The 288,358-nt window shown below is 41.7% G+C and overlaps 2 protein-coding genes and 3 pseudogenes across 8 annotated transcripts; 2 read left to right on the top strand and 3 right to left on the bottom strand.

Moving 5' to 3' along the window:
- Nucleotides 1–22,412: 22,412 nt before the first annotated feature.
- On the bottom strand, nucleotides 22,413–47,129 carry Sinhcaf (SIN3-HDAC complex associated factor). 2 transcript variants are annotated; one of them, XM_028892420.2, is made up of 6 exons: nucleotides 46,905–47,129; nucleotides 32,680–32,826; nucleotides 30,476–30,575; nucleotides 28,542–28,668; nucleotides 25,628–25,778; nucleotides 22,413–22,640 (listed from the first exon to the last, which is right to left on the bottom strand). In XM_028892420.2, exons 1-6 carry the CDS (start codon nucleotides 47,105–47,107, stop codon nucleotides 22,481–22,483), a joined length of 888 nt encoding a protein of 295 aa, XP_028748253.2. In that variant the 5' UTR covers nucleotides 47,108–47,129; the 3' UTR covers nucleotides 22,413–22,480. The 2 variants fall into 2 exon arrangements, with proteins under 2 accessions (XP_028748253.2, XP_028748254.1); XM_028892421.2 differs by lacking the exon at nucleotides 46,905–47,129 and adding an exon at nucleotides 40,853–40,966.
- Nucleotides 47,130–85,777: 38,648 nt separating this feature from the next.
- On the bottom strand, nucleotides 85,778–222,068 carry Dennd5b (DENN domain containing 5B). 6 transcript variants are annotated; one of them, XM_028892419.2, is made up of 22 exons: nucleotides 221,755–222,068; nucleotides 193,091–193,156; nucleotides 190,536–190,645; nucleotides 176,817–177,483; nucleotides 155,853–156,040; nucleotides 145,085–145,621; nucleotides 141,669–141,906; nucleotides 138,413–138,563; nucleotides 131,125–131,218; nucleotides 128,190–128,321; nucleotides 124,782–124,934; nucleotides 123,572–123,650; nucleotides 114,451–114,532; nucleotides 110,268–110,396; nucleotides 108,510–108,631; nucleotides 104,778–104,923; nucleotides 102,245–102,363; nucleotides 100,558–100,745; nucleotides 96,819–96,901; nucleotides 96,162–96,288; nucleotides 94,378–94,552; nucleotides 85,778–90,002 (listed from the first exon to the last, which is right to left on the bottom strand). In XM_028892419.2, exons 1-22 carry the CDS (start codon nucleotides 221,879–221,881, stop codon nucleotides 89,819–89,821), a joined length of 3,897 nt encoding a protein of 1,298 aa, XP_028748252.1. In that variant the 5' UTR covers nucleotides 221,882–222,068; the 3' UTR covers nucleotides 85,778–89,818. The 6 variants fall into 6 exon arrangements, with proteins under 6 accessions (XP_028748252.1, XP_037059857.1, XP_028748249.1 ...); XM_037203962.1 differs by having other exon boundaries at nucleotides 193,103–193,156; nucleotides 221,755–221,980; XM_028892416.2 differs by lacking the exon at nucleotides 193,091–193,156 and having other exon boundaries at nucleotides 221,755–222,013.
- LOC114708861 lies at nucleotides 180,391–181,277 on the top strand (annotated as a pseudogene).
- On the top strand, nucleotides 182,016–183,041 carry LOC114708863 (annotated as a pseudogene).
- Nucleotides 197,783–199,663, bottom strand: LOC114708862 (annotated as a pseudogene).
- Nucleotides 222,069–288,358: the final 66,290 nt, after the last annotated feature.

Genomic DNA, 288,358 nt, shown 5'->3' with positions numbered 1-288,358 from the left:
GCTAGTAGGAATACATAGGACTCCAGGCCAATGCTGGAGAAGCATTTTCTCCAGGACAATTGCTTTTGGTATCCCTACCTACTTAACTGTCACTGTATTAGTCACTTTAAGTCGCTATGACAAAATACCTGATATCAATCTGGAAGGATTTAATGTTTGTTTTGGCTCACAATTTCAGAGGTTCCCTTCCACAGACCACTGGCTCTGTTGCTGTGTCTGCTGGGCCTGTGGGGATTGCAGGGCAGGGCTTCTTACTTCATGGCAGCCAAGAAGCCCATTATGAGAGAAGGAAAGGACAAGGACAAGATCCAACCATGAAAGCCAGGGAGCTGGCATGCTCCTATCATCTCAGCACTCCAGAGACAGAAGAAGCAAAAGGATCCCAGATGTCATAAGTCCAGAGGTCTTTGGGCTCACAGATAAGCACTAGGGGAACCTGGAATGTTAAACACATAGGGTTATTTCTACAGAGGAAGTGATATATAACCTGTTATCTACCCAGAAGGTAGCCTGGTACCTTGACACTGTTTGGTCAAGACCATGCCAGATCCTCTCCCAGACCCTTATCATGAGCTTGTTTTTCTTATTCAATCTATAGAATCCATACTTATGGAAGATGTCACAGGTAGTAAGTATATAGAACCCATCTTTATGGAAGGTGCCACATATAGTCAATCTATAGAACCCATCCTTACAGAAGATGCAACAGGTAGTCAGTTATAGAACCCATCCTTATGGAAGATGTCACAGGTAGTCAGTCTATAGAACCCATCTTTGTGGAAGGTGCCACATGTAACCAGTCTATAGAATCCATCCTTACAGAAGATGTCACAGGTAGTCAGTCTATAGAAGCCATCTTTATGGAAAGTGCCACATGCAGCCAGTCTATAGAACCCATCCTTACAGAAGGTGCCACATGTACTTCTCAAAGACCCTCGATGTAGTCAAGTTCAATATTTTGAACTTTATAGTACACATGGGATTGAGTTAATTATCACCAGCAAAGTTTTTCCCAACTCATGCTGTGCTTAAATGTGACTAAAATAAACTACTCAGGGTCAGACTCCTGAAGTTTAAACCAACACCAGCTACTTAGTTCTGTTGTACCGAACTACCTTCTTGCATTCCTTGGATTGTTACTCTACTGGCTATGATTTTAACAGAGACTCCAAAAAACCAGAAGTCTGAGGCTACTCTTGTTTATGCAGTTATTACCAGATCATCAGGCTGTGATGTATTGAGAGACACTGTCTCAAAAATAAAAAAGAAGAGAAAACACGAAAGCTACACCTTAAAGATCTACTTCTTCCAACTGGCCCTACCTCCTAATAGCCCATCCAGCTGCAAAGTCATCCCTTGATTAACTCATTAAGCTAGCATCCTCATAACTGAATTACTTCTCAGTAGTCCCACCAGCAGAGGGCCAAACCTCCAACACATGAGCCTTTGGGGACATTGTTTACTCAAACTATAATGGTTCTCAATTCCAAAGTATCTTTTCAAGTCATAGCACCACTGCTTCTTCACAACAGCCTGTGTGGTGTTTGTTTGATGTTTAAACAACATTTAGAGTTGAGAGGGCCAGTGAGAGAGACAGCTTCAATGGGTTAAAAAAAAAGGCTGTGGAATATTCCTTTACACTGTGTGACTATATGTTGCTATGGTTGGGTTAATAAAGAAGCTGACTGGCCAGTAGCTAGACAGGATAAGGTTAGGCCAGAGAACCAGACTAAGGACAGTAGGAAGAAGAAGGGCAAAGTCAGAGGAGTCACCAGCAAGACAGGAAAAGGAAACAGGATGTGCAAGATTAAAGAGAGGTAATGCCATGTGGCAGAATGTAGATTCATATAAATGGGTTAATTTAAGTGGTAAGAGTTAGCTAGTAACAAGCCTGAGCTATTGGCCAAGCATTTATAATTAATATTAAGTCTCTGTATTGGCTATTTGGGAATTGGCAGGTGGGAAAGAAAAGTCTGCCTACAAAAGGCACTTCCCAAACAAGGCTAACAGCCCAACCTCAGTCCCTGGGACCCACATAAAGGTGGAAGAGAGTTGTTCTCTGACCTCCTCATGCACACCATAGCATGCATATACTCACACATCATATATACATACAATACTACTTTAAAATTTTTTTAATTAACATTCGGCACCAGAAAGAAGCACAGTGACAGAGTACTTGCCTCACATTCTTGAAGCCTGGGTCCACTCTCCAGCACCACCAAAAAAACAACAAAAAAGAGAATTTCTTGGAGCTGACCAAATGACTCAGTGGGCAGAGGCACTTGCTGCCAATCTGGATGATTTGAGTTCAGTCTCTGAGACACACATGGTAGAAAGAGAAGACCAACTTGCACAAGTTGTCCTCTGACCTCCACACACTTTCCACGATGTGCATGCCCACGCATGCACATAAAATAAAAAAATAAATAAATATGTACTATACAAGCTAAATTTAGAGGTGACATAGAACCTCACGCTATAGCCCAGGCTTGGCTGTCTCATTCTTGTAATAACAACACTTGAGAGCCTGAGACAGGAGTATCACAACACGTTCAAGTCCAAGCTGGGCTTTCTAATGAGATTCTGCCTCAAATCTGTTCCCCTAAACAATAATCATTCACAGACGCTCTTCTTCAGACATGTTAAAAGTAAGAAGACCCCAAGGGAGGAGAATCTGCCTAAGTACCTAAGTCTTGTTCTGTCATCAGTGCAGGAAGAGAGCAGAACACAGATACCCATAGCAAACACTGAAAAGGCCAAGCACCAGGATTACCAGGAGGGTTTGACTGTTAGTCCCTGCCTCTGGACTCCACTGGATTGGGTGGGAACATGCATGTCTAACAAGTTCCCAGGTGCTGTTAATAGTACAGGTCCAGGGACCAGACTTTGACACAGTTCCAGGCCCAATAACCATCAGAATCACATGTGAGGTTCAAAAAGCCCAGAAGTTTCTGAATATGGTGACATATGCCTTTAATCCCAGCACTGGGGTGTTGCAGGATATTTGATCACACTGTGAACCCTGAGATTACATTATTTACTGGAAAAACCTGTTTCTAGTTGGTGTGGCTCAGCCCTAGCACATGCCCTTAATCCAAGAGCTTTCTGCTTGAATATTGTAAACAGGATTAAATAACGTCAACTATAGGTCAAGAGACAAAACAAGCAACCAGTTGACAGTAAGTCAATATAGGATTATTAAGAAAAAAAATAGAAAGCAAGAGGTAGTCAAGAGGATGGATAGAGAGACACATAGGAAGTAGAAAGGAGGGACATTCAGTTGGAGGAGTCTTGTTTGAGACAGTAGGAGAGAGGAGAGGCTTCTGGGATGTTGTTGGAGGAGGAAGGTCAGCTGGGTGCTTTCTCTGCCTCTCTGAACTAGCAAGATTTCACCCCAGCATCTGGCTCCTAAGTCTTTATTGGTAAAAATCAAATAATTGAGATTTAGTAAAAAAAACAAGATTGGGGGGTAGAGGCAGGTGGATCTCTGCGAATCCGAGGCCAGCCTGGTCTACAAAGTGAGTTCTTGGACAGCCAGGGCTACACAGAGAAACTCTGTCTCAAAAAAAATCAACAAACAAACAAACAAAATGCACAAAGGTCTGTGCCAGAACCCAGTTAGAATTTTCCAGAGTGTGGCCCAAGGGATTCGTTTACTGGCTTACTTGAAAAATCCTCTGAGTTGTATTTTGGTATTCAGCAGGTATGATGTTTCACAGGCTCAAGTACCCAGAACTACACTAAGACCTAGTACATGCCTATAATCCTAGTGCTTGGGAGGCTGAGGCAGGGTGTCTGCCACAAGTTTGAGGCAAGCCCAGCCAGAGCTATATAGAGAAATCCTGTCTGGGAGGTGGGGTAGGGAGCATGCATGATCCACAACGGAAGGGAAAGAAAAAAGCAGCCTTAACCTGTAATCCAGTCCTTAGGAAGTGGAGCCTGAGTCACATAGTAAGGGTTTCAAGGCTACTAAAGCTTTTCAGATGGACCCATTTAGACCCACAGAGCATTTTCAGGATTCAAACATGAACTCTCTTGTAGTATGTTTAATTCTTTAAATTTAATTCCTGATATTGATATTCTTTGGAGAATAACTGTTTTGGTATCTTAGATACATAAAAATGAGCACTTTTGCAAAGGAAGTTCTTAACAATTCTAATAGACAAATAAGGAGGCTCTGGCCATGTAAGTCATCGGAGTGTTACCATAGCTACAACATGAAAACATAAAACTGGACTAATAAATGGAGCAATCATCAACGTGTCAAGTTTATCCCTTAGAAATTGATTGTCATTTATCTAAATCTAACGGTATAACCAGATTGGTAGTTCATATGTTTATCAAAACTAAATATTTAAGCAAGGCATAGTGGAACAAACCTAGGAGCCCACCCTTCAGGCAACCGAGGCAAAAATATTGCCACAAGTTCAAGGCTAGCAGGTGCTACATGGTAAGTTCGAGGTAACCAGGACTATGAAGCAAGATGCTTTTTCAAACAAGAACAAAAATTAATAGCTTTCCCCAGATGGTATAACTTCTCCAACATTCTCCATGTACTGTTGTTGCTTTGTTTGTTTGTTTTTAAGATATTTTAATGGGGGGGGGGTGGATTTTTCGAGACAGGGTTTCCCTGGGTAGCCTTGACTGTCCTGGAACTCACTCTGTAGACCAGGCTGGCCTCGAACTCACAGAGATACGCCTGCCTCTACCTCCTGAGTGTTGGGATCAAAGGCATATGCCACCACAACCTGGATGATTTTTTTAAACTATTATTTTCTGTGTATGGATGTTTTGCCTGCATGTATGTCTGTGCACCATGTGCATGTCTGATGTCCTCAGAATTCAGAAAATGGTGTCTATCCCCTGGAACTGGAGTTACAGATAGTTGTGAGTTGCCAGATTGGAATCAAATCTGGGTCCTCTAGAAAAGCAGCTTGTGCTCTTAACCATTGAGTCATCTCCCCAGTCTTGTTTTGATTTTTTTGTTTGTTTGTTTGTTTTTTGTTTTTGAAACAGGATTTCTGTGTGGTCCTGGATGTCCTGGAACTCACTTTGTAGATCTGGTTGGCCTTGAAGTTAGATATCCTGCTGCCTCTGCCTCTGCCTCCTGAGTGCTGGGACTAAAGGCATGCACCACCACATCTAGCTTGTTTTGATTTTTTTAAGATTTACTTATTTATTTTATGTATATGAGTGCTCAGTCTGAAAGTATGGCTTTTTGCCAGAAGAGGGCATCAGATCCCACTATAGATGACTGTGAGCCACCATGTGGGTGCTGGGAATTGCTCAGGACCTCTGGAAGAGCAGCCTGTGCTGATACATTGTAATCTAGGAAATAAAGCTTACCTGAAGATCAGAGGACAGAGCCAGCCACAGAGCCATAGAGGTCAGGCAGTGGTGGCACACAGCTTTAATCCTAGCACCCAGGAAGCAGAGGCAGAGATCCATCTGGATTTCTGTGAGTTCAAGGCCACACTGGACTACACAAGTAAATCCAGTCTAAAAGAGAAACAGAGCCAGGCAGTGGTGGCTCACACCTTTAATTCCAGCACTAGGAAGGTTGAGATAGGAAGTGATATGGCTGAACAGAGATAGGAATATAAGGCAGGAGGAGACAGGAACTTGCTCTCTTTTGGGCTGAGGAGTTGGTGAGGTAAGAGGTGGTGGCTGTGGCTTGCTCTGCTTCTCTGATCTTTCAGCTTTCACCCTTATATTTGGCTCTGGATTTTTATTATAAGACCAATTAGGATTTGTGCAACAGTAGCCAATGCTCTTAACCACTGAGCCATCCCTCCAGCCTCTTGGTTTATTTTATTTTTTTATTTTTTGATTTTTTAAGGCACTAGGTACTCCTACTCAGCCTGGAAGTCAATATGTAGTCCATGCTAGCCTTGAACATGTGGAGATCCTCCTGCCTCTGCCTCCTGGGTGTTAGGATCACAGATGTTCAATGCCACACCCACTTTATATGTAGGTTTTTACAACCTACTTCTCTTCATAATTAGTTAATAAACACTGAATGCAGAACAACATTGTTCTTCTACTTTGGGTATTTTGTTAAACAGGAAGCCAGGCTGCCTTTCAATTACATTCTCCAACTATAAATTATGAATTAGATAACATAGGTGATTTCATCTTTTCTTTTTTTCCTATAATGTCCTCTTTGTTCTAGGTCAGACTTCTTACCAATAAACTCCTGAATTCTGCCCACTCTGCTTACTAAAACGAACTATCAAGCCTTGGCTTGTTGTAGACAAATGAAGAAAAAGTAGTTTAACTTTGGATTTACCTTATGGTTCACTTGGAGAAGTTGGTTATTGTAATTTGTAGAGTAGTATTTAATTTAATATCTCTGAAATTGGATCATAGTGAGTTGTTAATGAACCAAATGGAAGAACACAGCAGATTTATTGATAAAATAGGAAACAGAATTTTGTCATACTACGCTTGAGTAGAGAAAAAGCAGCAGTAATATGAAAAGAAGCTTAACTGGAAATATTGTGAAAGTATTTACAACTTTATATGTTAAGTGGAGGAGACACTTTGATTTCTAAGTAGATAATAGATAATGCCAAAGTAGCCTGGTTAAAATCTATTCAAACAATTTACAAATTGCTTATGTCCTAATATTGTAGCACTCCATATTGGTACATTTAGTAGTGAGAGAATTCAAGTTTTAATAAATGACAGTTAAGTGAATGATTTGAGTAAGTTATTCAAAAATTTCAACTTATATTTCATCTTTGTAAGCCACAGAGCTACAAACACAGTCCCAAGAATAGTATCCCAAGAATAGTCACTGCTTGACAGTGAATAAAATATTTGAGTCTTTTTGGGGGTGTAGGAGAGAGTATTTTGAGACAGAGTATTACTACATAGCTCAGGCCAACCTCAGACCTATGATCCTCCTGCCTCACTCTCCCAAGTGCTGGTGTGCACCACCATATCTGTCTTAATATTTACAAAAGGAACAAGTGACTGTCCTTGGCACCAGGAATTTGCAAGCTAGAGCAGAACTACCTAAGGGTTGACTTAGATTCTTCTCTCCATTCTAGGGAATTTCTTCTTCCAGTTCTCCTTGCCAACCCATGCTCTCCCAAGCCATCCGGCTTCTACTTCACATTCCAGCCAACTCCCTGAGAATGCAGATGCTAAGCCAGATACCACCCCAGCACTCAGGACACTGAAACAGGAGGATGGCAAGTTCAAGGCTATCCTGGGCTCCAGAGCAAGAAAGACCCCATCTAAAAGAAATAACATTATTGGGATGCAGCTCAGTATTTGCCTAGTGCATTCAAGGTTCTGCTTTCAATCTCTAGCACCAAAAAGGAGATAGAAATGCTGAAGTAGGACAGTCTAGGCTGAAAGCTGCTGAACCTCAGACAAGTTACTTTAGCTGTTGATATTATGATGGAAACAATATTAGTACAGTTTAAGATAAGATGGCCAAGCCATAGTCAAATTCCTGTGATTTGGGACTGGAGAGATGGTTTGGCAGTTAAGAGCACTTGCTACTCTTCCAGAAGACCAGAGTTTGGCTCCCAGCACCCATAGTGGGTAGATCACAACCACTTGAAACTCTAGCTCCAGAGGATTCAATACCTTTGACCTCCACAGGCACTGAACTCATGTGCACATATACATACATATACACACACATACACATAATTTTAAAATAGAAATAAATCTTTACATAGAAAAAGGAAAAAAGATAAAGTGAATTAAGACATGTAAAGTGTTTTGAATGGACCACCTTCCTGTGGTAGGCAGCTTCTGACATAGTTCCCCATGGTCTCTGATTCTTGATTCAGATCTGTGTAATACCTTCCTTTTGAAACATGGAATATAACAAAAGTGATGGTGGATGGTGAAATTTTTTTTTATATCAATAAAAACTGCTAAAAATAGTACATCTGTCTATGTCTGTGAAGAGGTTTCCAGAAAAGATGAACATTTGAATGTATGGACTGAGTGAAGGAACATTCACTCACCAATGTAGTGGGCATCACCCAAGCCACTAAGAACACAGTCAGAACAAAGAATAACTTTAGTCTGCGGGAGCTAGAACCGTCACTTTCACCGATTTTGCCCACTGACATGTGCTTCCTGGTCCTTGGGCCTTTCTTTAGCTAGAAGGAAACTCTACCAATGGTTTTCCTAGGTCATCAGTTTACAAACTGATACCACTTCCTACTTCCTCTTCTTCCCACCCATCCCTTTTTTCCATTTTCCTTTTTTTTTATAATTTATTTACTTTATTTTTATTTTTATTTCATGTACATTCGTGTTTGGCCTGCATGTATGTCTGTGCATGTGTGTCAGATTCCCTGAAACTGGAGTTGCAGACAGTTGTGAGCTGCCATGTGGGTGCTGGGAATTGAACCAGGATCCTCTGGAAGAGCAGCCAGTGCTCTTAACTGCTGAGCCATCTCTCCAGCCCCCCCATTTTCCTTTTCTCCCTCCTTCTTTTGCTAATAATCTTATTGTCCTCCGGTGCTCTTAGGAGAGTCTTGCATGGTAAGAAACTGGGCCAAAACTTTAGCTACCAGGCTATGAGAAAATGAAACTTCAGTTTATTTTTGAACTTACAAGGAACCTAGCCCACTTACACCGTAGTGAGCAGGCAGCCAAACCTTCCTGCTGGAGTTTTAACGGCCTCTAAAGACCTAGCCAAGCTGCAATCAGATCCCTGATCCACAGAAATTGAACCAATAAAAGCTGTGTTAAGTCAGCCATGGGGGGGTCTATGGTTTTGATTCCAGCACTCAGGAAGCAGAGGCAGGTGGATCTTTGTGACTTCCAGGCCAGACTGAGCTACATAGTGAAATCAAGTCTTAAAAAAAAAAAGTTATATTAAGCTGCTAAATACTAAATCTAGGGATAAGTTCTTATGCAGCAATAGGTAACAGCACCAAGCACCCTACAAATGTCAGCTAGTGACAGGATTCTCAAGTTCCTACTTTCCCCAATAATCACACCTTGTAAATAGAACCACCATCCAAGTTGATCAAACCAAAGGAAGAAAAATAATTAATTCTTTTTTTTCAATCCTTCTTCTAAATAGAAGAAGCTTCATGAGTATCTCAGTAAGAACACTTAGAAGAGTAGATTGAGTCAAGCTTGAGTGTGTGTGTGTGTGTGTGAGAGAGAGAGAGAGAGAGAGAGAGAGAGAGAGAGAGAGTCTGTGTGTCAAGCTTTAATAAATAATAATAAAGAAATAGAACAGAGAGGGAAGCCAAGGTCATTCAGGGTCTTGAGGGTGATGGGAGAGGCTTAAGTTTTTATTCAAAATGTGATGGGAAATGAAGAGAGGACATTAAACTGTGTTATTAGATGATCTCATGTTTTAATCTGAATCTTAGTTCTTGTATAAGACCCTTTGGCTACAGTGTGGAATAAAAATTATAAGTCAAAGGTGAAGCAGAGAGACAAGCAAGGGAAATGCTTAGCATTCTACATAAGCGATCATCATACTTCAGGTTAATTGCCAAGGCAATAAAGAAATGTCTGCATATAGGGATGGATTAAACAACAGCAGCATGGTTTTTGAAATATGGTTGATAACATTGGCTGAATAATGGTATGAGAAAAGAGGCCTGGGGTTTGGCTGGCATGTATTTAGTTTGACCTATAGGAAAAGATGGGGAGGTACATATATCTAAGAGTAGAAATCAATGGTGTGGTGGCATATACCTATAATCCCAGCACTAAAAAAGGTGAGACAAGAGGAGCTCTATAATTTAAGGCCAATTGGCCTAAAGGATTAGTTCTAGGGCAGCCTAGGCTACAGAATGAGACCCTGTCTAGAAACAACCTCAGGTGGCAAGATTTGGCCTCACTGAGCTGCTGTGGACTGATGCTGGATCTATACCTCCTGCCCAATCCCATCCTGACTTCTATGTCCATGGCCAACTGTTTCTGGCTATTCATCTAATGCTGCCCCCATCATGCTCAATGGTGCTCTTGACAGGCCTCTGGTATTCCAGGAGCCACATACCCAGCACTGTGATACTATATCTCACCACTCACTACACTCACCCAACTCTTGCCCCTTTTCACCAGGCTATACGTGTGTGTGTGTGTGTGTGTGTGTGTGTGTGTGTGTGTGTGTGTGTGTATGAGAGAGAGAATGGAACATCCTCTGAGTCTCCCATTTGACATGATGGTGGGTTTTATAGCCTATATAATGTGAGGCACTTTAGATCAAACCCAGGGGCCTCTCACATGCTAACCAAGCACTCTACCATTCTACCTTCCTATCTCCCTTTCCTTTCTTTTCTTCTTTAAATGCTTTTATTTTGAAGCAAGGTCTTACTAAATTACCTAGGCTGGTCTTAAACTCATGGTCCTCCTACTTCAACCTGCCCAGTAACTGTACCAAGCACAGCCCTCATATATATGCATTTCGGCATAGACATTCTCTGGGCATTCCACTTCTTTCACTATTTGCTACTGCAGAGCTTCCACGGTTTCCTCAGCCACACGAGCAATACTTGTAAGACACAACCTTACAGTGTATTAGCGCCATCTCCTGGATGCCTAGCCGGGGCATGACACTGTATCATGACTGTTCTAAGTAAACTTTTTTTTTATCTTAAATTCAATTCCATTTCCCCAGGATCCAGTCCTACACATATACCCCAGTTCCAGAGGATCCAAATTAGCCAAGGCCTACAACTTCAGGGTACAGTCTTCCTTCTCCCTCCAGAGCAGGCCCCACGCCTCTGGATTTGATGACCAAGACAAGAGCAACATGGAGAAACCCTGTCTCAAAAAACAAAACAAAAAAACTGACTCCCAGGCAGTTTTTTTTTTTTTTTTACCTCCACATGTGTGTAAACACGCACAAACACACAAAATAAATGTTTAAAAAGTAATCATTTTTTAAAAGGTGACAAGGGGGCAGTGGTGGCACACGCCTTTAATCCCAGCACTCAGAGGCAGAGGCAGGCGGATCTCTGTGAGCTCAAGGATAGCCTGGTCTACAGAGCAAGATCCAGGAAAGGCACAAAGCTACACAGGGCAACCCTGTCTCGAAAAGCCAAAAAAATAAAATAAAATAAATAAATAAATAAATAAATAAATAAAAGGTGACAAGGTATTCTCCAGCTTTGACAGTGCATGCCTGTAATCCCAATATTTGAGAGGCAGAAACAAAAAAATCCGCAAGTTCAAGATTATTTTTAACTACATATATTACATTTAAGTCCTGGGCTACATGAGACCCTGTCTTAAAATAATAATAATGAGAAAAGAATCACAGTGGCTGGAAAGCCTAATATAGATGAGACTATATTCAGTTCAGCTTTCCTAGTGCAATCTGCAACCACAGTGGTGTACTTCAAATTATTTTTTAAGATTTTTATTTTTGTGTCTAATTGTGTGTATATGTATCTGTCTGGAGATGTACACATTGAGTGAGGGTGCCCACAGAGACCAGAAGAGGATGTCAGGTCCCATGGGAGTTACAGGCTTGGTTGACAACTTGAGTTGGATCCCTAGGATCCACATGGAGGAAGGAGGAACTGACAAGTACACACACACACACACACACACACACACACACACACACACACACATCAATAAATAAAATTAACTTTTAAGAAACAGACTGACAGGTATGAAGGTGTCCTTCAAGTTCAGAACTGTGGTCTAGTTTCTGGCATATCCTCCGTTGCAGTCTTCTGGGGTGGCAGCATGCAGAGGACATCAATGTGCCTTCTTTCTATTCTTGACCATTTAACTGCAGAAAAAGGTAAAAAAGCTAGACATGCTGGCACATTTCTGCAAGCACAAAACTCTGGAGGTTATGACGGCCATCACTGTGAAGCACCAAGGCAGTGGGTGCTACAGTGAGACTCTATCTCAAGAAAAAATGAGGGGCTGGAGAGATGGCTCCGTGGTCAGAAGATACACGTTCAGTCCCCAGTAGCCATGTCTACCAGCTCACCACTGCTTATAACTCCAGCTCAGGGCATCTGATACCTCTAGTTCTCAAGAGGTGCCTGTACTCAGTTTCACAGACATATACATACTCATAATTCAAAATAATAAAATAATGTATCTTTAAAAAATAAAGGAAAGGAAGGAGCCAGAAAAATGACTCAGTAGGTAAAGGTGCTTGCTGTAAGCCACGTGACATGAGTTTAGTCCCTGGGACATGCTTATTAGAAAGAGAGAACCAGCTCTAGCGAGTTGTCCTCTGGCCTCCACAGGTGTCATATAATAACCAAGCCTGTAACTCCCATGGGATCTGACATCCTCTTCTGGTCTCTGTGGGCACCCTCACTCAATATGTAGACCCCCAGACAGACACATATACACATAATTAAACATAAAAATAAAAATCTTTTTTTTGTTGTTGTTTTATTTTTTATTTTTTATATATATATATATATATATATATATATTTTATTTTACAATACCATTCAGTTCTACATATCAGCCACGGGTTCCCCTATTCTCCCCCTCCCACCCCCTCCCCTTACCCCCAGCCTACCCCCATTCCCACCTCCTCCAGGACAAGTCCTCCCCGAGGACTGCGATCAACCTGGTAGACTCAGTCCAGGCAGGTCCAGTCCCTTCCTCCCAGACTGAGCCAAGTGTCCCTGCATAAGCTCCAGGTGTCAAACAGCCAACTCATGCAATGAGCACAGGACTTGGTCCCACTGCCTAGATGCCTCCCAAACTGATCAAGCCAATCAACTGTCTCACCTATTCAGAGGGCCTGATCCAGCTGGGGGCCCCTCAGCCTTTGGTTCATAGTTCATGTGTTTCCATTCATTTGGCTATTTTTTTTCAATAATTGAGTAAAACTGAAATTTATTATAAGCCACAGTCGTCCTAGGGACCTCCATGCTATATATATAGCCTCTATGGTTCTATGGGTTGTGGTCTGATTGTTCTTTATTTTATATCTAGAATCCACCTATGAGTGAGTACATACCATGACTGTCTTTCTGGGTTTGGATTACCTCACTCAGGATGATTTTTTCTAGTTCCATCCATTTGCCTGCAAATTTCATGCTTTCATTGTTTTTCTCTGCTGAGTAGTACTCCATTGTGTATATGTACCACATTTTTTTTCATCCATTCTTCCGTTGATGGGCATCTAGGTTGTTTCCAGGTTCTGGCTATTACAAATAGTGCTGCTATGAACATAGCTGAGCATGTATCTTTATGGTATGAATCAGCATTCCTTGGGTATATGCCCAAGAGTGGGATGGCTGGGTCTTGAGGTAGTTCGATTCCTAATTTTCTGAGAAACCACCATACTGATTTCCACAGTGGTTGTACAAGTTTACATTCCCACCAACAGTGGAGGAGTGTTCCCTTTGCTCCACATCTTCTCCAACATTGGTTGTCATTGGTGTTTTTGATCGTAGCCATTCTAACAGGTGTAAGGTGGTATCTCAGAGTCGTTTTGATTTGCATTTCTCTGATGATTAAGGATGTTGAGCATTTCTTTAAATGTCTTTCAGCCATTTGTAGTTCTTGTTTTGTGAATTCTCTGTTTAGCTCTTTAGCCCGTTTTTTAATTGGACTGTTCAGTACTTTGATGTCTAGTTTCTTGAGTTCTTTATATATTGTGGAGATCAATCCTCTGTCAGATGTGGGGTTGGTGAAGATCTTTTCCCATTCTGTTGGCTGTCTTTTTGTCTTATTGACTGTGTCTTTTGCCCTGCAAAAGCTTTTCAGTTTCAAGAGGTCCCATTTATTAATTGTTGTGCTCAGGGTCTGTGCTGTTGGTGTTTTATTTAGGAAATGGTCTCCGGTGCCAATGCGTTCAAGAGTGCTTCCTATTTTCTTTTCTATTAAGTTTAGTGTAACTAGATTTATGTTTAAGTCTTTGATCCACTTGGACTTGAGTTTTGTGCATGGTGACAGATATGGATCTATTTGTAATCTTTTAAATATTGACATCCAGTTATGCCAGCACCATTTGTTGAAGATACTTTCTTTTTTCCATTGTATAGTTTTGGCTCCTTTGTCAAAAACCAGGTGTTCATATGTGCATGGATTAATGTCAGGGTCTTCAATTCCATTCCATTGGTCTGTATGTCGGTTTTTATACCAGTACCAAGCTGTTTTTATTACAATAGCTCTGTAGTAGAGTTTGAGGTCAGGGATAGTGATGCCTCCAAGGGTTGCTTTATCGTATAGGATTATTTTAGCTATCCTGGGTCTTTTGTTTTTCCATATAAAGTTGAGTATTTTTCTTTCCAAGTCTGTGAAGAATTGTGTTGGGATTTTGATGGGGATTGCATTGAATTTGTAGATTGCTTTTGGTAAGATTGCCATTTTTACTATGTTAATCCTACCTATCCATGAGCATGGGAGATCCTTCCATTTTCTGATATCTTCTTCAATTTCTTTCTTTAGAGATTTAAAGTTCTTATCAAAAAGGTCCTTCACTTGTTTAGTTAGTGTTATCCCAAGGTATTTTATATTATTTGTGGCTATTGTAAAGGGTGATGTTTCTTTGACTTCTTTCTCAGCCCTTTTATCATTTGTGTATTCTTTTCATAATACATTCAGTATTTCATAATACATTCACCCTCACTCAATATGTAGACCCCCAGACAGACACATATACACATAATTAAACATAAAAATAAAAATCTTTTAAAAAATAATTTCAAGTACACCACTGTGGTTGCAGACTGAACGAGGCATACATGCCTCCCTAATAAAGAAATAAGTGTAACTTTTTTTTTTTTTTTTTTTTTTTTTAAAGAGAGGCTGGAGAGAGAGCTCAGTTAAGAGCACCGGCTGTTCTTGCAGAGGACTTGAGTTCAGTTCTCAGTACCCATATGGCAGCAGACAATCCTCTGTAACACCCTCTTCCAGCTTCTGAGGGCACCAAGAATGCACACAGTACACATACAAATATGCAGGAAAAAACACTCACACATGTAACATTCAAATAAATTAAATAAATAAATAAACAAATAAAGAGGTCAAAGGCTCTGAGGTCATGGTTAAGGCTCTGAGTTTACTATGATCAACCTGGCTCTGCTTCTCTAGTTCAGGGGTTATAGGAGTCAGCCATAACTGTCTCTGTCTTAGTTCTTTCCTAAATTATCCTGGCCAAACAAATGGAAACAGATTGTAAACTGAGCGGGGTGGTTTACGTTGGGTAGGCAGAATTCCCTGAGTTTGCCTCAAGTTTGAGGCCAGCCTGGCTACAGAGTGAGATCCTGTTGGGGCCAGACTAGGGGGAGGGGGGTGCTGGAAAGTTCGTTCAGCAGTTTAAGAGGATGACCTGTTCTTTTAAGGGACTCAGATTCTATTCCAAATACCCACATGGCTGCTGACAACTTTAATTCCAGCTCCAGGGAATCCAAGACATAGGCATGTAGGCAAAACACTCATATATAAACAAAATAAAAATAAAAAGGAGCCGGGCAGTGGTGGTGCATGTCTTTAATCCCAGCACTTGGGAGGCAGAGGCAGGAGGATCTCTGTGAATTTGAGGCTAGCCTGGGCTACAGAGTGAGTTCTAGGGCAGGCTCCAAAGCTACACTGAGAAACCCTGTCTCAAAAGAAAAGAAAGAAAGAAAGAAAGGAAGGAAGGAAGGAAGGAAGGAAGGAAGGAAGGAAGGAAGGAAGGAAGGAAGGAAGGAAAGGCTGGGCAGTGGTGGCGTACGCCTTTAATCCCAGCACTCGGGAAGCAGAGGCAGGCGGATCTCTGTGAGTTCGAGGCCAGCCTGGACTACCAAGTGAGTTCCAGGAAAGGTGCAAAGCTACACAGAGAAACCCTGTCTCGAAAAACCAAAAAAAAAAAAAAAAAAAAAAAAAAAAAAAAAGAAAAAGAAAAAAAGAAAAAAAAGAAAAGAAAAAAAGTTTACATTTGGGCTGAAGTAACTATGGGTGAAGCAACAGATTAGCTCGTTTTTTGTCTTAAAATATTGGGGTGACCATTCAGTGAGTTTATCTGAAATTCCAGTGTTAAGTAAAGTGTTTTCTTAACTTCTCTCTCCCTCTCTCTCTTTTGGGGGACGGTTTTCAAGACAGGGGTTTTGGTGTGTGTGTGTGTGTGTGTGTGTGTGTGTGTGTGTGTGTGTGTGTGTGTGTGTGTGTAACAGCTCTGGCTTTGCTGGAAATTATTCTGTAGGACAGGGGTTTTGGTGTGTGTGTGTGTGTGTGTGTGTGTGTGTGTGTGTGTGTGTGTGTAACAGCTCTGGCTTTGCTGGAAATTATTCTGTAGACCAGGCTGGCCTTGAACTCACAGAGATCCGCCTGCCTCTGACTCCTGAGTGCTGGGAATAAAGGCTTGCGCCACCACCAACCTTGTTAAGACCCTGTAGAGTGTGTGTGTGTGTGTGTGTGTGTGTGTGTGTGTGTGTGTGTGTAGGGAGGAAAGGACGGTGGGAAATAATGTAATTATATGCTGATTAAAATAAAAATTATTTATTATCAAAATGTTATATTGGCCTGAAATGTCATTTGTTCTTATCAAAAAGAAAAGGAGTTTTGAAGGTAGGTATTATTTCTTTCTTAAAGATGTGTAAGTATTCTATGGCAAAATACATTGAAAAGTCAGTTTATAAAAAGGAAAAGTTTATTTTGGCTAATGACTCTAAAGGTTTCAATCCATATACTGCTTTTGGGGGGCCTGCGAAGAGGCAGAGGATTGTTACAGAACTGCAGGGCATGAGGTTGTTCCACACAGAAACTAGGGAAAAGGAGAAAGGGGAAGATGAAGAGCAGAAGGAGGGAGGGAGAGACAGACACAGAGTTGATAGATTTGAGATTTTCAGAATCCCGGTATCTCCTTCTAGGGAGCTCCTCCAAGCATTGGAGGAATGCTTGGTTCTGCCTCCTAAAGGTTCCCTCGCCTTCCAATAGTTCCACAATTTGGGGATCCTCTTTAAAAAAGGATGCCTACAATGTTCTCAACTAGCGCCACCTGGTGCGCATTCATGTAGCAACGCGTGAGAAGAAACTGCTGAGCCTGTGTACAGACAGCAGCAGGCTCTTCTTGCAGGCCGTTCCCCAACAGCCTTCTCAGTAATCCAGCCCACTTGCAATCTGAGATGGTTTCGTTATTGAACTTGGGGAATGCACCCTGTGCTCCTAGCCAGGTTTGAGAGTCTGAGGTCAGGTGAACTCTGCTCTAATTAAAGCTGAGTTTGTAATTTGGTATTAAAGCTCATAGGCCCTAGGAGGTCACCTGCAGAGAGGATGTATGATTACAAAGGATTATTTGCCATCTCCCATAGGAAAGTCAGCAGGGACCTTGGGTGGTGGGAACAGTCAACAGGGAGTTTGTGAAAGTAGCTCAGGACCAAGAATGTACTTGTTACTTAAACAACAACAGCACAATTGTTCAGTTCCTTTTCTAACACTACCAGGGACCTGATCAACAACTTGAGACTGCTGAGCCATTGTTTGAGACTGAAACATAAACACAAGCATAAACCCCCTATTTCCTTGTAGCTGCAAAAACCCACACCTGAAGTTAAGTGCAGGTAAGCTATGTAAGTATAGATATTCTAAAACAGAATAATGTCCCCCTTCCAGACACGGAGACAAAGGACAGCTCTAATTTTAGTCACTCTCTACACCGAATGAATAGGCTTGTCTAAGACCCCACCCACACCCCCAAGCTCAACATACTACAATAAGTAGCCTTTACTCAGGGTGTAGGGAACATGATACTGACAATGAGTAACCAAACTCCACATCTAGATAGAGAAATCCTCCAACAGGATCCTCTGGTCCCTTTCTTTCATAAATGAGTCTGTGAAATTACCTACCTTTGATCCAACTTAGCTGTCTCCTTCCTTTCCAGGCCCAGTTCATTGCACACCATTCAAAAAACTACTGCCAGGCACCAGAACACCGATCTGCAACATTAAGCACTCTTTCCCAGGGTGTCCCTGGAGAGCTTCGGCTCTGCATTGCATGGCAGGCATTAAGATCTGGCTACACTTGAGGCTGTCCAACTGTGGAGACTCGTTTTTTTTTAACTCAGGACCTCACGTACCTCAGGTGGTCTTGAATTAATTGTGATCCGCCTACCTCCACCTCCCAAGTGCTGGGGTTACAGGTGTGTACCACATGGAAGCTGTATAGTACATTTTCAAGATCAATATTAAAAAACAAAACTGAGCCGGGTGTTGGTGGCGCACGCCTTTAATCCCAAAACTGAGCCAGGCGGATCTCTGTGAGTTCGAGGCCAGCCTGGACTACCAAGTGAGTTCCAGGAAAGGCGCAAAGCTACACAGAGAAACCCTGTCTCGAAAAACCAAACCAAACCAAACCAAACAAACAAACAAACAAAAAAAAAAACCAAAAAACTGAGGTTCTGCTCAGCTGGCTGAGTGCTTGTCACACAAGATGAGGACCAGAGTTTAGACCCCTAGTATCCACATACAAAGTAAGTCTTGGTGGGGCACAGCTGTGTTCCCAGTGCTGGGAGGTGGAGGCAGGAGGGACCCTGGGGTTCCTAGTTATACGTAAATCATTCCAAAAGAGAACGAACACTGCTGGGCAGGGTTTAATTCTAGCACCAGGGAGGCAGAGCCAGGTAGGTCTCTGAATTTGAGGCCAGCCTGCCTGGTCTACAGAGTTCTAAGACTACCAGTGATACAGAGAAACCCTGTTTCAAAGAAAAAAAGCACACACAAATCAGAAAAGCAGGTTTTATCAAAGTTACACTATTCTTTACACTTCTACTCAGCCACAAACGAGGTTTTGGGTTTTAAGGATTTAATTTTGTGTGCATTGGTGTTTTTGCCAATTGTTTTGTGTGCACTGGTATGTCTGCCTGTGTGAGGGTGCCAGATCCCTTGGAACTGGAGTCACCAACAACTCTGGAAAGAGTAGCCAGTGCTCTTAACCACTGAGTCATCTCTCCAACCCCGTGTTTGTTTTAAATTAACTTTTGTGGTGATTTGAGTGAGAATGGTGCTCACAGGCTTACATTTGAATGTTTGGGCGGCAGCTGGTGGAAGTGTGGGAAGGATTAGGTGTGGTCTTGTTGGAGGCGTGTCACTGGGGCTGGGCTTTCCTTTCTTCTCTTGGTTGTCTCTCCACTCTACCTCATGTGGTCTCAATATGTAAACTCTCAGGAACTGGCCCAGCATCAGGCCTGCCTCTGCCATGCCACAATGGTCGCAGACTCCCCTTCTGAAACCTTAAGCAAGCCACCAGTTAAATGCACTCTGAGTTGCCCTGGTCATGCGTCTCTTCACAACATGAGTAACTAAGACGACTTTGCAGGATATTTAATCAATGTTTAAAAACACTTGGCTCATAGTAATGTTTCATAACAGATCTGTTTTCTGATTTGCCATACAAAGTAGTAGCATTATAGATCAAGAGGCCCAATGTAAATTTAGAGCTTCATCTTAAAAGATGATTCAGGTATGGCAGACCACAGTTTGTCCCAGTTGGTTTGTCCATTTCACAGACCTAGACCTATCTGAGAAAAGAATCTTAATGTCTCTGTGGTGGTTTGAATAAAACTGGCCCCGTTGGTTCATATATTTGAATGCTTGGTTCCCAGTTGGTCAACTGTTGGGAAGGGTCAGGAGATGTGGCTTTGTTGGAGATGGCTGGGCCTTGAGGTTAAGAGCCCAGGCCAGGCTGCATCTCTACCCAATGTCTGCATACCTGCCTGCGTGCCACCGTAACAGACTAACCCTCCGAAACCCGAGTGTCCCTCCACAGCAATAACTAAGGCAGCCTTAATATGAGTGCCCGGTAGACGAGTCTGTGGGACATTTTCCTAATGACTGATGTTTGAAAGGCCCAGCCTACTGGGGACAGTGCCACTCATGAGCACTTGCAGAGCAAGCCATGAAAAACAAACAGTAAGCAGTTTTCCTCTATGGTCCCTGCTCAGTTCTTGCCTTCAGGTTTCTACGCTGACATTCTGACCCTTGACACACTAGGGACCTAAGTTCCAGCTCAAGGAAACGGGAACATGCTATTAAAATGTAGTCTGAGAAGCACATTCTGTACATGAAAGCACTCTGACCTGTGGTGGTACACTAAGGACAGACAGAGGAAAATGGTCCAGGGTGTGATAAGCACATGTATGGAAGTCAGAGGAAAATTGTGCGATTTAGTTTTCTCCTACCTTGTGGGTTCTAGAGACCCAACTCCAGGAACTGTCAGGCTTGGCAGCACATACCCATACTACTCAGCTATCTCACCCACCAGTTTGGATATACAACTCTCAAAAATCTTGTTTAAAGCTTCTATCTGGATTTTTGAGTTCCTCATAATTCTGCAGTTTTACACAATGTCCAGGTCTGACCCTGCCCACAGACAATGAAACCTTGTCACAGACATTCTAGTACTACGGACATTCAGGTTAAAATCAGGACATGAAGTTCTCTGCATGACAATTGTAACATCCATTTATTCTTGAGTCCCCACCCCAGCTCATCAAAATAGAGCTTATACTATGTCTTTACGAAGAAAATTTTATATTTATTTTATGTGTATGGGGTGTTTTTTGTCTGCCTCTAACTTGTACTGTGTGCCTGCCTGGTCCCCAAGGAGGCCAGACTGTATCAGAGCCCCTGGAACCAGACCTACAGATACTTGAGCTGTCATATGGGTACTGGGAACCCAACGTGGGTCTTCAGCAAGAGTAGTCAGTCCTCTTAACAAGTGAGTGATCTCTCCAGGCCCTGAAAAATATTCTTACCAGAGACCTTTAAAACAAAATCACAAAACAGCTTTTATTTTCTAATAAGACTAAATTTATTCAATACCCTAGAGTAAAAGTTTTGATTATAAGTATCCAACAGTATAAAAAGTACAAAACAGATCTGTAGATTTCTAATATATTAATACAAAGTGCATGACTACATACAGTACATCCTACAGGCAGAGTGGAGGGGAGAAGACTGTGGCTGAGGTCTAGTAATAAATAAATAAATACAGAAGTAGAGATGATCCATCAAAGTATATTCTACCACCAATACTGCAGCCAAATGTACAAAAAAAAAAAAATCCCATGTCAAAGTAACGCAGGAGAATGGTAATGGCTGGACTCTGTACTATGTCAAGGGCCGTGGAGAACCAACCCACGTGCATGTGGTGGCTTGTACTAGGTAGGTTTTCCAAAAAGGAAAGAGACACACAATGTAAAACTATAAAACTATAAGATGCCACAAACTGTGGCCCTCCTTGTTGTGAAACACTAACAGACTTTAATAAAACTCCAGTTTTTAAAATAATTATGAGTGACAGAATACTAAGGCAGCCATATACCTCTCCCTCTGAGAGAGGTCTGAAATGGCACTATTGTTTTTCCTGAATTTTGAGAAGAGGAAATCAGACAACTTCAGTAGGGCTCAACTGAGAAGCCCTTGCTGATATCTCCATGTGAGGAGCTCCATTCAGCTATCTTGATGTTCAGGAGTCCAACTCCAAGAAGCCAACCTCAACACACAACTCTTTTCTTCTAATCAACTTTAAATAGTGGGAGAAAAATAAAACAACAAAACCCCAAACCCTAATAAAGTTATGACAAGGCAAAGAGCTACTCTATAGATAAAACCTCCACAAAGGTCAACTGAGGTAATCCAGAGCTAGAACTGAATCATGTGGATTTCAGTGAATCCCAGACAGTTGTGTAACACCAATGTCAATTATTTACACACTGCAAGCCCTCTAAGAAATGTGCCCCAAGCAGCATCAACTGTGCCCCATGCATCCCCAGGACTTACACATTCTGTTTAAGTAGTTTCTAACCACCTGTTCCCTACCGTGTGGTGATGCTTTGGTACTATCCCTATAGGACCCTGCCCATCCTACAGGCTTGCCTTCCCCAGAAAGAGCTCTGGTTCTGTTTGATAAGGTTCACATAAAGTCTTTTATCAAATATTACGATGAAGGGAGGCGACAGGTACTACCTGTGTTCATAAATTGCTTCCTCCTTCAAGCTATTTGCAGAAAGCTCATTCTGTCCTGCTTAATAATCAGTAGTACAGGTCTGATTCATCAGAACCTTGGCAACACCTTAGCATTTAAAAATGTTTAACTACCTCTAGGGGCAGGTCATGCTATTGAGTTATGACAAATTATCATGAGGGAAAACAAGTGTAGCCAGCCATTTTAAAATGCCCCAACCACTGCCTCTCCACAGAAAGACTAAACTACGTATGGTTTATCACACAACAAATCCCATCTCTGTCCCCTGAAATCCCCTAATTTTGTTCATTAAAGGGGATTTAAAAAAAAAAAGACTTAAAGAGCACTTTACAGCAGCATTCAGCTTTCCTATGAAATACTCAGCATCTTAAATATTATGTACACTTTTTTCTTGTAAGCTAGAAACTGGCTTCAGAGTTTGTTGGATGGGGGACGGGTAACCCATTAAAAACTATTCTAGAAAATGTCTTTTGGCAGAATAGCAGGTATCCAAGTTAAAAATAGGAGGGTCAGTTTGTTGCTTTGTGGTCTTTTCAAAGTTTAAATCACTCTTTGTTCCCTTCTACATGAGCCTCAGTCACCACTCCTGAGTGGAGATGGGCAGAGGCGCCGGGACCTGCTCCTCGGGCTTCTCAGCAGCCGCTTTCTTGCTGCTGCAGCAAGGCTTGAAGAGATGTGTGTCGATGAGGACTTCCCCAAAACGGCCCTTATAGATGATACCACAACATATTTTCTGTCTAAAATAAAGGAGAACAAGATATATTACAAGTGTGCATTTTCAGAACTCAAGTTCAGTTTGGCTGTCGCCACCTTTATCCGCCAAGCCATCCTTCCAGTCCCACAGCTTCTACTCTCTCGAAACACATTTTGGTCCGATCTTTTTAGTAAATCCTACTCTTCTGATTTTCTGCCTATTTCCTTTTGATTCCCTTTATTTCTACACTTACCTTTAGGATTTATGTACTTTATTGATCTTAGATACTCAGATTATTTATGAAAAAACAATCCTGCTTAATCTACCTCTATATCCTAAAAGCAATAGTCATTTACTCATACACCTTGATGTGGAACTTGTGTGTGCACATGTGCACATGCAAATGTGTGGAAACTTGAGTTTAACATGGGGTGTCTTCCTCAATTGCCCCTCACCTGGAGCTCACCAATCTGGCTAGACTAGCTGGTTAGCAAAACCCTGGGATTCCATCTCTGCCTCCCCAGTGCTGAGATCAAAAATCAACCTCAAGCTCACACAGTTATGTTCCTTTGCATGTCCCAATCTGTATTATATTTCCACTTCCATTTATATGGGTTGGTTTCTATTACTTTGTTTTGCTGGATGTAATTTTTCTGTCTCTTATCTTGTATAGAATATACTTTACCTTGTTAGATTCTTTGGTTATCCATCTTTGAAATGCTAATGTTATCACTATGATCACTAATTAATTTGGGTTCTACTATTCCTTTCTGTTCAGGAAGAGCTAGGTATAGACTGAACCTAGGTCCTTACACATATTAATCAGAACCTATATACCCAGCCCTATTCTACCATATTACTTCACTTTTTCTGTCCTACTCTTCCTACTTTACTGTCTTTTATATGGGATAATACTGTGAAATAATCCATCTATACACTGTGAATATGTATCATTCATTGGTTAATAAAAAGCTGACAGGCTGGTAGCCAGGCAGGAATGCCAAACTGAGAATGATGGGAAGGAAGGCAGAGTCAGGAGATGTCACCCAGCCACCTAGCAAGCAGGATGTATAGAAAATGAGGTAATAAGCCGTGAGCCATGTGGCAAAGCATATATTTAAATATAAATAAATAATATATATGTTAACCTAAGTGTAATAATTAGCTAGTAACAAGCCTGAGCTATCGGCCAAGTATTTATGATTCATATTCAGCCTCTGAGTAGGTTATTTGGGACCGAGAAGTCAGGACAGGAAAATTCTGATTACAGGTTAACTTATACTAATTCAACACTGTCTGTTGGCTTTAGTCACTTCATAGAATTCTAGCTACTCAGTATATTTAGTATCAGCAAGGCAAGGACACTTTAAATCCACCATCATCTTTACTACCACAGACTCAACAATAACCCTCTTCCTCTATTTTATTATTATTTATTTATTTATGTGTGTGTGTATGTCTTTGTGTGTGTACAGGTGCTCACTAAGGCCAAAAGATGTCATATCACCTAGAGCTGGAGTTATAGGCAGTTACAACCTTCCAGACACCAGGATGCTGGGAGCTCAACTCTGGTCTCGCACACATGCGCTTCAAGACAGTTTAAGTAGCCCTGGCTGTCCTGGAACTCCCTCTGTAGACCAGGCTAATTTTGAACTCACAGAGATCCACCTGCCTCTGTCTCACAAGTGCTGGGATTAAGGGTATGCAACACCAGGCCCAGTTCATAATTACATAATTTTTAAAGTGTTTAAATTTACCTCAATATTTACTATTTCATCCATTCCTCAATTTTAATCTAGGATCTCTTTGTCCCTTTGTAGATAACTCTATTTTCCAGTCAAAATAATTTGTTTGGTTTTGAAGCAGGGTCCAGAGCTGCCTCAAACCCGTGATCCTCCTTCCTCAATGGATTACAGGCATGAGACATCATGCTTGGCTCCTGTCAACTGTCTCATGCACTTGTGCATAAGATATTTTTTGCTAAATACAGTTTTATTTTGGGCCTGTCTGTCTGTCTGTCTGTCTCTGTGTCTCTGTCTCTTTCTCTCGTTCTATTGGTTTTTCAAAACCTAGAATTCACTCTGTAAACCAAGCTGGCCTTGAACTCAAGAGATCTGCCTGCCTCTGTGTCATAATTGCTGGGATTAAAGGTCACCATGCCTGGCTCAGAGCTAATATCTCTTAGTCAACTGAAGACATTAATATACTGGTTTCTGGCTTGCTTTATGCATATTTCAAAGAATCCATCTTTGTGTCTTGATTGTTCCTGTGAAAGCAGTGTATTTTCTCCATACAGACCTATACTGTCCTTCATATTTTGTAGTTCTAGGCATGTCTACAAGTAAAATGTCTTATCTGTTTTCTGTATCCTAGAGATACTACTTTTTCTTAGGAAATATTTTCCCTTTTCTAATTATTGACTCTTTTTGGTCTTTGGCCACATATTCACATTTTATCTGGCCTGAGTGTTCCCTATCACTACGATAATTTTAACTGCCAACCTGACATAATCTAGAACTGAGCTGGGAAAACTTGCCCACTATGTGTGGCACTAATCCTAGACTGTGAAAGAGTAGAGGATGCTGACTGAACACAGGCACACATAGGTCACACTATTTCCTCTGCTCTTGACGGATGTGATGTGGGCAGTTCTCTCAAGCTTCTATTACTATGACTTCCCCATGGTGACAGACACTGTAACCTGGAACTGTGAGCTAAAATATCCTTTCTCCCCACATATTTATCTCAGCAAGCAGAAATGAAACTAAGACACCTTTTAAGAGACTTTAAACCACTTGTCCTTTTTTTAGAGATAACTGTCTGAATAGCTAGGTCTTACTCCATCAATGTAAATTTAAGTACCTTGATGTATGTCTTAAATTCAAGGTCTGCTCAATTCCTGCCAATCCAACTTCCTAATTGTGCCACGAGTTATTTCTCAAATACTTTCAACTGTTATATACCTGGAACACTGTAGTCAGTAGTTGAGATGGGTTGGTTATTATAAACAAATTTTTCTTTGGTTTTTACCTTTTCCAGTAGGTAAGATCTAAAAAGGAAAAAACCGGAGTTCTATTAGAGCTGGAAGCCATCTCTGTATCTGAGCCATCATCTGACTGGTTACTGTAGCAGGGAGACTGGGCTGGAGAGGCACTTGAGGTGGTGCTGTGAGCATCAGAATCTGCATTAAACACAAAAGACATTTCCAGTTTCATCATGTGCAAAGTCCAGGTGCTGCTCCACTTATCTATATGGAAAAACAACTCACAAAATAATTTACTAACCTAGAGCTACACCAGCATATTTTTGTGCCATGCATTTAAAAGCCAGAAAATAAAGCATACATCCTTTATCCCAGCACTCAGGAGGCAGAGGCACACCATCTCTGTGGGTTCACTCTCTCTAAGTTCGAGGATAGCCTGATCAGCACTGTGATTTCTAAGATAGCCAGAGACATGTAGAGACCCAATCTCAAACCACCAGAATGAATGAATGAATGAATGAATGAATGGATGGATGAATGAAAAGCCAGGAAAACCTTTTGGTTGATGGTCACTATGCTTTTTAGTACTGTTTAGACCAAAACCACCACTTAAACTTCCCGTCTATCCAGGACATGGATAGAACAGTTCTCTAACTCAGAGAAATAATTATTATTATTTATTAAACACCAAAGCTTTAGTTTAGTTAGATTTTGTGTGTACATGTACACATATGCAGACAACCTTGGAGACCAGAGGTTATCTGATGCCCTGGAGCTAGAGTCTGAGGTAGTCATGAGCTACTTGATAAGGGTGCTTGATGGGCCAAGCTTCTCTGCAAGAGCAGTGACACCCTGGGCCATCTCTCCAGCCTCACTGAAACATTTTCTGGAGTGCTTACAAGGGCAGGAGGTGTAGTTCAGTAGTGAAGTGCTTTCCTGGCACAAAGCCTTAGGTTTGAGCTCTAGCATTCAAGGAAAACAAAAGCTTATAAATGTAAGGATCTCACAAGTTCCTCTTTAAAAATCCTTACATAAATAATGTAAAATTAAACATCTAAAATAAAATATCATGTGTTATTTGTATGCTATTTCATTTTAATAAATGGCATTCAACTTCCTAAAGACAAAATCTTCACGAGTATCACACCTGAAAGGAGTAATCTAGCAGGATTCTCAAACTTCCCAAACACCAGCAGACAGCTTCTGTGTAAGGGAGGCTCTCTATCCTAAACATTTCAAATTTCAGTGTGTACCACTTTTACATTTAAAAGCTGCCCTTAGATTAATCTAAGACTTTGGGATACCAAGATATATAACAACTGTATACAATGAAGAACTGTAATTGTTAAGTCTTAATTGGTAAGGATTAGTTAGGCATGAACAAGAGCACGAGGCAGGTGGGCAACAAACAAAGTCTCAGGCTTCTTTGAATTAGAACCTCCAAAACATTTATCAAGTTTCATTTATCTTTATTGTAGTAGTGACTCATGTAACTAAATTAATAAAAAGACGACAACAAACTAGCCATTCTATCTACTGTGAATAACTACATTCTTATTATGAAATACTTGTGTGTTTAATCTAGCAGTTTTGCCTCAGGTCCCCAGGGTTAAACAGGTATTATACAGTAACAAGAGGCTGTTTCCATTTTCAAAGTCTAAAGTCTAAACTGAACATATGGATAACCACAACCTCCACCAATAGTCTATGAACCCAGTATGAACTTGACATTCCAACATAACACATGTGTCTTACACTGAAAGGTCAGAAGCTACTTTCCTCCATGTGAGTGATGATTTCTAAAGTTCCTTTCCAGAAATCTAGGCTTTGGTTGAATGCTGTGTCCACTAATTTGCTGACTTTTCTGCACATTTCCAGGATTTAATTTCTTTATGTATAAAACCCAAGTAAACAAGCTGGCAGTGCAGTCTGGAAAATTAAAATGTCAATAAAGACACACTGTCGCCGGGCGGTGGTTGGGCACGCCTTTAATCCCAGCACTCGGGAGGCAGAGGCAGGCGGATCTGTGAGTTCGAGGCCAGCCTGGGCTACCAAGTGAGTCCCAGGAAAGGCGCAAAGCTACACAGAGAAACCCTGTCTCGAAAAACCGGAAAAAAAAAAAAAAAGACACACTGTCCTGGTATGCTTTGAAAAAGTAGCTACCTATTATAAGTGTGTGTAAGTGTGTGTAAGTGTGTGTGTGTGTGTGTGTGTGTGTGTGTGTGTGTGTGTGTTTGTATGTGAGAGAGAGAGAAGAGAAGAGAAGAGAAGAGAAGAGAAGAGAAGGAGAATGTTGGTTTTGTCTGTGTACATGTTTACCCATGGTATGAGAAAGCCAGACTAACATCTTTACTGAGGCAGGGTCTCTCACTAAATCCAGTGCTCACTTGTCCCAGGGATCTCTGAATCTTGAGTGCTGTGATCACAGGCAGGCATGTCTGCCCAGCTTTTTGTTGTTGCTGCATTTATTAGTGTATGTATATAAGCATATACATGTCACAGTGCACGTGCAGAAGTCAGAGGAAAACTTTTTGGAAGTCGGTTCTCCTAACACATTGGTCCTGGAGATTAGAGACTCCAGTTGTCAGGCCTGGGCAGCAACTGCCTTTCCCGATGAGCTCCCTTGCACGCTCCACCCAGCCTTTATGTGGGTGCTGGGGTCTGACTCAAGTCTTCATGTTTTTGCAGCAAGCTCTTTATACACTCCAGGATCTCCCAAGCCCCTTTAGTTACTTTAAGATATCAAAATAAGAACACACAAAAACAAAAAAAAGAAAAGAAAAAGAACACACAGTCACTGATTCAATAGTACCTTCCAAAGGCTAAGACTCCAAAACAGGAAGGGGTCCACCTCAGTACTTAGCAGACAGTAAGCAGGAAATGGATTCACGTACTGTAAAACCAGCCCCGGTCAAAAATAAAACACTAAAATTCAGTAATGGTGCTCAAAAACAAACTCACTGTGGCGTTTAAATTCCTTCTGCAGTTTACTGATCTGGTTGCTTTTCATCCTGTTTCCAGATAGAGTTTTCACTTTCTTTGGTTTCAGTGTTGTCTTTAGACTGGGTCCTGCCCTTGCATCTACCACCTGGAAGAAAATACTGAATATTTAATGCCATTTGGGCCTATGCTTACTTGAGAACCAGTTTTATATTCAAGAGTGAGTGACAAGGGTTCCTCTGTACCTTTAACCATAACATGATAGAAAAGAATAAGCGCGACTTAGACCACTCTGCATGCTAATCCCTAAATTTATCAACCACAGCAGCATTTCATCTCACTTGTCTAGCATGGCATGGTTCTACTTCTTAGGCCTTCAACATAAAAGGTTGTCATTAGCCGGGTGGTGGTGGTGGCGGCGGCGGCGGCGGCGGCGGCGGACGCCTTTAATCCCAGCACTCAGGAGGCAGAGCCAGGCGGATCTTTGTGAGTTCAAGGCCAGCCTGGTCTACAGAGCAAGATCCAGGAAAGGTGCAAAGCTACACAGAGAAAACTTGTCTCGAAAAACAAAAAAATAAAATAAAATAAATAAAAATAAAAGGTTGTCATCACCCTCAAATACCACAATGGTGATTTCCTCAGACAAGCTATTAAAGGAAAGCTTATTTACACAGTATGGTAACAGGTCCACAGGAACCCACTGCAGTGATTTAACACTGTCAAAAGGCAGCACTGTGCTGTGTAAAGAAAACGCCTAATTAAGCAAAATATTTTATGTAATGTCAATTTCATAAATCTTGGCCACAGATGGGGGCTCATACCTGTAACCCTGGTACCTGAGAGACAGGGTAATAAAATCAGAATCAAGTTGTCCTCTGCCATACTGGGAGCTTGAGGCTAGCCAAGGCTACATGAGACTTTGTCTTAATAAAGCAAAAAAAAAAAAAATCTGAAAAGCTACCTAACATTATTCAAGAATTTAACAAAACTCTAGACTAGGGGATACTAAGCAGTACAAGTTTAATCTAGCATGTTCCACACTCTAGTTCAATCCCTAGCACCAAAAATGAAAAAGCATTGGGGGCTGGAGAAATGGTATAGCAATTAAAAGCACATGCTGCTCTTGCAGAAAGTGAATTCGGGTCACAACATCCACCTGGTGGCTCACAGCCATCTCTACTCCAGTACCAGGGGATCCAACGTTCTCTTTTGGCCTCTGCAGGCACCAGGGGTACGTGTGGCACACATACATAAAAGTAGACAAAACACACATATAGATTGAAAATAAATACATCTTCAAAAATAACATTAAAAAAGTGTTGCTCAGATCATCTAGATCAAATGAGGGAGCGCTTTTCCAGCAGACTGAGTGCCATGCCCAGGCACAGCTTCAAAGGATACAACAGCCCCCACCTCTGGTACACTTACACAGACATAATTTTAAAAATACAAACATATCTAAACATATTTTATATAATTCTAGTGATGTGGGCAAAAAAAGTAAAAAGGATAACAGAATCCACATCAACACTGCTGACCTAACACAGCTTATCCCGAACAGCATCCATCCAGCCTTTCATTTTATAGGCACTACCTCATTCAGGTCCCACAGTAGCTCTGTGGACAGCTGACAGCTTTATAGCCTGTCAGACAAGTAGTACGTAGGTAGTAAACACAAGACTAAACCTATGCGCTCATGAGTTCGAAGCAGCATGTCAGTCTAAAAGTGAAAAGGATCCACGTCTAACTCTGGGACTTACTAGAAATGAAGTCTTAGAATCTGACAACGTGCAACAAAATCTCCACTAAGGGTATTGTAGACAGACCAGGAAATGCAACACCAGGCTAGTTTTTCTTTATCTTTTAGCCTTTTCTATCCTAGTGATATAGAATTTCCTAAATTGGGAATGCTGGTGTGAATTTATTTTAAAAGAGATAGAAAAAGATGAACTAACATGATTCCAGTTTTTTTTTGATCCCGCTGGCAACTTCTTCCATCTTTTCACAAGCAACACACAGGCATTGCAGATGTCTCCAGAGCGAGTCTCATGCAACCTGCGAGAAAAACAGAATGTTATCACGCTTGGAGAAAAATACATCCATTTATGGCTCATAGATGCGATTTCTGACTATCCTAACATGATCTAGTCCACTGTTTCTCTAGTGCATTTCAGATATGAAATTAATATGCCAGTAAGTGGTCATACACCCATGTGTATACATACAGGCAACACTAAGTGGAGTCAGTGGTATTTTAAAATAAATTCTTTTAGTTTTTTTTTTTTAATCCTATGGTTTTTTTTTTTTTTTTTGGTTTTAGACAGTGTCTCAATATTCACTCCTGGCTGTCCTAGAACTCAATTTGTGAATTAGTCAGGCCTCACTCAGACTCAGAGAGAGCTGCCTGTCTCTGCCTCTAGATTGCTGGGATTAAAGGTGTACACCATCATGCCAGGCCCCTCAGTGGGTTCTTTTTTTAAAAAAAGAAGAGAGAAAAGAGCCTGGGTAGTTGAAATTGGAAGAAAAAAATGATGGGGGAGTGGTGGGAAAGGAATGAGATGGGTAGATTTCACGAGAGAGAGAGAGAGAGAGAGAGAGCGCGAAATTTTCAATTAAAAATTTACTAGCTTCTAGAGACCCAATCATATCAATGTATTCCATTCAAAAATCTTTCTTAAGTCAGGTATAGTGGTGCATACCCTTAATCCCAGCACGTGGGAGGCAGGGGCAGTTGGATCTCTTTAAATTCAAAGCCAGCCTGGTATAGACATAGTGAGTTCCAGGGCAACTAAAGCTACACAGTGTTTCTGCCTTTAAAAACAAAACAAAACAAAAAAATCAGATTTATTTAATTTTTATGTGTATAAGTGTGTACCATGTGTGTGCCTGGCACCATAGAGATCAGAAGGAGTAAGATCTCCTCAAACTGGAATTCCGAACAGTTGAGTTACCACGTGTGTGCTGGGAACTGAACCAGAGTTCCTAGAAGAGCAACAAGTGTTCTTAAGGGCCCCAATGTACTACATTTTAACAGTTTAAAACTAAAGAATACAAAGTCTGAGCTGCGGTGATGCATACCTACAATCTCAGTACTCAGGAGGTAGAGGGAAGAGGGCTACTATACTATGAGTAGCATGGGCTAGAATGACACACACACACTTTAAAAACACAGTAGGCCAGAAAGGATAATACACATACCTTTAATCCCAGCAGTCAAGAAGCAAGCTAGATCTACCTACATGGCAAATTCCAGGGGTACATAGGGATATCCTTCCTCAAAAAAAAAAACAACTAAAAACAGTAGGACAGAGTCTATGTCTAGAATTAGCAATGAGCAAACAATAAATGCTTTAAGACAAAGTAGTATGTGGTCTGGGGTGACTGCTCAGTGTGTGAAACACTTCCTGAACAAACACCAGCAGGATCTGAATTCAAATATCCGGAACTTACATAAACCAGGTGTGGAGGTGTGCAACGCAAAACTGAGCATGGTCATGTGCATCTGTAATCCCAGCTCTCATCTCTAAGAGTTGAAAGGTGGAAACAGGAGAATCTCTTGAAGTTCACAGGCCAGCTGGCCTGGCCTAAGAAGCTAGGCAAGATCACTCAAGGGTGCCGACCCCAGCGTGAATGACAGAGCACACACAAGCACTCAAATGTTCACATGCATCAGGGAGTCAGTGGTGGTGCATGCCTTTGATCTCAGCACTCTGGAGGTAGAGGCAAGGGAATCTCTGAGTTGAGGCCAGTCTGGTCTACAGAGCAAGTTCCAGGACAGTCAGGGCTACTGACCCTGTCTTGAAAACAAAGTGCACATGCAATCAATCAAAATCAGTGTCATGCAAATGCAGGAGCACTCTTTCTCTCAAGCATACTATCTATCTTCTACCGCAGGAAATGGTTCAACATTAAATATTTTATTTCGTCCAGGTACTGTTGGAAAGTCAACGTACCCTGGTAAGTTTCAGGGCAGAATATTAAGTATATGGCTATCATCCTCTTCAGCAAGTTATTTTAAGAACATGAATCCTCACTAATCCAGATATTAGAAAACTAGTGATTTTAAATATTAGCAGATTGTTCCCATTGCTTTGCATGGAAATATTTCCACACACTTTGACTATTTTTCCATCTAAGAATGGAACATAACTAATCTTACCCAAAACAGCTCTGGAAGTCCTTTTCATAACGTTTACTGTCCGTGAACCGAGAGCTGGAGGACTTGGCTCTGCAGATACAGCAGCCCTCTATACTTCGGTACATCTTTGGCTTGTGAAAACCAAACATCTTTTCTTCTGGGCAATAGCTGTAAAGACAAGGGGATTGACGCAGCTTTGTTAAGGACAATGACAAAAAACCATGCAAGGACTTTGCTCTACTCAACCCTACCCCCAGCACAGGTAAGTTTATAACCAAGTCTAACAAACTAGAGAGGAGCTCCCCCAGATCTACAGAACATGCAGAAATGCCTGGAGCCAGGAGGCATTAAATCCACAACCTCCTTTATTTCTCCCTGCCAATATTCTAGAAACGGGACAGCATTTTTCTTAAATCACACACCCTCCCAACTTACTATACCACAATCCTCAAGGGACGTAATACCTGTGGCACCTATCAGCCTATCAAAGCCCATTCTGGGCTCCGGGGTCCCTCAGTATCACAAGTACCTGTTATAGGTTTCACACTAGCCCTTCTCACCTCTTCCACCCTAAACTCCCTCCGGCTCAAGCTCATCCAACTACTCTCCTCCTTGTAACCGATCTATTCTCATGGCTCTCTGCTCTTGCTAGTCTCGTTATGCTCTCTCTTCTGTCTCTGGTTAGTCTCCTTTCTCTTACAGAACCCTGGCCATGTCCAGTTTGCTGACCATATTCACTCTGCTTTCTCCCTCTGCTCTGGACTATTCCAGATGCCTCTGGTTGTTCTCTCTCTCATATCTACAATAAAAACTTTAGTCATATCATGTAGTGGTCGGTCATGTTGGCAATTTCTTTACTGTGCCTCCTTGCATACACACATGCCATTAAGAATGTGCCTAAAACTTTAGTTATAACAATCTTGGTATTTTGTGCCTTTGCATTAATGTAATTCCCCGATAGGAAAGCTGTGTGCATTCACCATGACCCTCCGTTCCCAAGACACAAGGAGCTCCTTCCTCTATGGAAGGTGTTGGTGTTGGTGTGCTCTTTGATAAATGGGAAGTTCTATACAGTCACCTTTAGCTGAAAGGAAGATAGGAAAATCACAGAAATCCAACCTTAGGAGTTTAGAAATGATGTCCATGCACTACTGAGGGAAATTAACTCCTCTGGTCAAAATCCCAATACTAAGGAAGGCTAAAAACTATCTTTAGGCTGGAGGCCAGTCAGACTCCACATCTAAGGTCAACTTTACCAGATCTGAATTAGGGGACACATGCCTGTAATCCCAGCACTAAGGAGACTTGAGGCAAGGCTGCCATGAGTTCAAGGTCAGTCTGGTCTGCCAAGTGGAAGGACAATAAATATGGAAACTTAAAACCAATGGCCACAGGATGTGTGCACCCAACTACCAATTACCACAAAATCATCAGGCAAAGAAAAAGGTACAATTCCCTTTGCACATATTTGGAATTTATAGAGCAGTGAAGCTTCCTATCTGTCACTTAGATCATCTCTTGCCTGAGCCCAGTGCCGTTCAGACCACAGCAGGTACAAAGAGGTTCACATGTAACCAAATATCCAGAGGCATGTGTATCTTTGTTTTTTTTGTTTTGCTTTTTTTTTTTGTCGGAGCTGAGGACCGAACCCAGGGCCTTGCACTTGTTAGGCAAGCACTCTACCACTGAGCTAAATTCCCAACCCCTTTTGTTTTGTTTTGAGACAAGAGTTTCTCTGTGTAACCCGGGCTGTCCTGGAACTCACTCTGTAGTCCAGGCTGGCCTGGAACTCAGAGATCTGCCTGCCTCTGTCTGTGTCACCACATCCAGCTAAATAGGCAACTGTTAACCCCATGTTTCTTGGTGTTTTCTTTGGTGCAGGGGGCGGGCAAAGATGGATGAATAAGGCCACTAACACTTTATTAAGTCTAAACTAACAGCTACCTGTAAAAATTGTTAAGACAGAAAAACAAAGTAGCTGGATTGTTAGGAGAAAAGTAAGAAAAGTACATAATACAAAAAAACTGAAGAATAAGATGAGAGGGCCTGGAGAGATGGCTCAGAGGTTAGGAGCACCGGCTGCTCTTCCAGAGAACCTGAGTTCAATTCCCAGCAACCACACGGTGGCTCACAACCATCTGTAATGAGATCTGGTGCCCTCTTCTGGTGTGCAGGCATACATGCAGGCAGTATACTGTATACATAATAAATAAATAAATCTTTAAGAAAAAAATAAGTTTTTTAAAAAAAGTTAAGATGAGGGTTTTGTTTTTGTTTTTTTAACCTGAACTCAAGAAAATTTAAAGAAAATGTCCTCCAAAACAAATGGTCATGCCACTTCAGCCAAAACAGCAAGTATCAAATGACAGACCCAAGAAACTAGACATGTATATTCCTGTTTCTTCTCTAAACACCCTTGCCATCAAGGTCAAAAGTCCACAGTTCCTCTTACAATCATCAATAGCGCTCGGAAACTTCAGCCTCTTCATGAGCAAGGACAAAGGAAGTACACACAACAAAGCTCCATGCCTGCAGTCTACAAACTCTACCCTCACAGCCCCTCCCTTCCCCCCAGAAAAACACCGTGCCAAAACTACAGGGCACCCAGACGTCTCTAAGCTGTGAGGCTAGCTGCCTTCAAGACTGGATTTGCCAAGAAGCCAGTTTGGTCCATTCATCACACTGACAAGCTACAGCCACCGCTCAACAGTGAAGCCAATCAGTAATGTTCTTCTTGGTGAGGATACACACAAAAGTAACCACCAGCCTGTCAAGAATTTGAACATGACTTTTAACAGCCCACCACATTCCTGTGGACTAGCTTCTGCTTGAACAAGGGTGGGGTGGGAGCAGAAACCCAGGGTCCATCCTCTTCTAGACAGTGCTGTGAGAAGTTAGGCAAGATCCTAACCCAAGTCATCTCTTATCAGATGACCACTCAACCCTATAAAGCCCTTTCTGAGCTCTTCCACACCCTTAAAGAGGCACCTGGGAATCTGCAGCAAACACAGAGGGTGTTCATTCCAAGCTTTGTTCACAGCAGCCCGTTAAAGTGGTGGTTTGTGTTTAACCACTGAGGTTTGGGGAGCCCTGAGAATTAACTGAAAGTATTTTCATGAAATCTATGGAGTCAGTTATATTCAAAACCAAAAACATCTACCCAATCCCTGTAGTGAAGCCAGACACAGCACAGCGCCCCTAAATCAGGTTATAGCTGAAGAGGTGGGTGGGCCTGGCAGTTTGATTGTGATTTTGAGATTCCTGGTATTTCAAGCAACCTGGTGGCTGTTCTTTACTTCTTCCAAGTCCCAATTGTGAAACAGTAAGTAGTTCTGGAACTGCCTCACTTGCTCAAATAGTTTGGTCAGCATGCATCTTATCTATACTGGGAGCATTCTCACCACACCATTCTGCACCAGAGGCAATCACCTGCTTCCTGACTGAGGGTCAGTCCGCTGCAGCTCACAGCAGAACAGGCACCACACAATCTCATCTTAGAAAGGACTTAAATTTGTAACTTATTTTCTAACATTACGGACAGCGGTGGTGATGACAAACTGAATATCTAAAACCGCAGAACTATATGAATAGTAAATTTTATGACATACAAATTGCATCTGAAAGTCATAAATGCAAATAGGCCAGAAACCACAAGCTATGATTTCTCAATTTATTCCACAATAGTTAATATGTAATAATGTATCCATTCAACATACATACTCCTTCCTGTAACTTCCTTGTATAAATATCCTCTTAACATATTTTGTTGCAAAGTAAATAGCTGGCAAAGTTATAGGATGAGTGACTATAAATACTATTCTCAATAAATAAAAATCAAAATAAAAAAAGGTGAGTTAATCTCCCATATGAAAGATAAAGGCTGAATTGGAATGACAGCTCAGGATCTCTTGTTCTCAGCACTCACGAGGGTGGGCTCTAACTCCTATAATTTCTGCTCCAGGGGATCCAAAACTCTTTTGGCCCCCACTACACATTCATGTGCATAGCACCTCCCCATACATATATAATTTTATGGCTAAGTGCATGGACCGTGCCTGTAACCCAGCATTTAAAATGTGGAGGCAGAATGACTGCTGTAGCTCAAGATCAGCATCCTATACATAGGAGTTCTAGGATAGCATGGGCTACATGAGATCCTATGCAAAATAAGAAGGGCTGGAGAGATGGCTCAGCAGTTAAGTATACCTGTTGCTTTTCTAGAAGACCCAGGTTCAATTCCTAGCACTTACATGGTGGCTCACAATCATCTTTAACTCTAGTTCTAGGAGATCAAACACCCTCTCTTGGCCTCTTTAGGCACCAGGTACATATCTGGTGCATAGACACACACAAAGGCAAAACACACATACACATAAGACAAGAAAAAGCATCTTTTATGTTTACCTTCATTGGTGTCTCAAACAGTAAAACAGTGTACTGGGGTCTGGGGAAAGGGCCACAGGCATCATGTCCAGTTACAAAGAGGGCAAGAAGCAGCCCTGAAAAGGCCAAGGCTTTCAAGCAGGAACAAAGAGAAGAACTAAAGCCAAGGCCTCAGGTTAGTGCCCTGTCCCGCCTCCAGCCACAGGTAAAATTAAGAAATATAGTTAAAAAGTAAGTTGTTCCTTGCACCTGACATGGTGAACCACTTCCACTATTTATATACAGATGTATATGTTTATATATGGATTCTGTCTATAACTACAATAAAGTGTTATGCTGGAGCCTGTTGTACATTGTAAAACACTTTAGTTTTTTAAGTCATAAAAATAAGTAAATAATAAATTACATAGAAAATAATTATATCCTCTAGAAAATGTAAACATGAAGTTGACTCTTGCTTTATTCTCTTCCTCAAGCTATCCATTCTTAACCAAGACCCCCACAACCCAGATGTTATTATCATCACACTTTCATTCACCTCAAGAATCCAAAAAAGCTTAGAGAGCTTGAGTAAATTTCTTAAAAGCAAAACAGATGGAGCTGGTCAGTGGTGGTATATGCCTTTAATCCCAGCACTTGGGAGGCAGAGGCAGGAGGATCTCCAGTTCAAAGACAGCCTGATCTGCAAAAGTCCCAGAACTACACAGAGAAGAAACCCTGTCTCAAAAACAAACAAAACAGATGGAAAGGTATCGATGTGCTAGACAATTCACCACTGCTGATACTACAGAACAGACAACAGAACAACCCTTGTAAAGCAGCAAAGAAAAATCCAAAGACAACTTTGGAGTGAAGGCAGAAAAAGAAAATGGCAAAGTCAACATAAAAACCCACTGGTGACCACGTGGTATGGGGATCCCCAAGTTGCTGCAACTGGTAATGCTGGCGTTTTAATCGTGTGTGCTCTTTAATCACCTGTGCTCACAGAACCTAGCAAACAGTGTAACTGCAGCAACACTCTTCACAAAGGGTCAACAGAAGAGTGTTTTGTTTCTTCTCGCACTGCCAGGTCACTGGGCTGCAGAATTCGTCAACAGTGAAACACACCGCATCAGTGCCTAGGGAAAGCAGGAGTAATACTTTTGTTGCCCACTTCTAGATACCTGCATTAAAGCTTCCAAATTCACCTCAACACTTTTAAAGTGATGGGTTTTAATTTGCTCGGAAGCTGAGTATGAGGTTGTAGACCCCACTTGTTTGCAAAGAGCTCCAAACACGTACTCAGTATCTCTAAGAAACCACATGCCTAAGCATTAACTGTAGTTGCCATTTGGCAGAGCTTAAAACTCACTTTACAAGAAAGGGGTCCAAACTCATAAATAAGTCTTCCACTAAGACAACACAGGTTAAAAATTAAATCATAAACCCAGGCCTCTGGAATTTAGATGGTATATATTAAGAAAAAAAATGCTAGGTCTGCCCATGTGCACAACACAAAGGGAAACTAAGATTAGGAGTGATGAGGGAAGGGGAGGAGTCTCTCTAAGCTTTCTTTTCTTTTTTTTTTTTTGGTTTTTCGAGACAGGGTTTCTCTGTGTAGCTTTGCGCCTTTCCTGGAACTCGCTTTGGAGACCAGGCTGGCCTCGAACTCACAGAGATCCGCCTGGCTCTGCCTCCCGAGTGCTGGGATTAAAGGCGTGCACCACCACCGCCCGGCCCTCTCTGTCAGCTTTCTAAGAGGCAATCAGAAATCAGTTACAGCACTTAGCCATACAGTAAATGGTGAAAAGGTATCTAGTACTTCTTCACAATTAAGAAATTGCTTCTAGGGAGGCTGAAGAAATGGCTCAGTGGTTAGGAGCACTTGATGCTCTCTCTTCCAGAGGAAGGCTTCCACAGGTCCTTGCACTCATGTGCACATACATACCCAAATGCACCAACACGCTTAGACATAAAAATTAATCTCTTGAAGAGAGAGAGAGAGATAGAGAGAAATTTCCTTCTAGCTGAGCATGGTGACACACACCCTTAATCCCAGCACTAGGAAGGCAAAGACAGGCAGATATCTGAGTTCAAGGCCAGCCCGGTCTACACTGTGAATCCTAAAACAGCCAGGGCTACACAGAGAAACACTGGGGGGGGGGGATATAAACAAACAAACAAAAAACCCAAATTGCTTCTAATTCTATCCACCCTTTGGCAATATTAAGGTGAAATCTCACTTCCTACCAAGTATATGAAAATACCAGGGCACATTTTTTTTTCTTGAATTTGGTAAGATCTGCACATTACTGAAACATAAACTTTTCCAGTCCCAGAATATATCCTAGGGATTCAACTGAGTGTTTCCTGCAGGAAAAGTGAAACATAAACTTGGGGGGTTGAGGGTGGCGGGGGGGGGGGGGGGGGGTCATAAGGAAGATCGTTAAGTAATCCACTCTAACAAAAATATTAAGTAGAGACCACAGACAGACAGGCACATACCTGACTTACACTTCAGGAACATTCCTAAACTTTGATGTCATCTTAAAATACAGCTAAATCGTAACTCTTGAATATTACACACCAACACAAGGGCTGGAGCCTCAGGACAGGACTGCATCAAGCAAGCAACAACCCTGATTGCCAGTTTTGTCTTAATGCCAGCTCTTCTTCCTCAACATTTCATTTCGTCATTAGTTTTGGTCTAGTCCACTCTCAGGAAATTCTCCAACATCCCCAGCTGATCCAATTTCTTCCTTTTGCTCTCGAGAGCAATACAGCCACGTGACTACGAAACCATTCTAACCTTTAAATGCCCCACACTGATGATAATATTGCCTCTCCAAATCTGTTGCAGCGTCAGCTTCCTTGGTTATGATCCACAGCCAGACAAAAATCTGAAAGTCAACTGCTGTCTTCCTATCACTCTCTCCACGGCTCTCCCATCTAATCTCATAAAGGTCCTTATGCTGCCTTCCTTTACTGCCTGTCTTTGTTAGGACTAACTTCTAGAACATGGTTATCTTCCTACAGCTCAAATATTAATCATCCTTCCAGGGTACCAACTCTTGGCTGCAGGCTAAGCTCTGAACTCCTTGGCAAGGAATTCAAAGCTTTTCGGGAGCTGGCCCTGCCTACCAGCTGCTCACAACTTGTAATACTGGTATTCCAGGAGGGCCAAATCAGCTTTGATACCTAGCCACTCCAGCGCTCAGGCTAGTGTTTCTGTCTGAGATGGCTTCCTTTCCATCCCTCACCCAGGGTTTATTCACAACTTTACATGTCTTTATTCTTTTAAAATTTATTTAATTTGTATTCACACATAGGTATATCTACATGTGTACACACATTCATGTGTGGGGACCAGTGAAGGCCAGAAGGGAGTATTATTGAACCCCCACAGAGGAGCTGGAGTTACAGGGATGTACATGTGACATGTATGCTGAGATCTGAACTCAGGTCCTCTGAAATATCAAGTGCACTTAACTTTTGAGGCATCTCTCCATCCCCTCATCATTTCAATATTGCTTTGTTTGTTTTTTTTCTCCTCTGTGTGGCCCTGGCTATCCTGGAACTCCCTCTGTAGACCAGGCTCTCCTTGAACTCAGAGATCCACCTGCCTCTGCCTCCTCCTGGGTGCTGGGATTAAAGATGTGTGCCACCACTGCTCAGATGAATTTTATTGTTTTGAAGCAGATGACCCTGAACTCAATATATAACTGAGATGACCCCAAACTCTTGATTATCCTGCTTACATCTCCTAGGTGCTGGGAGTATAGGCCTGAGCCACAATAACCAGCACTTACCTATCAAATGAGATTTCACTTACCTATTTATTGCATTATCTCCTCTGTTAAACCCTGACGGGACAAATAAGTCGTGATTACATCCATGCACTAACTCTACACATGGGCATCTGCTTACTACCAAGAAAGTAGGACAGCAAAGATGAACATAAAGGCAGACTGAAAAATGAAAAAGAAAAAAGAAAATTATTTTAAAAAAAAGGACAGCAGACATGTCTCAGCTTGTTGCTCTTCCAGGACCCTAGTTCAATTACTAGCACCCATATGGCAGCTCACAACCATCTATGATCTCCAGTTCTAGGGACTCTGACACTCTCTCCTGGTCTCTGCAGACACCGGGCACATACCTGGTACACGTACATATACGAATTTGGTAATTAATACACAGAATAAGTGAACAAAGTTTTCAAAAGAAGTTTTTCCATAATATTTAAATTTTTTAACTAAAGACTTCCCACAAAAATATAAACCAAATGATCTACTAAGATTATTAATGGTAAACAAATTTCATAAAATGATAGAAAAATAGTTCATTCTTATTTCAAGAGGGGAGCAATTAGGAGAAATGAGTCTCACAATTAGAACTACTTCAATCAATCAAACTTATAATAGACTGAAACAAAACACACAACTAGAAATGAATTATTTTAGCTTAGGTTTCAACTTTTGTACTAGAACAAAATTTCTGTAGTAGCAAGTATCTGTGACCTTGTATTCCTGGTGGAGAAAGCAAGCCTTCTCACCTTGAAAACAAATGCCTTTCTTTTTGGATTAGATTTTTAATTAGTCCTACAATACCAGAATCTTAGTTGCAGAAAAAATTTAAGAAAAAAGAAATCTGAAAATCAAAAGAAAGTCTTCCCCATTTAAATCTGTGAAGAATCAAAAGTGAGTACAGGACCCCAGGGACGCACTGTAGAGAAACCAGGAACGAAGTGGTGGCATTTACTAGGTATTCACCGGACTTTTTGGTGTAAAATGGTTGAATCAGATCTGGAATAGCAAACAGAAGTTGAGGGCAGTGTCTTCCCAGAACTGGTTTCTGATGGTGGGGGAAGGGGCCAAACACACTCTTTCCATGCAGCATTTCTCTGGGCAAAGTAACTGAGCTGTAAGACGTCTACTGCCCAATCCCGAGAACAGCTCGAGGACAACAGCTGTGTCCTTACAGCCCACATTTCAGTCACTTTCAACCCTGTGGAAACAGGTATGACTGCCATTATCACAAATGAAAACACTGGACGAAGCGAATCAGCTTCCCACTGCAGACATTCTCTTTTTTGTTGAAGACAGGGTCTCTCTGTGTGGCCCTGGCTGTCCTGGAACTGGATGGATAGACCAGGCTGGCCCAAACTCACAGGTATCCTGCCTGCTTGCTTCTAACTAAGTGCTGGGATTAAAGATTTAAAGGTGCCACACCATTTGGCCCCCATCCTAGGCATTTAACCCCAGAAACTTCTGAACAATTAAGCAAGTGCTTCAGATAATGTTTTAATTAGGCTTACTATCTCTAGAGGGGGAAAAATGTTTTTTTTTTTTTTTTTTTTTTTTTTTTTAAAGAATTGTTCCTGGGAGCTGGGGAGATGGCTTAAACACTTAAAAGATTGTTTTGACGGGCAGCTCATGCCTTTAATCCCAGCACTTGGGAGGCGGAGCAAGGCAGATCTCTGTGAGGCCAGCCTGGTCTACAGAGTGAGTTCCAGAACAGGCTCCAAAGCTACACAGAGTAAACCTGTTTGGGAGGGGGGGGCGGAGGGAGGGAAAGAAAAAGCATTTGTTGTATTAATTATGTATATGTAGGGTGTGTGCACAAGTGTGAGGGTGCCCAAAGGGGCTGCCAGGAGTGGGTGTTGGATCTCTTGAAGCTTGAGTTACTACAGTTGGTTGCAGGTCACCTGACATGGAAGCTGTGATCCCAATTCAGGCCTTCAGCTACAGCAGCAAGCAAACCAACTCTACGTGTGCCCTGAGCACATATTTCTAAAGCAATAGCTATGGACTTGGCATGGAAAGTTAATGGTTCTCAAAGCAGCCTTAGGAAGTTGGGACTGGAGAGATGGCTCAGTGGTTAAGAGTACTGGCTGCACTATATTAAACATAGAGGTTAGGCAGTGGTAGCACATGACTTTAATCCTAGCATGCCAGAGGCAGAGATCCATCTGGATCTCTGTGAGTTCAAGGCCACAACGGAAACAGCCAGGCATGATGACTCATGCCTTTAATCCCAGCACTTCAGATCTCATGTATTGCTTGGGAAAGACACACACCTTTAATCCTAGGAAGTGATGACAGAAAGCAGAAAGCTATAAGGCATGAGGACCAGGAACTAGAGGCTTTTTTTAAGCTTTTAGGCTTTTTAGCAGTTCAGCTGAGATCCATTGGGATTTGGCTGAAAAGTTGGCGAGGTGAGGTTAGCTGTGGCTTGTTCTGTTTCTCTGATCTTTCAGTGTTCACCCCCCATCCCACAAAAAAAAAAAGAGTGCTGGCTGCTCTTCCAAAAGACCCCGGTTCAATTCCTAGCATCCACATCACAGCTCACAATGGTCTGCAACTCCAGTTCCAGGGGATCTGGTACCCTCACAGACATACATGCAGGCAAAATGTCATTGCACATAAAAATAAATGTCTTTTTAAGAGAGAAAATAAATTCTTTTTTCCATTTAAAAGTTTATTTTAGCTGGGTGGTAGTGGCACATGACTTTAATCCTAGCACTCAGGAGGCAGAGGCAGGTAGATCTGAGTTCTGAGCCAGCGAGAGCTACACAGAGAAACCCTGTCAGGGTGGTGGGGTGTGTGTGTTATAGTTGTGGAGGTACCACAGTGGTACAACACTTATCTAACGTGCTATACCTGAGGTTCAAAACACAAGCATACCAAGTTTGAGGGCGGGTATTTAAAACAGTGCTACCAAGATGACTCAGCCAATAAAGTCTGACCACCTACTTACCTACCTGAATCTGACGCCTAAACTTATGTGGTAGAGATACCAACTCCTCCAAGTAGTCTTCTAGCCTCAAATGCTCTTTAAAAGTCTCCCACCACCCACCCAGAAAAAAAAAAACACAAAACAAAACAAAACAAAAAACACCACACACAAGAAGGAAGTGGAAACCTTGTCTTCTTTTTTCTCTTAACTCATTCAAGTCTCTTTTACAAGCACCACTTGATTGTAAGAACAGAAACATTTAGTTATACATGGTGTGTGGATTTTCCTAAGATACTGAAGTCTTACAGTAAGCAGGCTATGAAATACAAAACAAAAACACCCCAGACCAAACAATGTTTGCAAAGCACCTGTCTTTTCACGTGTCCCAAGAGTCACCCAAAGGAAAGCCAAGGTTATAACACCCAAGGTTTTTCGTTTTCTTGATATGCTTTCTCTAGTCACTTCAAAAGAAATGCACCCCAAGACCGGTTACCTTTCAGTATGTTAACTTGGTCAACAAAACTCGAAAGGAATGTGTTTCTCTAATGAAACAACAAACAAACAATTTCAATTTGTATGGTACATGAGGGTAAAGCATCTAATTTTATTTCCCTGTCAATGCCACACCTAGATGCTAACAAACTAACTGAAACACGGGAGAAATCAGGAAAGAAGCAAGACACCATGTTGCTGGTTAGATGTCTAGACTGCAGGCAAACCCCAAATACCAAAGAAGCATCCATGTGTCAAACCAGCATAATTTTTGAGCTATGCCTGGAGCCACATACCAAAAAAAGTTAGCTTGAAAAAAAAGTCTAAGAGGGGTAACTCGAAGGTCAACACCGTTCCCAGGACTTGTGAAACTAGCAGTGTCATACCCTAGCAACTTTTCCCAGCATCCTTTTACTATCTTTGAAAGACGCTACTCCCCAACTCAGGAATCTTCAAGGTCATGTCTGAGATTTATCTGTGTCCTGCATTTCTTAAAGGACAAAACATCCTCCGAAATCATCCTCTGAATACTTCACACACTTTTAGCCTTTGCCCCGACTCAAAAGCGAATCCCAGACTTTCATTTAGAAAGGGCAATTTAAACGTGTTCAGTTTTGCAGCACAGATCACTAAAAATTATTTTCAAGTGTGGCAAACTTCAGTTCAAAAGCAGGTGCTTTCAGTACCCTGCTAATAACAAGTTTTACGTCCACCTCTTACTAAAAGAAGTCAAAAGTTGCCTCAATCTTTAGAAAACATGACAGGGCGAAGAGTCTACTAGGAACGAACTCCTAACATGGAGGGGGGGGTGTCATGAGCATCTGCCTCCGAAGTCATTCATCACCTGCAGTAATGAAAGGTGAGAATAAAATAAAAACAAGAGGCGGGCTGGGGTGTTAGTGACCGGAACAAACTGCATCGCGTCTAAAAGCCGCCCTGCCAACCTGCGATACGCTTCGCAGCTCGCCCCACGTGTAAACACACAAAGGCGGCACGGCACGCACCCCTAGTTCCTCAGTCACTACTTCCCGGAGCACCGAAACTTCCCCGCGTGTAGTCGGAGGTCCTGGGGTAGGGTGCAGAACTCCACTCCTCGAAGGAGCGCAGCGCTCGGGGCTCCCGGGCCCCACGCGCCGCCCGCCGCCCTCACCTGCGCCGAACAACGGCCCCGCGCCCCGCCGGCGCCGCCCGAAGGCCGCGCCTCCGCTCCCGGGCCGCTCCGCACGCTCGGCCTGACGTAATTCAAACATGGCAACAGTTCCACTTCAAAGGCGGATGCACGGACCTCCCAGACGCGGCCTCCCTGCCTCGGAGCTCGGGCCACGCGTGCGCCCCGCCGAGCGGCGCTCCGTCGCGCCGCGCCGGTGACCCGCAAGCCGAGGTGCCCCCACGGACACGGCCTCGCCGCGCCGCTGCGGAAGTTTCCGAGAGGACCTGAGGGACAAAAGCCGCCCCGCGCCCCGCCCGGCCCGCACCGCTCGGGCACACGCGGCCCTTTGTTGTCCGGCGGCGTCGGGGCGACAGGGACCCGCGCGCGGGGCCCCAGGAGAGGTCGGGCGCCCTCGGCCGCCGGCCCCCGGGGCCAAACTTTTGCCGAGTCCCCGATCAGAGACGCCCGGAGGTCTCCGCCGCGCGTATGCTGCGAGTTGGCGACTTTCGCTGGGCTTTGGAAACTGGCAAGACGCCATCACCAGGAAATCACATTGTCCTGCTCCCGACAGCCCCGACGGCGACCGCAGCTCACTCGGAGCCGGACACTCGGACGCAGACCGGCCGCGGCCCTGAGCACGTGGCTTGTCAGGTGGAGCACACACACACAAAAAAAGGGAGGAAAAAAAAGAGAGAGTTGGGTGCCTCCTGCAGTGGACTGCGCCCCCGCCTCCATCCAAACGGCTTGGCTCTGCGGGCCACGGCCACCCCTCGCGTGACGCCCGCACCCACGCTACAGGTGACCAGACCGGCGGCGAACTTTGGGCTGCGGAGACCGCTCGGCGCCGGCCGAGTGCAGAGACCGCGTGCTGCGCGCTCATTGTCGCAGACGCGTCCCTGCGGACTTCGCCAACAACGCCACGCCGCGTGCGCCGCGCAACCCCGGCGCTGGCCCTCACCGGCTGTCTTTAGCCCGTGTGGCCGCCGGCTCCAGGTAGTGGCAAGTTAGTTTACGAGCTCCGGCTTTGTTGTGCACCCGCGTGCAAACCATCGCGAGCGCCGCGGGAGTGCAACACGCGGGTGCTCGCGGCGCACGAGACCACAGCCGGAGCCCACAGGGGTTCCGCGACCCCGACTCAGCTCTCTGGGTCGGCGGAGAACACAACAACTGAGAAAAGTCATTGTCACCTTCAGCGTGGATGCAACTCCGCCGCTACTCGTTCGCTTCCACGCTGCACTCACTTTCCCCACACCCTGACTTTCGGTTTACCTCAAATACCCTCCCCAATTAAGAAGCGCACATCCAACACCTCTGTACAAAGGAATCTGGAGTCCGTAGAGCACGAGGACAGCGCTCCTCGCAATGCCATCTCCAAGACAAAACTTCCTGTGTGTTTGTGTATGGGAAGGACGGAGGAGGCGGGGGAGGTAAAGGGAGGAAAGAAAAAACGCAGAAAGCGGAGCCTCGGAGACAGTTTTGTACCGGTGTCCCGACTAGGATCACTCACCTTCCACGCGCAGCAGCGTCCCCACGGTGCGGACTGCACCAGGCCAACCCCCTGCAAGCACTCCCTCCGCCTGCGCCGAGTCCAGAAAGATTGTCTCCTGCAGTTCTTCGGTTGCTACCGCGGACGGAGGTGTAGATTCCGCTTTCCCTCTGCGCACGCGCAGCTCCCGGGACCAAATTCTCTTGAATTGAGCTGATTTGCATACGGGCGCGTGCGCGTCGCGGGCTGGGCGGGGAGAGGGCAGGGCGTCCGCGCGCGCTCCCGCGGCCTCTATTGTCCTTTTAAGGGGAGAAGCCGCGCGGCGCGGGAAACGCGGCGGCCCGCGGGGACGGGGGCGGAGCCTGCCTACTACGCAAAGTCACGTAAACAAACGCCCCGGGGTGGGAGCCGACGCGGGGGCGTGGCAGGGCGTGAAAGACGTAAAGGTGAGCGGTTCTCCTCCGCCAACCGCACCCCTTTAGGACCCTGCTAAGCTCGGAAAGTTCTGGAAGGTACTTTTGCAGCATTCGGGCACCTATGCCCAGTTTCTAGCTTGAGGTGACAGAGAAGGTTGTCTTGGAGGCACCCACTTAATTTATAGTTTTCCTCACCTTTCCTTAATTCTGTTTGAAGGGGAGATTTACGTTTTGTCTTTAAATCTTTAAGTATTTCCAAGACCACCTGACGGTGAGAACCGACTTCTGCAAATTCACTTCCACATGCACACACACAAAATAAAATGTCAGTTCTCCAGCAGAGGTTTCATTCTAGTAGTTTCAACGAGTCCTTTAATAAAGTCCCATTTTGACACTGTCCATTCACCCTTCTCAAACATGTTTGTTTTGCTTTGCTCACTTGGAACTAAGCTTTCAAGCCTCTGCAAACCGATGGTGGTAATTAGTGTGGGAATGGTAACACTTTCTGAAAAGACCCAAGTCCTCCAGTCATGAAGAGCTTCTCTCCCCAGCAAAACCGCTTGAGAAGGGAGAAAGCGGAAGCAAAATATACACTGTTCCTTGTGGACTATATGGTGATCTAACATCTAAATGTTCCTGAAAAAAGTAAAAAGAGAGACAATTCTACAAGAAAGGGAATAATCTGTAGAAAACAAAGGGAGGTTCCAGAGAACGACGTGGGAGGAGAAAAGGAGAATGATCCTGAAGTAACTTTTCAGGTGAATAAGTAGGAAAAAAAGAATGATTGTGATACTCCTTTTAGCCCAGCGACCCACAACACCTGGTTGAGTGTTTCTGGGAGGATAGGGAGAAGATGGGGAAAAAGAGTGTTTTTTCCAGAACTTGATATTAGGTCCCTTGCTGCAAAGTGTGGAAATAACTGTAAAACTATCATTGCTGGCAAGTTTCACTGCTTTCCCTGAACGACCAACAACACAGATTCAAAGAAATACTTTAATTCAACAGCCAATTCCTAGAACCTACTTGTGAAGACCATAGTTTTGTTTTTGTTTTTTTTTAAGATTTATGTATTTATTATGTATACAGAATATGTGACTACAGGCCAGAAGAGGGCACTAGATCTCATTACAGATGTTGTGAGCCACCATGTAGTTACTAGGAATTGAACTCAGGACCTCTGGAAGAGGAGTGAGTGCTCTTAACTGCTGAGCCATCTCTCCAGCCCGTTGTTGTTGTTTGTTTGTTTGTTTGTTTTGTTTTGTTTTGTTTTTCGAGACAGGGTTTCTCTGTGTAGCTTTGCACCTTTCCTGGAACTCACTTGCTAGCCCAGGCTGGCCTCGAACTCACAGAGATCCGCCTGCCTCTGCCTCCCGAGTGCTGGGATTAAAGGCGTGGGCCACCGCCCAGCATAGACCACAGTTTTTTGTTGTTTTATATATATATATATATTATTTTACAATACCATTCAGTTCTACATATCAGCCACGGGTTCCCCTATTCTCCCCCCTCCCACCCCCTCCCCTTGCCCCCAGCCCGCCCTCCATTCCCACCTCCTCCAGGACAAGTCCTCCCCGAGGACTGCGATCAACCTGGTAGACTCAGTCCAGGGAGGTCCAGTCCCTTCCTCCCAGATTGAGCCAAGCGTCCCTGCATAAGCTCCAGGTGTCAAACAGCCAACTCATGCAATGAGCACAGGACTCGGTCCCACTGCCTAGTTGCCTCCCAAACTGATCAAGCCAATCAGCTGTCTCACCTATTCAGAGGGCCTGATCCAGCTGGGAGCCCCTCAGCCTTTGGTTCATAGTTCATGTGTTTCCATTCATTTGGCTATTTTTTTTCAATAATTGAGTAAAACTGAAATTTATTATAAGCCACAGTCGTCCTAGGGACCTCCATGATATATATATATAGCCTCCATGGTTCTATGGGTTGTGGTCTGATTGTTCTTTATTTTATATCTAGAATCCACCTATGAGTGAGTACATACCATAACTGTCTTTCTGGGTTTGGGTTACCTCACTTAGGATGATTTTTTTCTAGTTCCATCCATTTGCCTGCAAATTTCATGCTTTCGTTGTTTTTCTCTGCTCAGTAGTACTCCATTGTGTATATGTACCACATTTTTTTCATCCATTCTTCCATTGATGGGCATCTAGGTTGTTTCCAGGTTCTGGCTATTACAAATAGTGCTGCTATGAACATAGCTGAGCATGTATCTTTATGGTATGAATCAGCATTCCTTGGGTATATGCCCAAGAGTGGGATGGCTGGGTCTTGAGGTAGTTCAATTCCTAATTTTCTGAAAAACTGCCATACTGATTTCCACAGTAGACCACAGTTTTTTAAAGCGTTCTGTAATCCTCTTCCTGTAAGAAGGGGAGAAATATAGAATACAACTACTTAAAGCGAAGGTTTGTATCCCAATGGCTAAAACAATGCCTGTCACATAATGGATTTTTTTTTTTTTGGGGGGGGGGGTGTTGAGACAAGTTTTCTCTATGTAACCTTTGCTGTCCTGGAACTCACTCCTAGGTAAACCAGGTGGGCCCCAAACTCAGAAATCTACCTGCCTCTGCCTCCCAAGTGCCAGGATTAAAGGCATGTGCCGCCGCCGCCGCCGCCGCCGCCACCACCACCACCACCACCACCACCACCACCAGGCTAACAGTTCGTTTGTTTTTTTTCTCTGCATAGCCCTGGCCATCCTGGAACTTGAAGGTCCACCTGCCTCTGGAGTGCTGGGATTAAAGGCATGCGCCACCACCACCCAGCTATAAAACAGTCCTAAGATATCTTTTAATGACCACCTGCTATTTTTTTTTAACATACAGGTGCATTCCAAAGGTACTTCTTCGTTTTTTGTTTGAACATGTTATAACTGGCCCTACCCATGGCTAATAGTTCATTTATGAGCTACCTTTAAAATACTATTACCTAAACACCCTAAATGGATTTTTAATCATGAAGAAAGGAAGAAATAGTTCATGATTATGTATAAATTTTGATAAGTGATTGAATTGCTCAATGCTAGGGAAATGCCTGAGTATTTTTAATGGCTATAATGCCATGTTGAACTTATAATGAGTTCTCAAAAAAATTTTTTTTGGTTAATTAGATAGATAGTATGGTTAAGCCAGTTACTTTGGTTATAATGTACTGTTCTTGCTATCAAATAGCCTTAAATATGTAAGTATTTGTGTTTGTTTAGCCAACATTTAATGAACATACTTATATGCCAGATAGTGAAATTATTTCACCACTAGATGGTTCAGACTCGCTCAACCCTTCTAATTTGTTTCTATATACTTTTGTTGGTTTTTCTTTTATAGAATTTATTCTTTTATATTTAGTTGTTAATTACTTTGATTTTTTAATATTCTTGAAATTCAAGTTATATAAAAAGTTGAAAAGGTTAAATTTTTTCTGATTGTGAAGGATATTATTTGCAACTTAGTAGTATTCATAATGACAATTATATGACATCTATAATGACAAAAATCAATGATTGCTTTCTAATAGCTTTCATTTGAATTTCACTCATTTATCCCACAAATTTTTTTTTTTTTTTTTTTTTTGGTTTTTCGAGACAGGGCTTCTCTGTGTAGCTTTGGTGCCTATCCTGGAACTCACTTAGTAGCCCAGGCTGGCCTCGAACTCACAGAGATCCACCTGCCTCTGCCTCCCAAGACCTGGTATTAAAGGCGTGCGCCACCACCGCCTGGCCCCTCCAATGTCTCTTGAGCACCTGCTACATGAAGGGAACACTTGGAAGAGACACTGGCAATGCAACATTAAAGAAGACATTTAAAGTTGATGTCCTCCTAGAGGTTACAGTGTACTGAAGGAAAAAAAGCTGGTATTTATGTATTTTGTTTGTACCTCTCTATAGAGAATGATTGTCTATAAAAATTAAAAACGGCAAAGTTTTCCATTAATAGTTGAACTTACATGTATGTTACCTTTGTGTATGTGCATGGATGTGCACAGGTGTACTTGTCTGTGTGAACACCAGGATGTGTTACCTCAGTTGTGCCTTCGCCTTACATATCTGAGACAGGGTCTGTCACCGAGCCTGAAGCTCACCATTTCCACTAGCTTGGCTGGTCAGTGAGGCCTCGGGATCCTCCTGTTTGACCCTTCTACCAGGGGTTATAGATGGGCACAAGTACTAGAGACCTGAACTCAGGTCCTAATGCTTGCACAATCATCTCCCCAACCCACTAGTTTAATTTAACATTTAGATGATGGAATAAATGAATTTTTAAAGTAAATTTAAATAAATAAATAAATAAATAAATAAATAATGTATTTAAATGAAGGAATAACTTAGTAACCCAGTCTCAAGCATTATGTCATTCTGAACAAAACAGACTAAGAAGCCAGTGTGGTGATACATATCTGAAATCGGTTATGCCCAGATCACAGGGACCCCCCCCCAAAAGACCACCACTGAGACCAAATCCCGCATATAAAAGCAAAGAGCCTTTATTTCAAGCTCTGGAGCTTGGTTCCTCTGTTTGTCCGACAAAGCAGTGAGAACAGAGAGCCCTGAACTCAGGTGGGCAGAGTTTTTATCATAGCAGAGGTAGGGGTGAGGGGATTTCCAGGGTCCAGGACCCTGATTGGCTGACAATTGTCTAGGGGTATCTGTAAAACAAAAAATAGGTGTGTGTTGGACTCAAGGACATCTGGCCATCTTACCTAATGGTTGGGATGTGTGGGATGTCAGATACTTCCTCACCCCTGGGTAGATCGCTGGGTGGTGTCAGCTTAAGGCTTTTCCTGGATCTGGGTGTTGCCTGCCAGTAAATCTGTCACAGAAGCTGTGCCTAGGCCCCTAAGCCTGTCATGGCTGCTGTGTGGTCAAGCTGTTTTGGGGCCCCTCCACATAATCTAGCTACTCTGGAGTTTAAGGCAAGAGAATAACAAGTTTGAGGCCACCTTGGGCAATGTAGCAAGACTCTGTCTCAAAATTAAAAAAGGCTGAGTGAGTTGGGCAGTGATGACACGTGCCTTTACTCCTGGCACTCAGGAGGCAGAGCAGTTGGATCTCTGTGAGTTCAAAGCCAGCTTGGTCTGATCCACAGATCAAGTTCCAGGATAGGCTCCAAAGCTACACAGAAACTGGGGGGGGGGGCAGGGGGGACGGCGACTGAGTGTAGTGGGTGGCTGTTCTATGACCTTGAAGTATCACCCTGGAGAGGCAGCAGGTGACTGCTCCACCTGCCTATGACCTTGAAGTACATGCCCCTGGGGCGTGGGCTCTAGGCGACCCTAAGATCTGAGATGCACATAGGCACCGTCCTACCTTGTGAGACTTGGATGCGGGACTGATTCAGGCGGCCAGAACAGCATTCTAGAACCTTTGTCAATTCTGTTCCATACAGTAAGTTTTTCCCCTTAATAAATTCTTTGCCCTTTAAACAAACTCTGTGGATTTCTTGTTATAGCTGAGTGAGGGTGAGTGAGGGTGAACCTCGGTAGAAGAGTACTTGCCCAGCATACATAAATTCAATTTCCCATACTGAAAAAAAGAGAAAAAGCAGAATCAACTAAGACTGTTCATCAGTGAGTAACTGTAAGACTAAAGAAATACCTTTTTTAACCTCACATAAGCAATTATAGTACTTTGTTACTTATTAAGTCTCTTGGATGTCCAAATATTAAGGAATCAGAGCAAGTCAAATAATTTTACACTCTGAGGTACAGCAGATGGTTATAGCCCACCCAACACTAGTACTGGGAAACAAACACTGTTCCTTCGTAAGAGTAGTATGTGCCCATAACCACAGAGCCTTCTCACCCGCCCCATCTAATACGTAATTAGTGTTTATAGATCAGTCCCTACCTCTGCACCGATCCTCTGGATCAGGCTTGCCCCTTGTGGGTCCATAGGTTTCATCTCACTTCTCTGCCTAAAATCCCCTCTGGGACCCTCTAATGGAGATAACAAGTCTTTCTCATTTACATATGAAATAGGCCTTGGTTGTGTTAATCCTACCTAGCAAGAGTAAAGACCGTTATCCAAAGTCTTTGATCAAATTGTACAAGCTTTATTTTCTGTCAGATAGGGCTATCACCCTACAGCAGTGTTAGAGAAAACAGCATCAAGCACAGGAGAAGGCGGGGTTTATATTAACCCCAAACTGCAAGGCCAGGGTTTTCAAGGGCTTTTGGTTAGGTAGAACTTGGCAGAAGGTCTCAAAATAATTTGGCAGAACATCTTATCCTACCAGGGTGGAGATTAGGGTATACGATGTCGAACATGTCAAATTCCAGAAAATAGGTCAAACCCAAGTTCTACATAAACAGGAATGAACTTATTTTGACACTGTAATAGTTGGCTTTTTGGTTTTTCGAGCCTTGGCTGTCCTGGAACTTGTAGACCAGGCTGGCCTCAAACTCAGAGAATCTCTTGCCTCTGCCTCCTGAGTGCTGGGATGAAAGGCGTGTGCCACCATGCCCCAGAGTTTAGTCTTAAAATGGAGTCAGGCTGGTCCATCAGAAATTAGGATGCTGCTTCAGTGTTAAGTGGTGGGATGAGCGAGGAAGCTGCTTCCCTCTTGGTCCTTGTGGATTCATTCCACTTTGCCTGACTCTCTCAGTCAGGAAATAATAGTTTTCTCTTCTGTCAACATCTCTTTTTTTTTGTTGGTTTGGTTTGGTTTGGTTGATTTGGGGGGGGAGGTGCTTGTTTGTTTCTTTGTTTTTTCGTGACAGGGTTTCTCTGTGTAGCTTTGGAACCTGTCTTGGAACTCACTCTGTAGACCAGGCTGGCCTCAAACTCATCGAGATCCAGCTGCCTCTGCCTCCCGAGTGCTGGGATTAAAGGCCTGCACCACCACTGGCCAGCTCTTTTCTTTTTTCTTTTTCTTTTCTTTTTTTTTTTTCTGTCAATACCTCTGAAGGTATGTATTAATTTCTACTTTATATTTCACTTATTTGTTAGAGCCCAGAATTTGTATGAAGGTGAGAGCTGACTCTCATAGTTTGGTCTTTGGAGACCAAGAAGATCACTTGTGATTTTAAACCTTAAGAGTTGAGGAGCTTCTGATGCTCTCTGAAGGTGAAGGACTGAGTGTGCCTCAGCAAAGCCAGTTTCCTCTTCCAATTTCTACACTCTACATGTCACTACAAAAGCAGACGTTGTATCAGTCATCTTCCTCACTGCTGTGACAGACACCTGATAAAAAGGGACTTCCAGAAGGATGGGTTTATTTTGGTTCACAGTTGGAGGGCACAGTCCATCATGGTTGGAAAATGCACACAGTAGGACCATGAAGAGGATGGTCACATGGCATCTGTAGGGAAATGCACACAGTAGGACCATTGAGAGGATGGCCACATGGCATCTGTGGGGAAATGCACACAGTAGGACCATGAAGAAGATAGTTGCATGGCATCTGTGTGGAAATGCACACAGTAGGACCATGAAGAAGATGGCCGCATGGCATCTGTGTGGAAATGCACACAGTAGGACCATGAAGAGGATGGTCACATGGCATCTGTGGGGAAATGCACACAGTAGGACCATGAAGAGGATAGTCGCATGGCATCTGTGGGGAAATGCACACAGTAGGACCATTGAGAGGATGGCCGCATGGCATCTGTGGGGAAATGCACACAGTAGGACCATGAAGAAGATGGTCACATGGCATTTGTAGGGAAATGCACACAGTAGGACCATGAAGAGGATAGCCACATGGCATCTGTGTGGAAATGCACACAGTAGGACCATTGAGAGGATGGCCGCATGGCATCTGCAGACAGGAAGCAGAGAACAATAAATGGTGGAGCTCAGCTCACTTTCTCTCTCTTTTTTTTTTTTCCTCACTTCTTTCTCTTGTAGAGGACCTGGGTTTGGTTCCCAGCACCCACATGATGCCTCACAACTGTCTGTAATTCCATTTCCAGAGGATCTGATGCCCTCTTCTGGCCTCCCTGAGTACCAGGCACACAAATGGCCCATGTATGTGAGGGGGCACAGCAAAGAAACTGCTGACATGACTTCTCCATGATAGGGTTAAGGGAAAAGTTTTTGTTGTGCTCAAAAGAGAGAAACATGCAGAGGCATCTGGAAGATTCCAGAGAGAGAAAGAAGCAAACTGCATATGGTCAGTGTTAGGGAAGCGGGAGATCGTATATGAGAGAATTTTGTAGATGTCAAAACATGGAGAATAGCAAAAGAAGAAATAGTGAGACTAGCAAGAGACCAAGAGTAATAGAAGCAGATTGGATATGGCCAGCAGATTGGATACAGCCAGGGCTATCAGTAAAAGGGACAATATCAGGAGCACTGGGAAAGCCTGGGGGAGTGAGAAGGGCCAGGATGCCAGGGGAAGAGCTTCGACATATATGTAGGGAGCCTGGAGGCCAGCATGGGCTTGATATGCAGCCACAGGTACATGTCAGTGGAGAGCCATATGTCCACTCCTTTTGGGAGATGGGAACTAGTTTGTTTCATAAGTTCCTGAGGAATTCTGGCTTTTATCTAACCACCAGAAATTCTCCTACAGTCCAGACTCAATTTTGGACTGAGTCAATGGCTTGCCCTTTTTTTATGGGGGATGTGGTGACTAGTTTTATGTCAACTTGACATAAGCTAGAGTCATCTGAAAGGAGGGAACCTCAATTGAGAAAATGTCCCCATGAGATTGGGCTGTAGGCAAGCCTGTACGGCATTTTTTAAAACACTAGTGATTGATGTGGGGGCACCCAGCCCATTGTGAGTGGGGCCATCCCTGGGCTGGTGGTCCTGAGGTCTATAAGAAAGCAAGGTGAGCAAGCCATGGGGAACAAGCCAGTCAGCAGTGACAGAGTTAAAGTCCTTTCCTTTTTATTTAGACAAAAAGAGGAAATGTTACGAGATATTTGATTACACTGTGTAAAGATATGTCACTGTGACTGGTTTAATAAAAAGCTAAATGGCCAATAGCTAGGCAGGATTTTGGGAGCAGAGAAGACACTGAGAAAAAAAGGGTGGAGTTTTGGGGAATCATCAGGAAATGCAGAGGGAGCAAGACACGCTGGAGGACAGGTAAAGTCATAAGCCACATGGTAACACATAGATTAATAGAAATGGGCTAATTTAAGTTGTAAGAGCTAGTTAGTAATAAGCCTAAGCTATGGCCAATCTTTTATAATCAGTAAGTCTCCATGTCATTACTAGGGAGCCAGCAGTACCGAGGAAAAGGTCCAACTATAAAGCAGCACTCCTCTATGGCCTCTGCATCAGCTCCTGCCTCCAGGTTCTTGCTCTGAGTTCTTGTCCTGACTTCCTTCAGTGATGAAGAGTAATGTGGAATGGTAAGATAAATAAACCCTTTCCTCCCCAAGTTGCTTTTGGTCATGGGGTTTCATCACAGCAATAGTAAACCTAACAAAGACAGGGGATGGGGAGCTTTTACCCTTTGGACCTGACACAAACATACATGTGGGCAAAACAGTCATAAACACAAAAATGAAAAAAGAAAAAAGAATGTAAACTCATATAACCACTATGGAAATAAGTGAAGCTGAAAATAGGGGCTGGTAAGATTGCTTAGCAAAGGTGCTTGCTGCCAAACTTGACAATCTGGGTTTAATTCCTAGGATATACATGGTGGAAGTAGAGAACTGACTTCTGCAAGTCGTCCTCTGCCCTCTGCAGACACACCTTGATATGCCCCCACTACACACCACACACATAAACAAATATAATTTAGGAAAAAAAATTTAAGCTGAAAATAAAACTACTCTGTGACCTGCCTCTCCGACGCCTGGTTGTAAACCCAAAGGACTCTAAGAGGTATCTACATGCCCCCGACCATGTTCACTGCTGTACAGTCACAAGAGCCAGAAAATGGAGCCAGCCTAGCTGGTAATCAACAGATGAGTACATAAAGAAACCGCAGTACAGACATGACAGAATTTTTAAAGGTTTTTTTGTTTTTATTATGTGTGTGTTATATGTGTGTGTGTGAGCTTGAGAGTGCCATGGCATACCTGTGAAAGCAAGAGAGTAACTTGGGAGTTAGGTTCCTCCTTCTCTCATGTGGGGTCCAGGGATCAAACTCAAGTCATCAGGGTTGGTGACAAGTACCTGTTAAACAAATACATGTAAAATTTGAAAACCTTTTTAATTGGTGTGGTGTGGGGTGTGTGAGTGCGTTCGTGTGTGTGTGTGTGTGTGTGTGTGTGTGTGTGTGTGTGTGCGCGCGCGCACATGTCTGGTAAAACTAGAAAGGGATCATGAGAGCAAAGAAAGAAATGTTAAGTGAGGAAAGAGCAGGTAATAGGATATACCTGATTATCTGGGGGCAGGAAAAGGGACCAGCTGGATCAGGGCAGGGGTCCAGGGCTAGGGAAATGGGAGAACAAAGGGACAGCCGAGTATAATGACAGATATGTACAGAAATGGCATAGTAAAACCCATCATTTTATAAGCTAATCTAAAAATTTAATTGAAAAAAATTCATGAAACCAAATGTGGAATCACAGCTGCCTTTCCTAGGAGATGAGCCCACACAGGGGAGGGGCACTGTGAAGGTGGAATGGGTAAAGTTACAAAGAGCAAATTGGACCACAGGTTAAAAGGGTGACATGAGAGTGTACACAAACACACCTGAAATGTTAGCATCTAGCCATCACAAAGAATGAAAACAGACTCTAGGACTACGCTTAGTCTAGAAGCCTCTGTGTCATAACAGCCTTTTTTTCTTTGAAGAATACTTATTTCGCTCAGCTTTTATCTGTTTGAAAATGTGTAAGACTATGGAAGAATAAACAACCTGCTCAGCTCCCTAAACTCTTCCAAACTTGTAGGATAGCAAACATACTAGATCATGCTGCCTGTACTTTGAAAAGGAATAGTTGATCTAGGCTGGGGAAAGGGGATTAAGGAGACCAGGGCAGGAATGCGTTTGAACAGAACTGATCATACATGCACTGGAAAGACCTTTCTTACCGGAGGAACCATTTTAGATGAGATGGCTGTTTATCCACTAGTAACTTTTAACAACAGAAACTGTGTGTGTGTGTGTGTGTGTGTGTGTGTGTGTGTGTGTGTGTGTGTGAGAGAGAGAGAGGGGGGGGGGGGGGGGAGGGGGAGAGGGAGGGAGGGAGAGAGAGGAGAGGAACTGCTTTTTCTCTAACAACCATCATGGGCTACATGTAGCTCTGTTGGTAGAATGCTTGCCTAACACGCAGGAAGCATGGGTGGCTAAGTGACAGAAAAAGCTGATGTTGCTGGCCTCAGCAAGCAACATCCCTGACCTTCTGCCCTCCTCTCACCAGCTCCTTTCCCCCACAAGGCAGGTCTTGGAAATGCTTATCTCCTCTGGCCCTGAAACTGGTCAAAAGAGTTCCTTTGGCCCTTTGGCCGATAGGGATGATAAGACCTGCCTCACAAAGTGCCCTGCCCCAAACATAGAGGAGAAAAGCTGAAGAATCCCAACAGACAGGCCTTGCTGGGTTTCCTACCTCACAGTTAGTACTTGATTGTGATTATCTCCTTTAGTCCAATCCCATTGCAACATTGCTGTGCATTGCCTGATCATGCCTTCCCAGTGAAGTTTCCATAAAGACCAAATGGGCATGGTTCAGAGAGCTTCATTTTGGCTGAGCACAAGGTAACTGGGACTGGGGCTTGTCTGGCAAGGGTAGGGAAGCTCTGAACATTGCCACACACCATGCTCAGCACATCTCATCCTCTGTATCCTTCACAATCTTTCGTTACAAACATGTTTCTCTGAGTCTGAGAGCCATTCTAGCAAATTAGTTGAAGTTGAGATATTCTGAAAAACACTGACTGGCAGTGATTGGGGGGCTGGTGATGAACACCCGCCTTTGGGATCTGACACCTACCCTCCATAGATAGTTGCATAAATGAAGGGAAAGGAGCTGGGCATGGTTGTTAATGTCTGTAATCCCACCACTCAGGAGGCTGACACAGGAGGATTGCCACAAGTTCCAGGCCAGCCTGGGCTATACAGTAATTATGAAGAGCAGAAGTTCAAGGTCATACTTGGCTTCTTAGGGAGTTCAAAGCCAGCCTGGTTTACATGCTGAGTTAGAGAGCACCCAGAGCTACATATGACACTCTGTCTCAAGCAAAACAAAACTTAGGAGACAGAGTAGGCTGTAGCTCAGGAGTAGGTAGGGCACTTACCTACTTTTGTGTGAGTTACCTAAAATGCCCTGGGTTCAGTTCCTAGCACCACAAAAAATAAAACCAATTAGGGCCCACCCAGCCAGTGTCAATTACAGACCTGCTTGCTTTCTGTCTCAGGAAAGCTCACACATCTGGTATCAGAAGTGACCTATGTAGTGATAGGAGAAACCGAGTCTGGGTTTGAGTTTTTTTTCTTCTCCATCTGTAAATAGGCCTTTCAAGGGCATCCACCTGAAACCTAGAGCTAGTATCAATCTTATTTTAAAGTGCTGACATTTGAGATTCAGTCGTTGTAGGAAGAAAGCCTTCTTAGAACCTTCTCATCTGACTGGAAACAACTTGGGGAAATGAAATTGCCTTACATTCCTCTTCAGGACTGAAACTTGCCTGAATTGCTCAGGGACCACAGGAGACAAACCTGTACAAACCATCACAAAAGTTCTTACCTCCTGTTGTTCTGAAAACACACTTAATCTTTCCCCAAGTCACTCGCTTTCCTCCAAGTATCTGCCTTTCACTCCCCTTAACCTAGTAAGACTTCAGACAACAGAAACAAGGGATCCTGACTGCCCCTTTGACGGACTCACCACCAGGTACTTTCTTTGGTATGCCTGTCAGACATTAGGTAAGCTGGCTCTTCGCCATCACCATTAATTGGTTTTATGTATGGGTAAGTTTGATTCACAGATCACAGCCATTGAAACTAAGAATGAGGAAATGTTTCTCTCATACTTTCAAATAATTGGGTAAGGTTTATTCACACAATGTACTTAAAGTCAACTGATTGTAGATGTTAACCACATCTACAAAATACTGTTTCAGGAGCACCTAGTGCTATTTAAAACTGATACATAAAACTGCCATTTGAGGGAAATAGAGGATAGATGACCCCTTCCTAAACCCCGTGCCCCCTCCACACTGAAGTTTGCATGCTCATGCATGCATATATATTTAAAAAAATGGGACTAGAGAAATGTCTCGGTGGTTAAGAGTATTTCATTCTTACAGAGGACCAGTGTGCAGTTCCCAGCCTTCACACAGTGGCTCACAACCACTAGTAACTCCAGTTCCTAGGGTCCCAATGCCTTCTTCTGACCCCCACACACACCAGGCACACATATAGTACACACACACACACACACACACACACACACACACACACACACACGCAGGAAAAACACATAGATAAATAAAATAAATAAATCTAAAAAAAATTTTTTTTAAGACAACAAAACCCCTAAAGAAATAATAGAATTTATTGATTGGTCAGAAACAAGGAAAAACAAGAAAAGAAAGTTTAAGGTTTTGAGGCTCGGAAGCAATGGTTTCCAGCTATTCATTTTCATTCTTGCTTAGTCTTAGCCTTAAAAAACTGTGTTTATGTCTAACATCTGGCTGGTTACAGATACAGTGGGTGACCAAGTGACAAAGCTCCACATGTTGATGAACAGTGAACCCCAGCCCCACGAGGGCCATGTTTGGGGTCCAGTCCTTCCCAGTGGACATACTCTCCTGGCTGCTACGGAGGAGCACTGTGTTACCTAAAGATGAAAAATCACACAGGAGGAGACCAGTAGGGAATAAGAGGAGGGCATTTTTGGAACTGTGGGGCTTGCCAGCTCCCTCTGAGCAGTGGTAGACTGGCCAGTGAATGCAGTTGCTTTAATCAGTTAGAATTTAAGTAATTAGTGTAACCCTGAGTACAGGTTTACAAGCTTTCTCCTTTGGATATAAGATTTATTTATCTGGACTGGTGTTTTCCTGAGTTTCATTCCTACTTTTAGGCTTTTTTTTTTTTCTTAAATGGCATGTGGATATGGCTTATAAATGATAAGCTTGGTACTTTGGCAACTATAATAATGAAAGCCTGCAGCAGGAAGATTAAACCACTACATAACTAGGTTGTAAATTGAGTCTGGATATACTTCACTTACTCAGTAAGCTGGTAGGTAACTTGTTGCCAACAGAAACCCAAAGAAACATTTTCTGCAATTAATACATTAACTATCATTAATGGCTTTGTTTTCTGCAGACCAACCAACAGCATTGGTCTCGGTCTTGATAAACAGGTTCTGAGCACATGAGCTCAGGAAGAACAGGACCAACAAGGATCCAGCTGTAAATGCTACCTGCTTCCCAAGATGAATCAAAAACCTGGAACTTAGAGGCACCGAGACTTCATCTAATGTATCAGGAAGGATTGGTGACATATGTTTTTCAGCTGCCAGTCCCAGAATTTTCTAAACACACAATCCCGAGGGTAGTGTGCCTCTCTGATGTATCCCCAGCTCCCCAGTTCTCCACTTTTCCGCTCCTACTCCTGAATCACCATTCTCAAAAGCTCTCAGTGGCTGGCTAGGGTGGTGTATGCCTTTATCCCAGTTCTTAGAACCTGGAGACAGGAGCTCCCGGCCAGACTTGGCTACATCATGAAATCCTGTCTCCAAAAACAAAAAGAAGGAAAGAAGTCAGGGAGTGGGGAAAGGGAGGAAAAAAACCTTCTGGATTCCTCATGCTTCCTGGGAGGAATCTCAGACCCACAGCTAAGGCAGACTCAGGAAAGAGGAGTTACTGCTGATGAGGGACCCTGATAAACAAAACACAGGGCCAGTTATCAACTTGATCTCTTCAGGCACACCTTCCCTGGGCGCTAAGCATCTCATTTTTATGCGCATTTCATTTTATTACTTCACAAAATGAGCTTGAGAGACAACACAGCTCTTGTGGCTGATGAGCATGGAGTCAGTCTCGTCTACCAGTCTTTTTAATTTTTTAAGCGTGTAAATGTGTACACACACAGAGATCACAGGACAAGTTGCAGGAATTGGCTATCTCCTTCCACTCTGTGGGCCCCAGTGATGGAATTCCTATGAACAGACCTGACAGGAAGTGCCTTTACCAACTGAGCAATCTCACTGCCCGGTGATGGTAACTTCTGATTTTAAAATATCCTAGGTTTAATTCAGCTGCTTTCAAGCCAACATTTTGCCTACTTAGTGTTCACGGACAACTTCCTGGGAGAGGGCTGCCTCTTCTCAGCCTGCAGCTCATTACTAAAGTACATTGATTGAGACTGACAGGATCACTTCCTTGTGGTGGACACCTCCACAAACACCGGTTCACTTGGACTTCTGAATTGTTCTAATGGCATTCAAAGGACACAAAGGAGAAGTCTTTTTCTGTCTTTTCTTTCTTCCTTCCTTCCTTCCTTCCTTCCTTCCTTCCTTTCTTTCTTTCTTTCTTTCTTTCTTTCTTTCTTTCTTTCTTTCTTTCTTTCTTTCTTTCTTTCTTTCTTTTTTTTTTTGGTGGTGGTGGTGATGGTAGTGGTGGTGGGGTGGAGGAATGGAATGGAGGGTGGTGCTTAAGACAGATTATCACACACTCAGTCTGGCCTATGATTCCCTACATAGGCCAGGCTGGCCTTGAATTCACAGAAATCTTCCTACCTCAATGTCCCAAGTATTGGAATGGCAGGCACGTACCACCACCAGTGAGCTCCACCACACCCCCACTTTCAGTCTCCTGTCTGTGGTGAGAAAGACTGGGCTTCCTGGGACTCACCCTGTAGTCGAGGCTGGCCTCGAACTCACAGAGATCTGCCTGCCTCTGCCTCTTGAGTGCTGGGATTAAAGGCGTGCGCCACCACCGCCTGGCCACAGCTCTCTTATATCCATGATGTCATCCAAACATCAGGCACACTTCTCTGAACACAAAGGTAGGAAAAGCGCCACTGTGTGGTGGGAAAGGAGACTAATGCCTCCAGCATGTTCCTAGTGACTGCTACTGTTAGAATCCAGTGTGACTGAGGATGGGACCAGAATGCTGCTCCGTGTTACTGGGACTTCTAAGACAAAGACTGAATTACAAGAAGCAGGGTTGACCTGGGAAAGAACCTTAAATGATGAATTCAGGACACTCACACACAATCACCTCTCCAAGATGAACAGGACTATTATAATCCCAACACTCAGCAAGCAGATTCAGGGTGTCACAAACTTGAGGCTACCCTGATATATACATAGGTGGGTTCTGGGCCAACAAGGGCAACATAGTTATACCCATCTGAGATAAGCACTCCTTTCTTTCTTCCTTCTTCCCTTCCCAAACCTCCTCTTTCTTTTTTCAGCCATGAGATATATTCCCAATCCTCATTTGACTTTTATTTTGACACAGTTTTATGAAGTCACCTAGGCTGGCTTTGAACTTTCTCTTCTGACTCAACCTCTAAAGTAGCTGGGATTACAAGCCTACTCCATGGAGGCCAGCAAATTTTTTATTTCTTCTTCTAGTCTTTCTCCCAATTATCTACTTAGAGGCTCCTGGCTGATGGGTGGTCAAAAAATTTGTTATTACCTCAGAAACATCAGTTTCAAGTGCCATGACATGCCATATTTGAAGATCCACTAGGAACTTTCCTTGACATTTGGGTTTCTGTTACCCAGAATCTGCCATTACACAGAATGTGTGACCTTACAAACCCTGAACATCCTCCAGCTCAGCTTCTCCATTTCTACCAAGAGACAAGTATTGTATGAAAGGAGAATCTATTTTCAATAAGAAAGATTTATGTTTATATATACATACATACATACATACATACATACATACATATATTCATTTATTTATTTTGGGTTTTTTTTCGAGACAGGGTTTCTCTATGTTGTTTTGGTGCCTGTCCTAGAACTCACTCTGTAGCCCAGGCTGGCCTCGAACTCACAGAGGTCCGCCTGCCTCTGCCTCCCGAGTGCTGGGATTAAAGGCATGCGCCGCCACCGCCCGGCTTACATATATATTTAAAGAAAGAGATAACAAAACATACTTCATAGACTTACTAACTGAGAAGATTAAATGAGGTAATATCTGTGGCATTAAGATGCTTATTAAATATAACTCATACACTTAAAGTTAATTATTATTAGCTCTTATTAAATGATACTTGAGGGAAGATAAATTTTACTAGGTTGTTGAAATCACACCTGAGCAATTGTGTACAGAATACAATTATTGTGTTGAGGCAAGAAACTTCTCACCAGTATTGTATAACTAAAAGACCTGGGAATGATTTTTTTTCACTTTTTTAAAATTTATTTTTCTATTATCAGCTTGATACAGTATAAATTCTTATTCTAATAGTGAAATGTTTGATTGAGGCTTGCCCAGTAATTGAGTAAAACCAAAACTTATTATAAGCCACAGTCATCCTAGGGTCCCCCCTGCCATATAGCCTCCCTGGTTCTGTGGGTTGCAGTCTGATTGTTCTTTGCTTTATATCTAGAATCCACTTATGAGTAAGTACATACCATGTTTGTCCTTCTGGGTTTGGGTTACCTCACTCAGGATGATTTTTTTCTAGTTCCATCCATTTGCCTGCAAATTTCATGCTGTCATTGTTTTTCTCTGCTAAGTAGTACTCCATTGTGTATATGTACCACATTTTCTTAATCCATTCTTCAGTTGACGGGCATCTAGGTTGTTTCCAGGTTCTGGCTATTACAAACAGTGCTGCTATGAACATAGTTGAGCTTTGTGGTATGATTGAGCATTCCTTGGGTATATGCCCAAGAATGGTATGGCTGGGTCTTGAGGTAGATCAATTCCCAGTTTTCTGAGAAACCACCATACTGATTTCCATAGTGGTTGTACAAGTTTGCACTCCCACCAACAGTGGAGGAATGTAGAAATGCTTCTTCTTCTTCTTCTTCTTCTTCTTCTTCTTCTTCTTCTTCTTCTTCTTCTTCTTCTTTTTTTTTTTTTTTTTTTTTTTTTGGTTTTTCGAGACAGGGTTTCTCTGTGTAGCTTTGGGCCTTTCCTGGGACTCACTTGGTAGCCCAGGCTGGCCTCGAACTCACAGAGATCCACCTGGCTCTGCCTCCCAAGTGCTGGGATTAAAGGTGTGAGCCACCACCGCCCGGCAGGAAATGCTTCTTAAAGAACTAAACTATAGCTGGTTATGGTAGTGCATGCCTATAGTCTCCATACTGACAAGGCTAAGGCAAGAGTATTGACGTAAGTTTGAGGTCAGCCTAGGCTATATAGCAAGACTCAAAAATAAAAATAAAACAGGCCTCTCCTATATTTTCTCATTACTTTCCTTCAGAATATTTACTACATATTTATATTAATATTATTTATTTTGTATATATACTTAAAATATTTCTCCCAAGCCATGTATGGAGGCCCATGCCTTTAATGCCAGCACTTGGGAGGCAGAGGCAGGCAGATCTCTGTGAGTTCAGGACCAGCCTGATCTACAAAGTGAGTTCTAGGACAGCCAGGACTGTTATACAGAGAAATCTTGTCTTGAAAAACCAAATATCTTTTGTTATTACTTTATACTACCCATCCTTTCTGAGCTGGCTGGGATATACTGGGATTCCCAGTTTTCTGAGGAACTGCCATATTGATTCCCATTGTGGCTGTACAAGTTTGCACTCCTATTTGTAGTCGAACCTTTTCATCAGGACTGCTGGCTCACCAATAATGACACCAAGATGTATTATTAATTATAAAAGATTGGCCAATAGCTTAGGCTTGTTACTAACTAGCTCTTAGGACTAAAATAACCCATTTTTACAATTTAGTTTTGTCTTGTGGCTTTATTACCTTTACTCTGTACTGTCCATGCTGCTTCCTCTCTGTCTGGCTGTGGCTCCCTCCTTCTTCTTCCCAGTGTCCCGTGTGCCTGAAAATCCTGCCTAGCTATTGGCCATTCAGCTTTTTATTAAACCAATCAGAAAGATACATTTTCACAGTGTACAAAAAGATAATTTTACAATACCCAACAGCAATGGAGGAGTGTTCCCCTTGCTTCACATCCTTGCTGGCATGAGCTGCTGCTTGTTTTATTGATTTTAGTTAGCCACTCTGACAGGTATAAGATGGAATCTCAAAGTAGTTTTGATTTGCATTTCCCGGATGACTAAGGATGTTGAACATTTCTTTAAGTGTTTCTCAGCCATTTGAGATTCCTCTATTGAGAATTCTCTGTAAAACTTTTTTTTTTCCTGGTTTTTCAAGACAGGGATTAAAGGAATGTGCTACCATGCCTGGTGTGAACCACTTTTAAAACTGGATTATTTGGTTTGATATCTATTAGCTCTCTATCAGATGTGGAGTTGGTAAAAATCTTTTTCCCATTCTGTAGCCTGCAGCTTTGGTGTCCTTTGCCTTACAGAAGCTTTTCAGTTCATGCGGTCCATTTACTAATCGTCTCACTCAGTGCCTGCAGTACCAGGAAGTTGTCTCCTGTGCCAGCGCATTCAGGGCGATGCCCCACTTTCTCTTCTATCGGTTTAGTGTATCTGGTTTTATGTTGAGGTCTTTCGTTCATTTGGACTTGAGTTTTGTGTGGGATAATAAATATGGATCTATTTGCACTTTTCTGCATGCAGACATCCAGTTAGACCAGCACCATTTGTTGAAGATGCTGGTTTTTTTCCACTGTGTCTTTCTGGCCTCTTTATCAAAAATCAGGTGTCCATAGATAAGTGTGGATTTATATCTGGATCTTTGATTTGATTCCATTGGTCAGTGTGTCTGTTTTTATACCAATACCATTCAAGTTTTATTATTATAGCTCTGTGGTGCAGCTTTGAATCAGGGATGGTGATACCTCTGGAAGTTCTTTTATTGTTCAGGATTGTATTAGTTATCCTGGGCTTTTTGTTTTTCCATATGAAGTTAAGTATTGTCCTTTCAAAGCCTGTAAAGCATTGTGTTGGGCCAGGCAGTGGTGGTGCATGCCTTTAATCCTAGCACTCAGGAGGCAGAGCCAGGCGGATCTCTGTGAGTTCAAGGCCAGCCTGGGCTACAGAGTGAGTTCCAGGACAGGCACCAAAACTACACAGAGAAACCCTGTCACGAAAAACCAAAAAAAAAAAAAAAAAAAAAAATGTGTTGGTTGGAATTTTGATGGGGATTGCATTGAATCAGTAGATTGCTTTGGTAGAATGGGCATTTTTATTATGTTAACTCTACTGATCCATGAGCATGGGAGCTCTTTCCATCTTCTGATATTTCCTTCAACTTCTTTCTTCATGAATGAAAAAAGATTTAAAAAGGAAAGGAAAGGACGTGACTGAAGTCCAGGTCTAACTTTGATATACTAAATGGGCACCTCAGCCATTTGTCCTGAGTTTGAAACTTAACACTTCAAAGACTAAAAGTTTTTATAATACACAAGTTTTAAATTTGCTTGCTTAAGGTTACCCAAATATATTTATATCATTTGTGGCTATTGTTTCCCTGATTTCTTTTTCAGTCTGCTTGTCATTTGTATGTAGGAGGGCTACTTTTTTTTTTTTTAGTTAATTATGCATCCACCACTTTGCTAAAGGTGTTTATAACCTGTAGGAGTTCCCTGGTAGAATTTTTGGGGTTGCTTATGTATACTATCATATATTGGTGAAATTATTAAGGCAACTTCACATAGTTAAAAGGGAGGTTATTTTGTAGGTAACTTACAAGTGAAGGGATAAGTTACAGGGTCTGGGACAGGTGTAGCACAATCTGACGGTGTTCTCTGGAGAACTCTACTCGGTCTTCCTCTGGCATCCAGGGTCCAGGAACCAAGAGAGCTCTCCCATCTGGATCTCCGGTCTTCAGCGGTCCTCTCTCGGCTCCACCTTGTAGGCGTGACAGTTGCCAAAGCCTCAAAGGGGGTGGTATTTCCAGGTCAAAGCTGAAATGGCTACCCACTACAATTATATCATCTGCAAATAATGATACTTTGACTTCTTCCTTTACAATTTGTTTACCCATGATCTCCTTCAGTTATCTTATTGCTCTAGTCAGAACTTCAAGTACTATATTAAATAGACATGGAGATGATGTACAGCCTTTTTCCTTATTTTAGTGGAATTGCTTTCAGTTTCTCTCCATTTAATTTGATGTTGGCTTGCTGTAAATTGCCTTTATTATGTTAAGGCATGTTCCTTGTATCCCTACTCTCTCCAAGACTTTTATCATGGTGTTGAATTTTGCCAAAGGCTTTTTTAGACATTTAATGAAATGATCATGTATGTTTTTTTTTCTTTCAGTTTGTTTTTATGGTGGATTACTGTAGATGAATTTCTAAAATGGTCTTATTAAATAAAAAAATATGGAGCCAAAAATTTGGGTTAAAGCCTTAGAGAGATCAGAGAAAGCCACCCGCCAACCCTACCTTACCAACTCTGCAGCTTCCAAATGCAAGTTACTTCCTGTCTACCCACACCTTCATTGCCTTGGTATTCTGCCCTCTCATTGGCTATCTTAGCCCAGCTACCTCACTTCCTCTTCCTACACAGCTCTGTCACTTTCTGTCTGTCTGTACAGACCTCCAGGTCTCTATGGTTGGTACTGGGATTAAAGGCGTGTATCACACGCTTGGCTCTGTTCCCTAGTATGACCGTGAACACACAGAGATCCTGCCCTTAAGGGATTAAGGGCATGTGCTGCCTGACTTCTTGATTACTTAAAATGGCTGGCCTCTTCCCCCTGATCTCCAGGTTCATGTTGGACCAACCTTGCATCTCTGCGATGATGACTACTTGTATTTGTTGGTGATGCTTGCATTGAAGATACAATAGAAGAAATAGATACATTGGTCAAAGAAAATGTTAAATCTAAAAGATTCCTGACACAAAACATCCAGGAAATCTGGGACACCGTGGAAAGACCAAACCTAAAAATAATCAGAATAGAGAAGGAGAAGAATCCCAGCTCAAAGACCAGAAAATATTTTCAACAAAATCATAGAAGAAAATTTTCCTAACCTAAAAAATGGAGATGCTGATACAGGTACAAAAAGCATACAGAACACCAAATAGACTGGATCAGAAGAAAAAGTCTATATGTAGTTCCTGTTTACTTACCTAGATTTTTTTTTCAGAAGTCCCTCAGTTTATGTTTTCTTTCTTGGTTATATTTCCATTTTCAGGTATTGAACAGTTTGTTTTTTCTTGGCTTTCTTTAAGGGATTTATTCATTTCCTTTTTAAGAACCTCCACCATCTTCATGAAGTTGATTTTAAGGTCTTTTACTTGTGCTTCAGCTGTGTTGGAATATTTAAGGCTTGCTGTAATAGGATAGCTGGGCTCTGATGAGGACATTGTTTTGGCTATTGTTTGTGTTTTTATACTGGAGTTTAGGCACTTGGTTTGGGGTGATTATAGGTCTAGATACTAATTTCTGAGTTCATCTTTGTTGGATGTGTGTTTTATTCCTTGGTTTCTGTTTCCTCTCTGATCTTCTGGCAAGTGTGGCCTGTGGTTCACTAGGGGGTCTCCACCTGAGTTGGGGGCTGGACCTCTGATGGCAGGCATGGCCTCTTGCTGAGCAGGGGGTCTCTGCCCAAGCTGGGGGCTGGGGGTAGTAAGGAGGGGCCCTGAGAGAGTGGGAGGGGGGCCCACAGATGGGTGGCCTTCCTGCAGTTCTGGTGGCTGGAGGGGCCTCTGGTCGCTGCTCTCATTTTATTTGTCTTTTTTTTTTTACACAAAGTAAAACTCCCAACAGATTGACTCTGTGGTTCTTGAGTGGTTACTTCATACTCCCAACATCCTCTATGTCTCTGCCTCCCCAGGGTGCTGTGAGTAAAGAGGTGAGCCACCATGACTGGCCTAATTTCTAATTTTTCTATTTTTTTTTAAATCTTGCTATGCCGCCTAAGTTGATCTCAAATCACTAGGTTCAAGCAATCTTCCTCAGTCTCTCCCTTTGCCCAGTCATCTTTTATTAGCATGTCAAATGTGTACACGTTTGCTGAGTGTAGTGTTGCATGCCTGTAAGTCCTAGTACTGAGGAGGCTGAAAACTAAGGGTTGTTGAGTTTGGGGCCAGTGTGAACTATAGAAAATCTGTCTCAACAAGTAAAAAAGGATGTTGAGGTGGTTCACAAGGTAAAAGTGTTTGCTGCACAAGTTTAATCTCCAGAACCTATAGTGTAAGGACAAAACCAATTCCCTAAAGCCATCTCTGACCTCTACATGCACACCATGACAAACATGTGCTGGCGCACACACACACACACACACACACACACACACACACACGGTTGAGGGAATGATGATGTCAATAGGTAAAATGCTTGCTACATAAGCATGAGACCCGAGTTCAGATACCCAGCTCTGATGTGAAGCTGGAGGCAATGGCATGTATCTGTAACTCTAGCACAGGCCACACAGAGACAAGTTGATTCCAGGGACTCACTGCAAAGGCACGCCAGTCTTGCAGAAACAGGGAGTTTCAGGTTCAGGGAGAGAATCTGTCTCAAAAAATAAGGTAGAAGCCTGGCGCTGGTGGTACACGCCTTTAATCACAGCACTCAGGCAACAGTGCCAGGCAGATCTCCATGAGTTCAAGGCCAGCCTGGTCTACAGAGTGAGATCCAGAACAGGCACCAAAACTACACAAACCCAGTCTCAAACAAAACAAAACAAAACAAAACAAACAAAAAACCAACAACAACAACGAAAGGTAGAGAGAGCTACAGACAAAGCTCAGAAGTTAAGAGCTTCTCAGCACCCATATGACAACCAATTGTAACTCTAGCTTCAGAGTATCTAACACCCTCTTTTGACCTTCATAGACAACTGCACTCATGTAGACATAATCTCATATAGATACACATAGTTAAAACAACAACAACAAAAATAGACAAAAAAACTTTAAAACTTGGGCATGGTGGTGCATGCCTTTAATTTCAATACCTGAAGGCAAGGCAGAGGAAGACAAGTGAGTCTCTGTGAGTTCGAGGCCAGTCAGTGCTATATAGTGAGAGTATCTTATAAAAAAAAAAAAAAAAAAAAAAAAAAAAAGCTGAGACTAGAATCACATTCTGACGTGGTACTTTTCCTGGTGTTGTAGAGTTCTAGAGAGGACTCACTGGTGGGACCCTGCAGTGCCCCTGTTAGTGCAAATCAGAAACATGCCCTATCTGGAAAAAAAAAAAAGAGTGGAGAACAACTGAAGAAAACATCTGATATCAACTTCTCTCCTCCACACATACAGACATGAAAGATCATACCCAGCAACACACATAAACATATAAGGCAACACACAAAAAGATAAAATTAAATTGTTCATATATACATAAATATATGGGGTATAGCATGTTTCAAAATATGCATACAATATACATATGGATGTTAATCATTACAATTAAATACTTTTATATTTTTACTTTGAATTGCAATTATTTATTTTGACCCTTATAGTAGAAAACCACATGTCAGTGAGTATCAGTGGCAGTATTTCAATCCAACTGTACATATGGACCCTTGCTATGGAATAATCCTTCTGCACTGTGAATATATATTACTCTCATTGGTTAATAAAGAACTGACTGGCTGGTAGCCAGGCAGAAGTATAGGCAGAACAGCCAAACTGAGAATGCTGGAGGGCAGAGTCAGGGGAGTCGCCAGGAGACACAGAGGGAGCAAGACATGCTGGAGGACAGGTAAAGCCACAAGCCATATGATAATACCTAGATTAATAGAAATGGGTTAATTTAAGTTGTAAGAGCTAGTTACTAATAAGCTTGAACAATCAGCCAAGCATTTATAGTTAATACTAAGCCTCTGTGTTGCTTATTTAGGAACTGGCAGGTGGCAAAGAAACTCCTGCGTACAGACACTTAGATTTGAATTGTATGTAATTTTTAGGTTTCACAGAATATCTTCTTTATTTTTTCTAATTACTTAAATATATGTAAATTATTCTTAGTTCATGGACCTTATAGAAACAGATGGCAGGCTGTACTCAGCCTATGACCTGGAATTTGCTAAGCCTTTTTAATTTGCTGACATTTAAAATTTTCATCAGACCAACACAACAGCCTTGTCTGGAGGTGGGTTGGAGGAGGACATCTACACTCCAAGTAGGAAGGAGCCATCTCTGTGGGATGCGACCAGAACGAACCTAAACATTCTGCCTGAGGCCAACCCAGGGCCCAGCTGCCGATTCTGCAAAACCCAACAACTTGGAGGTGCTGGTGAGATTGCCCTACTGATCAACCTGCTCAGCTGAGATCCATTCGGGAGAGGATTCAGAACCCTACAGTCTGAGGAAACAAGATCAGCTGAGGAGTTGAAGAATGAGCAAAATGTGACCTGAGAACACAAAAGAAGGCGCCGCCCAGTCACAGAACCAGATCACCATAATCATAAGCCTACTACACCGACTGGGAACAGGTAAGCCCCTATCTCCAGACCAGCAGATCAGGTCTCTAGCCCCTAGGCCCTGGAGTCCCAGGGACCAGACAGATAGCTGCCTTTCCCTGCTCCCCCACCAAAAAAAAAAAAAAAAAAAAAAAAAAAACCCTATGAACCTAACAACCACTGAAATCATAAGCACACCCTGCACCAACTGGGAACAACTGCTCCCTGAGACAGAACCCACTAACACCGATTGGACTAAGCTGCTCCCAAAGAAACAGAGCCCAACAGCACCGATTTAACCAAGAACTCCTAGTGAACCAAGACTATCAATTAGAACAAGAGAGGCACCTACAGACACAGACACCACCTGTACCGAGCCGAAGAAGAGATGAGTAGATGCCAGTGCAAAAATACAGGCAACAACATAAAGACCTATATGACAACATCAGAACCTAGTGATTCTACACCTGCAAGACCTGAACATACCAAGGCAGGAGAAGCAGAAGAAATCAATCCTAAAAATAAATGACTTTAAGAAGATGATAGAGGCCCTTAAAGAAGAAATAAAAAATTCCCTTAAAGAGAAAATGAAAAACTCCATTAAAGAGGAAATAAGGAATTCCCTTAAAGAAATGGAAGAAAAAACAAACAAAAAATTGGAAGAAATCAAAGAAAGCCAAGAAAAAGTAATTAAACAGATGAAGGAAACAGTCCAAGATTTGAAAATTGAAATTGAGACAATAAAGAAAACACAAACTGAGGGAATGCTGAAAATAGAAATTGTGACTAAACAAACAGGAACTACAGATGCAAGCATAACCAACTGAATGCAAGAGATGGAACAGAGAATCTCTGATGTTGAAGACACAATAGAGAAAATAGATTCATCAATTAAATAAAACACCAAAGACAAAAAAGTCATAACACAAAATGTCCAAGAAATTTGGGACACCATGAAACGACCAAACCTAAGAATCATAGGGATAGAAGAAGGAGAATACCAACTCAAAGGCACAGAAAATATATTCAACAAAATCATAGAAGAAAACTTTCCTAACCTAAAGAAAAAAATACCTATGAAGATACAAGAGGCTTACAGAACACCGAACAGGCTGGATCCAAAAAAAAAAAAAAGTTCCCTTGCCACATAATAATCAAAACACTAAACATACAGAACAAAGAAAAAATATTAAGAGCCGCAAAGGAAAAAGACCAAGTAACATATAAAGACAGACCCATCAGAATAACACCCAACTTCTCAATAGAGACTATGAAAGCTAGAAGGTCCTGGACAAATGTTATGCAGACACTAAGAGACCAAGGATGCCAACCCAGACTATTATACCCAGCAAAACTCTCAATCACCATAGACAGAGTAAACAAAATATTCCAGGATAAAACCAGATTTAAGCAACACCTATCCACAAATCCAGCCCTACAGAAAGCACTAGAAGGAAAAATCCAACCTAAGGAAGTTAAACACACCCATGAAAACTCAGGCAATAGATAATCCCACACCAACAAATACCAAAGAAGGGAAATGCAACACTACCACAAAAAAAAAAAAAAATAACAGGAATTAACAATCACTGGTCATTAATATCCATCAATATCAATGGTCTCAACTCACCTATAAAAAGACACAGGCTAACAGAATGGATACGAAAACAGGATCCATCCATCTGCTGCATATAAGAAACACACCTTAACTTCAAAAACAGACACTACCTCAGAGTAAAAGGCTGGGAAAAGGCTTTCCAATCAAATGGACCTAAGAAGCAAGCTGGTGTAGCTATCCTAATATCTAATAAAATAGACTTCAAACTAAAATAATTGAAAGAGATCGGAATGGACATTACATATTTATTACAGGGAAAATCCACCAAGATGAAGTCTTGATTCTGAACATTTATGCCCCAAATACAAAGGCACCTACATTTATAAAAGAAACATTACTAAAGTTTAAATCATACATCAAACCCCACACACTAGTAGTGGGAGATTTCAACACAACACTCTCACCAAAGGACAGATCTACCAGACTGAAACTTGACAGAGAAATAAAGGACCTAACAGATGTTATGACTCAAATGGACTTAATAGATATCTACAGAACATTCCACCCTAACACAAAAGAATATACCTTCTTCTCAGCACCCCATGGAACCTTCTCAAAAATTGACCACATGAAGGAGAAGCCTTCAGGGTGCAAAGACTTATCAATCACCACTGCCCGACTTTTTTTTTTTTTTAATGATTTTATTTATTTTATGTGCACTAGTGTTTTGCCTGCATGTATGTCTTTGTGAGGATGTCAGATCCCCTGGGATTGAAGTTACAGACAGTTGTGAGCTGCCATGGGGATGCTGGGAATTGAACCTGGGTCCTCTGGAAGAGCAGCCAATGCTCTTAATCATAGGGCCTCAGGTATCCCAGACTGGCCTGGAACTTACGATGCAGCCTAGGATGACCTTCAGTTTCCGATCCCCCAGACTAGAGATGTACTACATCCAGTTTATTCTGTGTTATGCTATAGACTGGGCACAGGGCTTCGTGTGTGCAAGACTAGCGTTCTGCCAACTGAGTCACATTGTGTAACGTGTTTGGATCCTTTTCTGATCATGCTTAGGACTGGGCAGCTAAACACTGTCAGGTGATAAATGTGACTGATTTGAAAAAAACAAAAAACAAAAAACTGGAATCAATGATCTTCTCTACCAGTTCTAATCTGAATAATAAACAGACACTCAAATGCATTTAGCATATGAAGACAGGTTTGTTGACTCAAAAATGGAATGATGCATGTGGGTCAGCTGGCGTGGTCCAAGAGTCTGTCTGTCTGTGGACACTGGCAGGAGGGACTTAGAACACCACCACTGTACTTCCTGTGCTTCCGGATGTGCAGTGGCCACTTCCATCTGTGCCAGGATGGAAGTGAGAGCAAAGGTGCGGAGATCTGACTGCAAACAGGAGAAATACCTCACCTCCTGAGAGTCGGGCAGGTTCAGGCACATCTGTTCTTCTGGCAGTAAAAGCCGGTTTACAGCAATAACCTAAGACAGCAGGGCTGAGCGGCTGAAAAGCTCACAAAACAGGGCTATGGCAGAGCACTCGCCTAATAGGAGCAAAGCTCTGGTTTGACCATCTGTACCAAAACAAACAAAAAATAAAAAACAAAACAAAAGTCAGGAAGTATGGCGGCACATGCCCACTAGCCCGCTATTCACAAGGCTAAGGCAGGGATGTGAGGTCCATCGGGCTACATTATAAATTTAAGCTAGCCTAGGCTATATAGCAAGACCCTGTTTCAGAAAATGAAACAACTGGCCAGTCAGCAGTGGCACATGCCTTTAATCCCAACACTTAGGAGGCAGAGCCAGGCGGATCTCTGTGAGTTCAAGGCCAGCCTGGTCTACAGAGCGAGATCCAGGACAGGCACCAAAGCTACACAGAGAAACCCTGTCTCGAAAAACAAACAAACAAAAAAAAAAAAAGAAGAAGAAGAAAGAAAACCAACAAAATAAACACAAAAGTCCCTTAATGACATTACCATTACCTTCAAGCTTTTCCAGTATACCAAAAAAACAAAATATGGCACCTTGTCAACTAGGTAGTTTCACTCAGCAGTAAGAACTGGCTTGGCATTGGGAGGGCCTTGGGTCTGAGTCCCAGTATTAGAAAACAAACAAATAACAACAACAAACCTCAAAACTTCTTTTGTTTCTTACATTGCCAATGGAAAAATATTAGGATTGTTAAGCTCCTTCTAAAATACCCAAGAATTTTCATACCTTGCAATGTTGTACCTGTGGTGTAATTTTGTTTCATAACAACCTTGGAAAACAGCTTCCCAGCCAACCCAGAGAATGAAAGGTTTAGGATGGTCGGGTCAGGCCATGTCGTAAGTGGCAAAAGTGGAATTCAGGATAATCCTCTCCCTCCAACCCACTCCCTTTTGTAAAAATTCAGCCATGAATGTGTAGCACAGTCTACACACACAACCTCAGTGCATCAGACATGACAGGAGTGCCAGCAGGACCCAGGACACCTGGGCGCAAACAGCACAGTGGGACTGCTTTTCTGTCCTCTCTAGAGCTCAGGGACCACTGCATTCTAGCCCAGCAGCCCGGGAGACAGACAGGCCAGGCCTTGGTGCCCTTGGGCCCTTAGTGTGAGTGGCTGGGGTTGGGGTGGCAGCCCTCTTATGCAAGCTTCAGGAAGTGAAAGCTGCAAGAAGACACCGAGGCTCCACTTTCCAGTTTCGCTTTCGCAGGGACCACACGCACTCAAGGAGCTCAACGCTCCTGTACCACTCTGGAAGGCGCCCTCCCCACCTCCATTCAGAAAGTCAGAGTCTGTATGCCTCTAGTGGCTGTGCGAGAGCCTGTTGACATTAAGTGGATCCATGTGTCCCAGGACAAGGGTTAATGGGCCTGGGGAGAATCGTGTCAACTTCTTCCCGCTCACTACAGTGCCACAATCTGGAAACCTGGGTATGGACTGGGCACTGGGCACTTATAGGAAAGGCCACGTCTAGAGATGGAAGATGCAGACATTTGGCCCTAAAACTCAGGACGGTCAATCTGGTGTGGAGGCAGGCATGGGTTCTGTGGATATCTGTTATTGTGTAATTAACTTTCCAAACAGACCAGATTTAGGAGATCAGGTTTGCTTGGTTGGGCACTGCCTGGCTGATCTTTCCTAAGCAGCAACTATCTGCCTGTGGGGATGTCCCTCCACAGAGAAAGACCCCATTCCAGGCCCACTCCCAGGAATGGTGCTGGAATTCCTCTCCCTGAGCCCTGCAGGCCTCTCTCCACCGCTCATAGGCAAATGCTATGTTGCCAAGGGAGAGCAGAAAGAAAAAAGCTACAGTTCCCAGATAACCCAGCCTTGGAGTTCACATCCCATTACTGCTTCAGTATTCTGTTATTCAGAACTGCACCCAGAAACAGCGCACTGGAGGGAGGGATATTATGCAGGAGCAGGAACCCTGGAGGAATCACAGGGCCCACATGAATGACTTGGGAGGCTGAAGGTTGTCCGGGGAGTGACAGGGTTAACCAAGCAGGAAGAGGGCAGGAACTAAGAATGGCTAGGGCAGTGAACACAGGCATAATTCAGTATGGCTGAGTAGAGAGGTACCCACACGCGGAGATGGTGGGGTACATACAGCCGAGCTATGCAGCGCCAGACCTTGTAAAGAAGGAGAACTTCATCCTGGTGGTTAACATGAAGAACTGGCCTTTAAAATAGTAAACTGGGGTGGACATGATGACACACGCCTGGAATCCCGGCAGTACTGGGCAAACTGAGGCAGAGGCAGGTGGATCTCTGTGAGTTTGAAGCCAGCCTGGTCTACAAAGTGAAACCCTGTGTCAAAAACAAAAACAAAAAACAAACAAAAACAAACTGTTGGTTAACCAGCTCGTGGAGGCCATGCCAGGGGAGGAGAGTGCTGATCGGAAGAATCACAGCCATGGTTATCTTTTTAGAGCTTTATGGGGGGTGGGAGGGAAGGACAGACGGAAGGAGGGAGCGGGAAGGAAAGAGAGGGATGCATAGAGGGCCCACCCGCTTTTTCGGCTGGGATGCCGGAGCAGGCTGATGACATAATTAAGGACAGAATCCTTACACAAACAAAAAAGAAAAAGAAAAGAAAAGAAAAGAAAGATTATACTACTTTGGAGAGAATAGATTGAAGGGAATCACACCTCAAAAGAAGACTTGTCATATCTGGGTTTTATCAGGTAGTCTTTGGCTCTTAGGGGAACAGGGTCAGCCCAGATGAGAAAAGTTCATTTAAAATATATATTTATACACAGAATTACACATATTATAAGTTTTTTTAGATAGTCAACAGTATGATTCCTCATGATATTTTCAAATAGCCTTACTGTTATTTTGCCTCCTTCCTCCTGCATTTTCCTCCCTCTCTCCCTCCCTAAAGAGCCTCCCTTTGCCACCTCCCTGACCAGATCACTGATTCCCAAACACACTTCCCAGCACTGGTCCCTTTTCACTCTCCCAGTTTCCGCTGTTACTCCCAGACACCTGAAGATCTGGAGCTGGGAGCTTCAGATGAGAGAGAACATTTGACGTTTGTCTTTCTGGGTCTGGGTACCTCACTTGATAAGATCTTTTCTAGTTTCATTCATTAACCTGTAACTTTCATGATTTCATTTTTCTTTACAGCTGAATTATATTCCTCATGTAACATACTTCCATTGTCCATTTGTTGGTTGAAGGACATTTAGGCTGTTTTCTCTTCCTAGCTATTGTGCATAGAGCAGCAATGAACATGGCTGACCAAGTGTCTGAGGGGTAGGAGGTTGACTCCTTTGGGCATGTGCCAACGAGTGTCTGTACTCTTCTTTGTCCTTGGCTGTTAAAAGTCTTCCCAGCTTCTTTGGTAGAATGTACAGCCAGGTAAGGGCCAAAACCAAACAGCAGCCTCTGTAGTCCCAGTCTCATGGAAACAACATTCACAATTCTCCACTCATTCTACCTCTTCTAAGACTAAGTTGAAGTTCTTTCACCAGTTTGGGCCTTTCCTTGCAATCTTACAAGATATTTATCTCTTTTTTAATGTCTTATATAAAATTCGATCTCCACTAGGCCATGAAGATAGATACAAGGAAGCCAGCACACCTCAACTCCTGGTGGCTTACGCAGGGGAAGTTTTTCCAATAAGGTTGTGATGCTTATCTGACACCAGTGGGCTCAGTCAAGGCAATTCACAAGATAGAAGACCTTTGACTTCACCTTGCTGGGCAGAGGGGCTTCACTGATCTCTAATTCCCTCAGCATTTCTACAGACAACTTAGAGTATTTCTTCAAAATAAACTTAATCTCAATCTAATTAATCCTTAGAGAGATAAAAATAAAGATTTTTTTTTAATCAGGAGGACTACAGGAATGAACAAATGAATAGATAGATAGATAGATAGATAGATAGATAGATAGATAGATAGATAGATGATAGATAGATATGAGGCCAACAACACTCTGGGAAAGTGACTCACTTTCACACTGCTGAAAGGGCTCTGAATAGTACTTAAAGAAGTACACACTTTTCAACTTAGGTAATCCCACTTCTATGAACATATCCCAAGGAAATAACCAAAAGATGCAGCCAAGTATTTATGAGCAGGGGTATTCACTGCAGAGGCATAACTGGGAAAGGATTAAGTGTCACTCACAACCCCCTTCTACTCTTTAAAATGGAATGGGGTGTAGCAAGGATTTAAGTGTCTACCCTGCACCGGGCACCTGGATGAACAAAACAGGTAAGTCCCCAGTCCCCTGGAAAATGAAGTCACTAAAATACAAGGTCTGCTAGAGAAATCTAAGTTTGCTCACATTATTTCTGGAGTCTGGTACAGGTGACACACTGAATCAACCTCAACCTCATCTTTCTGCCATCAACAGTTACCAAGTCAAAAGAATTTCTCCTCAAAGGATCCTGGTGTGACCTCTCCCTTGCTGTCAAAAGCACATCTTAAGCCCCTGAAGTAACCCGACACCAATGGAAAGACCAGGCCAGGATGGTTTCTAGTCCAGGGAAGTTGCTCCACTACCTCAGGGCTGTTTTTAATCAGATTCATGAAAGAAGGGATCAGCCAAATCTTTGAGGTCTTTTTTAGTCTAGTAACTTGGAGTCTGTGTGATTAACTACGTGTGAGCGGAGGAATCTTAAACCTCAGTTCAAGAGAGAGGTAGCTGAAACCCTTCAGAATCAGGCCACAAAAAGATAAAGGAATCATCTGAACAGAAGGGCAGTTAAAGTGTGAGTGTGTGCGTGTGCGTGTGCGTGTGCACAGGCTCGGTCTGTATCCTGTCTTCTGCTCTTCTTTCCCTCAGTAGACCTTTGTATTATATTTCTCTTTCTTTTCAGAGCCATTTTATGTTCAGCAATAGTATAGTGTGGGCCGGGGGTGTTAGCTCTTTGGTGTAATACTTGCCTCAGATATAACAGGCCCTACGCTTGATACCCAGCACCACTCACACAAAATAAAAAAGTAAAAAACCAAAAAGCTAGTCATTACTGGGTGCTTCTAGTTATGTGGTATGATACATAGGTGATTTATAGCATTTTCATTCCAAGTATAAGGCTTCCACTGTTCCCATTTCTTTTCTGTGTGTATGGAATGTTTGTATTCACGTTCATATGTGTGTGGGTGTGCATGTGTAGCCAAAAGCTGATAGGAGTCATCCTTGATGACTTTTATATATTAAGGCAGGATCTTGCTGGCCAACTTGCTCAGGGCTTCCCCTATCTCTGCTGAGGGAGGGCTACCATGCCCACTGAGGATCTGAAAGCTCATCCTTTGGCCTGTGCAGCTAATGCTTCATCCTCTGAGCCGTCTCCCCTCCCACTGCCCCCTCCCCAGACAGTGTGTGGCTATGAGTCTGGCTATATATCCTTGGAGGGAACTCACTATGAGCCCAGGCTGGCCTCACAACCTAACCATCCACCTGAACGATGGAATTACAGATCTGAACCACCCTTCCTACATGCTCCCATTCTTGTTTATTTGTGTGTATGCATATATGTCTGTCTACATGTGAGTACAGGGCCTGCAGAGGCCAGAAGAGGGTGTTCAGAGCCCCTGGAGCTGGAGTTATAGGTGACTGTGAGCCACCAGCTATGGGTTCTTTTGGGAACCAAACTCTGGACCTCTGGAGGAAGAACAAGCATTCTTAATTACTGAGCCATCTCTCCAGTCCCACGTTTTCATTCTTCTCATGGCAAAACAAAAGCATGAGGAATCACAGACTTTGAGGGAAGTTTAGGTGGATTTTTCTGTCCTGTATGCCAACTCCCAAATAACCATATGGAGACTTCTTATTAATTATAAAAGCTCGGCCATAGGCTTGTTAATAACTAGCTCTTACAACTTAAATTTACCATTTCTATTGTAGAATAACCTTTTTGTACACTGTGAAGATGTATTGCTCTCACTGGTTTATTAAAGTGCTAAATGGTCAATAACTAGGCAGAGGTATAGACAGGAGAGCCAGACAGAGAGGGAACAACACATGCAAGAGGGCAGGCAAATACCACGAGTCATTTGGCAACATGCAGATTGATAAAAAAAGGGTTAAAGTTGTAAGAGCTAGTTAGTAACACACCTAAGCTATTGGCCGATCTTTATCATTAATAAGAAGTCTCCATGTGGTTATTTGGGAGCTGGCTGGTGGGACAAAGGAAGTCCCACTATATATTTCTATTAATTTACTTTCTACTTCATGGCTGTATTACCTTTACTCTGTACTGCCCATGCTGCTTTCTTGCTTGCTGTCTCTGGCTAGCGACGCTCTGTGTCTCTGGAGATTCTGCCCTTCTTCTTTCCAGAGTTGTGTCTGGCTCTCCCACCTACACCTCCTGCCCAGCTAATGGCCATTTAGCTTTTTACTAAACCAATCAGAAGGTACCTTGGCAAGACACATCTTCACAGTATACAAAAGGATTATTCCCTAACAGGAAAGTGACATGGCCAGTCTGGAGCTCTCCACCTTTCCAAAGGCAACATCCTACTTTCCTACTGCAGAGGACAGGAACAAGGCCATTCTGGCAGCGGGAAGTTTTGGATTACCAGCTGGGAAATGAGAAGAGTCAATCTCAGCAGGCAGATTAGAAGGGTATGTGTGTGTATAAGAGATACTAGAACCACTCCAGTTCTCTTGATTTCTTTTGGCAAAGAACTCCTGCGAGCCCTGGTCTTCCTCAGTGCCTGGCTCCTGTGAAGGTATAGGGTGGGTTCTATAGACACTATAAGAAAGTAATAATAAGCCGTATACTCCCCAAGTAGGGGGAAGTATGATTTGCATTTCAGAGGAGCTCAGATTCTGAGTTTCAGTTTGGACTGTGACCCTGGCAGTGAAGGTGGTTGGGAAGCTTTACGACCTGCTGTGTTTGCTACTCTGAAGCAATAGTCTTTGAGGCTAGTGTTCTTTAAACTCAGGGATATAAAAGGGACCTTCATCAGGTGCAGTGGCCAGTAGGGAGGATGAGGCAGGATGACTGCTTATAATCTGGACTAGGTTGGGTGACAGACCAAGGCTTGGATCTAAAACAAAGTATTAAGGACAACAAGAAGACTCAGTGGGTAAGACTGGGCATGGTGGAACATGCCTTTAATCCCAGCATTCGGGAGGCAGAAGCAGGAGGATCTCTTTGAGTTTGAGGCTAGCCTGGTCTACATAGTGAATTCCATGACAAAGCCAGAATTACATAGTGGGACCCTGTCTCTAAACAAAACAAAACAACAAAGACTCTGTAGGTAAAGGCACTTGCTACCAAGTCTAGTACTCTGAGTCTGATACTCAGAAACCATATGGTGGAAGGAGAGCCAACTCCCTACAGCTGTACCCTGACCTGTACATGTGTGCACATACACAAAATAAATATTAAAAATATTCTAAGTATATATAATAGGGATTGGGGCTGTAATTTTATGCAGAATATGTGACCAATGTTCATGGAGACCCTGGTTTGATCCCCAGTACTGCAAATTTAATAAATAAGAAGAAAAGTATTTTTAAGCTAGTTTAGTGTTGGTCATTATGAATTCCCTGAACTGTGCACATGTATGTATTCACACCACACACACACACACACACACACACACACACACACACACACACACTTTCTTGTAAAGACTTTTGAGATCTTTGTTATAGAAAAAAAAATGTGGCTTCTTAGTGAGAAGTCACTCTTTACTAAAGCTCCTGGGCCACCAGGGCTGAGGCCCAAACAAGAGCTGGTGTTGAACAAAGGGTTAGTAACCTATCTAAACCAGAGGCTTATGTATCCCACAAACACTGTCATCCTTATTTTTTTTTTTTTTTTAAAGATTTAACCGGCTCCAGGTTACACTTCAAACAGTTTAAATAGAGACAGGAGACTGTAAATCTGGTCACCTAGGCATATGGAAGATACACACAGTGCTGTGGATATCACTCTATATAAATAAAACACTGATGGCCAGGGACCAGGCAGGATGTATAGGTGGGACAAGGAGAGGAGAATTGGGGAAACAGGAAGAAGGGGGAGAGACACTGCAGCCATGGCGAGGACAAGCAGCATGTAAAGACGCGGGTAAGCCACCAGCCACGTGACAAGGTATAGATTTATAAAAATGGGTTAATATAAGATAAAAGAACAGTTAGCAAGAAGCCTGCCACGGCCATACAGTTTATAAGTAATAGTAGTGTCTGAGTGATTATTTTATATGTGGATTGTGGGACTGCAGGGCTTGGTGGAACCTGGAGAGAAGCCCTCCAGCAACAACACAGTGCAGATATTGACAGAAGTACTTCTTAAGCACACCAGAGTTCTTTTTAAATAGTTGTTACCTGGGGTCATCTTGCCCACCTGACAGAACTGTATTTTTATGAATCAGGCATTGTTCCCACTTCCCAGAACTAGATACTACAGTAAACAAACAATGAAGACAGGCCACCCTTCTAGGCACTACTATTCTATGGGGAGTCAAATGATAAGATGAGAAGACTGATTTCAGAGGAAGATAAATGATGAACTCTAGAGCCTTGGCTGGTGAGCAGCAGAGTTTGAATCTCAGTCAAAATAGTCCTAGAAGCTAGACTTTCAACTATGACAGGATAAAGCAAGAGGATGGATAATGGATACAAGTAACAGGAGGAAAGGGAAAGCTTGGAGAGACTGCTCAAGGTTAGGGGCACTTGTTGCCCTTGCAGAGGAGCTGTGTTTAGGTTCCCAGAACCCACACAGCAGCTCACTGCTATGGAATAATCTGTACACTGTAAGATTTGTCACTTGAACTGGTTTAATAAAATGCTGATTGGCCAGTAGCTGGGCAGGAAGGTAGGCGGGAAAGCCAAACTGAGAATGATGGGAAGGAGGATGGAGTCAGGGAGCAGTCACCAGCCAGATGCAGAGGAAGCAAGATGAGAATGTTGTACTGAGAAAAGGTACCAAGACATGTGGCTAAACATAGATAAGAAGTATTAGTTTATTTAAGTGTAAGAGCTAGTTAGTAATACGCCTGAGGTACTGGCCAAGCATTTTTAATTAATATTAAGCCTCTGAGTGTTTATTTGGGAACTGCCGGCTGGGAGAGAACTGCTCATTTACAGCTCACAACCAACTTTTAGTAAGATCCTCCAATAATGAAACAAAACAACAAAGTATCAACCCCAGTTTTATTTGTAAAGAACAAAGCATGAAAAGTCATATTTAAATGTACTCCAAAACCTGAAAAATCCATGTCAGTTTGTTCGATATGTTAAAGTGCTTAATATCACAATACTCTTCAGATTTTATATTATGTTCAGGTGGGGGAGGGGGGAGAAAATTCCAGTTCTGACATACATTGTTAATAATACAAAGGAAAACAATATAATTTAAATAGAGAAATAATAATAATTAAAAACAAACAAAAAAACCCCACAGGGTACCTGTACATGTGGTTCAAGTGTAGCATATTTTTTTCTGTTTTACATCCTCATTTGACCTTACAATTCCTATCCACATTAAAATTTGTTTAAAATACACATTGGATCCAACCTACAAGTAACTGGACCAAGCACGGCTCCTTCCTAAATAACTAAGGATATGACAGAACTCTTTCAAAGAGGGGCAAGTTTAATGAATTTTTTTCAGTCTGATATAAATATGAATACTTCAATGTGTCTTTCTGAAGTCAATCTTGACCTTATCCTTGAAAGAGACAACAGATTTGGGAAGGTATAACCATCCTTGGATTTATTGTTCTCTTTTGCTAGGGTGCTAAGCCCAGGGCCTTGTGTATACTAAGCATATAGATCACTGAGTTCCACTCCAGCCCCTCCTTGGATTCCTTTCATCATACTGTAAAAGCAAATCTCTCTAAAAATCTTAAAATTCAGTTTGATCCAGCAGATTTGTATATGTATTTTAATAGAAATAAAGGACATCTTTCTCCTAGTTATGCTTAATGATAATTCAGTAAACAGTTACATACGGAACAACGATTTCTAAAAACACAGATGCTTGCCAGGTGTGGTGGTGCACGCCTTTGATCCTAGCCCTTGGGAGGCAGAGGCAGGTGTATGTCTGTGAGTTCAAGGCCAGCCAGGTCAACATAGTGAGTTCCAGAACAGCCAGGGCTATGTAGAGAGACTCTTTCTTAAAAAAAAAAAAACAAAAACAAAAAACCAAACCAAACCAACCATTAAACAAAAAAGACAGAGACTTGGAAATAGTATTTATCAAAGCAGAAGAGAGTCTGATGCCAGTCAATAAAGGTGTGTTAGTACTGCAACATACAAGTAAAGTTCAGAATGCTCTTTCAACACCGTGAAAAGGGTAGGTTAGTTTCTGTAGACCTCAGAGAAAATACTCACAATTACCCAATAAAAAAATCTATTGAAAAGCCATTATTCTTAGAAGATATTTCATGTTATGAAGAGCTCTATTCCCAATGCTGTCAAATATTTTCTTGGGGATTTGGATGTCCCTATCTACTGCCTCATATTTTAAAACATTTTAGAGATATCACATGCTACACATGAGGTGTTATGTATAGTCAATCTATTTTTCATTACATTTACACACATGTGCTTACTCTCAGAAAAAGAAGTAGAAGCAACTTAGTATTTTTCATAGTGTTATAGTTCTTTAAAATCATTTCTTAAAATGCCACGTTAAATAAACCCTACAGAACTAGAAAAGGTACAGTAAGTACAAACTTTTAAAATGAATTTTAGATGAAATTCAACCTTTGCAAATTTTAGGTTTCCTCTATCAAGTTTTCATTCCCATTGGGAAACAAGGTCAGGCTGGGAGGCTCCACTTTGTCCTTGGTAGCCTACTTTTCCTACTCACACAGAGAATCGTTTCCTAGAGCATAGAGAATTTTTCACATATAATATGCAAACCATTGTAAAGCCACCATCAAGGTGACATAAAGGTTGAGATTAGAGGTTTTAGTACTCAAGAAAAATACTTGGAGAAAAAGCTTTTGAAGAAGTTAAGATTTTGGTAATTTTATTTTTGCCTGCTTGAGGATAGAACCCCAGGTTTTGTACATGCTACATTAACTATCACTGAACTACATCCCCAACCAGGGCAAATTAAAAAAAAAATCTTATGAATGTTTTATTTTATAAGTATTTTGCTCACATACTGGGTGACTAAAGAGGTCAGAAGGCATGGATCCCCTGAAACTGTAGTAACACATGATTGTAAGTCACCATGTGTGAGATGGGACCTGAACCTGGGTCATCTGCTAGAGTCAGCAGTGCTCTTACTGCCTAGCCATCACTCCAGCCTTGCCAATTTAACTTTAAGACAAGTTATTTTAAAGTTCTTATGTGGAATATTAATTATGGTCCCAGGTATTTGCTTTAAAATGATTTGGGCAATCACACACAAAAAGGAAACAGTTTTGATTTTCATTTACTTTGCGGTGATAGTTTAACAAAAATGCACAACAAGAAAGGTGCCTGTTGTATGGTCCTAACAAAAGTCAGCGTGGGTGGTTATGTGCATTTGTTTTGAGGAATCTGCTTCTGTTGTTATATAAGCATTTTTCATATTGATTCAGTTAGTTATAAGCCACAATGTAAATCTTACTTCTTTTCATTTGCAATAGTTAACCCCAAACTCACTAGAAGAATAAATATTCTCATTTATCACATCCTAAGGTCTTTAGGCAAAGATTTACCACCAACAGGAAATTCAAAAGGAATTGGCTTATGGGCCGGTCAAACAGCTCCCAAGAGCCCAGTTGTGTGAACAGGTGCTACACCAAGGGGTGAAGCCAGCCTTCGAAAGGATGTACGGTGGTTTTAATCAGTCATTTCACTAGTCCACCCAAATGATAGCACATTAAAGAAAACTTTATAGGTAACTTTTTTTTTTGTATTACTTTTTAAGTAACAATTTAAACATAAGTGGGAATGCAACTCTGCTCCCAGTTTTTACAACAGAAGTAATGTCTAAGAGATTAAGAACAGTTGTTGGGCAGGGCACTCACTTGAATCTGCTCACTTAGGGGGCAGAGGCAGGTAGATCTCTGTGAGTTCCAGGTCAGCCTGCTCTACAAATGGAGTTCCAATGGAGGCCAACCAGGGCTACACAGTGAGATCCTGTTTTACAAACAAAAACAAAACAACAACAAAACAATTTAACTTAAGTATCAGTCCTTATTAAGTATTACAGGAATACTGCTTCATATCTGTACAGGTAAATGAAGATTCAAAAGAATAAATACTATTAAGTAACAATGCCTTGAAGGTTGGATTCATGCAGTCTGGTGTGGTAAAAAGCATAATTTCTAAACCCAGTGTTGTCAAGGGGGAAAGGGCAAGAATGTAATCTCTTTGATTCTGTTTCCACCTACAAAATGAAGAGGCTGTACGAGATGACTCGTTTGTGGCATACTAACTTAAAATCTATCCAGTGCTCAGTGTCAGGACGATGGCCCTATGGCAAACAGAACAATAAAAACCTGGAATGGACCATTTACAGCTTCTGGATGTTTCCACAGTAGGTTTATGCCTCTAGAATAGTCTCACACTACTACAGACACACTTTTATTTTAGGCAAACAATCTCTGGTTTGCCCAGATCATCTGGAACCATTTTCTAAAGCTTTTCTTTCCCTTTTCTTCACATTCCCAGGAGCTGCTCCTTGGCTGGACAGTATCTGATAAAGGGGGTGAGGCCCCTGATCTATTAGTTTCTTCCTCTAGTAAATAAGGAAAACAACACTTTTGGCAAGAGCCCAGGACCCTTAGTTCGCACAAGGCTCCTCAGAGGCTGTAGCTCTGCTTTCAGCTACAACGGGGAATAAACCTGGAGGTCTGCTGGGGCAATTTTGCTACTAACAGGGTATCAGTGCCTCATTAGAGATCTACGACTGACTTACCAGAAGATAAAGACTTATGTAATTGCTAACATACTTAGTTAGCTTACAAAAATAGACTATCTAACTAGAAAGTCCTAACTTCAGGTCTTTCCACATTGTCGTCTCTTCCTTCAGTTTCACTTCTCAGTCTGCAGCAGAGCCTTTTACCTTCTCTGCGCCAACTGCTTCAATTTCCCTGGAATACCCAGAAAGGCTTCATTCTTTCTCTCTGCTTCTGTTATTTGCATTATCATGGTCAACAAATACTTTCACAAAAGCATTCCAAATCACACAGAGACCCCTCCCTTCTTCCACATTCCTTCCATTTCCTGAGGGGGGATGGGGCAGGCGGAGGGGGTGGCTGGAACCTAACAAAGACAGGGCTGGTAGTCTAACTCTGGTTACAGAGTTTAGATGGCCAAGTTGAAAGTACTGAGTAACAACTGTTTTTTGCAGTTATTATGACTATATGGCTAATACTGAAATTCATTATCTCCAAGGTACTCTCACACGACAGTAATAACAATCCCAAGAATGAAGCTGCTTCATGCTAATCTTTGCAAAGTAAAGAAGCTATAATCCCACACTTAAATACACTTCTCAGGGCTTCTTGTGTTTTATTTCCAATTAGCCAAGCTCTTGGGATCTGGTATTTGCTGTGTGTATGTGTGTACTTGTGTTCTTAGGCAGGGTCTCACTATGTAGTTCTGTCTGGCCTGCAACTCAGAAAGATCCACCTGCCTCTGCCTCCCCAGTGCTGGGATTAAAGGTGTGCGCCACCAAGCCCTGCTGAGGTCTGGTATTTAAAATACTTTAATTTTATCTTTTACTTGTACCAATTGAAAAACTTTCCCCAAACTAAAGAAGTGACTCATAATTCACGAATTAAACAGTTTAAACTTAAAGGTACAATGAGGACTACTGTACAGTATGTAAAGCTGTATACACCACACACAGAGGATGGAACTCCAGGAAGCATGGCTGCCCTATTTACACATTTGCCGGCCTCTTCCCGACTAGCACCACTCTCCCACCCCCAACGTGTTTAAGCTACTTATTTTAAGTCACAGGAATATTCAATCTAAGAAAAGTATCTTATTAGAGTAATATAATTTCTTAAAGATAGCATATTTACACACATCTAACACATGAAAATACTCTGTTTTATACTAAATTTCAGGTTCAAATGAACTACAATACAGCACTTTGCCTGTGTGCAGAGTGGAGATTGTTCAAACTGGGCTTCCAGAGTACTGCCCAGGCAGTGCTCACTAACGTCAGACCAGTCCAAATAGGTCCCATGATTGGGGAGGGTTCAGGAGCCAGGGGTAGGATGAAGAGTTTCTGTCAGCTGGTTTATACATCTACTCCTTTGATTAGAGACCCTTCCAAGACTATGGTGAAATCCTGAATGGTCTGCAGAATTCGGATAAGGGAGTTGACAGTCATGTGGTCTCGAAGAAGTGCGCTCTCTTCATACATTCGGGTGATGGCAGGACATTCTGCTAGCAATGGAATCCACTGTGGGAGCAGGTGATCCCTACAGATCCAAACAGAAACAGCATCTGAGCTCTAAGGAGTACATTATAACTGGCCTTCCCTTGTGTCTTTCCTTTTAATTATCAGCCTATTGAAACAATCATACTACAATAAATTAGGAGTTTTCCTAGGAGCAGCTGTGGTGCACACACCTGTTCAGTCCAAGCACTCAGAAAGCAGATGAAGGCAGATCTAAGTTTGGGGCCAGTCTTGTCTATATAATGAGTTCCAGGCTAGTCAGAGCTACACAGTGAAACCCTGTCTCAAAATAAAATAAAATAAAAGTTCCCCAAGGAATCTTCTCCTGGGAGAAGGCTGAAGTTTTGGGTGCCGTGAGAGGAAGACTCACCCACAACAAAAACAAAAAAGGCAACTTGTCAGGTGACCTTGTAGGCCAGACTTGGAGCTTAGACAATGATGGGTAGGATGACATCTTGGTGGCACTGCTTTGTAGTTATGATCTCTTGTCTCCTATTCAATCCTTCCTCTCAAGTCAGGGCCCTACAACGGACTAGGAGTATATCTCTGTCTCTCTTCCCAATGTGGCCACACTGAATAACCTCCCACTTTCTGCTTCTCATTATATTTAAGAAACTTTACTTATATTTGTGTGCCTGTGTAGGTTTGTGCCATGTGCACACAGTGCCTACGGAGGCCAGCAGTGGTCACACCCTCTGGAGTCAGGGTTACAGGTGGTCACTGGCTGGCATGGGTGCTGGGACCCGAACTCTGGAAAAACAGCGAGTGCTCCTAACTGCGGCCATCTCCCCAGGCCACCTTCAGCCTGGATTCTTCTGTCTGTCTGCTCTCTCTATTATATCTACAGTAAAAATCTTCTCCACACATTAGTAGTCATCATCCTTTTAATTTCATTGTTCAGTTAATAACTTTGCTAATTAACTCAGTATTCCCCAGTACTCCATCTCAGTGTCCCTCTTAAACCCCTTCCTGAACAAGTGCTGGCGAGGCAGGCACTTACGTTGAGCCATTAATTCATCCTCTGCCTCTTCTGGTTTTGTGTCTTTCTTTTTGTGTGTGTGTGTGTGTGTGTGTGTGTGTGTGTGTGTGTGTGTGTGTTTTTAAATAAGCTCTCCTTATTTAGCTCATTTTGGCATCAAATTTACCCAGAGAGATTGGGTTGGGTGTGTGGGGGTGTGTGTGGGATGGGGGTATGAGAAAGAAACACTACATGCTAGGAGGTGGTAGCGCAAGCCTTTAATCCCAGCACTCAGGAGGCAGAGCCAGGCGGATCTCTGTGACTTTGAGGCCAGCCTGGTCTGCAGAGCTGGCTACAGAGATCTGGGACGGGCATCAAAACTACACAGAGAAACGGAAAAAAAAAAAAAAAAAAAAAAAGAAAAGAAAGAAATACTAAATGACTGAATGAGTTAAGGTAGACATTCATTAGTTTATTTCCTTTAATTTCTTTTTCCCCCTGACACATGATTTCTCTGTGTAGCCCTGGCTGTCTTGGAACTCACTCTGCAGACCAGGCTGACCTTAAACTCACAGAGATCCCCCTGCCTCTGCCTCCCAAGTGCTGAGATTGAAGACATGCACCACCGTCTCCCTGCTTCCTTTAATTTTTCTTATATTACTACTAGTATTATAAATATTTTTGGTGGTGTTGGGGGTAGAACCCAGGGTCTTGTGCACTTCAGATAAGCACTCTACCACTGATTTACTCTCAAGACTGTTCACTTAAAAAAATAAATTATCAGGGCTGGCAAGATCAATCAGTGGGTAAAGGTACTTGCTGCCAATTCTGATTGAACCTTGGTTCCCACATGGATTCTCAAAAATTGTCCTCTGACCTCCATATAGATTCCTGACATACCCCTTACCCCCACCCCGTCTCCTAGACAGACACACACACACACACAAACACAGACACACCCATCCACATACCAAATAGATAAACAAATGTTTAAAAAACAAAACAAAACCAAAAAGCTATTAAGAAAACCCCAAAAACAGAAAACATACACCATGGTGGCACACACCGTTAATTCCAGCACTCATGAGGCAGACATAGGTGAATCTCTGAGTTTAAGGCCAGTCTGGTCTACAAAGCAAGTTCCAGGGCAGTCAGAACTATACAGAGAAATCCTGTCTCAAAAAACCAAAAAAAACCAAACCAAACCAAAACAACAACAACACAAAACAAAAAGAATTCCAGCATAATTAACAACCACTTAAAGCCTTTCTCTTTTTCTAGCTGTAAAACTACAATATCCTAGGAATCTTGCCAGAAACCCTATTTATAGGGAAAAGGCATATCTTAAACCCATTACTGCACACCTAGTGGACTCCTGATTTTACCTTATCAAACTGTAATTTCATATAGGTCATCTCCAGAGCTACCCTATAATCTCAATTTTACAAAAAAAAAAAAAAAACAGAGAAAAAAGGGGGGGGAGTAGTTTCTTACTTTCTTTTCTTTGGTTTTTCAAGGCAGGGTTTCTCTGTGTAGCTTTGTGCCTGTCCTGGAACTCACTCTGTAGCCCAGGCTAGCCTCAAACTCATAGAGATCCGCCTGCCTCTGCCTTCTGAGTGCTGGGATTAAAGGCGTGTGTCACCACTGCCCGTCTAAAAACCTTTTGAGATGTAACTTGAGACCCACCAAAATGGTGTATATGGCTAATGCTAAAACAGTTATTTGAAGCTTTTCCTTGAGAAGCCTGAAGCCCAAACCCATATCAGGCACATCTTACTTTCTACAATTCTCTCTTGAGAGAGCCCATACTCTATATTCAAGTATTTATCTTATTTCTTTACTTAAGTGTGTCTCTTCCTTCTAATCCTCATGTCTAAGATCTACATTAGGATATATTTTTTAATTTTTTTTATTATCAAGACATTTTCTGTTCATTTTACATACCAACCACAGATACCCCTCTCTTACCTCCTCCCGCAGGATATCTTTTTTCAAAAAAATGCTTTCTTTTTAAAATTATTTTAAGCCAAGAATGGTGGCACATGCCTTAAAACCCAGCACTCTGCAGAGGCAGGCAGATCTCTGTAAGTTTGAGGCTAGCCTGGTCTACAAAGCAAGTTCTAGGACAGCTAGGGCTACCTAGAGAAACCCTGTCTTGAAAAACATAAAGCAAAATAAACAAACAAAAACAGTAAGTTATTTTAATTTTTACTGAACTTATTTATTCTTCCTTCACACCTCCCTTCTCCCCCGCCCCTCCACCCATGCTGTGGGCTGAACCTAGGTCCTTGTACACACTGGCTAGGGCTCTGCCACGAAGCCCCATCTCTGGTCATTTTTTCATATCTTGAGACAGTGTCTCACTAAATTCCCTAGTCTGGTCTTGAACTTGCTCTGTAGCCAAAGCAATACCTAAACTTGTGTCTGCCTTTGCCTCCTGGAGAGCTGGTATTACAGACCAGTGCCAGGGGGATTGGCTATTTTCTGACTATGTGATTTTGGGATAGTTTGCTAATGTATTTGGGCCTCATCTATTTCCTATTTTCTCACTTATAAAATAGGTAGATGGGGCTGGAGACAGCTCAGTGTTTAACAGCACTTGTTGCTTTTGCAGAGGATCCAGGTTCAGTTTCCAGGACTCACATGGTGCTCACAACTAACTCTAGCACCCTCTTCTGGTTTCTGCAGGCACCAGGCACTTAGCACATACACACATGAAGGCAAAAGAACATATATCTGTTTTATTTTTGGCTTTTAGTGACAGGACTTTGCTGTAACCCTGGTTGTCCTGGAACTTGATTTGTGGACCAGGCTGTCCTTGAACTCAAAGATCTTCACATCTCTGTTTCCTGAGTGCCAGGATTAATGGTGTGAGCCACCAATGTTGGGATTCTGCTCCTTACATCACCAGTGTGCACTGGTGATTACGTGCACACAGCATGGCCATGCAATCAGCGCCGTGCATGTTCACAGGAACCCTTAAAAAGCCGGACAATGACCCCTCCTCTCCCCTCTCTGTTCTCTCCTCCCCTACTATCTCTCTCTCTCTGCTCTCTGCATGTGCTTCTCCCCAGGCCTGGTTCTTTTGTCCCGTCTCCCCCCCCCCCCCCCCCCCCCCCGCAATAAAGCTCTGATACTGGGTTTTGTCATGGCTGGTGCCTTGTGACCTTCTGCACGTAACCAGTGCCACTTATCATTCTTAACAACCATCCCCAGCAAGGTAACTCATTTACACACAAAATAAAAATACAGAAATCTTTTTAAGAAATGGGTAAATCAGTTGCTACTGTAACAAAAAGGTACCCAGAACACAGCACTCTCATGCATGATAACAGCTGGAAAGAAGAAACCCAAGAGAAATGGGCATAACCTGGGGTGACTTTCAAGGCTCATGTTACCTACGGAACACACCTAAGGAAGGCATTACATGGCTCTGTACCTTGCTCCGAGGCAAACTAGGATCTGGAACTTGCCATCCTTCCCCATGCTCCTGGGTGCGGTGTTGATAGCGTTCACGTAGTGGCAGAAGGCTTTGCAGGGTGATTTCTGAATGAGTACGTCATCATCACTGTCTAAAATCTGGTCAGTGGTTTCAAAGTAAGCCACTGCTTTCTCTGAGGAAGACAAGCAGAATCACAACACACCATAGCAGTTATATATAGAAATGTCAAAACCATCATCTAATTTATCCTGGAAACTCTGAGGCGTGGCCTCATAGTCAGTCCTCTAATCCAAATCACTGATTTCGGAATGAATTACAGAGATCTGTGGTTCATGACAGAACAGCATGATTCCTGGTACTGGGATTAAAGTCGAGTGCCAACACTGCCTGGCAGTAATTTATTTTCTAATCAAGACCACATTCCAGAGGGCCGGAAGGTTTATTCTTTTTAAATACCTTCATGAAACAGAATTTGGCATTAAAAAACAAAAGAGAGAAAAGAAAAGGAGCCAAGAAAGGAAAGGAGGAGAATTATCTTCGAAGAGTAGACCCTTCCAGGAATAACAACACAGTGACCATTTGACCATCAAGACTGTGCCCTCTTCTAGAATGGCTGCCTTCAGTTAGATTATTAAATGGACCTAAACAGGCCTTGTGGAGTATTGACTAAATCTGAGAAGAGAGATGTAGCATGCAGACATCAGAGTCAGGAGTAGTAAAATTCTAAACTTTCCAGAAAAGGGGAAAAACCACTCTTAGATGCCTTGTCAATTTCCCTTTCTTTGTTCGAAAGTTTGGAGTTCATGTACTCCTACTTTACAAACACAAAATGGCTAACTGAACCTTTAAAGAAAATGGGAGTTCTAGAATTCTACATACCTAAAGAAAAAAAAGTCACAAAACTCAGGATGCTTTTTAAAAGATTTATTTAATTTTTTAAGATTTATTTATTATGTATACAGTGTTCTGCCTGGATATACACCTTCCTGCCAGAAGAGGGCACCAGATCTCATTATAGATGGTTGAAAGACACCTGTGGTTGTGGAACTCTGCACCTCTGAGGAGCAGCCAGTGCTCTTAATCGCTGAGCCATCTCCCCAGCCCCTTTAAAAGATTTTTTTAATCTTTATTTTATGTGTATGGGAGCTTTGCCTGCCTGTATGTCTGTTTATGTACCATGGGAGTACAGTACCTTCAGATGCCAGCAAAGGACAACACATCCCCAGAACTATAGTTAAAGAGAGTTGTGTGCCATCATGTGGATGCTGGGAACTGAACCCAGGTCCTCTGGAAGAGCAGCAAGTGCTCTTAACTGCTGAGCCATCTCTCCAGGCCCCTCCTTTATTTTATTAAATACTTATTTTGTGTGTGTACGTGTAGGGGACTTGGGGGAGTCAGCTTTCTCTCCACCTTGTAGGGCCTGGGATCAAACTCAGGGCCTCTACTAGCTAAGCCCTCATTGGCCCCAAATGCACTAGTGTATTATTACTTTTTTTTTTTTTTTTATTAATTTTGGCTTTCTGAGTTTTTTTTTTTTTTTTTTTTTAAGATTTATTTATTTATTATGTATACAGTATATATGACTGCAGGCCAGAAGAGGGCACCAGATCTCATTACAGATGGTTGTGAGCCATCTCATGTGGTTGCTGGGAATTGAACTCAGGACCTCTGGAAGAACAGTCAGTACTCTTAACCTCTGAGCCATCTCTCCAGCCCGCCTTTCTGAGTTTTTAAAGAAACATTTTGGTGGCTTTATAATAACATAAATCTACTGAATTTACCTACGAAGTCCCAGATGAAGACATTCTTGTGAAAGATGCGGGCAGATTTGAACCCATGATGGAAAACTTGTTCCAGTGCAGCAACCAGGCCATTTTCTCCGCAGAGCAGCACTGTGAGGCTTCCTCTCTGTAAACCATAATGTTAGCACAGTGACAAGGGAATTCTGCTGCTTCTACGATTAAACAAAACAAAAACAAAACAAACCGAGCAACACGAGAGGGGCTGGAGCGATGGCTCAGTGGTCAAGGGCACTGGCTGCTCTGAGAGGACCCGCGTTCAGTTCTTATCACGCACACTATGGCTCACAACCATCCTTAACTACAGTTCCAAGGGAGCCAATGCTCTCTTCTAGCTTCCCAGACATCAGGTACACGTGGTACACAGACATACATGCAAGCAAAACACTTATACATATGAAATAAAGCAGTCCCCCTCCCCCAATAACAACCACACTAGAGAAACAAGAGCTGAGGGTAGCCATGTGGGGGTGGTGCATGACTTTAATCCCAGCACTCATGAGGCAGAGGCAGGCGGATTTCAAGTCCAACTGGTCTATAGAGCGAGTTCCAGGATAGCCAGGGCTATACAGAGAAACCCTGTCTCAAAAAAAAAAAAAAAAGCCCACCATACATATAGTTTTATTGCCCCCATAATACCTCCTTTTCAGGTTTGTGAAAGTGTTTCACAATATTGTTCACAGCTTCTCCAATTCCTTCCTGGATCTGTCCAGCATTGGGTTCTGCAAAATAATTAATAGTGTCTACATTTTTGTGAGAAATAAATAAACCCAAATACTATGGGATATTTAGCTGTAGGTCTCTGCAGGAAAAACTTCATCCAAACAAGCTAGCTTTTCCAGAGACTCCATGGATTTTGCCACTGGACAAAATGGCCAAGTTCAAGGGCTTGTGATGCACTGGAAAAGAATCCAAGAGATCCTGAGACTCAAATCACAGCCACACTACCTGCAAACTATAACTCAAGACAAGTGTCTGATTTCCTCTGGCTTTTCTCAAATGAAAATAATTGAAAAACAAAACAAAACCAAAAACTAACAAGCCAACAAACATGCCTCCCTGAGAAAATAGAAAAAGATATTCAATGAAATCACCTGTCAGAGTTCCTATCATGAAATGTCACAACTCTCCAGATGTGAGGGGTGAAGTGGGAAGACTCCCTCCCTTCATCATTACTCAAGAGGTTCCTGGCCGAGAATCTTGTAGGTGTATGCTAAGGCATCTGAGGCTCTCGATGACCTGTGTGAAGTTCTGCTGATTTAAGGGAAGAAGCCAGATACCATGTGGTGCCCTGGCTAGAAGTCAGGCTTTCCTCCCTTCCGGACTGGTCACTCTCCTTGTTCCATTCCCCCAGTGAGCACCTGTTCATCTATGCTTCTTTCTAGACAGACTGGAATCACTGTGGTGGTTTGAATAAGAATGACCCCCACAGGCTCATATATTTGAATGCTTGGTCCTGGTGGAACTGTTTGGGAAGGACTAGGAGGAGTGGCCTTGTTAAAGGAAGTATGTAACTGATGAAGCCGACACCATTCCCAGTTACAGCCCCCACCTCTGCCTCAAGATTGTGGTTCAAAGTATAAACTTTTGTCTATGCTTTAGTGCCATGCCTGCCTGCCACCATGCTTCCTGCCAGATTGTCATGGATTCACCCTCTGAAACTATCAACTCCAAATTAAATGCTTTCTTTTAGAATTTGCCTTGGTTATGGTGTTTTTAATCACAGCAGCAGAAAAATAAGACAAAACCACCTTGTCTACCACATACTAAGACTAGTTCATTTATTTTTAGGGTCTTATGTAGTTCAGCTGGCATCAAACTCACTATGAATTTGAGGATGAGGATGGCCTTGTACTTCTGATCCACCTACTTTGTTATCTTCAACAGTGGAATTATGAACATGAGCCACCGTGCCTGGTTTATGTGATGCTGAGAACTGAACTAAGAACTTGCTTTTTGCTACACAAGCCCTCTACCAACAGAGATATTACATCCATGTGGTGGTTTGAATTAGAATGGTCTCCACAGGCTCATATGTTTGAATGTCTGGTTCCCAGTTGGTAGAACTGTTTATGAAGGAATAGGAGGTGTGGCCTTGTTGGAGGAGATGTGTCACTGAGGATGGGCTTTGAGGTTTCTAAAATTTATTTATTGATGTATATGGGTGTTTTGTTTGCATGCACATCATCTGCACATCAGAAGAGGGCATCAGATCCCATGAGACTACTGTATAGATGGTTGTGAGCCACCACGTGAGTGCTGGGAATTGAACTCTTAATCATCTTTCCAGCCCTGTGGGGCTTTTAGGTTTCAAAAGCCCATGCCAGGCCCAGTTTCTCTTTCTGTCTCCATCTTGTGAATCAGATGTGAGCTCTAAGGCACTGCCAAGTGCCATGCCTGCCAGCCTGTCACCATGATTGTGGACTAACCCTCTGAAACTATAAGCAAAGCCCCAATTAAATGCTTTTTCTTTTCTTTTCTTTCTTTCCTTTTTTTTTACTTTCTTCAAGTCAGGGTTTCTTTGTGTAGCCCTGGCTATCCTGGAACTCTCTCTGTAGACCAGGCTGGCCTGGAACTCAGAGATCTGCCTGCCTGCCTCCTGAGTGCTGGGATTAAAGGAATGTGCCACCACTGTCCAGCTTAAATGCTTTTTCTATAAGTTGCTTAGGTCATGGTATTTTGTCATGGCAATAGAGCAAGCAGTAACTAAGACAATCTTCAACCCCAAGAATAGTTGCAAAATAAAAAAGGGTAAGCAAATTTTATCTAGAGTCAGAAGAAGCAGGTAATAAGAGAAAAATGGGGTGTGTGTGAGTTGGCTGTGGTAGTGTATACCTTTAATGAAAGTATTTGAAAGGCAGAGGTAGGCAGATCTCTGTGAGTTCAAGGACAGCCCTGTTTACACAGTGAGTTCCAGGCCACACACTTACAGGGTGAGACCTGCCTTAAAAAAAAAAAAAAAAAGGTGTATGTGCAGCTTGCAACCATCTGTAACTACAGCTCCAGGGGACTCACTACCTTCTTCTGGCCTTCAAGGGCACCCCCCAACACACATACACACAAATAAAATAAAACATATCTTTAAAGGGGGAAGGAAGTTGTTTAGTACTAGAGCTTATGCTTAGCACACACAGCTTTCCTTTCATAGAGACTAAGTGATCTGACAGTTTCTTAGGCTAGGCATGGTAGCACATACCTTTAATCCCAGCATTTGGGACACAGAAGCAGGTACATCTCTGCAAACTCAAGGCCAGCCTGGTCTACACAGTGAGTGCCAGGCCAGCCAGGCATAGTGAGACCTGTCTCAAAAATAAAAGATGTGTGTGTGTGTGTGTGTGTGTGTGTGTGTGCGCGCGCTCTCGTGCGTGCACACGCACATGTGTGCTCTTGCACATGTGAAGGTACTGGGTGTCTTCCTCTAACAATCTACCTTATTTTTTGAGACAGGGTCTCTCACTGACCTCAGAGCTCACCTACTGGTAGGCTGGGTAGTAAGCTTTAGGAATCCATGGGTGCTGGAGATCTGAACTCAGGTCCTCAGGCTTGTGCAGCAAATACTTTACCCACGTTTCCGATTCCATCCACCTTATTTATTTTTTAAAAATTCATTTTCTCTCCAAACAAACCCTTGAATCTTGCTTTTTAAATTTTATTTTTATTACTTTAGTTATGTGTATGTATGTGTTTTGGGTCAGGTATGTACATATGAGTGCATTTTGCATGCAGAGGCCAGACGTGTGATCCCTCTAGGCTGGAGTTCTAGGTGGTTGTGAACTGCCTGATGTGGATGCTGGGAATGGAACTCAGGTTCTCTGGAAGAGCAATATGTGCTCTTCACTGCTGAGCATCTCTTCAGTCCTTATCTACCGTAGTTTTTTTTTTTTTTTACAATAATTTATTTTATGTACACTGGTGTTTGCTTTCATGTATGTCTGGGGTCTCCTGGAACTGGAGTTACAGACAGTTGTGAGCTGCCATATGGGTGCTGGGAATTGAACCCAGGTCCTCTGGAAGAGCAGTCAGTACTCTTAACTGGTGAGCTATCTCTCCAGCCCCGTACCTCAGTTTTTTGAGACAGGGACTCTTACTGAACCTGGTGCTCATCAATTTGGCTGGTCTGGCTGTTCAGTGAGTTCTATCTCTACCCCTGCCCCAATGCTATCCTGTTCTGGGCTTACAGATGCATGCCTGAAGCTTTTCCCATGGGTATTGGGAATCGAACTCAGATCCTTATGCTAGGGAAGAAGGCACTCTACCTTCTGAGTCATTCCCCATGCCCTTCTTTTTTAATCTCCCCACCACGATTCATGAACACAACTGTCTTCTGGAGAATGGGTCATAGAAGCCTTCGCTATGAGGCACACCAGAGACAACTCACTGGCAGTCTTTCCTGTGAGTGAAGTAATACTCAGTCTCCTGGTTGTCGTGGGAGACTTCTGCTGTGGGGGAGTCCGACACTGCTTTCCCAGGTCTTCATCTGAAGCTGATGTCATCAATTCTCCAATAAGAATTCTCTCCAGGCTTCCATCATCGATGCCTTTCCCTAGCCACCGCCCACATGGGAATCTGATAGGGTAAGGAAAAAAAAATCTTTTGATTCTTGGTTGTTTTTGTGAACTTATTCTAGTCTCCAGAGATCACATGAATCTACATTTTTAAAACCAGATTTTTGTTTTGTTTTCATTTTGAGATGGGGTCTTACTCTCTTGCTAAGGCTACCCTAGACTTACTATGTGAAGGTACTCAGGCTGGTCTCTAACTCCAGGCAAGCTTCAGTTTCTGGAGTCCTGGGGTCACAGGTATGACATCATGACTGGCTTCCACTAGTTTTAATTAAAGATTTAAACATGGCATTGCAGGTGAAGTTCATGATGCTAATATCTGAGGATTGTTTATTTTGTCATGAAAAATTTCAAATATAGTAAAGTAGAAGACAGATAGGTGTGGTAATATATGCCTTTAATTCTAGCACTTAGGAGGCAGAGCTCAGTGAATTCCAAGACAGCTCGGTCTATTCCAGTGCTACATAGAGAGAACATATATAGACATACTTTTTTTTTTTTTTTAAAGATTTATTTATTTATTATGTATACAGTGTTCTGCCTCCATGTATTTCTACAGGCCAGAAGAGGGCATCAGATCTCATTACAGATGGTTGTGAGCCACCATGTGGTTGCTAGGAATTGAACTCAGGACCTCTGGAAGAGGAGTCAGTGCTCTTAACCTCTGAGCCATCTCTCCAGCCCTAGACATACTCTTAAATGTAAAAAAATATTATTTTATATGTATGAGTGTTTGTCTGCATGCATGTCTGTGTGTCATGTGTATGCCTGTGCCTGCCGAGGCCAGAGTGTGTCCTGGATCTCTGGAACTGGAGTTGCAGACAATTGTGATCTGCTATGAGGGTGTTAAAAACTGAAAGCTTCAAGTCCTCTTAAACAGGAAGCTATTTCTCTAGCCTCTACAATCTTTTTTTTTAACCAAAGATTAAATATTTTTTCTTATTCATGTGTATGTATATATGTATGTCTGTGCATGTGTGCATTTGTGTGTGCTTCTGTGCACATGTGTACAGATGCATGTGAGTACCCATGGAGGACAGCAAAGGCACTGGATATCCCAGGGCTGTAGTTACAGGTAGTTGTAAGCTACCTGGGGTGGGTGCAGAGATCTGAACTTGGGTTACTTGGAAGAGTACCAAGTGCTCTTAATTGCTGAGCCATCTTTTCAGCTCCAATATTTATTATTATTATTATTATTATTATTATTATTATTATATTATTATTATTATTATTGTCTCCATGTAGCCTTGGCTGTTCTGGAACTCACTTTATAGACCAGGTTGGCCTCAAACTCACAGAGATCTGCCTGTCTCTGCATCCTGAGTGCTGGGATTTAAGCACCCACACCTGGCCAACTTTATGTACTATAAATAGAACAAAATAATACATCCCCCCAAAAAAACTAGTTCAGGGGCAGTGGGAAGGCTTTAGGAAGATTTAAAACATTTTGTTACCTAAAGAGCTTTGAGACAAAGAATTCTGCTCCTAAGTCTATTTACTCACCTATATGTATGTCCTGTGATTTCATTTCTCACCATGACACAATCCACTAGCCATTTAGCTAACAGTCCAGAGTTATCGTGGCCAATCTGAACAGTAGTGAGCTTTCCCAGGTTCTGGCACTGTAGAGACAGGACCACAAATTATTCTGTACTCAATTCTTTTCTAATCCCTTTGCTTTGGCAGTGGACTCTGGCTCAATCTAATACTTACAGAGACCTACTCTGTACAATGTGCTAAGTTTAATACCATAGACAGCCCCCATGTATTCTTTGCTCTCAGGGACTTTCATACAATGAGACAGGAGATGGACAATGACTATCAAATGGGGTGGAGTGCTTGAGGTGCTGGACTAGAAATGTAAACAAGTCTTTGAAGAATGCTGGAGAAGGAACATTTACTTCTATTTGGGGAATCAAGAAACAGAATCACTGACAATGATTTATGTCTTAACTGAAGGGTAAAAGGATTTCAGCAAGTGGGGGAAGGTCTTATTTAGATTGACTTACAGCAAATAGCCGATCTAAAAAATCACTAACTGATAGTTCAGTGGTAGAGTACTTGCAGAGCATGGTCGAGGCCCTGATCTATTAGAAAAGTTTAAAAAGCTATTTGGAAAAGTCATCTTACCTACAAGGGATATATTCTCAGACTCCCAGTATGTGCATGAAATGCCTTAATATCAAACCTACATATACTGTTCCTATATGCATTGCAATGTTGCCACACATACCAGAGTTTTCCCATGTTTTATGGTCTGGATCCTTCTCTGCAACACTACTCTTATGCTGTGGGGCCACTAATAAGTGAAATAAAGGTTACATAAACAAGAGCAACTGTCACACCTAAATAGCTAATCTGATAACCTGAATTCTTACTAAGTAACGAATGGGAGGGTAGCACATACATGTCATGTTAGACAAAGACAGAATTCATGGCTGACACAGGAACAGCACAGATTTCATTGTGCTATTTATAATGGTTTACAATCAAAAAACTTATAAATTATGGACTAAGGGTATAGCTCAATGGTAGAATTCTTGCAGATCATGTGTAAGGCCCTGGGTTTGTTCCATTGTAACAAAAACCAAGAATGTGTAAACAACTCCCACACTCAAAATTTTTAATTTCTCCTTTGTTTCTGAGACAGTTTTGTTATGTAGCCCAGGATGGCTTTGAACTTGCAGCATTCTTCTGCTTCTATCTCCTGAGTGTTGGGACTCTAGGTATGTGCCACTATGCCTGGCTCTTTATTTTTATTTTTTTGCTTTTTGAGACACAAACTCATGTAACCCAGGCTGACTTCAAACCTGCTATGTAGCTGAGGATGGCCTTGAACTTCTGACCTTCCTGTCTCTGCTTCTCAAGTGCCAAGGTTATAGGAATACACCACATGCTCAGCTTTTATGAATTTTTATTTTTGGAATGTTCCACTTTATATTTTTGGACTACAATTAACACCAGGTACCACAACTGTAGAATGTGAAATTATGAATGAACTGTGGTTATTAGTGTCCTTGCTGGCCCTTTGTCGACAAGTACAGAAAGCAATGGTAAGAGGAATTGCAAAAAATGGATGCTAATTAAATTCTGACTTAAAAAATCTGATGATGAGAGGATCACGACTGACTATAAGCTGGACTGAAACATCAGAGCTGCAAGTTTTAAAAGCATTTGTCTTCTTTGTGTATCAGTGAAAGGCATCATGTGACCCTGCTGAGAAATGTAGCTACAAGGAGAGCGAGAAAGAAGATGGGACTTACAATACAGTTTTTGTTCCACAACTGGTAGGCTAAAAAAACCAAGGTTTTTAACTTTTACACACAAATAGATGAGTCTGCCACATACATAAAACCAAATGGACCATTGGGCTATGGATTATGATTCCAAGTGAAAATGGCTATTCCTGGGCCCCAAGGAACTTGGATGAGCATAGAACATTCAGTTAGTACTATTTCTCTCCTGAAATAAAAGAGGTTATTTTACTCCTCAAATATTAGGACCAACCTGAATATGGGTTCAAACATATGGAAATACTCTACTAGAGCACACGCCTTTAATCCCAGCACCTGGGAGCCAGAGGCAGGCAGATCTCTGAATTCAAGGCCAGCCTGGTTCACAGAGTGAGTTCCAGGGCAGCGAGGACTGTCACATAGAGAAAACCTGTCTTGAAAAACAAAACAAAACAAAACAAAATTCTATAAATGCCCCTTTGTGCTTCAAAAGCCATAAGCATGGACATCAGTTCCCTGGTCTTAGAGAACCACGTCAGGGGAAGCATGTATTTAACATTCTTTGTTTGCCATGTTCTGTGTTAGGCACTGGGAATCAAGGAACAGGACCTGGTAAAGCCTACCACAGTAGAAAAACAGGGTTTAGCAATGAAAATAGAAAGCAAACTAGTGTAAGCCTCTTCAGACAATAAGGATATAACAAATGACCCTATATGTTTGCATGCTCCTTTATTTCATTTGTTTCAATGAAAAAGCAAAACCAGAGTTCTTCTAAAGAACTCAAAAGGCATTAGTTAACCCACCTCAAAAGTCATCTCAAGCAGGTTTTTTGGAATCTGCATTACTCCTGTGTCTCCTAGCTCTCCTGAGACACAGATCCACGGGTTTGATGTAATGATCGCATTGCTCAGCTTTTTAATTGGAATGATCACTGATCTATAAGGAATCACTGAAAGAAAAACACAGAAGTGAATTAAAAAAAATCACAACTATCCAGAACTAGATGCTTTTAAGATATACTTTGCCATTTATTTATTTATTTATTTATTTATTTATTTATTTATTTATTTATTTATTTATTTATTTATTTATGGAGGCAGGGTTTCACTGTGTAGCTTTGGAGCCTGTCCTAGAACTCGCTCTGTAGACCAGGCTGGGCTCAAACTCACAGAGATCTGCCTGCCTTTTTCTCTCAAGTACTGGGATTAAAGGTGTGCGCCACCACCAATCAGCTATTTTATTTTTATGTGCATGGATGTCTTGCCTGCATGCATGTATGCACACCACATCTGTGTTAGTGACCACAGAGGTCAAAGGATAGAGTCAGACTCCTGGAACTGGAGTCATAGTACTAGAGTTATGTGGGTGCTGGAAACTAAACCTAGGTCCTCAGCAAGAACAAGTGTTCTTAGGCACTGAACCATCTCTTTAGCCTCTGATATTTGGCTTTTTATGATCAATTTTTAAGATATACTCATGAGGGCCAGTGAAGTGGCTCAGTGGTTAAAGGTACTTGTCATCAAGCCTGATAGCCTGAGTTCAATCCTGGAACCTGCACAGTGGAAAGAGAGAACCAATTCCTATAGAATGCTAGGATTAGGTTATTGAGGTAACTCATATGCACAAGGAATTTGGGAGAGCCAGATGTGCTGAGATATACATGAAGCCTTTCCAATGGCCTCACTACTAGATGTCGCCATGGCATCATGGACCTTGGCTAAATGTAAAAGTATGAGAAAATTTGGAATTTAAAGCAGAAATCATGTAAGAATGCTGCTGTTGGCTCACTCATGGGTTCACACTTAGCTAGCTTTTTTTATACAGCCTGGGATCACCTGTGCAGGTGCAATGCAACCCACAGTGGGCTGGGACCTCTTAACATCAATTTACAATCAAGGCAGGGACACACACACACACACACACACACACACACACACACACACACACACCCGTAACAGACAAGGCAGGGACACACACACACACACACACACACACACCCGTAACAGACATGCCTACAGGCTAACAGGATCTGGGTAAGTCCTCAACTGAGACTCCCTTCTTCGGCCATATAAAGCTGCCAGTTAAAGTAACCAGGGTGCTTACCTCTTGGTGGACAAGCCCAGTTCAGCACCCCTCTAAGGTTTCTGCTTTAAGAATTTACCCAGGAGGCTGGAGAGATGGCTCAGTGGTTAAGAGTACAGGCTGCTCTTCTAGAGGACCTGGGTTCAATTCCCAGCGCTTACACAGCAGCTCACAACTGTAACTCCAGTTCCAGGGGATCTGACACCATCATACCAATTCTTGCCCTGACTTCCTTCAATGATAGACTGTAACCTCTAAGCTGGAATAAGCTCTTTCCTCTTCTAGTTTGCCTTTGGTCATGATATTTGTCATGGCCACAGAGAGGAAACAAGGACACCAGAGTACTTCTTTATACATTCCAATGCCTCAACTCAAAGTTTCTCAGATAAAGAGAAACCTACAGACACAGAATATTTTAGACGTTCTTAGGCATTTTACAATTGTGTATGTGATGTGCCTGAGTGAGTGTTGGTACATGTGTGTCATGGCTCATGTACTTAGGTTAGAGGACAAGTCTCAGAATTGGTTTTCTTTCCTCCTTTCCATAGGTGCCAGGGACTGAACTCAGGTCACTGGGATTGTGTGCAAAGTGCCTTGTTCTGCTGAGACATCTTGCTAGTCCTTTGTTTGAGACTTGATTTATGTATCTCATTCTGGCCTTGAAAAGAGCTGAGAATGACCATGTTTTTAGCCATTTTAAGTCACCTTTCTTTTCTTTTACAATCTTTAAAAAAAAAAATTTGTGTGCATGCGCGCCTGTGCCTATACTTGTCACCTTGGTGTGTTGTGAATGTGGATTCTTCCCACACAGAATATATACTGTCCTCTTTGAGTAGTGATACACTGTACATGGTCCAAATGGCAGCATACACAGATGAGGGTGGAAAAGTAGGTCCAGAAAGTAAGACAGCTTCATTGGTGCATGTGTAAAGCTCAGAGGACAACTTCTGGGAATCGTCTCTTTCTAGTTAAACTCAGGTTGTCAGGCTTTGGGGCAAACGTCCTCACCCCCTGAGCTGTCTTGCTGGCTCCCCCTTTCTTTTGAGATAGAACTTTCCTGTGTAGGCTAGGCAAGCCTTGAATTTTTGATCTTCTTGCCTTAGCAGGGTTTATAAGAGCTACACGCACAGTCTTCAGACTTTTTCTTTTGATTTTTTGAGACAGGGTTTCTTTGTGTAGCCTTGGCTCTACTTGAAATCACTCTGTAGACCAGGCTGGCTTCCGCTTCCCGAGTGCTGGGATTAAAGGCGTGTGCCACCACCGCCTTGCTAGACCTTTTTTTAAAACACTGCTAGGGATTAAAGCCATATTTTCACACATGGTAGGCAAGAGCACTACAACTGAGTTACAGTTTTACCTTTAACAACTTAGATTCTTACACATGTACTAACTGAATGAACAATTATTAGATTATTACTTATTATAGACATTTTAAGTTGGCCCTATTAATGCCCACCCCAACTCCCTTTTTCCTTATCTGCTTCTTCCAGAGACCAAAAATCAAAGCCTGCATAATTCTAGCCAGTGAAATGGCAGTGATGTTTACTGAGATTTTGGAGAGACTATGCCTTTTTTTTTAAAAAAAAAAAAAAAAAAAAAAAAAAGAAAGAAAGAAAAACAAAAACAACCACCACCACCACCACAGACTGCAGCTCTATGCATTTCTCATTTGTCCTAGGTAACATTTTCTGTCACAGATTGGGTTTTGTGGAGAGCAGATGCTGAGACAGAAATGAGCATACACGGTGCTTGCTCCTAGGATCAACCTGTGAAGAGGAAATCAAGACGGAGAGCGAAATGTAGAGCTTTGCTGAGGTCTCAGCAGAGCCTTCCACTGCTACAGTGAGCTGTGAGATAGTCCTCTGATTAGGACGCAGGTTGGTTCTGGCAGGAACTAACAGCCCAGGGTAGGTTCCTTCTCCCCCCACACCTCCCACCCGGCCCCCCATGGGGTTTCTCTGTGTAGCCCTGGCTGTTCTGGAACTCACTCTGTAGACCAAGCTAGCCTCAAACTCAGCTATCTGCCTGCCTCTGCCTCACTAGTGCTGGGATTAAAGGTGTGTGTCACCACCTGGCTAGGGTAATTCTTTCAGTGAGTCATTTACACAGGCTGGCAGCAGAGGGCTGGGGAGTCCCCCACATTCCTAAATGGAGATTGAGGGGTTATCAGTATCCTCCATGTATTATGATAGATTTCACTTTTGGAAATATGAATACTTTTATTCCAAGAGTGACTTGAGAACCTCCCCACCCCTCAGTTGTTTTTTTTTTTTTTGTTTGTTTGTTTTGTTTTGTTTTTGAGAAAAGGTCAGGATATATAGCCCACACTCACTGGTTTTGAACTACTGGCAATTTTCTTGTTTCAGCCTCCTGAGTGTGCGGATTACAAGCATTTGCCACCATGCCTGCTCACCTGGAAACTGTTCACTTAAGAGTCAATTCTCCACACTTACTGATAGTGGTGAACACACTGGTAAAGCAGAAATAGTCCACAGCATTGAGGGACAGCAGATGGTAGAGAAACTGCTCTCTTTCTTCTTCACAACGTAGAAAAGCATAACGCTTATAAAGCTTCCTGAAAAAGGTTAAGACAAGCACAAAATAGCAGTTACAATATTCATTCTTAAAACTCATGATTTAGAATTAATAGCTTTCTGAGCCTGTGAGCTGGTTCAGTGGGTAAAGGCACTTGCTGCCAACTCTCATGACCTGAGACCCACATGGGGGAAGGAGAGAACACAACATCCAGGAACATCCATAGGTTATCCTCTGATTTCCACACATGCACTGTGGTGCTTGTATACATGCATTTGAACAAAATAAAAAACTAAAGATCAACTCATCAAACAAACAAAAAACCCTCAAACCTGGGGCTGGTGAGGTAGTGAAGTGGTTAAGAGCACTGACTGCTTTCCAAGACATGGATTTGATTCCTAGCACAAACATGGCATTTCATAACTCTAATTCCAGTCCCAGGGAGTTGGGCATTCTCTTATGAGCTCCTGTGGCACTGTAAACATGTGGGGCACACACACACATCAAACACTCACTTCACCATGCAGGTGCTGGGATCTGAACTCAGGTGTGCTGAAGAGCTGTACTCGTAAGTGCTGAGCCATTCCTCTGGCCCCTTCTACTCTGTTTTCTTGAGTGTTTCCATTGGACCTGGAGTCCACTGATTCAGCTAGAATGGCTGGTCAATGGGCTCTAGGGATCCCCCTGTTTGTGCACCACCCTTCCACACCTAGGTGGGATTATAGGCTTGTGCTACCACATCTGGTTTTTCTCTGTGTAGGTGCTAGGGATCTGAACTTGGGTCCTCATGCTCATACGGTAGGCATTTAATTGACTAAGCCATTTCTTCTGCTTCCATTTTTATTTTAATTATGCAGTCCAGGCTGGCCTCAAACTTGTTATATCGCCGAGGATTATCTTGAATTTCTCATCCTCCTGTCTACAACTTTAGAGTGCTGGGATTATAGGTATGTATCATCAGAACAATAATTTGGTCTTTGGCTGTTAAATCTGGTGTGCTCTCTCAGAAATAATCAAACATTCTACAAAGGTATTTTCTTTTTTGAGAGTTAGTATGTACAGTGTCCTGCCTGCATATCAGAAGAGGGCACCAGATTCCATTAGAGATTTGTCTGTGAGCCACCATGTGCTGGGAATTGATCTCAGGACCTCTGGAAAAACAGCCAGCGTTCTTAGCCTCTGAGTTATCTCAGCAGTCCCACAAAGATATTTTCTTTCTTTCTTTCTTTCTTTCTTTCTTTCTTTCTTTCTTTCTTTCTTTCTTTCTTTCTTTCTCTCTCTCTCTCTCTCTCTCTCTCTCTCTCTCTCTCTCTCTCTCTCTCTCTCTCTCTCTTTTCTTTTCTTTTCTTTCTTTTTTTTTTTGTTTTTTCGAGACAGGGTTTCTCTGTGTAGCTTTTGGAGCCTGTCCTGGAACTTGCTCTGTAGACCAGGCTGGCCTCGAACTCACAGATATCTGCCTGCCTCTGCCTCCCGAGTGCTGGGATCAAAGGCATGTGCACCACCGTCCGGCTTTTTTTTTTTTTTGGACAAAGGTATTTTCTAAAGCACACCTGTTATAAAGAATGCACATGTTCATGAATCACGATTTATGATGAAAGTGCTAGTTTGTCAGTTTATTTAATTTCCTTTGTAAGCACAAGTCACAGAAACAAATGTCTTGAAAAGCAGAGTCTTACTTGGTCAGTGGTTGGTTAGAGAGCAACTGCTTGAGATGCTGAGACAAAAGCTTCTTTTCTAGAGACAATCTTATCCATGCCCGGGCTCGGCCAACATCAGTCTTGATCTCACTCATGTTTTGAACATGCCTAAAAATCAGTACCAACAAGAAAAATTTTTTTGCATTTAAATACATTTTGTTTTTAGACAACCTATATGAAATGATTTTTTCTTTAAATAATGTATCCCATTCAATTCAAATAAATCACAGTCAAAATAAAAGCTCAAAATGACATTAGTCCCCTTTTTTTGACATCAGTGTCTTTTTTTTTTGGAGACAGAGTTTCTCTGTGTAGTCCTGGCTGGCCTCAAACTCACAGAGATCCCCCTGCCTCTGCCTCCCAAGTGCTGAGATTAAAGGTGAGTGACACCACCACCCAGTTTAGTCCCCTTTGTCCTAAGTTCTGGTGTTACATGATGACAAGCAATACCCAGTCATGGGGAGGAAGACAGGCCAAAAATTACTGTCCAATTTGTTAACATTTTTCCATTTCTAAATTATCCTTAAAGAAAGTCATATGTAGGATCACACCATCTTTACAGTAGTTTAGGAGAGCAACCATGCCATCTAGATTCATGTTTTTACAAATAAAAAACTGGTAACTATTGAAATTAGCAAGGATGTGCTTAATTTGCTCTTTATCCCCAGTCATAAAAGACTAGGAGAGATTTTTTTAAGGATAACTTTAAGCTAGAAAAGAGCCAAAAAGTATTAACTATACTGGGCCCAGAAAAGTTCTTTTATATTTTTAGATGAAGAATGGGTAATACACATTTTTGTTGTTTAATTTTTGAGACAGGGGCTCACTATTTAGCCCTACCTGGCCTCGGACTCATCATGTAGGCCAGGCTGGCCTCAAACTCACAGATCCATTTACCTCAGCCTCCCAAGAGCTGGGATAAAAGGCATATTTCACCATGCCTAGCCTGGGTAATATATTTTTTTATTTGTTGGTTAGTTTTGTTTTTCGAGACAGGGTTTCTCTGTATAGCCTTGCCTGTCCTGGAACTCTTTGTAGACCAGGTTGGCCTAAAACTCAGAGATCTGCCTGTCTCTGCCTCCTGAGTGCTGGGATTAAAGGCATTCATCACCACTGCTGTAACACACATTTTGAGGGCAGGTTAAAGCTTCTCAGATTCAGCTATCAAATGGTTTTGTTTTTATTCTCTTGGCTAGTGTGGAACTCAAGATTTAGTTGCACATCAGAACTGACATTTCATTGGGCGTGGTGGTACACGCCTGTAATCCCAGCACTCAGGAGGCAGAGGCAAGCAGATCTCTAAGAGTTCCAGACTAGCCAAGAGAATAAAAACAAAACTATTTGATAGTCAAGTTGCATTCTGTTTGTTTTGAAGATTTAATTATGTGTGCATATGGAGGTGGAGGGTGTATCTTTGCACATGAGTTCAGGTGTTCAAAGAGCCCAAGAAGACAGTATTTGATTACCTAGGGCTGGAGATGCAGACATTGCAAGCTGCCTTGACACAGGTGCTGGGAACCAAGCTCAGGTCCTCTGCAAGAACACTATAGACTGGGACTGAGAGCACTGACTGCCCCTCCAGAGGACCTGGGTTCAATTCTCAGCTCCAACATGGCAGCTCACAGCTGTCTATAACTCCAGTTCCAAGGGACCTGACACCCTCACCCAGACATACACACAGGCAAAACACCAATGGACATAAAATAAAAATCAATCAATTAAATTTTACACACACACACACACACACACACACACACACACACACACACAGAGAGAGAGAGAGAGAGAGAGAGAGAGAGAGAGAGAGAGAGAGAGAGAGAGAGAGAGAGAGAATAGAGTATGCTGTTAACCACTGAATCATCTCTCCAGGCCCTCAAGATCTTATTTGAAGTAACCGCTTTAGTTACTTTGTACAGCATTAGAGGAGACATGCAGTACTGCGTTGATTTTTTTATTTGTTTTTTGGGGACAGGGTCTGTTTATGTAGTCCTGGCTGTCTTAGAACTTGCTATGTAGACCAGGCTGGCCTAGAACTCATAGAGATCCACCTGCTGCTGTGCCACCACACCTGGCAATGTGTTGATAAATCTTAAAACTTGGAAAGGGAAAGACTTAGAAAACTACGTGACCAGTATCAACTATTGTTATATATATATATATATATATATATATATATATATATATATATATATATATATATGTTAGAATTCTATGTAGAAGTCAATGCTGAATACAACAGGAATGAATTTATTTTCTTAAGCAGTTTTCCTCACAGCAGAGAAAAGGAAGATCAGAAAAGAAGACAAGGTAAATAGTAAAAACCAACTCCAGTGAAAAGTCTTTGTTAGCATGACTCATCACAACACACACACACACACACCCACACACACACACACACACACATCCACATACCCACACCCTCTCCCCTCACATCCACACCCATACCCCCCTACACACACACATGCACACACACACCCCCACCCCCCCAAACACACACACAGTGAGGTGACTAGTACTTGTAATCCTTGGAGTTTTCTAGCTAGCCCACCTAGCCCAATTGGCAAGGTCTATGACAATGAAAGAACTTGCATCAAAAAACAAAGTTGATGGTGCTTAAGAAAAGACATGAAAGGCTGTCCTTTGGCCTACACAAACACACAAACACACACACACACACACACACACACACACACGCATGCACACATATATGAACACACACACAAATTACACCAACACAGTATACCTTTAAGAAAAGTTGTAAGTGGCTTTTAGTTTTTTTTGTTTTGAGACAGGGTCTCTCTAATTTGGCCCTTGCTGTCCTAGAACTCATTATGTAGACCAGGCTGGTCTCAAACTCACTGAGATCCCCCTGCTTCTACTTCCAAGTGTTGGGATCAAAGACACATACCACCACAAAAGGTACAAAAGTCTTTTTCCCCCCCTTCTTTTCTTTTTTTTTTTTTTTTTTCTCAAGATTTATTTTTATGTGCATTGGTGTTTTGCCTGCATGTATATCTGTGTGAGGATAGCATATTCCCTAGAACTGGAGTTATAGACAGTTGTGAGCTGCCACGTGGGTAGGCAATTGAACCCAGGTTCAATTCTAGAAAGAGCAGCCAATGTTCTTAAGTGCTGAGCCATCTCCCTAGCCCGGGAACAAAATGTCATTAAGTATTACAGTTACTTTATATCTTAAGTGTTGACTAAATATTGTGTTTAAAATGTTTATAAGAAAAAAGCCTCACCTTTTTCATTCTTTTTTTTTTTTTTTTTTGACAGTTTCTCTGTGTTGTAACAGCCCCAGTTGTCCTGGAATTTGCCTTGTAGACCAGGTGGCCTTGAATTCACAGAGACCCATCTGCCTCTGCCTCCCAGATTCTTGGACTAAATGTGTGTGCCACCACTCCCTGGCAAGAAATTGGAATTTCAATATTTGTACTTTTAAAGCTATATCTTGCTGGGCAGTGGTGGTGCACACCTTTAGTCCCAGCACTTGGAGGCAGGCGGATCTGAGTTTGAGGCCAGCCTGGTCTACAGAGTGAGTTCCAGGACAGCAGGGCTACATAGAGAAACCCTGTCTCTAAAAACAAACAAGCAAGCAAACAAAAAACATAAAAAATGAATCATTCTGAGACCAATTTTTCTGCTAAGCCACCTGTTGATATTTTTTTGATCTATATCTACAGATAACATTAAGAGATTTTTCAAAGAGAAGTTATAGTTTAGAGCTGTTTTAGAAAACTCTTTCCCAACTGCATCTTCCTTTTTATTTAATGTCAGAAAAAACAACAAAACAGTACAATAGAAAACAATTAAGAGTTAGGCAGAGAGACGGCTGTGCAGTTAAAGGCACTTGTTGCTCTTCACCTGCACTCAGCTCTCAGTGCCCACATGGTAGCTCACAACCATCCCCTAACTCTAGTTTCAGGAGATCCAGTTCCCTCCTCTGAACTCCGTGGACACCAGGCATGCACAGGGTTTACATATATGTAAGGTCAAACACTAACATTCATAAGATAAAATAAAAATAAACAAAGAACCATATTTATAATCATGAAAATACTTTCTTCAGAACACATAAACAAAAGGTGTAGTTATAATCGCTCGAGCAGTTTAGGGAAAGCTACACAGTTGTCACCACGTCAGCATGTGTAACAAATACCTCATGTCTTGAATAAGAGAGACCCTGAGTGTTGGTAACATAACTCCTGAGTCAGATTTTCTTCTTTCTGGTCCAAGGGCAACTATGTAGAAAAATATTAGCATAGTATTAGGAAAATAACAGTAAGAATTTATACTTTAATTTTTAAATTCTTTCAAGACAGATCTTTCTGCTGTAACCCTGGCTGGCCCTGAACTCACAGAGACCCACCTGCCTCTGCCTCCCAAGTGCTGGGATTGAAAGGGTGTACCACCATGCTTGGCCTATTCATATACTTTTAAAATAAAATTTTAAAAATTTCTGAGATTGCTGAGTGGTGGTGGTATAGGACAATCTCTGTGAGTTTAAGGCCAGTCTGGTCTACAGAGTGAGTTCCAGGACATCCAACGCTACATACAGAGAAACCGGTCTCAAAAAACCAAAAACAAACAAAAATTTCTGAGATTACAATGTAAACATATCACTTCCCTCTATGCCCTCCCGTATGCACCCTCCAATCCCCACACCTCTGCTCTTTCAGATTCATGGCCTCCTTTGTCATAGATATGTGTATGTATACATATTTCTAAATACATAAATACGACCTGATCAGTCTGTATAATGTTACTTGTATGCATGTTTTTAGGGCTGACCATTTAGTATTAATACTTTTCTTAACACAGTAAACAGGTGTGTTCTTTCTAAACAAGCTGTGGCTATATTTGGAAATTTAAAACTAATATTTTTATGAAAGTACATCTAGCAAATAATGCAATATGTGCAAATTCTGGTCACGAGGGTAAGCCATTTAGCTATTCATTCTCATAGTGCCGGATAACTACTCAAAGGCAATGTTGAGAAGTTAAGCTATTAAGTATGTGAGAGCCTTCATCTCTGGACTTATCAACTAGAAAACTATTTATGGCTTTTTTGAGACAATGTCTCATGTATCCAAGGCTGTCCTCTAACCCTGAATGCTAGGACAACATGTATGTGATACTATGCCTTGTTGATGTGATTCTGGGGATTGAACATGCTCAAAACATTTAATGTTTAAACTTTGGAAGATTTCTTTCTTTTCTTTTTTGTTGTTTTTTGAGATAGGGTTTCTCTGTGTAACAGCTCTGGCTGTCCTGGAACTTGCTTTGTAGACTAGGCCTGCCTCTGCCTCCTGAGGGTTAGGTTTAAAAGCCTGTGCCACCATTCCCAGCTTTTTTTTTTTTTTTTTAATATAACTGCTCTGGCTCTTTAGGCTGGTAAATTCCTCCTTCAAAGTTCAGAATCCTAACTACAATGTAGATATCATGCAAAGTGAGTATTTAAATTGAGTTTATAAGGTATATGAGTGATTTTCTTTTCTTTCTTTCTTTTTTTTTAAAGATTTGTTTATTAATATGTATATAATATTCTGCCTGCATGTGCCCGTGCACGCCAGAAGAGGGAACCAGATCTCACTACAGATGGTTGTGAGCCACCATGTGGTTGCTGGGAATTGAACTCAGGACCTCCAGAAAAGCAGTCAGTGCTCTTAACCGCTGAGCTATCTCTCCAGCCTGTGATTTTCTTTCCTTTCCTTCTTTCTTTTTAATTTTGAGACAGGGTCTCACTCTATATCCTTGGCTGTCCTGGAACTATGTAGTTCAGGCTGGCTCAACTCACATAGCTCTATTCCCCTTGGCCTCTCAAATGTTAAGATTAAAAGTGTGCATCATCGTGTTTGGTGAGTCATTTTCTTATAAATTAAATGCTTAAATGCTACCTTTACTTCACTTTATTAAAACCTTTAAAAATTAGATTGATTATAAGTGAGAGTGTTTTGCCTTCATGTATATATGTACACCATGTGCATGTTTGGCATGTGTTTGGTCCATGGAGGTCAGAAGAGGGTATCAACTCCCCAGGAACTGGAGATAAGGATGGTTGTGAACCATCATGTGGTTTCTGGACATCAAACCAAGGTCTGTGGTGATATTTTGTTTGTGCTCTAACAAATTAATCTTGCCTGGAGATGAGAGTATGGAAGTCTGAGGATTTGGCAGAGGCAAGAAGTCTCTCTAGTGGCTGGCTCCTTTACTTTTCTGATCTTTCAGCATTTACCTCAATATCTGACTCCAGGTTCTTATTATTAAGACCAATTAGAATTCGCACTATACAGGCCTTCTAGAAGAGCAACAAGTGTTCCTAACTGTTGAGCTCTCTCTCCAGTTCCACAGTTAACATTTACGGAAGGAGGACAGTGACTTACGGAGCATCACACACACAACCACTGGCCATGATGTGGAAACAGATGTTCAGTCTCACTTCTGATGAGATAGGATGGATTTTTTCCCCCCGAGACAGGGTTTCTCTGTGTAGTTTTGGTGCCTGTCCTGGATCTCACTCTGTAGACTAGGCTGGCCTCGAACTCACAGAGATCTGCCTGGCTCTACCTCCCAAGTGCTGGGATTAAAGGTGTGTGCCACCACCACCCGGCCTTGATGGAATTTTGTATCCTTTCTTCATTTCCATTTTCTCTTCTGTAAACGGAAACTAAACTGAAGCACCACATTTAGCAAATACACGGATGGAACTTAAAATGTGGATTTTGCTTTATATTATAGCTAAATTCTTCTCATGTTTTAGATCCACTGACGCTGAGAAGCGAGGATACAATACTGGAACAGATGCTTGTCTCCTGCCCATGACACCAAGGAAGAGTCAGTGAAAATTTTAGTGTATTGGATCTTTATGTTTTTGGTGCCTGGTGAAATAGCTGGGCTCCTATCTAGCAGGTGTAAAATGACAAGGGGGCTCCAGAGGGTGGTTAGGCCAATCCATCCATGCAAGGTGGGAGTGAATAGGCAGATTAGGGAGGAAATTTTCTTTCTTTTCTTTTCCCTGAGTCAGGATCTCTCTACATAGACCTGGCTATCTGTCCTTGAATTCACAGAGACCCACCTGCCTCTTCCTTCTAAATGCTGGAATTAAAGGGGTGTGCCACAACATCTGGTTTAAGGAAGGTAGTTTTCAAACTGGTACTTTAAAGACTAATCTCTTTGATACTCAGGGAAGTAATGCACATTGAGGAAATTTCAGGGAATATGATAGATTTATCTTCCTATTGAGACCATCCTAGCTTAAGTGTGTTATTAAAGTGAATTATTCTTTGGGGGTAGAAAGTCAAATGGCTCAGAGAATGACTGATGATTCCACATGACAACATAAAATATAGTCACAAAATAGTAAGAGAAACGGTATAATGGCACACACCTGTATTCCCAGCATCTGGAAGGTGGAGGCAGAAGGATCAATTCAAAGTCATCTTTGGCAACAAGAAATTCTGTTTCAACAAACAAACAAAACTAAACAACCTCAAAACAAAATGCTGAGAAGTGGGAGAAGATTATGAAGCAGAAGGAAAGAGTTGAAACTATAATCAGCAAGTTGGCTAGAGGGAATCAACGGAGGACCCAGATAGCTTACGCGATCTCATAGCAAAAGGCGGTCAGGAGGTACAGCTTGGTGACAGAGTGCTTGTATACTATGTGTGAGGCCTGGGTACAACCCTAGCACCAAAACAAATAAATTAAGGAATAATGATAAAGCCTTTAATAAAGCAGCAGCTTCCACAATGGGTGTCCTGTAGGTATAGGAACTGTTAATTTGGACAGGAAATGTGCCCCCCAAAATTGTGTTTATGGCTTAGCCCTCAATACAGTGTTCACATGTGGCACGACATTTGGAAGGTGCTGATTCATCTGGACTCAAGCCTAATCAGTGATCAATTCACTGATGGACTTACAGCCTGATGGCACTGGGAGGTGGCAGAAACCAGAAGGTGCGGCCAATGACCTGGTCAAGCAGGACATTGAGAGCATGCCCTTGAAGGGTATGCTTTGTCCTGCTCCACCTCTGTTCCCCGGCAGCCCTGAAGGGGGCAATGTTACTCTGCCATGCATTTTTAAGTCTAAAACTTACTTTTTAACGCTTCTTTACCATCTGTCTCCCCATTACTGTCTGTTTATCACTAGACTGGAAGTAGCTTAATGGTTGAACGTGTGTTTCTGAACCCTGTGGGGGATTAATAGACTTCCATGCTTGGATGAGTGACTAACTTCTCTATGTTCTATATTCTTATCCATAAACTAGAGATAGTTAAGAGTGGATATCTTGTTTAAATGATCTAATGTTTGGATTAGTGCTCTGTATAAAGTTAGCTCTCAAGATATAGTTTTAAATGTCTGTCTGAAATCTTTCTTAAATATTCTCTCAGCCACAGGCTCAGTGTTCAACAGTGGTTAACCTTTCTATTATTATTCCCTTTTTTGAGACATTCTCACAATATAGCTGTGACTAACTCTGTATTCAGAGATCCATCTGCCTCTGCCTCTGAGGTGTGTACCACCATGCCTGGTCTTCAATACACAAAGGGCCTGGAGAAACTAATGTATAGTGTATGCTCTGTAAATGCTAAGGAAATGTGCAATGGAGGGTCAGATACTTCAACCTTAAGTGTCAGTTTAGAATTTTATTTAAGGGAGAGATTTAGTAAAGAATACTACACCTTTCAATTAGTAAATGGATTGATACTATGATGATATGGGAGAAATAAATTGATCAAATTAGAGGTTATTCAAAGGCTAGCTGTTGGGTAAACTAAGAGTAATAGCCTGTCAGAGCAGAGTGAGCAAGACTCAAAACCAGTATTAAGTATTTAAGTAAAATGTTTCAATTATCACCTTCCTTTAATTTTGTTTTTTTGAGGGGGTAATGAAAATCAAAACCAAGGACTCATACATGTTACACCTGTGCCGTACCAAAATAAATAAATGTGATGAAAGGATGAAAAAAAATAAGCTGGGCGGTGGTGGTGCATGCCTTAATCCCAGCACTTGGAGGCAGAGGCAGGCAGATCTCTGTGAGTTCCAGGACAGCCTGGTCTACAGAGCGAGTTCCAGGACAGCCAGGACTACAACAGACAAACCCTGTCTTGGAAAACACACACAAAAAATGTATGTGCACCCATATTCATATTCTATTGGGATGAAACTGAACCTTTCACATGCTAAGGATGTGTTCTACTGCTGAGCTACATCCCCAGCCATACTATTACAAAATAAAAATAGATTACATTTATTAAATATATGTATGTGTGTTGTGCTCATGTGTTTACACATGTGCCATGGCATATATATGGAGGTCAAGCGGCCAACCTGTGGGAATCAGGCTGAATTCAGTTTATCAGACTTTGGTGGTAAGCATCTTAACCTGCTGGGCCATTTCATCAACCCTACCCTCATTTTTAATGTTATTTAGCCCAGGCCAGCCCCCAACTAACTATGTAGCCAAGATGAACTTGAACTCCTGCTTCCACCTCTACAGTGCCGAGATTGCCCGGTTTACAGGTGTGTACCACTAAGCTGGTTAGTGTGGTGCTGGGGTTCAAATCCAGAGCCTTGAACACACTAGGCAAGCTTTACCAACTGAGCTACATCTCTAGCCCACAAAATATTTTTAAGTCTTCACAGGCTAAATCACCAGAAGTATTAGAGCAATGTTCATAAACTTCACCCTTCTATTGAAACAATAAACACAGACTTCAAAAGCTGTATGGCTTAGGGCTGGTGAGATGGCTCAGCTTTATGAGTGTGTACTGCTCTTGCAGAGGATCCCAAATTTGGTCCCTTCACTCATGTTGGGCAGCCCACAACTACCTGTAGTTGTATCTTCAAGAGACTCGATGCCCTCTTCTGCCCTCCAAAGACATTTACACACATACAATCATATAATTTATATGATATATATATTTTAAAGTTATGCTGGGCAAGTGCTGGTGTGGGAGGCAGAGGTTATCAGGTAGGTCTATGTAGATCTGAAGTCAACCAGATCTACATAGGTAGTTCCAGGCCAGCCAGAGCCACATAGTGAGACTTTGTCTAAAATTAAAAAAAAAAAAAAAAGTTACATGGCTCTTATTAATCTTACTGAGATCACTAAAACAATGTTCTTACATCATTAGCCCTTCACCAATTTGGCAGTACAGCAGAGACATAACTGCATGGACCTTTGATGCATTTTCATTTATCTTTCACTTTAGAATTTGCTGATTCTACCATCAACTGGAGGTCACTGAAGATATTTAGGACTCTGATTTCTAACTGAACCACTCAACATTTGGCCAGTGAAAAGCACAAAAGCTGTGAGTTTTGCCCAGTAGCAGCTGATTCTAACCTCTGAACATTCTCACACGCCTTTTTGGGCATAAGAGTTGAATGCATCTATCTCATCTCAATTGAACCTGGCTTTTCAACATTTCACCCCATGAACAGCTACTTCCTAGGAATTTATTCTCTTTTGAGACAGGGTCTTAATACATACCCCAGGGATGGCCTCGAACTCTAGACCCTCCTGCTCTCACACCTGAAGTGTGGGTATAACCACTATGCTCAGCCCTACTTCCTTTTCTAACCAGGGTAAAACCCACTTACTGGCCTTCTAGTTATGGTCAAGTGAAATTTAGATAAGCTACCTCGCTTATATAGCTTTTCATCCTTAATGGCTACAATTTCTGTTAGATACATAAACCAATGTACTTTTACTTTCTATATAGCAAAAAAGGAAGAAGAGATGGACATGAGGGATCTAAATTGGTATAAATATAGTTATAGCATAGGCCATCAGGACACTGACAAGTCTTTGAGAGGAGGTCCAAGCAATGCAGTATCAAATCCATATTCCTAGCTGTCTTATAAAATACATTTAAAGTGAGGGGTTTTTGTTTGTTTCCTGTTTGTTTGTTTTTTTTAATGAGTAAACTCTGTAGGGTAGTGCTTCCTTGGGTAGAGACAGTGAAGGAAAAAGAATAGGGGATGAACCCAAGGGTGTTCCTTTATTTTCCTTCTTTCATTTTATTTATTTATTTTCAGTATTGAGGATTGAACTCAGTGTCTTACATTTGCTAGGTAAGCACCCTTCCACTGCGCTACATCCCCAGCCTGCAATGTTTTATTTCTTAGGTTGGTGGATAGCTTATGCATTTCTTTAAATCACATAAACAAACACACACACACACACACACACACACACACACACACACACACACACACACTTTTATGGTCTTTAGGTGGAGGTCAAAAGATAATTCTGTGGCGTTGACTTCTCCTAGCATATGAATTCTGGGGATCAAACCTAGGTTCCAGGGTTGGCAGAGGAACCTTTACTCACGGAGCTGTATCACTGATTCTAAGTTAGGGATTCAAAATTTTTTTTTACAGCTGGGTGTGGTGGTACCTTTGATCCCAGCATTCTGGAGGCAGAGGCAGGGGATCTCTGCAAGGTCAAAGCCTAGTCTATATGCTGAGTTCCAGGGCAGCCAGAGCTACGCAGTGAGATCATCTCTCAAAAAAAAGAAACCACTTTTATCTCTGATTTTTTGAAAGAATTTATAATTTAAATAATGGTTCCTAAATGGCTAATTCACTATAAAATCTTTCCCTATCCCTTTTCAGTTTTGGATTTTTTTTTTTTTTTTTTTTTTTTGGATAAGTTCTTACCATGTGGCTCAGACTGGCTCAAATGACCCTCCTACCCCAGCATGAGTACTGACATTACAGCCAATTGCCACCATACCCAGCCAAAACACTTTATTTCTATTAACTTCCTACTGTTAATTCTACGTTTTATGAAGTAGATGGTTATCTTGCATAAAGAAAATCAATATCTGTGCTGTGGATATGACTCAATGGCTGATGCCTTGGGTTTGATCATCAGCACTGCCAAGAAAACACAAATTCTTTGTGAAAAAGATAATGAATAGTTGTATTATTTGACCTAAAGAATCTTATATAATTCTGATTAGCAGAAGAATTATGATATCAATACCATGAGATATCTTCTATAAATTGAAGAATCTGATTCCTAAGCTGAGTGTGGTGATACATGCCTGTAGTCTCAGCTACATGTGGAACTAAGGTGGAATCTATACAAAGTTTGAGGCCAACTTGAGCATTGCAGTAAGACCCCCATCTCAAAATGAAGGAAACAAGCTAAGCAAAAGAATCTGACTCTTGGGGTTGGAGAGATGGCTCAGGGGTTAGGAGCACTGGCTGCTCTTCCAGAGGACCCAGGTTCAATTCCCAGCAGCCACACAGCAGCTCACAACTGTCAGTGACTCCCATTTCAGGAGGTCTGATACCTTCACACCAATGTACATGAGATAAAAAGTTAAATAAATTACATAAAAAAGAATATGACCCTTAAATAGTCTTGGAGATAAATATGTAATTTTTCCTGAAAATTTATTTATGAATACAAGATCCAGGACTTGATCCTGACATTATAAAAAAGGAGGGATAGTGAGATAGAGTAGTGGATGAAGGTACATGCCACCAAACCAAGCAGCCAGAGTTAAATTTCCAGTTCCCACAAAGTGGAAGAAGAGAACTAACTCCTGCAAGTTGTCATTTGACCTCCACATACACATGTCCACATAGAAAAATAACTAAATAAAATGTAACAGAAGATATTAAGATTATTGCCAGGTGGTGATGGCACATGCCTTTAATCCTAGCACTCGGGAGGAAGAGGCTGGTGGATCTCTGAATTCAAGGCCAGCCTGGTCTACAGGACAGCCAAGGCTATACAGAGAGACCCTGTCTCAAAAAAAAAAAAAAAAAAAAAAAAAAAAAAAAGATATTAGTGATGGTCACAAAACTTTTCTATAATAATAATAACAACAACAGTGTATACCATACAATACTGGGAGAACAGACCTGTATAGTCCCTCACAATTAATTGTTTTTGTTCTTCTATATAAACATGATCACTTTGGATAGCTACTATCATTTTCTCTATCTTATAATAAGAAAGCAGAAGATCAGAAAGGTCAAGTGAGTTTTGTAGATTCATATCCTGTAATATTGCTCCTTTTGCTTTATCCTGACAACATGGGTAAATTTTGGATAGAGACGAACCCATCTAAAATGATTCTTCTCATTGTCTCGTACTGTCAACTCTATCAAACCAATCGATCTCAAGCTAGGTATGGTGATCGATGCCTATAATCCTAGCACTTGGGAGATGAAGACAGGAAGACCAAGAGTACAAGGTTAGCCCAGCATACATGAGACTTGAAGCAATTTATCTTACTCCGACACCTTCTTACCTGGTGAATCTGTGAGATGCTCTTGCTTCTCTTCTCTATCCTGAAACTGAATTAGATGTGACCACAAGGCAGACTTCCCCTGAAAGCACAAGACATATAAAATCTTTAAAGAAACAATTCATCAAAAAATAATTTCTCATCAAGACCCTCACTGAAACCCCTCTCAGATATCCCCATTGGCCCAGGTAACAGATCCTGCAGACATCGTTCCACAGGACCAGTCCCTTCACACATTCCAGCAGGTCACAGATGGGGTAGATGTTAGGGTGGGCCAATCTAAGGCCTGGAATGTGGGTCTGGGTGGTAGCTAAGCTGGTCAGTCTGGGCCACTGGGACTACCCCTCAGGCAAAGGGGCAGAGCCAGCTCTTCTAGGCCCATGCCTCAGGGGCCAGCTCTCCCACACCTGTATGAAGGGCGGGCCCTCTCTCCCGAGTGTGGGGCCAGCTCTCCCAACACATGTGAAATTTTGTCCTTTCCTGTTTATCATGAAAGATCCTCAGACCACCTCCTGATCATAGATTGATTTTCTCTCTTTCCTTTTTTTTTTTTGGAGATAGTCTCACTGTATAGGCTTGGCTGGTCTGGAACTCACTTTGCACACCAGCCTACCCCCACCTTTCTCTGCCTCCCAAGTGCTGAGATTATAGGTGCATGCCACTACATTTAACCCAGATTATGTTTCTTCTGCTGGAACTGAATGGCCTGTGGGAATCTAATTATCTTGTGGGATCTTTTTCTTGTTTCATTTCTCATTCATGTGTGGAAGTTAGAGGACAACTTTTCAGTAGAAGTTCTCCTTCTACTAGGTGGGTTCCAAAGATCAAAGTCAGATTGTCAGGCCTGGTGCTGAGCAATCTTGCCAGCCTCAACCTTGCCTTTTTTTTTTTTTTGGTTTTTTGAGACAAGGTTTCTCTGTGTACCCTGGCTGGCCTGGAGCCAGCTCTGTAGACCAGGCTGCCTCCCGAGTGCTGAGATTAAAGGTGTGTGCCACCACCACCTGTCCTTTTTTCCTTTTTCCTATTTTTTTTTTTTTTTTTAATGACAAGGTCTCGCTATGCTGACCAGGCTGGCCTCAAACTCACAGAAATCCACCTGCTTCTGCTTCCTGAGTGCTGGGATTAAAGGTGTGTGTCACCTTGAACAGTTCCTTGATGTGAGTAAGTAAGTCCCTTAATCAGCCATGCCACCAGCACCTCTTGAGTTAGTTACCTGCTTGACCTGTAAGCCATGGCTCCATATCCTCTCCAGCAGGTCACAGAGGCTGGCGATCAAAGTATTCTCTTCCAAGCCAGTGATGTTTGCTTCTCCGTGGCCCAGTTCCACTGCTTCATGTCCCATCTTTTCTACCAGCATGCGTTTTGTCTAAAAACATTATGAATGGTCATAAATTACCACAGCAGTGAAACTCAAAAACCAAGGAATCAATTACTAGCTTAGGAGATCCAGCTTCCTTTCATTACAATTCTAATTACAGATTTTCAGTCACCATGGAGAAAATATCTTAATCTGGTGATCAGCTGGTTGGAGTAATACCTTCAGTATTTTACTATTATGCCAGAGAAATGTTAGGACACCAATGAAACAATAAAATAACATTTGTAAGGCATCATAAGGTTGAAAAAACACACATATAATTTCAATTATTAACTTCTGTAATAGTAGAATTATCCAAGAACTTCTGAAATTGCCTTGAATCTAGAAAATGCACTTTCTGACACTAGATCCTCATCCTGTCACTACAAGTTGACCTTTACTGACTCTAGCATCTTGACAAACTAAAGCTTTCTGCACTTAAGCCAAAACAACAACAGAAATAAGCAGCTCTGCTGTGTGTGCCCTGTGGCTGCTGTTGAAGCCCAACATGACAGAGACCTATTGGGCCTTCATGAAAAACTCTCCCCTTCTGATGCCAATGGGGGATTGAGAGCCCAATATGGCAGCTTTGGAGCTTTGGCAAGCATTAACATAAGCCTAGGAACTGTAGCCGTGTGGATGGATTCTCCAGAAGGTAATGTATGGTAACTGCTTTTTCAAGTATGTTTGAGAACGTGTCACCCAGACACCTTGGAGATTAAGGATAACCCTGAAGGTCACTGACCTCCATTTGTTAACAGTAGCATGCCAACTAAGCCTTTTCATTTTCACAATCCTCTTCAAGCTGGTGTAGTACCTACTTTTCAGGAGTGGCTCTATGCAACATTTATTGGCCTCCTGAAATTCATTTAGCCCCCCTTCGAAGATACCTTAAAATTTATGAGCCTGAATGTAGCCATTATGAGTCAATTAGTTCTGCTCCTTGTGAGCTGCCTGTTTTTTCTTTATGGTTCTTAGTTGTTCTTTTGCAGAGCTGCCAGCTTATGTCATTCTGGGATCAAGAAAAATGAATGGCCAGTGGATGTCCACACGCTCCAGAAGAGAATTTGACATTGCTGCTGCCGTTGTTGCTGTTATAGCAGTGGCGGCCACCGCTGCTACTGTTTCTGGGATTAACATTTCATAATTGCTTACTACAGCTAGCACAGTGGAGACCCTGGCAGCAAAAGTAGCTACCACAGTTAGTTAATCTTTCATTCTATTGGGCATGATAAATTTAATTCAATAGTTATATACATTTCGATTGGCTTTGAAAATTATAAATTTATAAAGTCAAGTTCCATTTGCTTTTGGGATACCATCTTACAAGGACTCCAATTTGCAGTAAGGCTCGTTAAGGAAGGGAATGGCTCAGTTGCCTTTAGCCTACTGGCTATGGGTGAGAAAGGACCTCTGTTGGTCTTTTCTGTGTCGAACACACAGATTGCAAGCCCAGCGCCACTTTGAGATCTTTGGCAGCAGTTAACTCTGCAGCTCACACACGATTGAGCCTGTATGATAATGAGTATTCAGAGATGAGTAATGCCTGGGGGGCGCTCATCAACCTAAGACAGAAGGCCTGTGTGGCCTGGGCAGGCGTCTCCATGACAGGTAAGGTGACCTGCTGACGTCCCACGCAACCCAAGTCAGAAGCTCATTTTTTAATAAAAGGGGGACCTGCAGGGCCCTGGCCCCCGTTTTGGGTAACTGTTGCATTACTTGCTGACCTTGACCTTGATATCCTCCTTATGCTAATTCCCTGCCAGGTTCCACCCTCCTAAATGCTTAAGGGAAGCTCCTTGTCTGTGTATCCTGCATAATGGTGGGCGTTAGCAGCTTAGATGCAAGATTGTAAAACATTGGTATCGAACTTCTGCCCTCTGGGGTTCTCCCATTGTGCTGTAAGCCTGTATTTAAGACCTCTTCCCTCCTTCAATAAACAGCATTCGGCATTAAATTAAAAAAAAAAGTATACAAAAAAAAAGAAAAGAAATAAACAGCTCTAGTTTCTTCCTTCCTTCCTTCCTTTTTCCTTTTTGTTAAGAACTTCCTAGTTTGTGAGTGAACTAGGATTCTCCCCTTTTCCCCCTTTTTTCTCTTCTTTGCTCACAAGAATGTATCAGATACTGAAAACCAGTTTCAGGTAAATTAATTCACATCAACCTTAGCTACTCTTGCACATGTGAGAAAAGCTCCTCTAGGTAGTACCTTGTCTAATTACCTGTATACACTGATATTGAAAACAGTGCTTTTATTGAATATGCTCACAAGTTACTTTAAAGAGCTGAGGTTTTTCATTTATATGGCTACTTCATATAAAGGTAGTTCTGTGAGAGAAGAATTATATTTAATATTCACTGACCTATAACATAGTTAAGATATTTTCCCTTAAGCACATGTGGTAATGTGTATGGACACAGGCAAGGCTTTATACAGGTATATATGTTGCTTTTCACGTAAGAGAGTAACATTCTTTATATAACTTATGAGTGGCTGAACATCATGCTGAAGAGTAAAACAATAGCTAAGGGCTAGGGAGATGGTTGGTGAGTAAAAGTGCTGTCATACCAGCCGGACCACCAGAGTTCAGATCCTGGGAACCCATGTAAAAACTGGATAAGGCGGCACACACCTCCAATCTCAGTGCTACTACTGTAAGATTTGGGATGAAGCTCATGGGACTGCTATTTCAAACAGCTGTAGTAATGGCAAAAAACAAGAAAGACCCTGCCTCAAAATGAGTTGGATGGTAAGAACTGATTTCCACATGTATGCCTACACACACACACACATACACACACTTACTCCATATACTGTACAATAGTTAAAAAGATGAGAAAAGCCAAGCAAGGCTCCCATGTCATTGATACTGCGGGCCATGGAGACTTCATGGAGATTCATGACTTCAGTGAAGAGGATATCTGGTCTATGTTACAAAAAAGTTTCTTTTGAAGCCTGGATAGGTGGCTCAGTGGTTAAGGGCAATGGATGTTCTTACAGAGGACCTGGGTTTGATTCCCAGCACCCACATGGTAGCTCACAACCATCTGTAACGCCAATCCCAGAGGATCTGATGACCTCTTTTGGCCTTCATGGGCACTGTCCACATGTAGCACAAAGACATACATACAGGCAAAACACTCATACTCATAAAAAAATAAAATAGTCAACTTTCCTTTCAGAGAAGCTGCAGGCACAAATGAGGTCGACTGATCTCATCTTAGATAGATATGAATGCACACTGTCTGGCAGCAGTATACGTACCTTCATTCTGCATTCTTTTAGTAAGCCTTCTACAAATTTCCAGTTGGTTTGTGCAATCACAGCAGGTGAGAGATCTGACAGTTTTGGTTGCCTCATGTTCTTTCCTAAGCTTCGTGCCTCTTGCATATATTTCTAAAAATTAGGAGTATTTTAAATGTGTAAATATCATATATTTCTTTTCTACTTAAAACTTACATGAACAAATACAACAAGCAAGATGTAAAAAAGGCCTTAAGTGTGTGAATATAACAGCAATTAAGATTTTGGTGCTCTTGATAGAAGACAGAAGACATGTGTACTCCTCCTGAAACCAGTTAACTCTTGTGAAAAGGAGAGTGACAGAAACATTATTAAGTTGAAATTCACACAATACCAGGAGTTTCATTGAGTTTAGTCTTTTTAATGGGACCACCAAAATTATGATTAGTTAGGATCTCGAGTTAAGAAAAAAAAAACATTTAGGTGTCTAGTTTAGTCTAACGTTCCACAGAAAAGGTTGCTGGTCTCCTCTGTTCCACTCCTCTCAACAGAGACTTCAAATCCCTCAATCATCTGGGCACTGCTCTCCAGCCAAATTCCTGGCTCTAATTAACTTTCAATAGTACCAGAATTGTGTTGTAACTAATTTTTATGACCTCAATGATATCGGCGAACGTCTAATGTTGCTGCAATCACTGCATGATGCATGCTATATAGTTCGCAGAAAAGGCTGAAAAGCATTATGTGCTCCAAACATGGGACCTGGGGATGAGGTGAGTGGGAAGATTCTACTGAGATGTTTGCATAAAACCTTCCCTTGACTTGTTCTATGATCCCTAGTTTTATGCCCAGAATCCTCTGTTGACTTTGGGGTAACACACACACACAAAACAAAAAAACAAAAAACAAAAACATAAAAAGACAAAAAACCATTCCAATGTTTTTGAACTTGTTTAGTCAATTTCCATAAAAGCCAAAAACGGGTTATAGCTCAGTTGGTAGAGAGCTTGCTCATCATGCACAGGACTTGTGATCAATCCTGAGCACCACATAAACCATGTTTGGTGGTGCATACAAAACCCTGGTTTGATCCCCAGCACCATATAAAAACTGGGTGTGGTGGAGTTGGAGAGATGGCTCAGTGGTGCTGAGTGTGTATGATTTTGCAGAGGACTTGAGTTCACTTTACAGCACCCACATCAGGTAGCTCAGTTAACTCCAGCTCTAGGAGTATGTGATGTCTCTGGCCTTCATAGGCACCGGCACTCAAGTAAACACAGCCCCACACACATGAATATAATTTAAAAATAAAAGTAAAGGCCAGGTGTGGTGGTGTACATCTTTAATCCCAGCACTAGGGAAGCCAAGATAGCCTGACTTCTGTAAGTTGGAGGCCAGCCTGGTATATAACAGGGAGCTTCAAGACAGTCAAGTATATATAGTGAGGCCCTGCCTCATAAAACCACCACCACATGATAAATAATGTTAAATTATTAAAAAAACAAACTGGGTATAGCGGTGTATGTCTTTTTTGTTGTTGTTCTTGTTTTGTTTTTCAAGACAGGGTTTCTCTGTGTAGCTTTGGAGCCTGTCTTGGAACTCGATCTGTAGACCATGTTGGCTTCCAACTCAACAGAGATCTGCCTGCCTCTGCCTTCCAAGTGCTGGGATTAGAGGTGTGCACCACCACCACCCAGCTCAGTGGGAAAGGAGGGTCAGAGGTTCAAGATCATCTTTAAACACATGCCAGCCTAGGGCAGGCTAGGATACATGAGACCCTGTCTCAAAAACAAAAATAAACAGAGGTGATTGTTTTTCAGAGGACCTCAGTTTGGTTCCTAGCATCCACTTCAGGAAGTTCACAACCATCTGTGACTCCAGCTATAAGAGATTCAGTGCCTTCTGAGGGCTCTGCACTTCTGTAGTGTGCGCACACGCACGCGCGCGCGCGCGCACACACACACACACTGACTCAGGATTTGAATGTCAGTCTTACTGCTAACAGCATAGAATTACTTGTGTGAGTACACTCCAGCACAAGCAGGCAGCAAACACAAGAAGAAGCAGAAAGCAAAACATGCTACATGCACTCATGTGTGGGCTATTCAAGAAACACCAAAGACAGATTCAGGAACATCTCGTGAAGCACTTTCAAGGCAAAGGACATACCAGGCAGCACTCAGAGAAGGACTTTTTAGGAAGCCGTGCAGGAGGAGTTGGGCCCTGATCCCACTCCCAGAATGCCATGGAGTTCTGACAGACCAAAAGTCCCCCGGAAGGCTAAGATGATGGCGATGTTTCAATGACAGAAAAGTAGAAAAAGGGAAAAAAAAAAAAAAAAAAAAAAAAGGAAAAGAGAAGCAAAACCTGCATGCACATGATAAGACCACAGCAAGTGGGATGGTGAAGGCAAGGCAACAAACAAGAGAGGCTTCAGTTTGGAAGGATGCTTTCCATCCTATTTCTACACACTTGAGCTTATAAAACAGCAAAATTTTTGTTTGCATTTTTCTTTTGATCACAAGAAACAAAATAATTATTTAAACATAATTTGAATTTTATTTTCAATGAATACAAATAAAGCATATAGATCTTAATCTAAAAACAGCTCTGACACTTCTAAAAGATGGTGTCAGCAAGCCAAAGAATATGTTAATATATCTTTACTAAGCTTAAATTATATTTGAAACTTAGATATATGTGTATCTCAATATTTCTCCCTTCAGGAGACCTACTGACCAAAAATTTACTCTAAATAAAGCTTCTATTAGATTTACTACACAGAAATAAAGCCCTAGATGAACAAAAGGACAAAACTGGAAAAATGTTTTCTGCTACACTTCAGTATAAAAATAATATTTTAAAATAAGTTAAACTGTTTTTAAAAGAACTTGAGAGATCATGAATACTGACAGCCCCTGGGTGAGTTCTGTGATCTCCCCACTGGACCACATACCTCCCGTAAGTCGTTGTCCAGTCCCATGTGTTCAGAATGCTGGCGGAGCCGTTCTTTCCGGCGCTGTGCCGTGGCACTTCGACTCACCCAGCGACTGGAAGATAAATATACCCAAGACAACATAGATTAAAAAACTAACCAAATTAATTTTCTTAAAAACAGAAAGAATGGGCTGGGCAGTGGAGCCTCATGCCAATAATCCGAGCACAGATCTTTGAGTTGGAGGCCAGCCTGGTCTGTAGAGTGAGTTCCAGGACAGGCAGGACCACATACAGAAATCCTGTCTCAAAAAAACAAAACCAAAACCAAACAAAAAACAAAAACACCAGCCTCCTCCAAAACAACTACAAAAAACCAAAGCAACAACAACAACCACCCAAAAAGAATGAACCATTCCACACAAAAGGCTGGCAACAGCCATTTTCTTCTTGCCTTGTTTTTAGTTTGGACAGTCTCGCTGCACATTAGTCTGGCCTTGAAATCACGATTCTTTTGTCTTCTGTGCCACCATACTCAATTCTTTCAACCAATTCTTTTCAAAATAGGTTTAAAGTTATAATTTTAGATACCATTTAATTTACCCATCCAAAGCACTCAATCTAATGGGTTTTGGATATTCACAACTATCACTACAATCAGTACTTTTTAAAAATTGAGATTAGGGACTGGAGAGAGCCCTTGCTGCTCTGACAGAGAACTGAGTTTGGTTTCAGCACCCACATTGGGTGGCTTACAACCACTTGTAACTAGCTTTCAAGGACCTGATGCCCTCTTTCAGCCTCCATGGGTATCCACAGTCACTTGGCATATACTCACACAGACACAGATGGACACAAACATTTTTTTAAAACTAAAAAATTGAGATTTTAAAAGGGGAGTGCTAAATATTAGATATACATACACATAATAAACATAATAAGACAGATTTTTTTTTTTTTTGTAAAAGACATGGTCTGTGTAGCTCTGGTTGTCCTGGAACTCACTATGTAGACAAGGCTAGTCTTGAATTCAGAGATTCTCCTGCCTCTGTCTCTCCAAGGCTGAGATTAAAAGTGTGCACCATCACACCCAGCATCAAATCAGATCTTAACTCAAGTTGATCCTTGATTATATCAGATGTATGCAAGTCTCCCTGATGTGTTCCAAGTAAATGTTATACTTAAATATCTTTAGCAAAAAGAATATTCTCAAAGTCCATAATTTATAACAAATTAATTGTAGTGTCCCAAAAGAAAAATTTTTTGAACTTTCCACTTAAAAATATTAATTTTTTTATTATTAATATATATGTCTGTGTGTAGGTATGTGCCTGTGAGTGTGGGTGCCCATGCATGGCCTAAGATCCTCTGGAGCTGGAGTTACAGATGGTTAGGAGCCAAACTGGGTCCTCTGCAAGAGCAATATATGATCTTGAACACTAAACCATCTCTCCAGGCTTGACTGTCAACTTTTTAAAGGGATATCTTTCTAAACTTAAGGCTCTTTTGTGTCAGTGAGCTAGGATATGATTACTCTGGGCTCTAAAATTGTATGATAGTATTTCTATGAAATGGTGGCCTATATTATAAGATATTTTATGAAAAACTTAAAAAAAATTATTTCATGTGTATCTGTGTTTTGCCTGCATGTATGTCTGTGTGAGGATATTGGATCCTCTGGAATTGGAGTTACAGACAGCTGTGAGCTGCCATGTGGATGCTGGGAATTAAATCCGAATCCTCTGGAAGAGCAGCCAGTGCTCTTAATGGCTGAGCCATCTGTCTAGTCCTGACCTCAGAACTCTGAAACATTTCCATCTAATGTGCTAATGCCCACCTCCTGGTACACTAGCTCTTCTGCTGTTTTCCCGTCAGTTCTGGCCTAAGGACCAAGGAAAATCATACAAAGTACTCCAAAAGCAATGTCCTTTTCTCTGTAATGTTTTTCTCCCTTCCAACCTTGCTCAACAGATCCCCAAATCCTGGGAAAACTGTCCTTGATTCCTTGGTCTCCTGCCATACCAAGACCTGCTTTTCTTTATGACGTGAATATCTCCATATGCCCTTTATCAACTGTCTTATTCTCAACAAAGACTTTTCAATTCATCCTGAAGTGCTACCACTCAACTGATGGAAATACAACACAAAATGTAATTTCTACAGCTTATTCTTATAAAAACTACATGGCATAAATAGCTCACAATAAATAGAACTTAACAGAGAGAATGTATAAAGACCTAAGTGCAGACCTTTAGCACAGAGGTCTTGAAAATGGTCCTGCGGGAGAAGGAACTTGCCTCCAAGCCTGATGACCCGATGAAGTGAGAAGGCTAACTCCCAAATGTTGTCCTCTGGTCTCTGCATGTACACCATGGCATGTGTGTATTCCCCCCAATAAATGTAGTTTAAAAAGGAAAAACAGTACATGTCAAATGTAGATGTAACCAATGTCTTATTAAATAAGAAACAGAACCAATGCAAAGAAGAAAGCCAAGAGATCAGACCTAAGAAGAGCCTTACCCGTCTGCTGCAGCTAGCCTCTTCAGCCAAGAGAGACCTCCTTCCTATGTGTTTGTCTTTATATAGACTTTCTGTTCTGCCTTCTCATTGGTTGTAAACCCAACCACATGACCGCCTCGTCACTGCCTGTCTGTACAGACCTCCAGGTCTTCTATGGTTGGTATTGAGATTAAAGGCATTTGTCTCCAATGCTGGCTCTATCCTTGAACACATGGATCTCTGCTTTTGGAATGCTAGGATTAAAGGTGTGCGCTACCACTGCCTATCCTCTATGTTTAATATTGTGGCTGTTCTGTCTCTGACGCCAGATAAGTTTATTAGCATGCACAGTATTTGGGGGAATACAATACCACAGTCAAAAATAGTTAATACGAGCCGGGCGTTGGTGGCGCACGCCTTTAATCCCAGCACTCGGGAAGCAGAGGCAGGCGGATCTCTGTGAGTTCGAGGCCAGCCTGGGTTACCAAGTGAGCTCCAGGAAAGGCGCAAAGCTACACAGAGAAACCCTGTCTCAAAAAACAAAACAAAAACAAACAAACAAACAAAAAAACCAAAACAAAAACAAAAAAAATAGTTAATACAAATTTCACAGGGACTGAAAACAATCAGGTTTGATCTGAGCATGGAGGCACACGTTTACAACCCTACCTCTTGGAAGATGGAGACAAGGGACGGTGTGTTGCAGGCCATCCTAAGCTACTTGGTGAAACTTGGTCTCAATGAACCCCAAACTAAACTAACCAACCAACCAACCAACCAACCAACCATCTGAAATCCTCTTCCCAAAACAAATTAGGGTTAATAGGCAGGGTGGTGCAAATAAATATCCTATTTAATTTTCTTTCCAAAACAGGGAAATGAGGACTAAGATTACTGGGGGAGGAGAGTGTGGGGTCACAGTGCTGCCAGTAGGCTTCTGGGGCGGGTGGTGTGCAGTGCCCTGGAGCTTGTGTGGGTCCTGCCCCCTGCCCCAGATGCACTGTCCAGCTGCACAATCTCCCTCACTCTTAGAAACAGGATATCCAAGATGAGTCTCATCAATATTCCAGTATTTATGGTGCTTCAGAAACCTTGAACCAGTTCAATGATTCACTACATTAAGTATTTGCATGTAAAGCTGTTTGAGCAAAGTATGTCATACTGTATGACACATAGTAGATTGAAATGTCACTTTAATAAAGGAATGTACAATACAGAGATAGAAAGATGATGGAGAAAAGCAGAATTAGAGATGCTTCAGCAGCAACAGGTTTGAGAGTGTGGCTTCACAGCTGACAAAGGAGCATGTTGTTGCCAAGCAGGGCTGGTGTTCGGGCCTCTGCGAGGCTCAGGCCACCACCTGCCCACCTTGCCTCATTGCTGTCTGCTAGGCTGGTGCCATCTGGGGCATGGAGTGGCTGCTCACCTTCCTGCAGGGGGAGAGCACGGGGCCATGGTACTTACAGGCTGCAAACACAACAATCGTGCCCAGGGTACCAGTGGGGTGGCTGTCACCAAGGGCAGGGTGGTATACAGAAGACTGGAGCAAGCACAGGTCTTGCCACCAGTCATGCTGCCCAACTGCACTATGACCCTGACTCTGAGCAACAAGATATCCAAAATGAAGAATGGTTCAGTTCCTGGATTGTCTCCTTGAAAGACTTCCATGATCCACCCAGGCACTGGAGGCAGTGCTGACGTCCACGATCTGTGCTGCTGCCAGAAATCACTTTGATATTCATGATCTGAGCTGCTGCCCTCCCCAAAAAACAGAAACACCAAGTCCAATGTGTGTGGCCCATACTTACTGGAGCCTAGTCAAACTCCCAGTGGCCAGTCCCTTAAAGAAAACTGAGTCCTTCCCCACCCCTACACCATAAGCCATCAACTATGAAGCGTTACACTTCAGCATCTTTATCACAATTTGTAAGAACTATCTTCAATAGCTTCCTGTCTGGACTGTTTCTTTTTCGTGTGTGTGTGTGTGTGTGTGTGTGTGTGTGTGTGTGTGTGTGTGTGAAGTTGTCACAGAAGCCTTCAATGTCTCTCATTCCCAGTTATGAGCCTGCACTCATCGATACCATTGCAAAAAAAGCTTCCCTGCCCACAGCGGAAGCAACTGGGTGCCACACTGGGCATAGCTTGAGCACATGAGACCTCAAAGCCCGCCCCCATAGTAATACACTTCCTCCAACAAGGCCATACCTAACATTGCCACTCCCTATGGGCCAAGCATTCAAACACAAGTTTTATGGGGGTCAGACCTATTCAAACTACCATAGTGCATATGATCATGGTGGGAAGCATGGCAGCAGGCAGGCAGGCAGTGCTGGAGAAGGAGCCGAGAGTTCTACATCGGAACTGGAAGGCAGCAGGAGGAGAGTGACACTGGGCCTGGCTTGAGTGATCCTACCCACTGTGCCACACTTCCTCTAACAAGGCCACATCTCCAGTAATGCCACTCCCTGTGAATCTATCGTTTTCATTTTCATTCAAACCACCATACCCTCCCTTCTAAGAACTCCATATTTTCCTTCACTGTTTATATTATTTTATTATTTATCTTACTTGAGAAAGGTCTTCAATGGCCTCTAGCCTCATACTTGTTATATAGCCTGGTCTTGAAGTTGGGCTCCTCCTGTCTCAGATTCCTTTGTGCTAGGATTACAACTGAGAGCCATCTCATTCGATATAAATTATCTATATCTATATATTTACTGCTGTTTTCTTGTGCTTGATGATGTTTTTTATTGTTTGTTGTTATGTTCACTTCATTGCTAAATTCTTTTTTTCTCCTCTGAAACAATCTTTCTATGTAGCCTAGATTGGCCTTAAATTTGCCCCAGTTACCCAAATGCTAAGATTACAGGTATGTACCACCAAGTTGGATTCACTGTTAAATCTTTAACCAGGATAATTCTCATATATACTAATGGTACAACCAATCTTACCAAACAGATGAATGAAAACTATAATGTTATCAAAGGGAAACAAAAACTGTCAGGTCAACAGTGTACTCATTTATATCAAAGCAATTCAAACAATTAGAACATTTTATAATTAAAAGAAAAGAAAATTTGAGACCTGGAGATGTAGCTCAGTTTATAGAATTCTTACCTAGCATGCACAATGCCTTTAGTTTCATCTCAGTATTACATAAAACAGATGATGTACCACACATCTGCAACCCTAGCACTCTAGAAACAGAGGTATGATGATGAGAACCGTGCTCAGCTCTAAAGGGTGTCTGCATCACACCCTGTCCCTGAAAGGCTCAGGGGTCATTGCAAAAGAGGGAATGAAAAGATCGCAGGAGCCAGAGTTTGAGAACTGTTGTGAAACTGTTTTCCATTTAGGACAGGGCCATTTCACAAATGAACTCACAGTGGCTGTGGTTGCCTGCACAAGAGCAAGACAGTCAGAATTCCAGCATGGATGGAGAAAGGATTCATAAAGTCCCACTTCTACCTGAAGAGTAATTTGTAGCTGATGGCTGCTGGATGAGGGAGAGTTGCCCATGCTCCAGTAGCTGGCCCTATCCTTTCACATACTGCCAGCACTAATTAGACTCAGTGTGCTAAAATGAATGAATGAAGGGAGGGAGGGAGGGAGGGAGGGAGGGAGGGAGGAAGGAATATGGACATCAGTTGGGGAAGGGAGGGAGGGGGAGGGAGGGAGAGGGAGAGGGAGAGAGAGAAGGTATATACATCATAGGTGTATAAAATTCTCAAAGAATAAATAGAAAATACATGAAAAAGAAGTTCAGAGCAATCTGAACTCAAAGTCTGAGGCCAGTCCAGGAATACAAGACCATGTCTCAAACAAACAAACAAACAAACAAACAAACAAACAAACACCTCAGAGTTACTATTGATGCTCTTACAGAAGAACTGGATTTGGTTCCTAGCATTCACATAGTAGCTCAGAACCATCTGTTAACTCCATTTCTACGGGATCTAATGCCCTCTTATGACTACCACTAGTACCAAGTATGCACATAACATACATGTAAGCAAAATACTTATACACATAAATCTTTTAAAAACGTGAATACACTGAACCCCATAATCACCAACATTTTTAAGCAAAGTTTTAAGTTCTGTGTTTATCTGTTTTGCTTTATGACATGGGGTCACTATATAGACTACATTATCTTCAAACTTGCTATATTGTTCAGGCCGTCCTTAAATTCAAAATTTTCCTAGGTCCCCCTTTCAAGTGTCAAGGTTACTGGCAAAAGTCATCCTCCCTGATTAGTATTAAGATAGTGTTTTAATATAATCATTTAAATGTGAACTTGGATTTGATCTCTAGTACTTCAAGGGAAAAAAAAAGACTGTAGGGTTAGGGGCTTAGCACAGTGGTAGACTACTTATCTATAAGCACCAAGTCCTGGGTTCAGTCCGTAGCACTGGGGTGAGATGGTGGGAGGCAGAATAAAAAGCAAACAAAAAGGAGAGGATGCTGAGGAAGATCATGTATTTGAGGCCAGTGTTGGATTACATACTGAATTCTAGCTCAATCTTAGTTTTAATTATTGAGACCCTGCCAACAACAATAACAAAAATGCAAATTGAAAAGAAAGTAATAAAGAAATGTGTCTATTTATAGTTCTGTGGGAAAAAACCCTCTGGTCTTTAGAGTCTTTTTTTTTTTTTAACATAACAGAATTAAAAGTCAAGCACATACCAAGGATCAATTAAATTTAAAGATGTAAATAGATACTTAATGTTCACATACTGCCTAGTTAACACTGTAGGACATTTACCTTCTTTCATTCAACTAGTCACTCAGTTAAAACACATGCTTACTTGTTATTGGTTGGTCCTGATGCCAAGACATCGGACTGTAACTTTGGAAAGAACCCTTGCTCATATTTGCCTTGGCCGATTTTCATATCAAGTAGATGTGGGTGAATTGCAGTATGATCCATTTTCATCAGTCTTTGTTCAATTGACTGGGCTATAAATTAAATTTATAATAAATTAGAGGCATTTCATTCCTAAAAAAATGCTGTATCATACATTCATGTACCTAGAGAAAACTCAATTCATCCTGCCACTCTGAAACAAAGTTTACAAAGGTCTTTGGTATCAGAAACATGAGTATAGAAAGATTAATTTTGCCAGGCGGTGGTGGCGCATGCCTTTAATCCCAGTACTTGGGAGGCAGAGGCAGGCGGATCTCTGAGTTCGAGGCCAGCCTGGTCTACAAAGCGAGTTTCAGGAAAGGTGTAAAGCTACACAGAGAAACCCTGTCTTGAAAAATAAAAAAAAAAAAAGAAAGAAAGAAAGGAAGAAAGAAAGATTAATTTTAAGTAAATATTGGAAATATTACATATATATCTACAAGGAGCGTAAAACAATGTAACTTTTTAATAATCAAATTTCTAGGGAATATTCAGAAATTATCAAATGCCTGCTTTGTGAGGTCAGAGGTTTGGTCTACTGTTAAGACTTTCAAGGGTTTGTGTCAATATTGATTTGTGGTGATTGGTGAGGAAAAAGAAAATTATATTACTATCCCTTTCTTGTTTTTCTACATAGAAATCACAAGGCTCTGGAGCCACAGTATCAGCAGCAGATAGTCTGCGCCTCTTGGGTTCACCTGCAAATCAAAATTCTTTTTGGTTAGAGGAAAAACAGCAGCAGAAACACATAAACACAAAAACACCAGTACCAGAAACAACACCCATCTCTATGTCCTTTTTTCTTTTTTTGGGGGGGAAGTGGGGGATACAATTTTACCAATGAAAGAAATAATGGAGCCAGGCCTGGTGGTACAGGCCTGTAATTCCAGCTAGTCAGGAAGCCAAGGGAGGAGAATTGTGGGTTCAAGGCTTTCCTATGCAGTTTATTGAGACTGTCTCAAAACAAAGAAGTATAGAAAGTATGCATGCATGTATGCATGCATGCATGCATGTGCTGTGTGCACCACACTAATCTATGACAGATGGGGACATAGACAGCAGTCTCCTTTTACTTTTTCAAGTCTTTAAATTCCTGGGGAACTATGGCTTTAACCTAATCTTATTTTCATGCATGCTAAATCTATAATGGTATATTTTCAAAAGTGCTTCACACAATTTCTGAGATGAGAGTGGGATTATCAGGCTCCAAGGGACAAAGAGAAAATCCATTTTAATTGGTAAGACTTCCCAGATGCATATTAAGCTAAGGAATTGGTACTTCATTCCATTTTAAAAATTCTGTCAGAAAGAGAGGAATGGAGCTTTCCCAATGAGGTATTCACATAACTATTAAAAGCACTGGAAATCACAATTCTCTGAACAAACAACTTCATTTATTCTATCTCCTTGGTTTCTAGAAACACACAGATTCTTGCCACTTCCTGAAGGGATTCCAATGAATTGCCCTATACGTAGGAATACAACAGGGATGCTTTGAAGACTGCATACAAGTTATCATTTAATATTTCTTTCATTAAAAATGCTAATACAACTTTATTCCTCCTGTGACTGAGCTACTTACATGAAGATGGGAAGGAAGGTAAGCACACAACAGAAGCACAGCAAAAAGCTGCAAAGCCGCGGTGTCCTTTCATCCAGTACAAAACTTGGTCTCAAAAAAAAGCGTCACTTTTTTTTTTTTTTTTTCTGAGACAGGTTTCTTTATGTAGCCCTGGCTGTCCTGTAACTAGCTATGCAGACAGGCTAGCCTTGAACTCACAGAGATCTGCCTGCCTCTGTCCCAAGAGTGGGGATTAAAGGTGTCTGCTACCACTGCCCTGCAAAAGTGTCATTTTTTATTGAATGGAAAGAAATAAAAGGATATATATTTCTATTCAGCAAAGAATGGGTTGGGAACTAGGGATAAATGTGTAAAACTACATGAATTGGTAAATTTTACATATTTGTTAATGAATAAAACCACTAATAAAAGAATAAGGCTTTTGGTACTAGAAATCAGTCAGATCTGGATCAAACTCATGGCTCCATCAAGAACTAATTATAGAACCACAACCAAATTCTTTACCCTCTCAGTTTCCTCCTCACCACAGAATGACGATGATAAAGCAATAACAGAAATCAGTTGTGCACACACCTGTCATTAAGATTACATATAAAAAGGCATATGAAGACAAACACTGGCACAGTGACTGGAACATAGGAAAGACTCAAATGTTGACTATTAGTAGGATTATTTATTTAACAGAATGCATTTCATGACCACTCAGACCAGGAAAATTCACCACTCTTTAAAGGAAATTGGTGTTAGGGCTGGGGGAGCCTTTAATTTGAATGGAAAAATCCAGAGATTTAATTTCAAGACATGAAACTATATAACTATACCATAAAGCAAATATGTACTGTTTTAGTTACATAAACTAGACAGTGTCTCAGATTTCCTTTTGGTTTTGTTTTTATTTTAGACAAAATCTTGTTACATTACCCAGGCAGGCCTTAAACTCCTGGTCCTTCTATCTTGGCTTCCGAGTGCTAGGATTCAGGCATGAACCGCCATGCCCAGTTTTAGGTTAACTACATTAAGTTAACGCCTAGAGACATGAGGTGACAGGTAAAGAGCCAGCATCAACAGCAAGACAGAAATTAACACCTTTTCCTAACACAAGAAAATAACAAAAATCTGCATATTTTGAATGTCTATAGAAATAGGGATTCACAGAAATCTGAAGTATAAAAATACTTCTTGATAATACCAGAATTAGTCACGATGTCCCAAAATAAAAATTAACTTTAGCCAGGCAGTGGTGGCACACGCCTTTTATCACAGCACTTGGGAGGCAGAGACAGGAAGATCTCTGAGTTTGAGGCTAGCCTGATCTACAGATTGAGTTCCAGGACAGCCAGGGCTACACAGAGAAACCCTGTCTCAAAAAAAAAAAAAAAAAAAAAAAAAAAAAAAAAAAAAAAACCCAAAAAAAACCAAAAACCCAAAAAACAAAAAACAAAAAAGAGAGGGAGGAAGGGAGGGAGGAAAAGAAAAGAGGAAAAAAAGAGAAAGATAATTAACATTGTGTTGTATAAGTCAACAGTCCATAAAAAGAAATGATCATGGATTTTTTTTAAAGGCATGGTAAATATACCTGCTTCTTTTAAACTGCTGCATTTCTGATATATAGATGTCCGCAGGGTGGGTGTAGGCGCCCTTACATTATACAATCTTATCTTTTCAATCCGAGAATCAAAGACCCGAAGCAGAGGGTCTTTCTCTTCCCATTGAGACATGATTTTGTTATCAATAAAGGTGGCAAACATCTGTGTTTCAATGAAGCGTGAAAGAAATGGCAGGTAAGGCTCAGGCTGGTCGGAGAGGAAAGAAGCCTGTAATGAGATAATTAGCAAAGTCTTGCTTTAATGAGGTCATCTTAATATTCTATAAGATGAACACGAACAGTCTGTTGTTAAGGTTATTACTTTTCAAACTTATAACACATAAAACTGACACGACATTTAAAGTCTTGTAAATCTGTTTTTCCTTTTCTCTAAATTTATAGATTTTTAGGTCACTTAAGACTTTAGCATTGATCTTACCTTTGAAAACTGATTTATATTAGTATCCTGATGACCATTATGCAGAAGAGAGGACATCATTAATGAATGATGGTCGATAAATTGTTATACAATGGATTATCAACCATTCACTTCACTTACCATTACATTTTGATTCTTCTTCCCAGTGGGTAATCTCTCCAGTTCTCTGTTCCTAGCCTAGGAAATGAACCTCTAACCAAAAGGCCATGAGACGAGTAACTGACTATGTGTGTATATAGTGTCTATGGGTGAAATTCTTTTGGTCATCAGGCAGATGTTTTTCTAGGTTCACTCTTCTTGTTAACTCAAGATTAAACTCCTTCCATACTTATGTTGACACAATTGTCTGAGACTTAAAGAGAGAGAGAAAACATTGCCTAAAAAAAAAAAATCATATAAGTGGATCTTCAAAAATGTACAAGCCGTTCTTCCCTCTTACTTGTTTGATGCAGTAAATTATAACTGGCTTCTAACCTAAGCGTTCACATTTTTGTGTTCTCTTTAGGTTCATGTATGATGTATGTAGGAATTCTAATCTTGGTTAAGATGAGCTGAAACTTGTAAGTGAATTCCTATTCCAGTTACTGGGTTGGTTTTGTTTTTCATTTTTTTTTTTTTTTTTTTTTGGTTTTTCGAGACAGGGTTTCTCTGTGTAGCTTTGCGCCTTTCCTGGGACTCACTTGGTAGCCCAGGCTGGCCTCAAACTCACAGAGATCCGCCTGGCTCTGCCTCCCAAGTGCTGGGATTAAAGGCGTGCGCCACCACCGCCCGGCGTTTTTCATTTTTTTTTAAACTATTCAAAGTTAGATGCAGTGTGTCAGAGCCAAAAGGAGAAAGATGGAAGGATAGTTCCAACATAAAGTTACTGTTTTTAGTATTTATCAGGTTTCTTCCAAGCATATTTAATTTTTCCATTTTATTACTTCAGGGGATTTTTAATAAAAGCTTCATTATATAATCCACTTTTCAATTTAAGTGCTTCCATATATTTGTACTTATATAAGTACAAATATCCAGATGGACTCATAGTAGTCTCTAGAAATCAGTTCATCTCCTTAATGTTATTTCATAGATAAACATCAAAGTTACTTTTTATAGGGCAGATATAGCCCCCCTTTTGAAAATGGGCCAAACATCTGGCTTTTCATGTTCAGATTCTTGTGTTCTCTAAGACTTAAAATCAACCAGAACTTGGTGTTCAAGACTACTATGCTCTGCATATTTCCTCGGTGAAAAATAAGATGACTCTAATCTTCTGGAATCCAACATGAAATTTTCAGTTTCTTAGGGGTTATACAGAAAGAATTACACTTCTAGTATGAAACTACATAAGAGTAAAAAAAGAACAAGGTACTAGGATATGAACTTAAATCAAAATTTGAATTGCCTCAAAGATAGATCATGAATGTATAAGATTAGTTCTTAAACAGGAGAAAAAGTATAATAAAAACTAAGCAAAAATGAGAACAGGTCCTAGAGAAGAAATATATTTGAAAAGTGACTTCTTAATACTAAAGAAGTTTAATCAGGCATAAAGTACACCAGCAAATTCTGATGCACATAGTATATTATCCCCCATAAGAAAAAATATGACCAAGTCAGAAAATAATCTTTGATACTACACAAACATAAATACCTATCTGTCAGATGCTCCACAATTAAACACTCAGCATCTTGGAGTGTGATAGCTCCTTTGGGAGGTCTTTCATGACATATCCTAACAGCAGAATTATGCTTGTTCAGTAACAGAGGCAGAGGACTGAACTGCATCCCGGTGACCTAAAGGCCTTCATATACATCTCTAGTGTTTTTGTCTGTTGGAGAAATCTGGGGGTACATGAAGAACACTGGACAGAATACAGTAAACCTTAGAAAGAAGTTTCAGAGGATAATAATAAGCTGCTACATTTTCTCGTCTCTTCTTCTAAAAACTTTGGAACATAATCTTAGACTAAAAGTCATAAAACCAAATTTACTCACTTGCTCTCTTTTTTTACCGAACCCAGGGCCTTGAGCTTGCTATGCAAGTGCTCCACCACTGAGCTAAATCCCCAACGCTTTTTTTTTTTTTTTTTTTGGTTTTTCGAGACAGGGTTTCTCTGTGTAGCTTTGCACCTTTCCTGGATCTCGCTCTGTAGACCAGGCTGGCCTTGAACTCACAAAGATCCATCTGCCTCTGCCTCCCCAGTGCTGGGATTAAAGGCATGCGCCACCACCGCCCAGCCACTTGCTCTCTTTTAAGATACAAAAGATATAAAATTAGGTTTATGAAGCTGAACTATTACCTTTACATGAACAAACTGGGTGTTATGTCATTGTTGAAGACTAAACTATCAGTGAGAATTTCTTAGAAAAGGAACAGGCAGCCGGGCGGTGGTGGTGCACACCTTTAATCCCAGCACTTGGGAGGCAGAGGCAGGGGTCTGTCTGTGAGTTTCAGGCCAGCCTGGTCTACACAATGAAATCCAGGACAGGCACCAAAACTACACAGAGAAACCCTGTCTCGAAAAACTGAAAAAAAAAAAAAAAAAAAAAAAAAAAGGAACAGACTTAATTTTTCTAGACTTTGACATAAAACAACTGTAAATAAAACTTACAGGAGAAGACTAGTAAGAATCAAGTTCATATATATATATATGTACATATATATATATACATATATATGAGATATTATAGCAATTTAATACACAATTCAAAGACCAGTTTTATGAGCCATCTATTTGTTCTTTTGTTTTTGAGACTGGTCTCATGCTTCCCAGGCTGGTCTCAAACTTACTACGTAGCAGAGGATGGTCTTGCATTCCTGACCCTCCTGCTTCTACCCCCCCAAGGATTTACTTTCTTGTAAAACTATTTTATCTAACATAAAATACTTAATGGGATGGAAAAACCTGTGCTTAAAAGGTTAAAAAGACTAGTAATATAGGCTGTTAATAATCATAAAGAGGAAAACTATGGTTCTTTTTACTTTGTCAAAGTTCTGCATCTGTTCCCGGTTGGTCAGCCAGGACTCCATGTCCTGGGCAGTCTGAATTACAAATGCTTCATAATCTGCAAACATCTGTATAAAGCGGCTGGCAAAGACCTCTCGCAGTTGTACGTTGAGCTGGTAGTCCCTCAATTCTGCCTCTTCACACTGTAATTTTAAATCCTTTTCTTTTTCACTCAAAGAAGCCGTGAGGTCCATTTTTTCCACTGTCACACCAGTCCTATCAGCAAGAGCCTGGAGGCGGGCTATGGTTTCGTTGCCCTTCATTAACTCATACATGCTAATGTTATTGGTGGGGACATTGCCGTTCTTTTTGTCATTAACCAAATCTTTCAGAACCATATTCTTCAGTTTGGTGGCACTCTCACTACAATGAAGGCTCCCCTCAGGAGGAATCCCAAACTGGAGAAGAACTTCAGACAGCTCTTGAATAAGATCCACTTTATTGGGGAACTGTGGGAATTCTTCAGGCAATTCAATAAAATGGTTGTCAATATCCACAAAGCACAGATTGGCCTGAAATGGAAAAAACAAAAATACAAAGGTTTTGTGAATTGTAAAAGACTGACTGATTACAACCTAAATGACTTCAGAGGGCTCCAATATTGTAGATCCAGAGCCAAATTATCCTGGGCTATTTTTAGCCTACTAAAATAGCATTACTGCCCACCTGTGATTGGCCTAACATCTTTATAAGTTAGGAATTTAACAATGACCATCCTAAAGGCTAAGAACTGTTGCAGAATATTTGTACATTGTGAAGATATGTTTTTGCCAAGGCACCTTTTGATTGTTTTAATAACGAGCTGAATGGTCAGTACCTGGGCAGGAGAGGATAGGCTGGATTTCCAGGGAGAAAGGAAGAAAAGGCACATGGATTTCACCATAGACTCTGAAGAAGTCAGACATACGGACAGAACAGAGTTAACTGAGACACGTGGCAGAATGTAGATTAAAAAAGACAGGTTAGTTTATGTTATAAGAACTTGTTTGGAACAAGCCTTAAGCTAAGGCTGAGCTTAATTAATATAATTAATAAGTCTCCATGTCATTATTGGGAAGTTGGTGGTACAAAAAATACTCGTTACAAAGAATGTCATCAAATAATATTTGAGGACAATAGCAGAGATTTCCCTGTTTTGCTGTAACCTGCTTACTTAATTTTTCCACCAATGCATTTGAAAAATTCATGAAACTGTTATCACATTAGAACATGGTTATTTGGGGTCATTTAAATCGGAGCTCTCAGGTAAAGGTCACTCATATTTGGCTACAGAATAAACCATCTCTTATTCCCTTTAAGGTGAGAACAATATTTTTATGGTGACAACTTAAAGTAAAAGAATTTAAAGTTCTAAAATATTGTATTATAAACAGAAATAAATCATACCATGTTTAAACCATTTTAAAATAGAGGATCCCAGGCTAGTCTTGAATTTGCTCTACAGATAAGATGAACATGACCCTGGTCTCCAGTCCTGTCAGCTTCCACCTCTCATGCCCTAGGATTTCAGGCACGCACCACCATTATTATTCTTTACACTGCATTTTTTGGCAGGTATGTGTAGTGTTGGGAATTGAGACTGGGGCCTTGGGCACGCTAAGCAAGTGTTCTCCTGCCCTCTATCTTTTATGATAATCTTCTCAAGGCTCAGAATTTTATGTATGAGTGAGATGCCAAGGATTGTAACAAGGGTCTTCCTCACTCTAAGCCCATGCCCACTACACTGAGCTGCATAAGCCAAAATATGAGTTTCAGAATCTTTTATTCATTAATTTTTTTCTAGTATATAAGATAACTTGTTTTATTATGATATTTTCATACATTTATACTTTGATCATGTTTGCCTTTCATTTTATTGAATTATCTTCATTACTTTCTGTAGCCAGGGGCTTTTCTGCATACTGCCTGGTTCTGTAGCCACTTACAAAATAATCACTCACAGGCTTATATTAATTATAAACGTTTGGTCAATGGCTCAGGTTTATTACTAACTAGCTCTTACAACCTAAATTAACCCGTTTCTATTAATCTATATTTCACCACGTGACTGTGGCATTACCAGTCTGCTGGCATCTTGCTCTTTGGGCAGCTGGATGGCGTCTGTCCTGACTCCACCCTTCTTCTCCCTGAATCTCTGCTTGGATTTCCCACCTACCTATATTCTGCCCTGCCATAGGCCAAAGTAGCTTTAGTCATCAACCAATAAAAGTAAAACATATTCACAGCGTACAGAAGGACATCCCACATCAACTTCCCCATCTCTATCTCCATTTCCCTCTTTGTCACCTAAATCTGCCCCTCCTTCATGTTGTTAGGTAGCTAATAAGATGTTATCAGGCATGGAGATCCCTGAAATAGATCTTCCTTCCATAACTATGTCTGGATGTTACCTCCCATATCCCAATCTCAAGATCCAGAACATCAGGAGCAGGACACAGGCCAACAACTGATATCCAAGAGGAGCCCTGTGAGAGCCCAGTACCAGTGGCACAGTAGAAGACGCCAGAGGCCTGAGCCAGACCAGTGACTGTGGCAATGAACACTTGCAGGTGAAGATAAATGGACTAAAGGGTAGACTGTGACTCAATGGGCCACACTACAGCTTCCAGTACAAGATTCTTCTCTTTCTCTTTTTGTTTGTTTTTGTTTCGGTTTTGGTTTTTTTTTTGGGGGGGGGGGAGTTGCAAGGGCAGAGGGTGGATCCAAGGGAACAGTGAGATGAGTGAATGCATGATGTGAAATCCACAAAGAATCATTAAAATTAAAATAAAAAAAAAGATTTAAATATATGAAAGGGAGAAAGGTGGAGGTAGCAAGACTTTTCTGAAACTCACTAAGGGTAAGTTATTCCTTCCTGGTAAAGTATGGCTATTTTATATAGATTATTTATTTTTCTTTAATATTCTTTAATTTACTTGTTACATGATTTTTGGTTGGAGAATGGTGGCACATGCCTTTAATCCTAGCTCAGGAGGCAGACACAGGCTAATCTCTATGAGTTTGAAGCTGGCCTGGTCTACAGAGCAAGTTCCAGGACAGCCAGAGCTGTTACATAGAGAAACCCTGTCTCGAAAAACAAAACAAAACAAAAAAACCAACCAACCAAATAAATAAAATAAAAATCTTTTTCTACATGATTTTTGGTCACAAGAATACTTTCTGAGTTCTTTATCTCTGGCTTGAGGCAGAGACATGGTATTCGAAATTGCTCAAAGACAGACATACTCCTGTAAATTAATCCAAACTGGCCTGTGGATCATCGTGATGACTATTCTTGGTTGTCAACCTGACTCCATCTAGAATCAACTAAAACGCTAAAATGGCTGGGCACACCTGTGAGGGACTTTTTGCTTAATTGAATCTTTTCAAGTGGGAAGACTCACTGCTAATCTAGATCTTTATTTTATTTTATTATTTTTTTAAAGATTCATTTATTATATATATAATATTCTGTCCGCATATATTCCTGCAGGCCAGAAGAGGGCACCAGATCTCATTATAGATGGTTGTGAGCCACCGTGTGGTTGCTGGGAATTGAACTCAGGATCTTTGGAAGAGCAGCCAGTGCTTTTCACCTCTGAGCCATCTCTCCAGCTCCCCTTATCTGGATCTTTGAGATGGGAAGTCCACCTTTAATCTGGGCTATACCTGCGGTTGGCAGCCTGTAGAAAGGACATGGGAGAGGGAAGTTTGCTCTCTTTGCCTACTTGATCTCACTCTTGCTGGCAAGTCCATTCCTTCACTGGCATTAGAGCCTACTTCTTCAGGATTCCAGCATATATTGAAGACCAGCTGAGATATCCAGCCTTGTAGACTGAGCAACTACTGGATTCTTGGACCTTCTGTTGATAGATGGCCATTGTAGACTAGCTGGACAATAGCCTTTAAGGCATTCTACTAACCCTCCCTCTAAATAATAATAATAATATCTAAATAATAATAATAACAATAGCAATAGTAATAATATATAATTATTGTACATAATAAATAATATAAAAATAAATGCCCCCCCCCCATTTTATAAGTTCTGCTCCTTTAGAGAACCCTGACTAATACAATCACCTAGATAGGAAACCGCCTCCCAGGAAAGCTGTCTGTTACACTTAAAATGTATTTAAGAAGATTGGAGAAATAACTGTCGCTTTAATGAGATAGGTACTCACATACACCAGAAGCCCTCCCACAATGCAGTTGTTTATAGATTCTCAATGCTAAGCTTTTTTTCTTTCAAGGAAGGTATAACTTGTTTTCTTTCTTCTCTTTTTAATTTACCTTTTCAGATACAGGCCAAAATTCTAAGTTGTCATACCTCTGAGTATCTTTACTATCTTTCTGAAGCCCCTGACTCCCATGCAGGTGCTAGAAGAATTCCATTGCTGAGTCTGCCCGTTTTGTAACTCAAAACACATCAGTTGCTGATTGGTGGTGGCAAACACCTTTAGTCCCAGCATTTGGGAGACAGATGCAGGTGGATCTCTGTGAGTCTGAGGCCAGCGTGGTCTACAGAGCGAGTTCCAGGACAAGCTCCAAAGCTACACAGAGAAATCCTGTCTCGAAAAAACCAAAAAACAAAAAACCACATCACTTTCTTATCTATATGGATCTTCCCAGCGACTGATAAGGTTTCCATTGTGCCTACAATAGTTTTTCTCTCAAACTCTGTCTTTAAGTTCCTTTCTGAGTTGTCTTACTTTATCAATGAGACTAAGGATTTGCAAAGGGGGTTCACAGTTCCCTGGTAATAATGCATTTTTAATTTTATTTATTTACTTTGGTTTTTTGAGACAGAGTTCCTCTATGTAGCCCTGGGTGTCTGACTATATATACCAGGCTGGCCTCAAACTACCTAGGCAATTGAAATGACTTTGAACTTCCTGTCTCCACCTGCCAAGTGCTCTTACAGATTTGTGCCACTATGCCTAGTTTACTTTCATGCCTTAAATATATATGTACACATATTATTAAACCTAGATTGTGTATGAGAGTTTGTTTTCCTCTCAGTTACCCTCTCAACCTTCCCATTAGGCCCTTCCTCTCCTTACATAGCCACTCTTCTACCTTCATTGTATGTGTGTATGTACATGTATGTATGTGTATGTATATATATGTGTGTGTATATGTATGTATATATGTGTATGTGCATATGCACTAAAAAATCTAGATTCCACATAAGAAAGAAAACACACACAATATTTGTCTATCTGAGCAGTCTTATTTCTTTAACATGATCTCTAATTCATCCATTTTCTAACAAATGACGTAACTTCCTTTTTGTGGCTGAATAAAGTTCCATTGTGTATGCAAGCCATATTTTTCTTTTTCTTATATCTGTTGATACACAGCTATATTGATTCCCTATCTTGGCTATTATGAATAGTGCATCAATAAACATGGATATTCAGGGATCGCTGAGGTGTTCAAAAGGAAACACATTCCTTTGGGTGTATAGCCAGGAATGCTATAGCTGGGTCATATGGTAGTTCTACTTCTAATTTTTTAGTAATGTCCATGGTGACTTTCATATTAGCTATATTGATTTACATTCCTGTCAACAGTATGTTTTGGTTCTTTCTCCACATTCCCACTAGTATTTATTTCCTTTCCTTTCTTTTCATTTTTTAAGATTTATTTTTTAAAGACTTATTTTTATTTTATGTGGATTGGTGTTTTGTCTGCATGTATGTCTGCGTGAGGGTGTTGGGTATTGGATCCCCTAGAATTAAAGTTACAGACAGTTGTGAGCTGCCATGTGGGCTCTGGGACTTGAATCTGGGTCCTCCGGAAGATCAGCCAGTGATGTTAACTGCTGAGCCATTTCTCCAGCCCCGCTTTCTCTCATTTTTTGAGACAATGTATCATCTAAACCAGGCTGGCCTAGCTTGTTATGTAGCTAAGGTTAATGCTTCCACTTCCCAAGTCCTAGGAGAACAGCTGTGCCAGCTTCAGAAAGTATTCTTCCTTCTCTTCTCTTTCCTTCCCTTCTCTTTCCTTTCTGTTTTTCTCCTTCTTCCTCCTCCGACAAAAAAACTCACTCTTTCACACCCACCATGCTGGGAACAGAACCCAGGGACTATGTTCTAACTCAGGCTGTATCCCCAGCACCAGAAGATATTCTTGGGTTGATAAAACTATGACAGAAATCAGACAAGGTATCTCCTGAGTATCTGCATAAGAGCTGCACTCTCTCACCCTCATCATCCCCACATACTCCCTAAGAGATGATGTAACAAATGGCTACTAACATCTATCATTTTGGAATCATGAGGAAAGGGAGTAGGTGGTTAATTATAAGTCTAGGCAGTTACATTAGCCACCCAACAACTAAAATCATACTTTCCTAAAATAATAATTTTGTAAGTGACATTTTTATAACTATTTTTAGAAACTCTCTTGCTAGATTTGGTCATTATTTTATTTCAGTTTTCAGGGGAAAGGGTAGGAAGCACCACTAGTGTGCACATGTAAGTCTCTTTTAAAAAGACTGCCTTATTTTTATTTATTATTTATTTACTTTCGTTTTTTGAGACAGGGTTTCTCTGTGAAACCCTGGCTGTCCTGGGGCTCGCTCTATAGACCAGTGTAGCCTCAAACTCAGAGATCTGCCTGTCTCTGCCTCCCAAGTACTGGGAATAAAGGTGTGCACCACTACCACCTGGCTTATTTTTGTCTTTTTTGAGACAAGGTCTGTTACAAGATATTTGATCATATGGTTAATCCCGAGATTGTGTTATTAGCTGGAAAAAAACTGTTTCTAGTTGTGGTGTGGTTCAGCCACAGCAGACACCTTTAATCCAAGAGCTTTCTGCTTGAATATTGTAAACAGGATTAAATAATTCAACCATAGTTCAAGAGGCAGAGCAAGCAACCAGTTGACAGGAAAAAACCATAGAGAGTAAGAGAGAGTCAGAAGGATGGATAGAGAGATGCACAAGAAGTAGAAGGGAGAGACACTGAGTTGGAGGAGTTTTGTTTAAAAAAGCACAGGTGAAAGCTTTTTCTGGGACATCAGTAGAGAAAGAAGGTCAGCTGGGTGCTTCCTCTGCCTCTCTGGGCTAGTAGGCTTTCACCCCAGCATCTGGCTCCTGAGTCTTTATTGGTAAAATTGGAAGTTTAAGGTTTTGTTTAAAAAACAACAACAAGGGTTTCTCTGTGTAGCCCTTGCTGTCCTAGAACTCTCTATGTAGACCAGGCTGGCTTTGAACTCACAGAAATCCACCTACCTCTTGTCTCCCAAGTGCTGGGATTAAAGGTATGCAATACTACATCTAGCTTAAAATAGACTATTCTTTTTAATGTCTACTTCTCCTTAAAATTATGTAAAGCTGGTTATTTCATTTCACTGTAAAATGCTTCGAGTGAAGAGACATGCTGTTACCTTTTTCTTCCAAAATACTGATGCTCTTCTCCATTCCCTCCATCCCCAGACAGGGTTTCTCTGTGTAGCCTAGCTGCCCTGGAACTCACTCTGTAGACTAGGCTGGCCTTGAGATTCACCTACCTCTGCCTCCCAAGTGCTAGGATTAAAGGCGTGCACTACCACACCTGGCCAATGATGCTCTTAATATATGGTTTCTATACAGAAACACTGCTTACTTTTACAGTTGATTCATGTTATTTCATATTATCCCATTATATGAATAGATGAGTTTGTATATTTATTAAACAGTGTTGAGCTCATGATTGGGGAAAAAAAAACAACTAGAAAATCACAGACATTATTTTGAGGGCTTTTAGAAATGTTAATTGGGGCTGGAGAGATGGCTCAGAGGTTAAAAGCACTGACTGCTCTTCCAGAGGTCCTAAGTTCAATTCCCAGCAACCACATGATGGCTCACAACCATCTGTAATGGGATCTGGTGCCCTCTTCCGGCCTGTAGTCATACATGTTGTATACATAATAAATAAATAAACCTTTAAAAAAAAGAATTGTTAATTGTCACATCTTTAGAGTCAAATGATACAAGCAGAGAAAGATCTTCCAATTGTATGTATACTAAGTGGCATTAAAATATTTCAACAAGTATTCATAGAAACCAGAAAGAATTTATATATTTAAATACATTTCCTTATATCATTTGATAAACAATTTACAATATATAATCAATAAAAAACTAAAACAAGCCAGGCGGTGGTGGCTCACGCCTTTAATCCCAGCACTTGGAAGGCAGAGCCAGGTGGATCTCTGTGAGTTCAAGGCCAGCCTGGTCTACAGAGTGAGATCCAGGACAGGCACCAAAACTACAGAGAGAAACCCTGTCTTGAAGAAAAAAGAAACTAAAACAACATTAAGTCTTTAAACAACAAAAAATCCATTTGGCTAGTCTGTTTTTTTTTTTTTTTTCCTTTGGAAATGTAAAGTCTTTAATTCTTGCCAGGCAGTAGTAGTGCATGCCTTTAATCCCAACACTCAGGAGGCAGAGGCCTGTGAATCTCTGAGTTCAAGGTCACCCTAGTCTATAGAGTAATTTCCAGGGCAGCCAGGGCTACACAGAGAAACCTTGTCTCAAAGTGGGGGGGGGGGCGGGGAAGAGGGAGGGGAGGGAAGAGAGAGAGAGAGAGAGAGAGAGAGAGAGAGAGAGAGAGAGAGAAGAGAGAATGAGAATTTAATTCTTTGAACCAACAAGATACATTAATATAATTAAGGAGAAAACAAGAAAATTCAGGGAACAGAGAAGGAAGATAAATTAGGGAGGAGAGAGCAGACAGCATTCCTCCACTCCCTACACCACAGACAGACAATATGCACATTTCATATGGCCTCAATCAAGCTATTTCCCCTGTGGTGGTCTGAATAGGTATGGCCCTCACAGACTCATATGTTTGAATGCTTGGCCACAGGGAGTGGCACTATTAGGTGTGGCCTTGTTGGAGGAAGTGTGTCACTGTGGTGGCTGGCTTTGAGGTCATCTGTGTTCAAGCTGGGCCTTGTGGATCACAGAACTCTCAGCTCTTGCTTTAGCACCATGTCTGCCTGCATGCTGGCATGTCTCACCCTGGTGATAATGGACTGAACCTCTGAAACTGTAAGCCACCCTAATGAAATGTTCTCCTTTATAAGAGTTGCAGTGGTCACAGTGTCTCTTCACAGCAATAAAACCCTAACTAAGACATCCCCTTGAATTGCAAAGTTAATTTTAGCAAGGCAACATGGATAACTGATTATAGCACTTGCTACTTAGTATGATGGCTGTGGCTTAGTGTGTTATTTTATATTCACTTTTTGTTTTGTTTTTTGTTTTTTTTGAGACAGAGTTTCTCTTCGTAGCTTTGTGCCTTTCCTGGATCTTGCTCTGTAGACCAGGCTGGCCTCAAACTCACAAAGATCCACCTGCCTCTGCCTCCCGAGTGCTGGGATTAAAGGCGTGCGTTACCACCGCCCAGCTTATATTCACTTTTTAAAATGAGAATCCCTATGAGAAGTAAGAACAAGTTAAGCTCAGTGAGAGGGATTTTATTTAAAAAGGTGACAATTAAATAGCTAATAATGTAATTAACCATTTTATATTTTAAATAGGCCATACCATTCTCATCAATATTTCATTTCAAAGCTTTCCATTCCAATTTTGAATAGCATTAACAAGAGCTAAAAATTACATTTAAAATGCTTTGAAGAATCTTTGATTATTTTATTCATAAGTATTTGAAAATACAATGCAGAGAAAGCAAAGTAAACTAAAGTGCTGAGGGAATAGGGTTAAAATTTTCGTCCCACAGACCATGCCAAGTTAACTTTAAGAACAGGCTGATCACTAGCCTACAGCCAAAGATGGCAAGCAGTAAAGCATCTACTGCTTCCATTATCCTGTGTGCTGAGAGATATTACTTTCTATTCAATGGAGGTAAAAAACAAAATTTAACTCAATTAATAAAAATGATTTTAAAGGAATGTTAAGTCTGGACTATATACAGCTTATGTTATGACGGCTATTCTTTTTTTTTTTTTTTTTTTTTGGAGACAGGGTTTCTCTGTGTAGCTTTGACACCCTTCCTGGAACTTGCTCTGTAGCCCAGGCTGGCCTCGAACTCACAGAGATCCACCTGCCTCTGCCTCCCGAATACTGGGATTAAAGGCATGCTCGACCACCGCCCGTTATGACAGCTATTCTTGTTTGTCAACCTGACAACATCTGGAATTAACTAAAATCTCCAAAATGGAGGGGCACATCCGTGAGGTATTTTTGCTTAATTTGAAGTGGGAAGATCCACTTATAATCCAGATCTTTTGAGGTGGGAAGACCCACCTCTACTCTGGGCCACGCCTTCTTCTGGAAGCCTATGTAAGGACACGGGAGAAGGAAGCCTCCTTCTTTGCCTGCTTGCTTTCGTCCCAGGAGCAAGTCTACTCCTTCACTGGCATTAGAGCCTATAGATTCATTCTATAAATTCTGTTACTCTAGAGTAGCCTGACCAATTCACTGCTTAAAAACAAAATTTACAGCATGAGGATGGGAAAAAGTTAAATGCTTTTAGAGTAACAAAATGGTAATATCAAACTATTATTGCACCACCTTCAGGAATGTAAAGTTGTGAAAATTTGTTATTGTCCTTCTTTGAAGTATATTAATTAATAGCTGTGTTATATCAAGTACCAGAAGAAACAGTTTGCAGGCTAGGGTTCAGGCCCTAACCAACAATACATGGGAGATTCAGATATAAATACTGTACAAAGACAATGTTACACAATAAAAGCCATGGCCTAAGTCAACAAGTAGCATGCACTTCATCATTAATGACCAGCTTTACCTCTTGTGGAAGTTCTAATTTAGACCGGTCAGTTCCTTCTTTTGATTGAAGACCCATCAAATAAGGGACAGGGGCATCAAGAAAATGTAGCAGAGAGGCAGGGAGGATGGGTACATAAACATGCTGCCACTGAAATGGGAACAAGAGTGTGGTAATGCCTTCTGCCACAGTCATCAGACGCTGATAATCTGTACAGAACCAGAGAAACAAAAGGGGAGAATTCAGTGAAAACAAGTGCTGCAGTAGACCTAAAACATCAGGAGAACACGGTGTTAGAACAAACACTTTGGACTGGAGAGACAGTCACCTGTCCAGCGCACTCACTGTTCTTGCAGAGAACCTGAGTTCAAAGCCCAGCACGCCTATGGTGGCTCACAAACAGCACAAACTCCAGTTCCAGGGGATCTGACCCCCTCTCCTGACCTGAGGCTACCAGACACATGGTGCACATATATGCATGCAAACAAAATAGTCATACACATAAATAAATCTTCAAAAAATTGAAAAATATTTTTTCACGATCATGGAGAAAGTAGGTCAGTTCTAGCTCATCATAGAGTTAAATTATTTCCCTGAATAACCTGCAGAAAGTATGGGACACCATCACCACTCTTGCAACCAGTGGCAGGTGAGTAATCCTGCATCCTCTCCCTCTTCTCACCTGCCTCTCTCTCCAGGGTCTTCCTATACAGACCAGAATTCAGAGATCAGCTTGTCTCTGCTCTGCATTTCCAGTGCTGTGATCAAACACATGTGCCATTATGCACACACAGCCCTGAATTCTCTTTAAATGTGGAGGAATCAAAAACTAATAAACTGTTCTTGCTATCTAGCCTTCTAAAAAGGTACAATACTGTTGCTATGAATCACTTTCATGTATGCATATGCCCATGTATCTCCAATTCAGAAGCTAATTTTTCTTTTCTTGTATAGATGATCATGGCTACATCTTTGATAATCTGATTATTTTAGCACTTATTTTGTAGGTATAAAAAGAAATCAGAGCTAGATGGTGGTGGTACATGCCTTTAATCTCAGCACTCGGGAGGCAGAGGCAGGTGAAATCTCTGTGAGTTCCAGGCCAGCCTGGTCTACAGAGTGAGTTCCAGGACAGCTAGGACTACACAGAGACACTGTGTTTCAAAAAAACAAACAAAGCTGTGTTTATTAGTAATTGTAGAGAAGGAGTATGCATACTCTTCAGGAACTGTGGAACATCTTAGTGAAGAAAGACCATTATAGTATTTGGGACTTTGTAGGATAATTTGGGGCTTTCAGAAAACAGAGACTTGCTTTGGATAGGAAGCTGTCAGAAATGAAGGAACTCTGTGACCAGGTAGGTATCTTGTCTCGGGGTATTTGAGCAACCTGTGTGAAGATGTGCTGCTGTTTTACCTTGCCTGCCTAATGCATCTGATTGGTTTAATAAAGAGCTGAATGGCTAACAGCTAGGGAGGAGAGGTTAGGCAGGACTTCCAAGGCACAGAGAGGAGCTCAGGGTTAGAATCTGGCACAGCAGGAGATGCTAGCGAGATATGGGTGGAGTCAGACATACAGAATGGAGAAGAGGTAAAAAGCCAAGCCATATGGCAGAAAGCAGATTAATAGAAGCAGGTTAATTTAAGTTATAAGAGCTAGCTGTAAACAAGCCTAAACTAAAGGCCAAGATTTCATAAATAATAATAAGTCTATGTCATTATTTGGGGGCTGGCGGTCCAAAGAAAGCCTGACAAGAAAACCAAACTACAGTATCTTAATAAATTTGATCTATAGTGAGTATAAATCTGTAATTGGGATTAGGAACATAGGCTGGTGGTTGAGCATTTGCCTGGTGTGCATCAGAGAGCCCCTGTTCCGTGTGTGTGTGTGTGTGTGTGTGTGTGTGTGTGTGTGTGTGTGTGTGTGTTTTATGGATCACACAATAAAACTGTTTGCTATTCTCTTGTGGTTGCTTGTCCTACAGAAAAGCATAGCTTAGATGTGAGCAGCAGATTAATAAATAGAAACAGCAAGGGCTATCAGTTCTAAGACATCAGTGTCTGATTTTATATTTCTTTCTCCATCATATGCTAGATAATGTGAAAGGTAGCTTGGAGTTTTAAGCCAATTATGTGCCAATTATTCATTAAATAGTCTCTCAATTACAAATTCATCCAGCTGTAATTGGTTGACCTCTTAACCATTTTGACAATGAATATAATACTAAGCTTTGCCAGTAGGGGGCAATGGAGACACACTACAGGGGGAAAGGGTTTTTTGTTTGTTTCCTGGTCCCAGTGGGCAATCTGTCTTGCTGCCTGAAGGACCAGCAGTGTGGGTATGTGAAGACATCTGGTGGCACACTGCCATGCCATATGCCGAGAATGAGCAGTCAGTGGATACCTCTTCCTATGGTCCTCGAATACACTGTATATGCAGACCTCATATCGCAGTGATATCCAACAAATCCTGTGGGTCTGTTTACTAGTCACAGACAACATGGGCCCTGGGTTTTGTCTTGTTAGATCAGTGACCAAGGATCAGCTCTTGTCCAGTCAACATACTGACAAGTAATCTACTGGTCTTCTCCACACCTTATGAACAGAATTTCTTCAAGAGGTATCCACTACAGCTTTGGGGTATTGGGTTCCCACATTTAAATGTTTGTGCTTTATTGAGTATGCTTCAGAGTTTATCCCTTTATAGTTTAGTTTCTAATACAGCTTAATAATAATTCATATACAGTCCTCTGCCTAAATTACTTCACGGTTTCTGTCTCATGGTTGAACTAAACTGAAAGGCAAAGGGATTTGAACAAACTAAATTCCTAGCAAGTTGGCTAGTTTACTTGTGATTGAAGAAACATGCAGCCTCCTGGAAAATACACTTTCTTCAAGTAATGACAGTTTGTACTGTGGATTATTTTCTTGCTTTATTTATAGAAAAAACACCATAAGAAGTAAAAATAAATTACACATTTCTCTCTTTTCTCCTGGACTTGAAGAGACACTGTTCATTTCCCTTTACTACCATCTCCCACTTGTAAATATTCTGTGTCTAATCTTTTTAGTTTTGAATTCTCTTCAAGATTGGTTGATATGTCATACACTTTTCAGCAATGAGATACTTGGCAGAAACAGATCATTCCTTTTAACTGAGTCAAGAAATAAAAAGCAGTAATGGCCTCTGTGATCAATCACTACCATAGCAAAAAGAAAAAATAAATATAATTTTTCTTTAAGCATTTTTGTGTGTGCACATGTATATATGTGTGAGAGAGGGTCTCTCATCGGTATTCACCCATTTGGCTACACTGCCTGGCCACTGGCCTCCAGAGACCTGTTTTTACGGCACCTGGTCTTTACATAAGTGATAGGGATTTCAACCCAGGGACTCAGGCTCACCTGGCAAGCACTTCACTGACTGAGCCATCTTCCCATCCAGTGCTGTCTTAGTCAGTGTTCTATTATGAAGATCTCAAAAGGCCCCAGGGACATGCTTCCTTCAACAAGGAACTAATCCTTTCAGATAGTGCCACTCCCTAAGCATTTAAACATATGAACCTATGGGAGCCATTCTTATTCAAACTACCACAAGCATATTTTTTCTTTACTCATTTATTGTTTGTTTGTTTGTTTGTTTTTGAGATAGGGTTTCTCTTGTTAGCCCTGGCTGTCTGGGAATTCACTTTGTAGACCAGGCTGGCCTCAAACTCAGAGCTATACCTGCCTCTGCTCTCTAAGTGCTGGGATTTCCTATTTCTTTTACAACATCAATTATTCATCTTGTTAAAACTATGATAATTCTATTATAATTATCCATATGCCTCTGTTCCCTAATTTACTATCTTTGTATACCTGTCTCTTTCTTTGCACACACACATACTTTTTAAAATTACACTTTCAGCTGGGCGGTGGTGGCACACACCTTTAATTCCAGTACTTAGGAGGCAGAGGCACGTGGATCTCTGGGAGTTCAAGGCCAGCCTGGGCTACAAAGTGAGTTCCAGGGAAGGCTCCAAAGCTACACAGATAAGCCCTGTCTCAAAAAACAAGAACAAAAACAAACAAAAAAAAATTACACTTTCATTTAGTAGAAGGTACAAGATAGAAAACGACCTGAGAGAGTCATTTTCTTCTGGCTACCATGTGGTCCAGGGATTCAACTTAAATCAGACTTCATGAAAAGCAAATTTAACTGCTGAGCCATCTCCTGCATCCCTTTTTCTTCTAAAGAAAACATGCCTTGCTATGTTTCCCAGACTGGTCCTATATTCAAGTGATCCCCTCTACCTCAACTTTCTGCTACCATCATGCCCAACAAATGTTTATATTTAAAATAAAACAAAAACAAAACCAAAGAGAAACTTCCAGACAAACATACACATACATAAAACCCCAAAACTAACTCCCAAGAAAATCCCCAAAACTGGGCTGGCTGAGCCATCTCACTAGCTCCAAGTGATGACTATATTTTTATTTTATTTTATTTTGAGACAGAGTCTTACTATGTAGCCCTGGCTGATCTGGAAAACACTATTTAGACCAAGTTGGCCTCAACTCACAGAGATCTGCCTGTCTGTCAGCCGGCCAATATTTAAAGGCTTATACTACCACACAAAGCAGAATTTTCAGAATGGAATCCAGGGTCTATTACATTGTAATTGGCCAATAAATGTGTTGAGAAATTAATATATTAACATCTAAGGAATGTAAAATAAAATACAACTTTGGATATTGACAAAATTATTCTTGGCTATGTTTCATAGTAAAACACACTTTCAAAAATTTGCCTAGACTATCCACCAGGCTCCAATGGATACACCCCTGGTCATGCAGATGACCCTGCTTAAACTTGGTGAGTCACCAAACAAAAGTGCATGAACATGGGAAAGACCTTGTAGGAGTGGGAAGGTGTAAGAGAGGATGGGAAAGATGAAAGATGAGAATAACCAGAATGCATTACAGAGTCGACAAGGTGTAGCTCAGGGGTATAAAAGTGCTTGCTGCACATGCCTGATGACCTGAGTTCAATTCCTAGGACTAGTGGAAAGAGACAGCTGGCTCCCGAAAACTATCCTCTGACTTCTACACCTACCACCTACATTTCCTCTAACAATAAACAAAAAAAAAAAAATCTTAAAAAGAATGTATTATATACATGTACAAACGTGTCAAAGAAAAAGTTAACACAAAATTAATTTGCCTAAACAGTGGGATGTGGTACAAGCGTCTGTCATCCCAATATCCTTCCTAGGAGTCAGGAGGCTGAGATAAGAGAACAGTGGGAACTTGAGGGCCAGCTAACTTGGCATGCACAGCATTGAAAAGATCCTGTCTCAAACAAAGTGATAAGGTAAGGACTAACACCTCAAAGTTGTCCTATGACCTCACTGTGCACACAATGGCACACATGTGCCTTCACCCACACAAAAGAATATTTACACCCATTCATATACTCTTCTCTGTCTCCTCCCTCCTCCTCTCCCCACAAATCCCAAACAAAACTTGAGCAGGTGAGATGGCCAGCGGCTAAACATGAATGACATGTAAACTTAATAACACATGTTTTATACTTAGAACACAGATGAAAAAGCTGAATGTGGTGGTGCTCACTTCATCCATATTCCTAACACTGGGGACATAGTGCAGTTGGCAGAATACCTGCCTAACATGCATGAAGCCACAGGTTCAATCCTTAACAGCACATAAACTAGGCACGGGTACTTGGGAGGTGGAGGTAGAAGAATCAGAAGTTCAAAGTCATTCTTGATAAAATAACAAGCTCAAGGGCAGCACCAGGTGGGAATTGGACCTAGCGCCCATATATGCTGGGCAAGTGCTCTACCACTGAGCTACAGCCCCAGGGCATTTATCTGAATTAAAGATTCTGATTAATATCAGACTAAGTGTTCATGTTCAAAATTTCAAAAATGTTAGGTGTGGTAGTATGGACCCGGATTACCAAGTACTTGAGAGACTGACACAGGAAAATTACTAAATAATTCCAAGCCAGCCTGGATGACCTAGTGAGACCTGTCCCAAAACATAGTAAAATCCTAGCACTTGCGAGTTGAAGGAGGATGATCAAGAATTCCAGGACAGTTTACACCGCATAGCAAGTCTGAGGACAGCCTAAGATTCTCAAGCCCTGTCTCAACACAAATAACTTAAAGAAAAACTAGGACAAAACAAGACCGTTCAAAAGCAAGCAGGAAGAGGGGCTGGAGAGTACTTCTTGTTCTTGTAGAGGATCTGGGTTCTGTTGGTTCCAGCACCCACGTGGCAACTCACAACTATCTGTAATTCCAGTTCCTGGGGATCTGCCACTCTCTTCTGATATCTGAGGGCACCAGGCACATGTGGTGTATATACATAAATGCAAGCAAAACATTCATACACAGAAAATAAAATATATCTAAAAATTTATTAAGAAAAGCATTAAGAGTCTATAAAAGCTAACCTAATAAAATATAAAAAAAAATGCAATGAGAAAAATTTTTAATCTGATTCAAAAGGTAATAGACGACAAAGAAAAGATGGAGAAAAAAGCAAGACAAATGGTCACACTTAACAAAAATTTAAAGATTCTTACAATGAAAATACCAGTTATTAGACGGAATGAAAGCTGGGCATAGTGGCCTGTTCCTGTAATCTTAGCACTTGGGAGATGGAGGCAGGGGGATCAGGAACTCAAGCCAGTCTCATGGTGGGCCAGCTAACCTGGAGTACATATTGCAGCAGCAGATATGAGAAAGAACCTACCTCAGCAAAATGGAAGTTGAGAACTGACTCCTAAGTTGTCCTGACCTCCACACTTGTGCTGTAGCATGTACACACACACACACACCACAAACAAATTTAAAATTTTATTTTACACAATTAAAAAGAACACCTGAGACAGGCTAGTGAACATTCCGAGGCGCTCAGAAGTCTCATCAAAGAGGTCGTGTAAGCTCCTCCCTTGAGCCTTCTTGCTTTGCGCCTCTTCCACTTGGCCACTCCTGAGCTGTAGTCTTCGTAATGGGCTGATTACAAGTATATAAAGTGCTTTTTATTACTTCTCTGAATTGTTCTACCAGATTATCAAACCCAAGGAGCCAGGCTTGGTGGCACAAATCTGTAACCCTAGTATTCAGGAAGCTGAGGCAGGAGGATGAGTTCAAGACCTGTGTGGGCTATATGGAGACACTCCATCTCAAAAACAAACAAACAACAAAAAAACTCCAAAACAATATAAAACAAAACCAAAAACAAAGGGTGAGACTACCAGGAAAACTGAATTTATAGTCAGCCAGAAAGGAATGTGGGTAGCTTGAGGGACTCCATTTACAACTAGAATCAAAAATGAGAGTCTGGTAGGCTTGAACCCTTAAATCTGTAGTTTGCTGTTAACTCTGGGTAGTGTCAGAACTAACTGTTCAGCACCAAGTAAGCATCAGAAATGGAGTCTAGAAGAAAAAGGCCTCTCATTTGGTAGTGTCAGAAAACATGAGACTTGTTAGAATAGCCCAGAGTTGCAGAAACATGTGTGGAAAGACAAAAGGGTGGGACTCTCGTGTCAGGGGTGGGGATGCTGAAGCAGGAGTGTCATGATAAATGGATGTCATCTGGAGCTATAGAGTGAGACCTCATTTCAAACCCTGAACCCAATAAAAAAGAAAATAAAGTATAGAGATCCTTTGGTTCTGGGTAGTCACATGGTTCCCATGGTATGGAATCAGATATGCTGGGATCAATCACCAAAGGTAAAATTTCCAATGGAATGCAGAAATGGATCCAATTCCTGGGAGGCAGTTTACAGATACTTAGCGAAATGTAAACCAATAATAAAATAACAAAATATAAACTCCCCTGGCTATTTAAGCTAAAATCAAATTAAAGGAGAGCGTTAAGTTAGAGCTTGATGTTGGAACAAGCTCAGACTTCAGTTGGTCTGAGCTTGACCACCAGGTTCAAATCCTCCTCCAAGAAGTAAAATTATATGGAAACAACAGGGCACTTCTAAGAGCATAGTCAGCAAAAAGGCAGTCCACATAAGAGAAGAGCAAAACCACTAAGCTAAGGTGGATATAATGTGAAGTTCCTCATTTGGGGGAACATCGGTGTCCTAAAGAACCTTTATCATGGTGCCTAATTTGGGGCAGTATCTTTGTTTCTAACTCTTTTTGAGACAAGAGTTCTTGCTATGTAGCCCTGGCTAGTCTATATGCCAACTATGTGTACTAAGCAGGCCATAAACTTGCAGAGACCCTCATGTCTTTGCCTCTCAGGTGTTGGGATCACAAACATGTGTCACCAAAACTGGCCTTTTTATTTTTAAATGTTTCAGAATAGAACAACCTTGAATTGATATAGGAGCCATATGCCACTGTGGAACAAATGCATACGATTCAGATACACTCAAGAGGATAACTAGCCTGGTAGACTGAATAAAAAAACAATGGAAGGTCTGTTTAGTGTGAGGAGAGTCTGTCTGATTTCCTGTATAAATGCTAAGAGGGATACCTCATATGGGCACTGACATGCTTGTGTAACAGCCCTCTGAGCACTAGCTTTATGATAACTGGGATACTGCTCACTGATTATGCCAATATATTGGCCAAATGCTGTTGTTGATGAAGGTTTATTTGATGTGATCTTCATATGATCTGTTATAAAACTGAACAATCTGAGATTTAGTGAATTTGTTTATGTTACAATGTCAACAAAACATAAATTATAAGAACATAAAGATCATAGCCAGTGAAATGGCAGAGGGTAAAAGTTCTTACTATGTGTTCTGGTTAGTTTTAATTGTCAACTTGACATTTATCTAGAATTTTCTTGAAGAATGCCTTAATGAGGAATTTTTTTGGATTGGGTTATCCTGTGGATATGTCTGTGGTGTTGTCCTGATTGTTAACTGATGTAGGGGACCCAAGCCACTGTGGGCAGCATTCCTTAGGCAGGGAGTCTTGAACTGTAAAAGAACGAAGAAATGTAACTGAACACAGGGAAGCCAGCGAGTGGATACCTACACCCACTTCTCTCTGCTCTCCAGCTGCTTCAAGCCCTGACACACGAACTCCCCTGCTGTGATGGACTATAATCTGGAATTGTAAAACAAATAAACCCTTTTCTTCCCTAAATTTGTCACAGAAACTAGAACACCAACACCATGTAAGCCTGAAGGTCTCAGTTTGAACTTAGAGCCCATGTCCAAAGCCGTATGTGTGTAATCTCAGTGTTCCTACAGGGAAACGGCAGGGAGACAAGAGAATCGCTTAGAAACTCACAGGACAGCCAGCAGAAACAAGGGACCTTTCTGCAACAGGTGGAGGAGAGCACTGACTTCTGAATAGTTTCTGTCTTTCATTTTAAAAAAAAATTATTTATTTTTGTTTATTTATTATGTGTATGTAGATCAAAGGACCAACTTTCAGGAGTTAGTCCTCTTCTTCCACTGTGGGTTCTAAGGACTGACCTCAGCTCATCAGGACCATCCTGCTGGCCCCTAACACACACACACACACACACACACACACAAAATAAATAAATAAAAGAGAGGAAAGAAGGAAGGAAGGAAGGAAAGAAGGAAGGAAGGAAGAGAGAGAGAGAGAGAGAAAGGAAAGGAAAGGAAAGGAAAGGAAAGGAAAGGAAAGGAAAGGAAAGGAAAGGAAAGGAAAGGAAAGGGGAAAGGGAAAGGAAAAAGGGAAGAAAGAAAGAAAAAAAGGAAGGAAGGAAGGAAGGAAGAAAGAAAGAAAGAAAGAGAGAGAGAGAAAGAATTTAAATAGGATATGGAGGTAAAGGAGAGCCAAGGGACTCATCTTAACAATATGGAAACTTGCCAGGCGGTGGTGGCGCAAGCCTTTAATCCCAGCACTTGGGAGGCAGAAGCAGGCGGATCTTTGTGAGTTCGAGGCCAGCCTGGTCTACAGAGCGAGATCCAGGAAAGGCGCAAAGCTACACAGAGAAACCCTGTCTCGAAAAACCAAAAAAAAAAACAAAAACAAAAACAAAAACATGGTTGTAACAAAATGGGGTGAATAAAAGGGATATGATGACAGGTTAGCACTGTCTTCAGTCTTGGCCATAGAAGCTTCTTCCTGCAGTGGGCAGCAGCTAATGCAGAAACACTAAGTGGTCACAGTGCTGAGAAGAAGTGACCATTGAGTGCTCGGCCACAAATGGGACATCTATATGAACCTCCACAAGGCTCGTGAACATGACGGAAAAGGGAAAAAAGAACATGAAAGCCAGAGGATGGTGAAGAATTCTCGAGATGCCCTCTTCTAGACGCAGCATGGCCGCTGCACTCATGAACCCGCTGCGGTTGTTGCTGGGGGATGTTCTGTATGGCAAATGTGTTGCTCTGATTCATCAATAAATAAAACCTGATTGGCCGTGGCTAGGCAGGAAGTATAGGCGGGACTAACAGAGAGGAGAAATAAAAGAACAGGAAGGCAGAAGGAGTCACTGCCAGCTGCCGCCATGACAAACAGCATGTGAAGATACTTGTAAGCCAGGAGCCACGTGGCAAGGTACAGATTTATGGAAATGGATTAATTTAAGATATAAGAACAGTAACCAAGAAGCCTGCCACAGCCATACAGTTTGAAGCAATATAAGTCTCTGTGTTTACTTGGTTGGGTCTGAGTGGCTGTGGGACTGGTGGGTGACAGAGATTTGTCCTGACTGTGGGCAAGGCAGGAAAACACTAGCTACAGGTTGTTTTACCTAAACAAGATCAGTCAACACTGCAGCATGGAGCACTGGCTGAACTCACTGGGGGAAGAGGAGAGACAGAGAGAGGGAGGGACGGAGGGAGGGAAGAAAGGGAGGAAGGATAAAGGGAGGAGAGGCGAGAAAGAGAACAGAGGAGAAGGAAGAGGAGGGGAGGGAGAGAGAAATATAAATATGAGAAGGGAACCTGCTTGGGAGTGTTGTAGGAAGAGATATGAACTAGGAGTGGGTAAGATCAAGATACAATGGACTGGGGACTAGAGGGATGGCTCAGTGGTTAAGAACACTAGCTGCTCTTGCAGAGGACCTGGGTTCGATCCCCAACGCCCACAAAGAGGCTCACAACTGTCTCTAACTCCAGTTCCAGGGGATCGGATGCCCTCCTCTGCCTTCCCTGGGTACCAGGTATGCACATAATGCACAGATACACATGTAGGCAAAACACCTGTCCATGCAGAAGTAATAAAAGTAATTTTTAATGAAGATACATGAAATTGGAGAGATGGCTCAGAGGTTAAGAGCACTGGCTGCTCTTCCAGAGGACCTGAGTTCAATTCCAGCAACCACATGGCAGCTCACAACTATCTGTAACTCCATTCCAGGAATCCAATGCCCTGTTCTGGCCTCCACGGGCATTGGTGGTACACAGGCATATATGCAGGCAAAACACTCATACACATAAACTAAACAAATAAAAAAATCAAGACATATTGTATACATGTATGAAATTGTAAGGGGGCAGAGGTAGACAGAGCAGCGGCAGAGGCAAGCAGAGCGGCGGCAGAGACGTAATAAAGACCAGAAATCGAGCTATTACCCGCTGAGGAGTTAGTGAAAACAAAGAGATTAAGAGCTTGGAACAGGGACGCCTTTAATCCCAGCACCCGGGGAAGGAGCCATCTCCTTGGGACACGACCAGAACAGATCCGAACATTCTGCCTGAGGCAGAAACCCAACAACTTGGAGGTGCTGGTGAGATTACCCTACTAAACAACCTGCTCAGCTGAGATCCATTCGGGAGAGGATTCAGAACCCTACAGTCTGAGGAAATAAGATCAGCTGAGGAGTTGAAGAATGAGCAAAATGTGACCTGAGAACACAAAAGAAGGCGCCGCCCAGCCACCGAACCAGATCACCAGAATCATAAGCCTACTACACTGACTGGGAACAGGTAAGCCCCCATCTCCAGACCAGCAGATCAGGTCTCTAGCCCCTAGGCCCTAACCATCGGAGTCCCAGGAACCAGATAGCTACCTTTCCCTGCTCCCACACACACAAAAAAAAAAACAAACCCCAAAACCAAAAAAAAAAAAAAAACCAAACAAAACCAAAACCCTATGAACCTAACAACCACTGAAACCATAAGCATATCCTGCACCAACTGGGAACAACTGCTCCCTGAGACAGAACCCACTAACACCGATTGGACTAAGCTGCTCCCGAAGAAACAGAGCCCAACAGCACCGATTTAACCAAGAACTCCTAGTGAACCAAGACTATCAATTAGAACAAGAGAGGCACCTACAGACACAGACACCACCTGTACCAAGCCGAGGAAGAGATGAGTAGATGCCAGTGCAAAAATACAGGCAACAACATAAAGACCTATATGACAACATCAGAACCTAGTGATTCTACACCTGCAAGACCTGAACATACCAAGGCAGGAGAAGCAGAAGAAATCAATCCTAAAAATAAATGACTTTAAGAAGATGATAGAGGCCCTTAAAGAAGAAATAAAAAATTCCCTTAAAGAGAAAATGAAAAACTCCCTTAAAGAGGAAATAAAAAATTCCCTTAAAGAAATGGAAGAAAGCTGGGCGGTGGTGGCGCACGCGTTTAATTCCAGCACTCGGGAGGCAGAGCCAGGCAGATCTCTGTGAGTTCGAGGCCAGCCTGGGCCACCAAGTGAGTTCCAGGAAAGGCGCAAAGCTACAGAGAAACCCTGTCTCGAAAAACCAAATAAATAAATAAGAAAGAAATGGAAGAAAAAAAAACAAACAAAAAATTGGAAGGAATCAAAGAAAGCCAAGAAAAAGTAATTAAACAGATGAAGGAAACAGTCCAAGATTTGAAAATTGAAATTGAGACAAAAAAGAAAACACAAACTGAGGGAATGCTGGAAATAGAAATTCTGACTAAATGAACAGGAACTACAGATGCAAGCATAACCAACTGAATGCAAGAGATGGAACAGAGAATCTCTGATGTTGAAGACACAATAGAGAAAATAGATTTGTCAGTCAAAGAAAACACTAAAGCCAAAAAAGTCTTAACACAAAACGCCCAAGAAATTTGGGACACCATGAAGAGACCAAACCTAAGAATAATAGGGATAGAAGGAGAATACCAACTGAAAGGCACAGAAAATATATTAAAAAAAAATCATAGAAGAAAACTTTCCTAACCTAAAGAAACAAATACCTATGAAGATACAAGAAACTTACAGAACACCAAACAAGCTGGATCCAAAAAAAAAGTTCCCTTGCCACATAATAATCAAAACACTAAACATACAGAACAAAGAAAAAATATTAAGAGCTGCAAAGGAAAAAGACCAAGTAACATATAAAGGCAGACCCATAAGAATAACACCAGACTTCTCAAAAGAGACTATGAAAGCTAGAAGGTCCTGGAAAAATGTTTTGTAGACACTAAGAGACCGCGGATGCCAAACCAGACTATTATACCCAGCAAAACTCTCCATAACCATAGACAGAGTAAACAAAATATTCCATGATAAAACCAGATTTAAACAATACCTATTCACAAATCCAGCCCTACAGAAAGCACTAGAAGGACAAATCCAACCTAAAGAAGCTAACCACACCCATGAAAACTCGAGCAATAGATAATCCCATACCAACAAATACCAAAGAAGGAAAATGCAACACTACCACAAAAAAATAACAGGAATTAACAATCACTGGTCATTAATATCCATCAATATCAATGGTCTCAACTCACCTATAAAAAGACACAGACTAACAGAATGGATACGAAAACAGGATCCATCCTTCTTCTGCATACAAGAAACACACCTCAACTTCAAAAACAGACACTGCCGCAAAGTAAAATGCTGGGAAAAGGCTTTCCAATCAAATGGACCTAAGAAGCAAGCTGGTGTGTAGCTATCCTAATATCTAATAAAATAGACTTCAAACTAAAATCAATCAAAAGAGATCTGGGTGGACATTACATATTTATCACAGGAAAAAATCCACCAAGATGAAGTCTCGATTCTGAACATTTATGCCCCAAATACAAAGGCACCCACATTCATAAAAGAAACATTACTAAAGCTTAAATCATACATCAAACCCCACACACTAGTAGTGGGAGATTTCAACACAACACTCTCACCAAAAAAAAGATCTACCAGACTAAAACTTAATAAAGAAAGAAGGACCTAACAGATGTTACGACTCAAATGGACTTAACAGACATCTACAGAACATTCCATCCTAACACAAAAGAATATACCTTCTTCTCAGCACCCCATGGAACCTCCTTAAAAATTGACCACATGCTTGGTCACAAAGCAAATCTCACAGATACAAAAACATTGGAATCACCTCCTATATCTTATCGGACCATGCCTTAAAGTTAGACCTCAACAACAACAAAAATTATAGAAAGCCTACAATCTCATGGAAACTGAATAATGCCCACCTGAAACACCAATGGGTCAAGGAAGAAATAAATTAAAGATTTCCTAGAATTCAATGAAAATGAAAGTACAACATACCCAAACTTATGGGACACTATGAAAGCAGTGCTAAGAGGAAAATTCATAACACTAAATGCACACATAAAGAAGATGGAGAAATCTCATACCAATGACTTAACAGCACAACTGAAAGCTCTAGAACAAAAAAAAAAAAAAAAACCCTCACCCAGGAGGAATAGATGCCAGGAAATAATAAAATTGAGAGGCGAAATCAATGAAATAGAAACCAAGAGAACAATACAAAAAAATCAATGAAACAAAGAGCTGGTTCTTTGAAAAAATTAACAAGATAGACAAACCCCTAGCCAAATTAACCAAAAGGCAAAAGAAAGCACCCAAATTATCAAAATCAGAAATGATAAGGGAGACTTAACAACAGACAATGAGGAAATCCAGAGAATCATCAGGTCATACTTCAAAAACCTGTACTCCACAAAATTGGAAAATCTGGAAGAAATAGACAATTTTCTGGATAGATACCATATACCAAAGTTAAATCAAGACCAGATAAACTATTTAAATAGACCAATAACCCCTAAAGAAATAGAAACAGTCATCAAAAGTCTTCCAACCAAAAAAAGCCCTGGACCAGATGGTTTCAGTGCAGAATTCTACCAGATTTTCAAAGAACTAATTCCAATACTCTTCAAATTGTTCTACACAATAGAAACAGAAGGAATATTACCAAACTCCTTCTATGAGGCTACAATTACCCTGATACCCAAATCATACAAAGATGCAACAAAGAAAGAGAATTACAGACCAATCTCCCTCATGAACATTGATGCAAAAATACTCAACAAAATATTGGCAAACTGAATCCAAGAACACATCAAAAAAAATTATCCACCATGACCAAGTAGGTTTCATTCCAGGGATGCAAGGATGGTTCAACATATGAAAAATCTGTCAATGTAATGAAACTGTAAGGGAATAAATAAGACATAAAATAAATTAATTAAAAATGTCAAATAAAAGATGTTGATAAGATTTAAACATGGACTTTGTTTTTTTTGGTTTCTTGAGACAGGGTTTCTCTGTGTAGCTCCGACTGTCCTGGAACTTTCTTTGTAGACCAGGCTTGGCCTCAAACTCACAGAGATCTGCCTGATTCTGCCTCTGGAGTGCTGGGACTAAAGACGTATACCACCACCACTCAGCTTTTAAACAAGGGTCTTAACAGCACTCTGGAAGGCAGATTAACTAAAGTTTTTTTAGTTAGTATAACTTATATAAGTTAATATAATTTTAGTTAAGATAATTTAGTTAATAATAAAAACACTTGATAAGTTTTCACTATTAAGGAGCTCAATCAAGTTTTGTTTAGTTTCTCTTTCTCTTCTCTCTCTCTCTCTCTCTCTCTCTCTCTCTCTCTCTCTCTCTCTCTCTCTCTCTCTCTCCCTCCCTCCCTCCCTCCTTCCCTCCCTCCCTTCTTTCCTTTCTTTCTTGTCTCAGTTTGGAGAAATTTAAAGTGCTAGAAGCCAGTTTTCAACAAGAAACATGAACTTAGGGCTGGAGAGACAGCTCTGTGGTTAGGAGCACTGCCTACCCTTCTAGAGGAACTGGGCTTGATTCCCAGCATCCACATGTGGCAGCTTACACTGCCTGTAACGTCAGTTCCAAAGGATCTGACACCCTCTTCTGGTCTCTTGAGCACTGTACACATGTGGTGCATATACTCACACAGAAAACATCCATAAACATAAACTAAAAAAATAATAAAAATCAAATAAAAACATAAATTACAGCCTCTTTGGGCCATAATCAATATTCAGGAAAGACAAAAGGACTAGTGTCCCTTGGCACAACCCCTTATAAGAGGCTAATACACAGGCTCATAGAAATGGTCAGGGTAGAAAAAAGACATTTCTGGAACAGCTTTACAAAGGTGTCTCATATAGTGCAGTACTAAAATCTGTTATCACAGGCTATAATTAATATGATAGGATTTAAAATGTTAGGGTTACACTGGGTAATGGTGGTACACATCTTTAATCCCAGCACTCAGGAGGCAGAAGCAGGTGGATCTTTGAGTTCAAGGCCAGCCTGATCTACATAGTGAGTTTCAGGGCAGGCAGGGCTATACAGAGAAACCCTGTCTTGGAAAACTAAACAAACAAAAAGTTAGGGTTGATGGAATTAAGGTAGAAGTCTAAAGTGAATCAGAATATTTAAACAGGGTTTAGATGAATGCTTTATGGGAACACTTTCTCTATGTAGTATGTACTATTATGGGACAGACATTATATAAATTCACTTTTCAAGCCATACTAATTAGACATACTAAATGGGAATGAACAAGACTTCCTGAGCAAACAATGTAAACAAGAAGCTACAATGCTGATACACACAAATTCTCCACAAAACAACTATGGAGACTAGACTAAATATCTATATTTCCTAGTAACTACTGTAGGGCAATAGACTACAGAATTTCCATTAGAGGAGCAACTATGAGTTTGCAATTGGATATTAAGCCAAACCGTCCCTATTACTGAAATACAGAAAATCTTATAATTTGAAATATTCATGGTATCATGTAAGGTCAGAAAAACTCTCTGAAGGAAAGTTACATAATAAAATGGAGATAGTTTATATTGTATCTCATTAACACTGGCATGCAAAGAGATTCATATAATGCAGAGCATCTCTTTTTCTGTAGGACTGGATGGAATTGTGCGAGAATCTGCCAGGTTCCATTGTCACTTGGACATGACACCTCTCAACAGGCAACAAAGGGCTACTTGGTTTATGGATGGCAGCTCCAAAGCAAATGAACATATCTTGTTTTGAAGGTCACTATGACAATTGAGGAAGCCAAAAACAAATCAGCTCAGTGGATTGACTAAATCACACACTGTTTCTCTAGCAGTGATAAAAGAGCAGACACAATGGTAAAGACCTTTACATCTGAATCTTTACTAACTTATGACTCTGTCATATGGTCAGATAGATGGGCAGTGTAAAATCAGACTATTAAAGGCATGCTTGCATAGGATAGTCCCAGATAGCTATCACAATTGGCTTGAAAAAAATCTTTACTGCTTTAAAAACAACAAATAGAGCTAGACATGGTAATGAAGACCTGTAACCCCAGCACTTAGGAAGTAGAGAAATGAGAATTAGGAGTTCAAGGTTATTCTCAGATATATAGTAAGCTCAAAGCCAGCCAGGGCCACATGAGACCCTATCTTAAAAAAAAAAAAAAAAAAAAAAAAGACAAAGACAAATGCCAGACAGTGGTAGTGCACATCTTTAATCCCAGCACTTAGGAGGCAGAGGCAAGCAGGCTTCTGAGTTCAAGGCCAGCCTGGTCTACAGAGTGAGTTCCAGGACGGCTAGGGCTGTTACACAGAGAAACAATTTTAATGATACTAAGGTTATGTTTAACATAAAATAAGTCTAATAGTAGGTGGAGATGTGCTCACTGGTAGAACACTTGCCTAGCATGTTCAAGGCAACTCCTGCCACCCACCTCAAATCTAGTAATACTAAAATATTAGTCAAAGCTGGTTAAATCGTATTGCTTTTTGGATCAAGGTCATGGAAACATAGTTTCTTTCTACCAAAATATTAGGTTTGTTTTTTATGATTGATAAATTATAACCAATAAACAAGATCTACTTTGGCAAGACTAGCAATATGTAAATTAAAAGACTTCCAACAGTTTCAAGAAAACAAGTAGCTTCTACTTTCCAACAACTAGTAAAGGAGAAGACTGAAGAACTGGTTGAGGAGCCTTGCAGAGGCACAAAGAACAGGAACAAGGGTTGTGTGGGCGGCAGTAACTGCTTATTTTCTTTGTGAAGAGCCAAAGGAGGTAAGTAAGCAAGACCCAGAAGTGTTCTGGAGGCTTTAATTATTGGTACCAAAAGTCAGACACTGGCGTTTAAATTTTCCATCTTTTATATTTCCACTATTCTTTTGAAAAGAGGACCATACTCCTACCTTACAATGTCTGGGTTCATGTAACCTTCAGACATTCTTCTTCTGATATAAGGTATTAGGAAAGAGCCTTGACTTCCTAGATGCATTCTCTACTTAAAAATTTATAGCCAGTTATCACTGAAAAAAGACTGATAGAATGACTCTCTAGATAGACGGAATCTGTCTAAATTGTGAACTAAAATTTCAAATCAGTTTAATGAACACTTTCATCATTGAAATCTATCTACTTATATTCACTTTGGATTTTCACAAGTAATTGTTTGGTTCTTGAAGAACCTTTAATTTTAAATATCCTTAAAACCCCCTTACACAGTATCACAAAGGGCAAAAACGGACACCAGAGTGCAAATAACATAATGACTCTTTTAAAATTGTGTTCACTTAAATGTCTTTCTCTAAAGGGAGAGACATTATCAATGTTAAAACCCACCAAAACTGCATTTACACAAAGCTTTCATTTCATACTCTGCAAACATCTAGTATGATATATTTATCATATAGCTGGATAATGAGTAAGTAATTTAAAAATTAAGTATTAAGACGGGTAAGGAAATATTACGTGTAGATCCAGTATGGTTACCAACATGGTTTAGTTATCTGGAGAGAGACTGATATGAGCCTAATTTTTGGAACTACTCCATTACTTACTTGTGCTATGACTACTTAGCTGCCCTGTGTCTCATTTCCCCCTGGATAAAGGAACACCAAACACAGTCTAAAAGTTCCAGCTAGGTCTTCTCATTTACCTTTCACAATTAATCAGGGGTGGATGGCAAAAACATCCCAGAGAGACAAGGGGACTAGCACTTCTGAAAATTAATTAAGTCAGTCACCCACAGCACTTATAGTTAATAAGGGGCAGAACAGAGATTTGAAACTAAGGCATTTATGAATTTCTAAAACCAATACTGGTCAAATATTTTAAAAAAGATTATTTTCTTTTATGAGTATGAGTGGTTTGCTCAAATGTATGTCTGTGCTCCATGTGTGTCTCGTGCCCAAAAGAAGGTCTTAGATCACCTGGAACTGGAGTTATGGGCAGTTGTGAGCTGCAATGTGAATGCTAGGAATCAAACCTAGGTCATTGGCAAGACCAGAAAGAATACCTGGCTCTTAACCACTGAGCCATTTCTCCACCCTGTTTAAACATTTCTAATTCTAAAATCTGAAATCTGAAATGGTCTAAAATCTGACACTGGGAGCTGACATCATGCTGCAATTCTCCAATTCTACCATCTCTCCAGGGAAAAGAGTAAGAATGCTTCACACAGGTAATAAACAGGTAATGATGAACACTAAGAAAATGAGAGCAAAAGGGACATAAAGAACTTAGATAAGCCATTAGAGAACTCCCTGATAACAAAAAAGCAACACTGAACACATTATCAAAAGCTATTATGTAGGATAAACTGAGAAGCCTCATGAAGGGCTGTCAACACACAAATAGTGTCAACACACACACAAGATGGGGAAGCATAAATATAGCCTGCTTGGCTCAGTTTCACTTATAATTTAAAATAGAAAAATAAAAAAGGAAAGTGAAAAAATAAACACAACAGTAGCAGTAGGGAAACTGTTCTACAATGCTGCCAGCCTAAATACAAACTAGCAAAAGGCTAATCCAAATAGCTGTGCCATATTTTCCAAAGTTTCAACAGTGCACACAGCTAGTTTACAATTTCCTACAACCCAGTATCTATTATGACACAACATCTCTATTTCTTCTGTAAATTCATATTCAGATGGAAACAGGTATCCTAGTCTAGGCTCAGTATCAGTCATCAAAAATGTACTAGTGAGCCGGGTGGTGGTGGCGCACTAGGGAGGCAGAGCCAGGTGGATCTCTGTGAGTTCGAGGCAGCCTGGTCTCCAAATTGAGTTCCAGGAAAGGCGCAAAGCTACACAGAGAAACCCTGTCTCGAAAAACCAAAAAAAAAAAATGTACTAGTGAAACAAAACTTGTTAGTATCTTAACTAAATCTGTGTTGGGAGAACTTTGAATAAAAGATACAATAAAGATAATACCTTCTGGGGCTTGGAGGTTAAAAACACAACTACATACAACTCTAGCAGATCTGTTGCTAGGTCTGGAACAGTCATATCTGTTTCCCACCCGTACATCTTTTCTTTCTCATTCTTGCAGTGCTCCTACAGGCAGATGTCCAAAATTGTCTGCCTCAGGAAGTTGCAGAGTAAACATTACATTTATTGCTTTCACATGCACCCTGAATTTTCATGTAAAACTGCCAATTTGTAAAGAAAGAAAGTCCCATTAGTCATGTATAGTAACAGGTTTCAATGCATCTAATAATTATATGTTGTGGATAAAGAGTTGTTTTCATTAAAAAAAAAAAAAAATACACCCAAACTGGTCAACACAACACTTTCAATTCCTTCCTGTTTATCTCTGCAGCCACTGTCACTTCAAAATAGAAACAACCCATAGTTTTTCATCTCACTCAAGCCTATTCTTTTTATGCAAAACAAAAGAGACTTAGGATCATTAATTGATTCTACAATGAAATAAAGTAGTTCAGGGCATAAGTACTTGTTTTTAGAAAATGAACTGTGAAGGATACCCACCTTGTGAGTAGAGAAGGATCTGCATCTCTAACAGAACACAGGTGAACACTTGAACTAGGTTCTCCAATCCCAGGAGCTCCAAGGCCTCTCGAAGAGGGTAGTCAGAGAGCGGGAGTTCGCTGGGCCCAGGCCTCTGGCAGACGACAGGTTCATAAACACCGTAAAATTTCAGTGACCTCCCAGGAGGTGGAAGGGGTACCTCATAGAGAATATTATGGATGTAGCTCTCAAGCGGCAAGGGTGGTGGCTGCTGTGAGGTAACTGCCTTGTAAAGCTGGAGGAGGAATTTCTTGCAGGCTTGCATGAAAGGCAGAGGTGTGATCAAGCATATACTTTTTGATACATACAAGGTGTCTCTGTTGATATCGTAAGAGTTGTATCGCTGGAGTTTCAAAAGAGAAGTTGCATCTCCCTCATCAATACTACTTGCCAGTGAGTCCATACTGCAGGAGGATGAAGCATACACACTGCTGTATTGCTCTGCATTATGCATCTGGTACAGTGTCTGCATTGCTGTACAGATTTGCTTACTTGTAACCTCTTCATAAAAAGTGAGAACAAAACCATAGGTTCGAGAACCATCTTCCCGGGTAATTATAAACGAATGGAACTGAGGATCTTTATTGTCAGCTTGTGTTCTGAAAGACAGCCCTTTAGGCATGCACAGCTGTGGAGAAATGGGGAAAATCATCAGAATGCAGTATATGCATAACTTCAAACCAGAAAAAAAGGGGGGGGGATGATTTTCTTTTTAACAGGATCCAAAGGATGAATCCTATCCAGATTTAACTTTAGCAATAGCTTTAAATAGAAACATAGTGTAAATTCTTCACTTACTTGTAGATAAAATATTCTCACAAGAAACAGATGTGGGGCCAATTTGGCTCAGCAGTTAAGGTGCTTAACTAACTGCAAGTCTCACAGCCCTGGTTCAATTCCTGGGACCCACAAGTTGTCTTCTTACCTCCACACATGTGCATACACACAAACAATAAATAAATGTATTTTAAAAATAAATGTAAGCACACACATGGAAAAATATTCACTGTGTGGTATTACACAAAAAAGGGTTTTATTAAGAATGAGAGGACTAGAGCCAGAAAGATAGCTCAGCAGGTAAAGTGGCGGCTGTCAGGTCTGAGTTCTATCACCCGAACAGCCCTGGTGGAGGGAGAGAGCTGTCTCTGGCATGCTGTCTGACTTCCACACATAGACACAGACACACAAAACCCCACACTAAATACATGTAAAATGTTTTTAAATTTTAAAAGAGAATGAGATCTTTGATTTGGACTTAGTAACACAGTATTTAAAAAAAAAAAAAAAAAAAAAAAAAAAAGCCCTGACCTTCTTTTGATTAGTGAAGAAGTCAACAAAAATAAAAACAGTTATCCTATGCAGGACACAAAGACAGAAAATTAAGGAAAACGAAAAAAGAAAGGAGTCCCCATACTCCAGAGTCTGGTTGAAGTATCTGTTAGGTGAACATCAAGAATACCAGCATATGAGGCTGGAGTGATGGTTCAGCATTTAAGAGCACTGGGTTGCTCTTCTAGAAGACCAGGATTTGATTTCCATTACCCACATTATAGCTTACAACCATCTGTTCACTCTAGTTCCAGGTGATCCTATGCCCTCTTCTGGCCTCCACTGGTACTAGGCATACATGTAGTGCAGTCATACATGTAGGCAAAACACCCATGTACATAAAAACAATTTAAAAAATTATCTTCCTCTGTAGTCCTTGTGACCTAGAGTGGTTTTGCTTTATCAAGCTGTAATGCTACCCAATCCTATCACAGTATCACTCTATGATCTCATTTTTAAGTTCTTTGGCAACTCTTTGAGATACAATGTCACAAGATACCAAAAAAAGGGGTCAGGCACCCAGCTACACAGCCAAACCCGGAGTAAGAAGGAAAGAAAAGATATTCAGAAATAGAGAAAGGTAAGAACCCAGAGGTAAAAGGTAGACAAGCTAATTTAAGAAAAGCTCTACTGAGTGGATTTCCACTCAGATACTGTTGAACATCTTCTAACAACATTTTTCTAAACCTCAATGATGAACCACATTAATTTCATTGGAGAATTTGGCTTTAGCCAACATTAGAATTGGGTGGTAATAGCTGTGCTATACAGAGTGCACTTCATGGAGCTATTTCTCTTCTATACCAGGACTTCATTAAACCTGTCTTTTCTGGATGCAATTTATATCTGAGATATTTTAATAGTAAGGAGTAATCCCATGGTGGGCAGCTTTGATGTCATTGGTTTTGATTTTCAAGTATCAATCTCATAAATTATGCTTTTTTGGTAAAAATTACAATTTAGGACTTTGATTTTCCTTTCCTCCTATTCTGACATATTCCATTGTGAAAATGAAAGACATAGCCTTTTCTACTGTTGAATCAATAAATACCAACTTGTAAAACATGAATATATTTATACTGTAGTATAAATGAGATGTGCCATAATTTAAAAAAGAAAGAGAGAAGCCGGGCAGTGGTGGCGCACGCCTTTAATCCCAGCACTCGGGAGGCAGAACCAGGCGGATCTCTGTGAGTTCGAGGCCAGCCTGGGCTACCAAGTGAGTTCCAGGAAAGGCACAAAGCTACACGGAGAAACCCTGTCTCGAAAAACCAAAAAAAAAAAGAAAGAGAGACAGGGAGGGAGGGAGGGAGGGAGGAAGGGAGGGAGGAAGGGAGGGAGGGAGGGAGGGAGGGAGGGGGAGAGGGAGGGAGGGAGGAAGGGGACAAATGAATGAAAGAGCCTCCATGTATTATTTGAGAGCTGAGTGGCAAGCCCCCTCAAAAAGAGCAAAAGAGTTAAAAACAAAAAACAAAAACCCAACAACATATAGGCCAGTCATGAAAGTCAGGGATTCTATGTTTTTGAGAGTAGAAATCTGTAGCTAGAGGAATGCCTTGCCCACAGTCACAAATCTCTCTCACCCGCCAGTCCCACAGCCGCTCAGACCCAACCAAGTAAACACAGAGACTTATATTGCTTCAAACTGTATGGCCGTGGCAGGCTTCTTGCTAACTGTTCTTATAGCTTAAATTAATCCATTTCCATAAATCTATACCTTGCCACATGGCTCATGGCTTACCAGCATTTTCACATGCTGCTTGTCCTGGCGGGCGGCTGGCAGTGACTCCTGCCTTCCTGTTCTTTTATTTCTTCTCTCTGTTAGTCTCGCCTATACTTCCTGCCTAGCCACGGCCAATCAGGTTTTATTTATTGACCAATCAGAGCAACTTGACATACAGACCATCCCCCAGCACAGCCAAGTGCAGACCATCTCAGACACCTGCACTCAGGCCCATGGTCCCAATCATCCTCTATGCGGACTTGCTGGGTAAAACCACGAGGAACCGAAGAACAGGCTCCCACAGGACATACAGAACATCCCAAAGCAGAAATCTCTGAGAAAATATGTTTCTTTTTGATGAGCCCTGAAGATGCTGACATCACTTTTGCTATTTTGAACAAATATGATGCTTTATCCTAGAAAAATAAACTTTGAAAATGAAACTTTTATTTACTAAAACATAGAACAAGGTATTTTAAATTATTTGTAACAGAGATTTTTAAAAGGCCTAAATATGGTTCACTTTGTGGCAGATTATATTTTTATAATAAATCCAACAGTACTTCTAGTTCTATATACTCTTCAAGCATCTTGCCATGCCCCACATTAAGAGGTTGAGTCTACCTTTCCTTTTGGTGGTGCGGAGCAGTGTAGGGCGGCAAGATGGCTGTACAGGTTCCCAAGAAGAGGAAGTTTGTGGCCAATGGCATCTTCAAAGCTGAACTGAATGAGTTTCTCACTTGGGAACTGGCTGCAGATGGCTACTTTGGAGCTGAAGTCAGGGTTACACCAAGCAGAACAGAAATCATCATTTTAGCCACCAGAACACAGAATGTTCTTGGTGAGAAGGGTCGTTGGATCAGAGCTGACTACTATAGTCCAGAAGAGGTTCAGCTTCCTTGAGGGCAGCGTAGAGCTTTATGCAAAATGGCGGCCACAGAGAGTCTCTTCATTACAAACACCTAGGAGGGCTTGCTGTGCAAAAGGCCTCCTATGGTGTGCTTAGGTTCATTACGGAGAGTGGGACCAGGGGCTGCCAGGTTGTGGTGTCTGGGAAGCTCCAAGGATAGATGGCCAAGTCCATGAAGTTTGTGGATGGGCTGATGATCCACAGCGGAGACCTGTTAACTACTATGTTGACACTGCTGTGCACCATGTGCTCCTGAGACGAAGTGTGCTGGGCATCAAAGTGAGGATCATGCTGCCCTGGGACCCAAGTGGTAAGACTGGCCCCAAGAAGCCTCTGCCTGATAACGTGAGCACTGTGGAACCTAAAGACGAAATCTTGCCTACCACCCCCATCTCAGAGCAGAAGGGTGGGAAGCCAGAGGCACCTGCCATGCCCCAGCCAGTGCCTACAGCATAACAGGGTCTTGGCAGCTACATGTTGGAGGCTGGGCTGGATGTTGTCCTGTACAGACATTTAATAAAATTTTCACAAAGACAAAAAAAAAAGAGGTGCTGTGGGATGGTCTGTATGTCAAATTGTTCTGATTGGTCAATAAAACACTGATTGGCCAGTGGCCAGGCAGGAAGTAGGTGGGACAAGGAGAGAGGAGAATTCTGGGAAGTGGAAGGCTGAGGCAGGGAGACACTGCCAGCTGCTGCCATGACCAGCAGCATGTGAAGACACCGGTAAGCCACCAGCCACGTGGCAAGGTATAGATTTATAGAAATGGATTAATTTAAGCTATAAGAACAGTTAGCAAGAAGCCTGCTACGGCCATACAGTTTGTAAGCAATATAAGTCTCTGTGTTTACTTGGTTGGGTCTGAGCGGCTGTGGCACTGGCAGGTGACAGAGATTTGTCCTGACTGTGGACAAGGCAGGAAAACTACATCTACAAAGAGGTTGAGTTTACCCCTTCTTCTGAATCCAGACAGGCCACCTAGAATGCCTATACTAGAGTAGCAAACTTTAATCAGGGCCAGGTAACTATCTGAATCTCTGGACAACCAAGTCTGTCTGTCACATTGACTCAACTCCATCATACAGTGTGAAACTCATAAAGGCTTGGGATGGCTTTGCTCTACCATGACTAAGAATAAACAGTTAAAGTTTTTTATTATATTAAAAAGAATAAAGAGATGGATTTGCACAGGGGGAAATGTTCAACCAGCCATATAATAAAATCCAACAGCAGTGACATGATAGCAGACAAGACTAAAAAAGGCAGCTCCACCTCTCGCGGGTCACACATCCTGGAAGTCTTGAAGCAAAAAATAAGAAAACTGGTGGTGATGGCCATGTCTGTGGTACGCAGCATCACAGGGGACCACAAGGACATCATCTATGATGTGTCTTTCAACTGCCACAGGTGCCAAATGGCCATCTGCTCCAGCAACAGACGGGAATGTTGATATTTAACAATACTTAACAAATGCCAGTGCCCTCCAGGAGAGGTGGTTCCCCTCTGTCTCAGGAAGGTCTGAGATAAAAGTGAAAACGGAGATTGGCATTGTACTGCTAGTTGGAAGACACACGGTAGATCTGTGTGGTGTGTGACATGGGCTCTTCCTACATGTGGACAGGTTAGGGCTTCTGTTCTTTTGACTGAACAGCTGCTGTATGGGAAGAAATAGGAGAATCAAATGATAAACTGCGAGGACAGAGCCACGGGTGAAGAGGACAACTCCAGTAGACAGCAGAACATCCATTACTACTGTGAAATTTGCTCCCATGCATATGGGGCTGATGTTAGCAACCTGTTCAGCAGATGGTATAGTAAGAATATGTGAGGCACCAGATGTTATGGGTCTCAGACAGTGGTCTCTACAGAGCGACATCTCATGTAAAAAGAGCTGTCGCTTTATTTCTTGGAACACTTCCAGCTCTTGCACTCACTCCTCCATGACAGCTGTGGAAAGTGATAACAGTAGTCTAATGGCTGAGGTTCAGAGGTGGTTTTGTTTTTTGTTTTTGTTTTTGTTTTTTTACAAGACAGGGTTTCTCTGTGTAACCGATCTGGCTGTCCTGGAACTCGCTTTGTAGACCAGGCTGGCCTCGAACTCACAGAAATCTGCCTGGCTCTGCCTCCCGAGTGCTAAGATTCAGATGTGCGCCACCACCGCCCAGATCAGAGTTTTTATTACAATGAAAACACCAGAAATAATGCAAAGCTGAAACTCTTATGACGGTCATTGATCCTATTCATGATATTGCATTTGCTCCAAATTTGGGAAGATCTTTCCACATTCTGGCAATAGTAAACAAAGATGTAAGAATTTTCACAAAACTTGTGAGGAAAGAACTTACTTCTGGTGGTCCAACAAAATTTGAATTCATATTGTGGCTCAGTTTGGTAAACATAATTCTCAGGTATGGCAGGTAAGTTGGAACTTAACAGGAACAGTACTGGCATCTTCAGGAGGACAGCTGTGTAAGGTTGTGGGAAGCTAATTACATGGACAATTAGAAGTATACTGAAGGGTAATGGGAGCCCTCAGCTGAGAAACTCAAGTCCTTTACTAAGCTGAAATACTCCAAATCTTCAAAACTCATTAAGTGGCTCTTCCATCTGAAAGCACAACTGAGTACAAGCTGGAGTAACTGATGTTTTCCTGCTTGTTACATGCACACAGGAATGTAACAAAGCAAACTCTTCTTCCTCTTCCCCAGCACCACCTGAACTTTATGCATTAGCAGCCTGCTCACTGCTAAAAATACAGTAAATATATATATATTTTTATATATATATATATTTTATTAATTATATATATATATTTTTTACTAGTCAGTTTATTGACACTATAAATGGAGAGGCTTTTTGTTTAGACAATATCATCAAAACTATTTTTTTGTAAGTGTTCTTGAAACTTGGGGTTAAAAAGTAAAATTGTTAATATCCTCATAAATAGTTGGGAAGAGGTAAAATATTTTATCCTTTGGAAAAATTTAGGCATATGTCGTCCATTTTCTAAAATAAGATGATTAGTTTTTTTATCATTTTAATTTGAAACTGAATCAATATTTTTCATAGATTAAAAAAGAAAATGAAAACTGCCTGACTTAAAGCTGTCACGCTGCATGGCATCAAATGAAGAGACAGCACAGTGACAGAAGTCCTAGCTATATGCTGAGCCTAGGAAACAGGCCTGTGAGTACCACGTCTTCATCTGAGATCCCTCTTTAGTCTGTAAGTCAGTCTAATGCACAATGGAATAGAATCTGCCAAACCTACCCAAATCACAGATTTCTATGCCAATTATCTTATTTACTTATTTACTGATTTTAAAAACATAATCTTATGTAGTCAGGCATGTTATGTGGCCAAAGATGGTCCTGACTCACTTAATCCTGTTTCTACCTCCCCAAATGCTAGAACTAAAGGCCTGCTACCATACCTAGCTCTATTTTTTTAAAGGATTTATTTTTATTTTATGTGCACAAGTGTATTGCCTGTATATATATGTGTCTGTACACCATATCCCTGCCTGGTACCCAGGAAAGCCTAAAGAAAGTACCAGATCTCCTGGAACTGGAGTTCCAGACAGTTGTGAACTAGACTGGGTCTTCTGCAAGAGCAGCAAGTGCTTTTAATTGCTGAGACATGTCTAGCTCCCCAAAGTTTCTTTTTTATATCAAGTAGGCAATACGGAAATGTAATGACATGCAAAGACACTATTTTTAAAAAAGTCAAATTCAGGCACTGGAGAAACAGCTCAGTGGTTAAGAGCACTGGCTGCTCTTCCAGAGGTCCTGAGTTCAATTCCCTGCAACCATATGGTGGCTCACAACCATCTGTTATGAGACCTGGTGCCCTCTTCTGTTGTGCATGAAGACAGGTCACTCATATACATAAAATAAATATTTTTAAAAAGTCAAATTCAAATTAATTTTTTGTTTTCATTTTTTTTGTTGTTATTTTTATTGCTGGTTTTTGTTTTGTTTTGTTGATAGGGTCTCATGTATTCCAGTCTGGATATGAACTCTCTATGTGGCCAGCCAAGAATGAACTTGAATTCCTGACCCTTCTACCTCTATCTTCCAAGTGCTAAGGTTATGTCACTAGGCAGGCTAAGACTTAATTTTATGGACAGGCTTTCCTACCATCTAAACTAAAGAATCAAAGCTCGCAGTGTTTTTTGAAAAGTGGCCAAATATTCAGTTAAGGGTTTGTAGCTTTCTTGAGCACACATTCAAACATTTACAGGAAAAGCTTGCCAAAAATCATATTCAAGTGAAGAAAGACTTCCTATGCCACAGATAACAGATGTAAGAATTTTTCTTAAGTGCTTTCTACAAATTAAAAAGGCAAAATTTGTATTTATAATTCTGGGAATCGTGACCTGGAAAATAAGATGACTTTTTAAAAGTCAGAATTATATAAATTACCAAGAACAAAGACATTGTATCTCTCAGAAAACCTGAGATATAAATCACAATTTTCTTACCATGGCTCTTAAGTCTCTTGTTAACCCCCAAATATTGTTATTTGCTAACAATATCCTCTTCAACTAACAATAAGATAACTAAAAATAAGATGTGTCTTATAACCAAATATTGGACAATGCTGTCCATAGTCATCTTCCAATATGAGTGACCAAGTGTCCTTAATTATCTCACCTTCTGGGCAATTTGGCTAGAATTTTATTAAATTTATTTTTTCCACCTATTTATTTACTTGGTTGGTTGGTTGGTTTTTTGAAAGTTTCACATAGCCCAGGCTTGACTTTAACTATGAGAAGATGAGGATGACAATGAGCCTGACTGCCTCTCCTTCTCAAGTGCTGGCATTACATTTTTTGGCTTGAGTTTTAGCAATCCCCCTTTCCATATCTATAATTCCAACATTCCATATCCTTTTTCTCATTAGCCAATGAAAGAAAAATTATTCAGAAAATCCAATGGAATAGCTCAATTTGCTCTCCTATCTTCTTCCTTCCCTCCTTTCTTTAGTAAATAATTATTTCCTGCTATGTATTGTATCAGATTTAGAAAAGAAATATAAAAATACTTCCTTCCTTCAGAGATTTGATATCTAGGATGAAAGACAGACATAGAAACTAAGCTGCTATGCAGTGTGCTCAAGATGCACCAGGAACAAGAAGAGATGGTTGTGTAGTGGACAGCACCTAAAACAAGGACAGGGGAGAGAGAATTATAAGCAAACGGGATCCCTTCATTTAGTCAGCACTTGAACATCTACTACTATATAGAAAGCTAGAGTTCTAGCAAGGAGTGAGAGAAACTATTTTTTGTCCCTTGTGATATCTACATTATAATGAGAGATATAGATTTGAGTCCTTACTATGTAATTATTTAACTGCAGCTGGAATAAGGCTATAAAAAGGTACAGGGTAGTAAGGAACCTGATGGAATGTTAAGAAGGTGATGCAAAAATGACACCTCTAAGAACATTCTATTTAAAATGAAATCTTAAGAATCAACAAGAATTTACCATGGGTGCTAGAGAAATGGCCTAGTCATTAAGTCATTAATACTGCTCTTGCAGAGGACCAGAATTCAGTTCCCAGTACCCATGTCAAGAAAGCTCACAATTGCCTGTAACTCGGATCTCTGGTCTACACAGGCACTGGCACTCACATACCCAAACAAATATGCACATTAATAAATAATTTAAAAACATGTATGTATGTACATGTGTGGTTGCACCCATGCTATGGTGTATGTATAAAGGTCAGAGGATAACTTTTGGGAATTGATACTGTCTTTCTACAGTCCAGGTTTTGGAGACTGAACTGAAGTTTTTAGGTTTGGTGGCAAGTGCCTTTATCTGCTGAGCTATCTCACTGACCTTAAAATAAATTGGTTTAAAAAAATTAAATCACCGTGGGAAAGAGACTCAAACTAAGAGAACTATCAGCATAAGCAGAAGCTAGTGGAAGAACAGAATAGACAGGAGTAGACGCCCATTAGACAGTGATTAATAAACTAAAGAAAGAGCTCCTGATGGTCCTGGACCAAGATAGGTGTAGAAGAACCAAGAGAAGCAGACAACTGACTGTATATGGAAGAAGGTAAGAAAGTTAAAGTTTTAAGGATTATCTAGGTGTTTTGGTTTAGGCAATAAGTTAGATGGTTGTACCATTCAGTGAACATGATTAATGGACAGTAATGCAAAAAATTCAGTTTTGGACATATCGTGTTGGAGAAGTCAATAAAATATCACAGCTGCAATGTTAAGGAAATAGGCAGTCTCCTACACTGATGGCTAAATTAGAATCTCACCTACTACTATTGCAACGTAAGACATCAACTTGTATTAAAATAAAATTTAAAACTCATTTATTTAGTTATGGTCTATGAGTGTTTTGTCTGCATGTATATATGTGCACCATTTTTGTTCTTAGTGTCCGGGGAGTTCAGAAGAGGGCTCAGATCCCCTGGAACTAGAGTTAAAGATGGTTGTGAGCTGCCATGTGAGTGTTTGGAATTGAACCTGGGTCCCCTGCTACAAGAATAACAAGTGCTCTTAACTGCTAAATCATCTTTAGCCCCTAAATTGAGACTAACAGTGAGAGCAGATGTGTCTCTGACTCTTTTGCCTGCTCTTGGGACTCTTTTCCTCCTATTGGGTTGCCTTGTCCAGCCTTGATATGAGGTTTTTGCCTTGTCTTATTGTATCTTTTTTTGCCATGTTTGGATGTTGTCTCTTGGAGGCCTGCTCTCTTCTGGAGGGAAATGGAGGGAGAGTAGATCTGGGGGAGAAGGAAGGGAAAACTGGGAAGAGTGGAGGGAGGGGAAACTGTTGTTAGATGTATTATATGAGAGAAGAATTTATTTTCAATTAAATATTAAGAATGTAAGAGCACGCATAGCAAAATGTAATTGTTAATGTGAAGTTAAGTGAACTCACATCCTAAATAAATTTGGAACTATTAAATAAAGGAATGATCTAGACTAAGGTTCAGATACTCAGATACTCTGCATGATTATGGACAAGTTACTTAACATCTATGAAACAAGAACAAGAATTCACATTGGGCATACATAAAACACGTATATTAATTACTTTTTTCTTCATTATGACCAAATACCTGACATTTAGCACTAAGGAAGCATGGTGGTTTGAATAAGAATGCCCCCTCCCAACTCCTGCCATACCAGGCTAGAGAAATGGCTCAGAAGTTAAAAGTACTGGCTGCTCTTCCAAAGGTCCTGAGTTCAATTCCCAGCAACCACATGGTAGCTCACAACCATCTCTGGTGGAATCTGATGCCCTCTCTGGCATAAAGGCATACATGCAGATAGAGCACTCATATACATAAAATAAATAAATCTTAAAAAAAAAATGGCCCCCATAGGCTCATATATTTGAAGCCTAGTCACCAGGAAGTAGCACTATTTATAAGATTAGAATGAGTAGGAGGCATAACTTTAGCGGAGGAAGTATGTCATTGGGGGTGGGCTTTGAGGTTTTAAAAGCCCAACCCAGGTCCAGTGATGCTCTCCTTCTCTCTGCCTATGGATCAGAATGTAGCTCTTAGCTACTGCGCCAGTGCCTGCCTGCATGTCTCCATGCTCCCTGCCATGATGACAATGGACTAAACCTCTGAAACTGTAAGAAAGCACTCAATTAAATGTGTTCTTTTATAAGAGTTGCCTTGGTGATGGTGTCTCTTCATAGCAATAGAACACCAACTAAAAGACAGGAGGGACGAGTTTATTCTGGCTCACCGTGTAAGAGGGGCTGCTACCACAGAAAGAAAGCATATGACAGTGGGAGCATGAGGTGGCTGATCACTTTGTACATACACACCATCAGGAAGCAGACAGAGAAATTCAGGTGCTCAGATTGCTTTCTCGATCTCACTTTTTATTCAATCTGGGACACAAGTCCATGAGATGGTGGCACCTATATCCAGTTAAACCTATCTGCAAACATCTTCAGAGACATATCTAGAGGTGTGTCTCCTAAGTGATTCCAAATCCAGATAAGCTGACACTGAAAAATTAACCATCATAATGCATATGTGAAAACAACATACCTGAAGTACCTAGCAGGCATTATTAAACAATTTCCTTTCCTTACAATCAGGGCATAATGGAATCTCTTATGTTTTTTGGTCCTACTTTTGAAATTCCCAAGAACTACAAATATCACAGATCTCAATCTGCCCTCAATAGTTTCTGTGTCCATCTTGTCTAATCTCTTATTTGTTCACTTTGGGTCTTTTGAATTATGTTTGCAATAGAAGTGATAAAGATCTAGTACTAGTAGGGAACCGCCGAGGCCTTTAGGCAGGGTGCTGCCTAGAACATTGAAAAAAAATATTACCTTCCTCCTTTCCAAGAACCTCAAAGGAGACATTTCTTTAGAGACTATTTATTATTACTGTTTGTATGCACACACATATGGTGTATGGTGGTTGGCTAGTGCATGTGTTTTGAAGTCAGAGGACAACTTTCAGGAGTTGGTTCCCTCCGTCTACTATAGGATTGAGCCCTGAACTCATGTCGTCTGGTCTGCATGGCAAGTACTTTCACCCACTGAGCCATCTTACTGCCCAAGAAAACTTGTCCCCCCAAGACAGGGTTTCTCTGTGTAGCCCTGGCTGTCCTGGAACTCACTCTGTAGCCCAGGCTGGCCTCGAACTCACAGATCTGCCTGCCTCTGCCTCCCAAGTGCTGGGACTAAAGGCGTGCGCCACCGCCGCTGGCTCCAAGGACACTTTTAATCACAACTGGGTAACATATTACCTGGATTCAAATGCTTTATAAACAAATTCCTAGCAATGTTTAAATGATGCATTTAAGCTCCTTTATGGCCCAGAACGGTGATCACAGCACTTGGGAGGCTGAGACACAAAGACTGCCAAAAGTGCAAGGCCAGTCTGGGCTAGAGTGAAATCCTGTCTATTAAAGAAAAGAAAATGTTGGCAAGGTGCTCAGTGGGTAAAAAGATACTTATGACCAAACCTGACCAACTGAGTTTGATCACCAGGACATACATGGTAGAAAGGGAAAACGGACTCTCCCAAGCTGTCCTCTCATCCCCACACGCATGCTGTGGCATAACTGAGCCCATATATATAATATAAATAAATAAAAGTTTTAAAGTTCCTTTCCATCTTCACGATGTCTGTGAAAAATAACAAAATACAAACCCATTATACATTATTCCTTGATATATGGAAATGTATTGTGCGCCGTTCCTCAAGCAAACAGAGTGGTTTATCACTGTTTAGCAAGCATCTATGTATTAATACAAACCCAAACACAGCTTAATAGTAAGAAATAAAATGAGCGTGAGGTGCTGTTGTATATTACTAACAAGTAATATTCTGTGATAACTGCTGTGAAAAATCTGAGACAGTGTCTTCTCTGAGACTCAGTTTCCCCATCTGAAAAAGAGAGACAATATTATAGTTCTATGGGTTTGTGGAGAGATGGCTTGGTCTCTAAGAGCACTTGATATTCTTCAAGAGGACCTGGACTGACCCTCTAACTCCAGCTCCAGGGGATCTGATGCTCTCTTCTGGCCTCTGCATCATACACATGCAGCATATAAAAAATAGACACATTTAAAAAATAAAATCTTAAAAATACTATTTCTCATAGAATTTAAAGTATTAATGGTATTAAATAATACAGACATTTATCATTTATATCCTAATAAAATAAAAGGAATATTAAAGAAATAGGAGAAAAAGAAAAATATATACCATGTTGACTGCATCTTGATCAAAAGGGTTCCATTCTATGTTCTGAGGATAGTGGGCCAGAACTTTGGATTTGAACGTTCTTCTCAAAGGACTCTGGTCAAAATTCTCACCTACAACAAATAATTAATAATCAATGAATAACTGGAACTTAAAAGACATAATTATTTTAAAAATATTTACTATTTATTATTATCATCATCATTATTATTATCATTATCATTATTATTTGAGACAGAGTTCCTCTTTGTAGCACTGACCTGGAACTTGCTCTATAGGCCAGGCTGGCCTCAAACTCAGAAATCTGCCTGCCTCTGCCTCCTGAGTGCTGGGATTAAAGATGTGCAGCACCATGCCTGGCTAATATATATGTATATTTTAAACACATTTTCTGATTATATTTAACAACCTTATTTGAAAAATACTTGTCAACTGGAGAACAATCAGTGAAAAATCTGCACTCAGGCAGCAGACGCAGGTGGATCTCCGTAAATTCTATATAGTGAATCCCAGGCTAGCCAAGGTTATATGGTGAGACCTTGTCTGAAAACCCAAGAAATAATTAACAAATAAAAATATAAAAAAAAAAGACAAAGAAAAAGAAACCTGTACTTAAAAACTTTAGAATCTGAATTTTAAAATCTCAGCTATATTTAACACTAAATATCAAAGTACACTAACAACATTGGGGCATGTAATTATCATATACATTTCAACATATGGTGGATCTTCGTTAGTTCAAGGCCAGCCTGGTCTACAGAATGATTTCCAGGACAGCCAGGGATAGAGACCTTGTCGGAAAAAAAAAAAAAAAAAAAAAAAAAAAAAAACCAAAACCCCCTGTTACTGATTTAGCTATTGTCACAGCAAAAAGTCTATCATCAGACAATGCAAAGCTATAGAAACCCTCTCTTTTGCCCACAAACTAAGACCCAGAAATGCCTATTTTTATCCACAATTATAAGTAAAATGTAAAATACAACAGGAACAGAAGAAACAGAAACAGAACATAACAAAGGCTATAACTACTTGTAATACTACTTACCTTTTAATGAATTCCTGCCTGTGCATGGTTAAAATAGTAACAGCTTCATTCAGATGTCAAGTTATAAATGGGACAGAAGATACAAATAAGAGAAGTCATAACAGTTTTTGGTTTTTTTGTTTGTTTTGGTTTTTCAAGATATGGTTTCTCTGTGCAATAGCCCCAGCTCTCATAGAGCAGGATGACCTCAAACTCAGAGATCCACTTGCCTCTGCCTCCCAAGTATTGGGATTAAAGGCGTGCACCACCACACCTCGCCAATAGTGTTATTTTTAATATAATTGTTCTGTTGCCTGTGGAACCATCAACCTTCTCAAGGCACAACTAATTTATTCCATAGTTTCACAAAACCACATACAAAACACATAAACAGTAACACGTATCCTCTATGATGATGACGACCACCACCACCACCACCACCACCACCACCACCACCACCACCACCACCTCCACCTCCACCTCCACCACCACCTCCACCTCCACCTCCACCTCCACCACCACCTCCACCACCACCACCACCACCACCACCACCTCCACCACCACCTCCACCACCACCACCTCCACCACCTCCACCACCACCACCTCCACCACCACCACCACCACCACCACCACCACCACCACCTTTACTTGCACCATTATTAAGATCTCTACCACTACCTCGGTAACACCTCCACCACTCTTAACTCTATTACCAACACAGCTACTAGCACCACCAGCACCAGTTTCTCTTATATTGTTAGAAGGAGAAAAAAAAAAAAGAAGAAGAAGAGGAGCAACCAGAAAGATCACAGCTGTATGTATAGCTGTCTTGGCAAATATTATTTTGAAAGAAATTAGGGAAAGGATCTGCTATCACTGGTAAAGACTCAGAAATGAGTAAATGTAGTTATTCTATTCTTACTAACATCAGTGGGAGAAAAAAGAAAAAAAAGAGTTCTAGAATTACCTTAGGGAGCTGGGAGAACAACCTACTCTTTTTATTTTGAATGCATATTTTTATATGCCACTTAGAATTTATAAGCAGGAAAAATGATTGGGTTTGAGATTTTAGATTCACATAAAATAGAAATTCTATATAAACCCCTTAAATTAAAATTCACCTTTTAAATATGGTCCTGAAACAAATAAGAACTGTAAATTTCTTCAAGTATTTATATACTTGTAAGGGCCCTATGTTAAACTGTTACCACTGTCAAAGGATAGCTATAATATTAATATCTTTACTAAAAACTATATACAGGCCTAATTTCAAATAATACTGCCAAGTAATCCACTAATTTAAGCTTTAATTAAGTGTCTCTTCCTAAGGAAATAGAAAATACATGCCAAGACAGCTTAGACTAGGCTTGAAGCAAAGTAAGGTATTTATGAAAATTAAGATATAGTTGAGAGAACAAAATACAAATATCACCTATAATTTTGTCTAAGCAAATTTAAGAAACATTCACAATGGGACATGGGGTGAATTGGAGTTATGATTTCTAGTACCCCATTCACTTTTAAACTATTTTACCTGAAGTCGTACCTGCAGTCTCTTGGCTCTTGCCATGACGATCTGCTTCTAGCCATTGGTACAAAACTACATAATGTAATAGAAACAAAAATCTTTATGAACAAAGCAAAAACAAACAAAAACTAAAAATGATACTGAAGAATGGAAAATGAGAATAAAAAATTAAACAAAAGCAATAAATTTGAGACATTCAGGTCAAACACACACAGCTTAACATCAGTGACGTGTAGCTTACAAGCAAAGAACATAAGTAACTTTAACATAATAAATACTAGTCAGACATCTGTAACACTTATCTGTATAGGGGAAAAGCACATACATCTTAAGACTAATTTCAAGAAAAATATTAAGACAAAGGTAACAAAGTATGATGATAAAACTAAATGACTTGTAAGAATTATATCCTCACCAACTGAAACGGGTGTAATCCAAAAAATAGTATTCCAAAATGCTAACAACGATGCTGAATGACAAGAACTCTCAAATCACTGCCAGTGTGAAAGACAGTTTAATACTTCCTTATGAGATCAAACATGCTCTTGACATACAACTCCATAAATCTAGTCTCATGAGTAAAACATCATATTTCAAGAGGCTTCATATCTGGTAAGTATTCACCAAAACTATCAAAGAAACCAGAAATAACAAAGCCTGAGAAACTATCATAGCCAAGAGGAGCTTAAAAAATGTGACAATTAAATGCAAAAAAGAACAATGATCCTCTAAGAGAAAAAGAACATTAAGCAAAAACTAAGAAAATCCAAATAGGGTTTCCATCCCTCAACTCAACCTTGTATGTAGGAGTTAGAAGCCTGGGTCTTCAAGTGTGGCTTGAATGAAATCTCCAGAAACCAAAGACAGAGTTCTAGTCCATTAAATGTCTATCTTACACTTTATGTCAGACCCAGACCTGAGTAAGAGGCACATACAAAAAGAGTATCTAAAATGGCATCTGAATTTTTAAGTATTATTCAAACATCATTTTTACTAGAATTATTAGCAAGTACATCTTTCATATGACTTTTAATTAAGCCTTTAAGTACTATATATTATCTTCCCAATCCAAAATGACTTAAAGATCACCTGAGTAAAGTATTCAGTCAACTTTTCAATCCCATGAGATTCATTATTAGATACACTGTTAATAACCTTACTGCATCATAATTGACTAGTACAGCCTGCTTCTCTCTACCTCATTTTCCCTTCCCTTTCTCTTGCTCATGCTATGCCAATTTAACCTCATCTTAGTAAACATAATATGATCTTCATGTGACATACTCTAGATTTAACAACTGTAGCTGGACCATGTGCAAACCAATAATTATTCTTTATCCTGGCAAGGAGCCTTGCTCTACAATTGTTTGGGGACTAATCAGCATTAACCTGTGTCAGAAAAGTTGCTGAAAGCAGCCTTAGAGCAAGGCTCAGTAACAGGGCTATTAGGGAAATAGATTAAGACAAAGCTGGCTAAAATCTATGTGAAGAGTTTTGTCATGACACTTCTGTGGAAATAACTTTGAAGGAGATAGTAGGAGAAAATAGATACACCAAATGTATTGTACTTCTTTCTGAATACAGGGGACATCTGAATACAGGATGTGTTACTAACTTCAGAAGGTAGCAAATGGGAAAGAAATATTAATAAATCTACATGCATAGCAACCAAGCTGTTGGAGAAAATTATTTTAAGGTGTGTTACTTTTGTTTATGTTGCATTTGTTTAACTCTGTGAAGCTGTGTTACTGTGCCTGTCTAAAACACCTGATGATCTAATAAAAAGCTGAATGGCCTAGCAAAGTAGGAGAAAGGATAGGCAGGGCTGACAGGCCAAGAGACTATATAGAGGGAGAAATCTGGGAGGAGAGATCAGGTAGCCAGAGAAGGAGGACTCCTCCAGGGGCCAGCCACCCAGCTACACAGCAAGCCACAGGGTAAGAGTAAGAAAATGTAAGAGAATGGGAAAAGCCCAGAGGCAAAAGGTAGACAGGTAAACTAAGGAAAGCTGGCTAGAAACAAGCCAAGCTAAGGCCAGGCATTCATAATTAAGAATAAGCCACCGTGTGTGATTTATGTGGGAGTTGGGTGGCAGGCCCCCGAAAGAGCAAAAATAAATAACACCACCAAGCTACTCTCTGAAGTTAAAAAACACTGCATGGCCTTTCCTTGTCATCCTTCCAGTTCAAACAATACGGCTTTTCTATAGGATGACCCTGAAGGACCAGAAACAGAAGACATTTAATAAGATCCAGAGTAGATACAAACACCAGCAACTCTGTCTACAACGTACGTTAAAGAACGCAAGCAAGGTATTACACCTAGGAGGCTGAGGCCGGTCTGGGATCCATGGCAAGACCCTATCTCAAAAAACAAACAAAAGAGACCCCAAATCCTCTGTTAAAGACAAAATTCCTCAAAATCAAAGTATCAAATATTTGGTGAGGTGTTTTTTTTTCCTTACTCACCTGCTGAGTTCAGCCTATACCTTCCAGTATATCACAATCACTTTGATACATTTTTGAATGAGAATAAAATACTTAATCTTTCAATGCTATTACCTTAATATACGTCATTAGTAAATTCTAGGCCATCAATATTTCCTAAAATACAACCAGATGTAGGAACTCTCTGTTGAATTTTGTATGTTTGCTCACATAATTTCCCATTAAACGACTGGAGAGTTAGTAACTGTGACAGATGTGCATGTACAAATTGAGGTTTGTTTTTTTTTAACAGCTTTGTTGAGATATAACTTATATCTTAATATCTTTTTTTTTTTTTTTTTTTTGGTTTTTCGAGACAGGGTTTCTCTGTGTAGCTTTGCGCCTTTCCTGGAACTCGCTTGGTAGCCCAGGTTGGCCTCGAACTCACAGAGATCCGCCTGGCTCTGCCTCCCAAGTGCTGGGATTAAAGGCGTACGCCATCACCGCCCGGCCCAATATCTTAATATTTACCCTTTTAAAATATACAACTTACTGATTTTAGTATTTTCTCTTTTTTGAAGTTTTAGTAATTTTTTTCATTTATGCGCATTGGTGTTTTGCCTGCATGTATGTCTGTGTGAGAGTGTCAGATCCCCTGGAACTGGAGTTATAGACAGTTGTGAGCTGCTATGTAGGTGCTGGGAATTGAACTCAGGTCCTCTGGAAGAGCAGCCAGTGTTTTCAATCATTGAGCCATCTCTCCAGCCCTGATCTTTAGTACTTTTACTAAGTTACACCAACAACTTAATTTTGGAAACATTTTTATCTCCCCTAAAAAGAAACATTGTATCCATACAAATATCCCTATTTCCTAGATGATTTTCCTATCTGATTTTGGCCATCTTCAACTAGAATATGGAAAAATTAGTGTTTAAACAATATGTGAAAAGACTCAAAACATTTTTTGGGAGGGGCAGTGAGTGAGATGGCTCAAAGTCTCTTGCTGCCAAACCTGAAGACGTGGATTCTACCCCCAGCAGGGAACAGACTTGCACAGGCAGTCCTCTGATTTCCACTTCAACATCATGGCTTGTAGCCCTTGTCACACACTAAATAAAGCATAAGAATAAGGAAACAGCCAGTGGTGGTGGCTCAGGAGCACACCTTTGATCCCAGTACTTGGGAGGCAGAAGCAGGTAGATTTCTGTGAGTTTGAGGACAGCCTGATCAACAGAGCTAGTTCCAGGACAACCAAGACTATACAGGGTAACTAAAAACAAAACAAAACAAAATTACATTTTTCAAATAAACTTCTTTTCTGTCCAATCTTATTCGCATACTGAATTGGGAACCTACTGTAGAAATTATTTATTTTTAAAAGATTTAGTATCCAATTTCATGCAATATGTGCTGTGTGTTCATGTAAGTTGTATGCACATGTGTGCATGTGGAGGTCAGATGGCACCACATGTTTTTTTCCTCTATTGATCTCTATCTTTTTTTAGATTTGAATATTTTATTCAAGTTTTATTTTACATGATGTTGATTACAGCACTTGAAGATATAATTCCACACAAAATGGAAACTCTTAAATGTACCTATTAAACTATTAAAAAATAAGAACGGTGAGAATACAACAGAAGTCCAGTTTATGTCTAGTGTTATCACCATGTGATTACAATCACAAAAACTGCCTAGCTCCTGGCTGGAGCTCCAGAGCTATTTCATACTCTGGTGCCCTGAAATAACAACAAACCTACAATACAACAAGAAGAGGAATCAAGTCCTGAATTACTGGCTTTATCACATCCCCAAACAACACAACAACACGAAAGAAGTAGCTACCACACCCCGTAGGCTACTTTTGGTGTAAACAGGTAGAGGTGACTAGGGTGGGATCAAGGCATGAAAAGCTATTTTTTTCAGATGGGTCTGTCTACATCATCAAGTCACAAGTTTTCAGCAGTTCAGAGGTAGGAAACCAAGGCTCAATGCCCAAGAAGTCATCTCACATTCAATTAATACAGATTTACAAAGTACCAAACCATTACCAATTTCCACCTGCAGCTACTCCTAGATTAAAAAAAAAAAAAATGGCACCTATATCAGGGCCAAGTTTCCCTCATTTATAACTGAAAGGGTCTTTTTTGAGTTTCTTCTGTTCCTCTGAAATGTTCACACCTTAAAGCTGAATCTTTTTTAAATTTATTCATTTTATTTTGTGTGTGTGTTTGCCTGCATACATGTATGTGTACCACATGCATGTGGATCATATGGTGCCCACAGAAGTCAGAAGAGGGTATCTAATCCACCTGGAACTAGAGATAAGATGGTTGTGAACCACCAGGCAGGTGCTGGGAGTTTAATTCAGGTCTTTTGCAAGAGCAACAAATGCTCCTAACTGCTGAACTATCTCCCCAGCCCCTTTAATCTAGAGGTCTAACATGATATTCAGAAATATCTTTTTGCTTGTTTGTTTGATACAAAGTCTCATGTAGCACAGGCTGGCCTTAAAATTCCTATGTAGCTGGGGATGATCCTTCATCCATCACCTCCCAAATGCTGGGATTAGAGGGCTACATCATAACATCTGGTATGCTATTTTGCAATTATTACATCCCACACATACAATATTAAAAAAATATATTAACTTCTGGAGTATCTCTATTTCTTCCTTGTACTTGTGGATCAGCTATAAGCTCTCAGCTACTGTTCCAGTGCCATGCCTTCCTATCTGAATCCAAGCTCCCTGCCATAATGGTCATGGACCACAAGCCCATTAAATGTTTTCTTTTATAAGTTGCTTTCTTAGGTATTTTATCAGAGCAATGAAACAAGTAATTAATATACCATCCTATTCTATCAGTCAGTGAATTTACTCCATTCTCTGTTTACAAGAAAAGAGTAGGGCATCCATGGTTTAAACAAAAAACAAAAAACAACAACAAAAAAATCAAGTCTTCACAGTAAGGGGTAAGAGAAGACTTCTGAGGCTAAGCTACACTTGGGCATTTGTGAAGTGAGGAACCCTCTCAATCTATCCTCTGAAGACACTTTTAATTAGATCTTATTAAATAAAGGAGGCAGAAGCAGGAAGATCAGGAGTTTTTGTCTTTGGCTACAAAGCAGGTTCAAGGCTAGTCAGTGCTACCTGGGACTCTATCTTAAAATACCAGACAGGGTCAGTGAGATGGTTCAATTGGTAAAGACACTGGCATTGCAGGCCTGATGACCTGGGTTCCACTCCCAGAACCTACACGAAAGCGGAAGGAGAGAAGTGATTCCCCAAAGCTGTCCTCTGACCAGCACATGTGCACCATGGCATGCACAAATGTGCCCTCCCACACTCTGTAATAATAATAAATAAATTGTTTTAAAAATTCTGAAGGTAACTATATCAACAAATAGTTTGAATAAACGACTGCACAGTATTCATTTATGTTTGACATTCCAGTTCTATACGAAGCTTGTGGCCACTCTGACAATCTTGCCATCCTGCAGCTGACCAATCAGGCTGGAGTTGTTCACTATGGCCAAAAAGCAAGCATCAGCATCGATCTGACACTTGGCTGCTATTTTGAGGTGTTACTGTTTCTTGCTTTCCAAGGGAGACTGACGACACTGTCCAACTTCTTTTTCATTTCTGTGTAGATGGAGACACCAAACTTTGTCCAGAAGTTCATATTAATGTGAGGCTAGAATTCTTCTGTCTTGTAGCCAACTGCAAAGTTGCTCTGGATCACCTGAGACTTTATACTCCTCAAATTCATCTAGCGGCCAGATAGGCAGCCTTCATAGCCCAGCACCAGAGTGCCCCAGACAGAGGCTTGCTGATGTCAGAGTCCACACTATAGCTCAAGGTGATGTACTCCCTCTTGCACCCTGTCTCGGATTTAAGCATTTTTCTCCCACTGTTAGGTGAAAAGGATAAATTGGTTATCTTCAGTCCAGAAGTAGACTGGTCTTCCACTGTGATCTCAATGCCCTACAGTGTTTTCTCTGTAAATAAACATCAGGCTGTACTAATCTACCTGTACTTGGTTTCTAGACTGTTGTTCACTTTGGTGGTCTCAGTGTGATAATCTAAGCCTGGGCTGACAAACCGCAATCCCTCTGATTTCCTCTTTAAAATCTGTGTGTGTGTATAATGTGCTTAAGAGATGGCTCAGCAGATAAGAGCATGAGCTGCTCTTCCAGAGGACCCAGGTTCAATTCCCAGCACCACATGGAGCTCACAACTGTCTTGTAACCCCAGTTCCAGGGGATCTGTGCTCTCTTCTGGCCTCTGTAGGCATCAGACACATAAACGATGCACAGATACACACATTAAAATTTAATTAATTAATATTTTAGAATACAAAACTTGCAAATGGCAGAACTAGAATCTGATCTCAGGCACTGTCTTCTCCAGGACCCACATTTACAACTATTATGCTAAACTGTTTATTTTAAATGGCTTCAGTTTAGAAGGTAAGAAGATAGAGGGCTGAAGAGATGACTCAGTGGTTAAGATCCTGTATTACTTTTCCAGAGGATCTGAGTTTGGCTCAGAACTAACTGTAACTTCAGCCCCAGAGGATCTGACACCCATTTCTGGCCTCTGTGGACACTTGCACCCATGTAAATATACCCAGAGACACGTAAATAAAAATATTTTAAAAGTAATTAGAAATAAATTAATGCACCTGGACTTTCTTATTGCCCAGAAGTCTAAGTGACAAATATAAGTGGTTAATCATCCATAGATTAAAAAGTATGTATATTTTAAACCACAGAGTTACTCATTGAGGGCCAGATTTATTATTATTTATAAATTCTTTTCTTGTAGTGCTAGGGATCACCTTGTATATACTAGGCAAAGTGAAAAGGAGTGTTATTTAATGATCAGAAAAGATTCATTTAGAGATGTTTAAGTATTTTACATACCTTAAAGCATAATAAACTATGGTAATTACTTGGATCATTGTTTCCTATTCTCAAAAACTATGTTATTTACTTTGCTCCACGGCTTAGTTTGCCAAAAGAAATGAGACATCCAAACTTTTCCTTGAGTGTCTCCTTTTTAATCGATTGTATCCGAAGCAGCATGAAAACAAAACAAGGACAACCTACTGCAAATCCACAGCAGTCTCCGGAAGATGAGAACACGTGAGAATCTAATGGAAACAAGGCAGGACTGTGGGAGCCATTAATATTTCAGAAGAATAATGAAAGAGAACGCCAGGCGGATTCACTTGCAGCTGACTAGCAACTAAATTTCATAATTTATCAAGCATTTTCCAGTCCCCGCCCCCACTACTACTATCCTATTCTTTTTATTTCTCCTTTTCATTTTTAAAGACCATCACTTTTCTTTCCAGTAAGATCATTATAAACTATAAAACAAGAAAACCCACGCCTAATTGCTCTTTAAAACACAAGAACCCAGATGTCTTCACAAAAGCAGAAGTGGACAAAGAAAGTGCTAGGAAAGCCTCGTTAGGTTAAGGGGGACCCAGGGGCTCCCTGGGGGGAGATGGAATAGATTTTGCAGGTGGACTGGTTTGATTTTCAGGATTGAACTCCACACTTTATTCATGCTAAGCACAAGTTTGTATCTACAGCATATATTTGAGAGTGCTAAATTTTGGAATAATCTGACAAGGTAATAGTAAACTAATAAAAGAAAGCAACCCTATTGACAAGTTTGTTCAAGTTTTTTTCTTTTTCTTTTCCCTTTTTTTAAGGCCAGGCTGGCCTTGAACTTAGAGCAACCCATCATCCTTAGAGTACTTTGATTATAGGCATACAACACCACATCCAGATGACAAGTTTATTTATAATGCAGATGTTAAAAGAAAGAACATCCGAAGATTTCTAAATTTAAAAAAAAAATGTAATAGTCCACTTTCAGTAACTGGTTGATTTCTCAAATTATGTTAACCTAACTTTAGAAACATTAAAAGCAGGGCTGGGGGCTATAGCACGTGGTAGAGCAACTGCCTAGCATTGCAGAAATCCTCAGGCCCATCGCCAGTACTGCATAAAACCAAGGATCCTTGACTGCATAAAGTTCAAGGCCAGCCTGGGCTCTGTGAGACTCACTTTAAAAAAAAAGTTCAAATAGTCTGTCCAGATGGATCCCTCTGCTTCTGGAAGCAAGGCTATGCTGTTGCCTTGTGCTTCTGTCCCACATGCTACTGGCTCTGTCCTGCCACAAGCTCTAGTATCAAGATCTGGGACCCGGAGGATAAGATCACTGAAGCAAGCTGTTGCCAGCACCAGCAGCAAGGCAGAGCCACCCCAGTGCACCTCTCTGGCCTAGTCTGCTGATGGCCGGACCCTGATGGCTACACAGACAACCTGATGAAAATGTGGAGGTGACTACTGTCACCCACTAAAAGTTTATGACAGATTTTAGAAATAAAAACTGTCTTTCTGGGGAAAAAAAAAAGCTCAAAGCTAGGAAGATACACTTAAGATCAATAATATGTCACAGTATACAAAAATACCCATGGCAATATAAACAATAAACAAGAATGTGGTAAGTGCTTCTGAAGGGAATAAGTAAATAGCTGGAGACAGATATGAGATTTGTTTCGATTTGTTTTATTGAAACAGAGTCCCTGCTGGGTAGCCCTGCTGAGTTTGCAGTTATTGAGTAGCACAGGCTAGCCTGGATCTCAAACCCTCCTGCCTTCATCTTCTGAGTGCTGCAATTATGGTCATACCCATCATGCCTGGGCTGCCAATTACAACAGCCAGAGCTCAATCCCTCACATGTTTGGTGAAAGCAAAGGATTGATTCCAGAAAGTTATCCTGTGACCTCAACACTTGAACACAAGCACACTGCATAACTACACACACACACACACACACACACACACACACACACACACACACACACACTAGTTGTCGGTAAAAGTGGTCACAACCTCACAACCTTAGGAACTTTCTTTTGGATTCTACACAGGAGTTCTAAGTACACTTTAAATCCCATGAAAGAGCCTGAGGTATACTCCCATTAACTATGATAATGAAAATATAGCTAACTTTTTAGGAGCAATTATATCCTACTGAACTCCATACTAAGTACTATTAAGTATTTAATTACCAACCAAGAGTAAGTATTTAATCAAATTCTTCCACACAGATAACTAGACATTCTTCTAGAGTAGTTCCAGATGGTCTAGGCATTAGAAAGGTCAGTGCAAGCATCTGACACAATTTGAACTGGTTATAGATGGGTATGTTATATAAACTCAGTATGAAAGATCATATGGTTCCCTGACTTATGGACACAGAACACAAATGTATTACAAACAAACTATTTAAAGGTCTGCCATAAAAACATCTGTGCACTCTAACTACAAACTAAAGTTTGCAAAACAAAGTTAAAGCAAAACAAATTATTTACTAATTAATAATTAACACATTTTTAACTCAAAAATAACTCTCAGCTTGTACTAAGTAGTTTCCATAATTTTAAGTATGGTATCTTTATATTTCATCTCCAAAGCAGACTTAAGTGAGTAAACATATATATATTCTTTGTTTCCCTAACAAAAAGGAAGGAAGGAAGAGGAGAGGAGGAAAGAAAAAATATAAATGCACAAAGGTAGGTGTGACAACAAGGAGAAAAAAAATACCAGAAACTATCTGGGTCTGAACTTTAAAATCAAATTTTCACCAGGCCTGGTGGTGCTTGCCTTTAATCTGAGTGCTAGGGAAGCAGAGGAGAGCAGGTTTCAGCGTTCAAGGTCAGATTGGTCCACATCGCACTTCAGGCCAACCAGGGATACACAGTGAGACTCTGTCTCAAAAAACAAACAAACAAATGTGGTACTGTGTTCCCCAAAATATTGTGCACCCTAATAAACTTCTCTGGGGTCAGAGAACAGAACAGCCACTAGATATAGAGGCCAGAAAATGGTGGCAGCACACGCCTTTAATCCTAGCATTCCAAAGGCAGAGATCCGCCTGGATCCATGGCCACACTGGAAACAGGTAGGCATGGTGACAAACACCTTTAATCCCAGGAACTGATAGCAGAAAGGTATTTAAGGTGTGAGGACAAGGAACTAGATGCTGGTTAAGCTTTTAGGTTTTTGAGCAAAAGTTCAGCTGAGATCTATTTGGATGAGTGAGAACTCAGAAGCATCCAGTCTGAGGAAACGGGATCCAGCTGAGGAATTGGCGAGGTAAGGTGGCTGTGGCTTGTTCTGCTTCGCTGATCTTCCAGTGTTCATCCTAATACCTCGTTCCAGGTTTGTTTTTATTAATAAGACATTTTAAGATTCATGCTACAAACAAAAGTTTTTTTAATTAAAATAAAATTCTAGTCTCTGGAGAGATGACTCACTGGATGCTTTTGTAGAAGACCCATGTTTGGTTCTCATCACCCATGTAACAGCTTAACAACCACTGTAACCCCAGTTTCGGGGACCCAGTGCTCTTTTCTAGCCTCTTTGGGCACCAGACACAACACACATGGTATATATACATACATGCAGGCAAAACCACATATACACATAAAAAATAAAATCTTAAAAAATCAAGTTCTAGGTCTACCACTTGCTTATATATATATATATATATATATATATATATATATATATATATTTTATATATATATATATATATACACACACAGTTAACCAATACTATCAAGACAAATGTGGAGAAAATTATTCTAATTCTCACTGTTATAAAGGAAGAAAAAAATAGTAAAAGAGAAAAAAATTAAAGGGTATCTATTACTACTATCATCACTATCACAAAACCAAAATTGACTTCAATATGTACCATCTGAAACTTACTTCCTGTGTTCCCTCCTTATACAAACCATGTCTATATTGGCCAAACCCAAAATCTGTCATGTGTAGTTACTCTCAGGAAAAGAAAAATGCAAATATTACCTCTCTAAATAGAAACTAACCACTCTGTGTCTGTTTGTGTTCTCTCTCTCTCTCTCTCTCTCTCTCTCTCTCTCTCTCTCTCTCTCTCTCTCTCTCTCTCTCTCTCGTATCTCACATAAGCAGTCTGATTTCAAAACCATTATGTGGTAGAGGCTGGCCTTGACCTATTGAGCTTCTTATCTCAAACCATTCAAGGGCTGAGACATTCATGTTTTTTACTAAACACATACTGTGTTTTAGTAGGAAAGTCATTCACAGAAGAGATCAAAAATCAGAACTTCCTTATAGCAACATGGTCTGAGAATTTTAAAAGCACCAGCAGCCATGCCCTCCAACACCCCAAAACAGAAAAAAACCACCAATACATTGTCTCTGTTCTTATTCCTGCTACATGTAAAGGGAAACTGCAGACATTCTCTTTATTCTAGATCATAAAATGTTTCTATAACCCTGCCTTGAGAGTTAGGAAGGGAGCTATGAGATCTGCTGCAGTTGCTGGATAATCTGGCCTCCCCAAATATTGTCTAAAGCAACCTGTAAGGAAGGAGACAGCCAAGTATTCCTCACAGTTCCTTATAACATCTAAACACATCATGATTTTGCTATGTGACAACAAATAAATCTCCCCACTTCCTATAAGACAGAGAACAAGAGTTTATCTTCTCACTTAATTGCCTCTTCTGCTTATTAAGCTTTTCTGTCTTCACATTTAATTTATCATTAGTGTTTTCCTTTCTCCTTTCCATTATAGAAAAAGAACTAGAGGGTAGATTATTTTAGTTAAACTTTTGAAATTCAAAGTTATTCTTTCTTTTCCCACTGTATTTTAATTACTGATGGTATGGAGGAATTCTGAAAAGAAAGAAAATGTGCAAGATTTTGATTTCTCTCAGAGTAAACAACTGAGAGAATTCCGTTTTACTTATCCACTTACTCTCTGAATCAACAACTATATACTGAGATCTTTACAAATGTCACATGCCAAATTATATGGTAATAATTTAGACAAAATATTTTACTGATGTAACTAGAAATTATTATAATTAAATGAGCTATGTCAGTTTGAAAAAGACAAAAATCGTATGTTTTCTCTCATTTGTCATTCCTGGATTTTTATAGATACATAAAACAATGTGTTTATCTCACATGAAAACAGAAGTAAGGGCCAGGTGTGGTGGGACATGCCTTTAACTCCTACACTCCAGAGAGAACAGCAGGTGGATCCCTGTGAGTCCCAGGTCTTCCTGGTCTATATAGCAAGTTCCAGAACAGCCAAGGCTACATAGACCATATCTCAAAAATCAAACCAAAACAACAATCCCCCCCCCCAAAAAAAAAAAGAAAATAGAAGTAAACTGTCTAAGGGACAAAGGGGCTAACAGTAGTAACAGGATAAAAAGGGGTCAGGGAGAGGGATATGAACAGGATATAACATATACAGGTATAAAATCTTTTAAAATAACTAAAAATCTTACAAGTTTTCCTGATTAATGCTCAGCTCATTTAACAATAAAGTGATCACTCTGGCTTCTAGTTAAAAAGCGGAAATGAGAAGTTCTATTTTTATTTTACAGTCTGTCTCTGGGGAGTAACAGGTGGTAGTTATTTTCCTTAAAGCATTTTTGTATACACTGCAGTTTTAAATTTGAGTGTGTTATTACTGTTACAAGTGAAAATCCACAATTCTTTAAAAATAAAAAAAGCACTTACTGCCCATTATTTTATTTATCTTTACTCTTGGTAGAATAATAAAGTGCCGTGAGAGCTGAAGTCTAACAGCTTCATTTTATAAATCTTTTAGATGGTATTTAAAACAGACACTCCTCAGGAAGTCCTATTAAAATTACTGAAACATACTGGGTATGGTGGCACTCTTGGAATCCCAGCACTTGAGAGGCAAGAACATCAGGAGTTCAAAGTCATCTCCTTAGCTACTTAATGAGTTTTGAAGTCAGCATGGGCTATAAGAGACCCTCTCTAACAACCACCACCACCAAAACCACCAAAAGAAATAATAAACAAAGAACTGAAACAAATGTTCAGTTTTCTAAATAAACCTGAGATAGGATGCAAAATAACAAAACAGAAAATCTTCAAACTCTTAATTACATTTATTAACTTGGGGAGGGTTATTAATGCTGAGGCATTTGTGGGGTCAGAGGACAACTTTCAGGACTGAATTCAGGTCATTAGGCCTGGAAGCACAGGCTTTACCTGCTGAGTTGAAACTCTTTTGTTACTGTTATTGTTGTTGTTGTGTTTATGTGATGAGGCACCTGCGGGGTCAGAAGGCAGCTGTGAAGTTTGTTCCAATCTTTCATCTTTATGTGGGCCCAGAGGATGGAGGGAGTCAGGTCATCAGGCATCAGCCCCAAATTCTTATATTTGTCACTAATTTTTACCCTTTTCCCAAAAAGCAACTTATTAATAACAAATAACTAATACTCTATTACTAACAAGTTCATCTCTTCTTGTCCTTTATTTTCAACAACTGAAAAAGTACAACTTGCTTATTATAAAGATTAAAGCAGTGATTTTCTTTAACCATAAGCAATTGCTAGTCATGAATGATCCCTTTCAATCCATGCTAACATCCCATGCCCAAAGGGACCACTATGGGAATAAGCTGTGCAGAGTTTCTTCTGAGTGTCGTGTCCCAGAAAGCTCTAATTTTTAGCTTCTGCCTAAATAAGGAATTTTATTTTATGAAACTTTCCAAGAACATTTTATTCAATAAAGGGAGAGGGCTTATACTAAATCATATATAAACAAAACAAATTAAGGTTACTATTAGAAATAGTATACATTAAGGAAGAAAACTTTTTAAAGAAAAATTGTTTATAAAACTCATATCCACATTTAATAAAACTCATATCCACACTTAAATCTAAGTTGTTTCTTCAATTCTAAAAACAGCTTTTTAAGGAAGTCCAAAGCTTTACGTTGTGCACAGAAACCCAAGCAGACTGGAGAGAAGCTGGGAGGCCCATAATCTCATTACGAAGCAGCAGGGTTAAAAGGCAAAGGTCAGGGAACAGGGGAACAGAGTGCAGAGTAGTTCCCACACTTGAGAGTAGGACTATCTCATTACTTTAGAGGCATTAAAGGCTATTCAGTTGGATTTACAAAAGCAATACAATCATTTATACTTTAAGTCTCAAGGCAGTTTTAATATTAAGACTTTATTATTAAGAGCAAGGAAATTAAAATTATATTTCATCTGTACTTGAATAATCTCTCAAACATACACTAGTGCTTCAGTTCCTCAAAGACTTTCAGGAAAAAGCTGTCATCTGATCTTTTCTATAGAGTTCCATAAGGTACAAAAATAAATACTTAATGTGCATATACATGTCAACAGACATGTCATTTCAAGGCCTCTATCCCCTAATGATTCAACAAGGTGTGTCTATTTAATGGCCTTGTGTCCACATTCAGAAAATGCCAAATTTTTACTCCTGCTTGAATGAGATTTAATTTCAAGAGCAAACATAATCTTGTTAACTTTCAGTAAACAAGCTGAGCAACTGTACAAGAAACTGTGTAGTCTCTTGACTCAGTCTGTACAACTGACTCTACCTCTGTTAACAGGCAATTACATCTTTTGTTACTCTAGGGTTATAGAGCTCTGCCACTTAAAACTTTAAATCATAACACTATCAGAAGTCACGTAATAAAATGTGAGGAGGGATCACAAAAATTGGGCAAACACTAAAAGGATTATGAACAGGAACAACTAAAAATTAATTAAAAATCGAATGCATAAGTAATCCAAGTGTTACTGGCTCTATTGTACACAATTTCATTGTAGCCCTGGTTTGAACCCAGTAAGTACATTTTTGCAATGCACAAGATGTCTTGCCACCACACAACCAATGAACACTGTCTCAAACAACTTCACTCCTAGTCAAGACTACTGTATATATGAATCATGATGGTTTTACTGTGCATATGAAGTATTCTGCTCTTATAGAAACATAATGGATCTGGGCCTGGTAGTACAGATCTGCAATTCTGCTGCTTGGTAGGCTGGGGCAGGAGGATTACAAATTCAAGGCCTCGTTGAGTTACCAAGTGAGTTCCAGCCCAGTCTTGCAAACTTGTGAGACCCTGTCTCAAAACTAAAAATAAGCCAGATGGTGGTGGCGCACGCCTTTAATCTCAGCACTTGGAAGGCAGAAGCAGGCAGATCTCTGTGAGTTTGAGGGCAGCCTGGTCTACAGAGCGAGTTCTAGGACATCCAGGGCTACACAGAGAAACCCTGGCTCAAGAGGGGGGACTGAAAATAAAAAAAGGGAGCTGAAGCCAGGCATGGTGGTGAACACCTCTGATCCCAGGAGAGGTAGAACTCTCTTGAGTTCAAGACCAGCCTGATCTACATAGTGAATTCCAGGACAGCCAGGCTATGTAGCAAGACCTTGTCTCAAAAAAGGGGTGAAGTGGGACTGGAGAAATGACTAACAGTTAAGAGGCACTGATTGTTCTTCCTGAGGACCCAGGTTTGATTTCCAGCACCCACAAGGCAACTCCAGTTCCAGGGGATCCAACACCATCTTCTGACCTCCTTGGGCACCGAATTCACATGTGGTGCATAGACATTTATGCGGGCAAAACACTCATACACATAAAATTAAGTTAAATTAAAAACATTTTAATGTAAAAAGGGGCTGGAGATGTAGCCTAGTGCCTAGTACGCAGGAGATTGTAGGTCAATTCCCAGGACTGAAAGAAGAAAGAGAGAGAGGATTAAGATGTGTTTGGTGATGTAGAGCTGCAATCTTAATACCTGAGATGCAGAGGCAGGAAGACCTGAAGCTTGGGGTCCTACAAAGCAGGTTCAAGGCACCCTGGGCTATATGAAACCCCGTGTCCAAAGATAAGAAAATAAAGATTTTTAATATATTCCTACTGTCATTCCTCAGTGTGGAATCATCAAATTAGTGTATTTTTTATTGTATTGCATAAGAATACTTAATTTTAAAATTGTTGCCTTGTGGTTAGAGAGATGAGTCAATGATTAATAGCACTTGCTGTTTTTGAGGAACACCTGGGTCAGTACCCAGCATCTACATAGAGTCTCACAATCAACCTAACTCCAGTTCCAAGGGATCTGATAACATCATTTGGTCTCCACAAGCATCAGTTGGACATGTGGTACACATTCACACATGCAGGTAAACATTCATACACATAAAATAAAAATCTTTTTTTTTTAAAGTTGCTGCTTGAGTTGCTTTTTTTTTTTTTTTTGAGACAGGGTTTCTCTGCGTAGCTTTGCGCCTTTCCTGGAGCTCACTCGGTAGCCCAGGCTGGCCTCGAACTCACAGAGATCCGCCTGGCTCTGCCTCCCGAGTGCTGGGATTAAAGGCGTGCGCCACCACCGCCCAGCCAAGTTGCTTATTTTTAAATTTCATTTTAGAAAATCACGAAAATGGCCAGGTAGCCCAAACTCCCCAACCCCCCCATGTTTTTTTTCTTTTAATTTTCTGAGACAGAGTCTCACTATGTAGCTGGCCTGGAACTCAGAGCTCCAGCTGCTTACACCCCCCGAAATGATGAGATTAAAGCATAAATCAGCATGCCCAGCATGGCCCAAAGCTTTAATCCCAGCACTCAGAAAGCAGAGGCTTCTGCGAGTTCCAAGCCAGCATGAGCAAGACTCTGGCTTTTAAAAAAAGTATGAAATGAATTTTTGATTAAAATTAAAGCAAAATCATACTTTGTCATACAGAGAAGTATTCTCAGCACTGGCAAATTATAAAATCAAAATAGTAATTAACTCGGAAAAAACAATGATGATGCTATCTCTTGCAGGATCAAATATTCTGCCAAAATTTAATTCTTTACAAAAAAATAAAGTTATACATCTGTCTCATTAGTATGCAAATGTATTTTCATTTTGGTAGATAGTAAAATTGTATGTATATCAAAGAATTAATTTTAAAATAAAATTCTTTATGATTTATCAGTAAATGATTCAACTTATATACCTATATTCCCAGAGTTGTGTAAAAATTTATCTGGCTAGAGGTAGTCATGAGGGCTGGAAGGATGGTTTAGCAGTTAGGACCACTTGCTGCTCTTCTGGAGGACCCATGCTTGGTTCCCAGCACTCACTCTGGGTATCTCAAAATTGCCTGTAATTCTACCTCCAGGAACCTAATGCCTTCTTCTGGTCTCTGTGGACACCCACACATGGCTTACATGAAATTTAATTTAAAATCTTAGTAAATAAAAAAATAAGAGGGGTTGCAAGAAATCTCAGATCTAGGGAGTTTGTCTGGGTCTTTCTGTACCATGGGCTGTCCTCTAACTGAAAATGTTGTATTCAAGGCTGAACAAGAGTTACCAATATCAGGAGAAGAAACTGTGGTGTAACAAGTGATATTTAAATTTGTTTTCTACCAGTTTCTACTATCTGCCCTCCTTTCCCTGCATCCTACTTATCCCTTCCACCAGGAACAAGATGTTTACAAATGATTCACAATAAATAAGATTTTTTATTCTGGCACACACAGCTTTCAAGGTTGGAGCTAAGGCTGCCAATAAAGAAATAAGTACTGACAGAAGGGGAAGAACCAAAAGAAATGACCTATTTTGACACAGTTCCCAAGGGGTACCAATGTCTCTGTTTTTATAAACTATGAAATCACAGTCATTGTTCTTGTGAACAACTGCATAAAAAAGTTAAGCCAAATATGAAAGCACATTTTCCTGGAGGTAAGCTGTAATACTGAAACACAAAAGAAAATTTATATATTTTAAGAAGAAGAATACACTTAAGATAGGAGATAGAAAACATTTTTAAAAATCTATTGCTATCCCAGCCACTTAAATTTCCTTAAAGGTTAAGCTAAAATTAAAGTGAACAGAAATTAGCTTAGAAAATAAAGCACTCACCAAAAAGCTGAATGATTCCTAAGTCTTAAATCTGTAAATTCCCAAAGCTCAGACTCCTCCTATGGAAGTCCAATTTCATTCTCATGGAATTCCACATAATATGCTAGTCCAATTCTTACGACAAGAGAACTTTCACATGACAGGGGTGTTGTACAAGAGTACAAAAGACATTTAATGGCTCAGCATGTATAATGCCTTTGGCTACACCCTCGGCACCACACACAAGCACACACTGTGTGATACCCACCTGATCCCCACTCCCATCCTTCAAATTTCTGATTTATTTTTTCAGAGGAAATCATCCTTTGCCCCTTTGAGTCCTAAGTCTGGGAACAAGGAGGGAAATAAAGAGATGCTAGAAATATAAATTATTATGTCCCAAGAAACTCCAATTTCTGCTGGAGATGAAGTTTAACTGGAGGATTTAAATTGCCTTTAGAAGAATTTCTTTGGGGGTGCTTGCTGAAGAGATGGTTCAGCAGTTAAGAATACTTGCTATTCTTGCAGAGGACCTGGGTTGAGTTCTTAGAATCCACATGTGGGTCACAACCACCCTAACTCCAGTTTCAGATGATCCAGCCTCTTCTAAACTCTGCAGGCACCAAACATGCGCATGATGCACATAAACATTCATATGTATAAACCAAACCTTAAAAAATTAAATAGAACTTCTTTACTATGAGATACTAGTAGCACAGAATATCTCTCCTTTTCAGACTTTTATTATTTTTAACTTTGCACATGTTCAGGTATGTGTGTGTATGAACTCGGAGGCCAGGTGTGTGTGTGTGTGTGTGTGTGTGTGTGTGTGTACTCAGAGGCCAGACATGTTAGATACCCTGGAACTAGAGATACAGATGGTTTATAAGCCACCTAATGTGGGTGCTGAGAATCAAGCTTGGGTCCTCTGCAAGAGCAGTATATGCTCTCACTGAGCATCTTTCCAGCCCAAGAACTTTCCTTTTCTATGTAGTAATACAATAAGGACAATTTAAAAAAATAGGGCTTTTGGCTGCTGCAGCCATCTTCCAGTAGCTCGCCGAAATGACAAACACAAAGGGGCACTGGCTGTACATTCTCCAGGCCTTTAAGGAAACACGGATTTGCTCTTCTGTTCCTTTGGCCACATGCATGAGAATCTATAAGAAGGTCTATCGAAGACATCAAGGGAACGGGCACCATTCCAAAGGGAATGCCCCGTAAGTGTTACCAGAGCAAGACCGCAGCACCTCTGTAAATAAGCAAGTTAACGGCAGGATTCTTGCCCAGAGAATTAACGTGCCGACTGAGCACATCAAGCACTCTAAGAGCTGAGACAGCTTCCTGAAGCCAGTGAACAAAAACAATCAGAAGAAAATGGAAGCCAAAGAGAAGGGCACCTGGGTTCAGCTGAAGCGCCAGCCTGCCCCACCCAGAGAAATACACTTTTTGAGGACTAATAGGAAGGAGCCTGAGTTGCTGGAGCCCATTCCATACGAATTCATGGCCTAATGTACAGAAAGAAATAAAGGACCTGGACTGTTAAAAAAAGAAAGAAAGAGAAAAAGAACAATAGGTGATATCATTTCATGAAGACTAGGGTGAAAATAAAAGGTGATTTTGAAGAAAGGATTAGGATTGTGTGGTCAATCACTCCGTAACCCTAGAAAACTCAGGAAGATGAAGCAGGACTGCTTCCAATTCCAGTGTGGGCCACAGAATGAAACCACATCACAAAGAAAACAATCACAAAAAAATCAACCCAACACTCAAAACCAGGAATTTGAAGTCAGCTGCTACTCTATAACCAGTTCAAAGCCGGCCTGATACATAAGACTCGATCTTAAGCAAAGGATAGAGAACAGAAAGAGCAAAACCCACTGAGCACTGAGGCCTACAGAGGAATTTTGACCTCTAAAGCTTCAGAACTTGAAGTCGGTTCTAGCTTCCTCCCGTGTTAAATGGGTGACAGTGTGTGCTGCACTGGAAAAGAGGAAGACAGGTTGGGGCAACAACAAAAACAATTTTCAAAGCAGAACCCTGGCCTGACATAGTGTCTCATGCTTGCTTGTTTTGTGTTTCTCTTTGTAGCCCTGGTTGTCCTGGAACTCGCTCTGTAGACAGGTTGGCCTTGAACTCACAGAGATCTGCCTGCCTCTGCCTCCTGAGCGCCACCACCACCTAGCCTGTAATCCTACCATCCTGAAGGCTAAAGCAGGAGGATCCTCATCAGTTTGAGGCCAGTCTGGGCTAGAGAGCGAGATCCATACACACGTGTGTATACACACACACACACACACACACACACACACACACACACACACACACACGCTCCCCCTCCCTCACATGTGCATGCACACACACACACACTCCCCCTCCCTCACATGTGCATGCACACACACACTCCCCCCTCCCTCACATGTACATGCACACACACACACACACACACTCCCCCTCCCTCACATGTGCATGCACACACACACACACTCCCCCTCCCTCACATGTGCATGCACACACACACACACTCCCCCTCCCTCACATGTGCACACACACACACTCCCCCTCCCTCACATGTGCACACACACACACTCCCCCTCCCTCACATGTGCATGCACACACACACTCCCCCTCCCTCACATGTGCATACACACACACACTCCCCCTCCCTCACATGTGCATGCATACACACACACTCTGTGGGAGCCCGTTCTCAGGTTCCTCGTGGCTTTACCCAGCAGGTCTGAATAGAGGATGATCAGGACCACGGGCCTGAGTGCAGGTGTCTGAGATGGCCTGCACTTGGCTGTGCTGGGGGAGGAGGTCTTTTGCTCCACCCCTTGGCGTCTCTATAAGAACCCTGGGCCAGAGACAGTTGGGGCCCGTTGGAATAGGTTCCAGGCCCTCTCGAGGCTATCCTTTATTTTCTGTTTATCTCTGCAAGATTCTCCGCTATAAATCCTTCTATCTAATATTCCCTGCTGCTCGCACTCAAGAAAACTCTGGGAAGCTGTGGGGTTGGTGGGTAAACGCCCCACAACACTCCCCCCTCCCTCACATGTACATGCACACACACACACACTCCCTCACGTGTGCATGCACACATACACACTCCCCCTCCCTCACATGTACATGCACACACACACACACTCCCCCTCCCTCACATGTACATGCACACACACACACACTCCCCCTCCCTCACATGTGCATGCACACATACACACTCCCCCTCCCTCACATGTACATGCACACACACTCCCCCTCCCTCACATGTGCATGCACACATACACACTCCCCCTCCCTCACATGTACATGCACACACACTCCCCCTCCCTCACATGTGCATGCACACACACAATCCCCCTCCCTCACATGTACATGCACACACACTCCCCCTCCCTCACATGTGCATGCACACACACAATCCCCCTCCCTCACATGTGCATGCACACACACACACTCCCCCTCCCTCACATGTGCATGCACACATACACACTCCCCCTCCCTCACATGTACATGCACACACACTCCCCCTCCCTCACATGTGCATGCACACACACAATCCCCCTCCCTCACATGTACATGCACACACACTCCCCCTCCCTCACATGTGCATGCACACACACACTCCCCCTCCCTCACATGTGCATGCACACACACACACTCCCCCTCCCTCACATGTGCATGCACACATACACACTCCCCCTCCCTCACATGTACATGCACACACACTCCTCCTCCATCACATGTGCATGCACACGCACTGCCCCCCTCACATGTGCATGCATGCACACACACACTCCACCCTCCCTCACATGTGCATGTACACATACATGCATAAGCACAATAAAAACAAAACATAGTAAGTATAGGAGTGTATGTAGTTCGATGGCAGAACACACACTTAGCATGCACAAGTTGGTGGCTTCAATCCTCAGCACCCTCTCCCCACAAAAAAAAAGTCTAAATGTAAATGCAAAGGGTTAAAGTTTACAGAAACTCTACTGGCTGACCATGGCCAGAACTGATATGGATATACATGAAGAAGGAAACCGCCAATACAACTTCATAAGATGTTTCTTTAAAGCCACAACAGAACCTATAAGCACTCTTTAATGCCACCACTGTTTGAGGTTCTACAAATACTATCTATAAGTGCCTAGTTGTTTGCTTTAAATAATAATAGTAATGTCTTGCTGATATCTACATGATGCCTATTTAGACACATCTGGGATTTGGTTTGTTTGTTTGTTTGTTTGAGGCAATATCTCCAGAGAGTTGGGACTGCAGGTATGTGCTACCATGTGCAGTGACTGACTTTTTTTTTTTTAAACAAGGTTAAATCCAGCATGAGTACATACTTTTAATCCTAGCATTGGAGGGCCTCCTGGCAGGTAATTAGGATATTGAGGTGTTGGCCTCAGAAAAGATTAATTCACTTATCTGAGGAATGGTTTGTTTGGGGATATTTGTTTATACTGCGTGAAGATGTGTCTAGGTTTTGCCTCACCTACCAAAGGCATCTGACTGGTTTAATAAAAAGCTGAACAGCCAATAGCTAGGCAGGAGAGGTTAGGTGGGACGTCTGGACAGAGAGAGGAGTTCAGGTGGATGAATCTAGGCATGCAGCGTTAGCCAGCGAGACACAGAGGGAGTCTGACGTACGAATGAGAGAGGGGCAAAAAACCACACGGGAGAATGCAGATTAACAGAAGCGGGTTAATTTAAGTTATAAGAGCTAGTTGTGAACAAGGCTAAGCTTTCACTAATAAGTCTCCATGTCATTATTTGGGGGCTGGTGGTTCAGAGAAAGTCTGACTAGAAAGACGGTTACAGTGGTTAACTGCTGAGAGTGTAGGTTATAAAAGAGCACATCTGAGCAACCTCAACGCCGGGCTCTCTAACCATGTGATTGCTCCCGAGCTCGTCCACCACTTCCATGCTGTTACGTGGCCTCTACCATAGGGTCACCTGGATCTTGGACTTTCAGCTTCCAAAACTATGAGCTAAATATCTTCATATCTTACCAACATACCCAGCCTAAGGTATTTTTGTTTCAACAACAGAAAACTAATTAATATACAGCTTCCTGATCTCCAAATGTAGCTCTATGGAAAATGAAGACTGTTAACTGAAAATATGATACTGCCTTTACCCATCCATCTACTGTCAATACTATCTCATCTCTTCGGATATTTTCTCCTCTCTTTCTCCACCTGTGCCTGTTGGATTACCCGCCCCCCCCAGGACTCAATCATCAAGTCTATTCTTTTCTATTTACTCAACACATAAGTGGTTTCATGATTTTAAATTTATGTCTAGTCTGGACTTTTCCCCTGAGAGATACCTTATTTATTTAGTATCTCCATTAAAGTCAAGCAGGCACTTCAACCTTAACCTGTCTAAAACGAAACTGAACTGAACTTCAGTCTGATTCTCCATTAGTCTTCTTTCCATAGAAAAACTCGTAATTGTTCAGGCCAAAAATCTTTCAGTCATAACTAATCATATTCCTTATCTATGACTACTAAATTAATAGAACTCAGTCACAGTGAGGGTTATGGCACACGCCTAAACTCCAGAGGAAGAGGAAGATTGCCACAAGGTCAAGGTCATCCAGGGCTACACAGCAAAACTGTCTCAAAAGAAAAAAAGGAAACCAAACATAATCATCTGATTCATTAATAACTCCTGATGGTACATGCGTGCTGTGTGTACGTACACACAGGTACACACACACGTACACACACACACACACACACACACCTGACTCATTTCCACCAATTCCCCAAACCACTCTCCGTCAAAATAATGAAACAGAACCACTAGCTTCCTGCTTCCACTGCCCCCCTCATGTCTATGTAACCTGGCAGCCACAGTGATCTTTTTATTTTTTAAAAAATTTTTGTTTATGGGGCCTAGAAAAAATGGCTTAGTGGTTTAAAAGCAGTGGCTCTCTTCCAAAGGTCGCAAGTTCAATTCCCAGCACCCACAAGGCAGCTCACAACCATCTATAAGCTCAGTTCCAGGGGATCCAATGCCCTCTTGGGTCTCCTTGGGTACCAGGACACATGTGGTACACCAATATACATGCAGGTAAAACAGTGACACATATAAAATAATAATTTTATTTAAAACAATAATTTTAATTCTACTACGTGTGTGTGTGTGTGTGTGTGTGTGTGTGTGTGTGTGTGTGATATGCATGTGCTCTTGGGCAGGCATACACATGTGGAAATCAGAGGACAACTTGTGGGAGTCTGTTCTCTCCTACTATCTGAGTCTCGGGGATAGAACTGAGATTGTCAGCCTTCCAACAAGCATCATTTCAGGCTGAGCCGACTCACTGGCAGACAGTGATCCTTTCAGAAGGTATGTCAGATGATACAACTATTCTGTTAAAAAAAATCTTTCAGCATCTTCCCAACTCAAAGTAAAAGGTAATATCTTTGAGGCCCTGTAATATTTCTCTTAATCTGTCTCTCTGATCTTGCCCATTCTATTCACATTGGTCTCCTAGTTAGCTGCTACCTGTTGTAGAATATTACTTTAACTATGTAAAGGTGTGTTACATTTGTTTATGCTGTGGATTATTACTTTAACTGTGTAAAGATGTGTTACCTTTGTTTCTGCCGCACTTATTTAATTATGAAAAGATGTGTTGCTGTTTCACCTTGCCTGCCTAAGGCACCTGACTAGTCTAATAAAAAGAAAAAAAGCTGAACTAGGCAGGGGAGGGCTAGGCGGGGCTGGCAGACAGAATAAGTAAGAGAAGAAATCTAAAAACAGAGAAAAGAGAGGAGAGAACGAGGGAGAAAAAGAAGGAGCTGCCAGCCAGAAACTGGAGGAAGCAGGAAAATAAGGCATATACAGAAAGACAAAAAGCCCTGAGGCAAAAGGTAGATAAAGAGAAACAGGTCAATTTAAGTTAAAAGAGCTAGCCAGGAATGAGTCCAAGCTAGTCTGAGCTAACATTCAAAACTAAGAAGTCTCGGTGTCATGATTTGGGAGCTGGCTGGTGGTTCTAAGGAAAACGCCTGGTATAGTTACCTATATAACTGGTCACTGTTCCACTTCAGGGTATCTCGCTGTTTGTTCTGCCTATAATTCTCTTCCCCCAGACCAGTCGTTCTCAACCTTCCTAATGCTGCAAACCCCTTGATACAGTTCCTCATGTTGTGGTGACCGTCAACCATACAATTATTTTCACTGCTACTTCGTAACTAATTTTGCTACTGTTATGAATTATAATGTAAATATCTTTACGCAGACAGTCTTTAGGTGACCCCTGTGAAAGGGTGCTTTGACACCCAGGGGCCGCCACTCACATGTTGAGAACCACTGCCCTAGACAGTCCATATTGCTTGCTTTTCTACCTCCTTCAAGGCTGTGTTCAAACGTCTCTTTCTAGGTGAGGCCTTCCCTAACCATCTTATTTAAAATCAAAGGCTGAGGTATTCCAGCGATAGAGCACATGCCTATGCATTTCCAGGATGGGAACCCCACCAACAACATAAAATAACAGAAATTCTGATCCCATTTTCCTGCTCCATTTTTTTCTCATATCTCTTTACTAATTTGAACATAAAAACTCAATCTGTTGTGGAAAGGCTACAATCTCAGCTACTGAAGAGGCTGAGGCAGGAGGATCCTAAATTCAAGGCCTTTCTGGGATACAACGCAGGTTTGAGGCCCTGACTAAAAACAATTTTTAAAGAGGTGGGGATGTAGTTCAGTACCTAGCACGTAAGAGTTCCTATTTTCAATCTCTGGTACTGAAGGGGTTAAAAAGTAAGAAAAATAAAAGGATCTTCACTATTTGTTTACACTATAATGTAAGCTCCAATATGGAAGGGGCTTTATTTTCTTTACAGATGTTCCCTGTGCTTCTTGACAATCTACACCGAGCTTTTAAAAACCCATTTGTTGAATGACTGAATAATCAAAACCAGGCAAAAATACATTATTACCTGAGCACTCCAAATATCGTGAGCAGAAAGGTCAATTAATGTGTTACTGCAAAAAAGAAAACACAATGTGTCCCAGAGAACTTATAAAAGAGGCCAATGGGAGGTTCAATAGGAAAAGGCACCTGCTGCTAAACTGGATGACCTGAGTTCAATCCCTGGGTCCTACAGAGTAGAAGAAGAGAACTGGTTCTCAAAGGTGTCCTTTGATCTCCACACTCATGCCACAGAAAACAAGCATGCACTCATACATTTAAGATAAATAAGTATATATAGTTTTTTAAAACTGCACATCAAAGGGGGCCGGAGAAATGGCTCAGGGATTAAGAGCACTTGCTGCTGCTCTTCCAAAGGACATGAGTTCAGTTCCCAGAACTAACACCAGGTGCCTCACAACCCCTGTACCTACAGCTCCAGGAGATCTGATATGCTCTTCTGGCCTCTGCTGGCACTTGCACTTCTGCACAGGTACACATAAGTGTGCACATAAATATATATCTTTTAAAAATGCATGAAAGGGTTTGCAAGACAGCCGAGTGGGTAAGAGTCCTTGCTGCACCAGTCCAGAGACCCGAGTTCAATTGCTGGAACCCACATAAGAGTGCAATGACAGAAGTGGCTGCACAAAGTTGTCCTCTGCCCTCCACATGCTGTGGTACACGCACCATGACCCCGTCCTCCCCCCACACACAAAACACAGGGCATACACACAAAGGAATAAAAACACACAAAATCTTGGTGTGTGTGTCGTATGTTGTCATTTCTAGAAAGTTTATAGCTATTTCTTCCTCAGGTACTGCTTTTTCTCAAGTTGTTCCTCCAACCTCCCCTTCCCTTTGTTGTTTCTGAAACGGGGCCTCTCACTCTAGCCCGGGCTGGCCTCAAACTCACGCCAATGCTCTCGCCTCAGCCTGAGACTACAGTACTAAGTACTACAGTGCTCAGCCTAAGCACCAATACTACAAGCATGAGCTATTACATCCAGCTGTTACAAAAAGAAAAAGTAATGAAGAGAGAAAATTAAAATTACATTAAAATAAAATATTTTGTGCTATTTTGCGTTGCGCTTGGAGAGTCCCAGGACACACTTTTTAAAAGGTGTTGTTTTGGTGTAAGTAGACAAAGACAAATGTAAATACAGGCTTTTTTCTTTCATCAGTCACTTGGCATAGAAGGCCTCCAAGAAATCCCAGTTGTTTAAAGACGCCTTAGAAAGAGAATTCTTTTACCAGCCCAAGAGAAATCTTTCTCCAAAATCACTCTGCGGACATTTACCCCCAACTTCATATCCCTTAACAATGCCATTCTTAACATGTACATGAAATCTCAGCTAAAGAAATAGTGTATTACGTAATTACACATACGGGGAAAACTTGGTACTCTATTACTCTTCTTTCCAATAAATAATTAATTAAAACTATACTTAGCTTTTGTTGAAAACATTTTGCTGTGAAGCTGACTTAATAAAAAGATGCTCAGCTAAGACGTGGGGCTGTATTTTTAAAGGCTGAGCAGTTTTGTTTACTATCATTTATTATTTAATACAATCTTCCCAATCCTCTTCTCAATGGAAGAAAGAAAAATCTATACTGGTGCAATCAATGAGGCATGCTATGTTCCAAAGAAGCTGTTCTGAAAGGCTATGACCTAAGTGTTTAGCACTGACACAGATAAAGTTCAGGTGGTAGGTGTCACGTGTCTCAACCTTTAAAAAAAAAAATCACGATTCAGATCCCATGGAGGAAAGGAGGGTGAAAAATGCAATCTGTTATTTCTCCCGGCCTGTTCTCCACACTGCGCATTCCCCCGCCTCCATCATCATTCTACTGCCCGGGTTCCCAGTGTAGCTTCCCCAGCTCGGTCCCGCACTGCGTCACCAGACCAGTCAAATGGGGGCCATGCTCCTCCGGTGACACCTCGGCGATGACTCACGGTGCGCCCCTCTGGGGAAGGACAGTCCAACTACGTCAACTCAGGAACGGGGCAGGGGGATCAACAAAGCATCAGGCCGCATCCCAAGCGTCCAAAGGTCCTCGCCAGCTCGCGGCACTGGCACTGCCAAATCCACAGGATTCCAAAGGGTGACTCGGCCGTCATCACAGAACCAGGGGGGAGGGGTGGCGCCGACCCAGAGCTGTCGGGGCCGTTCCCGCTGGGCCTCTCGCCCGAGCGGACCCCGTCGTAGCCCCGCGGTCCCGACACCTTCACGGAGCTGCCTAAACGCCGCGTCAGCCGCCAGGGCCAAACTTCGCGAACCATTGCACAGCCCGGTCGCGCGCGCCATGAACCGCTCGCGAGCAGCGGAGGGGTCCGGCCCTCTGGCGGCCCGCGCCGGTTACGCGGATCCAGCGCCCGCCGGTTTAGCCAGAGCGCGGAATTAACAACAATGTCATTACATCGCCCACGAGAGCCCGTCTAGCCCGAGTGCAGCTACAGCAGCCGACTTTTTGTCTAGAGCCCGCACCTCGCCTCCCTTGCGCCTCCGCAGCCAGCCCTGCCTTACCCGCCAGCTCGTCGGGCTCCAGTCCGCTGTCCGCATCGATCCCGCACAGCACGAAGTAGTGCGCGAAGCGACAGGCGGCTGGGGAGGACCCCGAGCCCGGGCCCGGCGCCGCGCCGCTGCCGCTCATCCCGCCGCGCTGCCGGTGCGGCCGTCGCCCGGGCTCGCGGAGGAGGCTCTCGGATGGGAATCGATGAGAAGCCTGGCTGAGAAGCGTCGCAGGCTTCACTCGCGGAGGAGGCCACCGCGCCGCTCCGACTGCGGTCTCCGCTCCGACCCGAAGGCGACCCCGGCGCGCCTAGGGCCGCGCAGTCGCCGCAGCGGGACTCCCGGACGCGGGTGCCGGGGAAGCGGCCTCGGGCTCGCGCGCGGGCGGGCGGGATTTCGCCACGGCGGGGGAGGGGCGCGCAGGGGGAGTGTCAGCTAGTCAGGCCCGCGCCGCCGCGGCTGCGCCCGCCCGAGCACAGCGTCTGGCGCCCGCGGGTCAAGTGAGCCGAGCTGCGCGGTGGGCGCGCGCGCAGAGCTCGGAGGCGCGCGGCCCGGGGCGCGCACCTGTGAGTTCGGAGGGATCGCGGGCGCGTCAGAGTGCGTGCTTGCCCGCCGCGGTGCAGCCCCCATCAGCCCGTCCCAGCACGAGCGGCCGAGCGGAATCCTGTCTTCCCGAGGGGATGTCGCCCAGCCCAACCTAAACAATAACGTAGCTTTGGAGAAGGGAGACAGCACGCTGAGGTCATTTCCCACAATGTCTGAACCATCTTTTTAAACTGGCCTGCAGATGCTTGAAACATTTTAAGATCCTAGTCCCTGGCGGGGTGTGGTGACTCACGTCTGTTATCCCAGCATTCTAGAGGCTGAGGCAGGAGGATCTGGAGTGGGAGATCAGACACACAGACAGAGACAGACAGACAGACAGACAGACCCCCCCCCCCCACACACACACACCAGAGACAGAGAGACAGACAGAGACAGAGACTCTCAGGCAGGGTAAATTAACAACCTCGAAAATTGACCCTTAGCTTCTACCTACCCTCCAGTAATCCTCTGGAACCCTTGCAATGACTTCTCTTACCTTCTTAGCTGGGTTGTATCTGGCGTGGGGGATAGTTAGGCTTCTTGGTTTATTATCTTTCCAGTATCTACAGAACCGTAGTCTCACTTTGCCTGCCATTTGTGAATAAAAGAATGATGGTAATCTAGGTAGTAGCAGGGTAGTGCCACTGGGAAAATAACAAGCTTTGGTAACTGTAATGTTTATGAACATTTCCTGTTATACAATTATTGCTTCTGTTATAACGGTACACACAAAAATATTTTACTGTGTGTGCTCCTATTTTTGTTGGTGGCTTCTTGTAGAATGTTTGTTAGATTCTAAGCTAGTCAAACAAATACAACAGAAAATTAACTTGTTTGTGCTAGCCAAGAAACAAACCACTTTTTGTTCATTTGAGCAGTTACTGGTTATAAGATTGTAAACATTAGCCAGGTGTCGGTGGTCCACGCCTTTATTCCCAGCACTCGGGAGGCAGAGCCAGGCGGATCTCTCTGAGTTCGAGGCCAGCCTGGTCTACAGAGCAACCAAAACTACATGGAGAAACCCTGTCTTGAAAAACAAAACAAAACAGAACAAAAAAAGATTGTAAGCATTACCTTTAATCCCACCACTCAGGAAGCAAAGGCAGGTGAATATCCCTGAGTTTGATGCCAGCCTGGTCCACAAGGTGAGTTCCAGGACAGCCATGGCCATGTTAGAATACTGCCTTCCTTTCTGTTGGGGTCCTTTGTGCAATTGCTGCCTGAATGGAAAACCTTCAGTGGAGTCAGTATCTCAGCTTTAACCTCTAATTAGCATAAAACATGCCAAGCTGTCACAATTCCAGTTTCCACAAGGAAATCTGGAGTGACATTTTTCTATGCCAAGATTTTGGCTTTTAGGAAAATCTTATCATAACAAAGGATATTTGGAAAACTAGTAACTGTATCCCTCATTATTTGTTTTGTATATTTTTTTATTACATTTGTTTTGTGAGCTTTGTGTGTGTGTGTGTGTGTGTGTGTGTAGGTGTGCTTGGGCAGATCAGAGGACAGTTTGTAAAGGTCAGTTCTCTCCTTCCACCACTGTACGCCTGAGGGAATGAATTCAAGTTATCAGACTTGGCAGCAAGTGTCTTTACCTGATGAGCCATTTATCAGCCCAATTCTAGTTTTAGAAAAGGGGTCAGTTTATGCCAATAACAACTGATTTAGATGTTTGTTTAAATTGTCTTCTCCCTTATATAGGTCTACTATTATCAAGTATCCTTGGCTGGAGAGATGTTAAAATGTTTGCCCTATATATAATTGACTTTTTTCCTGCCTTGCCCACAGTCGGGACAAATCTTTGTCACCCGCCAGTCCCACAGCCGCTCAGACCCAACCAAGTAAACACAGAGACTTATATTGCATACAAAGTGTATGGCCGTGGCAGGCTTCTTGCTAACTGTTCTTATAGCTTAAATTAATCCATTTCCATAAATCTATACCTTGCCACATGCCTGGTGGCTTACCGGCGTCTTCACATGCTGCTTGTCCTGGCGGTGGCTGCAGTGTCTCTCCTTCCTTCTTCCTGTTTCCCCAATTCTCCTCTCTCTTTGTCCCGCCTATACTTCCTGCCTGGTCACTGGCCATCAGTGTTTTGTTTATATAGAGTGATATCCACAGCAGCAACAAGTGCACACAAACCCTGAACCATCTTTCTAACCCTACAATATAATTTTTCTTTGAGACAGAGGGTCTCTCATGCATCCTGTCTGCCCTGGAACTTGCTATGTATACCATGCTGGCCTTGAACACAGAGATCTACCTGTAAGGTTGTTACCTTGATGGAGGTTTAGAAAAATAATCCATCTATGGCCACATCCTGGCATCTGGTTCCTTCCAGCATCACTTGACATTTGGCAGCTGTCTTAGTCAATATTGCTATGAGGAGACACCACGACCATGGCAACTCTTACAAAGGAAAACATTTAATTAGGTCTGGCTTATAGTTTAGAGATTTAGTCCAGTATCATCATGGCTGGTGTCTTAGGATTTCTATTGCTGTGAAGAGACACCATTACCACAGTAACTTTTATAAAGGAAAAACATTTAGTTGGGGTGGCTTATATTTTTAAGTTTAGTCCATTTTCATCTTGGTGCGACATGGTGGTGTACAGGCAGACATGGTGCTGGAAAAGGAGCTGAGAGTCCTACATCTTGACTTGCAGGCAACAGGAAGTGGTCTGAGACACTGGGCATGGTTTGAACATATATGAGACCTCAAAGCCTGCCTCCAAAGTGACACACTTCCTCTAACAAGGCCATACCTACTCCAAAAAAGCCACAACTCCTAATAGTGCCACTTCCTACGAGCTTATGGGGACCAATTACACTTAAAGTACAACAGCTGTGAAGCATGGCAGTGTGCAGGCAGACATGGTGCTGGAGAGGTAGCTGAGAGTTCTACATCTGGATCCATAGGAAGAGAGAGGACACTGGGCCTGGCTTGAGCATTTGAAACCTCAAAGCCCATCCCCAGTGACACATTTCCTTCAATAAGGCCCCATCTAACAGTGCCACTCCCTGGTGACCAGCATTCAAATCTGTGAGCCTATGGGGACCATTCCTATTCAAATCACATTACACTTAGTCATGTCATAATGCAGAGAAGTCCCTGTGGTGGTTGATGTAACTGCCCCGTGGTGTCATAGGCAGTGGCACTAGTAGGAGGTGTGGCTTTCTAGTACTGGGTATGGTATTTTTGGAGGAAGTGTGTCACTGTGGGATTGGCTTTGAGATTTCCTATGCTCAGGATACCACCCAGTGTGTCAGCCGACTACCTGTTGCCTGCAAGATGAATGACTCTCAGCAACTACTTCAGTACCATGTCTGCCTGCATGCTGCCATGCTCCTGACATCATGATGATAATGGACTGAAACTCTGAAACTGCGAGCCACCCCAATTAAGTGTTTTCATTTATGAGAGTTTTCATTTATGGGAGTCATGGTGTCTCTTCACAGCAATAAAAACCCTAACTAGGGGGGCTGGCTCATTAAAACAAAGTGACACCATTAAACCTTCCTCTGCCATTCAAAAGAAAAACCTAACTAAAACAGAAATTGGTACCAGGGATTGGAGTATTGCTATGATAGACCTGACCATAATGTTTTTGTTTGGAGGAATCTGAACTTTGGTACTTTGGGTTAGGAAAGTAGGGAAATGCTTTAAGTGTTGCTTAATGGGCCATACTAGTAGGAGCATGGAAGACAGTGGTGCTGGATTTGATGAACTTGGGGATCGAGAGGTTTCAGAGGAGAAGAATGTTAGTATATGGCCTAGAGACTGGTCTTGTGATATTTTGATGAAGAAATGGCAGGGTTTTGCCCTTGTCCATAAACGAAATCCTGTGTTCAAGGAGATAAACAGATTAAGAAATGAAATAAAGGGAGTGATGACTCAGGGCAAGATCCTACTCAGCTGAATTTCCAATTTGTGAATTAAAGAAAAGCTCAGAGCCAGGTGTAGTGGTGTGGTGATATTTTGTGTATGATCTAACAAATAAAGCTTGCCTGAAGATCAAAGGGCAAAGCCAGCCACTAGTTAGTCATAGAGGCCTGGCAGTGGTGGCACACACCTTGAATCCCAGGACTTGGGATCTCATGCCTTTGCTTCCAGTACTTGGGAGGCACAAATGCCTTTAATCCCGGCACAAGGGAAGTTGAGACAGAAAACTTTATGTCTGGGCAGAGTCTCTCTAGTGGCTGGCTCCTTTACTGCTCTTTCAGCATTTACCCTGATATCTGGCTCTGGGTTTTTATTATTAAAACCAATTAGGATTCATGCTACAGGTGGTACACACCTATAATCTCAGCACTTGCAAGGCAGAGGCAGGTGTATCTCTGAGTTTGAGGCCAGCCTAGTCTACAAATCCAGTTTCAGGATAGCTGAGCTTAGGCTGTGAAGAGAGAAAACAGAAAGCTGGTAAAGATAAAACTGAATGAGGGGGCCATGTTCCAGCACCAGTAAGCAGTAGAACTTGGCAGCTTTGGCCATGTGGTTCTGGCTTTAGAGTTAAGGATAGAAGAAACAGGTTATGGAATTTACCTCCGTGCCTAAGGAAAGCTACTGAGCCCAGGCACGAGTCAGGGGTGTACCTGAATAGAGGCCTAGAGAGGCCATTTACATGAAGCTGTAAAGTTGAAGCCTAGATTGTATTGGAGAACCCAAGATGTTAGAGATGCCATAGTTGTGGGGTACCTGCTGAGGAAAGCTGCTAACAGGGAATGGAAATAGCACAAGAGAAAGAAGTGTGTTGCAATCAACACAGCTGAAAGGAGATGGAGAGCTGAAGAGCATTTTGACATTAGACATGGAGATGCAGAGTTTGGAATTTTCCTAGCTTGTTTTGCTTTGATCCAGTATTTCCTTGCTATGCTCCTTTCCCTGTGTTTTGGAATGGTAATGTATATCCTGTGCCATTATATGTTGGAAGTGTGTAATCTGCTTTTTTATTTTGATTTTATAGGGGGTTACAGTTAAGAAACTTCATGAATCTCAGAAGAGACTTTGAACTTTTGACTTTTAAACATTGTTGAGTCTGATAGACTATGGGAACTTTTGAAGGTGTACTAAATGCATTTTGCATTTGTTACAAGCTTATAGTGGCCAGGGAGTGTAATGTGGTAGTTTGAATGTAACTGGCCCCCATAATATCATAGGAGGTGTGGCTTTGTTGGAGTGGATATGGCCTTGTTAAAGAAAATGTGTCACTGTGGGGGTGGGCTTTGAGGTTTCCTGCTGTGGAATAATCCTTCTGTACCCTGTGACTATGTATTACTCTCATAGGTTATTAAAAAGCAGGATAACTAGATACAGAGAACTCTGGGAGGAGGAAGGGCAGAATCAGAGAGATGCCAGCCAGCTGCCAAGGAAACAGGATGTACAGGAAATGAGGTAACAAGCCATAAGACATGTGGTGAAGCATAGATAAGAAATATGGGTTAATTTAAGTGTAAGAATTAGCTAGTAACAAGCCTGAGCTATCAACCGAACATTTGTAAGTAATATTAAGCTTCTGTGTCAGTTTTTTGGGAGCAGGTGGTCAGGACAGGAAAACTCCACCTACATATGTCATTCCAATGTGGCTGAAATTTCCATACAAAACCTCAGAGAGCTTGGAGAATGACTCTAAACACACAAAAACAGAGTCAAACGTGGCTTCTTGGTAACCACTTTTTCTCCTCCGCGCTCTGTTTTCTGGTGGCAAGCAGAGGTGTGGCTCCTTTAAGAGATGCCTTCCTGGCTCAGTGCTAGCAGCAAAAATAGCAGCAGCTCTTTTCAGAAGCCCTGCTACCACTTAAATGGAGTTTATGAGCAGCTGGTAGCATACTACTCAGTGGAGGCATGGACCCAGAAACTTCCCAAAGTTGGGATGATAAACATGGCTTTCAGAGCTGGCAATAAATGTGCCTCCACCATGAGACTAAACTCTCAGGGAACTGAGGGGGAGGAGCCAGCTGCTAGTACACCATGATTTAAGTTGCACAGCAGTTTTGTTTTGTTTTGTTTTTGCTCATGCAGACAAAAAAAGGTTACAGATGCACAGTAAGGACAGATTCAGACAAAAAAAAGAGCCTCTAAAAAGGGCATGTCCTGTTTAAAAATGTACAAAGACTTGAGAGAAAAAAGATATAGTCATAAAAAAGAAAAATATAGTTCTCAAATAATAAAATAAAGTCCTTTAAAAAGAGTAAAGTAATATAAAAGAAAAAAGCCACATGAAGATGAAAAATACACAAAGAGTCTGAATCTTGTATGTTATTGTGTTGTCTTTGCATTTTTTGGCTGCTAAGAGACTTTGGATTATGGAAACTGCTGGGTTAAACCAACCTATATATTTAAAAAAAAAAAAAAACCTTGACTTCAAAATTTAATTCAAAAGATATGTTACTTTGGGGGAGAGGTTATGTTTTTATTTCCACATGAAATGGGAGGCTATGGATTCATCTGGGGGTTAAGGAAAACCAGGTTTGATTGAGGAAGACTCCCTGAAAACTCTGATGGGAGTGGATGGCCCAGATGATCCAATGTCTTGGAGCATCTTTGTTGCAGTTTCCTCTGAGTTCTGAATCCAGAACAGCTTCAAAGTGACTGGCTAAGATGGTCCAACCTCACGGACTACTACAACCGGGACTTCATTATTATCCCAGTTTTCTCAGGGTCCCCCAAAGATTACCAGTGTCCACCAGTCAATAGGAAGTAGTGTAGAAAACTATGCCCACATTCCCAAAAAAATGGGTTATGGATGTTTATTATCATTTAGGGGGCTTTGGTTACAAATTGTCATTGGTCAAATTTAGAAAAAAAAGCTAAACAAAAGAGTTAAATTCAATGATCTCTTTCAAAAGAAAAAAAGGGGGATAGGATATAGAAATGATAGGATAAAAGGGTAGATTATTGAATCTACTTTAATTAAAAAAGTTCTTAATCTCAAGATATTTTACATTGGTATAGATTTTGATTTCTTGATACAATTTTAAAGTTATTTCTGTTATACTGTATATACGTTTCTACTCTTGTTTGGGATATTGTGTTTATGCAACTCATTTAAGAATGTAATGTATGGGGCTGGAGAGATGGCTCAGAGGTTAAGAGCACTGGCTGTTCTTCCAGAGGTCCTGAGTTCAATTCCCAGCAACCACATGGTGGCTCACAACCATCTGTAATGAGGTCTGGTGCCCTCTCCTGGCCTGAAGGGACACATGCAAGCAGAACACTGTATACATAAATAAATTAATCTTTAAAAAAAAAAGAATGTAATGTATAACTAAGAAATACAGACTAATAATAATCTGTAATAGTCAAACTTTTAGTCATGTTATGTATATTTTCAAGGTCATACACAGATATATTTAGATAGATGGTCTTTAAACACTTCAAAGACCTATAGAATATGGCATTTAATATGTTTAATAACCTAAGACTTTTCATGACAATGAGACACGTCTGCTTCTGGCAGCACTGATCTACTTCAGAGAAAATGATGGGAATTTGCTTTCTTTATGGCCAAAGCTAGCCATATGGGCAAAGAAACTGCCCTTGCCTTAATTGCTGACAGTTACTGTCAAAACTGGAGCAGCAGGACATAAGAAAGGCAACTGCTGGTGCTGGAGAGATGGCTCAAAGTTTAAGAGCACTAGCTGCTCTTCCAGAGGTCCTGAGCTCAATTCCTAGCAACCACACGGTGGCTCACAACCATCTATAATGAGATCTGGTGCCCTCTTCTGGCATGTAGGTAGAACACTGTATACATAATAAACAAACAAACAAATAAATAATAAAAAAGGCAACTGCCGAACTTTGCCAAGACAAGGTAGGAATGTCCTTCAGAATTTCATGCTTCACAGGAAAGTCTGTCAGGTATGCTACGCCTGTAGGCCAGAGATGGATGCCCTAAAATTACAGAGGAACTTTGGGTGACTGTCTGGACAGCGAGATGTCCCTGTCATTAGGTAACATTTCACCCTTTTGGGGTCTTTGATGGAGTTGAAGACTAGATAGTCATAGTTATAGTTTTTCTTAGTTATGACAAAAGATAAATTAAATGTGAAACTTTAGACTCACCAAGATAGGATAAATGAGTGTTTTCTCTAATTTTGTCAAATACAAATGGACTGGATATTGTAACTGTAACTCTTAATAACCATTTTTGTTGTATATAATCTTACTCTGATGAAGTTAAAACCTTCCTTTTTAATTAGACAAAAAGGAGGAAATGCTGTGGAACAACCCTTTTCTACACTGTGAATATATATTACTCTCATTGTTTAATAAAAAGCTGACAGGCCAGTGGCTGGGCAGGAAGTTAGGCAGGAAAGCCAAACCGAGGATGATAGAATGAAGGAGAGCAGATTGAGAGGAGTTGCCAGCCAGAGGGAGAACAAGTCAGAGACACAATGAGGTAAAGGTAAACCATGAGCCTCTGGGCAGCACATAGATTAATAGAGATGGGTAAAGTTGTAAGAGCTAGTTAGAAATAAGCCTAAGCTACCAGCCAAGCATTTATAATTAATATAAGCTTCTGTGTGGTAATTTGGAAGGAACTTTGACATTTTGAGATAGGTTTCACTATGTTGCCCAGAAAGCTAGCCTTGAAAGCCTGTGCTTAAGCCATCCTCCTTCCTTAGCCTCACATGATGCTGGGACAACAGGTTTGCATTATCGTTCTCCAGCCTGTTGTTGTTGAAACAATGTCTCACTGTGTAGCCCAGGAAGTAATCCTCCTGCCTCACCCTACCAAGTGCTAGGTTTATAGGTATGAATCACTATGCCCTGCCAACACTCAGCTTTTAATGATTCTTTAAAATCACAGGAAATTCACTCATCTATTGTCTCCCACTCTGAATTCAGAGGCATCCGTAATTAGTCACCCTGTTTAGTATTATGTTATTATTTCAGGTATATTAACTGTGTTATTCTGTTCTGGCTACTCTAACTCAGTACCATAAACTGCATGGCTTATAAACAACAGAATTTATTTCTCACAACCTGGAGATAAGAAGTCTAAGATCTAGGTACTGGGAGATTCTGTCTGGTAAGGGCTGTATATTCCTATACCACACCTTTTTGATGTGTTCTCACATGTGTTAAGAGATAGCTGTTCTCTGTTGTAAGAACACTCATCCCATTCAGGAAGAGTCTTCTGTGGCAGGGCATGGTGCTGTACTTCTGTAATTATAACATTTGGAAAGTGGGAAGAGGGTCAGGTGTTCAAGATCATCCTTGGCTATAGAGCAAGTTTGAGAACAGCCTAGGCTATATGAGATCCTCCCACCAAAAAGAGGAGTCCACTCTGATGACCTAATTACTTCCCAAAGGCCTCTCTTCCTCAATACGATCACCTTGAGAGGTAGTTTTCAACATAAGAATTTTAAGAGGACAGAATCATTCAGACCATGTCTTAGGGTTTCTGTTGCTGTGAACACCATGACCAAAACCCAAGTTGGGGAGGAAAGAGTTTATTTGGCTTATACTTCAACATTGCTGTTCATCACTGAAAGAAGTTGGGACAGGAACTTAAACAGGGCAAGATCCTGGAGGTAGGAGCTGATGGCAGAGGCCATGAATGAGTACTGCTTACTGGCTAGCTTCCCTTGACTTGCTCAGCTCACCTTCTCATAGAACCCAGGACCACCAGCCCAGGGATAGCACCACCCACCATGAGCTGAGCATTCCCACGTTGATCACTAAATGAGAAAATGTTTTATAGCTGGGTTTCAAGGAGGCATTTCCTCAGCTGAGGCTCCTTCCTCTGATGACTCCATAGCTTGTGTCAAGTTGATGCACAAAACCATCCAATACAGACCATAACATTTCAGTTTTGCTCTCAAAGAGATGGAAATATAGCTCAACTGGTAAAGTGTTCTTCTAGCACACACAAAGTTCTTTGATTGCCCTCACTACATAAACTGGAGATGGTACGTACCCTACCAATAATTACTGAGTTTGGGAAGCAGAGACATTATAATGGGCACAAGTTCAAAGCCAGCCTGATCTATATATTGATTTCTAGTCAGACAGTACTACTTAATGAGATCATGTCTCAAACAAACAAAACCAAAAACAAACAAGCAAAAAACTTCAAGGTCGCCCTCAGCTGCACAGCAAGTTCCAGGCCAGTCTGGAATACATAAGAACCTGCTACAACAACAAAAGACAGTTTTTCTTCTCAGCTTGTGCAGCCAAGCATTTCCAGGGGCTGAGAACTCTTTTCTCCTCATATCCACAGTTCAATCTTTCAGATAATTGATTCGCTAAATTCATCCCTTAGCTTCCTCAGTGAAGAGCATATATCTAGGCTAAATATAAAACACAAATCTTCGTGCTCCTCAGTTATAACCAATTCAATATGACTATTCATAAGGCAATTATTTTAACTTTAGCAACTTAGCTACAGTCCCTTTATTGAATTAGACTTGAAATATTAGAACGTTCAGGGCATTTATTTGCCTTAGCTTACTTCTAAAGCAGCCTTTAACCCCCATGTTAATAGCCCCATCCTCTGGATCCATTTCTAGGGAATAATTTTAGTTTAATGATAGTTTATGGAAAACATTTTTAAAAGGGTCTCTTTTTTAAAAAGATGTATTTATTATGTATATAGTGTTCTGCCTATATGTATGCCTACGTGCCAGAAGAGGGCACCAGAACTCATTATAGATGGTTGTGAGCCACCATGTGGTTGCTGGAAATTGAACCCAGGTCCTCTGGAAGAACAGCCAGTGCTCTTAACCTCTGAACCATCTCTCCAGCCCATGAGGGTTTCTTTTTTGTTGTTGTTTTTGTTTATTTGTTTGTTTTTGTTTTTTGAGACAGGGTTTCTCTGTGTAGTTTTGGGGCCTGTCCTGGATCTTGCTCTGTAGACCAGGCTGGCCTCAAACTCACAGAGATCCACCTGGCTCTGCCTCCCGAGCACTGGGATTAAAGGCATGCGTCACCGCTGCCTAGCTCTTTTTTTTTTTTTTTTTTTAAGGAAAACTATAAACTCTGTCCTTGTCTCTATATCTCTCTTAGCCAAGCACGATGGCTATGACTATAATAACACTTGGGAGGCTAAGACAGGAAGATTGCAGTGAGACCTGGGCCAGCCTGGGCCACAAAGTGAGATTTTGTGGGGTTTTGTTTTTTTTAAGGTGGGGCTAGAAGAGTTGGAGAGATGGCTCAGTGGTTAAGAGCACTGGCTGCTTTTCCAGGGACCCAGGTTTAGTTCCCAGTACCCACACAGCAGTTCACCATCTCTGGTAATTCCTGTCGCAGGGGATCCCATGCCCTCCTCTGACCTTTGTGGGTACTTCAGACATGTAGTATACAGATACCTGCAGTCAAAACACCTATACTCATAAATTTTTAATTAATTAATTTGTTAATTAAAATTTTTTTGAGACTTGGGTCTATGTAACCTTAGCTGTCCTATATAACTATGTAGACTGGGCTGCCTTGAACTCAGAGATTTGCCTGCCTCTCCCCTCCCAAGTGCTAGTATTAAAGATGCATGCCATCACATCTGGCTTTGTTGTTTTTGAGACTGCCTTTCTATGTAGTCCAGGCTGACCCCTAATTTGCTGTGAACCTCCTGCCTCAACCTCCCTAGTGTTGAGATTACAAGCATGGGTCAAAACACCTGACTGCAAAAAAACTTTAATTTATTGTTGACTTTTTAAGTTTTTTGTTTTGTTTTGTTTTGTTTTTCGAGACAGGGTTTCTCTGTGTAGCTTTGCGCCTTTCCTGGATCTTGCTATGTAGCCCAGGCTGTCCTCGAACTCACAAAGATCCACCTGCCTCTGCCTCCCAAGTGCTGGGATTAAAGGCGTGAACCACCACCGCCTGGTAAAATTTTTATCTGTTTTTTATTTTATGAGCATTAGTGTTGTGCTGGCTCCCCTGGAACTGGAGTTAAAGACAGTTGTGAGCCATCATGTGGGTGCTGGGGTTTGAACCTGGGTCCTCTGAAAAAGCAGCCACTGCTCTTAACTGCTGAGCCATCTCTCCAGCTTGTTTATTTTTTTTAAAAATCAAAGAAATTACTTTTTAAACAAAACACCTTACACAAAAATGGAATTTCTCCTTTAAAAAAATGAAACAGACTTGGAGTTTATTAAAGATATTTTAAAATAAATTTTAGAATTAAGAGAAAGTATTCAGAAAGAAAAACATACCTGAGAGCATTCTCTTGAGAGAGTTCCCTGTTGTATAGGTTAAGTGAAAAGCTGAATGGCCAATAGCCAGGCAAGATTTTTCAAGACAGAGAGAATGCTGGGAAGAAGAAGGGCAGAGTTGTCAGCCAGACTCAGAAGAAGCAAGAAGTGTAGGAAATGAGGTAAGAAGCCATGAGCCATGTGTCGGGATGTAGATTAATAGAATAGGTTAATTTAAGTTATAAGAACTAGTTGGAAACAAGCCTAAGCTATAGGCCAAGGCTTCATAATTAATAAGTCTCTATGTCATTAGTTGGGATCTGGCTGGTGGGACAGAGAAAGACAGACTGTAGTCCCCAAAAGTATGATTTCAATTAAAATTGGTATGCTGAGCCTTGAAACTGGGGCCACTAAATTTTTAAAAAATGAAATATTATTCTTGTTTGATTTTTTTAAAGATTTATTTATTTATTTATTTATTACGTGTATAGTATTCTGCCTGCATGTATGCCTGTGTGCCAGAAGAGGGCACCAGATCTCATTATAGATGGTTGGAAGCCACCATGTGGTTGCTGGGAATTGAACTCAGGACCTCTGGAAGAGCAGCCAATGCTCTTAATTTCTGAGCCATCTCTCCAGTCCCAGTTTGATTTTTTGAGATAGAATCCTACTATGTAACTTTGTCTTGACTGGAACTTAATATGTAGACCAGGCTGGCTTCATTTTTATAGATCACCCTGTCTGTACCTCCAGGAGAGTGCTAGGGTTACAAGCTACCACACCCATCTTGAACTCCTTATTTATTTATTTATTTAGTTGTTGTTCTTTTGAGATGGAGTCCTATATAGTCCAAGCTGACCGCAAATTCAATTTGTAGCTGAGAAAAACATTGAACTTCCAATCCTCCTGCTGAACTACTTCCTCTGCCTACTGAATACTGGGATTACAAGCATTCTCTAAGGATGGAAAAAAAGTTAAATATGTTTTGCCCAGTTTGATATTCTTAGCTTAAAAACATCATTAAATGTCTGGTTTTTGCTCAGCAATACATTGCTTGCTTAGCAGAACGCCCCAGGTTCAGTCCCTAGTACCACAGTGAAAAAAAGAAAAAGAGCTTTAAACCAAGTGTTGTGGTGCCTTTTATAATCCCGACACTTGAAAACAAGTAGGAGGATCAGGAGTTCAAGGCCACCCTGGACTATAGAGCTAGTTTGAAGTTAATGTGTGCTACATGAGACTTTCTCAGGAAACAAACAAACAAAAAAATTAAAATTAAAATAAAACAAGCAGCTGGCCATGATGGCACACGCCTTGAATCCCAGCACTCAGGAGGTAGAGGCAGGCAGATCTCTGTGAGTTTGAGGATAACCTGGTCTACATAAGGAGTTCCAGACCAGCCAGAGATGCATAGTAAGATACTGCCTCAAAAAAATAAACTAAAATAAAACAAAAATAAGATTAGAGAGATGGCTTGCTGCTCTTACAAAGGACCTAGGTTTGATTCCTAGCATCTATGTGATGGTTCACAACAGTCTTGTAACTCCAGTTCCTGGGACTCTGATGTCCTCTTCTGGTCTATGAGGACACTGGATACATGCACATGCAGGCAAAACACTCATACACATAAAATACAAATAAAGTTTAAAGTTAGGTGGCGGTAGTGGTCCATGCCTTTAATCCCAGCACTTGGGAGGCAGAGCCAGGTGAATTTCTGTGAGTTGGAGGCCAGCCTGGTCTACAGAGCAAGATCCAGGACAGGCACCAAAACTACACAGAGAAACCCTGTGTCGGAAAAACAACAACAACAACAAAAAAAAAAAAAAAAAAAAAACTGCTTGGCCATTAGCTCATGTTTGCTACTGACTAGCCCTTACACTTAAACTCAGCCCATTTCTGTTAATCCATATGTTGCCACGTGTTCTGTGGCTTTACCTGTGTGCCATTACATGCTGCTCTCTGGACGGCTGGCATCTCCTCACTTAGCCTTCCTCTTCCCAGAATTCTCCTTGTCTGCTTATCCCGCCTATACTTCCTGCCTGGCTACTGGCCAATCAGCGTTTTATTAAACCAGTGTACAAAAGCATTATCCCACAGCAGACAACCGTGGGGGTTTTCTTTTTTCAACATGTGGAATCTGGGGCTCAAACTCACACCCTCAGTCTTGGAAGCAAGTGCATCTATCCACTGAACCATCATGCTGGCCCCTTAGAGCTATTTATAAAGTAGCTGTAAATGTTCCTAGTAGAAAGAATTAGTATTATCTTAGGGATGCACAGTATATAATTTACAGCTAGAAATTTAAAAACATGTGTAACTACTTATCAACACAGTTGAGTCAAAGTGACTTTGGATACTCCTCTAAAGTAACATATGGCTTGGCTGGATTAAAGGACCAAGTCAATTTTATGCATTTTGGCTAAAACTGTTACAAAAATATGGAAATATTGCTAAATGTATATGTAAATTTAAGACATTAAAATATTGTCTTATAATGTTTTACAATGTAATCATTGGCTACAAGCTGGCAGTAGCTACACAAAGTACCAATTAGTGTGACAGCAGTTGTGCCGAGGCCAAATTAGGGGGAATTACTTACTTTCCTTGCTATGGTTGGGAATGTTTATGAATCCCAGATAAATAAGGCTATGGTTAAATAAATGCTACTTTTTATATTCATCTTTAAATGTACAATTTGACAATTTTTTTCAAGAAAAACCATTCCAAAGCAAGTGAAATAGGAAGCAGTTTACAATCTTTTATCTTGTGTGTCTGTTTTGAACATTATCCACAGACCCCAAACACTGACAAATATTGAACACATTTTTGCTTTTTGTTATAGAAATTTCTAAACATATACAAAATATTAGACTAATGAGCCTTCAAATGTCTATTGTGATATATCTATATATCTCAATGTATGGCTGATCCATTTCATTTATACCTTCCATTTTGGCTTATTTGAAATCAATTACCAGAGGCTAATGGTATAACTTATCAGGGCATGGCACTGTTTGGAAGAAATTAGGTGGTATGGTCTTGTTGGAGGAGGTGTATCACTGGGAGTGGACTTTAAGGTTTCAAGGGCCCAAGCCAGGACCAATAGATGTCTTTCTCTTTCTCTTCCTGCTCCCTGTTGGTCCAGTTGTAGAACTCTCGGCTACCTCTCCAGCACCATGTCTGCCTGCATGCCACCATGCTCCCATCGTGAGGATAATGAACTAAACCCCTGAAACTGTAAGCAAGCCCCAATTAAATGCTTTCTTTTGTAAGAGTTGCTGTGGTTATGATATGTCTTCACAGCAACAGAACACTAAACAAGACACTTACCTGACTCATCAAAGACCTGGGGTTCAATTCCCAGCACTACACAAAATATAAAATAAAATCAAAGACTATTTTTGGTTCATTGGTCTTTTAAAAAAAATTATTTTAGGGGCTAGAGAGATGGCTCAGTGGTTAAAAGCACTAGCTCCTCTTCCAAGTGATCTAAGTATCGAGACTATATATATGTATTGGTTTTTCAAGACAGGGCTTCTCTGTAGCTTTGGAGGCTGGCCTCGAACTCACAGAGATATGCCTGTCTCTGCCTGAGTGCTGGGATTAAAGGCATGTGCCGCCACTGCCCAGCTGATTTGAGACTAAACTAAAGTTTCAGCACTTGTGTTGATGTTGCTCATTTTAAGTTTTGTTTGGTGCTGGGGTTATAGCCCAATTGGCTGAGTGCTTTTCTAGCAAGAACAAAGCCTTGGGTTTGTTCCCAACACTTTTTAAATCAGCTGTGGTAGTGCACTCCTATGATCAGCACTGGGAAATGGAGGCAGGATTATAAATTCAAGGACATCCTTGGGCACAGTAAGTTTGAGGACAGTCTGAAACACATGAGACCCTGACTTATAAAAAAGTTTTATTTATCATTGATTTAATTTTGGGTCAGAAAGAAATAATAAAAAGCCATGCTGCCCAGCAAAGTTTGTTCCAAACAAGGCAGTTTGCTAGAGAAGCATGAATGAACCTTCCACACAGGCTTGCTCCTGTGGGCAAAGGTCCTGGAGTCGCTATGTCCAGCAAACACCTTCATTTCATCTTTTATCTGAAACACAACAATACATGAAACAGGAAATGCAAAGTTTGCTACTGTCAATGTTCAATTTTACCTAGTCATTGTGATTCTGGAAAACAGGTTAAAAAAATCCTCCACAATCCATGTTCTGGAAAACAGCTTCCTACAAAGACCCACCCTTCCTGTAGGACTTTAATAAGCCTCCCAGGTACTCCTTGTTTGCTTAGGACAAGGACAGACACAAGGCCTCACAATTCCTTGCTTGATAAACGATAAATGATTAGCTCGGTTGCTTGTTCTCACTGATCACCAGGAGCAAAGTGCTTGTTAGCCAAACTTTGGTCAGCCTCATTTCCTTCCCAGGCCCCTGAACCTTGGCCCACACTCAGTTTGAGTCAACAAGTGTCCCCTAGAGGACAGTTGGCATCAGGGTCAGCCCCTTCCATATCCTAGTCATCTTGGCTCTGTTTGCTCTTTGGCACCACAGAAAACCTGCTTAAGCCACAAAGTGCTTGTAGACAAAGATCACAGAATTCTCTGCTGAAATTGCTGCCCTCTTCTTCTGCAGGGGCTCCCTGACCTTTAAATAATTACTTTTTACTAAGTCTGGATTTTTAAGTTTAAAGACCCAGAAGTACAAGACAATCTTTCAACTCTTTTGAGCGCCATCTAGTGCACAAATTATTAATACTGGACTCTTCAGCCAGATTTCTAGTGTGACCAATGGCTTGCCAAGAAAAAATGAACTCTGACAAATGATGATAAAGGCAGATAGTCACATTAATTCTTATTGTGGCCTATATACTGTTTCCATTGTCTTAGATATTATTGCATTTAATTCACCTAACTTCCACAAAAGGTAAGTACTCTTTTTCAGTTGCTTTACAGGTGTAGAAACAGGCCTGGACGAGTTCAAAACATTCTCAAGCAGCCAGTGAATGGTCGAGTTGGGTGCAAATTTGGATCAATCTGAGGTCAAAATTGGTTCAATGTTGGAAAATATCTTCATTACCTTTATTACAGATCCTGACAGTGCAAATAACCACAGTGGAGACTGAATCTCTTCTCTTGGCATAAGAGTGTGAAGGAAGATGGTTTTGTGACAGCAGCCAAAGCAAGAAATTAATCATCTTATACCTGTCTCACAGCAGGACCCTTCATTCTTTACTGAGGACCTTCCTGGGTGTGCATTTGGTTATGGTATCTCTACAGACAAGAAGCACATGGAGAAGGGTCTGTTCAGCTAGGATCTAGGTTGGCGACAAAGAGAGCACATGTCCACCTGCTGAACATAACCCATCTCCTGGAACTGATGCAGCTGCAGAGGCTGACAGGCCACTCTGCCACTGCTCTGGAGTGAAAACAAACACACACCCACAGTATGAATTACAGAAATAGATAAACACCCCCCTCTCCTGGCTATTGTGAGCATTGCAGCTGCTTTGCTATTGATGGTTTGGTTAGGTCTGATCCCTGCCACAGACTAGGTATCCCAGCATCATAGGGTCACGGTGGTGCTGGCCTGAAATACTGGCACTCAGGATGCTGAGACAAGTAGATCAGAAGTCAACATCACTCTTGGCTACACAGCAAGTTGGAGGCTCAGAAGGAAAAATGCTTACCACTAAACCGGAACAAGTCTCTTCCACCCATGAGCTCCAGAGTGGAAGGAGAAAACTGACTCCCTTAAGTTTTCTTCTAACCTCCATAGGAAACTCACTCCCCCTACAAACACATATAAACAAACAAACAAACAAACAAACAAACAAACTAATGTTTTAAAAGATACTCTACCACCAGATGGCCCCCACTTTCTGTCAGCACCCAAAGCAATGCTCACCTTCTTGAACTTTCCTCCAGTCATCTAGCATACACTTGACTCCTATTACAGACACCTCATAGTTCCTTTCATCTAGATGCCATACTCCCCTACAGTGAGGGCTAACCCCAATTTATTGACCACAGCAGTGAACACTTGGGGCCAGCAACCTTCAACACAGCTTGTTTCTCCCACAACTGGTTGTACCAGGAAATAGCAGGAGCTCTGAATAGCTGGTTGTCCTTGAAGTGCTTGTCTCTTTGTTCATAGTACTACTCCTCCTCCTATTCCTTTTACTTTTCTTTCTCCTCCTGATTTTTGTTGTTGTTTTTTGAGAAAAGATTCTGTAGCCTAGGTTGGCAATGAATCAGCTATGTATCAGAGACAACCTTAAACTCCTGATGCTCCTGCCTCCACCTCTGCAGTGCTGGGATTACAGGCACATAAACCCTTGTTAGCTGGTGCCACGTGATATAGATATATAGGAGGATATAGAGATGATAAGATAAAAGGGTAGATTAATGAACCTACTTTTAAAGAACAACTTGTTTAAAATGTTTTACATTGGTATAGATTTTAGTTTATGTTTAAAATGTTTTACATTGGTATAAATTTTAGTTTATTGATACAAACTTGAAGTTAATTTTGTTATACTGTATATATATATTTCTATTCTTGTTTGAGGTATTATGTTTATGTAACTCATTTAAAATTGTAATGGATAATTAAAAAATAGATTAATAATTAGTCATCTATGATAATCATATTTGTAGTCATGTTAGTAAGTCTTCTAGGTATACATAGATATATTTCAGATAGATAGGTAATCTTCAAACACTTCATAGACCTAGAGAATATGGCATTTAAATAACTTAGAATTCTGTTGACGTGAGACACAATTACTCCTGGCTACACCAATTGATCCCGAGAGAATGTTGGGCTTCTAAGACATTTCCATTTGGAAGTTTGTCTTTTTGGCACAAAATGGCCTACTGGGCAAAGAACTGCCCTTGCCTTGATGGCTAACAGTACGAATGCAATGCTGTCCTTTCTGGACAAGCAGGACACAAGGAAAGCGACCACTGTACTCTGCCAAGACAGGGTAAGATGGTCTTTCAGAATTCCTGCTTATAAAAATGGTCTGTCAGATACTCTAGGCCTGTAGCCACTTTGAATGCACCAACAATGCTGAGAAACATTAGGTGACTGTCCAGACTACCAGCTGTCTTGGTCTACTTTTGCAAGATTCCCGAAAGTTGCTTGCATCCATCTACCATTTCTCAGGTACCATTATATCCTTCTCAGGTCTTTGATGTGGTTGAAGACTAGATAGTTGTAATTTCCTCAGTTATGATAAAAGATAAGTTAGATATAAAACCTTAAACTCACAAATATAAGATAGATAGGACATCTTTAATATTGTAACTGTAATTCTTGCTCGATAATTGTTTTGTTATATGTAATTTTACCATGTTAAAGTTAAAACCTTCCTTTTTAAAAAAAAAGAAGAAAAGGGGAAGTGCTGTGGATATCACTCTATATAAATAAAACACTGATGGCCAGTGACCAGACAGGAAGTATAGGCGGGACAAAGAGAGAGGAGAATTGGGGAAACAGGAAGAAGGGGGAGAGACACTGCAGCCACCGCCAGGACAAGCAGCATGTGAAGACGCCAGTAAGCCACCAGGCATGTGGCAAGGTATAGATTTATAGAAATGGGTTAATTTAATATATAAGAACAGTTAGCAAGAAGCCTGCCACGGCCATACAGTTTATAAGTAATATAAGCGTCTGAGTGATTATTTTATACGTGGATTGTGAGACTGCGGGGTTTGGTGGAACCTGGAGAGAAGCCCTCCAGCAACAGCCACGTCCTCCTCTTCTTCCTCCTGGATCTTGAATACCTGGCTAGCCTGGTATTCACAGTCCTCTTGCCTCAGCTTCCTGCTGGGATTATAAGTATAAACTTGATAGTAAATTTACTCCAGATACACATAAAAATAAAGAGTAGGAAGAATTTTTGTAGTATCTTAAGATGAGTTTATAGGTTTTGGAATTGCTGAGAATTTGGGGAAATTCTGATTTCTCAATCTGAATCATGAAGATTGACAGCTTAACCAACAGGCTGAGGCAGAAAGATTGAAAAGAGCTCAAGGATAGCCTGGGCTACATAATGAAACCCCTCTCACCAAAGAAAACAATAAAAGACTGATATAATACATTAATTTGAAAATACCACCCTAGTTTAATGCTCTCTATGGCATATGGAAAGTTTAGAGTTTTACAACCTTGGAAAAGTACAACCTACAAATAATTGGAGGTACTAATTATGACATAATCTGACGTCTAATGGTAGAAAGAGCCAGTGTTCTTCCATCTGTGGAGAGAGTTTTACAATTTAAGGAATATTCGGAGGATATTCCTTATTCCTAGAGTATTCTAAGAATATTCCAGCAGAATTCCAGGAGTATTCCCCCCACCTCGTCCCGCCCCCCCCCCCACTGCCTCTGCCTTTCTTTTGATAGGATCTTACTATGTAGCCTTGGTTGAGCTAAACTTATTATGTGGAACAGACGAGCCTGTGTGCCAGGGTGTGTGTGTGTGTGTGTGTGTGTGTGTGTGTGTGTGTGTTGCTAGGAATCCAAACCCAGGGTCTTATGTGCATATGCATGTTAGGCAAGTATTCTACCACTGAGCTATATCCCCTGACAGCAAGTTTTATATAGATTAAAATGTTTATGTAGGTTAAAATGATTTTGATGAAAGTTTTATTTCTCCCTGTTAGTAAACTTTTACACAATCTAAGAAAGTGGTCAGGTGAGACGGCTCACTGAGGTAGTGCCTGCTCTGCAAACCCCGAGTTTGATTGCAGGTTGCACACATACTGCTGCTGCGGGGACCAGCCTCCAGCAGCCCAGGGTTCGATGGGATCCACAGAGCCAGTGAACTAAGACATTTTTATCTGAGGGAGTAAGGGAACACATACACACACACACACACACACACACACACACACACACACACACACACGATGGTTTCCTTCTGACTTTTTCTTTATTCTTGTTATTTTTTCCTCTACATCTTTCCTGGTGATTTCCTTCTCTTATTCTTGATGTTTTCCTTCTAACTCACTCAATTTTTTCCCTTACAGCTAGCTTATATACCCCAGTAGAATCTTTCAGGCAATATAAAAATTACAGTGTGGTTACATTCTATTTTTCAAGTTAGTGATTATAATGAACACAGGTAAAATATGTTTTTCATCTCCTTTACGTGATTAAAACAAAGTAATTCCAAGAACCCACATACATTTACATCTAAGTAACTTGTTATAGATTAACAGAGGGTGAGCAAGCACGGTATTTTTCTCAGCCAGTTCTTTTGCTAGCAGGCTGCATATTGCAGTTACAAAAAAAGAATCAATCACTTTATTACTTATCTTGAAAGGTAATCTTATAAGGAATCTTAAAAGAATCATAAACCTAAACTTCTATATATGGAAAACAATCTATCAGCTCTGCTTTAAATCTTTAGAGTGCATACCCACTCATGAACAGTTTTTTATATCAGGAAACTGAGGGCAGAAATAGGTACGAGGAATTAATCATCATCTTTGATCACCAACCAATCCTACCAAGAAAGGTACTTCAGTTAATGATAATTGGGCTGCTTTGTTTTTGATCCTTGACCTTAATGAATCTGTCACTCAGCTATGTGTCCTTGTGAAATTTAGATTGTCTTCTTGGGTTTTTCAACTCAAAACTATTGGATAAAAACATCTTAGTCTAACCTTAAGTTATTGTCAAAGCTTTGTTTCAGCTACGATGCACTGCGAACACGTCTTCCAATATTAAGATGAAAAGAATTTAAATTAGCTGGGCTACTGAGACTCAATTGTTTTTCTTAATCATTAACCTAAGCCACAGTCTATATGGCTCCTCAATAGAAACTCATGTGTTCTAATTGTGTGACACTTCCTTTTATTTTTATCCTCTGCAGCCTCTGCTTTATCAGAGGCAGGAGCAACATTTTATCCTACCTTTACCTATGTTAATTTTTCCACTGAACTAACCTCTATCATAAGCCCTTCAAAATCCCATTTAAGCTAACACTATTATTGTATCAAATCATTGCTTCAGTTAAACAGTACAGTTTATGAGGAAATAATCTTCATAATAATCCACAGGTTAAAATGCCCAGTAGAACAGGATATTTCCAAGAGAAATAAGGGCAGTGGGGAATCTCCCCATTTCCGTTCACACCATGCCGGATACCAGAGAGAAAAGGCAGGACTCAGCAGTGCCAGGAGATATTCTGGGGCAGAGGCCTTTGGGGCCATCAGGTTTTGTTTCCCGGTGGGCCAATCCCCTGAAGTCAATTCCCACCTGCTGTTCCTTAGATATGACCACTGGCACACACACGCAAAATAAGTACATGTAATTTTTTAAAAAATGACCCTGTGAAGCTCAGTGCTATGTATATCAAACATTTGACAGGAAAGAAAGAAAGGGAGGGAAAAAAGGAAGGAAGGAAGGAAGGAAGGAAGGAAGGAAGGAAGGAAGGAAGGAAGGAAGGAAGGAAGGAAGGAAGGGACAGACACAAAACAAAACTCTGAGGTCACTCTTCTAGATTTGGTATTCCAGATTTCAAAGGGTAAATCACCAGCTCCAGCAGATAAAAGCTTCAAGGGCTACACTGACTGGAATAATTCTGTAGGCTCTTGAAAGAGTGAAGTGAGTCAATTGAAAGTTGAAAGTCCTTTCGGACTGCTTCCTAGCACAACTAGAAATTTGTAGCGTTCCTTGTCCCTCTCCCTGCTCGCATTCACGAGATTCGCCGCCAGCGATGGGGTTTCAAGACAACGAATTTGTGGGGAGGGGAGGGTCGCATGAATCACGGGACGCTCGTTTATTGACCTAGTTTCGGGAGGAAACACAATATGTCTTCCTTTTTCTCCCAGTTTACATGTTCCTTGGCAGGCAGATATGAGCAAGTAGTTACTGGTGATCCACATGTCAAGTTATCTGCCCCAGTGTGGAGCTCACTTCGTGTAAGCTATCCCTTTACATGTATGCATAGCATTTCTGAAAATGTACAAGTGGAAAATTTTATTAATAAACTAGATATGAATTGATATGAGTTTTTCTCAGAGAAATAAATGGATAATCAAAGTCTTAAGACTTTGAAACTACATTTGAAAGTTATGTTTGGGAGGCAGCAAAAAACCAATTACATTCTGAATCTCTAGTAGCCCAGAGGTTATGCAGTAATTTGCGAACAACTAAACATATTAAATGTCAGGTTATCGTCTTCTTTACCTCCTCTTCCTTCTATTCCTCCTTTCTTTTGACTCAGGTCTTACTTTGTGCTCCAGGCTAGCCTCAAACCCAAAGCGACCCTTTACAATCTGCTTTTATCTATTTATTTATTAGTTTCTTTCTCTTCTTTTTCTTTTTCTTTTTCTTTTCTTTCTTTCTTTCTTTTTTTTTTTTTTTTTTTTTTTTTGTTTGTTTTGTTTTGTTTTGTTTTGTTTTTCGAGACAGGGTTTCTCTGTGTACCTTTGGAGCCTGTCCTGGAACTCACTCTGTAGCCTAGGCTGACCTCGAACTCACAGAGATCCGCCTACTGAGTGCTGGGATTAAAGGCATGCGCCACCACTGCCCAGTTTTTTGTTTTTGTTTTTTAAAGACAGTGTCTCACTATGTAGCCTTAGTTGGCCTGGAATTTGATATGTAGACCAGGCTGGCCTCAAGCTCATAAGAGATTAGACTGCCTATTGGTAAAATTGTTAAGGTAATTCCACGTAGTTAAAAGGGAGGTTTATTTTGTGGGGTAACTCACAAATGAAGGGATAGGTAACAGGGTCTGGGAAAGGTGTCGCATAGTCCAGCGGTGTTCTCTGGAGAACTCTGCTCGGTCTACCTCCAGCGTCCAGGGTCCAGGAACCAAGAGATCTGGCACATCTGGATCTCGGGACTTCAGGGTCCTCTCTTGGCCCCACCTTGTAGGCATGACAGTTAACGAAGCCTCAATGGGGGTTGGAACTTCCAGATCAAAGCTGGAATGGCTACCCACCACAACCTCCTTTGCCTCTGGTGTGCTGGGTTTAAAGACATGCACCATCACAATTTACCCTTATTTATTTATTTTAAAGGTTTTTAAAGTGTGTGTGTGTGTGTGTGTGTGTGTGTGTGTGTGTGTGTGTGTGTGTGCACATGAGTGCAGATGCCCTAAGAGGCCAGAAGAAGATGTCAGATCCCCTGGAATGGGAGTTACAAGTGGTTGAGAGCTCTCCCAGTTTACATGTTCCTTGGCAGACAGATATGAGCAAGTAGTTACTGGTGATCCACATGTCAAGTTATCTGCCCCAGTGTGGAGCTCACTTCGTGTAAGCTATCCCTTTACATGTATGCATAGCATTTCTGAAAATGTACAAGTGGAAAATTTTATTAATAAACTAGATATGAATTGATATGAGTTTTTCTCAGAGAAATAAATGGATAATCAAAGTCTTAAGTTTATTTCACAATCTTCAAATATTTGTAATATCTAATAGTTGCTATCTAATAGTTGTTGCCACTTTTTGTTATTACTACTTTTTTTTGCTTGTTTGTTTTTTTCTTTGGTTTTTCAAGATAGGGTTTCTCTGTGTAGTCCTGGCTGTCTTGGAACTCGCTCTGTAGACCAGGCTTGCCTCAAACTCACAGAGATTTGCCTCTGTCTCCCAAGTGCTGGGATTAAAGGTGTATGCCACCACAGCCTGACTGTTTGTTTTTAATTCTACTTCAGTTCAAGTAGTCAGATGCAGTGGCACACAGCTATAATCCAAGCACTTGGGAGGCAGAGACAGTTGGATTTTTGAGTTTGAAGCCAGCCTGATCAACAGAGTATGTTCTAAGACAGCCAGGGCTATACAGAGAAACCCTGTGTCGGGGGGGGGGGGGGGGGGGGGGCGGGGAAAAAAAGAAAAGAAAAGAAAAAAGAAAGAAAAATTTCTAGTTCAGGCTGATTTGAAACTCATGGTATGGCAACGATGTGGCCTTGAACTCTAGGTGATCCTCTTGTTCCAACCCCCAGAGCACTGAGATTATAGCATGAGGCACCATGCCCAGCTGCCAAATGTTTTAACTGTTTTTGTTTGTTTGAAACAGAGCTGCCTGGAACTCATTGTGTAGGCTAGGTTGGCCTCAAACTTGTAGCAATCACCCTGCCTCTGCTTCCCAAGCGCCAGGCCATAGGCATGAACTCCCAAACCTGAGCCTTCTCTCTTTTTTGCCTTAAAAAAAAAAAAAAACAAAAAAAAAAAACAAAGACAAAAACAAAACAAACCAACAACAACAACAACAACAAAAACTAAGCAAAGCAAAACCAGTCTTACTAGTTGCTCTGACTTGCTATATAGATCAAGCTGGCTTGAATTTGCAGTGATACTCTGCTTCTGTCTCCCACATGCTAGAATTACAGGCATGTTCTACCACACCTACCGAACATGCTTTAGTGAACAAACACCTATGACCTAAATATACTACTTTGTGGACCTTTTGTATTCTGTGTTTGTAGTATACAGAGTGTGTCTGTTTTAGGGGTGTGTGTGTGTGTGTGTGTGTGTGTGTGTGTGTGTGTGTGTATACTGTGGATCGAATTTAGGATCTCAAGCATGTGAGGTAAATGTTTTACCAATGAACTATAGCCTTGCCCCTTTTTTATTTAAAAATTTTAAATTTTATATTGTCTTATTGTTGTTATACAATATGTGTGCATGTGTGTGTGGGTGCACGCATAGAGAACAAAGGAACAACTTTCAGGAGTTGTGTTTTCTCCTTCTACTGTGGGTTCTGGGGATGGAACTCAGGTCATTAGGTTTGTGCAACAAGCCCATTAAGCTGTTGAGCCATCTCTCTGGCTTTCCTATTGTTTTATTTTGAAACAAGTCACACTGGATTGCACTGACTGGCCTTGAACTTACTCTGTAGCCCAGGCCAGCCTTGCACCTGGACTCTGCTGCTTCCGAAGCTGGAGTCAGTGAAATACAGGCCTGCAACACCAGAGCTGGTTTACACATTGCCTTTATTTGTAAATTTGTTTCTCATTTCATAAGTTCTATTTATTCTCTTATTTGGAAGTGCTAGAGCTTGAAGTCAGGACCCGAAACATGATGAATAGTTGCTCCACCACTGAGCCATAACCCTAAACCTTCTCATTTTTTAATTAAAATCAAAGAAAATGAAGTGTTAACTTACTTGGAGAAACAGCGTTACATAAAGTCTTCAAACAGTACTGTTGACTAGTAAAACTATCTCTACTAAAGCCTATCACTTGCTGGGTACCAAGGTACATCATGCAGATGTTGCAAAGGCTAGAAGTAAAAAGTCCAGAGCGGCCTAGGATATTTCATAGTTCCTTTTGGAAACTCCATCCTGCACCTGTTACTTATTTTTTCGGTGTTGGGGATATGGCCCAGCGTCTTATGCTAGGCTCATGTACATTCTCATCTAACTCATTCACACACACATACACACACACACACACAGAGAGAGAGAGAGAGAGAGAGAGAGAGAGAGAGAGAGAGAGAGAAAGAGAGAGAGAGAGAGGTGGGGGAGTAAGGCCCTGTTTCACTCTGTAATCCCAGCAGGCCTGGAATTCACTCTGTAACCTAGGCTGGTCTTGAACTCAAGGTAGTTCTCCTGCCTCAGCCTTCTTAGTAGCTGGAATTATGCCATGCCATGACGTCCCACTAATCCTTATGCCATAAATCTTCCATTAATTCCAATCTAGATGATTGTTTCTCCTACATGTATATACATTAAAATTTTTTATTTTGCTATTGTATTAGTTACTTTTCTGTCACTGATAAAATACCATGACCAAGGCAACTTATAGAAGAGTTTATTTTGGCTTATGGTTCCCATGGTTGGAATCCATGGTGGCAGAGTGAGGACAACAGAGGCAGAAGCAGGAAGCTGAGAGTTCACACCTGGAACCTGAAGCACTGAGCAGAGAGAACCAACGGAGAATGACTTTGGTCTTTGAAAGCCTGCCCTCCATGACACACTTTCTCCAGCGAGGCCACACTTCCTAAACCTATCCAAAGAGCACCACCAACTAAACTATTCAAACATCTGAGCCTGTGGGAGACATACTCATTCAAACTGCCATAACTATGCTGGGGGTCGAATTTAGGGCCTTGCAATTGCTAAGCAAGTGCTATGCCATTGGCCTACTTCCCCCAGTCCTATAGATCCCTTTAAATAAAATATGTCTTCCTTCTGCCTTCTTCTGTTTCTCTTATAACTTCATGCATAGATGCAAAAACATTTTTAAAAAATTTTTTATTTAAAAAATGTTTTTGGCCGGGTGGTGGTGGTGGTGCACGCCTTTAATCCCAGCACTTGGGAGGCCGAGCCAGGCGGATGTGAGTTCAAGGCCAGCCTGGTCTACAGAGCGAGATCCAGGCACCAAAACTATACAGAGAAACCCTGTTCTGAAAGACAAAAAACAAAAAGAAAATGTTTTTGTTCATTTTACATACCAACCACAGATCCCCCTTCCATCCCTCCTCCCAGCACTCTCAGCCTCCTCCAACCCATCCCCCATCCCCTCCTCTCATGGGGAGTCAGCAAAGCCTGGCACATTCAGCTGAGGCAGGATCAAGCCTGCAAAACCATCTCTAATAATGGGTGGAAGACAAAATGAAAAACTCTAGCCTTCAGGCTTACACCCCCAAGCCCCAGGAAACGAGAAACTAAAAATCTAGTTCCAAGGGCAACCTGACTCAGCCATTATTCAACCTGTAACAATGTAACAATGTAAAAAGATTTCTGTTAAGAGATGTGCTCAACTGTGACTGGGATAGTTGCAAGTGTTCTAGGAAGGACCACTGTGACCTTTGTGTAAACTCCACTCCTGCCTTGATACCCCCCCTTGAGGTTTCAGGCAAAATGTACCTGTTGACGTAACTGTACCCCCTCTGTGATCACTCTGTGATCAGACCATAATCTTGTGAAATGAAATTGTATGGGAATTGTAATCTTGTGGATTTTGTGGGTTTCTCCTTTAAAAATGTCTATGTGACTGTAATGCGATGCAACTCTCTTGCTCTTTGGAGCAGAGTTTGCCCTTCTGTACAGTTGCCCGCTGCAATAAACCTCGTGCTGTTGCATCAACTGGACCGGAGTCTGGGTTCTTGGGCTACCCGCTCGAGACCCTAAACCTTTGGGGTCCAACAAAAAACATCACACAAGATGTTGGATAAAACAGGACTTTATAAAACCAAATCAAGGCAAACCCCAGATCAGTGATTCTCAGCCTGTGGGTCATGACCCCTTTAGCAAACCTCTATCTCCAAAAACATTCACATTACAATTCATAACAGTAGCAAAATTTCAGTTATGAAGAACAAATGAAAATAATTTTGTGGTTGGGGGGGTCACCACAACAAGGAACTGTATTAAAGTGTTGCAGTGCTAGGAAGGTTGAGAATCACTGCCTAGAGTATCAACCTACAAAACCTTTCAAGTTCCCAGATTTGTCATTTCACATTGTCAAATTCATCATAATCCATTTAAAACCCACCCTGACTTTTTCTTTCTTTTTTTCTTCAAATGCCAAGTTTCAAGATAAATAAGAAGCCATGGGCTGGAAAGATGGCTCAGGGGTGAAAGGCAACTGCTGCCAAGCCTGACAACCTGAGTGAGAGATTAAATAATTTGTCTGACGTTAATTTGCAGTAAACTAGAAATGACAGCACGAACCTGAAGTTCCAGCTACTATAGAGACTACAGCATGGATGGTTGCTGGAGCCTAGGAGTTCAAGGACAAGTTCAACACAGTGAGATCCTATCTCAAATAGCAAGGATAATTCCCGGTGAAGCTAAGCTGACACTTGTTCAGGAGCAACGCACTTAAACAGCATGTCATATCCCATTACTGGATTTAAACTCAGGAATGAGAAAGAGCTATTTCCAGCACATGGTCCAGCACAAGAATTTATAGGTTCACTATGGACAGAAAAAAGAGCTTAGCTTGGATGGAGTGGAGTTTTCTGGGGGCCAAGCAATGGGAGATGAAAGGAAATGGATGGGGTGAGGCCAGCTGATTCAGGGCTTCCACTGCCAGGCTTAGATGGCTTGGATTCCGTTAGGAATTTTAATTGAGAGTCATGGTAGGTGTACAGTCAAGGGAGCTAAATGAAAATAGCACTTCAGTAGCTGTCAGCATCTAATGGATCTAATAATAAAGTATATGAAATATGGAATGTTGTGAGGGTGAAAGAAAAGCCTTCTTGTGAACAAGCTGAAGCTACTCTGTGTTGCAGTGATGTCTTGTGGGAAGATGAAAAGGTAACCCAGCCATGCTCCCCAACTTTCTTTGTCTCCTGCAGACAGACGTAGAGGTCAAAGGCTATGATTTGCCACTATTAATAGTAAAGATGCCCATACCTGGAATCACCTGAAAATGTATGCTCTGTCCTTTATATCCAGTTTCTACTTTGTTCTATGTAGGAACTCAGAAGAGGAAGCCAAAGAAAGAGGGTAGTGTGTGTCTTTCTGTTTTATCTAGAGTCACAGATATTGGAATGGAAAAGAAACTTTAAGGGCATGTTGTGGCTCAGGGCTATGATTCCAGCATTTAGGGGACTGAGGCAGGATTCTTGTGAGTTTTGAGACTGTGGTGTTTTGAATGAGAATGGCCCCCATAGGCTAATGTGTTTGCATGCTTGGTCTCCAGTTAGTAGAACTGTCTGAGAAGAATTAAGAGGTGTGGCTTTGTTGGAGGAGGTATGTCATTGGGGGTTGGCTTTGTGGTTTCAAAAGCCCATGCCAGGCCCACTGTATGTCTTTCTGCCTGCTGTCTGTGGATCAGGATGTCAAGCTTCCAGCTACTGCTCAAGTGACATTCCTGTCTGCTTCCCACCATGATGACATGGACTAATCCTCTAAAACTATAAACAAGCCCCCAATTAAGTGCTTCTTTTTATAAATTGCCTTCATCAAGGCATCTTCTCACAGCAACAGAAGAGTAGCTAAGACAGAGAGAGACCTTATTTAAAAAAAAAAGTCATGGAGACAGAGAGAGGGAGAGGCTGGGAGGAGGAAGGTAGGTAGGTGCTGGGATGTAGCTCAGTGGGTAGAGGCCTTGCTTGGTGCTTATAGATCTGGGTTTCAATTTCTAGCATGCATGAATTGGATATCATGACACACACCTATAATCATAATCTTAGCAGGCAGGAGGGTGATAGTGAGTTGAAAGACTTGAGATCTTGTCAAGAAAGAGAGAGAGCTAGAGTTAGAGTTAAGGAGGCGGAAAGGAAGGGAGATGGAGAGAGTTAGCATTCAATGCAATGTCAGTGTCATCTGGGCTAACTGACCAAACACTGTTTTCCCTACTATACCTTTATATCTCTGATTTCTTCCTTTTAAGTCATGCTGCCTTCTGAGAAAGGGGACAAATTGACATCCCTTTTTTCTCATATTTTTCTTTTTAAATGTGTGTGTGTGTGTGTGTGTGTGTATGTGTGTTCCTGTCAAAGAGTTACAGTAGACTATAAGCCATCCAACATGGGTGCTGGGAACAGACTCTAGACCTTTGCAGAAACAGTACACACTCTTACTGCTGAGCCATCTTTCCAGCCCCTCCCTCCTTTCTTAAAAAGATTTTATTTGCTGGGAGTGGTGGCACATACCTTTAGTCCCAGCACTCAGGAAGCAGAGGCAGGCAGATCAACATGAGTTCAAGGCCAACCTTGTCTCTACAAAATGAGTTTCAGGACAGCCAGGGCTACATAGAAAAATCCTGTTTTGAAAAACAACAGCAGCCGGGCGTTGGTGGCGCACGCCTTTAATCCCAGCACTCGGGAGGCAGAGGCAGGCGGATCTCTGTGAGTTCAAGGCCAGCCTGGGCTACCAAGTGAGCTCCAGGAAAGGCGCAAAGCTACACAGAGAAACCCTGTCTCGAAAAAAAAAAAAAGAAAAAAGAAAAAAAAAAAAAAAAAAAAAAAAAAAAAGAAAAACAACAGCAGAAAAAAAAAAAAAGATTTTACTTACCTTTACTTTACCTTTACTTTATATGTAAAGAGTATTTTGCCTTCGTGAATGTCTGTGTATCACCTGTGTACATTGCTCACAGAGGCAAGAAGAGGGTATCATCCCCTAGAATTGGAGTTATAGATTGTTGTTAGCTGCCGTGTAGATTCTGGGAATTGAACCCAGATCCTCTGGAAGAACAGCCAGGGCTCTTAACTACTGAGACAGATCTTCAGCCTTTCTTTCTTTTTTTCTTCTTTCTTTCTCTCTCTCTTTCTTTCTTTCTTTCTTTCTTTCTTTCTTTCTTTCTTTCTTTCTTTCTTTCTTTCTTTCTTTCTTTCTCCCTTCCTCCATTCCTCCCTTACTTCTTCCTTCCTTCTTTCCTTCCTTCCATCCTTTCTTTCTTTCTTTCTTTCTTTCTTTCTTTCTTTCTTTCTCTCTCTCTCTCTCTCTCTTTCTTTCTTTCTTTCTCTATTTCTTTCTTTCTCCCTTTGAGATAAGGTAGCTATGTAGCTCTGGCTGGCTTAGAACTATCTATATAGATCAGGCTGGCTTTGAACTTGTGGATACCATCCTGCCCGTGTCATATACCTGCCCCACTTCCTTTCTCTCCCTGTTAGTTTGATTTCTCTGGAGAATATTGTCTTCAAGAAGAATTGACAACATGCATAGTATAGTTCCATATTTGTAGTAACATGTAGCACCAAAGGTTTAGAACAGAGCTGTGGGGCTGCTGGCCCATCAATGGGACCAGAATAAGTAAGATATTTTGGCATCAGGGTATTCCTTCGCCTGACCAAATGTCTGCAGGTTTCCTAGCTCTTCTTCTGTAGGCTAAAGGGATATCACTAGGCCGATGGTACCTCTTAGCCCTCTTGACTAAGTCACATTCATGAATCTGATATTTTTCCCATTTACTACAGCATGTCCCTCAGAGGTATATTAAGATCACAGAGCTGGACTGGGAGTGGTGGCACATGCCACATCTGTTACCTTGGAGGAAGAAACTAGCACATCTCAACTAGTATGGTCTACACAGCAAATTCGAAGACAATTAGGACTAGATAGTGAGAGCCTGCCTCAAACAAATATGGAGCTGGGTACAGTGGCAAATACTTACAATCCTATCACTCAGACCGACATAAAGGATCATCTCAAGTTTAAGAAGAGCCTGGGCTCCAGTGTGAGTTCAAGGCCAGTATGGACTACAGAGACATTGTTTTAAATAAATGATCAAAGAAACAAAAACAAAACATGACTTGGTGTCATTTGCCTGCAATCCTTGAACTAAGGAAGCTGAGGCAGGAGGATTTTGAGTTCCAGGTCAGTGTGGGCAGCATAGGGAGTCACCACCCCCCACAGGGGTTGGGGCAGGAGGATGGGGGTGGGGGCAGGAGTCCTACTTTTATAATGATGTATAATAAAAAACATTTATGCCTAGCCCAGTTGTCAAGAGCTACCTGCTGAGACCCAGCTAAGGGTAGATACTGTGGGAGGAACAAATATGCAAGGTTTTAGAGCCTCCCTTCAAGGGTTTTGCACGAATCTCGTTAGATTCTAAGTATGCATATGAGATCTAAGAAAGGTCTATGTTACAAAAGAAATTCTGTTGAATAGCAGAGGACAGTGGCCCAGCTGTCTCAGTCTTTAAGACCTCTGTGAGTTTATAGCTACTTGGCTTCACTGGGCCATGTCCTTGACTATAAATGAGATGAGGTCCCTGCTCTGCCTATTACTAATATTCATTATATGTTACAAATAAATATTATGTCTCTCCATGAGTCAAATCAGCTAGAATGTATCTGTGATACCTCAGTAACCCCCCCCCCCACTCTATCCCCTACAGACAAAGAGAAGCTTAAACCAGGATTCCTAAGTGTAGATAAGAACTTAGACCCCTTTTCCCCAGGTGGCTGTATCTGCTACAGGGACTTTGGAAAACACAGAGTCAGGATATTCGACCAAAAGACTTAAAAAAAAGGGAGGCAGGTTAAAATAAATTATATGGTCTGTGCCTTTAAGAACTAGCCTCACAAAGAAAGGGGAGCGCTCCTTCCAACCTCCCTGCTGTGAGTGAGAGATTTGGAAGAGCCTCCCTGGAGACTTGTAAATTTAGAATACACCTTACTTTTGCATTCTGTACCTAGTCTCCAGTGGCGGCTTTGGGGATGCAATCTAGGCACAACAAGACCCTCACTCTATTGTCTCAAAAAGGGGGCCTTAGACAAAGATATCTCAATATAGATAGACCCAGGCGAGTTTCAAGTCCCCAGAAATGATGGCTCCAGCCCCAGGAACTCAAAAGAACAAAGTCAGGATGTCTGATGGTAACCAATTAACCACAAGATGCCCCTCTCCAGAGATAACATGACCAGACCCTGGAGATGAGCTGTAAAACTCCTGACAGGGCAAACAGATAAGCTAGAATAAGACAAAGTTCAGGCCCGGGAAAAACTGGACCAATCAAGGATGGACCTGTACTAACCCCATCCCCTCTAAGAAATTTTATGGGTTTTGCCTATAAAAACTAACTTCCCCAAGAAAGAGTAACTCTTCCCTGCCTCACTTGAGATGGCTTGAGATGAGCTCCCTGTCATGACTTGTAACAGATAAACCTTGCTTTTGCATTCTGGTATGCTCGTCCTTGGTGGTCTCTCTGGGGGTTATGATCTGGGCACAACAGTATCATGCTATATTAAGAAATCCCATGCTATAGCAAGAGTTGGAAGACTCTTCTTGTGTGTGTTTCATGGTCCCTATACCCCGGATGTCCTGGAACTTTCAGCAATTCTGCTCTTTGCCTCTTCAGTGCTAGGATTACAGACCTGCGCTACCATCCCGGCTTAGAGAACATCTTTAGACAGAAACATTGTTATAAATGATACTGGGTTTGAAGGCAGTGGGTGGGGGGAGTCACAGAATCATGCTGTCACCTGAGACTTGCATGTTTGCAGTTTAAAAACAAATGTGAAGGGCTGGAGAGATGGTTCCGTTGTTAACAGCACTGGCTACTCTTTCAGAAGACCAGGGTTTGATTCCCAACACCCATCTGGCAACTCATAAATGTCTTTAACTCTAGTTCCAGAGGATTCAGTTCCCTCTTCTGGCCTTCACAGGCATTGCATACACATGATGAACAGACATACTTGCAAGCAAGACATTAATACACATAAAATTAAAACAAATAAATCTTTAAGACAAACTAGGTGAGGTAGCTTAGTCAGCAAAACGTTAGGTGAGAAAGTATGAGGACTTGATAGGAATTCCAACCATGCCCAGACAGGACACTTAGTCATTTCCAGGTCACATGTCCTACATAACCCACACCCCATGGAACCCATGCCCCCTGGCTGCATGGTCACGTAATTGCGGGTGTGACCACGTGATCTATGCACATGCATGGAGTAGCCACGTGGGCCTGTGTGTGCAGGTGCAAGCTGGCCCTTAAAAAGACAGGACCCATGTTCCCTCACCCCCTTCTCACACTTCCACAGGCCTGATTACATCTATCCCTTTCTCCTTGTCTTTTTTTTTTTTTTTAATTTTTTTTGAGACAGGGTTTCTCTGTGTAACTTTGTGCCTTTCCTGGAACTCACTCTGTAGCCCAGGCTGGCCTCAAACTCACAAAGATCCACCTAGCTCTGCCTCCCCAGTGCTGGGATTAAAAGTGTGAGCCACCACCAACCGGCGTCCTTGTCTTAATAAAACTCTTGTAAGTGGATGTAGCGGTAACGCCCGCGCTACGACCACCTGTTCACCATGTCCAAGCGAGGGGCTGAGGATTAAAGAACAGAGACCAGACAGCGGGTCATTCGCCCCAGCAGAATGCCCAATGCCGTTTATTGAAGGAGGGAGGAAACCTTAAATACAGGCTTATGGCACAGTGGGAGAACCCCAGAGGGCAGAATTTCACTACATTCTTGCATACTAGCTGTTTACACCAAATGCAGGATATACAAACAAAGAACCTCGGGTGAGTTCAGGAGGAAGGAAACAGGCAGGAAATTAGCATATGGAGGACATCTGGTCAAAGTCAGCAAGCAGGGCAACAGCTACCCCAAAACAGAGGTGGGGTGGGGGGTGGGGGGTGTTAACGATTTAAGTGGATTCTGTTGTGTTTTGTGACTTTTCCTCCCAGGGTAAGAGCGCCACTAAAATCCATCACTTGACCCTCAGCAAGTTAAGGCTATTCTATTGCAATAACAATAACAACAAAAAGAAACAATAAAAATATAATCAGTGACTTTTTAAAATATTCATTTATTTCTTTAATTTTTTTTTTGAGACAGGGTTTCTCTGTGAAACAGTCCTGACTGTCCTGGAACTCACTCTGTAGACCAGGCTGGCCTCGAACTCACAGAGGTCCACCTACCTCTGCCTCCTGAGTGCTGGGATTAAAGGTGTGTGCCAGCACGACCCAGCTCAGTGATTTTTTTTTAGTGTGTGTGTACATGTGTGTCGAGGTTAGAGGACAACCTTCACAATGGGAGTTGGTTCTCTCCTTCCACTGTGTAATTTCCAGGGAATGAACTCACAAAACAGACTTTATGCGCCTTTGTCTGATGGGCCGTCTTTCTGGCCTAAACTTTAACCTGATGGATTGCTGTCAGATTTCTCCTCTTTTTGTCTCACTTTGTAGCCCAGGGAGGTAAAATCAACCACTTTGCTTCACCCTTCTGAGTGCTTGGTTACAGCCGTGCGCAGCCATGCTGAGCTCAGATTCAACCCTCGATCCCTGTCCTGGAACTTCGCCGTCTGACTTCACATTGAGAATTTCTTTTTTAGGAAAAAAATATTTTTAAATTAAAACATATTGTGTATGTTAAGAGAATATTGTGGACTCAGTTTTCTCTTACTTTTGCATGGATTCTGGGGACCAAAATTAGGTTGCCAAGCTTCCCCAACAAGCACAGTTATACACTCAGCTTTCTTTCTGGCCCCACACCAGGGATTTCTAACCACTTTCTGATTTCAGAAGAAGAAATGAATCAGCAGGTTTTGGAGGACAATAAGTTTTATCATTCTCTAGTGAAATATAAATCAACTATTTTGTGAAAATAAGTGGAAGGCTGCTGCGGCCCGCACAGCTGGAGCATGAAATCTGGCAAGGGACGCAGAGGTTAAACAGCACTCTATACACCCTCTTTATTCGTACCACCATGGGTTTATATACCCCTCTAACAGCAGGAGTCAAGGAATGGTTACTCTGTATCTGGAGGCAAGCCGGACACTGTTTTCCAAAAAGGAAAAACCTCAGGGGAACTGATCCCCAGCACCCTCCGGAACCCAACTGCACATTTTTCACACAAACAACTTAACTGGAACAGGACAAAAAAGGGCATTTAAAATTAAGGCAGCAAACTTACTGTTGCCGACAGAAGGCATCCATATGAGAACAGAGGTTAACTGGGTTTATTTTAGCAAGGAAGTCCCCACCATCACCAGCACTGGTAGGCTTGGGAGGGGAGGAGAATCGAATTCAGGAGGGGGTCAGCTAAAGAGAGGCACTTATTGGAGGCTGCTTTGAGTGTTTGGATCTCTGGTTGGTTCTCAAATATATAAAATAAATAAATAAACAAACAAATAAATAAATCTAAAACAACAACTCAGCATTCTGTGTGTTAGGGAAGCTGACAGCTTGTCCTGGTATTTTTACAATTACCACTGCAAATATGGGCCAGAATTCTTTTATGGTGTAGATTATTATCTCTAGATTATATTACATTCTATATTATCATGTAGATCATTATCTCTAGATATATTCACTCTCTTAAGCTGTCAGAAAAAAAAAATAAAGACTAACAAAAATCTATAACACCAAGTTAAAAAGTTAGGGCTTTGCACTTGCTAAGCATCCTGCCACTGAGCTGCATCAGGGTAAATAAGCAAAGTGAAACCGCTGAACTGGATCACTCCATAGGCTAAAAAGGTTTGCTGTGTAACAAACTGCTGAGCTGTCTCATGGGAATAGAGAGCTGCTGCTCAGTGGGAAAACAAGTGGAATTTATATGATAATCAACGGGGGGGGGGGGGATTGAGGGGGGGTGTCTCTGAGCTGCTGCAGGCTGTTAATCAGGAACTAGGTACAGGACCCAGAAAGAAAGCTGGAAGCCCTCACCACAAGAGGAATCACAAGGAACGCTGTTGTTGATGTTTTAGATTTATTTTATCTATATGAGTGCTCTATCTGCATATATGACTTTATGCCAGAAGAGAGCATCAGATCCCATTAGAGATGGTTGTGAGCCTCCATGTGGTTGCTGGGAATTGAACTCAGGACCTCTGGAAGAGCAGTCAGTGCTCTTAACAACTGAGCCATCTCTCCAGCCCTGGTATGCTGAGTTTAGGTTTCTATTTATTTGATGAGAATCCAGCCTAGGTTGGACCAGGCTGTCATCTTAGGACACTGCCGTTCTGGGACCTACTCTGTGACCTAACAATTACATTTTTAAATTTTGAGATAAATGTAAAAATTTTATTTTGAGATGGGATTTTGCTATGTTGCCAGGACTAATCTTCAAGTCTCCATCCTTTAGCCTCAGTCATTCCATTGCGGGGTTCTACCTTTTTTTTTAGGGCTATTGTGGTTTTTCTGTAGTGGGTAGACCAAAAAAGGAAAGCTGGGAATTGGGGGCTAGGAGACCACTGTAATAATTCAGGTAAAGGGGTGTTTACAAGAGGGAGAGGGAAAAAACAATGTCATGGATGATACCAAATTGTTCTTAAACTTTAGGACGTATCTACTTATCAGTAATAAGTATTTCTGCCATATTTTACAGCTAAAGAAACATGCCCCATGTAGTAATATTGTCAGCTAGAATCTTTGTTCTTTACACATCACAGTTTCATCATTTCTGTGTTTTTTTTTTTTAATTTTTAAAAATTTTTAATCCTTTTAGGTAGGACTTAGTGCTTATTACATTAAATGACCACTAGGTGGCACCACGCCATCAGTTAGCTAAAGGTTGGGCTGGGTTTAGTTCTTTCTGCAGCAATGGTTTACATTGTGAGCCTGTGCTGTTTGCAGACCAGGAACCAAATCCAGGAAAGTCACAGATACCCACAAAGCTGGTGTTAGAGATTAGTCATAAGGCAATTTGTTGGAGCAAGAAACTGGAAGAATGAAGCTCTAGAAAACCAAACTTCCTGCAAGAGTTTGCCTGGAGGTTATTCTTGGATTGCACAGGTAATCACACTTGCTTGGCTACTGAAAAAAAGAAAAGGGAAAGGAAAGAACATGACTGCTCCTAGTTATGGTGGAGGAGAAGAAGGTTTATTGTAGATGAAAGAGCATAGTCAGAGGCAGGGATCTCTGGGAGAGTCCATGCTGGGGGATGTTGTAAGGATCCTGCTCTCACTCTTCCAGGTTTAATGCCTTATGTCATCAGCGGGCAATTGTGTCCCCACCTTAAAAAGCCACACATGAACCCCCACGCTCTCTCTCTGCGCCTCTCTCTGTGCTTCTCTTTCTGTTTCCTTTCTGCCAGGCCTGGCTTCTCCATCCTGTCCCCTCTTCTTACTAATAAAGCCCATTCTAACTCTGGTAGCCATGGCTCGTGACTCTTCCGCTGAACAACCAGTGCTGTTTATCCTTTCAGATGTCTTTCTGTATGCTGTGAATATATGTTGTTCCCATTGGTTAATAAATAAGCTGCTTTGAGCTGGGTGGTGGTGGTGGTGGCGGCGGCGGCGGCGGCGGCGGTGGGCGGCGGCGGTGGCGCACACCTTTAATCCCAGCACTCGGGAGGCAGAGGCAGGCAGATTTCTGTGAGTTCGAGGCCAGCCTGGGCTACAGAATGAGTTCCAGGAAAGGTGCAAAGCTACACAGAGAAACCCTGTCTCGAAAAAAAACAAAAAACAAACAAACAAAAAAGCTGCTTTGGCCTATGGCAAAGTAGCTTAGAGGCAGGAAGGAAATCCAAGGAGAGAGACAGCAAACAGAAAGGCGGAGTCTGGAGAGAGGCCAGCCTGTCACCCAAGGAGCAACAAGCCAGCAGACTAGTAAAGCCACAAAACATAGATTAATAGAAATGAGTTAATTTAAGATATAAAAGCTAGCTAGCAAGAGGCCTGCCATAGGCCATATAGTTTGTAAATAATATTAAGCCTCTGAGTGATTATTTTATAAGTGGCTGTGGGACCTCGGGCCCTGGTGGGACCTGAAAAAACTTACGACTACAAGTCCAGAGTGGACATGACCAGGCTGAGCTGGACCATGTGCAGAGAGGAGGAAGGGACGGGAGAAGAGAGAGAGAGGAACCAGGTGCAGCGGCCAGGAGACCAAAGGTTCAAAAAGGAAAGATAACCAAAATGTCTGGATTACACAGGGAAAAGCCTCTGAGGGGAAGGACAGGACAGCCCAGCCCCTAGGCTGGAGGGGGTACAAGCCAGATCCAGGTTTGATATGTTAAATAGGCACTCCAGCATTCGACTGGGTTTGAAACTTAACAGGTACAACTTAATGTATTCATTGCTTGCATCTGAACTGAGTTATTTATTGCAAAGATCGTGGGCTGAAGAGATGGCTCAACCATTAAGGCCAGGCTCACAACCAAAAACATAAGAACGGAAGTTACCAAGCTACTCATTGTACAATTGTGAGCATTTACCAAATACTAAACTTATGAGTAATATTACCAAAAAGAAAAAAAAAGGGGTGGTGGGGTTGGGTGGAAGAGAAGGTTAGGGCAAATGCCCCAGCTCTCACAATCCCAAATGGTAGGTTCCACATCCCTTCCAGACATACCAATTAAGGAAACAATTTATGGTGAAAAGCAGAGACTTATCAATGGGAATGAAGAAAAAAAATTAAAAATGCTTGGGAGGCAGAGCCAGGCGGATCTCTGTGAGTTCGAGGCCAGCCTGGGCTACCAAGTGAGTCCCAGGAAAGGCGCAAAGCTACACAGAGAAACCCTGTCTCGAAAAAACCAAAAATGACAAACTAGTGTCATAGAGTTTATGCCATAGAATTAATATGACTTCTCAGTAAGAAATTATTCCACACACTGTTGTGCCTGTGTCTTGAGACCCCACCCCCAAACAAGACCACCACAGATCTGGTATCCTATGCAAACATGCGGGTCTATTGATCACAAGTTCGAGCCTGGGGCCACCATCCAGCACTCCAAAGACCAAGTGGGTGGAGAATGGCCCTGAGATATTGGGGTAAGGAGTTTTAAAAGGGAAAAACCACAAGCAAGGAGTTACATGCCTTGGCGTTTCAGGATTGGATAAGGGTATGCAACCTTTGAATTCATTGGCTTGGGTCTAAAGGAATGTCCATGAGTGGCTAGCAGAGACCACAAAGACATCTGGAGCCTAGAGACAAGTATTCTGATTGGTTGATTAATCCTGGGTAACGCCCTGACAGGGACCCTGGGCTGTTTGTGGTTGCTTTTGAAACTTTGTGGTTTTTCCTGGAATCAAGTTCAGCCTCCGGTCAAATCCTGTCTAAAATGGAGTTCTTTCTTAAAATGGAGTTTGTTCTGCTCCTTCACACTTAGAGAGTAATAAGGAAAAAGCTCTTTAATAATAGCCCTTGACTGGCTCTGGCTAATGCACAAAAAGGAACCAGTTTTTTTTTTTTTTTTTTTTTTTTGGTTTTTCTAGACAGGGTTTCTCGGTGTAGCTTTGCGCCTTTCCTGGAACTCGCTTTGGAGACCAGGCTGGAGGGATAGCTCAGCCGTTAAAGGACCAAAAATATAGGAACCAGTTTTAAATAGAAAATGTTACCAGTTTATATATTCTACGTACACTGACATCCATAAATCTCTTTCGGGACCTGGCCTCAGGTCATACTTTGAGCGCTTTAAACAGAGACAGGAGACTGCCAGTCTGGCTGGGGGGCCCAGAGCAGCTTGCCACACTGCTGTCATGGCAAGATGAACAGAAACCAGTCAGAGTAGGCCTGAATTTCCGTTTACTGGCAGGAAGCACCCGTGCCAGGAAAAGCCAGAAACTAACACCACCCAGGGATGGGCCAGCATCAGGAAGTGACATACAAATATTCCAACCGGTATGTAAGATGAGATAAGATTGCCTGGCGGTAGTGTCGCACACCTTTAGGGAGGCAGAGCCAGGTGGATCTCTGTGAGTTCGAGGCCACCCTGGTCTACAGAGTGAGATCCAGGACAGGCACCAAAACTACACGGAGAAAGCCTGTCTCGAAAAACCAAAGGAAAAAAAAAAAGATTAGCTAAGATCACCAGTTGGCTCTGAGCCCAGCACCCACCTATTCCCTTTCACCCAGACACTCCTAGATAAATGTCAGCCAATTAGGGGTCCTGAACCTTGGAAATTCCCACACCCCAACCTCTACTATGATAAAAATCCTACCCCACCAGGCTGGGGGGGGGGGTCTCCAATCATACCACTGTGTCAGACACTCGGAGGGTCCAAGCTCAAGCTTGAACAAAGGCTCTTTGCTTTTGTATGTGGATTCCATCTCCATGGTGGTCTTTAGCAGTCCTCGAGATCTGGGCATAACACTGGCTACTCGGGCAGATGGGAGATTTACACAGCAAAGATATTCTAGAATTACTTCTTAAGTACCCCAGTATTCTTCTTTTCATATAGTTGTTACCCAGGTTCATCTTGCCTATCTGGCAGAATTATGCTTTTCTTGGTAAAAGCACAGGGAATTTAGTGGTAGACTAGGATTTAATCATGGCTGTGACACCACCACCTCCATGCCCCTCTCCAAGGCCTATCAGAGGCATGTTCTTTGATATGGGGATAAGCCTAAGAGCCAGTTGTAAATCACGGTTATCCTTTTTTTTTTTTTTTTTTTTTTTTGTTATGGGTACAATGGGTAATAACCTCAGGCCATGAGGAATTGAGTCAGGTTGTATTGAGTGTAGCCCCAAACCATGAAAAATTGCTTAATCTCAGCCTGACCATTCTGCTCTACCTGCTAAAATAATATGGCTGGGTAGCAAAAATGACTCAACTTACTTCCAGTCAAACAACAAAAATAGCTGTAACTTTCTGGTAGCTATATACGTGTGTGTGTGTGTGTGTGTGTGTGTGTGTGTGTGTGTGTGTGTGTGTATGTGTGTGTGTGTGTGTGTCCCTCAGCCCCTCTAAATGTACTCAACCTTCATCCCTCAGAAAGTTTGTGGCCCCTCTGCTGTTCCAACTAATAGTAGTAGCTTGTTGAGATCAATCTCTGTCCATTCTCTGCTTCACTCTTTTCAAAGGACTACTTCAGACATCACTCCAGATAAGTAGTATACTAAACTAGACCTCTTTTGAAAAACAAACAAAAAACTATAGAGGATTAAGGAAAGTAGAGTGTTAACAACATAGGTGAAACCATTTTGTGTAACTTCAAAAGCCATTTTATGTAACTTGAATTAATATGATGCCTGAGCTTGCCACCTGGCATTTCAGATAGGAGCCTAACCCAGGACAGACCTTGATATGCTGATAAACTCACCCAAGGTGATGTCCTATGCTAGTGAACCAGCTCCAGGTGAGCCCTGATGGATGAAATGATACAAAAATTGGAACTTTAGGAATGATCTTTAGGATCACGTTGTGTTGTGGGATATTTGATTGCACTGTGGAACCCCGAGATTGTGTTAATAAAATCAACCTTGGATCCAGGGGGCAGAGCCAGCAACTAGGTGACAAGAAATAGCCACACAGAGTATGGAGGAGCTAGGAATACAAATGGAGAGATTTGCAGGAAGGAGTAGGGTGAGACTTAGAGATTCATGGCTTTTTTTGGTTTGCGATGAGTGGAAGCACAGTCTCTTGCTGGGTCTCCACCCAAAAAGGAAGGTCAGCTGGTTGCTTCTTGGCTTCTGTGATCTAGCAAGTTTTCACCCCAGCATCTGACTCCCAAGTCTTTATTGGTAAATAGAACAACTTAGTTAAAAACACAATGCTGCGGGCCGCAGGAATATATCATAAGAACTCAGCTGGTTATGGCAAAGTCACTACCTGGAGAGATCATGGAATTCCTCCAGAGGAAGCCAAATCCCAAGGAGTTTTTGGTGTTACTTGGCTTGTTATATATCAGCTGTATTCTGTTATGAAAATCATGTGTGCCTTCATAGTTTTTCCAATTGATTTTTCCCTAAGAAGGGCTAACAATGTGGACTGATCACTCTCTAGACATACACATTCCAGGCATTTGGAGAACAGCCTCAGGAAAGGCTTTCTCTGGAACCAGTTATCTCCCTTAGCCACTTTCAAGGACTACAGGATACACCACCCAGGTGGACGCCCAACTGCCAAGGACTAACAATGATAACAACCCACCTGAAAGTCTCCTGACTTAAATTCCACAAGAAGACACCACCCAGGGGGGCACCCAACTTCCAAGGACTAACAAGTGATAGCAGCCCACGTACAAGTCTCCTGACTTACAGTAAATTCACAAGAGGACGCCGCCTAGGCCAGGTGGACACTAAGTAATAGTTTTACACAATTTAGCTTAGGCCCTCCTTTCTTACAGCCTTACTAACTTTATAGACCTCTAACTACTTACCTAACCACTTCTAGGAATATTTAGATAAACTTCTGTGCTAACAGCTATGCTCAGCCAGAACTCCCAGTTCAAGCCTCCCTGTAATTATCATCATTGGTAGCATCTGGCCAGGTCCATCACCGGATGGAGGAAAGTACCTTATCAGAGATACCTCTGTACTCTCTAAGAACAGACTTAAGCATCCAGGTCACCTGTTTGAGAAGGCCTGGTGGATGTGCTAATTAAGCCTAACTTCCTCCTTTCCCAAACCTTACCTCCAGTTCCAGATCTCCCTTTAACTATCACCAGAGGCATCTAGCTGTACACAGGTTGCCTAGAGACTGAGCACACTTTCCCCCACCCTGCAGAAAAACGGCAGACAGCTTGGACAGATAGGAGCCACAGGAAAAAAGACAGTTTTATTTTCTCCCATTGACCTAGCAACTTATAGATTTTTAACATCCTTTACCAAACACATTTAAGGTTATAGTTGTGCACGTAAGACCCCTCTTCTTAGACATTACCCATATTTAGCCTTTAGTTGATTCATTAGTCACTTCCCCTTTGGGTCACAAATGGTAATTAACAACTAGTGCCCTTCTTTGTAATTCTTATCAACCCTCCATTTGATCCTGATAGTGGACAATCACTGCCTGAGGAAGTTCAGGCTGAGTGTCCTGGGTGGAGGGGAGGATTGTGATTTTGGGGAGATATATAACTGTAAAGCAGAGGACAGGACGGGGAAGAGAGAAGAACGAGATGGGTAAGAACTTGAGAGGAACGAGCTGAGATGGGAAAGAACTAGATTGAAGAGCTAAAAGAGAAGACTAGAGGAATGAGATGGAAGATGAGGAAGAGACAGGTGGGGAAGAACAAGATGAGAAAGAGCCAGATGAGAGAGAAGGAGACGGGAGAGAAGCTGATGGGGGAAAGAACTAGATAGATGAGAACCTAGAAGGGACAGAACTAGATGAAGGAATTAAGATAGAACCTAGAGGGGACAGTAGATAAATATAGAGAGAAATCAGGCAAGAAAGGAGCTAGACATGAGAACAGAACTGAAGCTGAGTATAAAGGATGTTATGCCAGAGGAATAAAAGCGAATGGACCAAAGAACTCTGCGTGCGTAAACTGATTTACCAACCCTAAAGAATAGATTCTCAGCTGGTTGACAGAGCCTTCCGCGGACCCTGGGAGGGGCTGGACCCCCATAGTCCTCGATAACACAATAACATTGCTGTTGTTTTAAAACGTAATAGTGGTGCTATTACCGGGTGAAAAGGTCATGAGACACGATAAAACCCAGTATCAGAGCTTTATTGGGGTGGGGGTGGGGGACAGAAAAGAGTAACCAGGCCTAGGAAGAGACGTGTGGAGGAGAGAGAGAGGGGGAGGAGGAGAGAGCAGAAGAGAGAGGGGAGGAGTCTGTGTCCGGTTTTTTAAGGATTCCCCTTCACATGTGCAGATGGGCTTATGTCAGGCCTGCTGACAGTCAGACAGAAAAGAGTCGAGAGGTCTGCTGGTCAATGCTGGACAGCCCCAAATTTATTTCTCAGCCAGCTTATATACAGTCTTGAAGGACAGAGGTAGAACAATGCACAGCACAAGCGTTCAACCACTATCCATCCTGCCTTGCGCCAAGGAGCAGGCAGTTTCATTTTCTATCTCGATGTACCTCTGGCTGGCATCAGCAGCCTGTGTCTAGCTAGATAGTATGTTCCTTATTGTGGGCTAATCAGAACTTTCTCACAGCCTTAGAGCAAACAAGCTTGAACTCTGTTGACTCAGAATAGACTTCAGATTCAAACTGGGAAACTGAGTCAGTTGTGGGCTCCCACAGGCTTACGGAGCTACACCATATATGCGCTGATTGTGTGACCACGCTGCATGCATTTGTGAGATCATGCAGCGCACTGATGACATAGGACATGACATAAGATCCCTTGCTTATGACCACATGTGCAGTCATGCAGCTGGAGTGGCAGAATCCTAACAGTTGCTTCTCTAACTTCTGTGTTGACACCCATTGGCAAGAGGACTTGAGACTCTGTGTTTGGCCCTGGCTTCCGTGACGGGGCTAACACAGCCCCACTTGTCAGTGCTAGCTACTGGCCTATGCTTTCAAGGACTTACTGGGACCTCCATCAATGCCATTTTCCTAGCCTGCCACAGCTAAAGAACTTCACAATGGACATGAGTCAAGCCTACAAGCTTCCTAAGCATCCTCACAGAAGATCCCCCAGTGGAACCCTGCAATAGCATTTCCTGCTCAATCATCTGTTCTCTGCTTGGTGAGATGCCTGTTTAAATTTTATATTAATACGATATAAAGAATGTTTGTGTGAATTAACCAATCATATTTGAAAAACAAATTTTGTGTGGGCATCCTAATTGCCAAGCTCCTTGCAGCCCACAGGCCATGTTGTCCGCATAGAGTGTTATTGGGAGCTGTGTGGCCTAGTTTCAGAATAGCATATGAATGTTTGTCCAATGGGTTGAAAGACCCCCAGGGGAGATCTTCCTTCAGGAGAGACCCAAAACCCAAGGAACACACCGAAACCACAGATCAGATGCAAACAGCAAGAGGGTTTATTCAGATACACAGGTACCTGGGGCGAAGTCTCTCGGAGGACTTGCGCGCCTTCCTAGGGCAAGGGGGACTTTTTATAGGATCCCAGGGGCAGAGGCGCGGTTACAGAAGCGAGAAGCATAGTTACAGGGTTCCTATTGGTTGTTTCAAAGAAGGCCAGGGTGAACTTGGGGATGTATTTTTAATTCTCAGAAATTTGATGTGTGTGGCTGACTTGGCCTTGCCTAGGGTACAGTGGGTGTTTTTCCAGCCCAGCTGCTTATTCCTCAAGGCCAGGTGGCCAACCATAAATATCCTGTTTTGATTCAATGGTTTTTCTCCCAAGGCCGGTGGCCGACTACAGTTATCTCTCTCAAGGCCGGGTGGCCGGCCACAGCTGTGAACTCCTGTTTTTCTGGATTTTGCCTTTCAGAATGGCGTTTCTTAGGCTAAGTTATTGGGACGGGGGGGGGGGGCATTTCATTGGCCCAACGCCCCATGTCCTCATAATGGAGTGGGGGTCTCTCAGGGTCTCTGCGAGGCAAGACCCATGGAAACGTCTCACTCAGCAAAGACCATCGTACCTCAGGACAGCCCAGAATACTGTGGGACCATGCTGCCTGCATTCTTCTCTCTTATAATGTTGATGATTCTCTTGGAGGTTTTTAGTTTCACTTTGCCAGACACTCGTGGGACAGATGTAATTATTCCCAGGAACCTCACTGTTTTTCTCAAATATTTTCCCCTAAAAATTCTTTGGGAATTGATGCTTCTCGGGTTTCTTATCTGGAAATACCAGCTGTTACTCCAGTCCCTGGGAACTGTTCTGATTCAGGGCTGACAAGACTGGAGGCAGTAAAAGTTACTGGGCAACACAAGGGACGTTAACTACACCCAAGTTCTGGGGGAAAGCACGCTAAGGACGGTGTGGCATGATGGAAAGAGAGCACCTTACCAAAGTTCCCCTTTATAGAGAGGCTTAGGCACGCAGGACCCTTCTGTAGGACAAGGGAACAGTTAGAGAAAGACAAGCGAAGCTAACTGTATACAAGCAGCTATGGCAGTTCACTCCATTTCTGTCAATTAACCCTTATTGTTAAGTTTTGAAGGATATTGCTGTTCTTGAGAGTGGGAGCTTGTTGTCAGAGCCTGCCCACAGTCAGCTGGGTATCTGGGTGGAGGTATGCGGATTGTAGAGGCGATGAAGAAGACAGAACAGAGTCGAGAGGACTACCAATCAATGCCGGACAGTTCCGAGTTTATTTCACAGCCAGATTATATACAATACATTCTTGAAGGACAGAAGTAGAACAGTGCACAGCACAGGCATTCAACCAGTGTCTATCCTGCCTTGCGTTGAGCTAGCCATTTCCTTTTCTATCTAGATGTACCTCTGCATCAGCAGCCTGCATCTAGCTAGATAGTGTGTTCTTTCCCAAGGGCTAATCAGGACTTTCTCACAGCCCTGGAGCAAGCAGGCTTGAACTCTATTGACTCAGAATAGACTTCAGATTCAAACTGGGAAACTGAGTCAGTTGTGGGCTCCCACATATGTCTATCACCTTTTAGCTTTGTAAGGACAGGATGTGCCTGACTTGCAAAATACTGAGCATTGTTTTTGGTTTAAAAGTTGTTTTTGATTTAAAAGTTGGGAAACATGTGTTTGTTTTTGCCTGAGGTTAGCTATTTGGGGGGGGGGGAATGTTTGTTTTTGAAGTATAAAAAAAGATGGCTTGAGCTATTCCCAGCTGCCACTTGTGTGAAACTCATCTAGTGGTCAGATTTTTTTTTTTTTTTCATCAATGCCCCTTCCCTGTCTCAGGACCTGAACCTGGCTGGGGCAGGACCCCAGCAGAGTTTTACTTTAAATATAATTAAAATGTAGACTATAAACTGATCCTTTTGGAAAACTTGTCTGAGGCTATAAGCTGATTTTTGGCTTAAGAGCCATCCTGACTATTGTAAACTTATTTGCATGGATTTTAGCCGCTACCAGACCCGTCTCTGCTTCTCAAGGCATTTGAGAATGAGTGGGTGGAGTTAAGGTGAGTTAGGGCGAAAGTCATAGTAGCCGCCCAAGCCCACCTATTTGAGCCTGCCCACTGCCGGTGGAAGTCAGACAGAAAAGATTGCATGTGGCAGAGGCAGAAATGGGGAGGGAGAAGGGTTCAGAGCTTTAGCAGAAAGCTTGAGGATAAAGTAACTCTTTTATATGCCTGTTCACTGCCAGAAGTTCCTGAGACACTGTTATGTGGCCAGATTTACCAGTACCCGCCCGTTGGTCCTGTGGCTTTTGTCCATTTGCTGGCAGAAGTTCCCACAAAGCTGTTATGCAGCCAGATTTATCAGTATCCATCCCTTTGTCCCATGGCTGTAGCCGAGAAAAAAATAAAAAAATTAAAATAACAAACCGGGATCAGACTCCAATCTCGGGCGTCCCCAGGAATGAAGAGAGATCAATGAATCAGCTCAAGTTAGCCATCCTCTTCATCAAGGGATGGGGAGGGCTGCGGCTGTGCTGCAGTTGGTCCACCGTTGGACCAGAGACAGCATTGACCCCCTCTTCAGGAGTGAAAATGTGCCCGCTGTTGCCAGCACAGCCCGAGGACAAACCCTGGGGTGTCCGTCACAAAGAACATAGCTCAGACTACAGCCGTGAGAATGGCGGACTCTCTGTGAAGAATCATGGCGGTAGCAATAGTGGTAGCTGTGTGGGGGTCCAGAGGAGGCGAGGGACAGTCTTGAGGTCTCACTGGATGGGGGAGGAGGCGGCAAGCGGCAGCAGGTCCTTGTTGATCTATCCGAGTCACCGAAACAGATGCTGGTTAAGCGGCTGGCTGCTGGCCACGGTGGCCATGCTGACGGATGTTGCGGTGGTGGAAGAATCAAGAGCCGTGGTTACTTTTCTAGAGCTTTATTGGGAGAGAGGGGAAGGGAGGGAGAGAGATGGAGAGAGCGACTGTGCAGACGGGAAAGAACACAAAAGAAGAGAGTGTGGAAAGAGAGCACGCCCACTTTTTAGGCTGGGACGCCATTGCAGGCTGGTGACGTAAGGACATAATCCTCACACCCTCTACCTGCTCTAACCACTCGCCTCTCCCCTTCTACTGGGTGTCACTGTGGGGCCTCCTGCTTTGTCTGCTTTGACTATGAAATCCACGCCAGTGTGCCAGGAAGCTTCTCTTGCCCTGCTGGGCCCCTATCACGTGGAAAGAGGCGCCTCTGCTCTGTGACTTGGGACATTTCTCTCTGACAAGTCTCTCAGTCGGCCTGGGGACACCCTGGAAATTCTTGTTACCACACTTACTCCTTCTGCTTCCTCTTGGCCTCAGCTCCTTCCTAAAACTTCCTTGCCTCCCCGAGGAGATGCCTGCTGAGTCCTGAAGCTTCCTTAAGTCCTTCTGTGTCCCTGCAAGCTTGTACGTCCTGTCTCTCAGCTCCCTCCTGGAAGTCCTGCACCTTCCCTATGCCCTCATGGCTTCTATGATATTGGATCCCTCTCTCAGGGGGAGTTCCTGCTTGTTCCTCCTTGTCTCTAATGGCTACACTGTTCTCTGTCTATTAGCTGCCTCTTGGAGTTCATTGGAATGCTCTCTCCCTTTTATCTACAATAAACTTTCTCATCCACCATACAAGGAGCAGTCATGTCCTTTTTATTTATTTATTTTTTCATTTAGTAGCTACTGGATTGCCTGAAAGAAGATATTCTGAAGAGACACTGTGTCTCTCAATCTATCAGACTACTAAACAATGGACACAAAAGATATGGGAATGTCCCTGGAATGTCATGCTGGGAGAAGGAAAAGTTCCCAGCTAGAGAGGGAATTTTTCTCCTGGAAAGAGATTTCACAGAGTTCTAATTACTTGCCAGACCACTTTACAGGATAAGACAAAAATCCAGAGCTGTTGAGTTGTGCATCATGCTGGCCCTCTAAACTCTGATCTCACGTCAGGACCCTAAAGAAGGACTCTTTGGGGAGTTCACTAGATCTTTTTGTCCTTCTTCCTAATGTAGCAGCATTGAATAAATCTCTTTTCCCTGCTTTTTATTTTTTTTAAATTTCTTTTTCTTTTTCTTTTTTGTTTTTTCAAGACAGGGCTTCTCTGTGTAGCTTTGCGCCTTTTCTTGGAACTCACTTGGTAGCCCAGGCTGGCCCTGAACTCACAGAGATCTGCGTGCCTCTGCCTCCCAAGTACTGGGATTAAAGGCGTGTGCCGCCGCCGCCGCCGCCGCCGCCGCCGCCGCCGCCGCCGCCACCACCACCACTCAGCTTAAATTTATTTTTCTATTATCAGCTTGATACAGCATAAATTCTTATTCTAATAGTGAAATGTTTCATTGAGGCTTGCCCAGTAATTGAGTAAAACCAAAACTTATTATAAGCCACAGTCATCCTAGTGTCCCTCCTGCTATATAGCCTCCCCGGTTCTGTGGGTTGCAGTCTGATTGTTCTTTGCTTTGTATCTGCTTTCTATTTTAAAGTGGCTCTTTTCATTGGCTTATTGAGGATGGGAATCTGGACCTGACTGGGGGAACAAGTTGCGACCCCTCTCAAGTTAGATACCAATGGAGACATGGAGACATAGGTTTGGTAGAGAAAGAATTGAGGCAGGGAATAAGAGGCATGCACAATTAAGCATTCATGATGAAGTGCCGGAGTCCAACTCCAGGAGAGGGCAGGGCCTGAAGTGTGTGGATGGATGCAAGAGGGGTGAAATCAGACACGGGACCCTTTTTAGTTTCGGTTTTATGAGAGATGGACAGAAAGGAAGCGCATCTTCGCATGGCCTGACCTACTCTGACAACCTGCATCTCTCACAGGCTTTATTTATACACAAAATCATTTCCTCATAGATTTTTAGTCATTGTTACAAAGCCTTTTCATGGTACATACTTTTTCTAAAGTCTTCCTTGATTAGATAAACATATCAAAGTAAAAGAAGCAAAATGAGCAAACAGCAAATTTCATGAGAACTAAAATCTGACATTATAATAAAATCAATTCTTGTAACTCAATGTCTTTTTCCTTAAAATTGGTGCCATAAACCCATGTGGTTACAGAAATAAAAGACAGAATGTCTCTATTTAAAGTTTGACTAAGTTAATAGATCAGAATTTATTTCCTAACACCTGTTATATCAATCTTCTCCTGTATTATTTTATTTATCTACTATAATGAATATCTGATCTTTCTACAGAAGCCTAATTACTCAGTCCCTTGTTTTTTCCTTTCTTTTTTCTATTTTTCTTTGGTATCTGATATGAGACCACCACCTTCTCCTCTGACTTTTGAAGTGCTGTGCTCTGTTCTTTATTATTTCTACAACATCAGAAAAATCCCGATCTGACACGTCTGCTCAGGAAACCAGGCAGTTCACGGAGCCAGAATGTTTCTTTTTGTGTCTCTGTCATAAACCCTTGTTTCAATATGATCCCTATCTTTATTAAAATCCTGCGAAGGGTAGAAGAACATCAAGATTCCTAAAAATGCTTACTTTACCTTCAGGAGGGTACAAGGCTGTCATTACTTTTATAATCAAAATCTTTTCCTTGTTCATGCTGGTTCCATATTTCTGAGGCAGAACAAGCAAAAATTGCGTGGCAAATTCCACCAACAGGCAGTGAAGGGTCAGTTGAGGTCATCCAAGCACTGGAATTTGTCAAACAGTGCCTTCAAGATGCTTGGTATCACCAGTGATGGTGTGTTCTGGTCAATCATTGTCTCAGGTCTGTCATCTCATGAGGGAACAGTCCGGTTCTCCTGAGATGATCACTTCTGCCCTAGCACGAGGCCTCATAATCATGGATAATTGTCCCCATCTGGATACAGCAGGTCCTACAGGCTCCTGTCACTTGGGGGCAGTTACCTGGAGGTAGTCCCAGTTTATAGAGATGTTTATCAGTCATGGAATCTAGATGACTCCAGAGGAAAGGAAGGGACAAAAACCCAGAAGGACAAGAGGGAGTTACTCAGGCCAGTAATCTTCATAACCAGTTTACTGAACTATTCATCTGAATCAAACTGAATAAAACAGAGACAAGTTCCTATTTTTAGTGTACCTTGCTGGTGTAACAGGCAGAAAAGTGCAGTGACTTCTACTGTTAGGTCATGAGTCTGTCCTTTTAAGACTAGAATTCACAGTCTGAGGAATCAAGCCATGCTTTCTCCTAGAGCAGAGGTCTCAGGTGGGAAAAGCACAGACAAGAGACACAGCTATACCTGCCCTGAAGCCTAGACTGACAGACAGCAAGAATAACAGATGAAGATAAACTTTCTCCTTCTCCCTGAAGTCCTTGACTGAGTTATAGTCAATCCTCCAATATTCTTACCTCAAGGTATATTTTTTAATAACTTCTTTTCATTTATTTTACATACTGATCACAGTTTCCCCTCCATCCTCTCCTACCTGTGGTGATATTGTGTCCCCCAATATATTGTGCAACCTAATAAATTTATCTGAGGTCAGAGAACAGAACAGCCACTAGAGAGACATAGAGGCCAGAAAATGGTGGCACTCACACCTTTAATCCTAGCCTTCTGGAGGCAGAGGTCCATCTGGATCTCTGTGAGTTCAAAGCCACACTGGAAACAGCCAGGCATGGTGACACACGCCTTTAATCCCAAGAAGTGATGGCAGAAAGCAGAAAGGTTTATAAGATGTGAAAACCAGGAACTAGAGCTGGTTAAGCTTTTAAGCTTTTGAGCAACAAACAGTTCAGCTGAGATCCATTCTGGATGAGGACTCAGAGGCTTCCAGTCTGGGGAAACAGGATCAGCTGAGGAACTGGCGAGGCGAGGTAGCTGTGGCTTGTTCTGTTTCTTTGATCTTCCAGCATTTACCCCAATGCCTGGCTCCAGGTTTTTTTTTTTTTTTTTTTTTTTTTTTTTGTTATTAATAAGACCTTCTAACAATTCATGCTACACCTACCAGTACCCCCCTAGCCCCAGTCCCCCAACCCTACTTTCCATCTCCCTCCCTCCCCTTCTTTTTTTTTGTTTTTTTGTTTTTTCAAGACAGGGTTTCTCTGTGTAGCTTTGCGCCTTTCCTGGAGCTCACTTGGTAGCCCAGGCTGTCCTCGAACTCACAGAGATCCGCCTGGCTCTGCCTCCCGAGTGCTGGGATTAAAGGCGTGTGCCACTACCGCCCGGCTCCTCCCTCCCCTTCTACTCCTCCCCCATCTCCACTCAGACAGGGGCCGGCCTCCCACGGGCTTGAGCAAAGCATGGCACATCAAGCTGAGGCAGGACCAAGCTCCTCCCCCTTTTGTCAAGGCTGGGCAAGGTAATCCAGCATTGGGAACAGGTTCCCAAAACCAGCTAAGCTCCAGGGACAGGCCCTGATCCCACTGCTAGGAGCCTTACAAAGAGACCAAACTGCACAACTGTCACACACGTGCAGAGGGCCTGGGTCGGTCCCGTAGAGACTCCCATGAGCTCATGTCAGCTGTCTCTGTGGGTTCCCCCCTGTCACGGCACCCCCCCCCATACAATCCCTCAGGGCATATTCTAGACCACATTTTATATATTAGCAAGCCCCTCCACCCTGGAATATGTTATAAAATGCCTTCTCTTCATTCCCTGGGATATTCCATTGCACACATCTTCCTGCTGGCTCATGGCACACAAGATAAAACCAAATGACTTCCCTTTTCGGAATAAAAGAACTCCCATTTCTTCTCAGCCCTCCCCACAGGAAATTCAGTCAATGCCTTCCTGTCTTTCCTGCAGTGTATTTTTTTTAAATTAAATCTTAAAATTTTGTTTTTAAGATTTTTCTTTTATTTTAAATTATGTGTATATGTGTGTGCCTGGGCTCTCAGAGGTGTTGCTAGAGTTTTCCTGGTCCTGCATGGCCCATGGTCAGGACAAATCTCTCTCACCCCCCAGTCCCACAGCTGCTCAGACTCAACCAAGTAAATACACAGAGACTTATATTACTTATAAACTGTATGGCCATGGCAGGTTTCTTGCTAACTGTTCTGATATCTTAAATTAACCCATTTCTGGGCCGGGCGGTGGTGGCGCACGCCTTTAATCCCAGCACTTGGGAGGCAGAGGCAGGCGGATCTCTGTGAGTTCGAGGCCAGCCTGGGCTACCAAGTGAGTTCCAGGAAAGGCACAAAGCTACACAAGAGAAACCCTGTCTCGGAAAACCAAAAAAAAAAAAAAAATTAACCCATTTCTGTTAATCTATAAGTTGCCACGTGGCTCGTGGCTTACTGGTATCTTAACATTTGCTTCTCATTGTGACAGCTGACAGCGTCTCTCTGCCTCAACCTCCTACTTCCCAGAATTCTCCTCTCTCCTTGTCCCACCTATACTTCCTGCCTGGCTATTGGCCAATTAGCACTTTATCAATCAATCATCCACAGCACAGAGGTGTTAGATCCCCTGGGGCTAGAGTTAAAGGCAGTAGTGAGCCATCCAACTTGGGTGCTAGGAACCAAACTCTGGGCCTCTGTAAGAATATTGTACATGCTGGGGGTTGGTGACGGTGCTCACCTTTAATCCCAGCACTTGGGAGACAGAGGCAGGCAGATTTCTGTGCGTTTGAGGCTAGCCTGGTCTACACATCAAGTTCTGGGATAGCCAGGACTACACAGAGAAACCTTGTCTGGAAAAATCAAGAAAATACAATAAAAGAATTAACTACAGAGCCATCTTTCCAGCACCACTTTAATTTTTTTTTTTTTTTTTTTTTTTTTTTTTTTTTTTGTGGTTTTTCGAGACAGGGTTTCTCTGTGTAGCTTTGGCACCTTTCCTGGATCTCACTCTGTAGACCAGACTGGCCTTGAACTCACAAATATCTGCCTGCCTCTGCCTCCCAAGTGCTGAGATTAAAGGCATGCTCCACCAATGCCCGACTAAAAAAAAATTTTTTTTTTTATTGTATTCCATTTATTTTGGGAGAAGGGGTAGATGCAGCAGAGTACATGTGGAGGGATCAAATTCAGATCATCAACCTTGGCAGCCAGAGTCGTTACCCACAGAGCCATCTCACTGGCCTGTCCAGCCCATCTATGTTAAATCCTTTTAAATCAATTGTGGTCTGGAAATTATTTCACCTACATGCCTTTAGCTCAGTGTTCCCAACCTGACAAGTAATTTATAAGGGTATTGGGCAGGTGGACATCTGAAGAAGAAATGTGGTTAAGACAACATGGAACAAAATCAGAAATCAAAGTAAGTTTGCGAAGTAGAAGTCGTATAAAGACTTTGACATAGGCATGGTGGCACACCTTTAATCCCAGCACTTGGAAGGCAGAGACAGGTGTGCCTCTGTGAGTTCCAGCCAGTCAAGTTACACAGTAAGACCCTGTCTCGAAGAAAGACTGGGGTAGGAGTCAGGTCTAAGTAGGTTAGGGCGTGGGGTTCCTTTCCTCTCCCTGATCCCTTTTCTTTTTTTTTCCTTTTTTTTTTTGGTTTTTGAGACAGGGTTTCTCTGTGTAGCTTTGCGCCTTTCCTGGAACTCACTTGGTAGCCCAGGCTGGACTCGAACTCACAGAGATCGGCCTGGCTCTGCCTCCCGAGCGCTGGGATTAAAGGCATGCGCCACCACCGCCTGGCTAAAGCTTAACAGTTTTTTGTTTTTCAGAGCTGAGGACCGAACCCAAGACCTTGCCCTTGCTAGGCAAGGGCTCTACCACTGAGCTAAATCCCCAGCCCTTTTCTATCTTTTTATCCTGCCTCAGACATGCTTTTCTCTTGTTAGCTTCTGTGCTATGAAAAAATCACCCATGACTTTTCAGAGTGGCCATAAAAAGGGCCACTCTCAATTATGTAGGATTTGAAAAATAAGGCAATAGTTTGGATTTAAAATGAGACAGAATATGTAGCCCTAAGTTTTCTCAGGTGCCGCCTAGCCTCAAATTCCCATGCTCCTCCAGTCCCACCTGGCCCCACCATTGCTCAGCCGCTTATAAAATAATGATTCAGAGGCTTAATTTAATTATCAATTGTATGGCCTATGGCAGGCTTCTTGCTAACTAGCTCTTATAATATAACCCATTTCTATTCATCTATAAGTTGCCAACTGGCCATGGCATTACCAGTCTGTGGTATTGTATTCCCCCAAATATTGAGCATGCTAATAAAGTATGCCAGCTCCTTCTCATCGTGTTGGTGACTGCAGTGATGCTGCTACCTGGGACAAAGGGTTTATTGCTGCTTGTTCAGAGAAAAATTGCCAGGACCATCATGTTACAAGAAAGCATTGGCAAAGGTCAGTTTGGAAAAATTTGGCAAGACAAATGGTGGAGAGAAATTGCTGTGAAGATTTTCTGTTCTAGGGAAGAATGTTCATGGTTCTGAGAGACAGACATTTATCAGACTGTGATTGCTCAAAACCACAGAGGAGGCACACACACAAAAAAAGTCTGCAGGGAACCATGATCATGCCTGATAGCAACTTTGAAATCTTCAAAATGATGATGGGACCCCACAAAGATGATTCTGTATGGACTATGATAAAGCCATTAAGCTGATTAACACCATGGAAAGATTGACTTTGGACTACAAACTGGTCAGGACAATGCTGAGATGATCCAGCCTGACAGACTACTGGAACAAGGACTTGTGATAAGCCCCAAACTTTCCTATTATGCAGAGACTGTACAAATGATACAGGACTTGACAATTAACCCAAAAATTTTCTTTTCAAGATTCCCTAAAGATATCTTCACCCCTAGAAAGCAAAAAGAAAAAGAGAATAAGATATGAGATAGATCATTGAATCTACTCTGAGAAAAAAAGATAAAGAAATAATAGGATAAATAGGTAGATCACTGAATCTACACTGAAGAAAAAGGGGAAGATATAAAAATGACAAAAGGTAGACTACTGAATCTATTATGAAAAAAATAGAGAGACTATGGATATGATAAGATAAAAAGGGAAATTATGGAATCTACTTTAAAAAAGGAACTACTTGTTTTAAATAAGATAAGTAATGAAAATTTTTTGGTCTGAGTTTATCAGATGTTACTGGACTGGACATTGTTAATATATATAATGGAGTTTTTTGTCTGGATCTGTCAAATGTTAATGGACTAGACATCGTTAATATAATCTTGACTGTGTATATTGTATATACTTACTGGATATAATTTTTCTTGTATTAGTTATAAGCTTTTTTAAATTTTAGACAAAAAGAGAGGAAATGTAGTATTGTATTCCCCCAAATATTGAGCATGCTAATAAATTTATCTGGAGCCAGAGACAGAGCAGCCACAATATTAAACATAAAGGATAGGCAGTGGTAGCACATGCCTTTAATCCTAGCATTCCAGAGGCAGAAATCCATGTGTTCAAGGATACAGCCAAACTTGGGTGACTCACACCTTTAATCCCAGAAAGCAGCCTTTAATCCCAGGGAGTGGTGGTAGAAAGCAGAAAGGTATAAAAGGCATGAGGACCAGAAACTAGAAGCGTTTGGCCTGGTAAGCATTTGGCTGGTTAAGCTTTCAGGCTTCTAGCAGTATAGTTCAGCTGAGAGCCATTCAGATATGAGGACACAGAGGTTTCCAGTCTGAGGAAACAAGACCAGCTGAGAAGCTGGCCAGAACTGTTAAGATTCCTGTTACATCGGTCTGCTGGTTTCTTGCTGCTCCTTTGGCAGTGGCTGGTCTCTCTCTCTCTTCTTTTTTCTTCTCTCCATATATCTGCTTAGATTTTCCACCTGTCTCTAAGCTGCCTTGCCATAGGTCAATGCAGCTTTATTTATCAACCAATCAGGTCAACATATATTCACAGAATACAGAAAGATAAACCACAGCAAGAATAGTTTTATTTGCCGGGCGGTGGTGGTGCATGCCTTTAATCCTAGCACTCAGGAGGCAGAGCCAGGCGGATCTCTGTGAGTTCAGTTCGAGGCCAGCCTGGTCTACAGAGTGAGTTCCAGGAAAGGCGCAAAGCTACACAGAGAAACCCTGTTTCGAAAAACCAAAAAAAAAAAAAAAAGACTAGTTTTATTTTAAATTGACATAAGCTAGAGTTATTGGAAAGGAGGGAACCTCAATTGAGAAAAATGCCTCCATAAATTCTGGCTGTAGGGCATTTTCTTAATTAATGATTGATGGAAAAGAGGCCAGCCCACTATGGGTGGTGCCATCCCTGGACTGAAGGTCTTGGGTTCTATAAGAAAGCAGGCTGAGGAAGTCATGATGAGCAATTCAGTAAGCAGCACCCTTCCATGGCCTCTGTATGAACTCCTTGCCTCCAGGTTTCAGCCCTGTTTGAGTTCCTGTCCTGACTTCCATCAATGATAGACTACAATATGGAAGTGTAAGCTAAATAAACCCATTCCTTGCTTTTTGGTCTTGGTGTTTCATTGCAGCAATAGAAGCCCTAACTAAGACATCTAGTAGGTGCGTGGAAACAATCACACATTGCTGGTTGAAGGAGATGACAATCCGCTTCAGATATGCCAGTGTGGTCTATTCATTATTTCAGAATGAATGTGTATGAACTGTGCCCTGCCATCTTCCTTCCTTCCTAGTGCTGGGATTAAACATGTGGGTGCTTCCCAAGAACTTGGTAGCAAAGGCATGAGATCTCAAGTGCTGGGATTAAAGGTGTGTGCCACTACTGCCTGATCCCTGTGTCTAATTTAGTGGCTGGCTTTGTCTTCTGATCCCCAGGTAAGCTTTATGGGGCACACAATATATCACCACAGTTAATATTTACATCTAGTAGGGTATGGGTTCTCATGATCAACTCACAAGCCAAAGCTGCATCAATCCATTCTACATTCTATACAAGCCAAAGCTGCATCAATCCATTCTACATTCTATACTATTCTATCTCCTCTGGGATACACCAAGTTTTTCCATTTATCCTATAAGCAACATAACTTGGAAACTTACTCTTAATAGTTGGCACTGTTTATCCTTGTCCTTATGTCTGTCTCCCTTAACTTCTTGGGGAATTGGCACAGTTAATAGAAATGAGGGAACTGTGGGTTTCTATGATTCTACTTCATTCCCTATTCCTAGACTGTTTCCATTAACTCCTGCTACCATCTATTTAATAACATCTCTCAAAGACTTTAGTGATTAAAATAATTCCTTTCAGAACAGTTATGCAAATAGTAATCTTAAACTTCATGACCTGCTGGGACTCTTTCAGGCCAGCAGCATGATGAAAGGAGGAACAGGTAGCACAGATGCTCCTGGGGTCACGCTCGGGATCATGCAGCAAACTGTCCACAGGCTTTGCCAAGTGGGTCAGAGTCTCCAGGGCCTTGCTACAAGGAGAGCCGCTCATGCTATTCTCAGGCCTTATTCCCCAAAGAAGTCTCATGGCTCCTGCCACCAGCATACATGTAAAGGTCAGAAGACAATTTGAAGGAGTAAACTTTTTGCTTCTATCATGTAAGTTCTGGGAACTGAACTCAGGCCAAGTCCTTAGGCTTGGCAGCAGGCACCTTTACCTGCTGAGACATTTCACCAGTCCCAAGAAATACTAGTTATAAAAACAGTGATAGCTGAGGCTGCAGCTCACCAGAACACAAGCTAAGCATGCACAAAGCCCTGAGCTATATCTTCAGAACTACAGAAAATGAAAACAAAAAAAAAATACACAAAAAGATATACTAGTTATCAATAAATAGCAGACTTACTTTTATTCCATTAAATATCATAGATATGTGATAATCATGCTGAGTAAAAGAAACAAGACTAAATAAATAGGAGTTCAGGGCTGGAGAGATGGCTCAGAGTTTGGTTAAGAGCATTAGCTGTTATTTTAGAGGACATGGATTCAATTCCCAGAATCCACATAGCTGTTTACAACTATCTGTAACTCCAGTCCAAAGGATCCAACATGCTCTTTTGGACTCTAAGAATACACATGCATGTGGTGCACAGAAATACAGGCAACACACACATACACACACACACATTTAAAAAAGAAGTTTATAATGGATAATTGCATTTGTATTAAAAAAAATCTAAAAACTAGGACTAGCTCAGCCAGTAGAATGCTTGCCTAACATGCATAGAAGCTCAATACCCAGCGCTCTAAAAAATGGGGTGCGCTGACACCTGTGAACCTAGCATGCAGGGAGTAGAGGCAGGAATATCAGAAGCACAAGATTATCCTTGCCTACACAGCAAGTTCTGGGCCATCTTAGGCTACATGAAACCATCTTTTAAAAAAATTTTTTTTTTTTTAAATGAAACACTAGTCAGGTAATTGTGGTGTGAATGAGAAACATCCTCTACATATCTGAACACTTGGTCCCCCAGTGTTGGTGCTGTCTGGGACGTTTTGGAAACTTTAGGAGATGGAGCCTTGCTAGAGGAAGAATAGCACTTGCTTTGGAAGTTTGTATCTGTGGTCATTTGACTAGGTATGGCACCTATAGACTCATGTGTTTGAGTGCTTGCCCCAAAGGGAATGACCTCATACCATTATTAGGAGGCATGGCCTTGTTGGAGTAGGTGTGGCCTTGTTGGATGAAGTATAGGCAGGCTTTAAGGTCTCCTATGCTCACACTATGCCCAGTGTAACAAACTGTTGCTTCTGCTGCCTGTGGATCAAGATGTAGAACTCTGAGTTCCTTCTCTAGCACCATGTCTCCCTGCACGCTGCCATGAAGATAATGGACTAAACCTCTGAAACTGTAAACCAAGCCCAATTAAATGTTTTCCTTTATAAGAGTTGCCTTGGTAGCCGGGCGGTGGTGGCGCACTCCTTTAATCCCAGCACTCGAGAGGCAGAGGCAGGCGGATCTCTGTGAGTTCGAGGCCAGCCTGGGCTACCAAGTGAGCTCCAGGAAAGGCTCAAAGCTACACAGAGAAACCCTGTCTCGAAAAACCAAAAAAAAAAAAAAAAAAAAAAGAGTTGCCTTGGTCATGGGATGTAGTGGGTAGCTGTTCTAGCTATGACCTTGAAGCACTGCCCCTAGTGAGGTAGCAGGTAACTGATACACCTACCTATGACCTTGAAGTACATGCCCCTGGGGCGTGGCCTCTCAAGACCCTAAAGACCTAGGATGCACTACATGGTTCTCTTTGCTCCTTATGGTTCTGGATGCTGGGACTCACCAGGAAGATCTTAGAAGATCAACATGGGACATAGCTTGGCTTTCCCCAGACCCTACAATAAATACCCATGCTATAGTGAGTTATCCCCTAATAAATTCCCTTGCTCATTAAATAGACTCCATGGATTTCTTGTATTAATAAGGTCTCTTCACAGCTACAGAAACCCTAACTAAGACAGAAGTTGGTACCAGGGACTGGGGTATTGTTGTGATAGGCTTGACCAGGCTTTTGTTTGGAGGAATGTGGACTTTGGGAGTTTGGATTAGAAAAGCAGGTGAATGCTTAGTGAAGCTTAATGGGCCATACTAGTAGGAACATGGAAGACAGTGGTGCTGAGAGGGCCTGGCTCAAGAGGTTTCATAGGAGAAAACTTTTAGTATGTTGTCTAGAAATTGTTCTTATGATATTTTGATGAAGAATGTGGCTGCATTTTGCCCTTGTCTAAAGAGTCTGCCTGAGGCTAAAGTGAAGAGATTTCAATTAATTACACTGGCAGAGGAAATCTCAAAACAGCCTAGTATAGACTCTGTCATATGGTTATTACTGTTAACACTAATGAAGATGCATAATTAAAAGAAGCAAGCTGAGCAAGGAAAAATACAAAATGTACAGATTGAGAAAAGGGGCACCAGGAAGTGGAATGGAGCTAAGTCCTATGTTCCAGGAGACCAACAGATTAAAGAGGAGCAGGATATAAATGCTGTATAGGGAGTGGTGACCTCAGGGCAAGACCCCACCCATCTAATCTTCCAACGTGAGAAAAAGAATCAAAGAAAAGCTTAGAGCCAGGTGTGGTGCTGCACACCTTTAATCCCAGTACTCAGGAGGCAGAGGCATATAGATTTCTTGAGTTCAAGGCACCCTGGTCTAGAGATCCAGTTTCAGGACAGCCAAGCTTAGTTAGGCAGTAAAGGAAACCACCAAAACCAGAAAGTTGGTGAAGATGTAATTGAACAATAGGGGCATGTTCCAATCCCAGCAAGCAGCAGAATTTGGCAGCTTTGGCCATATGGTTCTGGCTTTATAGTCAAGGATAGAAGAAAGGGGTTATGGAATCTCCCTCTTCCATTAAGGAAAGCTGCTGAGCCCAGGCATGTATCAGGGGATGTCCCTGCATGGAGGCCTAGAGAGGCCATTGTGTGAAACTGTGAAGGTAAAGCCTGGATTGCCTTGGAGAATCCAAGATGTTGGAGATGCCAGAGTTGTGGGGTACCTGCTGAGGAGAGCTGTTAATAGGGAGTAGAACCAGCCCAAGAGAAAGAAGTGTGTTGTAGTCAAGATGAAAGGAGCTGGAGGTCTGAAGAGCATTTTGATATCAGCCATGGAGATGCAGAGTCTGGAGTTTGCCCAGCTGGTTTTCAGTCGAGTTGGCCCAGTATTTCCTCACTGTGTTCCCTTTCCTCCGTTTTGGAATGGTAATACATATCTATTGGTGAAATTATTAAGGTCACTCCACGTAGTTAAAAGAGAGGTTTATTTTGTGGGGTAACTTACAAGTGAAGGGATATGTTATAGGGTCTGGGAAAGGTGTAGCTCAGTCCGGCAGTGTTCTCTGGAGAACGCTTCTCAGTGTACCTCCAGCGTCCAGGGTCCAGGAACCAAGAGAGCCAGCCTATCCGGATCCTGGGTCTTCAAGGGTCCTCTTTCGGCTCAGCCTTGTATGCCTGACAGTTACCGAAGCCTCAGAGGGGGTGGTCCTTCCAGATCAAAGCTGGAAGGCTACATATCCTGTGCCATTATATGTTGGAAGTATGTGATCTGCTCTTTTGATTTTGATTTTTTTTAAAGATTTATTTATTATGTATACAGCATGTATGACTGCAGGCCAGAAGAGGGTACCAGATCTCATTATAGATGGTTGTGAGCCACCATGTGGTTGCTGGGAATTGAACTCAGGACCTCGGGAAGAGCAGTCAGTGCTCTTAACCTCTGAGCCACCTCTCCAGCCCTTGATTTTGATTTTACAGGGGGGGTTACAGTTAAGAGATTGCATGAATCTCAGGAGAGACTTTGAATTTTGGACTTTTAAGTATTGTTGAGACTGATAGACCATGGGGACTTTTGAATTTGGCCTAAATGCATTTTACATTGTATTATGCCCACAAGCCTATGGAGGCCAGGGAGTGGAATGTGGTGGTTTGATTAGGCATGGTCCCCTTTGTGGTGATAATGTGTTCCCCAATATATCGTGCCCCCTAATAAACCTGCCTGGGGTCAGAGAACAGAACAGCCACTAGACAGACATAGAGACCAGAAAATGGCGGCACTCACATCCAGAGTCAGAGATCCATCTGGATCTCTGTGAGTAAATAGCCAGGCATGGTGACTCACGCCTTTAATCCCAGGAAGTGACGGCAGAAAGCAGAAAAGTATATAAGGAGTGAGGACCAGGAACTAGGCAGGTTAAGCTTTTAGGCTTTTAGCAGCAGTCAGCTGAGACCCATTTGGATGAGGACACAGAGGCTTCCAGTCTGAGGAAACAGGATTAGCTGAGGAATTGGCAAGGTGAAGTAGCTGTGGCTTCTTCTGCTTCTCTGATCTTCCAGCATTCACCCCAATACCTGGCTCAGATTTGTTTTTATTCATAAGACCTTCTAAGATTTGTGCTACACCCCTTAGACTCATATGCTTGAGTGCATGGCCCATAGGGAGTGGCACTATTAGGAGGTGTGGCCTTGTTGGAGGAAGTGTGTCACTGTGGAGGCGGGCTTTGAAGTCTCCTATGCTTAAGCTATGCCCAGAGTAGCACACTGTTGCTTCTGCTGCGAGCAGATCAAGATGTAGAACTCTCAGCTCCTTCTCCATCAATTAGAAAAACAAATAGACTCCGTGGTAGAAGCAGCCCTCCAAAACAGAAGAGGATTGGATCTATTGTTTTTTTTTTTTATTATTTTTTTTTTAAGATTTATTTATTTATTATGTATAGTGTTCTGTTTGCATGTACCCCTGCAGGCCAGAAGAGTGCGCCAGATCTCACTACAGATGATTGTGAGCCACCATGTGGTTGCTGGGAATTGAACTTAGGACCTCTGGAAGAGCAGTCAGTGCTCTTAACCTCTGAGCCATCTCTCCAGCCCCGGATCTATTGTTTCTTAAGGAGGGAGGTCTCTGTATGACATTGTGGGGGACTTGTTTTTATGCCAATCATTCTGGGATAGTCCAAGACACCTTATCAAAAGTAAAACAAAACCTGATGGATAGGGAGGCACAAAAAAGACAGGCTGGTAACTGGTTCCAAAATCTCTTTAATTGGTCTCCTGGGCTAACCACTGTGCTCACTGCCCCAGCAAGACCACTGGCCCGCCTTCGCCTCCTGCTTCTCAGAAGACCTTGCATCCTGAATGTTTTAGTTAAATTTGTTCAGTCTAGAGTTACTCAGTTAAGCTCATGGTCCTAAGGAGCTAATACCATCCCTATACCCTGAAACAGATAATCAAGGATTTGAATAATGTACAAACAAGGGGGTAATGTAAGCCATTTTGAGTAAAACTTCCATTTTGAATAGGGATCAAAAATGTTTAAGTTTTCAAGACCTCCCTGGTTAACTGATATCCTGTTTGGCACGTTAAGACATGAATGTGGGGCAAGCCACACAGCCACAGGTGAATAAACCAACCAATGAGAATAGGATAAGCATACCACAAAGAAATGTCCCTAGGAAAGTCCCCATCCTTGAGTCCTGATTGGTGAAAAATGTAACCCGTAAGTTGGCAGAGATATTTGTGGCTTTTGTGCTTAAAGCTCTGGAGCATTCTGGCTCCGGGGTCACAGTTCAGCTCCCAAGTCTGTTCGGTGTCCCTGATCGATCAATAGTGGCTTGATTACAATAAACTTTTTTGCATTGACTTGGAGTTTAGGCTGTGCTGGATCCAAGCAGACCCCACAACAGCAGAACTGCATGTTTATTAGCATAGAAAGACAACAGGGTAAACCATAAATACAGATTTTCAAAAATGTTTATTTTATTTTTAATTTTTCAAGACAGGGGATCTCTGTGAGGCCTTGACTGTCTTGGAACTCATTCTATAGACCAGGCTGGCCTTGAATTAACAGAGATCTGCCTGCCTTTGCCTCTGCTTCCTGAGTGCTGGGATTAAATGCGTGTATCACCACCACTGAGATTTTTTTTAAAAAAATCCTCTTCTTTTTTGGGGGCGGGGAGGGACATGATCTTACCAGGCATGGAACTCACTCTGTAGCCCAGGCTGGCCAGGAACCCACAGGGATGCGCCTGCCTCTACTGACTAAGTGTTGTGATTAGAGGCGTGAGTCACTATACCTGGTGATTAAAAAAAAATTTGTTTCTGTTTTTTTTTTTTTTTTTGGTTTTTCGAGACAGAGTTTCTCTGTGTAGCTTTGCGCCTTTCCTGGAACTCGCTTTGTAGGCCAGGCTGGCCTCAAACTCACAGAGATCTGCCTGCCACTGCCTCCCGAGTGGTGGGATTAAAGGCGTGTGCCACCACCGCCCGGCTCGTTTCTGTTTTTAATTATGTGCATCTGTATGTGTCTGTGTGCATGCGTGCAGATGCCCAAGGGGGCCAGAGACATTGGATCCCCTCGAGCTGGAATATGGGCACACCTTGTGTGGGTCTGAGAGGCAAACTCAGATGCTCTGCAAGCACTACACGACACCAAGCCATTGCTCTAGCCCCTAAACACAGATTTCTAAAGTTTTTATTACATTTATTTATTGTGGTGTGTGTGTGCTGGGGTGTGAAAGTAGGACACCTGTGGGCTCTGGGGAACTCAGGTTGTCAGGCTTGGCAGTGGCCCTGGCACACGGAGTCACCTAGATGGGTCCAGCTTTTCCTTTCTTGTTTTTTTCTGAGACTGGGTGTTGTCATGTAGCCAAGGCTGACTTCTAACTTGCTGAGTATGACCTTGAACCTCTTCCATCCACTCCTG

This window comes from Peromyscus leucopus, chromosome 3 (assembly GCF_004664715.2).
Source record: "Peromyscus leucopus breed LL Stock chromosome 3, UCI_PerLeu_2.1, whole genome shotgun sequence".
NCBI lineage: Eukaryota > Metazoa > Chordata > Mammalia > Rodentia > Cricetidae > Peromyscus > Peromyscus leucopus.
This window is presented reverse-complemented; position numbering and strand designations above follow the sequence as displayed.

Coding starts and splice junctions, on each gene's coding strand:
- Dennd5b (XM_028892419.2), bottom strand. CDS start 221,881: ATGAGCGGCAGCGGCGCGGCGCCGGGCCCGGGCTCGGGGTCCTCCCCA. Junction 102,364..104,777: donor TGCTTGAGATGACTTTTGAG/GTGGGTTAACTA, acceptor CTGTCTCTACAG/TGCCAGAACCTGGGAAAGCT. Junction 96,289..96,818: donor TTCACAAACCTGAAAAGGAG/GTATTATGGGGG, acceptor TATGGTTTACAG/AGAGGAAGCCTCACAGTGCT.
- Sinhcaf (XM_028892420.2), bottom strand. CDS start 47,107: ATGCAAATCAGCTCAATTCAAGAGAATTTGGTCCCGGGAGCTGCGCGT. Junction 32,827..46,904: donor GACGCTGCTGCGCGTGGAAG/GTGAGTGATCCT, acceptor TTGTCTTTACAG/CTATTGCCCAGAAGAAAAGA. Junction 28,669..30,475: donor CAAAAAAAAACTGGAATCAT/GTTAGTTCATCT, acceptor ATTTTCTTCCAG/GTGGTAGATGCAAGGGCAGG.